The sequence below is a fragment of the Leptopilina boulardi genome, unplaced genomic scaffold (genome assembly GCF_019393585.1).
Source record: "Leptopilina boulardi isolate dan_hultmark-lab unplaced genomic scaffold, ZJU_Lbou_2.1 LbouV2_362, whole genome shotgun sequence".
NCBI lineage: Eukaryota > Metazoa > Arthropoda > Insecta > Hymenoptera > Figitidae > Leptopilina > Leptopilina boulardi.
In genome coordinates this window covers 2,187,844-2,476,201 of record NW_026137932.1, presented here as the reverse complement: position 1 = coordinate 2,476,201, position 288,358 = coordinate 2,187,844, and the positions used below count along the sequence as shown (strand labels likewise).

Here is a 288,358-nt window from a genome sequence, read left to right as displayed (position 1 = left end):
ATTCGTTAGGTTAGGTTACGTTAAATTACGATACGTTAGGTTAGATTACGTTATTTTTGGTTAGGATACGTTACGATACGTTAGGTTAGATTACGATACTTTAGGTTAGGTTACGTTACGATACGTTAGGTTAGATTACGATACTTTAGGTTAGGTTACGTTACTTTATGGTAGGTTACGTTAAATTACGATATGTTAGGTTACATTACGTTACTTTATGTTATGTTACGTTAGGTTACGATACGTTAGGTTAGGTTACGTTAAACTACGATACGTTAGGTTAGATTACGTTATTTTTGGTTAGGTTACGTTACGATACGTTAGGTTAGATTACGATACTTTAGGTTAGGTTACGTTACGATACGTTAGGTTAGGTTACGTTAAATTACGATACGTTAGGTTATATTACGTTACTTTAGGTGAGGTTAAGTTACGATACGTTAGGTTAGATTACGTTAAATTACGTTACTTTATGTTAGGTTACGTTAAATTACGATACGTTAGGTTACATTACGTTACTTTATGTTATGTTACGTTAGGTTACGATACGTTAGGTTGGATTAGGTTACGATACGTTAGGTTACGATACGTTAGGTTAGATTAGGTTACGTTAAATTACGATACGTTAGGTTAGATTACGTTACTTTAGGTTAGGTTACGTTACGATGCGTTAGGTTAGGTTAAATTACGATACGTTTGGTTCGATTACGTTACTTTAGGTGAGTTTACGTTACAATAAGTTAGGTTAGATTACGTTACTTTAGGTTAGGTTACATTACGATACGTTAGGTTAGATTACGATACTTTAGGTTGGGTTACGTTACTTTATGTTAGGTTACGTTATATTACGATACGTTAGGTTACATTACTTTATATTAGGTTACGTTACTTTAGGTTAGGTTACGTTACTTTATGTTAGTTACGTTAGGTTACGATATGTTAGGTTAGATTAGGTTACGTTAAATTACGATACGTTAGGTTAGATTACGTTACTTTAGGTTAGGTTACGTTACGATACGTTAGGTTACGTTAAATTACGATACGTTAGGTTAGATTATGTTACTTTAGGTGAGGTTACGTTACGATAAGTTAGGTTAGATTACGTTACTTTAGGTTAGGTTACATTACGATACGTTAGGTTAGATTACGATACTTTAGGTTGGGTTACGTTACTTTATATTAGGTTACGTTATATTACGATACGTTAGGTTACGTTACTTTATATTAGGTTACGTTACTTTAGGTTAGGTTACGTTACTTTATGTTAGTTACGTTAGGTTACGATACGTTAGGTTAGATTACGTTACTTTAGGTTAGGTTACGTTACGATACGTTAGGTTCGATTACGTTACTTTAGGTGAGGTTACGTTACGATAAGTTAGGTTAGATTACGTTACTTTAGGTTAGGTTACATTACGATACGTTAGGTTAGATTACGATACTTTAGGTTGGGTTACGTTACTTTATATTAGGTTACGTTACTTTAGGTTAGGTTACGTTACTTTATGTTAGTTACGTTAGGTTACGATATGTTAGGTTAGATTAGGTTACGTTAAATTACGATACGTTAGGTTAGATTACGTTACTTTAGGTTAGGTTACGTTACGATACGTTAGGTTACGTTAAATTACGATACGTTAGGTTAGATTATGTTACTTTAGGTGAGGTTACGTTACGATAAGTTAGGTTAGATTACGTTACTTTAGGTTAGGTTACATTACGATACGTTAGGTTAGATTACGATACTTTAGGTTGGGTTACGTTACTTTATATTAGGTTACGTTATATTACGATACGTTAGGTTACGTTACTTTATATTAGGTTACGTTACTTTAGGTTAGGTTACGTTACTTTATGTTAGTTACGTTAGGTTACGATACGTTAGGTTAGATTACGTTACTTTAGGTTAGGTTACGTTACGATACGTTAGGTTAGATTACGTTACTTTAGGTGAGGTTACGTTACGATAAGTTAGGTTAGATTACGTTACTTTAGGTTAGGTTACATTACGATACGTTAGGTTAGATTACGATACTTTAGGTTGGGTTACGTTACTTTATGTTAGGTTACGTTATATTACGATACGTTAGGTTACGTTACTTTATATTAGGTTACGTTACTTTAGGTTAGGTTACGTTACTTTAGGTTAGGTTACGTTACTTTATGTTAGTTACGTTAGGTTACGATACGTTAGGTTAGATTACGTTTCTTTAGGTTAGGTTACGTTACTATACGTTAGGTTAGATTACGTTACTTTAGGTGAGGTTACGTTACGATAAGTTAGGTTAGATTACGTTACTTTAGGTTAGGTTACATTACGATACGTTAGGTTAGATTACGATACTTTAGGTTGGGTTACGTTACTTTATGTTAGGTTACGTTATATTACGATACGTTAGGTTACGTTACTTTATATTAGGTTACGTTACTTTAGGTTAGATTACGTTACTTTATGTTAGATCTCAGGAAACAGCTAGTCAGATAACAATAAAAAAAAAATTTCTTGTTTCATAAACTATGGAAAACTAAAAAGAATATGATTCCTACACTTGTTTATCAAAAAAATTTTCCTCACTTGATGTACAAAATTCACTCTCCCCCCCCCTCCCCCCAGTAAAAAAAAGAATGAAAAGTGGAAAAAGTGAAATTCAAGTCCATTAAAATCGCGGGAAAAGTTTATCTGATATGTGCGCGATAAATCTGTAAAAGCTTGAAGCTGTCATCGCAAGTATAAGTGGCGCCGTCCACTCCTTTATTCTCAAATAAATTTATTTACAAATAATTGGCGAATGAGTCTTTAAAATTTATAACCAGACCCCTTCCCTCGTAAACACGTCGTAAATCGTTCTGCGTCGAAGAAACCAATATGGAATGGAGAAGAAGCGCGAGAAAACGCGCAAGTAAAGAAGCCTTTATATACGCACAGCACTAATTACCATTAAGCGGTGTTAAATCGATTTTTCCTTTTGTTCACCCATAGAAAAAACTAGTTCTTAACCAATGTAATTTTTGCCACCACAAATTGAATATTATTTTACAATTATTTTTTTAAAAAATTAGGTTTAATAAAATTTTCAACAAAATGAACTATACTATATTCAATTGCAGTGAATTCTGAATCAACTTTTCTCTTAACCTTCCCTAATAGATGAAATGTTTTTTTTTTTAAGTTTATGCCAGTAAAAGCAGTTTGTTTTTGAACAGTTAAAAAATTATCGATCCATTTAATTGGATATATATATATATAATTATAGAAATTGTCACAAAAAAAGAAAGTTATATATATATTTAAAGTGCGCGTATAAATTTAAAGTCAAGATTATAATAATAATTTATCGATTCTTTTGGCATTCGAAGCGACACCTCACACTTTCGCAACGGATCGTGTTTTAAGCGTAAAACAAGATTCAACGCAATTCATAATCGTAAGTCAATTTCTGACGTTTCATTTTTTTTGGGTCAATCTTCTCCGTTCAAAACCTTGTACATTACTTCACATGATTGAATATAAGGTGGGGAACGTGTTTGCATGATCCATTAATGAATCAAAACAACAGTTTCCAATTATTCTTATCTCCAATCAGTGTGCGACTATCTGGATATTAAGTTTCGTAAAAAATTCAGAATGCTATAAAATTCACCTGTCATTGAAAATTTTTATCTCACCTTATATTTTTTTTATAGAAGATCCTAAAAAATACCAAGAAAATATGTTTTTAATTTTTTTTCTATTTGTTTGATTTAGTCTTTGCAAGAAATTTCAGTTGCCCAAATTATCTTCCTTTAGAATTTAAGTTTTCTACTGAAGGTACTTAAAAATGCAACAGTATAAATTAGTTTCAGATTTTTCTAATATACAGAGAAAGTCATCGTATGGGTTTTTTTATGTTGTCAATTTCATGAACACATTTTGATTTGAAATGCTCTATTTGGCAAAGCAAGAGAGAGAGAGAGAGAGAATTGCAAATTCCATTTGCGGATTTAATATTGTTTATTTAACCCAATATCCGGCAGCTTATACAATCAAGCGTCGTTACGATGTAGCGCGCCGTATGCCATAGTGTTTGGTAATTGTATTTCCACGCTCGGAAGGTTGGAAGTCTGCTGTTCGAGTTTCTCAGAGAAGACCTCGATCGATCCTTAACCTAGGACAAAATCTTCCTTAAACACAGAATATTTTCCCATCCTCTATTTCTATAAATATAAATCTATATGGAAAACAGTAGTTGGTAAAATTTTCATAGAATCTTGAACATCATCGAATATTTTCGTGTTTTTAAATTCTATAATTAAAAAATTTCTATAAACATTGCGTATAAAAAAAACTGTTTGACAGCCCTTTAGAAAATTAGTAGAGGAACAAAGTTATGCTCTACTCTTATTTTATTTAAAAGCTGAAGAGTCGCGGAAAACAGTGCAATGAATAACAATTAATATTATTTTTCAGATACTTGTTTTATTACATCAGTTAGGTGGCTGAATACTCAATATTATACATACGATAATAAATAAAAATTCCTAAAAAAAATTAAAATTCCTAAAATTATATGTCTTCTAAATAATTAAAATATCAACTAGAATAGAATAATTTTCAAAAATTAAAATAATACTTGAAATACTCTAGTTTCGTATTCCCAAATCAGTAATACGTAATCTTCTTCTATTGGTGAAATGATACCACAGAATTTCGCCGATGAATGCTATTAATGCTAGCAAATAATCAAAAATCAAAAATACAAGAATTCTTATAAGAAATGCTTTTGAATGATCCTTTTTCTGTGATATATCATTTGGAAAAGCCATCAATGGAGAATAGTATGTCCTCCACATTGACATTAACCCAACTTGAGTAAACTGAAACAATTTCTTGTTGAAATTATCCATTATTGCAAATCCATACATAGCAGGAAAGGCCACTCCTCTGTAAGATAATGATTCATCTAGAATTTTCATTTCCATTTTTCTCTGCAATCTTTTGTTTGGGCCTGCAGTTTGGGCCATAGCAAATTTCTACACGGGAATATATCAAGTGCTATCTACATATAATTTATTAATGCTTCTTTTCTTATTTTAAGTCTCAATGTAAATGTAAATTAAATAGATGCCGTACTAAAATGTGAAATGGATTTTGTACTTGGCTTGAGTATAGATACTGTACACAGATATGAACTGTTCAGAAGTACAATATCTGTCGGTCGCTATGAGACAGATTCCGTATAACTTAGTTCACACCGCTGCCGCGCTGCTAGAGTTTAGTATCTGAACTATGAACGACACCAACGAAACAAAACTAAAGAACGGATACTGACACCCATTTTACACGGCCGGCGTTCGTCACAGTACGGATTCTGTGCTTTTCTTCTCTCAGTGCATGAGGAGCGTTTTGTAAGTCATTTCTTTGTCTTTGGAAAAGTGTACAATGTGGTATTTTGGTCGTGTGTACGAATAAATACATTCATAAGTTTTCTGATTGTGGAAATATTCTTCAAAACCCTCATTGGAGTTCTCTTTAAAGTGCGTTTGCAAAAGTAGAACAAACTTTAATTTCCATTATAGTTGCAGTTACTTCGCTTTTTTAAATCTGTATCGCAAAATTAACTTTTGAAGTAGAGATTTCTTTTGTTTTTTAGGACCATTAGCACGCAGATTCTCTTTCTTTGAGAAATAATACGTCAAAATTTTAAGAAGTGGAGCTAACCTTAATGAGCTAACCTTAACCTTTTTAACATTACGTCGCAGAAAGAACTTTTGAAATACACGTTTCTTTCGTTTTCGAAGTTCAATAACATCTAATTTATTTTTTTTCTCTGCTAAATAATGCCACACAATTTCGCCGATAAATACTCCTAAGGCCAACGTATAACCAAAAATCAAGAGTACAAGAAGTCGTACAATAAATGCTTTTGATTCATTCATTTCATTTGATCTGTCATTTGGAAGAGGGAGCAATGGAGAATAATGCATCTTCCATTTTGACATTATCCCAATTTCAGCAAACTGAAGGACTCTTTTGTTGAAATTATCCATTATTGAAAATCCATGCGTAGCGGGAATAGCCGCTCCTCTTGTATATAAAGCTTCGTCTAGAATTCTCAGTTCCAATTTTCTCTGTAATTTTCTATGTCTATCTGCTACTCTCTGAAACAAATGATCTCCCATAGAACATGCGACATTCTTGTAAGTCATTAATTGACTATAGCATTTATTACTCAACGTTATACCACTTTTAAAAATTGTTCTATTCATCAATTTTTTAATGTACTCTGGTTGATCTTGTTCAAATAACAATCTAATGTTTGTCCAAAACGGTAAATTAGTTTCAGCAAGATCTTTCATTGAATTAATTTCTTTATATTTTACGGGTTGAAATTGTACGTCTGTTAAGATCGAATGGAAATATCCAGAGTAAATCATGCACATCAGCAATAAACTGCAAAGGACAATTTTTTCTCGCATTCTTTGCGGAACATTTGGAAGTCCCAATCCTAAAATTAAACCTCCAATGTCGAGAATTTGCCAACAATCTTTATCAAATTTTAAAAGCATCAAAAGACCATGTAAGGCAACAGCAAGCAATACGTTAACAACCACTGCGATCAACAATTTCCAACTCAATAGACTCTCGGTGAATGAATTGTCATGTACCTTTGGAACTGCGACATACACTGGCGTCAAATGATGAATACGGCCAAAATGAATTCTCCTTTCAATGGGAGTGTGGTAATATACAAGAGCTCCATGCCATAAACCTTCTCCTTCTCTCATGTCAAGTCCGGTTTTTATTTTAGGGTCCTTTACAAACTGTAATGAGTAATTGAGACTTCTTGACATAGCCTTGTGGAATATACGAAACCTTGCTACTCTACTTTGAAAGAAAACTTTCACTCTCTGATTATAGAGATTAGATCCTTTGTCGGGAAACCAGGATGATGTTCTTCCTTTCTCTGAGGTGTAAATTTGACTGAAAGGATTAAATTGATGACGAGTTGAAACACGTTTTGCGAATCTGTTTGTTAAATTCAGTTTGGAATTTTCCAATTGAAGCACAGTAACGTCTAAAAATTGTCGTTTCCACAATCCCATGAGGAGCGTTTTGTAATTCGTTTCTCTGTCTTTGGAAAAGTGAACTATGAGGCATTTCGGTCGCGTGTATTGATGAGACAGTTTTGCTAATAATGCTACAGACTTTTCTAAGTCGGAAGTCAAATTCTCAGCTTCCGAAAAAGAAATGATTACAAACAGTGTCGTTTCTCTGGGTTTTCTACCAACGTGTCTGTCAATTGTGAACGAATTTTCAGCCTCAATTGTCGTAACCAGTGTAGGCACATGGCAAATAATCTTTTGAACAAAGTCGTTGATTTTGAGCGAATGATTAGTGCTTTCCTGATCAGTGAGAATCATTACCTGATGCTTGGCAGCCTTCTCGGCGATGTACTTGACAAGACTGTTCATTCGCCTGACTTTTGGACTCGGTTCTCCATTTGGACCCACATCTGCAATACTCAATGTTTGTGTATCCATTAGGCAGAACAAGCACAATAATACACATCCAGATTTTACAGAGAATTGCAACATTTTGTTGTAGAATCCTTTTACGTCTTCTCCCAATGGTTATTGAATTCTTTCTGATTATACCTTTTACAGTTTTTTGTTTTTATTATCGTCATGTTATGTATTTGTGTATCCAGGCAACACTTGTAATAATCAATAGTTTATATGAAAAAATGTTCCAGAAAATATTTTGCCCTTCAGCTTTGTATTGTGATTTATGATAACATACAATAAATTGTTAAATTTATAAATTTATTCTGTTGTTTCAGCTTTCTTTTTTTGTTTCTAAGCAACGCTTTTCGTTTAATATTTTTTTCATTGAAATATTGATTCTAAATTTGTAGAAATTTCAGAATTTTGATACTGTATTGGAAAAAAGAATAATGTAAACTATTTTACCCCTTTAGGATCCAAGTTTTGCACTAGATCCGAAATATCAAGAAGTTTTAATAAATGCAAAATTAGTTTTACATTAGAAATTTTTATAAACAGTTCTAATAAAATGTTTCTTTTAGTGGCTAATGAAGAGTTCTTCATAGAATATTTTATTCAAATCAAAAAAAAAAAAACAATTATTGCAGTATTTAATTTAAACATCGATATTAATTGAGAAATTTAGAAAAAAATTTGAAAATACTTATTATATTTGAAAAACAGCAGAGAATAATTTGAAAATCGTTGCAAATTATTGCAATTTGTAGGTCCTTGCCTGAAGATGTAATTGTATAGTGAAAGTATATAGCAAAAGGGCATGGCGCTTAGTCTTAAACACTGAATCATCATGAGTAACGAGAATGACTTGTTACTTCCGTTAAATTCCTTCATTGAAACTGTCTTTCTTGACAAATTACCTTGGCAAATATAAAGGGTATCTACTACTTTTCTCCATCATTAACAAAAGTATAAAAATTCAATTTCTTATTTTTTTTATTTAATAACAACACTTATTAATATTTATACATCAAAATTGCTTTTTGCATAAAATTTCTCAATTTTTGCAATCAAAAAAAAAAAAAAAAAATTACTTAACAGAAGAAAAACGTAACTGAACTAAATAATGTTATCTCAAAAATATACATAAATGGAAACATGTCAAGTGTATCTCTTTATCGGAAATGTAAAATAATAATCTTTATTTTGCATAAAAGCTTTATCTTTCTCTCTCTCTCTCTCTCCTCTGTAACGAAGTTTCAGTGTTAGAATCAAGGTCCCAAGGAACATTTTATTCTTTCATCTTGGACATTTTTTTTTCATGAATTTACGATCAATTTTACGATGCTGCACCTTTAATTTTGAAAGAGTATTCAAAGCCATGCTCGCTTTATAGCGCGTAAAAGACTATAGTTTCATGCAAATGTAAAGATGCAAAAGATTTTTCGATACAACGCGCCTCGAGCATGACACCCTTCCTACCAATGTAGCACATTACGATCAATTACTTTCGACGATACCAAGAAGAGTCTCATAATTTCACTCTGTCCAAGAAGTATATTATTTTCCAAAGGTCCTCATCATTACATGAGAGACAGAAGGTAGAGCAATTGAGAAAATAGTGTAGAAGATATGAGGAAGGGGGTAAAAAGTTGGTCATTTAATTTCTAATACATTTTTTTTATATTTAATGACGTATTTGAAAATTTTTGTCAAGAGAGAAAAAAGGAGAGTGAGAGAGATAAAATTCTTCTTCTGGTGCTACGTTCCAGTTTAGGCTCTTTGAGACACGTTCAGTTACAATAAAGTAAAAACGTGTAAGACCACATTTTCCCTCTCTGAGCGGTCCTCTCTTTTACACTGTCTACACGAATTTTAAGAAGACGCTGTGAGAAACATGTTAGGCAAAAAGAAGATTTGTCCATAGATCGCGTGACGCTCCCTCTTGGAAAACGACAGTTTAAAGGAAAATTAATTGGCGTCAATTTAGTCTCTCTCAAGTGAAACGAGTATTGGAGTAAAAAGTATAATATAAGCAGTTTGTTCAACGTGACTTGCAGACATGGTCCAATGCACGTAAAGGCTCACAAGGAGAAGCAAATAAAAAAAAAAGCAAAGACAGAATCGTAAAGAATTGCCAGAGAAATATATATATATATATAATATAAAAACAATGAAAAAATACTAATTAATGACAATTTCAGAATGTCAGAAAGAAAATGAGAAAAAATATTTTACTACTTTTGTAATGCTCTAATTGGGAGATTCAATTACCGTCACAGTTGGCGCTAATTTGGTTAGTTGAATTATCAACTCATATTTTTCTAAGTCCTAGAAATTTCTCAAGAAGATCTATTATGGAAGTTTCAAGGAAGATAAAGCTGTTAGGAAACTTTCATCAAAATCTCATGGAAATCTTCCACTGGAATCTCATCGAAAGCTTCCGTTGGAATATCGGAGGAACTTTGATAAATTCCATCTAGATTCTGGTGACACTTTCAATATGGTGAGATTCCTTCAAATTGCAAAACCATGCATGAAAAATTTAAGAACCCTATTTATTCAGATTTAAAAAGTCTCCGAATATTGGAAATAGACGTGTGACACATCTTTTATGGAGTTAGAATTGAGTTCTCTGATGGTGTAAAAAAAAGAGAAACCAATGGATAATTATCGAGAGAGAGAATCGAAGAAAAGACGATGCTGAATAGATGTTGGGTGGGCGAAAAAGCTATATAGATGGTTTTGGCGGTTTGAGAAGGAGAGAACGTAGTAAGCGAGCAAAGGAACTCGCTCGTAATGTTTCACCACGCGATACAGACGCCACATTATGTCTCCATCCGCCTTGTAGCGAGAGAGCTCTGTGACGTGACGTGAGTGTTCCAGACAACCTAATTACATCACAACACAGCGCGCAACCCAGCAAAGCACCCCCATCCTCTGCACCTTCCTTCGCACCATCATCAGCTTCTCCTCTCTCTCTCTCAGGCTACACAAGTCATACCTTTCCCCCGGTGCCCCTCAGCCTCTCTTTCCCTCTCCAAAAGTCACCCCTTTCGAAGACACGAAATATTCTCTATTCGCATCAGGTCGCCTTGCTGCATTCAAAACGATGTTGTTGCATTTTCCAACACTCATCACTTTCTATGTAAAACATACTTTTTCACATTAAATAATAATTATCCAACAGATGGTGTATCTGTTCTTTTAGATTTTGTTTCAAAATTATAGGTTTCGTTTTGTTAGTTAGTTTCTGTTTTCCGTCCAATTATAAAATTTAGATGGACTTAATTCTGGTTAGGAACGTTTTAGCTGGAGCCAATTGGAGATATTTTACATTCGAAGGGTCATCTTTAGACTAACTCGGAAGACAATGGAGGCATAAAAATTCTGTTCCTAATTTTTTGTCATAGAAAATACTCCCATTGAAAATTAGATGTTGGATTAAAAAGCCTTTAGTGAATCACAAATCTCCTAAGTATCAAAAATATTCTAATTCTGATTCCTTGAATTTTTCTTCAACAGGATAAATAATAGTTTTGTGTAATTACGAATAGTTCTGTTAACTACATAAAAATTGCTTTGTTCTGTTAACTACTAAACAAGTAACAACATGACCCAAACGTTGAGCAATAGCAGTAATTAAATGGACAGCTTTTCTGTTAATTGGCACTGATCCAAAATTGCTACTACTTTCTCATCGGTTACATTCAGTACCATGTGATTTTGTTGCTAGCGAAAAATACCTTTAGAAAATTGATACTAAAGTATCTTCCACTAAAATATTGATAATACCCAAAAACCATTTTGTCATAAGTTTGTTATTCATTCAGTAATGATTCTTGAAAAACTATCAGTAAACAAAAAATAAAGTTCTAATCGAAAAAGACAAACTCCAAATAGAAAAATACATTCTTTTTCAAATATGAGGAATTTTCGAAGTACAATAAAAGAATTTTGAATTGTCTCTGTGAAACAGAAGCGTGACCCTCTCTCTCTCTCTCATGAGCGCGAAATAATACAGGATCGTTGGCCCTGATGGCTTGTTGTCCTGACTGTTGCATGTTTTTCCTCCTTCCAACTCTCACACACTCTGTCTTAGTAACTTGGACTTGGTTGCCGTGAAGAATCGAGTTTTTGTCGCCCCCATTGTGTCAGTCGACTGCCTCTTCCTCTATTGTGCGCATTCATCAGCACGCATTCATTCATTCTGCTTGCATTGTCTTACAGATGTCCACGTTTAAATGTTCCCTTTCCTTTCGCGGCGCCCGGACAATATATTTTCCTCCCCTATATACATGGTAAACAAGTGAATAACTTTGTCAGATTTCTGACAAAAAAAAAAAATCTTTTTAAAAATTAAAACCGCATTTTTTCAAAATTCGTCAAGTTGTTTAATAGTCGATTAAGCCTCTTAGATCGAAGGCTTTTTTTTATGGGGAAAATATTCATCGAAAAATAATTTAGAAAATAAAATCTATTAATAAAACCAAGAGAATCAAATCTAAGTGTAATAATGTCAGACAATCTATAAATCAAACATATATATACATTCTGCATACGTGTGTATATATGAATCCGTAGAAGTTCCTCTCTCGGAGAAGTTTGGCTCCCCTTTTGTAGAGGGTCGAACACGCATTTGTCAGAGAACAAGCAAACAATCGTATTTCCGAGTGAATTACGCGTGGAACCCTGTGCAATATCGGCACGGATATTGTTTCACCAAATTCACGAATTTCAACGGAGTTTCTCCTATATATACTCCAATGTGGGTGCTGATGAAGGAAGTGATTCTATTTGACTCGACAATACACCCATAAACATTCCAGCAAACGATCTTTACTTCTGTTTCCGCCTTGGGATAAGCTACTGGGTGCCATAGTAGTAGCAACATATATAGTGTTAGGGTCGTTAACATCGTCTTAAACAATCTATTCGTCTTGCCTCTAGTTACTATATATATGTACTCTATATATATATATATATGAAACATCAGTAAATCCTCACGACCAAATCTGATTTTAATAGACGTGGTAGAATTGATGTAAATGATCAAAATTAATTTCATCGAACACAAAAAATTTGTTAATAAAGAATAGAAAACAATGAGTCGTAACACTTTTATAATAATTTTATTAGTTCGTGGAGTAATGTATACAATACGCCACGAACTAACAAAATTATTATAGAAATATTACTTTTCTGTTACGTCTCAAAAAGAGAAATAACTAACGAAATAATATTTTATTTTTGGCCGCTCGGTGATTCAGTGAATTCCTGTTTCGTTTACAGAGCAGAAGGCTCTGAACTAAGGGTACAGGAAAGAAAGAGATTAGTGATTAATTTTTATAATTAGGTTACAATTTATTTAGACAAGTATTTTTAGTTACAACAATTCGTTCTTATGAGAGAGAGAGGGAATCTCGAATCAACCAATCCAGAAAATAGAGAGTTCAGCATTCAACTGAAATAAGGAATGCAAGGGTTACTACGGATATACGACAAGTTTAGAAAAGTTAAGAGTGAGAATATAAAACACTTACCTTAAAATTCAGTAGTAGGTGTGTTGAAAGAAAAAGGACCACTGCTGTGTCCTTTGTTGTCACAGGAAAAAAAAGTTGGTACCAGCGTGAGTTTATGACGTCCGGGAGGTTGACGGGCCCAGGTATAACCGCAGGTCCGGAGTTCTATTAGGCGTGATGAAACTCCCAATAATGAGTCTCTTCCAAATAAAGGAAGAATAGATAATTGCCCAATGTAATAAGAAGTATTGATCCTCGTTTAATGTAGAGGGTTTTGACACTTGATTTTCACTTTCGTATAAGAGAATTATGCACTTGAACCAGAAGACGTCGACTGGTACCTAGAATGAGGTTGATGTTATACGTATGAAGATGATTTGAGAACTGATCTCTCCATGAAAATGTAGTCCTTTTATACTGAGTTTTCGTAAGAGAATAGATAAAATTTTATTGTCGTACTATATATTTTTCACCCTTATTTTGGAAGCCAAAGTTGAGTCCTTCTCTCTCAGTTGAACGTAAAAAAGGGGGGTGTGAACCATTCTAATACAAGATAGAAAGAGCACGACTACGGTTATTCGCAGCTGTACAAGAGCGTTTATGGTCTTCTAATTTGGTGATACCACAGGGGTTCGTCGCATAGGAAAATTGGAAAGAGAGCATTTATTACATCGTCTGATTTTAGCACATAGGGAAAATTAGAAAGAGATCATTTTGTTTTGTGGGGGTGTGAGCTCTTCTAGTGTCATAAAAGATTTCTCGCTTCTATTTGTATGTTTTAAAAATACAGTATATAGACGTAGAAGGATACAAAACGCAGGGGTCTTTTATATAGAAAAGAAAGATGTTTAGTTGCGCAACAAAAGGGCGGAAATTGAACATTTAAGAGAAAAGTATTTAGATGCGTAACAAAAACACGGGTGTTTGTCGCAGAGACATACAATTCGGTATTGATTAAAAGAATTCTTATAATTATGAATGTAAAAGTTACGGTGACGTGACATTTCAAAATGTCGTCAAAACGGAAGGACAGAATTTATGCAATTGGCTGTACATGTAGTAAACTATGTAATTTACGTTCCGAACCCTGCTTTTAGTAGAAAATAAAAAAGTTGGTAGCACTGCTGATGGGGGATTTTGATGGCGCAGTGGTATAGGTTGCCAAAATCCCCACTCGACATTTGTCATAATTCTCGTCAACTACCGCACCCTGATCTAGTAAAAATTTAGTGACTTTATTGGTAAAATTAAAAGTTACTAAATTTTCACTAGAGCAGAGTGCGGTAGTTGACGAGAATTATGACAAATGTCGAGTGGGGATAATGGTGACCAACCTAACCTTTAAAACAGAAAAACTTTGAGTCACCTTATTAACGTAAGGAGTTGAAAAAAAAAATGTTTGCATAGAAATAATCGTTTTCTATTGTATCAAACTTCCTGTGCCACATTTTTAACAAGCATTTAATATTTATAAAAAAAATTAATCTGTCAGAAATCAATCAACATATAGTCTATGATTGACACGTCAAGCATCATCAATTACGTGGGTATTAAATTCGCGAGAAAAAGTTATGAAGACGATAAATATTAAAAAAAAAAAATTATGTATTAAGAACCTGTGTTGTTACTCTTTTAGTTTATTTTTTGTTTTATTAAAGATTTATATAGAGAAAAGGGTGTATGAGGGAGAAAGCGCGGCCAATAGGTAAGAACGGCTTTTTTCAATCTTATTTACCACATATTAAATCCAGTGTGCGGAGGAACGTGATCTTCACGTCAGAAGTAAACGTGGCAATCAATCATCTATTTTAATTGCCAGACAAATGGTACCCATTAAAGAACGTCTCAAGAATATAAATAGTGTAGGCCCATAGAGCGCGCGCGCTCAATATTCTATTAGCTTAAATCGTCCGCTCTCCCCCCTCCTTTTTCTCTCTCCAGGGTTCCCACTTCTTCTCACTCTTTTATATCTCGCGTTATAATTTACCAAAATTCGTAACGGTATTTTTCAAATTCAATAAAAAAAAAAGTTTTTTTTTTAGAGAGAATCAAAATTATTTTTAAAAAATAAGTTAATTTTTCTAAAATTAAATTTTTTTCCCTCTCTACTATCTGAAAAGTTTGCGTGTTGTTACGATTTCGTAAAGTTTCATTTATTTTTCGAAGCTTCGATGAGTTTCTTCTTTTTGACAGAAAGTGCTGTGCGAGCGAGGGTCAAAAAGGAGAAAGAGGGATGAAAAGAAAATAACAAGTAAGGCAAAAAAATAAAGAAAGGAAACAACGTCTGTTGGTTTACGTGTAATTCTTCTTCTTGCTTTTCGTTCCTTTTTTTTCTTTCTCTCCATCTTTCTCTCTCTCTATATATATACTAGTCTCGCGTGACTCGTGAAATCAGCAAAAACTTTTATATATTTTTTTTCCTCTACCTCCATTTTTTTTTTTGCACTCCAGGGTAATACCTCTTTTTTTCGGTACAAAGTCGATCGCACTCGACACTTGATGGCGGAAGTATAAATCTCTATCGAGTGTCGTATATTACGTGCGCGTTAAAGAACCGCTTTGGAATCTGATTTCCTTTAGCGATTAAAAACAAATCGAGAGTATGACAAATGCTGCTACACACACACGTATATACAGAATATGTACCGCACGAAAGTGCCTTGAATCGTAAAGTAAAAGAATCCACAGTGGACACAGCTGATATCTGAAGTTTGCTAGCAGCAGGGGTGCAATTAATCGTCGTAAGCAATCGGCTCTTATGATGTCCCTCTGCACGTGCTTTCGACAAGAGAATTCCTTACAACAATTTTAAATAGTCTCTCTCTCGATAATATTTGATTTCTTAGTCTGGCTTTCTATTTATTTTTAAAAATTCTTTTTTTTTCGTGTAATTATATACGATACCAGCGCTCCTAGCGGAAAAAGTGTTGCAACTCAGGTGAGAGATATTTATTTGCAGATAATTTTAATCGGAAAATATTTTAAATTAGGAAAAATTTCTTGTAATAATTTTAATTAGCGTGAATTCCGTATACATATTTAAACTATACACAAACCGAAAATACCATTAGTATTCATCGTTATCAAAAGTACGTTTAATTATCCAACACCCTGCAGTATGTTGAAAAGTGATACTTGTCAGATTGGATTCAGAACAGAAAGAGAATCGCAATTAGATAATAAACGAACAAGAGTTTCGTCGAGACAAAAATCTCCATTTGCATACAAATCCAGGCTGCACGCTTGCACGAAGATCGAATCTCCCTAAATCGCAGCAACAGCGACACGTCTCTCTCTCTCTCTCCTCGTTTGCAGAAAAAAAAAAAAAATAAAAAGCTTCCATTCCCGAGGTTAATTAAGGGAAAAATTCATCGACAAGATAGACGTTAATCAACCGCGAAGTTCGATCCGGTAAATAAAAGGATTTAATGCATATGATATGTAAAGTGGTAATGGGGCTCCTCGGCACAAGTTGGGAGAGATGTTGTAGAGTTGAGGATCGGTATGAGGGGAAAGGGGAGAATGGAAACTCAAACGATCAGTGGGATGAGAAAAAGAAGGAGGAGGAGGAGGTAGAAACGCCGTCGGGATGAGGACCAGCCGCCACTGCTTGCGTGTTGGGGCTTAATGAATGCAAACCACGATCCGGAGGCAGCCAGCCCGACCTGTTGTTTTCCAGTCCAGATAGCCTATAATTTTTATTGTCACGGGAGAAATAGCAGCCTGATGGAGGCACGGCTTATCTCCTTGGTCCTCGTTTTGCGTCCCAGTACCGTGTTCCTTAACGTTTTGTTGCCTTCTCTTCATCTCACGTCCCTCGCCATCCCACTCTTATTGCCACGCTTTGTCGTCTCTTTTTCCCTTTCAGTTGTCGTTCTTTGTCTTATAAGCCAGGGGCGGAACTTTTCTCAGCCCTTGCAGCGATAGCAATTTGCCTTTTGACCTTTGTTGTAAAAATTAAAAATTCTTCGTTTTCTTGCAATAAACATTAAGAACAATCTCTCTCTCCTCGGAATTCTGTATCTGTAGAAAGGCGCGCCTCTAGTGGTAATTTTAGTAAAGAGGTTCTTAGGGTGCAATCACACCTTTGTTGCAGTTTGACAGAGGTTCTATTGTAGAAGGACCTTACTCGAGTTTATGCCAATGTCACCATTTGTCATAATTCTCGGTTAACTACCACACCCTGCTCTAGAGAAAAGTAAGTTACTATAAAGTAATTTTTACCGAGAAGTTGACCGAGAATTTTGACAAATGGAAACATTGGCATCTTTCCGCGTAATTTACGTCCAAAAAAGCGAAATTTACGAGATATTTCCCATCCCTGAATACACCTACCATAACCTAACTTATGTAACATACCAACGCATTCTGGGTTATAACTTATTAATTTTTGCATCAAAGGAAGTAGAAAAGATTGTGAGTACGAGTGCCACAAAGTAGATTGCCAATTAGCAGCTTAAAACGATTTGAAAATCTTTCACACCTTGCGTGCGGAAAAAAAGATTAATAAAAATGGGAATAAAAAGCGGAAAAGAGATAGTCATATAAACGCGTTAACGAAGCCCCTTGTGTGCTCGCGCGTACATTGAACATTAATGATTTTGCCAAGTTAGAGAAGCATATAACTATGTCTACGGGTTTATCTACGCGCGACGTCTTATGAATATTTGTATATATATATATATATATACATATATTTCCGTATACATACATAAGTTACCGTGTGTGACGTGGGGTTACGGTGTAAACGCGTTTGCGACTCGATGTTTACTGGGAAAGATTCCACATCTGGCACAGCGGGGTACCTCGCTAAATAATGCAATAACACAAGAATTATGGCAACTTAATGATACTTTATGTATAATTATGTGTCTACGTTACAAACCATAGGGACAACAATGCTTCACTAGAATCTTTGTAATATAATCTTTATTTTTCATATTGGAATCTTTTTAATCTAAAAAAAGGTTAATTCTGAGATTACAATATTTTTCTCTATATAAGAAATAACAAAAAGAAATGAAACAATAAATCGAAGACAATAATGGAAGAAAGGAAACATAATCTCTCTGCTAATTCAATAGACGCAAGGAAATCTTACATTGTCCCTAACCTTAACCTCCAAGAGTCCATTAGAGGCCAACATTGCAAGTTCTTCTCAAGTGGCAAATAAAGTTAAGATTCCCTTGCAATGCTGCGGCTACAGAGCAATCAAAAGTTAACAATGTTTTATTGTTACGTCAGAACGCGACGTTGCCGACGGCATATGGACAGGCATGCAATAAGCTTATCATAACGGTACCAAGTTTATATAAAGTTGCGCGAGAGATGAATACACGCGAGACAAGACTTGCAAAGATATGTTCAGGAATACAATACACACACGTTTTGCAAGCCCTGTCAGATCAAGCGGTTCCTGGTCGAGTTGAATCTCCATCTCAAGTTCGCTTCCACACTATTCTCTCTTGTCTTTCTTATTTAACTCTTCGCGGATATGTAGACGTCGGAAAAGTGATGTGGCGAGAGAAAGAGAGAGAGAGAGAGAGAGAGAGAGAGAGAGAGAGAGAGAGAGAGAGAGAGAGAGAGACAGAGGGGGGGGGGAAAGGGTGGCAGGGCGGATGGTGAAGCAGGGAAATGTAACGGGAACCCTGTAGGATCAACTATATACGTATATTCATCACGCGTGACCTTAAACGATAAAAACGTGACAACCAATTTATAACCAAGATAATTACAATATCAGGATACCGCGCGTCGAGGTACTTAAAAACCGCGTACTTAATTCCAGTAATGAGCGCTGCCGAAGAAACTGGTCAATATGCGTCTGGTAGCGGAAATATTAACATAGATATTTTGTTAAAGCCGAAGATTCTAATCCGAGTATTTAAAAAATATAACATACAACCTTAGATTTAAAATTAAGTAATTGTTAAAAAAAGGTCCTTTCCGTACTTTTTGTTTCTAAACAGTTTTCATAATGCTATTGTGCATTGACCCTTACTACACTAACGTTTCACATTAGGGATGTTCTAGCAAAAGGGGATTTCCCTACTTACTTCACATTTAAGGTACCTCTTTCTGCCTACAGATTTCTATAAAAGGTGTAAACGTACCTTTACAATAAAGTAAGCGGGGAAATCCCCTTATCCCAGAACATCTCAAATGTGAAACTCTGTATGGAGTAAGAGAAATAATTGCCTCTTTTATTCTTTATTACCACAGCAGTAAAGGTGCGTTCACACAGGAAAATAAATTGTAAAAATTCCAAGACAAATTAAAAATAGACATGCTTCTATCTTATATATAAACAATTTTGTAGTAGAAGTTTTGTAGATATGGGATTTAATCCCCAAGAGAGTTTTTAAGATCCGATAGAGGTGAAACGTCGAACGTATCGAATCGCCTCGAACTGGCCTCTGATCCCTCTCTTGCTATTATCTACGCTCCTGACGTTTCGACAAGCGTGCCGCGCGCACAAGAGTATATCGCTTCGCCGCCGCTGCCGCCGTAGTAGATAATCACGATCGCGTCGTTCTGCAAAATTTACAAAAGCCCTTATAATCCTCTTTTAACCGCGTGTGGTGTCCATTCGCTACGCATGTCTTTTTCTCGCGCAGTCTCTTCGATGCGCAAATATATACACAGAGGCCACTCTTTAAAAGAATGTCACGCGCACCAATGGTGGTCCATTAAAAAAAATAAAAAAGAATAAATAATCTCATGTCGATGAAGTAAAAGATCTCGTGTGTATAAGCGTTCCGCGGTTCAACTCTAGCAATTAAGCGTTCTCCGTTATATACCTTGCGCATATTATTTCAAGCATTAAAAACAGGTTTCATCTACTCGCAAAAAAATATAAACAGAAACTGAAAAAAAATTTTATTCGCATTCTTATATTGATTTTTTTAGTTTACTTAATTTTTTTATGTAGAATTAATCTGCGTGAAAACAATCGATGATTATTTATATTTTTGCTTATTATTTCTATGCTAAATGGTAAATTGGATATTAATTTTGGAAATCTCTTCCGATTGTAATAGAAGAAATTGCAAAGAATTTAGCACAATTAAGAAAAAATTTGGTGAACTATTCACAAAGAGATAATAGTTTATAAAACCTCCGAAAGACAACGACAATGTTTTTATCTCTCAAAAAAGAAGCAAATACTTCCTTAAAGACCAGAGATCGTTCGTTGCGAGAAGTCGTAAAAAGATACATTATCAAGCTCGATAGCAATTCATTTTATCGTTAAAACTAATACCTGTTCATGTGAGTTATCCCATGAAGTAAACTTCCATTAACAACTTTTATTTTAAATAGGACTAGGAACTATTCTTTTTTTCCGACACATGTATATCCTGGAGGAAATAAAATTAATGCACGTCTACATTAAACAGTAGAAATTGGATGTAAATATGGATTAAAGTAAACAAAATATTAACAACGATAATAGTAAAAAATAAAAAGACAAACCAAGCGTTAAATTGTCCAATATCGACACATATACATCATGTACGATTCTAAAAACTAAAACCGTTCCTGTCAAAAAAATTTCCCTATCTATACATATATATAAAAAAAAATTGCAGACAGCTATTACCACCAAAATATGCATCCGTAACCATGAAGAAGTAACGAAAAAAATTCGATTTTTCTTAGGAAGATTATTTCATTGCAATTTCTTGCACAAATTACACCTAAAAGTGTACAAAAAAATTGACAGTTAAATACGAGTAGAGGAAGACACCTATTACCACCAAAAAGTCATCCAACCCAAAAATCCAAAATCATAAAAAAGTTCCCAAAAAATTCAATTTTTCTTAGACAGACGATTTTAATGCATATTCTTGCACAAAATACTCCTAAAAGTGTAGAAAAAAATTGACAGCCAAATACGAGTAGAGGAAGACACCTATTACCACCAAAAAGTCATCCAACCCAAAAATCCAAAATCATAAAAAAGTTCCCAAAAAAATTCAATTTTTCTTAGGCAGACGATTTTAAAGCATATTCTTGCACAAAATACTCCTAAAAAAGTAGAAAAAAATTGACAGCCAAATGCGAGAAGAGGAAGACACCTATTACCACCAAAAAGTCATCCAACCCAAAAATCCAGAATCATAAAAAAGTTCCCAAAAAAATTCAATTTTTCTTTGGCAGACGATTTTAAAGCATATTCTTGCACAAAATACTCCTAAAAAAGTAGAAAAAAATTGACAGCCAAATACGAGTAGAGGAAGACACCTATTACCACCAAAAAGTCATCCAACATAAAAATCCAAAATCATAAAAAAATTCAATTTTTCTTAGGCAGACGATTTTAAAGCATATTCTTGCACAAAATACTCCTAAAAGTGTAGAAAAAAATTGACAGCCAAATACGAGTAGAGGAAGACACCTATTACCACCAAAAATCATCCAACCCAAAAATCCAAAATCATAAAAAAGTTCCCAAAAAAATTCAATTTTTTTAGGCAGACGATTTTAATGCATATTCTTGCACAAAATACTCCTAAAAGTGTAGAAAAAAATTGACAGCCAAATACGAGTAGAGGAATACACCTATTGGCACCAAAAAGTCATCCAACCCAAAAATCCAGAATCATAAAAAAGTTCCCAAAAAAAATTCAATTTTTCTTAGGCAGACGATTTTAATGCATATTCTTGCACAAAATACTCCTAAAAGTGTAGAAAAAAATTGACAGCCAAATACGAGTAGAGGAAGACACCTATTGGCACCAAAAAGTCAAACAACCCAAAAATCCAAAATCATAAAAAAGTTCCCAAAAAAATTCAATTTTTCTTAGGCAGACGATTTTAATGCATATTCTTGCACAAAATACTCCTAAAAAAGTAGAAAAAAATTGACAGCCAAATACGAGTAGAGGAAGACACCTATTACCACCAAAAAGTCATCCAACCCAAAAATCCAAAATCATAAAAAAGTTCCCAAAAAAATTCAATTTTTCTTAGGCAGACGATTTTAATGCATATTCTTGTACAAAATACTCCTAAAAGTGTAGAAAAAAATTGACAGCCAAATACGAGTAGAGGAAGACACCTATTACCACCAAAAAGTCATCCAACCCAAAAATCCAAAATCATAAAAAAGTTCCCAAAAAAATTCAATTTTTCTTAGGCAGACGATTTTAATGCATATTCTTGCACAAAATACTCCTAAAAATGTAGAAAAAAATTGAGAGCCAAATACGAGTAGAGGAAGACACCTATTACCACCAAAAATCATCCAACCCAAAAATCCAAAATCATAAAAAAGTTCCCAAAAAAATTCAATTTTTTTAGGCAGACGATTTTAATGCATATTCTTGCACAAAATACTCCTAAAAGTGTAGAAAAAAATTGACAGCCAAATACGAGTAGAGGAATACACCTATTGGCACCAAAAAGTCATCCAACCCAAAAATCCAGAATCATAAAAAAGTTCCCAAAAAAAATTCAATTTTTCTTAGGCAGACGATTTTAATGCATATTCTTGCACAAAATACTCCTAAAAGTGTAGAAAAAAATTGACAGCCAAATACGAGTAGAGGAAGACACCTATTGGCACCAAAAAGTCAAACAACCCAAAAATCCAAAATCATAAAAAAGTTCCCAAAAAAATTCAATTTTTCTTAGGCAGACGATTTTAATGCATATTCTTGCACAAAATACTCCTAAAAAAGTAGAAAAAAATTGACAGCCAAATACGAGTAGAGGAAGACACCTATTACCACCAAAAAGTCATCCAACCCAAAAATCCAAAATCATAAAAAAGTTCCCAAAAAAATTCAATTTTTCTTAGGCAGACGATTTTAATGCATATTCTTGTACAAAATACTCCTAAAAGTGTAGAAAAAAATTGACAGCCAAATACGAGTAGAGGAAGACACCTATTACCACCAAAAAGTCATCCAACCCAAAAATCCAAAATCATAAAAAAGGTCCTAAAAAAAGTTAATTTTTCTTAGGCAGACGATTTTAAAGCATATTCTTCCACAAAATACTCCTAAAAGTGTAGAAAAAAATTAACAGCCAAATACGAGTAGAGGAAGACACCTATTACCACCAAAAAGTCATCCAACCCAAAAATCCAAAATCATAAAAAAGGTCCTAAAAAAATTAATTTATCTTAGGCAGACGATTTTAAAGCATATTCTTGCACAAAATACTCCTAAAAAAGTAGAAAAAAATTGACAGCCAAATGCCAGTAGAGGAAGACACCTATTACCACCAAAAAGTCATCCAACCCAAAAATCCAAAATCACAAAAAAGTTCCCAAAAAAATTCAATTTTTCTTAGGCAGACGATTTTAAAGCATATTCTTGCACAAAATACTCCTAAAAGTGTAGAAAATAATTGACAGCCAAATACGAGTAGAGGAAGACACCTATTACCACCAAAAATCATCCAACCCAAAAATCCAAAATCATAAAAAAGTTCCCAAAAAAATTCAATTTTTTTAGGCAGACGATTTTAATGCATATTCTTGCACAAAATACTCCTAAAAGTGTAGAAAAAAATTGACAGCCAAATACGAGTAGAGGAAGACACCTATTGGCACCAAAAAGTCAAACAACCCAAAAATCCAAAATCATAAAAAAGTTCCCAAAAAAATTCAATTTTTCTTAGGCAGACGATTTTAATGCATATTCTTGCACAAAATACTCCTAAAAAAGTAGAAAAAAATTGACAGCCAAATACGAGTAGAGGAAGACACTTATTACCACCAAAAAGTCATCCAACCCAAAAATCCAAAATCATAAAAAAGTTCCCAAAAAAATTCAATTTTTCTTAGGCAGACGATTTTAATGCATATTCTTGTACAAAATACTCCTTAAAGTGTAGAAAAAAATTGACAGCCAAATACGAGTAGAGGAAGACACCTATTACCACCAAAAAGTCATACAACCCAAAAATCCAAAATCATAAAAAAGTACCCAAAAAAATTCAATTTTTCTTAGGCAGACGATTTTAAAGCATATTCTTCCACAAAATACTCCTAAAAAAGTAGAAAAAAATTGACAGCCAAATACGAGTAGAGGAAGACACCTATTACCACCAAAAAGTCATCCAACCCAAAAATCCAAAATCATAAAAAAGGTCCTAAAAAAAATTAATTTTTCTTAGGCAGACGATTTTAAAGCATATTCTTCCACAAAATACTCCTAAAAGTGTAGAAAAAAATTAACTGCCAAATACGAGTAGAGGAAGACACCTATTACCACCAAAAAGTCATCCAACCCAAAAATCAAAAATCACAAAAAAGTTCCCAAAAAAATTCAATTTATCTTAGGCAGACGATTTTAAAGCATATTCTTGCACAAAATACTCCTAAAAGTGTAGGAAAAAATTGACAGCCAAATACGAGTAGAGGAAGACACCTATTACCACCAAAAAGTCATCCAACCCAAAAATCCAAAATCATAAAAAAGTTCCCAAAAAATTCAATTTTTCTTAGGCAGACGATTTTAATGCATATTCTTGCACAAAATACTCCTAAAAGTGTAGAAAAAAATTGACAGCCAAATACGAGTAGAGGAAGACTCCTATTACCACCAAAAAGTCATCCAACCCAAAAATCCAAAATCATAAAAAAGTTCCCAAAAAAATTCAATTTTTCTTAGGCAGACGATTTTAATGCATATTCTTGCACAAAATACTCCTAAAAGGGTAGAAAAAAATTGACAGCCAAATACGAGTAGAGGAAGACACCTATTACCACCAAAAAGTCATCCAACCCAAAAATCCAAAATCATAAATAAGGTCCTAAAAAAATTAATTTATCTTAGGCAGACGATTTTAAAGCATATTCTTGCACAAAATACTCCTAAAAAAGTAGAAAAAAATTGACAGCCAAATGCCAGTAGAGGAAGACACCTATTACCACCAAAAAGTCATCCAACCCAAAAATCCAAAATCACAAAAAAGTTCCCAAAAAAATTCAATTTTTCTTAGGCAGACGATTTTAATGCATATTCTTGCACAAAATACTCCTAAAAGTGTAGAAAAAAATTGACAGCCAAATACGAGTAGAGGAAGACACCTATTACCACCAAAAAGTCATACAACCCAAAAATCCAAAATCATAAAAAAGTACCCAAAAAAATTCAATTTTTCTTAGGCAGACGATTTTAAAGCATATTCTTCCACAAAATACTCCTAAAAGTGTAGAAAAAAATTAACTGCCAAATACGAGTAGAGGAAGACACCTATTACCACCAAAAAGTCATCCAACCCAAAAATCCAAAATCACAAAAAAGTTCCCAAAAAAATTCAATTTATCTTAGGCAGACGATTTTAAAGCATATTCTTGCACAAAATACTCCTAAAAAAGTAGAAAAAAATTGACAGCCAAATGCGAGTAGAGGAAGACACCTATTACCACCAAAAAGTCATACAACCCAAAAATCCAAAATCATAAAAAAGTACCCAAAAAAATTCAATTTTTCTTAGGCAGACGATTTTAATGCATATTCTTGCACAAAATACTCCTAAAAAAGTAGAAAAAAATTGACAGCCAAATACGAGTAGAGGAAGACACCTATTACCACCAAAAAGTCATCCAACCCAAAAATCCAAAATCATAAAAAAGGTTCTAAAAAAAATTAATTTTTCTTAGGCAGACGATTTTAAAGCATATTCTTCCACAAAATACTCCTAAAAGTGTAGAAAAAAATTAACAGCCAAATACGAGTAGAGGAAGACACCTATTACCACCAAAAAGTCATCCAACCCAAAAATCCAAAATCACAAAAAAGTTCCCAAAAAATTCAATTTTTCTTAGGCAGACGATTTTAATGCATATTCTTGCACAAAATACTCCTAAAAGTGTAGAAAAAAATTGACAGCCAAATACGAGTAGAGGAAGACACCTATTGGCACCAAAAAGTCAAACAACCCAAAAATCCAAAATCATAAAAAAGTTCCCAAAAAAATTCAATTTTTCTTAGGCAGACGATTTTAATGCATATTCTTGCACAAAATACTCCTAAAAGTGTAGGAAAAAATTGACAGCCAAATACGAGTAGAGGAAGACACCTATTACCACCAAAAAGTCATCCAACCCAAAAATCCAAAATCATAAAAAAGGTCCTAAAAAAAATTAATTTTTCATTGGCAGACGATTTTAAAGCATATTCTTCCACAAAATACTCCTAAAAGTGTAGAAAAAAATTAACAGCCAAATACGAGTAGAGGAAGACACCTATTACCACCAAAAAGTCATCCAACCCAAAAATCCAAAATCACAAAAAAGTTCCCAAAAAAATTCAATTTTTCTTAGGCAGACGATTTTAATGCATATTCTTGCACAAAATACTCCTAAAAGTGTAGAAAAAAATTGACAGCCAAATACGAGTAGAGGAAGACACCTATTACCACCAAAAAGTCATCCAACCCAAAAATCCAAAATCATAAAAAAGTTCCCAAAAAACTTCAATTTTTCTTAGGCAGACGATTTTAAAGCATATTCTTGCACAAAATACTCCTAAAAGTGTAGAAAAAAATTGACAGCCAAATACGAGTAGAGGAAGACACCTATTACCACCAAAAAGTCATCCAACCCAAAAATCCAGAATCATAAAAAAGTTCCCAAAAAAATTCAATTTTTCTTTGGCAGACGATTTTAATGCATATTCTTGCACAAAATACTCCTAAAAGTGTAGAAAAAAATTGACAGCCAAATACGAGTAGAGGAAGACACCTATTGGCACCAAAAAGTCAAACAACCCAAAAATCCAATATCATAAAAAAGTTCCCAAAAAAATTCAATTTTTCTTAGGCAGACGATTTTAATGCATATTCTTGCACAAAATACTCCTAAAAGTGTAGGAAAAAATTGACAGCCAAATACGAGTAGAGGAAGACACCTATTACCACCAAAAAGTCATCCAACCCAAAAATCCAAAATCATAAAAAAGGTCCTAAAAAAAATTAATTTTTCATTGGCAGACGATTTTAAAGCATATTCTTCCACAAAATACTCCTAAAAAAGTAGAAAAAAATTGACAGCCAAATACGAGTAGAGAAAGACACCTATTACCACCAAAAAGTCATCCAACCCAAAAATCCAAAATCATAAAAAAGGTCCTAAAAAAAGTTAATTTTTCTTAGGCAGACGATTTTAAAGCATATTCTTCCACAAAATACTCCTAAAAGTGTAGAAAAAAATTAACAGCCAAATACGAGTAGAGGAAGACACCTATTACCACCAAAAAGTCATCCAACCCAAAAATCCAAAATCACAAAAAAGTTCCCAAAAAAATTCAATTTATCTTAGGCAGACGATTTTAAAGCATATTCTTGCACAAAATACTCCTAAAAAAGTAGAAAAAAATTGACAGCCAAATGCCAGTAGAGGAAGACACCTATTACCACCAAAAAGTCATCCAACCCAAAAATCCAAAATCATAAAAAAGTTCCCAAAAAATTCAATTTTTCTTAGGCAGACGATTTTAATGCATATTCTTGCACAAAATACTCCTAAAAGTGTAGAAAAAAATTGACAGCCAAATACGAGTAGAGGAAGACTCCTATTACCACCAAAAAGTCATCCAACCCAAAAATCCAAAATCATAAAAAAGTTCCCAAAAAAATTCAATTTTTCTTAGGCAGACGATTTTAATGCATATTCTTGCACAAAATACTCCTAAAAATGTAGAAAAAAATTGAGAGCCAAATACGAGTAGAGGAAGACACCTATTACCACCAAAAAGTCATACAACCCAAAAATCCAAAATCATAAAAAAGTACCCAAAAAAATTCAATTTTTCTTAGGCAGACGATTTTAAAGCATATTCTTCCACAAAATACTCCTAAAAAAGTAGAAAAAAATTGACAGCCAAATACGAGTAGAGGAAGACACCTATTATCACCAAAAAGTCATCCAACCCAAAAATCCAAAATCATAAAAAAGTACCCAAAAAAATTCAATTTTTCTTAGGCAGACGATTTTAATGCATATTCTTGCACAAAATACTCCTAAAAGTGTAGAAAAAAATTGACAGCCAAATACGAGTAGAGGAAGACACCTATTACCACCAAAAAGTCATACAACCCAAAAATCCAAAATCATAAAAAAGTACCCAAAAAAATTCAATTTTTCTTAGGCAGACGATTTTAAAGCATATTCTTCCACAAAATACTCCTAAAAAAGTAGAAAAAAATTGACAGCCAAATACGAGTAGAGGAAGACACCTATTACCACCAAAAAGTCATCCAACCCAAAAATCCAAAATCATAAAAAAGGTCCTAAAAAAAATTAATTTTTCTAAGGCAGACGATTTTAAAGCATATTCTTCCACAAAATACTCCTAAAAGTGTAGAAAAAAATTAACTGCCAAATACGAGTAGAGGAAGACACCTATTACCACCAAAAAGTCATCCAACCCAAAAATCCAAAATCACAAAAAAGTTCCCAAAAAAATTCAATTTATCTTAGGCAGACGATTTTAAAGCATATTCTTGCACAAAATACTCCTAAAAAAGTAGAAAAAAATTGACAGCCAAATGCCAGTAGAGGAAGACACCTATTACCACCAAAAAGTCATCCAACCCAAAAATCCAAAATCACAAAAAAGTTCCCAAAAAAATTCAATTTTTCTTAGGCAGACGATTTTAATGCATATTCTTGCACAAAATACTCCTAAAAGTGTAGAAAAAAATTGACAGCCAAATACGAGTAGAGGAAGACACCTATTACCACCAAAAAGTCATACAACCCAAAAATCCAAAATCATAAAAAAGTACCCAAAAAAATTCAATTTTTCTTAGGCAGACGATTTTAAAGCATATTCTTCCACAAAATACTCCTAAAAAAGTAGAAAAAAATTGACAGCCAAATACGAGTAGAGGAAGACACCTATTACCACCAAAAAGTCATCCAACCCAAAAATCCAAAATCATAAAAAAGGTCCTAAAAAAAGTTAATTTTTCTTAGGCAGACGATTTTAAAGCATATTCTTCCACAAAATACTCCTAAAAGTGTAGAAAAAAATTAACTGCCAAATACGAGTAGAGGAAGACACCTATTACCACCAAAAAGTCATCCAACCCAAAAATCCAAAATCACAAAAAAGTTCCCAAAAAAATTCAATTTATCTTAGGCAGACGATTTTAAAGCATATTCTTGCACAAAATACTCCTAAAAAAGTAGAAAAAAATTGACAGCCAAATGCCAGTAGAGGAAGACACCTATTACCACCAAAAAGTCATCCAACCCAAAAATCCAAAATCATAAAAAAGTTCCCAAAAAATTCAATTTTTCTTAGGCAGACGATTTTAATGCATATTCTTGCACAAAATACTCCTAAAAGTGTAGAAAAAAATTGACAGCCAAATACGAGTAGAGGAAGACACCTATTACCATTAAAAAGTCATACAACCCAAAAATCCAAAATCATAAAAAAGTACCCAAAAAAATTCAATTTTTCTTAGGCAGACGATTTTAAAGCATATTCTTCCACAAAATACTCCTAAAAGGGTAGAAAAAAATTGACAGCCAAATACGAGTAGAGGAAGACACCTATTACCACCAAAAAGTCATCCAACCCAAAAATCCAAAATCATAAAAAAGGTTCTAAAAAAAATTAATTTTTCTTAGGCAGACGATTTTAAAGCATATTCTTCCACAAAATACTCCTAAAAGTGTAGAAAAAAATTAACAGCCAAATACGAGTAGAGGAAGACACCTATTACCACCAAAAAGTCATCCAACCCAAAAATCCAAAATCACAAAAAAGTTCCCAAAAAAATTCAATTTTTCTTAGGCAGACGATTTTAATGCATATTCTTGCACAAAATACTCCTAAAAGTGTAGAAAAAAATTGACAGCCAAATACGAGTAGAGGAAGACACCTATTACCACCAAAAAGTCATCCAACCCAAAAATCCAAAATCATAAAAAAGTTCCCAAAAAATTCAATTTTTCTTAGGCAGACGATTTTAATGCATATTCTTGCACAAAATACTCCTAAAAGTGTAGAAAAAAATTGACAGCCAAATACGAGTAGAGGAAGACTCCTATTACCACCAAAAAGTCATCCAACCCAAAAATCCAAAATCATAAAAAAGTTCCCAAAAAAATTCAATTTTTCTTAGGCAGACGATTTTAATGCATATTCTTGCACAAAATACTCCTAAAAGGGTAGAAAAAAATTGACAGCCAAATACGAGTAGAGGAAGACACCTATTACCACCAAAAAGTCATCCAACCCAAAAATCCAAAATCATAAATAAGGTCCTAAAAAAATTAATTTATCTTAGGCAGACGATTTTAAAGCATATTCTTGCACAAAATACTCCTAAAAAAGTAGAAAAAAATTGACAGCCAAATGCCAGTAGAGGAAGACACCTATTACCACCAAAAAGTCATCCAACCCAAAAATCCAAAATCACAAAAAAGTTCCCAAAAAAATTCAATTTTTCTTAGGCAGACGATTTTAATGCATATTCTTGCACAAAATACTCCTAAAAGTGTAGAAAAAAATTGACAGCCAAATACGAGTAGAGGAAGACACCTATTACCACCAAAAAGTCATACAACCCAAAAATCCAAAATCATAAAAAAGTACCCAAAAAAATTCAATTTTTCTTAGGCAGACGATTTTAAAGCATATTCTTCCACAAAATACTCCTAAAAGTGTAGAAAAAAATTAACTGCCAAATACGAGTAGAGGAAGACACCTATTACCACCAAAAAGTCATCCAACCCAAAAATCCAAAATCACAAAAAAGTTCCCAAAAAAATTCAATTTATCTTAGGCAGACGATTTTAAAGCATATTCTTGCACAAAATACTCCTAAAAAAGTAGAAAAAAATTGACAGCCAAATGCGAGTAGAGGAAGACACCTATTACCACCAAAAAGTCATACAACCCAAAAATCCAAAATCATAAAAAAGTACCCAAAAAAATTCAATTTTTCTTAGGCAGACGATTTTAATGCATATTCTTGCACAAAATACTCCTAAAAAAGTAGAAAAAAATTGACAGCCAAATACGAGTAGAGGAAGACACCTATTACCACCAAAAAGTCATCCAACCCAAAAATCCAAAATCATAAAAAAGGTTCTAAAAAAAATTAATTTTTCTTAGGCAGACGATTTTAAAGCATATTCTTCCACAAAATACTCCTAAAAGTGTAGAAAAAAATTAACAGCCAAATACGAGTAGAGGAAGACACCTATTACCACCAAAAAGTCATCCAACCCAAAAATCCAAAATCACAAAAAAGTTCCCAAAAAATTCAATTTTTCTTAGGCAGACGATTTTAATGCATATTCTTGCACAAAATACTCCTAAAAGTGTAGAAAAAAATTGACAGCCAAATACGAGTAGAGGAAGACACCTATTGGCACCAAAAAGTCAAACAACCCAAAAATCCAAAATCATAAAAAAGTTCCCAAAAAAATTCAATTTTTCTTAGGCAGACGATTTTAATGCATATTCTTGCACAAAATACTCCTAAAAGTGTAGGAAAAAATTGACAGCCAAATACGAGTAGAGGAAGACACCTATTACCACCAAAAAGTCATCCAACCCAAAAATCCAAAATCATAAAAAAGGTCCTAAAAAAAATTAATTTTTCATTGGCAGACGATTTTAAAGCATATTCTTCCACAAAATACTCCTAAAAGTGTAGAAAAAAATTAACAGCCAAATACGAGTAGAGGAAGACACCTATTACCACCAAAAAGTCATCCAACCCAAAAATCCAAAATCACAAAAAAGTTCCCAAAAAAATTCAATTTTTCTTAGGCAGACGATTTTAATGCATATTCTTGCACAAAATACTCCTAAAAGTGTAGAAAAAAATTGACAGCCAAATACGAGTAGAGGAAGACACCTATTACCACCAAAAAGTCATCCAACCCAAAAATCCAAAATCATAAAAAAGTTCCCAAAAAACTTCAATTTTTCTTAGGCAGACGATTTTAAAGCATATTCTTGCACAAAATACTCCTAAAAGTGTAGAAAAAAATTGACAGCCAAATACGAGTAGAGGAAGACACCTATTACCACCAAAAAGTCATCCAACCCAAAAATCCAGAATCATAAAAAAGTTCCCAAAAAAATTCAATTTTTCTTTGGCAGACGATTTTAATGCATATTCTTGCACAAAATACTCCTAAAAGTGTAGAAAAAAATTGACAGCCAAATACGAGTAGAGGAAGACACCTATTGGCACCAAAAAGTCAAACAACCCAAAAATCCAATATCATAAAAAAGTTCCCAAAAAAATTCAATTTTTCTTAGGCAGACGATTTTAATGCATATTCTTGCACAAAATACTCCTAAAAGTGTAGGAAAAAATTGACAGCCAAATACGAGTAGAGGAAGACACCTATTACCACCAAAAAGTCATCCAACCCAAAAATCCAAAATCATAAAAAAGGTCCTAAAAAAAATTAATTTTTCATTGGCAGACGATTTTAAAGCATATTCTTCCACAAAATACTCCTAAAAAAGTAGAAAAAAATTGACAGCCAAATACGAGTAGAGAAAGACACCTATTACCACCAAAAAGTCATCCAACCCAAAAATCCAAAATCATAAAAAAGGTCCTAAAAAAAGTTAATTTTTCTTAGGCAGACGATTTTAAAGCATATTCTTCCACAAAATACTCCTAAAAGTGTAGAAAAAAATTAACAGCCAAATACGAGTAGAGGAAGACACCTATTACCACCAAAAAGTCATCCAACCCAAAAATCCAAAATCACAAAAAAGTTCCCAAAAAAATTCAATTTATCTTAGGCAGACGATTTTAAAGCATATTCTTGCACAAAATACTCCTAAAAAAGTAGAAAAAAATTGACAGCCAAATGCCAGTAGAGGAAGACACCTATTACCACCAAAAAGTCATCCAACCCAAAAATCCAAAATCATAAAAAAGTTCCCAAAAAATTCAATTTTTCTTAGGCAGACGATTTTAATGCATATTCTTGCACAAAATACTCCTAAAAGTGTAGAAAAAAATTGACAGCCAAATACGAGTAGAGGAAGACTCCTATTACCACCAAAAAGTCATCCAACCCAAAAATCCAAAATCATAAAAAAGTTCCCAAAAAAATTCAATTTTTCTTAGGCAGACGATTTTAATGCATATTCTTGCACAAAATACTCCTAAAAATGTAGAAAAAAATTGAGAGCCAAATACGAGTAGAGGAAGACACCTATTACCACCAAAAAGTCATACAACCCAAAAATCCAAAATCATAAAAAAGTACCCAAAAAAATTCAATTTTTCTTAGGCAGACGATTTTAAAGCATATTCTTCCACAAAATACTCCTAAAAAAGTAGAAAAAAATTGACAGCCAAATACGAGTAGAGGAAGACACCTATTATCACCAAAAAGTCATCCAACCCAAAAATCCAAAATCATAAAAAAGTACCCAAAAAAATTCAATTTTTCTTAGGCAGACGATTTTAATGCATATTCTTGCACAAAATACTCCTAAAAGTGTAGAAAAAAATTGACAGCCAAATACGAGTAGAGGAAGACACCTATTACCACCAAAAAGTCATACAACCCAAAAATCCAAAATCATAAAAAAGTACCCAAAAAAATTCAATTTTTCTTAGGCAGACGATTTTAAAGCATATTCTTCCACAAAATACTCCTAAAAAAGTAGAAAAAAATTGACAGCCAAATACGAGTAGAGGAAGACACCTATTACCATTAAAAAGTCATACAACCCAAAAATCCAAAATCATAAAAAAGTACCCAAAAAAATTCAATTTTTCTTAGGCAGACGATTTTAAAGCATATTCTTCCACAAAATACTCCTAAAAAAGTAGAAAAAAATTGACAGCCAAATACGAGTAGAGGAAGACACCTATTACCACCAAAAAGTCATCCAACCCAAAAATCCAAAATCATAAAAAAGGTCCTAAAAAAAATTAATTTTTCTTAGGCAGACGATTTTAAAGCATATTCTTCCACAAAATACTCCTAAAAGTGTAGAAAAAAATTAACTGCCAAATACGAGTAGAGGAAGACACCTATTACCACCAAAAAGTCATCCAACCCAAAAATCCAAAATCACAAAAAAGTTCCCAAAAAAATTCAATTTATCTTAGGCAGACGATTTTAAAGCATATTCTTGCACAAAATACTCCTAAAAAAGTAGAAAAAAATTGACAGCCAAATGCCAGTAGAGGAAGACACCTATTACCACCAAAAAGTCATCCAACCCAAAAATCCAAAATCATAAAAAAGTTCCCAAAAAATTCAATTTTTCTTAGGCAGACGATTTTAATGCATATTCTTGCACAAAATACTCCTAAAAGTGTAGAAAAAAATTGACAGCCAAATACGAGTAGAGGAAGACTCCTATTACCACCAAAAAGTCATCCAACCCAAAAATCCAAAATCATAAAAAAGTTCCCAAAAAAATTCAATTTTTCTTAGGCAGACGATTTTAATGCATATTCTTGCACAAAATACTCCTAAAAGGGTAGAAAAAAATTGACAGCCAAATACGAGTAGAGGAAGACACCTATTACCACCAAAAAGTCATCCAACCCAAAAATCCAAAATCATAAAAAAGGTCCTAAAAAAATTAATTTATCTTAGGCAGACGATTTTAAAGCATATTCTTCCACAAAATACTCCTAAAAGTGTAGAAAAAAATTAACTGCCAAATACGAGTAGAGGAAGACACCTATTACCACCAAAAAGTCATCCAACCCAAAAATCCAAAATCACAAAAAAGTTCCCAAAAAAATTCAATTTATCTTAGGCAGACGATTTTAAAGCATATTCTTGCACAAAATACTCCTAAAAAAGAAGAAAAAAATTGACAGCCAAATGCCAGTAGAGGAAGACACCTATTACCACCAAAAAGTCATCCAACCCAAAAATCCAAAATCATAAAAAAGTTCCCAAAAAATTCAATTTTTCTTAGGCAGACGATTTTAATGCATATTCTTGCACAAAATACTCCTAAAAGTGTAGAAAAAAATTGACAGCCAAATACGAGTAGAGGAAGACACCTATTACCACCAAAAAGTCATACAACCCAAAAATCCAAAATCATAAAAAAGTACCCAAAAAAATTCAATTTTTCTTAGGCAGACGATTTTAAAGCATATTCTTCCACAAAATACTCCTAAAAAAGTAGAAAAAAATTGACAGCCAAATACGAGTAGAGGAAGACACCTATTACCACCAAAAAGTCATCCAACCCAAAAATCCAAAATCATAAAAAAGGTCCTAAAAAAAATTAATTTTTCTTAGGCAGACGATTTTAAAGCATATTCTTCCACAAAATACTCCTAAAAGTGTAGAAAAAAATTAACTGCCAAATACGAGTAGAGGAAGACACCTATTACCACCAAAAAGTCATCCAACCCAAAAATCCAAAATCACAAAAAAGTTCCCAAAAAAATTCAATTTATCTTAGGCAGACGATTTTAAAGCATATTCTTGCACAAAATACTCCTAAAAAAGTAGAAAAAAATTGACAGCCAAATGCCAGTAGAGGAAGACACCTATTACCACCAAAAAGTCATCCAACCCAAAAATCCAAAATCATAAAAAAGTTCCCAAAAAATTCAATTTTTCTTAGGCAGACGATTTTAATGCATATTCTTGCACAAAATACTCCTAAAAGTGTAGAAAAAAATTGACAGCCAAATACGAGTAGAGGAAGACACCTATTACCACCAAAAAGTCATACAACCCAAAAATCCAAAATCATAAAAAAGTACCCAAAAAAATTCAATTTTTCTTAGGCAGACGATTTTAAAGCATATTCTTCCACAAAATACTCCTAAAAAAGTAGAAAAAAATTGACAGCCAAATACGAGTAGAGGAAGACACCTATTACCACCAAAAAGTCATCCAACCCAAAAATCCAAAATCATAAAAAAGGTCCTAAAAAAAATTAATTTTTCTTAGGCAGACGATTTTAAAGCATATTCTTCCACAAAATACTCCTAAAAGTGTAGAAAAAAATTAACTGCCAAATACGAGTAGAGGAAGACACCTATTACCACCAAAAAGTCATCCAACCCAAAAATCCAAAATCACAAAAAAGTTCCCAAAAAAATTCAATTTATCTTAGGCAGACGATTTTAAAGCATATTCTTGCACAAAATACTCCTAAAAAAGTAGAAAAAAATTGACAGCCAAATGCCAGTAGAGGAAGACACCTATTACCACCAAAAAGTCATCCAACCCAAAAATCCAAAATCACAAAAAAGTTCCCAAAAAAATTCAATTTTTCTTAGGCAGACGATTTTAATGCATATTCTTGCACAAAATACTCCTAAAAGTGTAGAAAAAAATTGACAGCCAAATACGAGTAGAGGAAGACACCTATTACCACCAAAAAGTCATACAACCCAAAAATCCAAAATCATAAAAAAGTACCCAAAAAAATTCAATTTTTCTTAGGCAGACGATCTTAAAGCATATTCTTCCACAAAATACTCCTAAAAAAGTAGAAAAAATTGACAGCCAAATACGAGTAGAGGAAGACACCTATTACCACCAAAAAGTCATCCAACCCAAAAATCCAAAATCATAAAAAAGTTCCCAAAAAATTCAATTTTTCTTAGGCAGACGATTTTAATGCATATTCTTGCACAAAATACTCCTAAAAGTGTAGAAAAAAATTGACAGCCAAATACGAGTAGAGGAAGACTCCTATTACCACCAAAAAGTCATCCAACCCAAAAATCCAAAATCATAAAAAAGTTCCCAAAAAAATTCAATTTTTCTTAGGCAGACGATTTTAATGCATATTCTTGCACAAAATACTCCTAAAAGGGTAGAAAAAAATTGACAGCCAAATACGAGTAGAGGAAGACACCTATTACCACCAAAAAGTCATCCAACCCAAAAATCCAAAATCATAAAAAAGGTCCTAAAAAAATTAATTTTTCTTAGGCAGACGATTTTAATGCATATTCTTGCACAAAATACTCCTAAAAGTGTAGAAAAAAATTGACAGCCAAATACGAGTAGAGGAAGACACATATTACCACCAAAAAGTCATCCAACCCAAAAATCCAAAATCATAAAAAAGTTCCCAAAAAAATTCAATTTTTCTTAGGAAGACGATTTTAATGCATATTCTTGCACAAAATACTCCTAAAAAAGTACAAAAAAATTGACAGCCAAATACGAGTAGAGGAAGACACCTATTACCACCAAAAAGTCATCCAACCCAAAAATCCAAAATCATAAAAAAGTTCCCAAAAAAATTCAATTTTTCTTAGGCAGACGATTTTAATGCATATTCTTGCACAAAATACTCCTAAAAAAGTAGAAAAAAATTGACAGCCAAATACGAGTAGAGGAAGACACCTATTACCACCAAAAAGTCATCCAACCCAAAAATCCAAAATCATAAAAAAGGTTCTAAAAAAAATTAATTTTTCTTAGGCAGACGATTTTAAAGCATATTCTTCCACAAAATACTCCTAAAAGTGTAGAAAAAAATTAACAGCCAAATACGAGTAGAGGAAGACACCTATTACCACCAAAAAGTCATCCAACCCAAAAATCCAAAATCACAAAAAAGTTCCCAAAAAATTCAATTTTTCTTAGGCAGACGATTTTAATGCATATTCTTGCACAAAATACTCCTAAAAGTGTAGAAAAAAATTGACAGCCAAATACGAGTAGAGGAAGACACCTATTGGCACCAAAAAGTCAAACAACCCAAAAATCCAAAATCATAAAAAAGTTCCCAAAAAAATTCAATTTTTCTTAGGCAGACGATTTTAATGCATATTCTTGCACAAAATACTCCTAAAAGTGTAGGAAAAAATTGACAGCCAAATACGAGTAGAGGAAGACACCTATTGGCACCAAAAAGTCATCCAACCCAAAAATCCAGAATCATAAAAAAGTTCCCAAAAAAAATTCAATTTTTCTTAGGCAGACGATTTTAATGCATATTCTTGCACAAAATACTCCTAAAAGTGTAGAAAAAAATTGACAGCCAAATACGAGTAGAGGAAGACACCTATTGGCACCAAAAAGTCAAACAACCCAAAAATCCAAAATCATAAAAAAGGTTCTAAAAAAAATTAATTTTTCTTAGGCAGACGATTTTAAAGCATATTCTTCCACAAAATACTCCTAAAAGTGTAGAAAAAAATTAACAGCCAAATACGAGTAGAGGAAGACACCTATTACCACCAAAAAGTCATCCAACCCAAAAATCCAAAATCACAAAAAAGTTCCCAAAAAATTCAATTTTTCTTAGGCAGACGATTTTAATGCATATTCTTGCACAAAATACTCCTAAAAGTGTAGAAAAAAATTGACAGCCAAATACGAGTAGAGGAAGACACCTATTGGCACCAAAAAGTCAAACAACCCAAAAATCCAAAATCATAAAAAAGTTCCCAAAAAAATTCAATTTTTCTTAGGCAGACGATTTTAATGCATATTCTTGCACAAAATACTCCTAAAAGTGTAGGAAAAAATTGACAGCCAAATACGAGTAGAGGAAGACACCTATTGGCACCAAAAAGTCATCCAACCCAAAAATCCAGAATCATAAAAAAGTTCCCAAAAAAAATTCAATTTTTCTTAGGCAGACGATTTTAATGCATATTCTTGCACAAAATACTCCTAAAAGTGTAGAAAAAAATTGACAGCCAAATACGAGTAGAGGAAGACACCTATTGGCACCAAAAAGTCAAACAACCCAAAAATCCAAAATCATAAAAAAGTTCCCAAAAAAATTCAATTTTTCTTAGGCAGACGATTTTAATGCATATTCTTGCACAAAATACTCCTAAAAAAGTAGAAAAAAATTGACAGCCAAATACGAGTAGAGGAAGACACCTATTACCACCAAAAAGTCATCCAACCCAAAAATCCAAAATCATAAAAAAGTTCCCAAAAAAATTCAATTTTTCTTAGGCAGACGATTTTAATGCATATTCTTGCACAAAATACTCCTAAAAAAGTAGAAAAAAATTGACAGCCAAATACGAGTAGAGGAAGACACCTATTACCACCAAAAAGTCATCCAACCCAAAAATCCAAAATCATAAAAAAGTTCCCAAAAAAATTCAATTTTTCTTAGGAAGACGATTTTAATGCATATTCTTGCACAAAATACTCCTAAAAAAGTACAAAAAAATTGACAGCCAAATACGAGTAGAGGAAGACACCTATTACCACCAAAAAGTCATCCAACCCAAAAATCCAAAATCATAAAAAAGTTCCCAAAAAAATTCAATTTTTCTTAGGCAGACGATTTTAATGCATATTCTTGCACAAAATACTCCTAAAAAAGTAGAAAAAAATTGACAGCCAAATGCCAGTAGAGGAAGACACCTATTACCACCAAAAAGTCATCCAACCCAAAAATCCAAAATCATAAAAAAGTTCCCAAAAAATTCAATTTTTCTTAGGCAGACGATTTTAATGCATATTCTTGCACAAAATACTCCTAAAAGTGTAGAAAAAAATTGACAGCCAAATACGAGTAGAGGAAGACTCCTATTACCACCAAAAAGTCATCCAACCCAAAAATCCAAAATCATAAAAAAGTTCCCAAAAAAATTCAATTTTTCTTAGGCAGACGATTTTAATGCATATTCTTGCACAAAATACTCCTAAAAGTGTAGAAAAAAATTGACAGCCAAATACGAGTAGAGGAAGACACCTATTACCACCAAAAAGTCATCCAACCCAAAAATCCAAAATCATAAAAAAGGTCCTAAAAAAATTAATTTTTCTTAGGCAGACGATTTTAATGCATATTCTTGCACAAAATACTCCTAAAAGTGTAGAAAAAAATTGACAGACAAATACGAGTAGAGGAAGACACCTATTACCACCAAAAAGTCATCCAACCCAAAAATCTAAAATCATAAAAAAGTTCCCAAAAAAATTTAATTTTTCTTAGGCAGACGATTTTAATGCATATTCTTGCACAAAATACTCCTAAAAGTGTAGAAAAAAATTGACAGCCAAATACGAGTAGAGGAAGACACCTATTACCACCAAAAAGTCATCCAACCCAAAAATCCAAAATCATAAAAAAGGTCCTAAAAAAATTAATTTTTCTTAGGCAGACGATTTTAATGCATATTCTTGCACAAAATACTCCTAAAAGTGTAGAAAAAAATTGACAGCCAAATACGAGTAGAGGAAGACACCTATTACCACCAAAAAGTCATCCAACCCAAAAATCCAAAATCATAAAAAAGTTCCCAAAAAAATTCAATTTTTCTTAGGCAGACGATTTTAATGCATATTCTTGCACAAAATACTCTTAAAAGTGTAGAAAAAAATTGACAGCCAAATACGAGTAGAGGAAGACACCTATTGGCACCAAAAAGTCATCCAACCCAAAAATCCAAAATCATAAAAAAGGTCCTAAAAAAATTAATTTTTCTTAGGCAGACGATTTTAATGCATATTCTTGCACAAAATACTCCTAAAAGTGTAGAAAAAAATTGACAGCCAAATACGAGTAGAGGAAGACACCTATTGGCACCAAAAAGTCATCCAACCCAAAAATCCAAAATCATAAAAAAGGTCCTAAAAAAATTAATTTTTCTTAGGCAGACGATTTTAATGCATATTCTTGCACAAAATACTCCTAAAAGTGTAGAAAAAAATTGACAGCCAAATACGAGTAGAGGAAGACTCCTATTACCACCAAAAAGTCATCCAACCCAAAAATCCAAAATCATAAAAAAGTTCCCAAAAAAATTCAATTTTTCTTAGGCAGACGATTTTAATGCATATTCTTGCACAAAATACTCCTAAAAGGGTAGAAAAAAATTGACAGCCAAATACGAGTAGAGGAAGACACCTATTACCACCAAAAAGTCATCCAACCCAAAAATCCAAAATCATAAAAAAGGTCCTAAAAAAATTAATTTTTCTTAGGCAGACGATTTTAATGCATATTCTTGCACAAAATACTCCTAAAAGTGTAGAAAAAAATTGACAGCCAAATACGAGTAGAGGAAGACACCTATTACCACCAAAAAGTCATCCAACCCAAAAATCCAAAATCATAAAAAAGTTCCCAAAAAAATTCAATTTTTCTTAGGCAGACGATTTTAATGCATATTCTTGCACAAAATACTCTTAAAAGTGTAGAAAAAAATTGACAGCCAAATACGAGTAGAGGAAGACACCTATTGGCACCAAAAAGTCATCCAACCCAAAAATCCAAAATCATAAAAAAGGTCCTAAAAAAATTAATTTTTCTTAGGCAGACGATTTTAATGCATATTCTTGCACAAAATACTCCTAAAAGTGTAGAAAAAAATTGACAGCCAAATACGAGTAGAGGAAGACACCTATTGGCACCAAAAAGTCATCCAACCCAAAAATCCAAAATCATAAAAAAGGTCCTAAAAAAATTAATTTTTCTTAGGCAGACGATTTTAATGCATATTCTTGCACAAAATACTCCTAAAAGTGTAGAAAAAAATTGACAGCCAAATACGAGTAGAGGAAGACTCCTATTACCACCAAAAAGTCATCCAACCCAAAAATCCAAAATCATAAAAAAGTTCCCAAAAAAATTCAATTTTTCTTAGGCAGACGATTTTAATGCATATTCTTGCACAAAATACTCCTAAAAGGGTAGAAAAAAATTGACAGCCAAATACGAGTAGAGGAAGACACCTATTACCACCAAAAAGTCATCCAACCCAAAAATCCAGAATCATAAAAAAGTTCCCAAAAAAATTCAATTTTTTTTAGGCAGACGATTTTAAAGCATATTCTTGCACAAAATACTCCTAAAAGTGTAGAAAAAAATTGACAGCCAAATACGAGTAGAGGAAGACACTTATTACCACCAAAAAGTCATCCAACCCAAAAATCCAAAATCATAAAAAAGTTCCCAAAAAAATTCAATTTTTCTTAGGCAGATTATTTTATTGCAATATCTTGCACAAATTACACCTAAAAGTGTAGAAAAAAATTGACAGACAAATACGAATAGAGGAAGACACCTATTGGCACAATTTTGTCAATCCTTGGCATAAAAAAATTGGTTAAGTACGTGTTAGAATTCCTTACATAAAATTCTTTATTTTTTTCTACATTCATTATAAATTATGAAATAAAAATCTTATCGTGACCATGCCCGATCTGCATCCTGGAGCGGCACTCGGACGGTGTTTTCCAAAAATTGTCACCGAAAAAAACACTCGTTCGCGGTTTTATAAATTTCGGACACTCCCGAACCACGTGTTTAGTTTACAACTGAAGACTTACTTATGCGATCGCTGATTTAAATATTACTAATACTCTCGATAGTAATATAATTATTGTTAATTAATATTAACTGAATAAAAATTATATCACAGGAAACTTAAATTAAATGGTTCATATAACTCGAGCGCTGGTTTTTGAAATTCGAGGACTCCCAAAAAATATAAATTTACTTATGAATAAATTTATGATGTTAAATAATTTCAATACCTCGTGGTTTTAATACCGAAAATGAGGCGCGATGATATTTTTCCAAAAATGTGACCAGACAGACGCTTGCTTTTCATCGAACGGTCAATACGTCGAAAAGCGAAGACTTGGAAAATTTTTATTGACTGATGTAAAAAAATTTTCGACATTTTTTGAGTTCGACGTGTTGACCATTCGGTGGAAGACAATCGTCTCACAGAGGATTCGAATTTGTGAACACGTGGTCTATTTTTTATCATTATATTATGATAATATAATGCTAATAATACATTGTGGCGGGGATAAAATTTTTTATATTTTCTATCTTTATATTATTATAATTTTATTCTTGGAATAAATACATTGTATTCAAAAATAGAAAATTATTTTGATACAAAACGATTTATTTTTATAATAAATAAATATTTTAATATTTAAATTAAAATTAAGTAGAAAAAATAAAAAAGTGATAGAGAAAAGGTGAGACAAGTATCTGTTCTCTCTGTTTCGGGGATATTTTGCCTTCATGTGATTGGTGGAAAATTCGAAATTACCAAGGGCGCCTAATTTTCTTGCAATTACGTGTTTACAATTTCATTGTATCCTCTATCAATTATTTAGGAGTGGGTGAGATCACTTCAGTTGAGTTGGTCAGGTATATCGATACATTTTGGAAAAGTACCTTCGCGCGTCAGGCTTTAAATCACGTGTTAGTAAAATTATTTAATTTATCAATTTTTTCAAAAGTGAATTTTTATTTTTCAGAAGTGCTCGAATTTCTTAAACCCACGATCGAGTATTATATTAATTTTTTAATTTATCTTTTCAGTGAAATAATTTTCATTTAATTAATTTTAATTAAAATAATTTTTTTTTACTATTAGGAGTGTTCGTAATATTTAAAACCACGATCGCATAAGTAAGTTTTCAGTTGTACAGTAAACACGTGGTTCGTCGGGAGTGTCCAAAATTTCTAAAACCGCGAGTGAGTGTTTATTTGGTGCCATTTTGGAAATCACCGCTCGAGTGCCGCTTCGGGTTGGAGATCGGGCATGGGGCGAAGAGTGTCCACGGTAAGATTTTTATTTTATAATTTTTAATGATTGTAGATAAAAAAATATATGAAGAATTTTATTTATTTTTATGCAATGTAATTTTTTGTGATTTTTAATTATTATTTTGACTTTTTTTATTTTTCCGGCTAAAGGACAGGAAGGAGGATGCTCGTCGAAGGAATCCGCGATCGGTAAGTCCAATTTTTTTTCTACGAACGTATAGCAACACAACCTAAAATGTTTAATTTCTCAAATACAGCTTCTATGTTTTAGAAATTAATTACCAAAAGTAGCACGACATTATTTTGAATGTTTGAAATTATAAAAATTGTTATTTATTTCAGGTGAACATATTTTAATTTGCCCTTCCTATTTTTTTTTTGTGTAAAATTTAGAAAATGGTCTACCGAATATAACCGAAAAATATAATTATAATTTTCGCCACTTAAAATTTTTTTGCCATTATCCTAAAAATGAAATTTTCACAACCAACATTAAAAATCTCGGTAATTACTTTGATTGCCTGACAATTTTCATATATATATTCTCGCCATAATATATACAATAATATAACCGCACCATACTTAATAATGGCAATTTCTTTTCATACTAAAAATAGTGCCATATTCTTTTTGAAAAGAATTTCAGTTGGCAATAATGTGATGAGCAAGAGAAAGAGAGAATTGACTATCGCGGTGTAAAACTCTTGAAACTACGGGGTGGCCCATTAAACTCGAGGACAGAGGAATATTAAGTGAATGAGGATGATTCTTATTTTTTCAATTTTTTTTTTTTTTTTTTTCGTGCGAAATGACTCCAATAAGCCGTATCGCGCTCTCATTACGCTCGAAATCTGAGAAACTGATGGGCAATTACCGTGCGCTGGGCCCCAATGGCATGGGGGGGGGGTTGTTTTCTGTTCGCCTTCTGATCACACGACGACAAAAGAATAACTGCTCGGGTTTCCGGACGCGTCGCGTCGAACGGTTATCTTTCGATCAAAAGAATCACCGCCATATTCTCTCTTTCTCGTCCCCGCGCTTCTGCTGCTGTGACCACGCACTATCTTCGTTCATCTACGTATATGCGTGTTAATGTCATTCACATGGTGGGCGAAATTTATGTACGCACTTTCGTGGCGAATTAAACTTTACAAATTAAAAAAAAAAAAAAAAACAAATCTCGTTTGCATTTCTTCTGTTGTAAAAATATTCTCTGAAATACAGCATGGAATGTTCAGTGTAAATATATTGTCCATATTAAACAAAACTAAATTAATGTTTTGACTTTTAAATAATTAATACATATTATTGTGAAAACTTTCCCCGGTTAATTTTACTTTGGAGTGTACTAATTACCCCGCGTATGGGGGTAATACGAACACTTGAAAAGACACATTAAGTTTGGTAAAGACAGTATTAGAAATATAATTTTGCCCTGACAGTCAGTTTTACCCCCGGCGTGTAGGTATTACCCCGCGTGTTTGGGGTAAGTTTGTCTTTGATAAAAAAATGCCAAGTATCTTACATATTTTTGTACCATATTGACCCATATAGAAGGAGGTAATTTGTCCTCTTTGGTAAAGGGTAGTATTAGAAATGTCACTAATTGTTTGTCTAAGGCATATACTAGATTGAGGAGAAATGGATCGGAAAGGTCTCGTAGGGAATGATCATACTGCTGTTGAACCAGTGGTCAAACTTGTAAACAAAGCCACTTGGTTAATATACTCTGTTCGTCAATGTTTGTCAATTAGTCGCTTTCCTATTGAACAAACGCTTTGCAACTGTTACACAAACTTCCTTCATTCACATGTATATATTGACAAGATTTTTTAGAAAAAATTGTTTTACATTAAAAATCTATTTTTAGATCACTAAAACTAGTCTAGGAAAAATCATATGAGATGAAGTCAAAAAATGGAAAAGAATACTAGTTTTCAATTTTTGTTCAATATGTACCCCCCACAGTGTACGTTTTACCCCGTAAAATAGAATTAAAAAATACAAAATTTATTTCTACAATAGGATTAATTTTTGTTCAATTTACCCCTACAGTGTTACATTTTACACCCGTAATTTTTTTTTTTTTTATTATTTGAGACAAAAAAAAATGAGAAAACTTTCCAAATGGAAATAAATGTGAATTTATGCGTATGTATAATTTATCGGCAAAAATTTGCATTAATATCGAAGAAGAAATTTTGTCGTTTGAAATTTATAAGAAAGACAAACGTGTGTGATTTGTGTAGATGAAGAAAGTATTTAAATCATATCTGTTTATATATAGCCACCATTATCGATGAATGTAATGCAAATGCAAATTGTTAAAGTTTCGAGAGCTATTAAATGAAACTAATGGAACTTGTTTTTTGGACTTTGAGAGAGAGAAAGAGATAGAGTGATACGACCGTAAGAATGTAATATCGATGGCTTTGACGTAGATTTAAAATTGGCGAGGGTCGCTCAATCACAACCCCTCATTACTTATTAAATCATTATATACCTCGAAATGTAAACTACGCGATGTCATTTAAAATTCTATCCTTTTTACAATTTTTATGAGGCTATTCGTATATATACTGTAATTTTTCATTTATAACTTAAATTTTAATTTTGAAAATTTTTCTATTCAAAAAATAATTTGTTTTTAATAGAAAATGATTCTTTTAAAATGGGAAAATACTTTGAATTATATGTGAGATTTTAGAATGGACTCACAGTGGGTGATTTCGCTCTTTTTCGTTCCAAAATCGTATAGAACTCTGAGCAGAAACAACATAAAAGGATAAATCTTGTTGGAGAGTAAAGATTGATGTACACAGATTACAGGAAAAATAAGCAGAAACGTTAATAATAATTTTATAACCTTAAAAATTTACGTGGAAGTCAAAAGTTTCATTAAAAAATCTCTATTATTCATTACTGCACAAGGTGGCAGCTCGTATTTCTTTGAAAAAACATTTTTCTTAGTAGATTTTGAGTCAACTTATTCGAACCTATACAATAGAAATTAATTAAAAATTATTTGGTTTTGAATAATTGAGGTTATAATAGACATACTTTTTCTCTCCTCTTTTAAAACAAATTGAGTATATTTTTTTTGATAACTAAAGGTGCTCTCTAAGGGTTTTTGAGGTCCCTGATTACGATTGTGATGTTAGTTTTTTAAAATTCAAAATGGCGGATTCAATATGGCGGATGACACTTATAAAATTTGATCGAATTGGCTTGAAATTCGTTACTCTGGTTTTTATGCATTTTATCTGGAACGTAGGATCCACTATTTTGAATTTTACAAAAATAACATCCGATTCGTAATCAGCGACACCAAAAACCCCCGAGTAACGAGTTTCAAGCCAATTTGATCAAATTTTATATGTGTCATCCGCCATTTTGAATTTTAAAAAACTAACTTCACATTCGTAATCAGCGACCCCAAAAACCCCCAAGTGACGATTTTCAAGCCATTTTGAACAACTTTTATATGTGTCATCCGCCATATTGAATCGGCCATTTTGAATTTTAAAAAACTAACTTCAGATTCGTAATCAGCGGCCCCAAAAACCCCCGAGTAACGAATTTCAAGCCAATTCGATCAAATTTTATATGTGTCATCCGCCATATTGAATCCGCCATTTTGAATTTTAAAAAACTAACATCACCATGGTAATTAGGGACCTCAAAAACCTTTAGAGCACCTTTAGTTATCAAAAAAATTATACTCATTTTTGTTTTAAAAGAGGAGAGAAAAAGTATGTCTATTATAACCTCAATTATTCAAAACCAAATAATTTTTAATTAATTTCTATTGTAGGTTCGAATAAGTTGACTTAAAATCTACTAAGAAAAATGTTTTTTCAAAGAAATACGAGCTGCCACCTTGTGCAGTAATGAATAATAGAGATTTTTTTAATGAAACTTCTGACTTCCACGTAAATTTTTAAGGTTATAAAATTATTATTAACGTTTCTGCTTATTTTTCTTGTAATCTGTGTACATCAATCTTTACTCTCCAACAAGATTTATCCTTTTATGTTGTTTCTGCTCAGAGTTCTACGATTTTGGAACGAAAAAGAGCGAAATCACCCACCGTGGGACTCTAGGGGGTAAAATGACCTTTTTTGACCCTAGTGAATAAAACACAATTTTGGTTAAAATACATAACAAAACCTTCTGTTATTCAAGGAACCTTTTTCATCTTTTTTTAAAAATAATAATTAATTACAATATAATTTTTACAAAATTTGCAATACTTTAAATGAAATAGAATAATTTACATAGAAACACGCCTTACTTTTCGCAGTTCAAGTATATAATTTCAGAAATATAATTGATTAGATTAAATAAGGTGTGCTCAATGAAATAGCGTTTTAAATTTTTTCTTAGTCTATACAATCACACGAATGTTAGTGTATACTATTAGTTTTAGTGCGATTAGTTGATTTATATATATATATATATATATATATATATATATATATATATATGAAATGTTGAAGAAGTGGCAACTGGTATACCTTAAATCTGCATTTGAAAGGCAGGATCGTGTCTTATATACGTTTTCAATAATTAATGCTGGATGAACGACGATTATTGCCGCTTGGAGGGAAAATTACAGCGCGGTAAATGGTAATTATTGCCCGGGCAAGTAGGAATTATAGTACGTTGATTTAGCGCAATGCTTTATTGATACTTTTGCAAGTTAATAGGTTCCCTGCAATATACGCTATATACTATGTGCCGCACTAATCCTTTCCTTTCTTTCACATATAATAAAAGTTTGTTAAAGTCATAGTCAAACCAATATTAAAACAAATATAATGTGATTTATGCTTGGTATTTTCAAAGCGCTCGCTGATAAGTTTATTTCCAACTCGAAGTTATATATTGAAAAATAAACTCTTTACTTTGTACAATCATTACTTTGATTAACTGTTTCTTAAAAATTATAAATACTTGTCTTATGTAACAATAACGCTGGTATACAATTAAAACAATATTTATTGTGTTTTATTAATTTACTATCTATAATCAAAAATTGCCATATACAGAGTTATTATTTATAAAAAAATTTTTCAAACAAATTATTTAGGTTATAAAAATCAAATTAAAAATACTGATGTAGATATTTTGTTTTTGTAAACAGAAGGTAATGCATTAAAAAAGTGTTAGGTATAAAATACAAATCAACGTGGCTCTGTGGTCTGCGTATACGGCTCGCGTCCCAAGGGTCCTGAGTTCGATTCCCCACGTGAGCAAGATTTTTTAAAAATTATTTTTAAGTATAAACTATATTTAGAATAAAAATATGCAAAAAATAGATCGATTTAAAGAAAAGATAACTGAATTATGATACAGTATCATACTAGAGACAAAGAATAATGATAAATATTTTATACTAAAAGCACTTTTGAGCCCTCTGCACGCACTTAAAGAGAGGAACAAGATCATCGAAGATACGTAGGTGGTTTACGCGACCGTCTCTCTTGATAGAGAACTCGACGTAGGATGGGTGAAAGAGGGGAGAGAGAGAGGGAGAGAAAGATTACTTACAAGCCCCGCACGATATAAGAGGGTTAATGTCCTCCCTGCAGCCTAGACGTACCTTGACCCAGGACTTTAGAGAGAGAACAGGTGCTCGACCATTGACCTTCAACGCTTTGCTACTAAATTATGTCGAGCTTTCACCGCAAAGCGCATTTGTCTTAAATTATAGTGATTTTCTCCACACACACACTTTGAAGAAGATATAGAAGGTTTCATTAAAATGTGTTGCGAGCCTAGGATCAGGACCTTTTTTGGAAAGTTAATTGTACCTTTTCGCAGTTGAGATAATATGAATATTGAATACTTCATTTTTCATCAATTGATAACAAAACTGAAGGTCAAAATTTATTTCCAACTTACTCGTGATGTTGAAAAATTTAATCGTTTGGAAAAGTTGCCAGATAATTTTTAGATTAATTCTAATATAATATATTATATAATATATGATATATTATATAATAATAAAAATAAATAAAAATGACAAAAATAATAAGTTACCTCGTAAGTAATAATAAAAACTATATTATATAGAAAGAAAAGTTATTTCTTCAGGAAAGTTATAATTAATAATTAAAATGTAATCTTATATGCTTCGTTACAATTGTATCAGATATATATATATATATATATATATATATATATATATATACATTGACTTGACATATATGATTAATTTCTTCTTTATAAAATATTCTTTTCATCGATCAATCAACTCAATGGGAAAAATTAATTGGCTCAAAATTGATTTCCCTTGGTATATGATAAAAATTCAACAAACCAATTTCATCACATTTATTACACTTCCGCATGAGATTGAAAATATTTCCATTTTCTTCTTTATACAGCTTCGTTTAAGGATTCTTGTAAAAAAAAAATCATTATTCAAAAATTTTTCATTTTTACAATTTTTGTAAAAATGTAATCAATGTTTTATATCAGATGACAAAATTTTAAACATGAAGTATAGCAATCAATCATTGTGAGTAATAATATTTTGGTACTTGATTATATTACAAGTGCTACTGGTGTTACGCAATAAATTTTTCCAAGATTAAAAAGATTAGTTGATAAGTGGAATAAATCAATTAACCAAGCGTTAGGGGTCTGAAAGTTATCAGTAAACTTTATAAGATGGTGTTTCACTTCAGTGGCTAGTTTACATCTGTCAGTATATAACACGTGTATATCAGTGTGGCAAATATATACGATCTAGTCATGAGGTTGGCAGCCTTCGCAAACATCTCAGGAATGATATATATAAAAAAAAAAAAATTTTTCACGAGCATCTGTATCTATATAGAGGCAAACTTTATATGGTGGATTAGCTATCGCGGTTGCTTCATCAGTGATTCAAGAGTTTCACTTTTCCACACGAGTGGAAAATACTTTACGAGTGGAAATAAATTATCTTTTTTTGCTTTTATAGAAACTAGATTTTTATTCTTGTGCAAAAACTTAGTGTAATTTATTTTTGGTTTTTATCCCCACATCTGTATACCTCTAAAATGTACTTCCGTACATCAAAATTTTTATACCCTTACGGATTAGGATGAAACTTATTTCGAATTAGGACATTTGACAAAATCCGGTTTGTTGCAGCGACTAATACTGTATTATTCCCGGACTGATTTCGAATTAACTTCTCGATTGTTACGGATTGATTTTAAAGAAGGTCATCATTTACCATTCTTGTTATTAATCCCATGACTTACAATTGTTTTCTGTGGAGCCATATTAAAAAAAGTAATTACCATTTCATATTAATTTTTCTGTACCTATACACATATACAGAGAGAGAATCCTCAAGGAAATGTGTAAATTTCAATGGTGTAAAATAAATTGAATTATGGCCGCTTCGAGAGTGCGGCCGACGATCTTTATTCGGAAGCCGCGCACACGCGATCTCACTGAGCCAATTTGTAGACCCGCGTGCTTCAAGGTTCGCACGTGTGCATAACCGGCCATTCGGGAACACATACCGTGCACCATAACCGATCTTACAGACCTATACATATATATATATACACACTTTGGTAAAATTTATACGAACTAAAGTAGATGCACAATACCTGCTTATCTCGCTGCGAGGGAGATTCTTGAGTTTCCAATGTATTTGTACGTCTGTGTTATATTCTCAATATCCCATATATTCATATACACAAGACATGCCGTCCATTTTAAATATAACATTGCCGTTCTGTAATTCGCAATAAATTACAAATAAATGATATGTGTGCTTTTTGTGGTACCAGTGCGATCGCATTATTCCATCACCCACACATATATATTTTTTCAAATTACTGTGGGAAAATATCAAAAGTCTCCGAACAATTTTCATCATGAATAGTTCAAGAAATAAAAGGTTAGTGAAAGAGAGGGGAAAAGTCGTTGAGGAACAGGGTAAAGGGTAAATATTGAGATGGATAAAAATGTTATCAAAATGTCATTAGAAAAATGAACTCAAATTTTCCAACTGTAAATAATGAAAAGTTTTATAAATATCATAATTTAATTAAAAACTAAAATTTAAACGTTGGCACTTGATAAATCTTGAAAATGTTGTCAATTTATGCAATAATTTTCTGGTACAAAATATCGTTATCAGCTGACATTTGTAAAGAAACAGATTTAAGAAGCGCAGGAGTCCGTAAGCAGAGTTGGGTAGGATGGAAATTATTGCGATTGTAGAAGCAGCCTTATTGTTGAAGATTTCTATCCTACCTAACTCTGCTTATGGACTCATGCTTCCCAAACCTGTTTGCTTACAAATCTTAGCTGACAATCATATTTGGTATAAAAAATTATTACATAATTATACATTAATTGACAAAATTTTTAAGATTTATCAAGCGCCAACGTTTAAATTCTGTACATCTTTAATTAAATCATAATTTTTATAAAACATTTTTTTTTTTTTTTTGTTTTTTCTGTAAACATAAATAAATTTTTTTTTGTAGATTTTTTATAAACTAATAATACTTCTATAGAGCATCTTTTTGCAAATAGAAGATCAACATAAAATGACATAGTATACAATTGAACTGGTTGGAAAAAAATTATATACATATTCTCGACTTGATAACAATCTTACATAATAAGGAAATGTGTGCGCAAAATTCTTATATAGGAAATCCATATAATATAATAAATTTTATCCTCTAATCTTTAATTAGATAATAATTTTCGTATTCTATGTTTGCATTCCATATGTGAATAGGACACATGGAAATGAAAATAGATATCATTATCTTTCGAGACTTAAAAGAAAATGATAGTCAACAAGATAGTGAAGATGATTTTACCGCATCTGAGAATAACTTTAGTTGACTACTGTACGAGGTACTTTTTTCCAACTGTCGTTCTTATAGTGTCTACATAACACTCTTGGCTCACGAGTCCAATGCAATAAGATGTCTAACTAAGCACGAACTACTCTCTCGCCTCATCTCCTTGCTTTTGGTCTAATCAAACGGGTATATATATATATACGTATGTCATTACTTACAATTGACCTTTAGATCCAATCATTTAGGAGATTTTCTTGACACGCAATGGCAAAAACCTTTCATTTCAAAACAACGTCTTACTTCTATATAGTAATTAGGCGCACATAAAGAGAAAACATTTAGGCGCTTAGTAAATCTTTCTTTGAAGATATGTTAATTTATGATTTTTACTAATTGTTTCAGGTGGCCAATTACTGTCATTGCGACAGAAAATAAGTTTTGAATTAAATTTTATTTGACGAGTATTACTTTTGTAGGAATAGAATGATTAATTATAAATGTATTTCTCTTTTTAATTTATGGTCAATTAATTATAATGGTTTATCGCTGACTTTAAACGAAGATTAAGAAGGTGTTGATTGTTGCCAAGTAACGAGTTTGTCAAGTTTTGACTTCTAATCAGTTTTTTACGGTCTTTGGATCTATTGCTGTTGTACATAAACCCAAAGTTCTAAAGAAATATAATAATGAGAAACGTAGTCACTTAGGACATCAACATAGTCGAACATCAACCAAAAAACGAAGATTACAGAATGTTTTCAGCGCTCATGATATTTGGAACTATACCTCTTGCATTGCACTACTCTCTAAATTTGAATCAGCGGAATCTCGCTGATTCTCAGCTATAAGTATACCGCACTGATTCTAATCAGCTTATATGCACTGATGAATTAGTGGAATTTCACTGATTTTTCAGCGTATATCCGCTAATTGGTACCAGTGGTAATACTTATCGCTGATTCAAATTTAGAGAGTATATATCAGTGAAAATCCTAGCGTCTACTAATTATGGACAAATTCTACAAAACTTGACGTTAATTTTCCCTTTCCTCGCACTTTAAAACTCACACACCTGTCCTACTATTTCACAAGGTAGTCAGCCTCGTTAAAATCGGCGCACAAAGAGAGTGAGAAAGAGATAAGAACAGAAGAATCAAGTGATGGCAAAAAGAAGTGAACAATCGAAATGTAATTGACACGCGTCTACGACTAATGACATTTTAGCGGAGATTGAAAGAAGGTGCAAAGTCATTGTAACATTAACAAGGTGGGGGGAACAATGTATATTTCGTACATTTGAGAAGGTGTTGGTGAATTTCACAATCACAGAAACTACATTGCCAACAACGTGCGTGGGCTGACAGCTTGACAAGCTGACAGTACGAGGAGAGAGAGAGAGAGAGTTCCGACCACCCGACACCTCAACTGCCAAGTGAACCGCAATTCTCTCGTAACTTCTTTTTCTCCACTTTCCATCCTCCGCGAAACCTATCGTGCACAAATCTCGCTCCATCTTATATATATATACTCAAAGCGCGAATTCATGATGATGATGAATGATACGTTTAGGATGTTTGCTTTTGTTCTTTTACATTTTGTTTCCCAACCCATGAGAAAATAGGCTTATGGACACGCCTACATTGTTTAATATCAACTCCTGTCTGATAAAACCACGCCTACATATTAACTATAGCCTACAATTTAACTCTTATGATACCTATTTTTTGATAGTCACTCCTATTTGATGAAACCACGCCTACTTATGGTGATTTACATCCTACTTCTAGGAACTATTCCTAGTTACTTAGGTATATAATTTATAATAAGGATATTTCCAAAGAAGCCAACATTTTGACAAAAATCCCAAAAATAAAATAGCTAGTCTTAAAAAATCAAATTAAAGAACTAGTTGCATAAACTGATTATTGAATAATAAATTTCTAAACTTAATATATAAATAAAGAAGGAAAAACGATAGTAATATATTGTCTGTATACTGCAAAAAGAGCCATAAAATTAAAGTCCAATATATCGTAATATGAGTACATATATACTTTCCATATATATATAAATATAAACACGATTGGCATATTCACTAATCAGTGATCTTTTGGCCTTTATCCAATCTTGTCCATAACCTGAAGAAATCTAGTGTTTCTGATAATTGACACCGCCAACGACTTTTGTTCTCACCTGCTTGAAAATGTCGAATGTCACAATGGGAAAGGTTCCAAGACTATATTGTATATATATATAATGTACATTATGCGCGCAATATAATAGAGCCAAATGGCACTCCTCACGCAAAACCACATGAAAAGCAAGTGACAGACGCGCGAAAGTCAGTTTGTTACATTAAATAAATCGTATACTTGACGCGTCTCGATGTACGAGCGAGTGACATTAAGAATAACACATGCTCTACCCTGCATATAAGCCAGTCAAGACTAATTGCACGTGCAATCAGATGCCTACGATGCCAGAAAATTGAAATAGAGCCTACGTTGTCTAAAAACAAGTAATACGAAATAAAATTCTTGTTTTTTGAAAAAAATTCTCTATTTTATAAAATATTAAACAGAAAATCGAATATTTTGGTGATTTAAAAACATAACCTAAAAAAATCCGCAGTTCAACTTTCTTCTTCTCTTCGCAGCTATAAAACGAATTTACATAACAATGCCTTCAATTAATTACAACACTTTTTAAATCATTAAATAAAAAACTATTACCTTTAGAGAGACGCATGAAAATCCCCTAAACTTCATATAACAGAAATGCCATTTGACAGAAATTTATATAACAGAAATTTCATTGGACAGAATATTTACATGGCAGACGTTTGATTGGACAGAATTTTTAGCGAACAGAAATGTTACTTAACAGAAATTTTATCTGACAGAATTTCCATTCAACAGAACGTAAGTATAGCAGAACTCTCATTGGTCATAATTTAACTTTTGCATCATGCATTCTCATCCCTGCTATATTTTTAACCTGTTGGTAAAGTAGATGTAGAGGTCAGTAGTTGCTATTTCTTTCTCGCGCCAAAGTATGAATATTAAATAGTAAAACTAATATTTTATTTCATTATTATTGATAATGAATAATAATTATAAATAAATAAAATATAGTGAATAAATGATTTAAATTAAATTTCTATTTGAAGGTTATTAAATGTATTGTAATATTATTTTTTTAAATAAATTATTATTACGATTATTTTTCCAGAAACATTGTGATATCGTCGGTTGGATGCAGAAACGTGCCACTTCAGAGCAGTCTTGAAAAACGAGTCATTTCATAAAACATTTGAGAATCCTGCCATTCCAGCTGAGATTTGGAAAACATGACAATTCAGAATTGATGTTCGTTTTTTTTCTTTAGGTTGACACTACTGAAAGGTTATAAACTTATACGAAAATGACTTTTCATGTTGTATTTTACATGTTTGTTATTATTGTTTAAAAAAAGAGTATTTTAATGAATTCATTAAATAATTCAAAATGTTTAAAAATATATTTTCAAAAAAAAAGTAATGACTAATAAAATTAATAAAGAATAATTATAAATAGAAAAAAATTAATTAATTATAATACAATTAAAATAAATAAAACAAAGAAATAAATAAAATAATTATTAAAAGTAGTAATGAAAAAATCTTTTGTAAAAATTTGTAACCATTCAATACAGCCAACCTAAAGAAAAAAAAAAACGAACGTCAATTCTGAATTGGCATGTTTTCCAAATCTCAGCTGGAATGGCAGGGATGCAAAAGTTAAATTATGACCAATGAGAGTTCTGCTATACTTAATTTCTGTTGAATGGAAATTCTGTCAGATAAAATTTCTGTTAAGTAACATTTCTGTTCGCTAAAAATTCTGTCCAATCAAACGTCTGTCCAATGAAAAGTCTGTTATATGAATCGTCTGCCATGTAAATATTCTGTCCAATGAATCGTCTGCCATGTAAATATTCTGTCCAATGAAATTTCTGTTATATAAATTTCTGTTATATAAATTTCTGTCAAATGGCATTTCTGTTATATGAAGTTTAGGGGATTTTCATGCGTCTCCCTTTAGAGTCAACATGTGAAAAAATTTATTTAAAGCAAAGTCCACAATGAACGTCCAAGTGGGTAGGTTAGTCGACAGGGTTGGGTAGTCAACAGGATCCCTTATGTTTACAAAACAATTCGGCTCCTTATCCATGCGGTAGCGTTTAGCTACACTACCTTAGCACTATAACCATGGAACGAATTATTTTGTAAACATAAGAGATCCTCTTGACTATCCAATCTTGTCGACTGACCTATTTTACATCGTCCCTGCGTCTTCTCCTTCATGTCAGTTCTTTTTTTCAATGTTGGGTTGAATGGTAAGTTTTTTATTTAATGATTAAAAAAGTGTTGTATCGACAATTAAAACAATTAATAAAGTCAGCGATATGTATCATAGATGCATATTCGTTTCATGGCGAAAAAAAGTTGAACTGAACTTTTTAGGTTATGTTTTAAAAAAAATAAAATTTATTTTTGGTGTATTTAGAGAAAAAATTTGAATACAAAATCAAAGGGTTTTTTTTTAATTATACAAAACCAAAGGGTTTTTGTTAAGAAAGTTTAAACCAAAGATTTTCTTTTCTTTCTCTAAATTCATCTTTGCTTCCCTATTCATTTTTCTACTAGCTCTCGATCTGTTTTCATCTCTTTTCCTCTGTCTTTGTTAACTTTTTATACAAATTTTTTTTTTTAATTCTCAAAGCAATGTCTTACAATTTACGACAACGTCAAGCCAGATAACATCAGAACAACAAAACAACAAAGCGATCCACCAAGAAACGTCGTCCCGAATGGTTCCGGCTGTAAATGTTTTGTCCATCGCAAATGAACTTTACAACAAATTTACAGCCGCGGCTCTTTCTTCTTCTTCTTCTTCTCGCACGACTAGAGATGTCTTTCTTCTTTCTTTTGCGGGATGCAAAAAAAAATCACGAGTGGGCACCGTAGATCGTCGCAACTATTGCGTGCAAAACGCTCGCAAGCATTGTTCCCTCGATATATATACATATATATCTATGTGCACTACATCAATTCACAGTGTGCGCCACAGGGCGGCCCACGCTACAACATTACATTTATACTTCACACAAAAAGTACAGTTCTCTACATTAATACTTTCAATTATATCTTATCGCTAATCAGGAAAAGTTATCGAAAATCTTAAAAATCGATATATAAATAAATATCGATAATAAAATATTGAATAATCGATATATCAGTATCGATATAAATCGATTATGAAGAATCGATACAAATTTAAATAAATATATCGATTATATTTTTAAATTTAATCCCTGTTTAAATTTGAAATAAAAAAATAAATAAATTATAGAAATTGAAAAGAGGTTTTTTTTTGTGTATATAATGGTGAGAGGAATTTTATTGAACAAAGGTGTACGTAGGTGAGACGACGCGGAATTCACGTGCAAGCATGTGTAATAAATGCGAGCTGCAAATGTTTCTTAAGCTGATACAGATACTCATATAAAGAGGCAATGATACATGTCCTTCGATGGGTAATATAATGTAGGCGGCTAACGAGAAAGGGTCGAGAGAATCATGCCGCGAGAAAGGGTGGATTCGTAAATTTGTGCCTTATACACTAAATCAAAATCGTTTGAGAGATATGTTGCACGACGTCTCACTGTGTAACTTGACGACTAAATGACATTTACTTTAAAAAATTGTAGTTTTATTTTCAAAAAAAGGATTTTTAAATATTAACTATATTTAACGAAACATTGAAAAAATTAATTAAAAATAAACTTTTCAGATATTATTTTTTAACATTGTTTTTTTTTTTGTTTTTGATTACTATGGACACGAAAGTGGTTATAAGAAAAAGTGAAGCAATTTTCAAAAAAAAGGTTGTTTTATATTAATGATGAATAATAAATAACATTAACGAAAAATAAGAATTAGGTCCACTTTTAGAGACCGCACACTGAAAAAAAAATGTATTTGATTCAAATAATCGGATACTTGACAATTATCAAATACGTACTTGAATCAAGTAATTTTTATTTGAATAAAATAAACTCTATATGAACCAATAATTTCTATATATGAATAAAATATACAATTGTATTGGCGTAAATAATTATTTCATTTAAATAAATATTTATTTGATAACACAAGTAACCGAATATTCGAATCAAATAATTTTTTTTTCAGTGTAGGTCAAAGATTGTTGATCTTCTCAAAAAGTGTGCTAAACCTTTTTTTCAGGAACAAGTTGTATTCTCAAAAGGGGGTAGATCATAAATTTTAAAAATACGAAAATTTTTGTCCACTTTGTTTGATCTATATAAAAAGAAAGAGGACAAAACGTCTCTAAATGAGATACGATGTTTTCTATAACTAAATAGAATTAAAAAAAAATTCAAGACTTTGTTTTTAACTGAGTATATATATGATTTACAGGGTCAATTAAAATGTCTCGCAAAACACGTTCATCATTATGGCAATACACATAATAAACTTCGCGATTTTTTATTTCTTCTTTCTAGAAAGTATTAAAAAATAGCCAGTATATATAGAACTGGGTTTTATAGCACACTTTTTAGATGTCTTCACTTTTATCAAAAGAATTTTCACAAAAAGTTATATATCGATCGATTTAATTATATTTATATTCTCAAATATATAGAATCATGAGAGAAAATTAAGTCACGCGATTCTTCATAAGATCAAAAACCAGTTATTATCCTAATTGATTCTCACTTGAAAATTGGAACATTGTATCACTAAAAAAAAAAAAAAAAAATTTTACAACAAAAATTAAATAAATTTTACTAAGATATTTTTAAAAAAGAAATTTAATTATTAATGAATCCTTTTTGAATAAAACGAGTCACGCGATTCTCTTGCAAGACGCGCAACCTGTTTTTCTCTGTAGAGTGCGTTTAATGCTGATCGCACCTATGCATGCGTAACGAGCTATACGTCATAACTCTCTTAACGTTTATTCGCAATGATGAAGAAAGAAAGAATGAAGGAAAGGAAGACAAAAAAGAAATAATGGAAATAAAGCGATAAGAGTTCACTTGAAAACCTGGACACTTGAAGATGACGTTAGATAAGCTCATCCGGAGATGAAAATCGATTTTAAAAATAAAACAGTTCTTATAATCCTGCAAATGGCATTCTACAAGTTGCATATCTCGAAATAGAGAGAGAGAGAGAGTCTTCAAATTCCTGTCGGTATTATTTTCAGAAAATAATTATTTTAATCATTCAATTAATTTTATATTCATTCATTTTATTATAAGACGAGAAGGACATAAACAGTTTAATCCGAGAGGAATTTCAATTTCTTTTAGATCTGTTTCAATTGCAGAAAAAATAATAAAACTTTTTATACATGTTAAGGATAAAAATATATTTTTTACAGTTAACCATTTCTATGGAATTAAATATTTTTTTAAATATTAATTTTTACTGTAATTGTGAAGACAAATTTTTATTAAGTTGGGGGATACAACATCAGGAAGAAACATCTGTTAGTGACGGACTAACGTTAGAACTGAATTATCCTTTCAGCCTACATTGGACCTACTTTGAGCCTACATTAAGCCTACCTTAAACCCTTATTGAACCTACTTTGCATCTACTTTGAAGGTAAAACCACACTTCTAAAATTTGGACAAAATTGAAGGACCGTCAACAATAAATATTTGTTCCCATGTTAAAGTTTCCTTTAAAAAGTAGAATTTTCAGATTTCGAAAATAATCGATTCTCATTCGCAAAAGTAGAAAATGAACTCTCTCACGGACTTGCATTAACATAATACAGAATCGTGCTTTGCATTCCGGGCAATTCAGATGTGTCCAATTAGTTATACTATGGGTAATGAGTTTTAGTACTTATTGACAGACTGGTCAGTGGTCGCGCTACTGCCATTAGCAATTCTAAACGGTTACCGTGTAGAAGCGACGGCCATTAGGGGATCGCGAACGTAAATAATAATTACACGTTGAGAAACAATCGGCGCGTTCAGAGCAAATCCCACACCACGCGAGGAAGCGCCAAATAAAGTAAAACATCTATTAATGATGCACATCCGCAAAACCGTTCCACATCTCAACCGTATATCAATTTCAAATGGATAAATTCATTACTTTTCCCCTATTGCGATGATTTAAATCCACAAATTTGTGATTTTAAATCACAATTTGTGAAAATATATGGTTCTAATTCAAAGAGAGGAAATTAACAGAAAAATCTCCTCGCGGAAGAGGATGAGGTCGACTTGGTATGTGATAAGAAGATGATAAAACACTATGCAATTCTTCGATGAGCATTGTTTATAACAGTGTGGGTAAATTTTACTTTGTAGATTTTCTTATCGAACATGTTAAGAGTATACGCAGGACCAGCATGTCTCAGCGTGGAACAAACTATGCGAATATAAGAGACGCGCGATCCCCCAGGGACGACGTCAAGTTGCACACATATATACACATTTACGTGAGATAGTCCTCCTTCGGACCATGTATCGTGTCATCTCGTCTATGTGGCTAGCGATATACCAACATGAATGGCGACTTTGTACACTTTAAGCTCATATACCCTTTTATTTCAAACTAACATTCTGAAAATGGAATATTTCTTATGCAAGAATTCTTTCCCACTGGGTTCCTGATGTTATCATATCAAAAAATTAACGATTAATGTAAAAGAGATAATGAATAAATTCTTTTTGCATTAGCTTGCTAAATTGTCCACATTGATCTAAATTTGGTATATTTTTAGAGTAACCGTGTTTGTAACAATGAAACCGTCTGTCTTTGTTAAATTTCGTCGCTGTAGAAAGTGCCAGAAGGCACTTAAGACCAGCACTTCAGCATGATTGAAGACGTATCAAAATCATCCAAAATCACTTCCGATTGATTCCAAAAATTCCTGCCCTAATTCACCCCAAAATATTTTAGAAATTAAATTACATTTACAACTATTACCTAAATGGAAATAGCATTAATATTTAGTGGAATCTTTATTTATCTGAATTGCTTAAATTTTTTTTATTAAATTCTGCTCAGTTTCCCGTTTATATTATATATACATTGCGATGAATAACGTATATATATATAAAAGTCTCTCGGTAATCTAATTTACGTCAGACCTGTTCGTGGAATCTGTTGCTGATCCTTTACCGCAGTGACAGGACATTCGACATCACTAATCGCACTATCGACTAATTAATAATGTCAGGAGCATTGAAGCATTTCCCGCGCCATGAATGCCAGACATGAGACAGCAAAGCTGGGACCCAGAATGAGAGAGAGAAGGGATTTTAATGTTCAGCAGGTGCAATCAGATCTTCGCTTGTCGTGTCCCGCCGCATTGAATGAAACATGCGCAAGAGAAAATAATGAAGCAAGAAGGAAAAAATTATATATACTTCAAAAATGCAACCTATAGAATTTTAATATATAAATTATATAACTATTATAATAAGTTTCAAATAAATTGATCTATTTACAAATGATAATTTACAATATATGAACGTGATAGAAAAGATATTGAAACACGCAAGGATCAACGAAATGAGATCATGGAGAAAGAGAAAAAAGAATGAAGGAAAGATATGATAAAGATAATGATAAAAAAAAGAGATAGCAAAGGTGGATTCTATTAAAAATGGCAAAGACTGAAAAAAAAAGAGTCGAGGAAGGAGTCTACCCCAAGGAAAACGGGTTGCATTATTCCATTTTAAACGGTCAATCAAAGTCACCCATTACCATTTCGATTCACACGAACCATTTATTTATGCTCACCCTACCGGTTATTTACAGCCATCAATTAATTATCGCTGAATAATGAGTATATATACCATTGCAGGGAATACATTAGTAAATCGCTTTTCTTTCTGGTCACCTTTACCCGTATATATAATTCTTTCTCTATGCCATTTATGGATTTCAATTTCCAACTGTCATTATAAAATTACACCAATATTCTACATTTGGAAGATGAAGCAAATCTGAATCTAATCTCTGAATTCACCCAGCACGTTAGGTTTTCCAGATATTCTAACCTAAATGTGCAAAAAAAGTGTTTTTGTAAAATCTGATTCTTTGGTTCTAAAGTCGATCAAAAATTTGATCGTATTGTGTTTTCTGATACAGGTTCAGAATCTGAATTTCTTGATATAGAAATACAGTTTTTATTGTTGTATATAGGATGCACAAATAATCTAAAAAGCAAAACAGTCCGTAGAAAGTTTTAACAGATTTTTAGCAAACATATCAGTTCACTGAAAATCTACTAAATATCTGCAGATTTTCTTCGGATTTTTTTTACTTAGATGGGTCCAATGAAGATAAAATTTGAGCAAAATAATCAATATGTATAAAGAAGTTGGATGTATTGAAGATTGAATGAAAATTATGTTTTCAATCCAAATAAAATTTTCAAGTTTGATATGTTTTATCATAGACATTTGCATCAGGTTGGCTATATCAAATGAATTCCATATTTGGATATAAAAATGTGTTCGTTTTGAAATTGTGTATCAACCAATTAGAATTTAATTTTCCAAGCTTTCAAGGCAGATGCGGGTTTTTTGAAACAAATGGAAACATTTACAATTTTGTAAATCGATGCCATATTTTAGTTTAGTTCAGAAATTATTTTGGTCGATTAGTTTCTTGGGCTTCTTCACTCGAACTCGCGTCTCTGAATATTTTTTTTCTCTCTTTTCTCGTCGTTTCTTTTTTTTTAAATCTTCAACATAGAGAGAGAGCGTAGGCAGGTTGGCATACGAGCGGTATATATATATGCGGTCAACTCGCCAGCTTCTCTTTCTGCTCTAATGAGCTTGCTATTATTTGCTTTATTGAATGCAATTAGAGCTTACTCCGTGTCCCCTGCCCTTGGCTCCTTTTGCCGCTGGTCCATCCCTCTTATTGCGCTCGCACGCACCGATACGCACACGCCGCTAAAATTCAAACAAACACATAACCAACCACACAAAGCAGTCACGAACCACTCTAGAGAGAGAAAGAGAGTTTCTCTCCTTCATCTTCATCTTCTTCTTCTTCTTCTTCATCTTCTCGAAAAGCATCGTGCAAAACCATCCTTATATATATATATATACATGTATATACAATATTGGAATTCTCGTGTGTGCGTGTGAATCTATGTGCGGGCCACATGAGCCAACGGACTTAGCAATCAGCCACAGACACGCATCCGCCGTAATTTCTAGAACAAAAACTGTAATTGCATTCATTATCTTTCAGCTCCCAAAAAGAAAGTATACTCCAAGGAAAGACTTCCTTCAGAAGCTACTTCGCGAATCATTTGTTATTTTTTTCTTCTCTCTCTCTCTCTCTCTCTCTCTCTCTCTTGTTTTGTATTTTCCTTCCTGATGAGTGTATATCGCTTTTGATGTGCAAAACTTTACAGAATTTTGCCTCGCTCCCAAATAACAGTAAATTATTTGTTTGTTTCTTTAACAAATTATAAAACACTACTTTATAATCATTACACGGGCACACAAAAAAAAAAAGTTTTCTGTTTCTTGAACTAGACATATATTTCCTATAGTATTTTGGCCCGCTGAAACCGAATCTGAGCTCAGAATTGCTCCATCACCCTCAGTTTTTTTTTAAATCGACCAAAACCACCCTTAAATGAACAAATTCACACTTCGGAGATAAAAAATAAATCAACTTATTTTTTTAAAAAATCGAATTTTACATCTAAGAAACCTTGCTCCACTAACTCTAAAATAAAGCCAGCATTGATCCAGCACCCCCTGAATTATTTTAATTGAAAAAACTACCCCTAATCTGCAGAATCAAATTTAGGAGATAAAACAATAAAATAACTGATTAAAAAATGTTATAACCAGATATTTTTACTCCAGCAGTGCAGAAACAAAGCCAGAAATGCTCCCTTACCCACTAAATTTTTTTTTTAATCGAAAAACCACCCTTAAATAGAAAAATTCAAATTTAGGAAGTAAAAAAATATTAAATTACCGGCTTTTTTTCAAAACAAAACCTTACATGTATGTAGTTTTGCTCTACTAACTCAAAAAAATAAAGCCAGCATTGATCCACCACCCTCTGAATTTATTTAAATCGAAAAAACTACCCCTAATCTGAAGAATCAAATTCAGGATGTAAAACAATAAAATAACTGATTAAAAAATTTTATAACCAGATATTTTTACTCCAGCAAGGCAGAAACAAAGCCAGAAATGCTCCCTCACCCAGTAAATTTTTTTTAAATCGAAAAAACCACCCTTAAATAGAAAAATTTAAATTTAATAAGTAAAAAATATTAAATTACCGGTTTCTTTAAAAACAGAACCTTACATGTTTGTAGTTTTGCTCCACTAACTCAAAAACAAAGCCAGCATTGATCCAGCACCCCCTGAATTTTTTTAATCAAAAAAACTACCCTTAATCTGAAGAATCAAACTTAGGAGGTAAAACAATAAAATAACTGATTAAAAAAGTTTATAACCAGGTATTTTTACTCTAGCAATGCGGAAACAAAGCCAGAAATGCTCCCACACCCTCTAAAATTTTTTTAAATCGAAAAAACCACCAAAGAATCAAACTTAGAAGGTAATTTAATATAATTATATTGTGTTACCTCCTAAGTTTGATTCTTCAGGTTAAGGGTAGTTTTTTTGATTAAAAAAAATCAGAGGGTGATGGATCAATGCTGGCTTTATTTTTTTGAGTTAGAAGAGCAAAACTACATACATGTAAGATTCTGTTTTTCAAAAAAACCGGTAATTTAATATTTTTTACTTATTAAACTTGAATTTTTCTATTTAAGGGTGGTTATTTCGATTTAAAAAAAATTTAGAGGGGAGGGAGCATTTCTGGCTTTGTTTCTGCCTTGCTGGAGTAAAAATACCTGGTTATAAAATTTGTCAATCAGTTATTTTATTGTTTTACCTCCTGAATTTGATTCTTCAGATTAGGGGTAGTTTTTTCGATTTAAAAAAATTCAGAGGGTGGTGGAGCAATGCTGGCTTTATTTTTTTGAGTTAGTGGAGCAAAGTTTCGTAGATGTAAAATTCGATTTTTTAAAAAAATAAGTTGATTTATTTTTTATCTCCGAAGTGTGAATTTGTCCATTTAAGGGTGGTTTTGGTCGATTAAAAAAAAAAACTGAGGGTGATGGAGCAATTCTGACCTCAGATTCGGTTTCAGCGGGTCAAAATACTATAGGAAATATATGTCTAGTTTAAGAAACAGACAACTTTTTTTTTTGTGTGCCTGTGTTATATTTACTTCAGTGTCACGCCCCAGATAGCACAACAATTTGCCACAATTTTGCAGCACGTTGGCAATGCCAAAATGCAAGTCTGCATTACCAACTTGCTGCAAAACTGTGGCAAATATCGATATGTCCATCCTTTTTAAACTTTGCACTGCAAATTTGCTGCAAAAAAGCTGAATGAGTTTTCCGCAGAATTTCAAAAACAATTTTCTGAAAAATGACACGGAAAATTTTCTTAAATTTGAAAATGCAATTTTTTTGGAAAATAAAATTTTTCAGTTTCCTTGAAAGTTATTTTTTTTTAATTTCTGTACTATAAAAATAATTAAATCGTAGGACAAGAAGGGAGTAAAAAGAAAAAAAATTTTTAGAAAGAAGGCTTTATAAAAATTTATTTTTTTAAAATTTAAGTTATATTACATAAAATTAAACAAACAATAAATAGATTTTATAATTCTCAGAGGTACTTTTAGGGTTGCCAAAAGAATTGATTTTTTAATTTTCCTGACGTTTCTCTGACATTTAAAAATTCCTCCTGACAGAAAAGTTTTATTACAGATAACAAATTTTAACACAAATTTAATGTCAAGTTTACCATCAAAATTTGATTTAGCTTTTTCCTGCCTTTTCTCTGATTTTAAAATGGAATTTGGAATTTTTTCCTGATCCAAATGAAAACTTTTCAAGCAGTTGTTCTTTATTAAAACTAAAACAACTTTTTAAATTAAAAATTTGAATTAAAATTTAAAAAAAATAGAATTTTCATTGTATTTTCAAAAATTTAATATTTTTTAGTACTTTTGATAAAATTCGATTATTCAGTTTTAAATCTCCTGAAATTTCATTATTTTTTTAACAACATAAATAACAAATCTTTCAAAATTATATTAAAATTTAAAAATAAATTTTTAAAGCCTTCTTTCTAAAAAAAATTGTGTTCTTTTTACTCCCTTCTTGTCCTACGATTTAATTATTTTTATAGTAAAGAAATTAATAAAAATAACTGTCAAGGAAACTTAAAAATTTTATTTTCCAAAAAAATTGTATTTTCAAAATTAAGAAAATTTTCCGTGTCATTTTTCAGCAAATTGTTTTTGAAATTCTGCGGAAAACTCATTCAGCTTTTTTGCAGCGATTTTGCAGCAAATTTGCAATGCAAAGTTTAAAAAGGGTGGACATATTGTAATAATTAATTAATATTATAATAATAATTTGTGAAATCTTTAAACAAATAAATTATTATCATTATTATTATCTATATAATAATAATAATAACAGTATATATACATATAAACATAAACAAATTGAAATTCCTCTTATAATATTATCCATCGGAAGTTTGTTAAACGCAAAAAAAAAAGATAAGTCATAATAGGTTATCAGTATCATGTTAATAACCCAAGAATTCTATCAACTGACGAAGGAAGCTGCGCTTGCTTTCATACAATTTATTGTCAGTATTCTGTGAACAATTATATTGGACGTGTGATATATATAATTTGTGAAACAATGTTTTTACTCCTGACGAAAAAATGCTTATTACTATTAATAATTTGTAAGTTTTTTTAAGCTAATATATTTTATTACATTTTTTATAAAGTGTAATAAATTTTATTATTGCATTATTATAATTTTATTATTATTTTTATTTTCATTATTATTATATTATTTATTTTTATTATTATTATTTTATTGACAGTTGTTAATAATTATGAAACCTATATGAATATTTATAATTTCAGTAGATCAAAATTTATAATACCAAATTTTTATAATGTAAAATTGTTATTTAACTGATTTTTTTGATTAATTTATAATTTTTTAATTTAATGTTTATTTTGTAGTTTCATATTTCATTATTCGGCTAAATAAGCGTATTTAAAATTATTTTTTACCATTGTTAAATATTTCTAATTATTATTTAATATTATTAAATATTTTTTTAATTCAGTTATTATATTTAATAATTATTTAAATATTTCTAAGTTAATAACTATTATTTTAGAGTAATTAAAAATTCCGTTTGCAGAAGGATACATATATAAAAAAATGTCAGTAAAAAATAATTTGTTTCAGTGAAAATATAATAATATAATAATGAAAATAATATTAATAATAATAAATAATAAAACAGTAATAAAAATATAAAATACAAAAATAATAATTGAAATTTCGTGATTTTGCAATAAATTTACAATTTTTTTTTTGCAAGCTCTATTAGTTGGTGTATCAGCTTTAAATTTTGATTCAGTGGTGCCAATGAATGAAACGATTCCACACGGTTACGACTTGAAATTAATGTACAGTTACGTAAATTCAGGTACAATTTTTGTATTCATGAAAAATTTTCCTTTAAAAAAAAAAAAAAACAAATCTTTAATTATATCTAATTTAGAAATATATAAATTAACAAATATCAAAGTTGAATGACGTAATTACAAGTTTTGAACAGGAAACCGAGAAAATGTCTCTGCTCAACCGATATCTCCAATTACATACAAATACGATAAGACCATAGGTAATCCTGTCTCCTTTTTGTCTATTAGGCATGAAAAAAAATTTTTTCATATTTTTCACAAACAGCATTACTAATTAATGTAAATTGTTTCAATTCTATTTTTGGCTTAAATTAAGTTTCTATCTTTAAATTTTATCTCTGTAAATTTTATAATTTTTGCCAATAATAATTTATTAATTTATTAATTAGTAATTAATAATAATAATTAAATAAAAATTAAAATGATATACGCAGATCTATTGAGAACAACAGCTGAATATTACGAGAAAGAAGTTCCAAAAGTCTCCGAAAATGTGGACAATTTTTTGAATACAAAATTAACGGATGTTAGTGAGAAATGTTTAAATTTAAATGACACAATTGGTTGGTTGAATTTTCAAATGAATTACACGGCATTTCAACAAGAAGCAAAAAATTTACAAGCATTTTTGGTCAGTCCACCAAAGGAGCCTGACAATACATTCGAAGCTGTAATTCGTTCAACGAATTTTATCATTAGAATGGGTCATTTTATAAAATCATTTCAATTTTGTTTAGAGAATGAAAAACAATTGACTGAGGATGATGTTATGGGAGTGATGCACATTATTTTGCGTCAAGTTATTAAAAACGTTTTTCTAGGTGACTTTGAAGAAAACTATTTTTTAAATTTGCCACTTTTAAAAAAATAAATATTGAAAAAAAATGTTAATTATAAAAACGTTTTTCAAATTATTTCAGCTGGGAAAGTGAATTTGGATGCAGACTATAGAGAAAGTTCACAATCTTCTAAATGTCTTCAAGTTTTTTATCCAATGCGATCTAGTAATTATTTATTTGACGCTCTAATGGATAATTTTAATTCGCCCTTTGAATCCTGCTAGTAAGTTTTTTTTTTTTTTTGTTAATTTATTCACATTCTTTTATTGAAATTAGATAAAATTAATGTACAAAATTTATTTAGTGTAAATTTAGAAAAATAATATTAAAATAATAATAATATCAGATTTAGTGAAGTTGTAAATATATTACTATTTTTAGTTCGCAGAAAGATTTTGAAAAATGCGCTCACCATCTTTTGAAGAATTGTGAACCGGAACTGGCTGCAATTTTAAGAATGTCATGGTGTCCCGCCAATTACGGATGCTACAATTAACAAAAAAAATTACATTTTTTAAATATTAGTATAAGCATCATAATTATCAAAAAAAGAAAATTCAACCCGTTATGTATTAATTTTGCCAATATATCTAATTTTTCTAAAATATTCAATGACAAACGGAATTAAATAAAATAAAATAAGATAAATAAAATCTCGAGAATAATGTTAAAAAGGAGAAATAAATATTAAAAAATTTAATTAATATTCAATCAATGTTTTAGGCGCAAGGGAATTAAATAACGAATCCAAAACAATTGGAGAACAATGTAGGAGGGGCAAACTAGTAATTAGTTCCACCTCTTCTTTCCCCTTCTTCTCTTCTTCGCGAATAGCAACGTTGAAGGCGGAGCTAAAATAGCTAAAACTTTTTCATTAATTTATAATAACTTCTTTTCATGCGCGTACTGGAATATTTTTTCACATAGTGAAATTTAATATACACTAATTTTTGTTGTCCTCTGTTCAGATTTATTTTCTCACAATGAGTTGGTGAAATATTAATCGTATATATTATATATATAAAAGGAAACTATAAATTGTTCAAAGGTTTTCTTCTTTTTAATTACTTGTAGGTAATTTATTACAATAAGGATTTTGCGCCAATGGCAATGGTTACCATGATGCCACGTCCCAATGTCATTTATTGTCCGATGAGCAAGAGCGTAGCGGGCCCAAGAAGTGCGACCCCCTTTTTATGAATGGGTCGGAATCATGCGAAAGCGGCATTCGTTAAGCCACTTATTATTCGAGCCCACATGGAGTCGATTCTCGTGGATCATAACCACCCGTAACCTCTCTTACTTACACTCCTATATATAATAATAATAATAATAATAATAATCCAACATATATACATTTTTATAGAAATCCTGACCTTCGCACTTTTCATATACATTCGAGCCAATATAGCGTGTAACGACTTTTTTTTTACCCTTTGCCGCGTTATGTTACCAATAGAATAAAACTGTAATAGGTAATTAAATGTTTTTTTAAAATAAAAAATTCTAAAAATAATTTATAATAATAATATTTTAAAGAAGGTGAATCTAATTTTTCTTTGGAACTGCAGAAGCTCAAGGACTATAAATCTTTAGACTAGTTCAAATATTAAAACAAATATTTATTCTGATTTGGAATCTAAAATTAATTCTGTAATTGGATTTTTGTTAATCCTTAATGTTATCCCTTAACCATTATCCGTAATCTGATTCTAAAACTAATCCATAATCCTTAATTCTGAAGCTTAATTAAATCCGAAGTTCTAAAAGTAGTTGCTATCTTCTATCTTAAACAATGTCCTAAATCTGCGAACTAAAAAGCAATTCTCCATTATATTTTAAAAGTTGTTCTAACATTGCCAAATATTGATCCTGATCATAAAATTAATACTGTAATCAGTTCTAAAAATCTCCTCAATGTTATAGAGATCCAATGTTATCCTTTACTCAATGTCGGAAATCTGATTTTAAAACTAATCCTTAATTCCTAATTCTGATGCTAAATTAATCCTAAGTTTAAAAAGTATAGTCGCTGTCTTTTGTCTTAAACAGGGTCCTAAATCTGAAACAAAAATCCAATTTCACATTAAGGTTAAGCCATAAACGATTATCTAAACATCTACAAGCCTCTGCATCATGAGATCAACTACACCGTCCGACACGATTTTTCACACACGAAAAAATCAATGATTTTCAGAAACTAGGACCAAAAAAAAGATACCCGTGTCTGGCCGTTTTGCTAGATCAGGTCATTTTTTGCTTTTAGGGGTAAAAACAACCCTTAAATGAAAGGTGATAGGAAATCTTGTACAAATTAATAATTTTTTATCAAACCTGGTATCTCAAGGTTTTCCGGGTCGCTGATTACGAATCTGATGTCAGATTTTCAAAATTCAAAATGGCAGATCCAATATGGCGGTCGAAATTTATAAAAATTCACCAATTCATTTGAAAGTTTTTACTTAGGGGTTTTTGGGGTCGCTGATAACGAATATGATGTCAGATTTTCAAAATTCAAAATGGCGGATCCAATATGGCGGTCGAAATTTATAAAAATTCACCAATTCATTTGAAAGTTGTTACTTAGGGGTTTTTGGGGTCGCTGATAACGAATATGATGTCAGATTTTGAAAATTCAAAATGGCGGATCCAATATGGCGGTCGAAATTTATAAATATTAATTATTTTTTGTAAAACTTGGTATCTAGGGGTTTTTGGGGTCGCTGAGTACGAATCTGAAGTCAGATTTTTAAAATTCAAAATGGCAGATTCAATATGGCGGTCGAAATTTATAAAAGTTCATCGAATTCACTTGAAACTTGTTACTTGAAGGTTTTTGGGGTCGCTGATAACGAATTCGATGTCGGGTTTTCAAAATTCAAAATGGCGGATCGAATATGGTGGTTGAAATTTATAAATGTTATTGGTTTTTTTTATAAAACTTCGTATCTCTGGGTTTTTGGGGTCGCTGAGTAGACGAATCTGATTGTACATTTTTAAAATTCAATATGGCAGACTCAATATGACGGTTGAAATTTATAAAAATTGTTAATTTTTTATAAAACTTGGTATCTAAGGGCTTTCGGCGTCTCTGAGTACGAAAATGATGTCAGATAAGAATAATAAAAACGACAAATCTAATAAAGGTGAATATCACAAATCTGAAAAATAATTTGGAAAATTTAAATGTTCGATCATTTTTTTGTTAAAATTTGCAAGTCAACATTTTAAAATTTTTATTTTAAGTGATTTTTAATCTGAAAATTTGTATATTTATTAATTAAGTTTCTATTAGAATTAATAAATTCAAAAGGTTATAATCAAAATTTATTAAACAAATATAATGCAATAAAATACAATTAATAGAAATATTTCATAACAACTGTTGTATTACGTTTGTGTAAATTTTAGACGCTTATTTTTACGATTTAAAGATTCGACCACCATATTCGATTCGCCATTTTGAATTTTGAAAACCCGACATCAAATTTGTAATCAGCAATCCCAAAAACCTTCAAGTAACAAGTTTCAAGTGAATTCGATGAAATTTTATAAATTTCGACCGCCATATTGAATCCGTCATTTTGAATTTTGAAAATCTGACATCATATTCGTAATCAGCGATCCCAAAAACCCCTAAGTAACAACTTTCAAATGAATTGGTGAATTTTTATAAATTTCGACCGCCATATTGGATCCGCCATTTTGAATTTTGAAAATCTGACATCAGATTCGTAATCAGCGACCCAGAAAACCCCGAGATACCAGGTTTGATAAAAAATTATTAATTTGTACAAGATTTCCTATCACCTTTCATTTAAGGGTTGTTTTTACCCCTAAAAGCAAAAAATGACCTGATCTAGCAAAACGGCCAGACACGGGTATCTTTTTTTTGGTCCTAGTTTCTGAAAATCATTGATTTTTCGTGTGTGAAAAAAAAGTTAAATTTTGTCGGACGGTGTTATATTAGTGAAAGTTGATACAGAAACAAACAAAGCAAATCATAATAAACTTAAATGCAACAAATCTTTAAAAAAAAAACTACTCCTATTATTATCATTATTAAATTTACAAGCATGGAATTCTATAAAGTTTCTTATCAATAGTAGACACACACTCTCGCAAACATAACGATAAATGAGCCGGCAACTATAAACCAAAAAAAAAAGTAAATCAAAGTCCAAGGGCAAAAGTGCGTACAGCAATCGACTGGCTATCAGTGGGATTTGAGTTATTGGAATGGAAGCAAGTTGACACGTTGGATGTTCTTGGGACACCCGATGCGTAAGAGTGGAGTCCAAAATAATTGCCTGCAGTGGAATATAAATGATAGCAAGATTGTGGAGCGTTCGAGAGATGCATGAACGATGCAACGACCAAAAGAGAAGGTAAGAAGAGAATGAGAAAAGGAGGACGATGAGTAAAACAAGGGTAGGCACGAGTATCCCGAGAGTTCTTCTTTGGGTGAGAGAGTACCCCCCCCCCCTCCTCCAATTGTCTTGGTATTGGAATCACTTTCGAATGTATATGTATACATGTATCTGTATACTATAAGAGACGCCAGGCGGCTACTTGGTACGCGAGACGTACGCGCACGTAATTGCGTGCCCGTCCTGAAATTATTCATCTCCCCGGCTATACCACGGCCTGATCTTGACCAGCAGCGCCAGCGGTATATGATAATGCATAGAAGTGCCCGTCATTATATAGCTGACCAAGCTATATGTATTCACTGTCCCATCCTTCTTTCTCTCTCTCTCTTGCTGTACGCAGATTACAGCACCTCGATGAGAACCCTCCTTTTTTTTTTTTTTGCAAAAGGTACGTGTGTTGTTTCAGCTACAGCTGCTCTGGAACACTCACACACATGTGTGTAAGAATCGAATCGCTTAAAAGGGACTAATTGTTTTTTCGCGTTATCCCCAACACGAACTTACATCCCATCTGCATGTTATCCTCGAACCAGGATTTTGCTTATTTCTCTAAATACTTCTCCGAAACATTTTGCAGCTATGTTTTTGCTTGACTTTCTGTATTTTGCAATTAGTAAATTGAAAAAGTTTTCTTAGGATTTCATTCTGAAATCCTCAACTACCATCCTGAAGTGATGATGAAAGTAATTCTAATAATTTCTTAAGTGAATCAGTAAGAGGAATTAGGAACATCTGAACATCATTTTAGTAGCTTCTAGGAAAATTCCAAAAAGATATCGTGCTATGTAAAACCTGGGATCAATTTGATTTGTAATTTTGAAACCATTTTTAGAACTTAATGTAGGATTAGGTATTTGGTTCATAGAACATTGTTTCAGACTGAAGATACCGACTACTTTTCGAACTTAAGATTAATTTAGCATCAAAATTAGAAATTAGAAATCTACTTTTAGAATTTAATGCAGAATTAGTTTTTAGTTCAGATTCAGGACATTGTTTAAAGAAGATATCTCCACTACTTTTAGGATACTTCAGATTTAATTAAGCATCAAAATTTCAGATTTAGGACATTATGGTAAATATCTTCTCTAATTTTACAACCACTGTCAAAATTATTCTTCGACAACATAATGTGGGTGTTCAGTTACAGATTTAGGGACATAAGAGATCAGAAATCATTAATTTTTTTTTTCACTTTAATTACAATCTTATATTCATGATGTGGAATAATAAACGCCTATATATACACTTAATTTAAGAGATCAACTCGTCACAAGAAAACATTCCGTGAATGGTTGGCAAACATTTATATGTTTGCTTGCACTTTTTTTTGCGTTGTATAGTTAGAGAGGCACATGGTTTTCTTTTCTTTTTTTTTTTTTTTTGGAAAGAAACTTTGATACTTAATGCTCACTGCCATGGCATATAAGATGGAAAGATATAAATGACTTTGTAAGAAGTATACTCTGGCTTTTTATTTTTGCACGCTCGAATATGTTGCGATGCTGAAGTAGCTGGACAAACAAGTGTGGCGTGATTAGCGTCGAATTTCCATGTAATGTGCTCACCTTCTTCGCCAGTGAATCCACTTTTATTGAGCCTTTGGGCAGGTGGTAATATCCACAACCTCGCAATGGTTTCACATCATTAAAACTCACTTAGGATATATGTATATAATATCCAAACAATTTTTGCTTAAACTTTAAGACAATCATTCTTTTCACCGTATACATCACAGACAACAATATTTATCTCTCTCTCTCTCTCTCTTTCTCTTGTAATATCGCGCGAACCCAAAATCATTTCTCTGTAAAAATTCAATGCTAACTATTAAAATCCCATCAAAAATGCAATTCTCGTCTGTTTGATTATGATTTAGATGCCGTATTTTATCTTGACTAAAGAGTTAACTGCACGTGGAAAAAACATACAATGTTTTTCCCTTGAGATATAAAAATGTTCATTTTTTGGTTTTTAAAATCCAAATGCGTTATTCCTCGTATATATGTCTTCTTTTTCAAACAGAATCATCTTGTAAAGACTTAACGACTGGAAATCCCAATTTAAAAATTTTACAAGGATCGGAAAGCTTCTTCTCGTTGAAGTTCTTTAATTCCTTGCGAAGTGATATAAAATTGCACACACACATATATATAGGAGCTAAAAGTCCGATGCAATTAAACGATAAACTTGTAGAAGGGTAGAAGATAGTCGCCTAAAACGGAAGGATTTATACTAAATACTTTTGAGTTGATTTCCCGGTTGGGATTTACTTACATGGAAACATTACCTTTTTCTATATATATATATATATAACCCTCCCCCCAATCCTTCCTATTTTTTTATCCGCTTTAATTTTTTCAACCCCCTTATATGTTTCAAGTATCTTCATTATAAGTTTGAAAAGAAGATCGGACGCTCTCCTCATTTCTTCCGGTACTAACGGCGGTTTTTCCATTTCGTCGCCTCTCAATGCCTTCCAGGCTTTATCCTACATTGCACATAAATAGAACGTACTTACCTAGGTGACTCGTGCCCTGGAAAAGGTTTATATATCTTCAAGAATCGAAAAAACTCACTGGTGATGCAAAAAATATAATCACTCTCGTTTTCGCGTACTAAACGCTTTTAATAATTTCTTAATGTCAATTAAAAATGAGGATTTACGGCGAATAGAAAAATTTGCAAAATATCAATTTGAAATTCTACTATAGAGAATTGAGTTTTTAAAAATTGATTGGGGGTCGATTCTGTAACTTTCCCACTTTTCACTTACAACTTTTTACATTTTACTTCCTCCTTTTCACATCGTACTTTCCACTTCCCACCTCCAATTTCTACTTTTTACATCCCACTAATCATTTTCCATTTCCCATTTTCCGCTTCCTACTTTTTAACTCCCAATTTACACTTTTCACTTCCCAATTTTTAATTCTTATTTCTCACTTTTTACTTTTCACTTTTCAACTTTCTAATTTCTAATTCCCATTTTCCACTTTCCAACTTTTCATTTCGCAATTTCTAACTCCCAATTTACACTTTTGATTTCCTATTTTCCAGCTTTCTACTTCCCATTCTCTAATTCCTACTTCTCACTTTTATACTTTTTAATTTCTACTTTTCACTTCCCACAATTCAACTTTCTAATTTCTAACTCTTAATATTCAATTTTTATTTCCCATTTTCCACCTTTCCACTTCCCAATTTCTAATTCCTACTTCTTACTTTACACTTCTTAATTTCCACTATTCATTTTCCACTTTTTACGTCCCACTTCCCAATTTCTAACTTCCACTTCTTACGTTTCACCTCCCACTTCACTTTCCACATTCCATATCCTACTTTCCTATTTCCACATCCCCCTTCATTTTTCAATCAATATTTACTTTTTGTAAAAAATGGAAGTAGAAGGTGGTAAGTGAGAAATAAAAAGTAGGAAATAGGAAATAGGAAGTGGAAATTAAAAAGTAGGATGCACAAGGTGGTAAGTGGAAAATAAAAAGTAGGAAACAGGGAGTGGAAATTGAAAAATGGAAAGTAGAAGATAGTTAGTGGGAAAAAATTGGAAATGGGAGTTAGAAATTAGAATGTTGAAAAGTGGGAGGTAAATAGTGAGAAATAAGAATTAGAAATTGGGAAGTGAAAAGTGTAAATTGGGAGTAGAAGGTAGTAAGCGGGAAATAAAAAGTAGGAAATTAAAATTAGGATACACAAGGTGGTAAATGGGAAATAAAAAGTAGGAAACAGGAAGTGGAAATTGAAAAGTGGGAAAGGAATAGTAGGAAATGGAAAGTGGGAAATGAAAAATGTGAAATAGAAGGTGCTAGGAAAAAAAGTTGGAAATGGGAAGTCGAAAGTAGGAAGTGGATAGTGGGAAATAGGTGGTAAGTCGGTTATAAAAAGTGGGAAATAAAAAGTAGGAAATAGAAAGTGGAAATTGAAAAGTGGGAAAGGAATAGTACGAAATGGAAAGTGGGAAATGAAAAATGTGAAATAGAAGGTGCTAAGTGGGGTATAAAAAGTAGGAAATGGGAAGTCGAAAGTAGGAAGTAAATAGTGGGAAATAGGTGGTAAGTCGGTTATAAAAAGTGGGAAATAAAAAGTAGAAAATAGGAAGTGGAAAGTGAAAAATAAAAAAATTACGTAATCGACCCCCTGGTGGAAAAAGTAGAAGGGGTTGTCGCTCATTTGGCACCGCCCATCGTGTTTGATTGGACGGAGACGCATAGTGGGAATGTAAAGAGGCGGGAATCTTATTCCTCTCTTCAATTTAAACCCTCGATAATTATTCCACTTGAATGATGCAATTATTTTATTTGTAAATTATTAAAACAATTGTAAGAGAATAGTATTTAAATAAATATAGAACAAAAGAAGCATAATTTTTTTATAAAATAAAAATTTTCTTATAGAATAATAATAATTTTATAATAAAATAATAATTTTTGGTAATATAATAATAATAATAATTTTGTGATGGAATAATAATTTTCTTATGAAATAAAAAATTTCTCATAGAATAATAATTATCGAATGAAAAAGAAAAAATCCGAGAAACATCCGACGATAACCGAGAGCAATTCTAAACTGATGTCCCGAACAATATAACTGCCATATCATCATCATCATCTCACCGATATATGTATTGTATATATATAACATGTATTATAATCTATCAACATTTATTATAATATTGTCCACAATAGTTTTGCGTCATATCCTGAATGTGAATCTCCCCCACATGGATAATGTACCAATTAGATCAAACGCGCACCCTACTTGATCTCTTTGACACCCACCCGCAATTTTTTTCAATTGTTCTTTTCCCTCACACCTCATGCCCCCTTTTGCACCTTGAGAGAGAGAGAGAGAAAGAGAGAGCGAACATTCTCTCGCCTCTCAAGTGGCGTGCAATAGAGCTATTATGATTGCGGACAAGCGAGAAACTCAATTTAAATTATGACTTCTTGTTCAGGTTTATATGACCGTTATTATAACGTTAACCGTTTCACGCTGATTTGGCTTTATCGTGAGCACCACACGTGCAAAAGGTAACTCAGCACCGTGCCCCTTCCCAATAACTAAACTGTCAGGATTCCTCAAGACAAAATTTACACCAATGGTATGAGACTGGTCTTGATTAGTTGACCAACCATTTGAATTCAAACAATTTATATATTTAGCTCGCTGATATAGCGCAAAGACAACTTAGTGAGATGTTTAATTATCTCTTTAATATTTTGTAATTGAAAACTTTCATTAACTACAAATCAATGTTCTTTTCTCTACTGTAATATATATATTTTGATTTAAAATATTTCAAAACAATTACAAAAATTTTATTTGACAAATTTACCGTGCACACACTAAAAAAAAGTTGAATTTTTAACCCCCAAATCGATATAAAAATTAACTGCAAACAAATTTTATCCTAGTTGGGGGCGCCACCGTCTATGTGGAATTAACATTGGTCAAAATTATCCGCAACAAAATTTATCCAGCGTTTTTTCTGTATAGAAATTTTTCCATGGTTCAGATTGGGGCCTATTAGGGAAGGAAACGCCTCGCCTGATGTGGCCCTAATTAGGAAATACACATTTTCTGGTAGCCCTTATCTGTCCCTGATCATCAGGCATGCCATTTCATTCCCTATTAGAGCCCTGGTAAGGGAATTTCTTAGAAAATCTGTTGCTTAAATTATTATTATTGGAAGAAAAAATTAGATTCAGCCAATGAAATCATGATACAATTATTGCTTATTACACCGTCCGACACGATTTTTCACACACGAAAAAATCAATGATTTTCAGAAACTAGGACCAAAAAAAAGATACCCGTGTCTGGCCGTTTTGCTAGATCAGGTCATTTTTTGCTTTTAGGGGTAAAAACAACCCTGAAATGAAAGGTGATAGGAAATCTTGTACAAATAAATAATTTTTTATGAAACCTGGTATCTCGGGGTTTTCCGGGTCGCTGATTACGAATCTGATCTCAGATTTTCAAAATTCAAAATGGCGGATCCAATATGGCGGTCGAAATTTATAAAAATTCACCAATTCATTTGAAAGTTGTTACTTAGGGGTTTTTGGGGTCGCTGATAACGAATATGATGTCAGATTTTGAAAATTCAAAATGGCGGATCCAATATGGCGGTCGAAATTTATAAATATTAATTATTTTTTGTAAAACTTGGTATCTAGGGGTTTTTGGGGTCGCTGAGTACGAATCTGAAGTCAGATTTTTAAAATTCAAAATGGCAGATTCAATATGGCGGTTGAAATTTATAAAAGTTCATCGAATTCACTTGAAACTTGTTACTTGAAGGTTTTTGGGGTCGCTGATAACGAATGCGATGTCGGGTTTTCAAAATTCAAAATGGCGGATCGAATATGGTGGTCAAAGTTTTTAAATGTTATTAGTTTTTTATAAAACTTCATATCTCTGGGTTTTCGGGGTCGCTGAGTACGAATCTGATTGTAGATTTTTAAAATTCAATATGGCAGACTCAATATGACGGTTGAAATTTATAAAAATTGTTAATTTTTTATAAAACTTGGTATCTAAGTGCTTTCGGCGTCTCTGAGTACGAAAATGATGTCAGATAAGAATAATAAAAACGCCAAATCTAATAAAGGTGAAGATCACAAATCTGAAAAATAATTTGGAAAATTTAAATGTTCGATCAATTTTTTGTTAAAATTTGCAAACCAACATTTTAAAATTTTTATTTTAAGTGATTTTTAATAAATTAAGTTTCTATTAGAATTAATAAATTCAAAAGGTTATAATCAAAATTTATTAAACAAATATAATGCAATAAAATAAAATTAATAGAAGCATTTCATAACAACTCTTGTATTACGTTCGTGAAAATTTTAGACGCTTATTTTTACGATTTAAAGATTCGACCACCATATTGGATTCGCCATTTTAAATTTTGAAAACCCGACATCAAATTTGTAATCAGCAACCCCAAAAACCTTCAAGTAACAAGTTTCAAGTGAATTCGACAAACTTTTATAAATTTCAAACGCCATATTGAATCTGCCATTTTGAATTTTAAAAATCTGACTTCAGATTCGTACTCAGCGACCCCAAAAACCTCTAGATACCAAGTTTTACAAAAAATAATTAATATTTATAAATTTCGACCGCCACATTGGATCCGCCATTTTGAATTTTCAAAATCTGACATCATATTCGTTATCAGCGACCCCAAAAACCCCTAAGTAACAACTTTCAAATAAATTGGTGAATTTTTATAAATTTCGACCGCCATATTGGATCCGCCATTTTGAATTTTGAAAATCTGACATCAGATTCGTAATCAGCGACCCGGAAAACCCTGAGATACCAGGTTTAATAAAAAATTATTAATTTGTTCAAGATTTCCTATCACCTTTCATTTAAGGGTTGTTTTAACCCCTAAAAGCAAAAAATGACCTGATCTAGCAAAACGGCCAGACACGGGTTTTTTTTTTTGGTCCTAGTTTCTGAAAATCATTGATTTTTCGTGTGTGAAAAAAAAAGTTGAATTTTGTCGGACGGTGTTATCATTATTTATTATTTCAATATTCTTTCAGTTATAGTCATAAAAAAATTAACAGTTTAGTACTATAATATTTACTTTAGTAATTATAATACTTAATTTTCAAAAATCAATGAGGAAAATAATTTTAACTTTTACACCCCTTTATAACTTTACAAGCCTTTATTATACGCAATATTCATATAAATTCAGGGCATTAATTTTCCTAAAATAAATATATATGCAACATTAAAAAAAATACTATACTTCTACAATTACTTTCAATAACAATAAATCTGTTCTGCAACAGCATCCACTATCAAATTACCACGACCGATAAGTCACTCGGTGAAAAAAAAAAAAAAAGAAAAAAATGCTCGTCCTGCTATAAGATTTAAGAAGGAGAATTACTCCTTCATGACGAAGAGAGAACTGGTATTGAGAATAGAAAGAATGCAGATTCCGATCAGCTAGGTATAGGTATAGAGAAGAGGGTGAGTGAGAGGGGGGGGGGGTAGCAATAGACTGTTACATTACGGGCAGGGGGTTATTAAGCGCAGTTAATTATTTTCGCGATCGTATACGAGAGCATATAACAAAATAGAATCACCATGTGTCTGTGTGTGTGTATATGAAACGCGTTTATATGTACCTATTTGTGGCTGAGGGGGTTATTAAATGCTTTCAGCTTTCGTGATGTCGCACAATGATTTAAAGGATTCGAAATGCTTTACACCCATAAGCAAAACGTTCTGATATTATGTTGTAATTCTTTTTACTTGTCCCACCGTATGATGTACGGGCGCGGTGCGCTATTCGCGAATTTCAAACTTTACAGCGATAAATTTTATTCTTCCCTTCTGCAAGCAAAAAAAAAAAAAAAAAAGAATTATAAAGCAGATAAAAGATTACGTCTCGTATATGTTTCGTTTCCAGGAATCGCGAACACTACTTTCAAAAAATAAAAAAAAAATACTCATCTTACGCGAACAGTCGACTCTTCTTCTTCTTCTTCTTCTGTGTATATAACAAAAACACACACAGTTGACACATTTTTCGTTTATACATAAATTTAGATTCCATTGAATTTCACATTCTTTTAGAATTATTTAACTTATTTGCTTATTTTTATATATATATACATTGTAAGATTAAATGATGCGCTGTGTTTTTATCGTTGTTTTTATTTTTGAACGGTTCTAAATGCTAATAAAGAGAAAATAAACAGGAAAAAAACGTCGCGAAGCAAGTTTAAAGCAAATGAGATTGATTTTAGAAATTTTTGTCTAACATATGGAATGCGTTATTTTGGATTTTTGAAAACTGATTTTAGATTCGTAATCACACAGAAAAAAAAATGGTAAAAAGTGATTGTGGGTAGAGGGTAAAATGCGTTTAGGTACAGGGTAAAAGGTAATATTGTGATAGGTAAAAATGTTACCAAAATATTACTAGAAAGATGGATGCAATTTTTCAATCTGACTAATTGAAACATAAAATACGTGTTTTCATGGATTTATAACTTAATGAAAAACTTACAAAATGTATTTTTAAGATGAAAAATCCTGAAAATGTTGTAAATTTAATAAATTAAATTATTTTTGTAAAGAAAATGTGTTTGCCAACAATGCCAGCTGACACTTGTGAACAAACAGGTTTGGGAAGCAAGTGTTCAAAACCAGAGTTGGGAACGATAAAAAACTTGTCCAACAATAATTTTCGTAAAGCATATTATTAAATATATTGTTTTACAAACACAAAAATCTTATAGATAAATAAAAAATGTTATAAATAAATAAATATTTTTAGGTTCATTAATTAAATTTATTAGATGAACCATAAAAGATAATCAATTACTACAAATTTTCTCAGGAATGCACAAACAGATGCGCACAGATATATGGCGCGAAATTCAAATAATGTCAATTTAAAAAATCAATAATTTAATTTTTTCTCCATTTTGAATTCTTACCCCACGAGTAGAAATCTTTCTTTTTTGAAAAAAGGAGGAGTTAAAATCTTTTTTTTTTATTGGCAAAAAAAACTCCATTCTTTATTTGGGGGATGCGACTAAATATTGTCAATAAAAAAATTTAATTTTTTCTCCATTTTGAATTTTTGAGGCAACAAATAGAAATCTTTCTTTTTTGAAAAAAGGAGGAGCTGAAATCTTTTTTTTATTGGCAAAAAAAACTCCATTCTTTATTTGGGGGATGCGACTAAATATTGTCAATAAAAAAATTTAATTTTTTCTCCAATAAAAAAACAGATTTCAACTCCTCCTTTTTTCAAAAAAGAAAGTTTTCTATTTGTTGCGTCAAAAATTGAAAATGGAGAAAAAATTAAATTTTTTAAATTGACAAAATTTGGTCCCAACCCCCAAATAAAGAATGGCGATTTTTTGTCAATAAAAAAAAAGATTTCAACTCCTCCTTTTTTCAAAAAAGAAAGATTTCTATTTGTTGCCTCAAAAATTCAAAATGGAGAAAAAATTAAATTTTTTAATTGACAAAATTTGGTCCCAACCCCCAAATAAAGAATGGCGATTTTTTGCCAATAAAAAAAAAGATTTCAACTCCTCCTTTTTTCAAAAAAGAAAGATTTCTATTTGTTGCCTCAAAAATTCAAAATGGAGAAAAAATTAAATTATTGATTTTTTAAATTGACATTATTTGAATTTCGCGCCATATATCTGTGCGCATCTGTTTGTGCATTCCTGAGAAAATTTGTAGTAATTGATTATCTTTTATGGTTTATCTAATAAATTTAATTAATGAACCTAAAAATATTTATTTATTTATAACATTTTTTATTTATCTATAAGATTTTTGTTTTTGTAAAACAATATATTTAATAATATGCTTTACGAAAATTATTGTTGGACAAGTTTTTTATCGTTCCCAACTCTGGTTTTGAACACTTGCTTCCCAAACCTGTTTGTTTACAAGTGTCAGCTGGCATTGTTGGCAAACACATTTTCTTTACAAAAATAATTTAATTTATTAAATTTACAACATTTTCAGGATTTTTCATCTTAAAAATACATTTTGTAAGTTTTTCATTAAGTTATAAATCCATGAAAACACGTATTTTATGTTTCAATTAGTCAGATTGAAAAATTGCATCCATCTTTCTAGTAATATTTTGGTAACATTTTTACCCATCACAATATTACCTTTTACCCTGTACCTAAACGCATTTTACCCTCTACCCACAATCACTTTTTACCATTTTTTTTTCTGTGCAGCGATCTTGAGAATCCCCGAGTAACAATTTTCAAGCGATCAATTTGTAAAAAATTTCCACCATATTGGATTCGCCATTTTGAATTTTTGAAAACTGATGTCAAATTCGTTATCAGCCAAAATTCGAAATGAAGGATTCAATATTGAGGAAGATTTTTAAAAAGTAAGCAAATTCGCTTGAAAATTATTACTCGGGGTGGTTTTTGAAGTCTCCGATTACAAATACAATGTCAATTTTTCAAAAAATTCAAAATGGCGTATCCAAAATGACGTAGATTCGATTAATAAACAAATGGATTTGCTTATAGAACTCGTTACTGGAGTGTTTTGGGGTTGCTGATAACAAATCCGATGTCAGATTTTTAAAGTTCAAAATGGAGGACTCAATATCATGGAATATTTTTAAAAAGTAATCAAATTCAGTTGAAAAATACTACTCGCAAGTTTTTCAGGTCTCCGATTATTATAAATTCGATGTCAGTTTTTAAAAATTCAAAATGGCGATTATAATATAGGGGATAATTTTTTAAAAATTGGTTAAATTCACCTGAAATTCGTTACTTGTAGGGTTTTTAGAGTCACTAATTATGAATCTAATACTAGTTTTTAAGAATTCAAAATGGCGAACTTTTTTTAATTTCATAAAATTTTCTTGAAATTCGTTACTCGGGGGTTTTTGGGGTCTCTGATTACGAATCAGATGTCAGTTTTTCAAAATTGAAAATGGCGGATTCAATATGGAGGATAATTTTTTAAAAATTTATTGTATTCATCTGAAATTCATTACTCGGGAGGTTTTCAAGGTCGCTGATTACGAATTTAATATCAGATTTTCAAATTTCAAAATGGCGGACTTTTTTTTAAATTTTATCAAATTTTGCTTAAAACTCGTCACTCGGGGGTTTTTTTGGGGTCACTGATTACAACTTTGACATCAGTTGAATTCCAAAATGCCAAATAAATAGAGGAAATATAAATTTTTGAAAATGAAAAATCGTGAATATTTTTCACCTTTTTTTTGTGCAGTTAACTAAAATTTCTATATTATTCACGTTAAATTGAGTAGCGCGATAACGTGTCGGTCACATATAAACATATACATATCAGTTAAAAAGCAAAAGCAGTTTCTCTGTTTTGTGTGTGGTGTGCCGCGAAGAACGAGAAACCAGTTCATCACTATTGAATGGCTGGCCTTGTCCAGATGCTTTATCTCTATACGTAAGGAACTTAGTAAGCCATTGTGATGCCATATAGAAGCAACTTGGCGAATCTGCTACTTTTATACGACTCGCCAGTTAACCTTTACCGCGCGCAATCTCTCTGTGAAGCTGCGCGCTCCTTTATACCGCACTGTGTGATATATTTTTTTTTTTTTTACAAATACTTAAAATTCCCACAAATTGGATTACACGCATTATTTTCCAAATTCTTTCTCTTTATTATATTTTTTTCTTTATTTTCAATAACAAAAAATAAATTTATCAACCTCTTTTTTTAAATCTAAAAATTAATTCAATTTTAACGATATATAATTCAAAAAAAAAAAAAAAAAAAAACTAGCAAAGAATGTTATATAGAAAGAAATTTAGAGAAAATAAATGAGATATCCTTTTTGGTCACACTAGAAATTAAAATTTTTTTTAAAAAAAAAAGAGTCCTTCCTTTTTATCATTTACGGAATCCTGTTTAGAAATTCATTTACATATATATACTGAAGACAAAAACTTCTACGACTTAAGAAATATATGACCCGAGAGAATTCGCATATGGCAATATAGTGTATACAATTGGTATGTGTCTCTCTCTCTTCTATTTGGGTAGTCCGTATCTGTAAATGCGTAAGATCAATGTCTAGATTTCGAAAAAATCGATTTGAAACGTCCTCAGGAATATATTACCATTAATTAAAAATAGATTTTTTTTTTTTTTTGCAATACGATAAGTACAAAGTAGAGTTCCGACTTTTGCAAAAGTATGAAATAATCGCGATTGTTGAAAAAAAAAAGAAAAAAAAAACACAGAATCATCATAATAAACGACAGAATTCATCTTCCTTCGAAACTTGTAAAAGCAGTTAATTATCCTTTCTATATATGTATATAGGCGCAGGATAACAAGACGGGAGAAATGACCTCGGCAAATTTTATTCAAATTTACTATACATATTATACAATTTTTCTTCACAAACAAAAAAAAAGTTTATTTTTTTTTTAAATTTAAAAATTTTTGCCAAATTAATTTTTTTTAAATATTTTGTTATATTATTCAAATACAAAAAATCTTTTTTTATTATAAAAATTAATATAATTTTTTTATTTCTTTTTTGTAACAAAATCTTGAGGCGCAGTCACTCACTACCCAAGGGGTATATATAAAGATATTTCGATGACGGGATACGCATTTCCTGTATTCGTAGCATGAATATCAAGTGGAGCGTGGAATTTGACTGGAGGCTTCTTTTGGATCGATCGAACTCAATGATATTTTTGAATAAAACAACGGTTCATTTTTTTATTGCCCCAAGCGCGCAAAAACTGCAGGAAATTTAAAATTGTATATATATAGATAAGAAGATAATAAAAACAGTCGATGAGAATAGAGGAAACAAATGTGAAGCGAAAAAAAAAAATTTAATATCTTTTTGAGAAACAACATGTTACGTTCAAGAAAAGATTTCTATTCAAGGGGGGGGTGAAGAGGGGGAGGAAAGGAAGGATGGGAAGGGGGGGGGGGTTGAACGGAAAGGAGAACGACCCTCGTGTCCGGTTGAATGTTCCTAATGAACCAACGACCGGTTTCTTTCCTGTTTAACTTGAAAAACTAACAAAATAAAAACTTCCCTAAGTATCGCAAAAACATAACACAACAGTAGCAAATTGTTTCTAAATAAAAAAGAAGTAAAAAAGAAAATTTACATAGAGAAAGAGTAAAAAAAAGAGATACAATTGAAATACAAATTTTAAATATAGAAAATATGAAGAAAAATTTAATTTTTGTAAGACGAGGTTCTGATCTTGGCTGGTTACCAACAGTCTGTAAGGAGGGTCACTGTTTTACCGACTGACTTCCAAGTAGCTTGAAAGATTTTAATATTATAATGTGTGTATGAATATCTAAAAACTATCATTCTCCCTTTAATTTCAGAATAAAACTTCGATTCCGCATTACCGACAGTTGGTAAAAGTATATTTCTACTTTACCAACAAACGGAAAGATGGATTCCTGAAATTAAATCAGTCCGCGTTAGAAGATACTGGTAAATATTGGTAATATAACTCCGTTCCTATATGCAAAATAAAGATTTAATTGTGTATTACCATGAGTCGGTAAAATAGATTTATTCATTACCAACAAACAATAACCGTTTAGCTATGCTTAAAAGTTAATCTCGAAAATTAAAATTTTTTTTTTAAATTTTTATCCACTTTGGTCCATTGTAGGCCCTATGTTATTGGCCTTATTAATTATTCATTAATAGGGTCGTTACAAAGTAAAATTAATGAATAAAAAAATTTATTTCATTCCATGTGTGCAGCATTCTGCGCTCACATAATATAATCACAAGTTGAAAGCTGGATCCACGTTATATATATATATATATACGTGTGCAAATGTTAAATCACTGGCTTGCCGACGAGACCCTCGCATATTTTAAGACGCGCGCGCGAAAGCTAACACCATTGTCGTGATGCTCCTTCATATTCCGGTAACGTGCCACATTGACTAAAATCCAACTTTGAATATTTATTAGATCCCTGTATAATATATATATATATATATATATATATGTATATGTATAGATACCGAGGAAGTTAGAGAAACGATTTTCTCCATTCGACAGACAATTCTCATATCTCTACCTATATAATACTCTTATACAATGCCATGATAAAACGTATATTTATGCATTTTGCAAAACTGATTAGATTCAAAATTATTCTCACGATTTAAAAAGTAATGGTACTATTTTAGAAAAATTTCCATAATTGTAATCTTTTATTTTCATTTAAGACCGGGTCACTGTAAAGCAGAGACATCTATAACGAAACTGAAAATTTCGGATTTTCAACAGTCCAAGCAGCACGGTATATCCTCTGAATATCCCTTGAATACCACTGTGGAATATTCCCATGATCTTCCAGGAAAATCAAAATGTCCGCATCATGGGAATATTCCACAGTGACATTGAGGGTAAATTAAGGCCAGGTCCAAGTGAGGCAGCGCCATCTACATTGAAACTAAAATTTTGGAAAATTTTCAACAGCCTTTTCTTGAAAACAAGAAGGTAAAATGCTTTTTCCTTTATGGATAATTGATTATTGGCAAGATATACACCAGCTAAAACTTTTTTTTGAGTTAAAATAATAAAAAAAAATTTCATGTCAATAAATTAAATATGAGCACTTTTTTCATAAAAACTGTAACAGTACTTTCTCAGAAATTACAATCAAAAATGCAATTTCCATTTGGAAAATTAATAAACGCTAAAAAATACACGACCTAAGATTTACCAATCACGAAAATAACAAAAAAAAAGTATTTTAACATAACATATTTTACTCATTATGACAGCCGTTTGGCAGGTTATATATGTCACCAGACGTTTCGCAGTTTTGCCGAAAGGAGGAGATTGGCGCTGTTGCTAACCACCTGAAATACATAATCTACCAAAGGGCTGTCACAATCAGTAAAGCAGTATCAATATGTTAAATATTTAATAAAATTTTTTTTTCTTATTTTCGTGATTGGTAAATCTTAGGTCGTGTATTTTTTAGCGTTTATTAATTTTCCAAATGGAAATTGCATTTTTGATTGTAATTTCTGAGAAAGTACTGTTACAGTTTTTGTGAAAAAAGTGCTCAAATTTAATTTATTGACATGAAATTTTTTTTATTATTTTAACTCAAAAAAAGTTTTAGCTGGTGTATATCTTGCCAATAATCAATTATCTATAAAGGAAAAAGCATTTTACCTTCTTGTTTTCAAGAAAAGGCTGTTGAAAATTTTCCAAAATTTTAGTATGAATGTAGATGGCGCTGCCTCACTTGGACCTGGCCTTAAAATAGTTTCATAAATCTGTTTGAAATAGTTCTTTTTTGTCTTTTTCCATAGCAACAATCAAATAATAATTAATAATCTTTACTGTCACACAGGTTAAAATTGTTAATTTTTTGTGTTCAGTAAAATAATAGCGAGTATTAATATTAAGAAATTAAAGAATCAGTTATTATTTTTTAAAAAGCAAAATAAGGTATGTTTATATAATTTTTGTATTGCAATGTCACTATTATTATTTTTAAATATGAAAAGGTCTTTTAAGTCTTTTAACGAGGAACAACTTTTATCTGAGACATTTTTTTATATCTAGTGTTTTTTTTGAGAAAAATGATGTTTTTCTTTTAAAAAATATTAAAAAAAAATTTTTCTCTTGTGCCAGAATCGGGCACAAGTTAAATTCTTGTGGGAAATATTCCTCCCTATGAACACAATTCCCAAAAAAATTTTGAGCAAAAAAAAAGGTGGGGTTTTTGAGTAATTTCAAATGAAAGTTTTTTAGTAAAATGGCCGCCATTTTGTTATTTTTAAATATTTTTTAAATTTTCCACTGGATTTCGAAAGAAGAATAAAAGTCCTTTCAGATACAAAAGGAAAAAGTGAATTATCTTAATTACTCAAAAAGTTACATCACTTTTAAGATTTTTTCTCTTCATTTTAAAAAAAAACGATGTTCTCGACTTATATATTTCAACTCCTTATAACTTAAAGAAAAAAATTTTTTTAGCAAAATAAAAAAATACGTGTCGTCTAAATTCATTGAAGAACAACATTTTGAAGGTGAAAATTGTTTTCAGCTCCAACCAAGTCAAGCCTGTCTGATTTGAAATGAATTCGGTCAGTTAAAACTTTTTTTTGAGTTAAAATAATAATAAAAAAAAAAATTATAATGTTGATACAGAGTAAATATGAGCATTTTTTTACGAAAACTGTTTTAAGATATATTCTCGGAAATAACAAATAAGAATGCAATTTTTAATTACAGAGTCAATAAACGCTAAAAAATAACAAAAAAAAACAACTTTTTTTTAACAAAACATACTATTTTTCGTAAAAAATGCTCATATATTTAATTTATCGACATTAATTTTATTTTCATTATTTTAACTAAAAATAAGTTTCAACTGCTGTATTTCATAACAATAACACAGAAAATTAAAAGGCATTAAAATAAGCTGCAACGCTTCTTATTTTAATCCAATTTTGTTTATTTTAATCCATTTTGGTATTAAAATAAGCAAAATTGGATAAAAATAAGAAGCGTTGCAGCTTATTTTAATGCCTTTTAATTTTCTGTGAATCAATTACCCTAAAGAGCAAAGCATTTTATTTTTTTTTGTCTTCAAGTATAAGTACTGTTGAAAATCAAAAATTTAAAAATTTTATGATAAAATTTTATACCTTCTAAAGAATATAAAAATTGGAGAAGAAAATATTTAAAACATTACGAAATACATTATTCTACTAATCGAAATTCCATTCTAGAATAAAGTAGAATATTGATTGAGAGAAGAATATAAAGCGCATCTTCTTTTGATGGAATCTGGAATGGAAATGGACTCGAGATAAAAGCTCTTTTGAGGGTTTTTTTTTTCGTGGGTATACGTACGTTAACTCAAGAAGGGATATCTCGTCGAATTGGAAACGTGTCCCGTTCCCACGTGGTCGACTCGAGGGAATTTCTCCGATTCACGATGAGTCGCACTCACCTAAATGTTCCACTGTTCACGTTTGTCCATAGTATATATATATATATATATATATATATATATATATATGTGTGTATATAGCAGATTGTATCCAGTGTCAGGCATTGTGCTACAATTGCTCACACACATTCTGCACTCATTGTGCAAAATGGAATAAAGAGTATTTTTTCAGACACCACTTAAGGGCACTTTTTTTAGATGAAGTTGGTGAGGGGGTTAAGGGGAGAAATTGACACAAACGCACACAGCTTTCATTCTTCTTCATCGACATTATTCCCAAAAAAAGTATCTTCTTTATTTTTCTCTCTCTCTCTCTTACTCTCTCATTGTTCAACAATGCTTTTAGCTGATTTCGCAGTGAATCGTTACTTGCATTCTCAAATACCTGAGAAAACATTCTCTCAAAAGATGTGTATTTACATAAGATTCGTTTTTATTCATTTTATCATCTTTTTATTCGAAATAATATAAAAATTTATTCTACATTTGTTATTTGCATTCTAAATTTGATTTTTTATCAATCAAATTAGTTTCTATTGGTATACAATTTTACCCTGTTTTATCGACAAGTACCATTTTATTTATCATTAATTTTACTGTAAGTGAAAGCTATGCGAAGGCGTCTCAGTCGGTAAAACAGATTGAAACAGTCGGTAATTTACCGACTGCTGATAGGAGGTTTAACTTTTATTTTTACCTATTGTTCTGTTTTCTATGAACACTTGACTGGAAAAAAATGTTTTTATTGTTTAATTATTGACATTATTATTATTATTATTATGGAAAGTAATGTGGTTGAAATTTAATTTTGTAGTGGCGTGGTTGTTAGACGCGTGTGACTGTGTCAGAAATGAATGAACTGTAGTAAGTGTATGAGAATCGACAACTTTAGGGATGACATTGCTGCTTTAAATATATCGACGCGTGCCACAGCCACCAGAAATGACAGCGATGAGTTGGCTAAAAATCTAAATCTCACAATCAGTTAGTAACTGACTGTCAGAAATATATTGACACTAATCACCTATCACATGCGCTGACGCTGCTCCCGAAAAAATCCCCAACTCAAAAATTTTAATTCTATTGAACAGAGAACAAAAATTTTTCAATTATTATAAGAAATTTAAAAAAAAATAATTAATTTTTTAAATAAATTAAAATTTTCTAAAAATGAGAAGTTTTTAAAACTAAAAATGTAAAAATTAACAATTTTTATAGAAGTGAATTATTTTTGTAAAAATATATATAATTTCTTTCTTAAATATATATATAACAACATTCTGACCACAAGTTAAATAGGTCTTTATTTTTGTTTATATTTGCATTTGCACCTGTTAGATTGCAATGTTGAGTAGTTGTGGAGCACTGCTACTGAGAGTCAGGTTACCACCTACACACTTACTTACAAATACAATCTCTTACTAATATCTAGAGGCACTTTACATTTTTAGATAACTGACATCCGATAAAAATCCACCAGGAAAGTGCTTACTTAACTATATATATATATATAAAGATGAAAAGAGAACATTTCAAATTTCTCGACATTATTTTCCTCGTCGTATATTATTATTACTATTATTTTCGTCTGTTTCAATTTGCAAAGTCAGTTATTTTATGCGTCAAGTTATTTTTCACATATTATCATTAAACTTTCTTATATAATCAGCGGTGCTTTTAAATTATTATTTCCTATCTACTTTTGTTAATTTATTATTAATTTTCAAGAAATATATATTATGTATGTATAAATGCATATACGTAGTATTAATGATTTTATCGTGATTAAATATTCAATTTTTCCGAAATTGATAAATTTAATTTTGGAGGTTTTAGCTAGAATACGCAGTGAATCATTTTGCTATAATTAATGAAATTATTTTTCCCTCAGTCGATAATGTAGAAAACTACTATCGATCTAATAACGGTTTAACTTTTAATTTCAAAAATCTGTTTTACCGACCAAGTTGAATGACATGAACTTTTCTCTGTCGATAATGTAGAAACTAAATCTAAATAAAATAGAGATAAAAATGCAATTCATTCTATTTTTATGAAACAAAAGTCTTTCAGTATTTATATTGACCGATGATTTTAAATTAAGATCATTGATCTTACCTTGAAGAAATTCAACATCTGACATAACATATAAAAATAGAAATGAAACTTGATATATATATATAGCAATGAATTTTGTATTTTAAGAAGAAAAAAATTATTGAAATTTCCTGTACAATCTGTATTAAATCGACAAATACTGATACGTTTCCATCCAATTATCACTACAAGATTCTAGCTGAATGAAGATATTGATCAAAGTGCAAAACTAGAAAACTTGTAAGGAAAACGTATGTGGTCCTGTTTCTCGTATCGGGAACATGTCCGATTACCTGTACAAGCAGTTGGATAAGAAGCAATGAGTTACGGAATCCGCGAAGAATGTTTCTCGAGATTATCCTATATAATAGAACAAACAAGGATTAGACTATATATACACTATATCTTCAACAATTTTTGAAATTAATTTACATCCTTTAAAATTATAATTGAAATTATAGAATGATTTGTTCTATTTTACTTCCAATGGAATAATTTACATGTAATATTAAAATTATATTATACGATCATTAAGTTCTGTTAGGATTAAACAGTTATAGAAATTTGTCCAATAAATACTTGATTAATATTTATTACGCAGTAAATCATTATATAATGATTTATAATATTAATATTTTACTGATTATAATCAATATTAATAATAATAAAATTTAACAAATAATAAATACTAATAATAACAATTACCATAACAATAATAATAATAATAGTAACAAAATTAATAGAATAATAATAATGAAAGAATTAGGTTAGATCTCTGAATTACCGACAGCCGAAACAGTAGATTTTAGTGTTGTCGATAAAACAGTGATCTACTTTATCGCTTGTCGGTAATTGAAAAGTATAATTTAGAACAAGCGATAACAGATTGCCGAGAATAAAAAAATAATAACATTAAAGAGAAAAAACAGGAATATTAAAATATATAGTCATATAATAAAGGACAGGAAATGAAGAGAAATAATTTTTAACGACAAATGCGAAGGATCTAATAAATCAAATTTTTTTTTCGATTTATAAATGATATAAGTATTTTACAATTTCTATATTTATGATAATTTAACATTTTCTCAATGGAAAGCGCCACTTTCGACATACATATAATTCCGGAAGCTTTCATAGTATATAGTGTAGCGCCATAAAATTCCCCTCTATAACCGACACCGAGTATAACACTATATATATATATATATATATATATATATATATATATATATATATATATATATATATATATATATTGTATATGTATACAAATTGCAGCTAGTGTATAATGCAAACTGTTGTTTCTGTGAAGATAATTCAGCACGTGATTTATGAATATAACAATGTGAATTACGAGTAACGCGTTACGCGCCGTCACATATATTGTTCTATACCCGCATATCTATACAATATAACTAAAATAAGAAAACGAAAAAGCATACGCCAAGAAGAATTCATGTGAAAATAATAGGCTTCATTGTAAACAAAGCATGCGAGAAAGTGAGCAAAAAAAAAAAAAGAAAAATAAGTTAATTCTTCGAATCAACTTACTATATATAATTATCATGACAACTCCATACAAGTTCGAATTCATTTTTAAGGTTTTAGTATATACAAAATTGCCGGATAACGCTTGTGTAATAAAATTATCTTATACATCTTTTGCAATGGTAGTTATTGTTACTTTCCAGTAACGATACGATACTTTTTTTCTGGAATGGTAACGCGTTACTTTTCTTGTAACACACTTACATTAATAGCCGACCGGTATATCTGTATAGAAATTTTGTCTGACATATTCTGATATTACTACTTGCGTACACTACTGTTGTATATAAGTCTCTTTAAATTATTGTCTGTCTCGTAAAATTTTAGCACATTTTGAGTCCTTTAGATTTTTTTTTTACTCTCGAAATTTAAATTAGTAATTTTTTTTTGAACTAATTTAAAACATTCTTATTCATTTAATAAAAAATATTTAATAAACTATTATCTTTATTTACAATAAACGTTGCGTAGAAGCAGAAAATTTATAATAGAGTAAATGGAACATAATTCATCACAAGTTATCATAGATCACAGTACAAAGTTGAAGGACAAGATATTGTCTGGAAAATTTTTTAATGGAAACTATTGATTATTAAAATCGTTGCTTAGATGCAAAAACACAACATGACAACAATAAAAATAAAAAAAACAGAAAAGACACAATCAGAAAGAATTCAATAACCATCGAGAGTAGACGTAAAAGGATTGTATAATAAAATGTTACAGTTATCGTTAAAATATAGAAGTGTTTTATTGTGCTTGTTCTGCCTAATGGATACACAAACATTGGGTATTGCAGATGTGGGTCCAAATGGAGAACCGAGTCCAAAAATCAGGCGAATGAACAGTCTTGTCAAGTACATCGCCGAGAAGGCTGCCAAGCACCAGGTAATGATTCTCACTCATCAGGAAAGCACTAATCATTCGCTCAAAATCAACGACTTTGTTCAAAAGATTATTTGCCATGTGCCCACACTGGTTACGACAATTGAGGCTGAAAATTCGTTCACAATTGACAGACACGTTGGTAGAAAACCCAGAGAAACGACACTGTTTGTAATCATCTCTTCTTCGAAAGCTGAGAATTTGACTTCTGACTTAGAAAAGCCTGTAGCATTATTAGCAAAACTGTCTCATCAGTACACACGACCAAAATGCCTCATCGTCCATTTTTCAAAAGACAGAGAAACGACTTACAAAACACTCCTGATGGGATTGTGGAAACGACAATTTTTAGACGTTGCTATTCTTCAGTTGGAAGATGTCAATCTGAATTTAACAAACAGATTCGAAAAACGAGTTTCAACTCTTCATCAATTCAATCCTTTTAGTCAAAAATACAATAAAGAAAAAATGCAAATGGTATCATCTTGGTTCCCTGATAAAGGCAATAATCTTTATAATCTAACATTAAAAGTTTACTTCAGATTTTCACATAAAAGGCATACAATATTTCACAAGGCTATGTCAAAATGTCTTAATTACTCAATAAAGTTTACACGAGACCCTAAAATTGATAAACCACCAATAACTTGGAAAGGAGAAGAAAATTTATGGAAATCCGATTTGCAATATTTCAACACACCTAGACAAAGAAGAATTCATACTAGCCGTATTTTTTATTTGGTATCAATGCATATCATGGTCCCACGAATACACGAAAATGATTTCAGTGAGATTCTATTGAATTGGAAATTTTTAATCGCTGTTCTTGTAAACGTACTGCTTGCTGTTGCCTTACATGGTATTTTGATACTTTTAAAATTTAATAAAAATTGTTGGCGAATTCTCGACATTGGCTGCTTGATTTTAGGATTGGGAATTCCAAATGTTCCTCAAAGAATGAGAGAAAGAATTGTTTTATGTTGTTTATTGCTGATGTGCATGATTTACTCGGGATATTTTCATTCAATGTTAACAGACGTACAATTCCAACCAGTAACATATCCAGAAATTAATTCACTGAAAGATCTTGCTGAATCAAGTTTACCTTTGTGGACAACTGCTAAAGTTCTGTTTGAAGAAAAAAAGAATCAACCAAAGTACATTAAAAAATTAAGAAAAAAAAGTGTAAGCATTTTTAATTCAAAATTAGTTAATCTTTGCATAGATAATTTAGTGAAATACAAAAATATTTCGTGTTCATTAGCAGAGTATATGATTCCATTCATAACAGAAATCTACCGAAAATTACAGATAAAAATGGAAACTAGAATTCTCTATAATACTTTATCATTGAGAGGATCAGTCTTTTGCGCCTCGCCTTCATTTTCAATAATGGATAATTTCAACAAAAAAATTCTTCAGTTTATTGAAGTTGGAGTAATGACAAAATGGGAATTATATCATTCTCGGTTTATACATCGTTCTAGCGACATGTTAATGAAAGAGGATAGTTCAAAAGCATTTCTTCTACGATTAGTTATGATTTTGATTTTAGGTTACTTGACAGCCTTAGTAGCATTTATTGGCGAAATTTTGTGGCACTACTTCACTCACAGAAGAGGATTGCGTATTATTGAGCTTCGAAAACAAAAGAAATCTCCACTTCAAGAGTTATTCTTGGGATGTAGAGGTAAAAAGACAAAGTGTCTACAACTACGATGGAAATTAAAGATTCCTCCATTACTTAAAATTTTGGGGCACTATTTAACAAAGAAAAAAGGATTGCCTGTTAATGATCTTCGAAAACAAAAGAAAGATGTATTTCAAAAGCTTTTTTTGCGACATAAGAGTTAAAATACCGAAGATGCTACAACTGCGATGGAAATTAGAATTTTCATCATTTCTTGGAACCCTTCTGTAGACAACAGTAGCGTAGATTGAGGATTTCCCAATGTAAAATATGAAATTTATATATTTTCATATTCATTTTCACCTTTTGATAAACGTGTTGTTTTTGTCACAACACTATTGTTTCACAATTTTATAATTATGTTATATAAATGTAGTGTTCAACAGCGCTGGAGGAATGTTAGAATATTTAAGAAATACATTGTATAACAACTGTGTCAGCTACTCTAATTTAGTACATTAATCACGAAGTATTTATGTGTCTTGAAATTGTGTAAAAATAAAGTAAAATTTGCTGATTGTAATTTCACTCTATACACAGAAAAAACCTAAACTCAAAATGAGTTGAATTCAAGCCTAAGAATATCATAAAACGCCAAATCTGACAGTCCTAAGTCATATCGGGAGAAGCGATTTCAGCTTTTTTGGGCTAAATATGGCCATTGCTCTACAAGTTTACATACAAACTAAAAAAATAATTTATAAAATTAAATAGTACATGATATTAAGAGTTCCGTTGACCTTTAAAGGTATTGATTTTACAAAATTCAAGTGGGCACAAAGTCGCATATACAATAAAAAACACATTTTACAAAATATTATTGATTTACAAAAAGCGTTGCTTAGCAGCAGGAAAAGAAAAATACATAACGGAATAAATAACACACAATTTATCGCACATAAATCACAGTACAAAGTTGAAGGGCAAAATATTTTCTGGAACATTTTTTTTATATAAACCATTGATTATTACAAGCGTTGCCAGGACATATAAAAACATAACATGACGATGTTAAATGCAAAAAAACTGCAAAAGTTACAATCAGAGAGAATTCAGTAACCATTGGGAAAAGACGTAAAAGGATTCTACAACAAAATGTTGCAATTATTAGTAAAATCTGGATGGGTCTTATTGTGCCTATTCTGCCTAATGGATACACAACCATCAGGTTTTGCAGATGTGGGTCCAAATGGAAAACCGAGTCCAAAAATCAGGCGAATGAACAGTCTTGTCAAGTACATCGCCGAGAAGGCTGCCAAGCACCAGGTAATGATTCTCACTCATCAGGAAAGCACTAATCATTCGCCCAAAATCAACGACTTTGTTCAAAAGATTATTTGCCATGTTCCCACACTTGTTACAACAATTGAGGCTGAAAATTCGTTCACAATTAACAGACATGTTGGTAGAAAACCCAGAGAAACGACACTGTTTGTCATCATCACTTTTTCTGAGGCTGAGAATTTGACTTCTGACTTAGAAAAGCCTGTTGCATTATTAGCAAAACTGTCGCACCAGTGGACACGACCGAAATGCCTCGTTGTCCACTTTTCTAAAAACAGAGAAATCACTTACAAAACACTCCTCATGGGATTGTGGAAACGACAATTTTTAGACGTTACTGTGCTTCAAATGGAAAACCCCAAACCGAAATTAACAAACAACGTTTCAAAACGTGTTTTAACTCTTCATCAATTCAATCCTTTTAGTCAAATTTACACTACACAGAAAATACAAAGAATATCATCTTGGTTTCCTGATAAAGGCAATAATCTTTATAATTTAACATTAAAAGTTTACTTCAAAAGACCAAATATACGGCAGAGAATATTCCACAAGGCTATGTCCAAATGTCTTAATTACTCAATAACGTTTATACGAGACCCTAAAATTAATAACGGTTCAATGAATTGGAAAAAAGGTGAAAATTTATGGTGTCCTGATGTGCAATATTACCACACATCAGAACAAACCAAAATTCATACTAGCCGTATTTTAAATTTGGTATCAATGCATATAATGGTTCCACAAATACACGAAAATGATTTCAGTGAGATTCTATTGAATTGGAAAGTTTTAATCGCTGTTCTTGTAAACGTACTACTTGCTGTTGCCTTACATGGCATTTTGATGCTTTTAAAATTTGATAAAAATTGTTGGCGAATTCTCGACATTGGCTGCTTGATTTTAGGATTGGGAATTCCAAATGTACCGCAAAGAATGCAAGAAAGAATTGTTTTATGCTTTTTATTGCTAATGTGCATGATTTACTCGGGATATTTCCATTCAATCCTAACAGACATGCAATTCCAACCAGTAACATATCAGGAAATTAATTCAATAGAAGATCTTGCAGAATCAAATTTACCTTTCTGGACAACAGTTAAAAGTGTCTTTGAAGAAGAAAAGAATGAACCAAAGTACATTAAAAAATTAAGAAACAAAAGTATAGATCATAGAAATCCAAATTCCGTTTATCTTTGCATAGATAATTTAGTGCAATACCAAAATGTAACATGTTCATTAGCAGAATATGTGATTGCACCAATAACAAGAAAATATCAAAAATTACAGAAAAAACTGAAAATTAAAATTCTACATGAAACTTTAACATACAGAGGATCGGTCTTTATGGCTATGTATGGATTTTCAATAATGGATAATTTCAACAAAAAAATTCTTCAGTTTATTGAAGTTGGACTAATGACAAAATGGGAAATATATCATTCTCGGTTTATACATCATTCTAGCGACATGTTAATGAAAATGGATCATTCAAAAGCATTTCTTCTACGATTAGTTATGATTTTGATTTTAGGTTACTTGATAGCCTTAGTAGCATTTATCGGCGAAATTTTGTGGCACTACTTCACTCACAGAAGAGGATTGCGTATTATTGATCTTCGAAAACAAAAGAAATCTGCACTTCAAGAGTTTTTCTTGCGATGTAGATGTAAAAAGACAAAGTGCCTACAACTACGATGGAAATTAAAGCTTCCTCCACTACTTAAAATTTTGAGGCATTATTTCACAAAGAAAAAAGGATTACGTGTTAATGATCTTTAAAAACAAAAGAAGGATGTATTTCAAAAGTTTTTTTTGCGACATAAGAGTTAAAATGCCGAAGGTGCTACAATTGCGATGGAAATTAGAGTTTTCATCATTTCTTGCAACCTTTCTGTAGACAACAGTAGCGTAGATTGAGGATTTCCCAATATAAAATATGAAATCATTATTTTCACAAAGTAGCTTTTGATAAACGTGTTGTTTTTGTCACAACACTATTGTTTCACAATTTTATAATTATGTTATATAAATGTAGTGTTTAACAGCGCTGGAGGAATGTTAGAATATTTAAGAAATACATTGTATAACAACTGTGTCAGCTACTCTAATTTAGTACATTAATCACGAAGTATTTATGTGTCTTGAAATTGTGTAAAAATAAAGTAAAATTTACTGATTGTAATTTCACTCTATACACAGAGAAAACCTAAACTCAAAATGAGTTGAATTCAAGCCTAAAAATTTCAAAAAACGCCAAATCTGACAGTTCTAAGTCATATAGGGAGAAGCGATTTCCGCTTTTTTGGGCTAAATATTGCCATTGCTCTACACGTTTACATACAAACTAAAAAAATAATTTATAAAATTAAATAGTACATGATATTAAGAGTTCCGTTGACCTTTAAAGGTATTGATTTTACAAAATTCAAGTAGGCACAAAGTCGCATATACAATAAAAAACACATTTTACAAAATATTATTGATTTACAAAAAGCGTTGCTTAGCAGCAGGAAAAGAAAAATACATAACGGAATAAATAACACACAATTTATCGCACATAAATCACAGTACAAAGTTGAAGGGCAAAATATTTTCTGGAACATTTTTTTTATATAAACCATTGATTATTACAAGCGTTGCCAGGACATATAAAAACATAACATGACGATGTTAAATGCAAAAAAACTGCAAAAGTTACAATCAGAAAGAATTCAGTAACCATTGGGAAAAGACGTAAAAGGATTCTACAACAAAATGTTGCAATTATTAGTAAAATCTGGATGGGCCTTATTGTGCCTATTCTGCCTAATGGATACACAACCATCAGGTTTTGCAGATGTGGGTCCAAATGGAAAACCGAGTCCAAAAATCAGACGAATGAACAGTCTTGTCAAGTACATCGCCGAGAAGGCTGCCAAGCACCAGGTAATGATTCTCACTCATCAGGAAAGCACTAATCATTCGCTCAATATCAACGACTTTGTTCAAAAGATTATTTGCCATGTGCCCACACTGGTTACGACAATTGAGACTGAAAATTCGTTCACAATTGACAGACACGTTGGTAGAAAACCCAGAGAAACGACACTGTTTATCATCATCACTTTTTCTGAGGCTGAGAATTTGACTTCTGATTTAGAAAAGCCTGTTGCATTATTAGCAAAACTGTCTCATCAGTACACACGACCAAAATGCCTCATAGTTCACTTTTCCAAAGACAGAGAAATCACTTACAAAACACTCCTCATGGGATTGTGGAAACGACAATTTTTAGACGTTACTGTGCTACAATTGGAAAATCTCAAACCGAGTTTAAAAAAAAGATTCAAAAAACGAGTTTCAATTCTTCATCAATTCAATCCTTTTAGTCAAAAATACAATAAAGAAAAAATGCAAATGGTATCATCTTGGTTCCCTGATAAAGGCAATAATCTTTATAATCTAACATTAAAAGTTTACTTCAGATTTTCACATATAAGGCATACAATATTTCACAAGGCTGTGTCAAAATGTCTTAATTACTCAATAAAGTTTACACGAGACCCTAAAATTGATAAACCACCAATAACTTGGAAAGGAGAAGAAAATTTATGGAAAACCGATTTGCAATATTTCAACATACCTAGACAAAGAAGAATTCATACTAGCCGTATTTTATATTTGGTATCAATGCATATCATGGTCCCACGAATACACGAAAATGATTTCAGTGAGATTCTATTGAATTGGAAAGTTTTAATCGCTGTTCTTGTAAACGTACTGCTTGCTGTTGCCTTACATGGCATTTTGATGCTTTTAAAATTTGATAAAAATTGTTGGCGAATTCTTGACATTGGCTGCTTGATGTTAGGATTGGGAATTCCAAATGTACCGCAAGGAATGCGAGAAAGAATTGTTTTATGCGGTTTATTGCTAATGTGCATGATTTACTCGGGATATTTCCATTCAATCTTAACAGACGTGCAATTCCAACCAGTAACATATCAAGAAATTAATTCAATAAAAGATCTTGCTGAATCAAATTTACCTTTCTGGACAACAGTTGAAAGTTTCTTTGAAGAAGAAAAGAATGAACCAAAGTACATTAAAAAATTAAGAATAAAAAGTGTAAGCCTTCTTAATTCAAAATTAGTTAATCTTTGCATAGATAATTTAGTGAAATACAAAAATATTTCGTGTTCATTAGCAGAGTATATGATTCCATTTAAAACAGAAAAATACCGAAAATTACAGATAAAACTGGAAACTAGAATTCTCCATAATACTTTATCATTGAGAGGAGCAGTCTTTTGCGCCTCGCCTTCATTTTCAATAATGGATAATTTCAACAAAAAAATTCTTCAGTTTATTGAAGTTGGACTAATGACAAAATGGCAATTATATCATTCTCGGTTTATGCCTCAACCTAGCAACATGTTAATGAAAGAGGATCGTTCAAAAGCATTTCTTCTACGATTAGTTATGATTTTGATTTTAGGTTACTTGACAGCCTTAGTAGCATTTATTGGCGAAATTTTGTGGCACTACTTCACTCACAGAAGAGGATTGCGTATTATTGAGCTTCGAAAACAAAAGAAATCTCCACTTCAAGAGTTATTCTTGGGATGTAGAGGTAAAAAGACAAAGTGTCTACAACTACGATGGAAATTAAAGATTCCTCCATTACTTAAAATTTTGGGGCACTATTTCACAAAGAAAAAAGGATTGCGTGTTAATGATCTTCGAAAACAAAAGAAGGATGTATTTCAAAAGCTTTTTTTGCGACATAAGAGTTAAAATGCCGAAGATGCTACAACTGCGATGGAAATTAGAATTTATATCATTTCTTGGAACCCTTCTGTAGACAACAGTAGCGTAGATTGAGGATTTCCCAACGTAAAATATGAAATCAATATTTTCATATTCATTTTCACCTTTTGATAAACGTGTTGTTTTTGTCAGAACACTATTGTTTCACAATTTAATAATTATGTTATATAAATGTAGTGTTCAACAGCGCTGGAGGAATGTTAGAATATTTAAGAAATACATTGTATAACAACTGTGTCAGCTACTCTAATTTAGTACATTAATCACGAAGTATTTATGTGTCTTGAAATTGTGTAAAAATAAAATAAAATTTGCTGATGATCCCACTTGATATCATATTCACAATAAGAGAATTAAAATTGTAGTCTTACTCTACAGACAGAAAAATCCTGAACGCAAGTTGAGTTGAATTCAAGCTAAATTAAAAGTGCAATAAATATGAGTCAGTAAGATGGCGCCACGCTCTATGACGTTTAGCATATTGACTCATATTTTATGCATTTTAAATTTATTTTCATTATAATTATTTTCAGTTAAGCTTTTATCTGTATACCGAAACAAAGAATTTGTAACAATAAATAACTTGTTTCACAATAATAAAAAAATTGTTTGAGATTTGTGAATTTCTATTTAATTTACACTAGCGATGTATCCTCGCTCGCTAACGCTCGCTCGGGAGAATTTTTATTATCAATTATTAACCTAATGTTTTGTACTTATGTGTATTATTATTATTTATAGTGTTATGTCTATGTGTGTGTATGTGAATGTATGCGTATATTTTTATAATATTATTTATTGTTATATGTTATATATATATATATATATATATAATAATATTATAATTCATAATCTAAAAAAATATATATAGGCAATAAATATTTAAAAAATATAATAATAAGCCGTCAAAGAAAATAAAGAATTATTTAAATAAATAATAAATAATTATCAATGGATAATAAGATAATAATAATTACTATATAATATATTATATAATATTATTATTATATAATTATTATAATAATAATTATGAATTCATAATTCAATTAAATTGGTGTAAATAAATATATAAACAAATAAAGACAAATAAGTTATAATAATTATTATATAATATATAATTAAATAATTAATAATAAGGAATACGATTCAAACATAAATATAACATAAATCTATTATAATATAAATTTCCGGAATAAATTTTATATATATAAATTTATTTAATATCTATACATTATTTTCAAACAATAATAATAATTATTATTATATAATATATTATATAATATTATTATTCTATAATTTTTACAATAATAATTATTAATTCATAATTCAATTAAATCGGTATAAATAAATATATAAACAAATCAAGACAAATAAGTTATAATAATAAGGAATACAATTCAAACATACATATCCTTTCTTAAAAAAGACAATTTGAGAAAAGTCGAATATATCGAAATGAGAAATAAGCACTGACAATGTAAAAGTGAATAGAAGGATGAACTCACATTTCCAAATGAAATGTAGTACCTTAAAAACTCACATATACTTAGAAGATGGAGCTGCAGTCGCTCTTTTAAATGTCATTGGAGTTCGTAATTTTCATTTAATTTCAATTAATTTAACAATTTAGAAACTAAATGAAAATTAAAGTAATGTTAAATAAATCATATTAAATATATAATACAAATTTTTCCTTTCTTAAAAGGATTGTGTGAAAAGATCGAATATTCATATCGAAAATAAGAAATTAACATTAAGATAATTAATTCAGAATTGTGTAAAAACATTAACATTGAACATAATTAAGTTATAATATAAACAAAAAATAATATATAGATAATAATTTAATAATATTTCAATTATTAATAAAAACTTAATATATAACGCTTTTTATTAATATATATATATATATATATAAAGTATCTACCATCCAAATATTATAATGGGCTTTTCAGTAGATTTAAAGAAAAAGATAAAAATTAAAAATCGTTTTAATGAATTTAACAAAGAATATGAAGTCAGGATGTAACCTTTTTGAATCCTGCGTCAGAGTCAAATTCATTTGTTTGGGTAAGTCCACGTCAGAAATATCAGAATCTGCAAGTGTTTCTCCGATTTTAATGATACTTGGTAAAATTATAGCTTAATATAAGAGCAATGTGTACGTAAAAGGTATTTTTAAAATATCTAAAATTGTAGGAGTTATATCAATTTTAATTTTGATACTGCATTTTTTTCTTTCCTTTATATCTCGGTCAATTTTCAACCGATTTTGATGAATCAAAAACGATTTTTTTCAGAAAATTACGTATTTTCAGAAAATTTTAAAATAAAAATAAAATTTTGTTATTTAAATAGAAAAAAGTAAAAAACAAAATTTCTTTTAGATTTTTTTTCAATTTCGACCTCTTTTCTTTAATTTTTTAATAATATTCCTTTTTATTTTATCTTTAATTTAAAAAAAATTCTTCCTGGAGACTTTTTTAGATCTCGTGATATCGTTCTTTAAAACTCCACATCTCAAGAAAACTAGGATCCAGATTTGTGTTTCTACTTTCATTTGTTTTATAATATTATTGTTACAAACTAGAAACTTTCGCGTAATAATGTTTTTATTTTTAAATTACTTGACTAAAACAAGTGAAAATTCAAGCAAATCAATATTTTATTAATAGATTTGAAGCAAAGTTTTTATTTTTTGTAATATTTATAATTTAAAATAAATTGTAATGAAACCTTAACATTGCAACCTGAAATTGTAGCTGAAGTTTTTAGCGCTTTCTTTTAGAGGATTCTAAAACAAATAGTTATTCATAACCATAAAAAATTTCAACAAACAAATGAAAGTAATGATAGAAGCAAGTCCTGCGGTTTTCAAATTGATGAAGACTTATAATACTTAAAGAACGATATCACGAGATCTAAAAAAGTCTCCAGGATGAATTTTTTTTTAAATTAAAGATAAAATAAAAAGGAATATTATTAAAAAATTAAAAATTAAAAAAAAGAGGTCGAAATTGAAAAAAAATCTAAAAGAAATTTTGTTTTTTACTTTTTTCTATTTAAATAACAAAATTTTATTTTTATTTTAAAATTTTCTGAAAATACGTAATTTTCTGAAAAAAATCGTTTTTGATTCATCAAAATCGGTTGAAAATTGACCGAGATATAAAGGAAAGAAAAAAATGCAGTATCAAAATTAAAAGTGATATAACTCCTACAATTTTAGATATTTTAAAAATTCCTTTTACTTACACATTGCTCTTATATAAAGCTATAATTTTACCAAGTATCATTAAAATCGAAGAACCACTTGCAGATTCTGATATTTCTGACGTGGACTTACCCGTTTTTATTTTAAATTATGTTAAGAAGATCACTTTATCAAAATCAACATGCAAAAAAATAATTTAGACATATTGACGTGATACATTAAAATTAAATAATTTCATATATTATAATTTCATAATTAATAATAAATTTCATATATATTAATTTAATTAATACCTATTCATTATTTTCAAACTCCTTATATTTACAAAGAAATGTAAATGAATATAACGTGATATATGTGTATGTGTATCGTGTATATGTGTGAGTATATATGTGTATGTGCTTTACTTTTATATATATATATATATATATATATATATCGAAGATATCGGTAAGGGCAACGACGACGACGACGACCTACGAACAATCTTTTTAATATAATAAGGATTTACATTGAGAGTTAAAATGAGGAAATAAGTATTAATAAATTATATTTGAATGGCATTTGATGTATTCCGGTGTAGAAATTTGCCATGGTCCAAACTGAAGTATAACCAAATCATCCGTTCCTGAGATTATCATAAAACGCTAACTCTGACAGTTCTAAGTCATATCGGGATATACGATTTAAGCTTTTTTGGGCTAAATATGGCCACTGCTACACAAGTTTACATACAAACTAAAAAAATAATTTATAAAATTAAATAGTACATGATATTAAGAGTTCCGTTGACCTTTAAAGGTCACAGTACTAAGGATGAATACTGAATGAATACTGAATACTGAAATGTACTGAATTCAAGCTAAATTAAAAGTGCAATAAATATGAGTCAGTAAGATGGCGCCACGCTCTATGACGTTTAGCATATTGACTCATATTTTATGCATTTTAAATTTATTCTCATTATAATTATTTTCAGTTAAGCTTTTATCTGTATACCGAAACAAAGAATTTGTAACAATGAATAACTTGTTTCACAATAATAAAAAATTTGTTTGAAATTTGTGAATTTCTATTTAATTTACATTTACATTGAGAGTTAAAATGAGAAAATAAGTATTAATAAATTATACATATATGAATGGCATTTGATGTATTCCCGTGTAGAAATTTGCCATGGTCCAAACTGAAGTATAACCAAATCATCCGTTCCTGAGATTATCATAAAACGCCAAATCTGACAGTTCTAAGTCATATCGGGATATACGATTTAAGCTTTTTTGTGCTAAATATGGCCATTGCTCTACAAGTTTACATACAAACTAAAAAAATAATTTATAAAATTAAATAGTACATGATATTAAGAGTTCCGTTGACCTTTAAAGGTATTGATTTTAGAAAATTCAAGTAGGCACAAAGTCGCATATACAATAAAAAAACACATTTTACAAAATATTATTGATTTACAAAAAGCGTTGCTTAGAAGCAGGGAAAGAAAAATACATAACGGAATAAATAACACACAATTTATCGCACATAAATCACAGTACAAAGTTGAAGGGCAAAATATTTTCTGGAACATTTTTTTTATATAAACCATTGATTATTACAAGCGTTGCCAGGACATATAAAAACATAACATGACGATGTTAAATGCAAAAAAACTGCAAAAGTTACAATCAGAGAGAATTCAGTAACCATTGGGAAAAGACGTAAAAGGATTCTACAACAAAATGTTGCAATTATTAGTAAAATCTGGATGGGTCTTATTGTGCCTATTCTGCCTAATGGATACACAACCATCAGGTTTTGCAGATGTGGGTCCAAATGGAGAACCGAGTCCAAAAATCAGGCGAATGAACAGTCTTGTCAAGTACATCGCCGAGAAGGCTGCCAAGCATCAGGTAATGATTCTCACTCATCAAGAAAGCACTAATCATTCGCCCAAAATCAACGACTTTGTTCAAAAGATTATTTGCCATGTGCCCACACTGGTTACGACAATTGAGACTGAAAATTCGTTCACAATTGACAGACACGTTGGTAGAAAACCCAGAGAAACGACACTGTTTATCATCATCACTTTTTCTGAGGCTGAGAATTTGACTTCTGATTTAGAAAAGCCTGTTGCATTATTAGCAAAACTGTCTCATCAGTACACACGACCAAAATGCCTCATAGTTCACTTTTCCAAAGACAGAGAAATCACTTACAAAACACTCCTCATGGGATTGTGGAAACGACAATTTTTAGACGTTACTGTGCTACAATTGGAAAATCTCAAACCGAGTTTAACAAACAGATTCGCACAACGAGTTTCAACGCTTCATCAATTTAATCCTTTCAGTCAAATTTACACGTCAGAGAAAAGAAGAACATCATCCTGGTTTCCCGACAAAGGATTTAATCTCTATAATCAGACACTAAAAGTTTTCTTCATGCGCAGATTGAAAAGATTTGATATGTTTCACAAGGTTATGTCAAAAAGTCTCAACTACTCATTACAGTTTGTAAATGACTCTAAAATACAAAGCGGATATGATATGAGAGAAGGAGAAGGTTTATGGTATGGTCCATATATATATTACCACACTCCCATGGAAAGGAGAAGTCATTTTGGCCGTGTTCATCATTTGACAACAGTCAGTATTGTAGTTCCAAAATTGCATGATAATTCATTCACCGAGACTTTATTGAGTTGGCAATTTTTTATCGCAGTGATTGTTAATGTATTGATTGCTGTTGTCTTACATGGTCTTTTGATCCTTTTAAAATTTGATAAAAATTGTTGGCAAATTCTCAACATTGGAGGTTTAATTTTAGGATTGGGACTTCCAAATGTTCCACAAAGAATGCGAGAAAGAATAGTCTTATGCGGTTTATTATTAATGTGCATGATTTACTCTGGTTATTTCCATTCGATCTTAACAGACGTACAATTCCAACCAGTAAAATATAAAGAGTTGAATACCCTAAAAGATCTTGCTGATACTAATTTATCTTTTTGGACAAACGTTAAATTGATATTTGAAAATGATCAACCAGAGTACATGAAAAAATTGATTAATAGAACAAATTTTAAAACAGCGCAAACCTTGATTGATGAATGCCTAGATCATTTAATGTCTTATAAGAATGTCGCATGTTCCTTCGAAGATTATTTGATTGTGGGAATGGCAGATAGACAGAGAAAATTACAGCGAAAATTGGAAATGCGACTTCTATATAAAACTTTATATTATAGAGGTGCGGCCTTTTGTGTTATGTATGGATTTTCAATAATGGATAATTTCAACAAGAAATTGCTTCAGTTTACTCAAGTTGGCTTAATGTCAAAATGGAGGATGCATTATTCTCCATTGTTCCCTATTCCAAATGAAGTGTCAAAGAATGATGATCAGTCAAAAGCACTTCTTGTACGACTTCTTGTACTTTTGATTTTTGGTTATTCGCTGGCATTAGCAGTATTTATCGGCGAAATTATGTGGCATTACATCACACAGAAGAAGAAATTGTCTGTTATTGATTTTCGAAAACAAAAGAAATGTGCATTTCAAGAATTTTTATCACACTGTATAATTAAAAAGCCAAATTGGCTTCAACTGAGATGGAAATTAAAATTTGCTTCAGTTCTATCAATTCTACGTCGAAGAAAATGATCCTAAGCAATATTCACAGTAAAAACAAAATCTCATTTTTGTTGTAATTCAGTTTGAATTGATTTGAATGGGTAATTCAGTCGGTTTTTTTCTGTGTGGAATATTAATGTAATAAAATATTGGTAAAGGGTAATGTTACGTTAACAGCGTGTGGAAATACATGTATAATTAAAAAAATGTATTAATACGTAATTTTTTTAGAAAAGAAGTAAATTGTACTTTGTAATAGACGGGGTAATCTATGTTACTATCCTAAATAAAAATTATAATAATGATTTTATCTTATTTATTAAAAACCCTTGAGAAATTTTATCATTAATTAATCGGATTTTCTTACAAATCGAAATAACAATTTCACAATTATTTACCTCTTTTAATTTCCATTTTCCGATTATTATTATTATTATTTATTTTTGTTACTATATTTATTATATTCTAAAGAAAGTAAATTATTTTCTAATGTCACTGCGTGAGAGAAAAGAGAGAGAGAGAGAGGTCGTTGGCATGAAAGACCCCAGTGCTCCTGGCACCTCTTGCAATTTCTTGCAAGTCTATACGAAACAGAGCAAGAAGGGTGTGTGTGGGGTGGATGGGTTGTGAAAAGGGTAGAACAGGGTTGCAAGTAGAGAGTTCGATCGAAGTACGTCGGACAGCAAGGAGGCGCCGACACTGCGCGCCACACCCTAATGCAGCAACTCCATTGATTATTGTTGCTGCTGGTGCACTTTCTGCCCCCGGCAGCCTCAAGTCGACCCACAGGTACCTCACACCATCATCCACTTCAAGGAAAACCCAGTAGCAGCCTCAAAGCAAATGTATTCACATTACATCGAGTTATTTATCGTTTTCATGTCCCATATAATTTTCATTCTTAATATTTATTTATTTAACGGTCCACTAATAAGATGCGTATTTAGAAATATGAATAAAAATACAGTTCAGTTTTCCATGTTTTTCGTATTTTTTTTTTTAATATAGTTATTCATTTATAAAAAGAGGGGCAATTGAGATACAAATAAAGATTTAAAAAAAAAGGAGAGAGAAGTAACGGGGAAAATTACGACATGAATGAGGTGACGAGTCAAGTAAAATTCTACAAGTCACTAATCATATCTCCCCCCTCTCTATCCCTGTTTATTGATACGCTTTCTAATTATTTAGATTAGCATGACACCAAGGATACATATTTTAAAATTTGTTTTATTACACCTGACAGCTCCTTATATTATTTTTGACCAAAAAAAGCAAGAAACAACCAGAGTTCAAAAAAGCACATTAAACATTTCAGTTATTTAGTTCAGGTCAGTCAAGTTTAAACCGGATTAAAATTAAGCGGGGACATGCATAGGAAATTGATATAATATACCTAATGTTGGTATATTGAATGTTCATGTGTAAGTTTATAATTTGTCTCTTTGAATATGCCTAATTAAATAAAATTTTATTTATTCTATACATATGTGATTTCAGAAATAATTACCACAATATACTTTTTAAAAAAATCTCAAAGCACATAACCAATTAAGTTTGATATGTCCAAATATAATGTATAAGAAACAGATAATCTTATTTCAGAATTAATGTTTGAAAATGGTGAACGTGAGTGATATGAAAATTACAGCATATAAGAAATGCCCTGTCTTTTGTGTCAATGATGGATTTTGATCACCAGTGATTACAGCAGGGGCAACAGTTTCAGTTTTGCGTGAAGAAAAACCTTCAGTCAAACTGATTTGCGAAGATATAGAAGAGACTATATAATTTTGACCGTTTAAAGTGTCGAGTCCACCTCTCGCCAACAACAAAGTATTATATGAGCTGAAGACGAGCGAATTGCTATATATATATATACACTTGATTGGAATATCCCATTTTTATCGGACATGATTTTCAGACATGAATCTCAAAAAGCGTGCAGAGAGGACTTGTGTTGCAAAAGTTGTGTATACCTTTAAGACTCTGTACTCTCTTGTTTTTATGTAAGAGAGACAGACAATGTGAAAGAGAATAGCATGTGATTTCCTCGGGCTTTTTAATCATTATAAATAATAAGTTATCGGCTGTGTATAAGAGCGGCGGTTATATACTCTGGATGCGCCTCCTCGCTGGGAGGCAGAGAGGAACGCACATAAGAGGGAGGGGTGGTGAAGAGGGGAATATAATCTGCGCATGGACAACCGTATCACGCAGCGGTAGCTGCGGAGGCTCCCTCTTAGTCTACAATCTGTCTTACATATTCATTATGGCTGCGGGGCGAACTGGCATTATCTCAGATAGTCGGTTTCGTACAACGGATAGCTTGTAATTTTCATTGGTCCTCGGACTCTCTCTCTCTCCTTCTGTCTCTCATTATTTTCCTTTCTTTGTCTCTCCATCTCTGTTACACTCTCTTTGTTCTTTTAGCTCCTTCATATATAGCCTCTTGCTGTCTCTCATTAACCCCCGGTAGGAATGGGAGATTTCAAATGCAATAATACTCGGAGGCAACAAACATGACACAAATCTTGGACTGATCCGCTATTAGTTTAAGTTTCAAAATTTTTGTATCATCAAAAATCTAATCTAAATCCGAATGATGATAATTCTAATTTTCTAGGTTCAAGAATCTGAATTCAGAATAAATATTGGGTAAAGCATCCACTACAATTCAGATTTATTTTGGTACAAAATCAGAATTCAGAATGAGACCATCTGCATTTTGTTCCATTGAACATCTGTAACAATATGGATTTTAAAAAACCGAAATTAGTACGTAATGTACAACAATTCAAACTATAATTTTTGAACAATTGTGGTTTTAATTTTAATGCTTCCAAACAACCTGAACTAGGATTTGAACTGTTGCGGTTTAATTACAGATTTACTTCTAAACAATCCGAATTAAGATTTGAACTGCTGTGATCTAATTACGGATTGAATACTTCGAAACAAATCTCAACTAATTTTAGAACTGTTGTCTTAATCTAAAACTGTTGCTGATAATCAAAGATTTAATACTTGCTATAAACAATCCGAAGTAAATTTTAAACATTTGCGGTCTATTAAATACTTTCAAACAATCCGAACTAAGATTTGAACTCTTGCAAAACAATTTCAAAATCATCCTAATTACGTTAGACTATACGAGCTTCGGATTAGTACGAAACGAATTTCAAAAATATAGTTCTACACAAACCGAAGAAATTGCAGACTTAACCAAACTAATTCCAAATGACAACAATAAATCACCTAATTTCGGATTGACAATAAACAATTTCTGTTTCTATTGGAAAATATTTCGGAACTTTTACTGAAAGTCACTATATATAGAAAAGAGTAAATAATAATCGATGTCGAAAAAAAACGCTCTCCTGCCTATATAGTGGAGGAAGGAGATTCTCTCTCGATATCGAGCAAGGCTATAAGTGCGAAGGCCCTTAGCAGAGAGTTGTTAGAATGGTTAAGTTTCTGCAAACGAAGACAACGCAACTGTGTTTCACGTTGTTGTTGTTGTTGTCGTCGTCGACGACGCGAGGATGTCGCGAGTCCCACCGTTTCTTCGACCCAGAGAAGGCGCCGCTTTAAATTCCAGAAATTCCCTCATCGTCAAACACTCGGTGTGTGTATCTCTCTATAGCCAAAGTCTCCTCTCTGTGAATTAAAAATCCTTGCGCGCCGATTACCGCAACTGAAGGTAGGCTTTTGCGATTTTATCTGATTTTGTGTCGTGTCGTGCCGCAATTTCATAGCGCGCATGCGCAACAAACGATATCACTATAAGATTTTATCTTTCCAAGGGTCAACAATATAATTATCACAGTAACTAGTTTCTAATTGGTTGTCAAAAAAAAAAGATGCTTTTTTCCAAGCAATTAGAAATTAGATAAATTTTTCTGATTGGAAATTAACAACAGATAAATAAAAACTATTTCGAATATAGAACTCATTATTTAAATCTATAAATTTTATTCTCCACCGTATATAAATACAGTAAGGATGTGAGAGAAGTTCGATGGAATGGAAAAACCTGATTGAAGATAAGAGACTTAGAGGAATGGTATGTAGTATATAGAAAATAACAATATCGTTAAACGGAATACGATTATTGTATATTGAGAAGTGATAGAATTGGGTCGCTTTTCAAAAAGGGAATAAAAATTAATGACTCTTGAAAATATATATAAATTGTTTTTTTTCCTCGAAAGTAATGTAAAGGTAGGCGCAATATAAGATTATTGATGCGATCGAGATGCAAATATAGGATTATTCGATTCAACACGCAAGTTGAGTTTGATAAGACAAAAGCTTCAATCATAAATCTTATATAACTCAATAATAATAAAATTCAATAATCTATACTTGCCAGGAACAACGATAAAATTTGTTTAATATCATTAATATAACTGGTAATGGCAATAATATTAAATTGTCATAAAACTAGAGGAGGAACAATAAATAAAATATATAATAAACTTTATAAAGTCGATAATAGAAAAAAAACTACATTTATGGGACTTTAACTTTCAGCTTCCAGCGCCATCTGTCATGGAAGATAGGTACTAAAACGTTTTCTTCAATTTTCCAAAAATAAACATTTGAATTCATTGAAACAATAAAAATGTAATTTATTAGATACTTTTTTTTATATAAACTAGATCATTGATTGTTAATTGGTCGAGTCCAATTTAAAAAAAAGGAAAACAAAAACATGACGCACGCTTGTGTGTACAAAATGAGAAATCGTAAGGCCCAAAATGGGCCCCCACTTGGTAATTTGCAGTTGTGTATAGATTGTAAAAGGTGCCCCCCCCCGCCTCTGATGGTAGAAGCTACGCGGTCAGTAGATGCCCTCGAGGGCTCGTCCGACGGCATTCCGGGCCTCTTCATTCTTCTTATCGGGCCTCCCTTCTTCTTCTTTTCTTTTCGATGTTCCATTCTCTTTTCCACTCATTCTCTCTTTCGCGGTCGATAAACGCACTTGAGTTTCACCCCTTCCTCACTCCCCCCCACCCTAACCCTTTTTTTCTCCCTTCATGGCTGGACAAGAACCACCAACGACTATCGAATGTCCAAGCAGCCCAATTTTAGCTCAGCCGACGCTGTTAAACACCGTGACTTTGTCACCTGCTGCGTTAGGATTTCACTTCGTGGACCCTTTTGTCAGGCCTACCAACCACCCTTTCCCTTCTTTTCAATCTCATTGTGTAATCGATCTTGAATCACTCTCTTTCTCTCTCACAAAAAATATATTATGTAAATCACAAAGAAAATAATGGAATTTTCAAAACAATTTTTTTCCATTTTTTTTTTTTGGACAAATTTCAAAATTTTATTGTTATACATTAATTTTGTGAGAAAGTCGATGAGAAAAAAATATTTAATTCATGTTATTTACTTTTTTTTATTATTAATTTTCGTGTTTCTTTTCGCTTTTTCATATATAGAAGTTTTAAACATATTTTTGTTAAAAATTTTTAAATAAAATTTTTATTCAAAGTTAGTAAATATTAAAAAAACTAAAAGATTTGAAAGGCATGACTTTAAAAAAATATTTATTTAAACATATGCACAACCTTCAAATAAAAATCAATTGACTTATTTACGAACATTTTACGATAAAATATTATTATTATTATTATTCATCTAAAAGGAAAAAAAATTGTGCTTTGCAATACACTTTCTGAGTTAGAGTCTCAGCTTTTATAGTATTTAAGACTGATCTCAACTGTGAGAAAAAAAATTATCACCATCTGGCGGCGTAAGAGTGGAACTATGATAATCTACATCTATATTGGAATTTACCATATAATTTCCTATATAATTTCCTACATAATTTCTCACATAAATTCCGACTTGATATCTTAGATGGCCAGTTAAAACAGTGAAATTCACACATGACATCCCAAATAAATTCCTATATGATGAATTCTTACATGAGATCCTATATATAAAAAAACGGAATATTTGATTCAAACGAAATTTTCTTTTTGAATTGTAGTTATATTTAAATTTTAAAAATTTTCAGCACTTTCTTGAATCTGTACAATGTATAGTTGTCAATTTTAAACATACTGATCCACTGTGTTGACCACTTTCCCCTATTTGTACATAAATAAAAAAAATAGTATTTTAATTCAACAAAAAAACATCTGTTAAACTAAAATTTTTCAATTATACAATATATTGAAGCAATCTTCAAAGTAGATATTGCTTTTACCCCAATTAATGATAATTTATGCGAATATCCTGAAAGTGTAGATACACAATTGCCATCAAGTAACAAAGAATTAGAAGCTATTTTTCCCGATTTCTTCTGTTCATGATATTTTTTTTTCTTAATTTTGTTGCAATCTTTGAAAAGAAAATTTATTCAATAAACCGCATTCTGAGAATTTTAGCATTTATTTATCGTCGAAATGATAATCAACTTCTCGACAATGTAAACAACACGTCCTACCGTTTTAACGTATACAGATACAGTTTCCAAAACATTGTCACATTCAAAGAATTTTTTCTCTAACCAAATTAATGCATCTTTTACAAAAGAATTTCACTTTGCTCCATCTGATAACACTCATCATTTCTCCAATAAAAGCAATCATCGCAAAACTATATCCAATAATCAACATGTAACAAAGGATATAAAGTAATTTTTCCTTTTCCATTGCTTCAGGTTTTACAATTTTATCAATTCTTCTTATATCAACTTCGAGAAACTTTTTTAGTAAGCCATAATTTAATGCTCTTAGAATTATTTCATTAAAACGATCAATAAATGGAGAACCGATACTTACAAGCCAGGTGCGCGGTAAATTAATCAAAGGCTCCTGAATTATTTTGACATTCAATTCATTTTGCTTTGCAATAAAACGACTTACATAATATTCAACATTCTCCATAATACACGATACATTTTGGTGTTTAGCTAAATAAGTCATGCAATCAAAATTGAATATAGGAAACTTTATAGATTTACTTGCCAACTTTTTTATATAAGGATTGGGATTTGTTCTCAAGAAGAATTTTTTGTCAGAAGTTATGATTGGTGTTAATGATGAATTTGCAAGTTCTTCGAGAGTCGAAATTTGTGGTTCTACCCAATAATTAATGTCCAAAATCACGGAGAAGAAATAACCTGAATAGACAATGCAATTCAACATAAAGATACCAAAAATCATTCTTTCTGCTGAATGCCTAGGTTCTCTGCCAACTGACATTCCCATTATTATTTGACTGATGTTAAATGTTTGCCAAGTACTCGAGTCAAATTTCATCAACATAGCAGTAATCCGCACAAATACAATTAGAACCACTGTTGCAGTAATCATGTAAAAGAATTCTTGAGAAATAACGAAAATTCCGCTTTCTTTTCTTATATCAGGTATCACTGCTTTTGTGGTACTAAACGACCAGATAATCATTCGTGGATCACCTTTAACTACCACAGTATCTAAAACCATGTTTGCTCCCTCTTTGTTGAGTTTTGTTATACATGATTCTTTCTCTGTGTTGTAGAGAACAAGTTTAATTGACAAATGCATTGAATTTGCAAACAAACTTATAAATTTATTGTATTCCTTTCTTAAACTTAAGGAATATCTCTTTACATTGTCACTGACGACAAATTTAATTGGATGCCTATTCAGGTTTAACAGTTTATTTGGAAACCATTTTGTCTCTGGTTTTACTTTTTCAACGCTGTAGGTTTTTGCAAAAAGATTAATCCTATGCATAATTGGCAAATCATCCGTTTCTTTTTCTTGCAAGTGTTCAAGAACTGTAGCGTCAAGAAAATCATAAAGCCATAAGTTTTCCAAGAGCTCTTTGTACGAAGTATATTCTGTTTGATGAAAAAAGTTAAACAAACACTTTGGATGCGAATAACCCTGTGACAAAGCTTCAAGTTCTTGTATTGCAGTATTTAACTGAAGTGCTAAATCATCCCGCTTCTCATTGAGAAAAAATACAAACAATGTCGTTCTTCTTGGTCGTTGTAAATGAGGTGGAAAGTGCTTTTTTAGATCAAATTTTACTTTCTCCAAACCAATGCTCAATGATGGGAAGTGTTCAGAAACATCTTGGATAAAAGTGTTGACCTTTGTACTTGTATTCAAAAATAATTGCTCATCAATGATAAACATTACCTGATAAAGTTGAGATTCTTCTTTTAGATACTTTATTAATCCATGAGTGTAATGAGTGTAAGCTGCCTCTCCTAGTATCACTGTCCGTGTAATTATAGACCAAAAACAGCAGTTTAAAAGAAGCTTCATTTTTTATTTAAATAACTATTTCTGTACACTGTATTATAAATTTTAACTCTCTAGTGATGCTATAAAAGTCCCACCTTTTTGGAATTGAAGCAGAGGAAGTTAATGCTTTAGGAGTTAATTTTATGCCTAGGGAGTTAGTTTTTAGGAGTTAATTTAATTATTAACTCCCTTCTTGAGTTGATTTTTAGCTCTAAAATTCAACTCCCAACTTTAGGTGCCGTTAATTTCCTAATTTTTTTACATTGTAGTGTACGAAAACATCCTTCACTTTTAGAAACGTTTGACTTTGAAGAAGATTGAAAAAGTTGTGTGTTGACTAATAGTTGCCAAGGAGCTTTTAAGCTGTATATATATTGTCAGTGATTTGATGAAAACAAGAGATAGTAACAGTCTGTTTCGTGCACATGTAATTTTGTCACGTCGTAAATACTTAGCAAAGCATTCATTATCAACCGAATGTATTTTTTATGTTGGCTTCAAAGGTAATTGTTTTTAGTTAATCATTTAAAAAGTATTGTAATTAATTAAAATAACAGCTATTAATGCAGACAGAGAGAAGAAGTGCCTGAATTTTTTCGGTTATAATATTACGAAACATAAATTAATTTTCCACATTAGGAATTTTGATGTAATGAAAATTTGAAAAGAGAAAAATAATGCCCTACAAATAAGACATGATTAGCTGATATGGTAAAAGAAAAACAGTTCATAGTTTTAAACCAAGTTTTTACGACGTTAGAAAATGACATGTACAAGAAACATAGATATTTTTACTATCTTTTTTCTAGATCAAATCGATGATAACATATACAGCTTAAAAATTCCTTAGCAACAAATAGCCAACACATAACATACACACTTTTAATATCTTTCTTTGCATCAAGTCGCTGATAATATACAGCTTTGAAGCTCCTTGGCAATTATTAGCAAAACATAACTTTTTCAACCTTCAACAAAGTAAAAAGTTTCTACAAGTGATTGATGCTTGCGTATACGTTAAAGAAATAGTTGTTTAAATAAAAAATGAAGCTTCTTTTAAACTGCTGTTTTTGGTCAATAATTACACGGACAGTGATACTAGGAGAGGCAGCTTACACTCATGGATTAATAAAGTATCTAAAAGAAGAATCTCAACTTTATCAGGTAATGTTTATCATTGATGAGCAATTATTTTTGAATACAAGTACAAAAGTCAACACTTTTATTCAAGATGTTTCTGAACACTTTCCATAATTAAGCATTGGTTTGGAGAAAGTAAAATTTGATCTAAAAAAGCACTTTCCACATCATTTACAACGACCAAGAAGAACGATATTGTTTGTATTTTTTCTCAATGAGAAGCGGGATGATTTAGCACTTCAGTTAAATACTGCAATACAAGAACTTGAAGCTTTGTCACAGGGTTATTCGCATCCAAAGTGTTTGTTTAACTTTTTTCATCGAACAGAATATACTTCGTACAATGAGCTCTTGGAAAACTTATGGCTTTATGATTTTCTCGACGCTACAGTTCTTGAACACTTGCAAGAAAAAGAAACGGATGATTTGCCAATTATGCATAAGATTAATCTTTTTGCAAAAACCTACAGCGTTGAAAAAGTAAAACCAGAGACAAAATGGTTTCCAAATAAACTATTAAACCTGAATAGGCATCCAATTAAATTTGTCGTCAGTGACAATGTAAAGAGATATCCCTCAAGTTTAAGAAAGGAATACAACAAATTTATAAGTTTGTTTGTAAATTCAATGCATTTGTCAATTAAAATTGTTCTGTACAACACAGAGAAAGAATCATCTATAACAAAACTCAACAAAGAGGGAGCAGACATGGTTTTAGATACTGTGGTAGTTAAAGGTGATCCACGAATGATTATTTGGTCGTTTAGTACCACAAAAGCAGTGATACCTGATATAAGAAAAGAAAGCGGAATTTTCGTTATTTCTCAAGAATTCTTTTACATGATTACTGCAACAGTGGTTCTAATTGCATTTGTGCGAATTACTGCTTTGTTGATGAAATTTGACTCGAGTACTTGACAAACATTCAACATCAGTCAAATAATAATGGGAATGTCAGTTTGCAGAGAACCTAGGCATTCAGCAGAAAGAATGATTTTTGGTATCTTTATGTTGAATTGCATTGTCTATTCAGGTTATTTCTTCTCCGTGATTTTGGACATTAATTATTGGGTAGAACCACAAATTTTGACTCTCGAAGAACTTGCAAATTCATCATTAACACCAATTATAACTTCTGACAGAAAATTCTTCTTGAGAACAAATCCCAATCCTTATATACAAAAGTTGGAAAGTAAATCTATAAAGTTTCCTGTATTCAATTTTAATTGCATGTTTTATTTAGTTAAACACCAAAATGTATCGTGTATTATGGAGAATGTTGAATATCATGTAAGTCGTATTATTGCAAAACAAAATGGATTGAATGTCAAAATTCTTCAGGAGCCTTTGATTATTTTACCGCGCACCTGGCTTGTAAGTATCGGTTCTCCATTTATTGATCGTTTTAATGAAATAATTCTAAGAGCATTAAATTATGGCTTACTAAAAAAGTTTCTCGAAGTTGATATAAGAAGAATTGATAAAATTGTAAAACCTGAAGCAATGGAAAAGGAAAAATTACTTTATATCCTTTGTTACATGTTGATTATTGGATATAGTTTTGCGATGATTGCTTTTATTGGAGAAATGATGAGTGTTATCAGATGGAGAAAAGTCAAATTCTTTTGTACAAGGTGCATTAATTTGGTTAGAGAAAAAATTCTTTGAATATGACAATGTTTTGGAAACTGTATCTGTATACGTTAAAACGGTAGGACGTGTTGTTTACATTGTCGAGAAGTTGATTATCATTTCGACGATAAATAAATGCTAAAATTCTCAGAATGCGGTTTATTGAATAAATTTTCTTTTTAAAGATTGCAACAAAATTAAGAAAAAAATATCATGAACTGAAGAAATCGGGAAAAATAGCTTCTAATTCTTTTTTACTTGATGGCAATTGTATATGTCTACACTTTCAGGATATTCGAACAAATTATCATCAGTTGGGGTAAAAGCAATATCTACTGTGAAGATTGCTTCAATATATTGTATAATTGAAAAATTTTAGTTTAACAGATGTTTTTTGTTGAATTAAAATACTATTTTTTTTATTTATGTACAAATGGGGGAAAGTGGTCAGCAGTGGATCAGTATGTTTAAAATTGACAACTATTCATTGTACAGATTCATGAAAGTGCTCAAAAATTTTTTAATTTAAATATAACTACAATTTAAAAAGAAAATTTCGTTTAAATCAAATATTCCGTTTTTTGTATTAACAAAATTTCTTTGATTCAAACAAGCTTTATTTAAATCTAATAAGTATTTCTTTGATTTAATTATGAGTTTGACTTATATTAAAAGAATGTTTCAAATGAAGAAAGAATTTGATTTCTGAGTATACGGTTTGAAGAAATAAAAATTGTTGTCCACTCCCTTCTAAATTGCAAAATATTTGCATACATCTTTAAAACTCATCGATTTTTTCTATTAAGGGGAGGGACCGCTGAAATTTTAACACATCAAAATTAAAGCTGTTTAAGGGTGGTCAATTTTTTTTCTGGCAATATTAATTATTTAAATGTATAATATATCATGAAAAATTGAAAAACTATAAATTTGTTAATAATTTTTAAAATCAAATTCAAAATTCTCGAAAATTTAAAATTTAAACTTCTCTCACAATTTTAATTATTTTTGACTGCCGATTTTTTTATACGCTTGTTTCATGATTCTAAACAATCAAGCGTATGGATTTTGAAAAATTTCAATTTTTTCAAAATATGAAAATTTTGAAAAATAAAAATATTTGTAAAATTGTTAAAAATTACCTTTTGTTGTTTTTCTCAGTAGAATAAGATTTTTGGTTGAAAAAAAAATGTTGAAAAAAATTATTACCCCTAAACAAGATCAATTTTGATTGCTTTCAATTTTAGTGGTAATTTTGAAAAAATTCAACTACTTCCACAATTTTCATTATTTTTTATTGGCGAATTTTTTTTACGCTTTTTTCACGATTTTAAACAATCAATCGTATGGAATTTAAAGAAATTTAATTTTTCCAAAAAATAAATTTTCTAAAATGGCTAAAAAAATTTTTTTTTTGAAATTTTAATAATTTATAATAATTTTGGATCCTAAATTATGCCAGAAAAAAAATTGACACTCTTTAACAATAATAACTTCAGTAGGCTGAAATTTCACCGGTCCCTCCCCTTAAAAGATATTCGAGGGGCTGTTCACTGAAAATCCAATTGAACAATATTGGAGAATTCATTAAAGATTTTTAGGACTCGTACGTATTCGGCTTCGGATTCGAATGGAATCGCACGGACTCGTTGATATTCACAGTATTTTCACAAATTCCTTCTTTGCGCTGCTTCGTGTTGCAGACTAGATAATAATAATAATAATAATAATAATAATAATAATAATAATAATAATAATAATCGGCTGCCGCCGAATTCGCTCGTATTTCTCCGTAACCATTCGTGACTCGCAACAATTCTTACTGCATGACTTAGGATTTTACTGTAATCGACGAGATTTGTTGGATTCGCATAGTATTCGACAAATTCGAACGTCCTTTTCAGTAATCGCCGGTAATCTCCACTTAAAATACAATTTATTCAGAATCAAGAAATTTATATTTTCTTATGTTAATTGATGAATATTCGGAAGATACCTAGTATATTCTCTACATTACAAATCGGGTATTTGAGAGTGAACAGCCCCTCGAAGATATTTTACATTTTAATATTACAAAAGTTACTAAAATTCAAAACAAAAAAAAATTAATTAAATAAAATTGAAAATTTTACAAAATATGATTTTTTTTTCGACAAAATTCTGTTGAATTTGTTTAATGTTTTTTAAAAAACATGAACCTATTTAAATATTCTAACAAGTTTATAAACTCAATGAATGTTGGATCGATAGTCTTATTTATGAATATATTTTACGACCTAGCCAGTGACAACAACGTTATTCGAGTTTTCATAATAAAAAATGTTACAAGGTTAGAATATTTTTTTTTTTAATTTTAACTTTTTAGAAAATTTCGAGAATTTAATTTTTTTTACACTTTAAGCTGAATTAAAAATATATTTGTCAATAAACAAATTGCACAATTATGTCAAATTAAGCCATCATAAAGTTGTTATTACACGAATAATATTTGCGTGTTTTTTTCACGATTCCATTTCCAAATTGATTTGAAGGTTTACTTGTAAAAAATTGCATTAAACATTTTTTCAGTTTCATTGAAACATTTTATTATTATTATTATTATTATTATTATTATTATTATTTATTTATTTATTAAATGCAAATCTGGTCAGTTTTAAAAATTTTATTCCTATACAAAAAGGGGAAATTTTTTTTTTTCAAATCAAACAATCAGATTATAATTTTTATATGAAGTTTTATGTTATAACATTAAATTTCCATTAAATACAAAAATAGTCATTTCTCAATGTAAGTACCTCATATATTAAATGACTTACGAGTTATATAGAAATAGATTAAACCCTTTTAAGTTATATCCAATTATTGTAATTAGTGAGAGTATTGGTATATAGAGGATTTTTTTTTTAATGAAAATCTTATTATATATACTAGTTTTTTTTTTTTTTTTTTTTTTAATAGATAACTTTTGCAGTCTTGTTATGTGTCACTGTATGGGATCAGTTGAGAGGGATAATAATCATTCGACTTGCGGAGTTTATATATACTTGAAGACTGCGATGAAACACTAATTGACAGAAAAGAGAGAGAGAGGGAGAGAGCTGCAGGCGTCGTCGTGCGCCGTTTCAACAAGTTGTAGGTATAATCCAATCGCTAAACGAGTATTTAAGCAACTATCAATCAATCGATGCGAAACATTCGAAAGCTTTCGTGTTGCATGCATAAATACAATATAAAGGAAAAAGCATTTTGACGTTCAATTCTTCCTCTTTTGCATTCATTTACATTTTATATATATATATATATATATATATATATATATATATATATATTCGAATCTTTCTCGATAACAATCAAAATGTTTATGTAAATAATATTCTGTCATTTTTTTTTTAAATATATAACCGTAACGAATTTAGATAAGCATTTATAACTTTATAATAGAATAAATGTTAATTTATTTCAAAATCTTCAATATTAATCATTTTAGATTCATTTATATTTAATAAATGTTTCAAAATTTTACATATATTGAACGTTTCAAACTTCCAAATAAAATGATCCTTTTGGAAGCATTTAAGAATCTTCGAAATATATTTTATATTTCAAAATATATTGACTATTTTCTAAAGTGTTCTAAGCTATGACGATTTGACAATAACCATTTTTCTTCAAGTTTAAAAATATAAAAAGAATATTGAATATCCATTTTAAAAAAAGGGGTTTTTAAAAATGAAGCAATTCATTTTTTTCAATTTTTTTTTATTCTTGATTCCTTATATAACTTCATTAAAAATGCATCAATTTTTTTTTTAATTGTATGTTTTATGTGAAATTTTCGAAAATTTAGTGCAAAATAGAAAAATAATTTACTATATTTTTTGCAATTGAATCGTGAATTTCGAAAAGGGCTCAACTTTGAAATTTGAAAATTTTTTCATAACTTACCCTATAAACGAAGAAAAGGACAAATTTTAGGTTTTTTTTTGGTATTTACCATGAAAATAATGTTCTTTTCTAATTTTTTTCTAATTACATATTATACAATAAATAAAACACTTGAAAATAATTTTAAAAAATCTCTCACCCATGGGGAATTGAACCCAGGACCCTTGAAACGAAAATTGAGTAATTTGTCCACACAGCCACGTTAACTTACAAATCTTTTATTTAACTAAATATTTAAAACTGTCCTTCTTTCTGCTTTTATCATAATAAAATATCAAAATTAATTTTAAATTTTTACACCTAATAGTAGTTTATAAAAAATATATTTAAAATATCCCGTAAAAAGTCTAAATTAAAATTTAATTAAATTATTTATTAAATCATCCCTAAACTAATTTGAAGTCAATAAAAATTTCCTTTAATTGATTATATATTGAAAAACAGTGAACAGTTTTACATTTTTTTTTAAACAAGAAAAACTGGAGAGGCCCTAAATAGGGCAAAGTGGGGCAATTTCTGTACGAAACTGAAAAACTAAGTATATACTTCGAAAAAAAAACCCTTTTTTTCAGTGTGAAAATTATTTGTATAAAAAAATGACAATTGTATTTATGGGATATTATTTTTTATATTCCAAGAGCAAGAATGATGGGAGTAAACGCGGATGCGAGTATAAGGTGAATAATGGAGTCTGATACTGGTTGGTTGAACATGAAGGAGAATTACGCATGGTAATAAGGTAATGCCATAAATCGTAATAGACGAGATTCGTTCTCTATAGACTCGTATAATACACGTTATATATATATATGATACATCGAAGATGTTGCTCTCGAGCGAGATACGACCTTGCATGGTCGTAGTGGCTGCACACAAGAAAAACAAGAAAAAAAAAATAAATAAAGAGAAAAAGCAATATATATATATAAGTATGAGAGAAATCATGTAGGTGTTAACATGTACTCTCGTTCATTCCCGTTCGATGCTCGATCCACTACCAACACGCAGACTATGCGGATAGGTCATGGAATATCCCTCCACATATTCTTGATATAGTCAAGAGAGTAATTCTTGCCAGTAACAGTTAATTCCCATATACAGGATAAACCCTTTATTAATCGTTTTTTATCCCTTTTTTCATGTTTTTTGTTTTTCTCCTACTTTTTTTTTCTCTTTCCCAAGTGCGAAAACCAACATGGGCCAATATTGGCCCAGCATTGTCAAATCGGGCACCAAGTCTTGGCAGACAATATTGGGCCAACTCTTGTGGTGTTAACTGCGGTTGGACGTCGGCAGCCAAGTATCAGACGCCATTACTGGGCCAATCTTGGCTGCCATTAGTGGCCCAGTATTGTCAAAGTTTAAAAAAGTTTAAAAAATTATAATAATTAACTAATTACTTCATTATACATTTATAATTCAAGTCCTGACAGAAAGGACAATTGTTTAAACATTTGAAAATTTGTAACGCTCGCGGGAATCGAACTCGCAACCTAACGCACCGAAGTCTAACACGCTAACCACTACACTATACGCGGATATGGGAATCTCAACACAAAAATGTTTTGATAAGCTGCATTTGAGGAACATTTCGGCCGTTAATGCGCCATTACTGGGCCAAGATTCGTTACAACTTTGGAAAAAATGACTTGTCAAAATAAATTCAACATTTCAGCCGTCAATGAGCCAATAATGACCCAGTAATGGGACAGAGTTCGTCTCAATTATGAAAAAGTAGAATTACCAAGTATTGGTGCCAATATTGGCCCAGTAGTGTGACGGAGTTTGGCCCAATTATGGAAAATTGGAGTAACTTAGACGCAGTGCCAATATTGACCCAGTAATGGGACAGAGAAGGCCCAATAATGGCAACTTAGAATAACTGAGAATTTTGTAAATATTGTCCTAATAATGGGACGGAGTTCGTCCTAATTATGGCAAATTGGAGTAAAAGAGATGCAGTGCCAATATTGGCCCAGTAATGGGACAGAGAAGGCCCAATAATGGCAAATTAGAATAATCGAGAAATGGTGCCAATATTGACCCAATAATGGGACTGAGTTCGATCTAATTATGGCAAATTGGAGTAACTTAGATGCAGTGCCAATATTGGCCCAGTAATGGGACGGAGAAGGCCCAATAATGGCAAATTAGAATAACTGAGAATTCTGTAAATATTGTCCTAATAATGGGACGCGGTTCGTCCCAATTATGGCAAATTGGAGTAACTGAGACGCATTGCCAATATTGGCCCAGGAATGGGACAAAGAAGGCCCAATAATGGCAAATTAGAATAACTGAGAATTTTGTAAATATTGTCCTAATAATGGGAAGGAGTTCGACCCAATTATGGCAAATTGAAGTAACTGAGACGCATTGCCAATATTGGCCCAGTAATGGGACAGAGAAGGCCTAACAATGGCAAATTAGAATAATCGAGAAACGGTGCCAATATTGTCCCAATAATCGGACGGAATTCGACCCAATTATGGCAAATTGGAGTAACTGAAAATTTTGTAAATATTGTCCTAATAATGGGATGCGGTTCGTCCCAATTATGGCAAATTGAAGTAACTGAGACGCATTGCCAATATTGGCCCAGTATTGGGACAGAGAAGGCCCAATAATGGCAAATTAGAATAACTGAGAAACGGTGCCAATATTGCCCCAATAATCGGACGGAGTTCGACCCAATTATGGCAAATTGGAGTAACTGATACGCATTGCCAATATTGGCCCAGTAATGGGACAGAGTTCGGCCCAATAATGGCAAATTTGAGTAACCGAGAATTGGTGCCAATATTGTCCCAATAATGGAACGAATTGATCGCCAGTACTGGTCCAGTAACGTTTGCCATATTTGGGCAGACATTACTGGGCCAATGTTGGGCCGTATTGTCAGTCTTGGCATTTCGCACATGGGTTATTGTTTACACGCATTTCTAATTTTAGTTTGTGGAAAATTTAATTTTCATATTTATTTAACAGAAAAAAATTGTTTTATTTTAAGTTTAAAAGGCAAATTTTTTTTTAAGTTTAAAAAAAACCTTTTAGGGATTTGATCAGAATTCCTGGCCAAAACCCCAAAATGAGGCATTGACGAGTTTCTAAAATAGGGCTGTTAAAAAGTGCAAACGTTTTTTTTGGGGATTTGACAAAAAATTCCTATAGCTGAAAACTTAATTAGGATATTAACTATAGTTTTCAAATAGGACTCTGATCAGTGCCTTGATAGTTTTTCTAGTTCAAAGAAAATTTAACAAAAACTAAGGAACTTAAAAAAACATTTTATAATATTGTTTTTAATAATTTTTATACTTTAAGGATTTGACTATATAATTCCCCGCTGAAACAGCACTAGTTTTTAAACAGGGCCCTAATGAGGGCCTCGTCAGTATTCCTAGTTTGAAAAAAATGTTTTTTGTATATTTAAATAAAATTTAAAAATCGAGTTCTCTATCGATATATAAAAATAAGTGATTGTCCAATATCAAGATGGGGAAAAATTAGAAATGACGCGAAGTCGATTACATGATTTTCAGAGCAGTTACGCAATAAGAAAGCAGCTATTCTTTCCTAATTGAAGAGTTACAAAACGATCAGATTCTCGAGTCGATGGCTAAAAGTTGCTGTTAATGGCGCTAAGAGGGTCTCGTGAGTCACATTCTTAAGTGAGTTGTGGGTTGAGCGCGCGGAAAAAGGAGCGGAATCCCCCGATAGAGTGTGTATCTCCTATATATATATATATATATATAGAACGCAAACTTATTATTATTGTATAAAAAAACAAAAATGAAAAAAAAAATTTCACCCAAGGTTTTGCGAAAATATAATGTAAAATAAGCGATAGTAAAGAACGTTGTGACATTATTGGTTTTTAAAAATATATATATTTTTTTAAAGTGTGTGTTTTGTCTTTGTATATATATATATATACAAGATTCGATTGCAACGATCGAGTGCACCTGCCCTTCTTCATTTGTTACCCGTGGAGTCGCCCGGCTGCGCCAGATCGATCTCTGTCCCCTTAAATCAACAAGCTATAAACTTTCATTACACCTCGGGCGAATGGCGCGCAAAGAAATTCTTGATGAGGTAACGATCGCAACAGATAATTAGATGATCAAGCTGTTTTAATGGCTCATGTTTGATGAATTAAAAAATTTCCCTCTCCCCAATTTTTTTTTTTTTACAAGATTGATCGTATTTATAATGCTTTAGATAATATCTTCAATTTATCATTCTTCATTGTTTTCGTTAGTGTAATTATTCTTTGCACCAAAATGTATTTTACAACATAATGTTTCGTTAATGGTATCTGATTATAATTTTTAATATTGCAATTTTTTTTTTTAGTTTTAAAAATCGTTAGTGGGGTTTGGATGGAGGCAAACTAGGCAGAGACTGTGAAGAAACTAGGGACAAACTAGGCGGAAAATTAGGTTATATTAGATCTAATAAATTCGTACATAATTAATAACTAACCGGGTTGTCTAGATTTAGGAAAACTAGGCAGAAACTAGGGGGAAAATTAGGTTATATTAAATCTAATAAATCGGTAACTAATAACTAACCGGGTTGTCTTAATTTAAGAAAACTAGGCAAAAACTAGAGACAAACTAGGCGGTAAAGTAGGTGATATTGAATCTAATAAATCAGTAACTGATAACTAACAAGGTGTTCTACATTTAGAGAAACTAGACCATAAACTATGCAGAAACTGAGGACAAACTAGGCAGTAAAATAGATAATATTGGGTCTGATAAATCGGTAACTGATAACTTACTGGGTGGTCTAAATTAAGGAAAACTACTAAAATCTAAATATTTAAAAACTGGGCCAACTTTGTTCTAATCGCTAACTAGGTTCTAACTAGGTGCTAGCTTGGCTCTAATTATTACATACCAAAAAGATAACAGTCATAATTGAAAGTTAAATTTTTTCTAATTTTGTTGTCTGCTAAAAAACTATGAACTTAACTTTTTTCCAACTATGAGCAAACTAGATGGTAACTAGGCGCTAGCTTGGTACTAGTTAGGTGCAAGAATGGTTTTGAATATTTTCTAAAAAAAACTCAAAAAAGAAGTGTAAGTACAATTTTCTGAATTTTGCCAAAGGGGTGGAAATTTGCTGCTAAAATTGGTTCTAACTATGCACTAGTCTGGTAGAAAGTATTTTCTAACATGGCCCACACAAGGCTCTGAATAGGAATCGAAATTTTTCAATGTTGGCTGATTTATAGAAAACTATGGATTAAACTTTATTATATAAATAAGCGTCAACTAGGTCCTAACTGGGCGCTAACTTGGTTTTAACTAGGCTCATAGAGGTTAAACGTGGCTCTATCTAGGCTCTAGCCTGGCACTATTTATTCTTTCTCAAAAACACACATTTTGCCAATTTATCCATTATTAATTTAAAGTTATTAATGTCAAAAAATTAACACATCATATTCACAATTACCACTCGATTACTTCAACTAGGCACAATCCTGGCTCAATCTAGTTTCAGCTAAAAATAGTTGAAAAATTGATAATTTTTATTCTTATTTCAAAAAAAATTATTCCAATAATGCAAAAAAATAACTCTTCATGGCTTAAAATTGCTTAAACTATCTTACACCGCAGGAACGTGATAATAAAAAGTGCAATATCGTTATATCGTCTTGAGATCTTGACCATCTATTCTTATCCGCGCGCACTCTTGTACAGATCGGTGAATTGTTCAAGTATCGGGATGGAACAAAGCGAGTTGTTTTTTTCACCATCAGTAATGATCGTGTGGGGTTGTGGGGGGGGGGGGTGGAGGAACGTGAAACGTTTCTCATTAAAGTTCGCAGTTGCATCGTCAGTTCTGCTACACTCACGTCGTCGATGCGAAAACATGAATCGCGAGTTATATATATATATATATATATATATAGAAGCTACAAAGAAATCCCAAGTTGTTGTCGTTGTTGTTGTCGTAAAACGCGATCTCTCAGCTCGAGACCAAGTTTGGGATCGACAAATGAGACAAAGACTCTCGATCCCAAAACCAGCAGAATGGGATCGACTTGTGCGACGTAAAACAACTAATTTCCGGTCTCTCGAGTACCTTCATCTTCCATTACGTGTACCTCCTCTACCTTTCTCTGACTTTTTTTTTACCCCCCCTCCCAAAGAGTCAACGTCAACTGAGGATTCTTTCTTGCTCTTCAAAAAAAAAAAAAAATTTTTTTAATCATTCGTTCCATATAATATCTAGATAGACATAATTCATATAAATTTCTTGTTTCTATCTTGAAAATAAATTGACACATAAATTTTATCTTTCAGCTACTCAATGTTCATATTTGAAAAAAATTTCATACTTTTATGATGCATATTTAGACCAGGGTAAATTGTCACACATTGGGGGGGGGTAAAGTGTCATTGACATGGGGTCAATTTGTATATGATCGGGGTAAATTGTCACACATTGGGGGGGTAAAGTGTCATTGACATGGGGTCAATTTGTATATGATCGGGGTAAATTGTCACAAAGGTGTAATTTATAAGATAAATAAAATAAGTTTTTTATAGGCCAGGGATTAATTTTTTTGCATTAGGGGTAAGTTGTCACAGACGTAGAATAACGGCACATTCAAGGTAGATTCTTATAAATCTAAACAAAATTAGTAAATTAATAGTATGATAAAATTGTTACGCACAATTGAGTGTAAATCTGGGGGTATTTTGTCACATTTTGGTTTTAAGAGCATTTAAAATTAAAACACACATTTATTGGTAAAAATTAGTTTAGTAAAATAATTTGTGATATATGGAGAGTAACAGCTTCTGTTGCAAGTTTGACGTTCGTGACTAAAATTATTATCTTTTTGTGAGTGCGCATATAATAATAATACTGAAGCGCTGCGATAAATGATACACCTGTATTAGATGAAACTGAACTGATTACTGCACGATACATATTGTATATATATATAGCATTCTAGAATGTCAGACTGATAGCTTGACGGTTGAACTCAAAACTGTTTTATTTGATAGCACTATAAAAACGAAGAAGCATGATGAATTTTGTGAAGCTTCTTTTATACTTACCATTGCAACCGTTAACATACGTATCAACCTCACACGTAAATGTCAGAATGTAGTCTGTAACCTCATTATTATTATTATTATTATTTTTTTGGTTTATTAAATATACTTCCTTCTCAGCATTCATTTTCATAAAGTTGAATTAAGATAAAAAAATTTATAATCATTTTTCATTTAGTTCTCTTACATTTAATTTATTTAATTAATAAATTTTGAATACTACTAATTAAGACAAATTATCTTTGTAAATAGAACACCTCAACCCCAACCAGAGACAACTTACCCCACACATGTGACAACTCACCCCTAACGTACGACAATTTACCCCATATATGTGGTAACTAGCCCATGCCAACTTACCCCTCACACGCATGACAACTTACCCCGCACTGGTGACAACTTACCCCAAGTGTATGACAAACATGCCGCAATCGAATAATTTAAATTCAAACAACAAAATGTTTATTTATTTAAATTTTCGAGTTGCAAAAATTTGTTTGAATTATTGAATAATGAATATGTTATATGAAATAAATGCGTCCCTGTGAGTTGATTTTCCGGGTATCTTCTGTCTGATGCATCTTCTCGCTTCGTTTAGTTTTGCTTCTTCTCGCGGTTATATGATCCCAAAAGCATTTAAGCTGACATGACGTTCTTCTTCTTCTTCTTCTTGTTTTTCTTCTTTTTCATCTTCCTTTACATTGTATGTATTATATATGTATATACAATTTAAGCGGTACAGCGAGATATGGTAGACAGGCAAAAGTGGTGGTTATTCAAGAGTCTCTCTCTCTCTCGGCATCATTCGTTTGGGGCATGGCCGATTTATAAAGTGAGACGGTAGCTGCCAATTATCGTTAATTGAGATCCGAAAAGTTTTAAAGTCCATCCATTGCATTGCGCGGGGTTAAAATGCGTGCGGCATGGCAGATGTTGGGCGCGCGGGGGAAACTTGTGCATAGCGCGCCAACGACGACGCCATCCTTGTCGTTGTCGCCGGAAAAGAAATTGTTCCGCTGGAATTTCAATAAGGGATCTTTGTGTCGGATCGTTTCTCTCTCTCTCTCTTCTCGCGATTGAGATAACTGCCCCGCGGAATTCGCTTATATATATATATATAGCATTGAAATAAGATGGACGCACGGAGTCGTTGTCGTCTTTTAATTGATCGAACCGCTGTGCGTTGCGATCCCAAGATCCAAAGGACAACGACTATCCGTTTCATCTATGCTACTTAGGACACGTTCAAATCTTAGATAAAACACGTGAGATTTATATTTCCGTTTGCCTAAGGATTCCTTTAGTTATTTCTCTTTCCACTTTCTTTTATTATCTCTCTATACAGACATCCCCCACCCTATTTCTTCCAAATAAATAATTACAGAATTAGGACAAGATAATCTTCTTTTTATTTTGTTTCAACGAATTTCGAATCATTTATCGAAAGTTCAAAAATCTAAAACCGAAATTGAGTCCAATAAATAATAAAAAAAAATATGCAGAAAATCCTAATCTTAAATGAGTTCGGAGTTAAAATTTTTGTATGTACAAAATCCGCAGTTTGCGTAAAAATCTTCAATTAGTTGACGGTCAAAAATCTTATTGTTCATTAAGTTAATATAGTTTGCATGTCAATCTGAAATCGTATACCGAAACAATTCGGATTTATTAGAATAAAAAAATTTTGATTCAAAAACAATTGGAAATCATTCAGAATTTGTATGCGTAGAAACCCGTTATAGTTTGTATTGGAAAAATCCCTTATTTCAGATAATTTATAATCAGGAAATTAAATAAAATACACAGTTAATTATACACATGTGACACAATATTTATTAGTATAAACATTAATGAAAAATATTAGTTATTACAGATTTTTGGAATTTTATTTTTGTACCGAAAATGTATTTTAACATGTATTCGCATCTGTAGTCAGGCGGAGACTGACTTCCCCTTGACCCTTTATTTATTACTCTTCATACCTAAGACATACCTAAGTTCTGTACCCAAAAATGTTTGTATTAAGATCTTTACAATATTTCTGCTAATATCTTTTTAGCTAACATCGTTGCACTTCCAACAGTTTGCAATATTCTAGACAAAATTTTAGACTACACTGTAAAAAGAAGTATCATACCAAAACATCATTAATTACGATACTTCTTTTTGTATAGTGTAATCCAGAATAGTTGGTCCGAAAAACAGTTTGGTTTATAGTCGTTAGACTTTTTGTCATTCAAAATTGGTCAAGTTTGTATTTAGTAAATTCGAAATCATATATCGATCTAATTCAACGTTAGTTTAATCATATAATATACACAACCATAGTGAAAATAGTTCGGTTAAATCCGAAATTATTTCAGTACAGAAATCTGGATACTTGCATTCGGTCGAACTAACTAATTCTAATTAGATCCCGATTCACTATAGTCAAACAAATCCAACTAATTACAGCCTTAACCATATATAGACTAATTCCAAATGACAAAAACCAGATTTGGAAAAATTTTAAAATTGATAACTTTGTTTCTTAAAATTACTCTACCTTAATTCCAATAATAGCAAAAATATAAATGGTAAATGGGAATTTAAGAATTATAGAATTTGCGAATGTATTTGCGAAGGTGATTTCGAGACCATGCGCGAGAGGGAAACAATGTTCACGCAGTAGGTGTATCGAGTCCGCTCCTGGATTGTATGTGTGTGTTGGTGTGTGTGTGGAGCGAACAACTATAACCAAGAGGGAACGGTGCAGCAATCTAACCGCGCGTTGATTAGAGTCGTATGTAGAATCGAGAACCGGATTCCAAGAACCTGTTTCCATGTTCACGTAAGATCCCCGGAGTAATCGACTGACGGATCGGCGACCGTTCGAGTCAGCGACCCTATAGAGCGCGGCCGCTGCTGCTGCTGAGAGGCGGCGCTCGCTTCCATTACTCCTCGCATGTATATATACATATACACTATAAGCACAATACAAAGTCTCTCTCTCTCTCTCTCTCTCTCTCTTTCGAGCATCCACACACAATCCAAGAAAACAACAAGTCAAACGAACACGCGAACATTGATCCGGCCAAGTTTATATGGCGATGGACCAGATTCGAGTCGAGATGTTATGACCATAAGTTTTTCCCGACGAACGATATATATATACTCTTTTTTCGTGTCACCAGACAGAAAGTCTCAAATTCTTCAACAAGATTCGTTCGATAAACTTTTATAATTCACATCCCCATGACACTTTTGTGTAATAATTCTGTTTACAATTAAGAGTGTATAACACAAAATTCTCATTGTATTGAAAATTGGATCTACATTGGTCTTACTTTGATCATACATTGGAACCAACTTATTTAGAAAATAAATTAACATACAAATATTTATAGAAAAATGATCATCAGAAATTGCAAATACGCCGCATAGACCAAGAGAGAGAGAGAGAGAGACGAGTATCGGACTTCTTTGCTGTTATCTTCAGTCCGCAATCAAAGCAATATATTCAAGGCACGAAACTATTGTCACACTTTGAATGGACGTTTTCACTTAAAGTCGCACGCTGCCTGGACAAAGAGATCATTACAGGGGTATAAGAAAAGGTTTTGCCTCTGCTGGTACTGTTATACTGTTGGACACTTAAATACCAAGAATTCACACCCTGATTATACCTTTGCGCCTTACGACCTATGCGCAAACAGATGTTGCACTTCGATAAAAACGACACACATATATACACATCGAAATGAATTCACTTCTTCAATTATTTAAACGATTCACTTACAATTTCGATATTATCAACTGATAATATCAACGCCTCATGGCATAGTAAATTGCAATAACTTTTTTGTTTAATAAAATCTAGAAAGAATCGATAAAAATTGCTTTATCGACAGATGGTAAAACAGTTTTTAAATTAACTTCGTTTTTTTGTTAACAAAAAAAGGATTAATAATTTTTTTTGATTGATAAAACTTTTAGTTTGTCAATAGAACCTAGTGTTAGATGATTACTATTTTACCAACAACTAAATATCTACTTTGCCAACTGTGGGATATACAGTTTCCTTCAATTTCAACATCCGGTATACTATACTACGTTTCTTCAGCTATAACAGTAACAATTTTAATATCTTCACAGCCAAATTAAATTTTCTACTTTATCGACTGTAGGTAATAAAGTAACCTGTATTATCAACAATCGATAAAATGTAACCATCATAAAAATAACATTTTCTTTCATGTAACTATTTTTTTCAACAGTATTTAATTTTTTTTTTAGAAAAATAGATATAACATCTATCAATGTCTGTTTACATGAAACATGATTATTAATTCAGGAATGCAGTTTCTATTATTCATGTATAGTGAATTCTCATAAGGCGTATTTAATTCCTTGTTGCGTGTATATTTCAGAAGACTAGAGCTTTTTTTCTTACTTTTCTTCAGCGCTGATTACGTATAATGAAAAGATTTGTTTCTTTCTTTTTTTTGTCTCTGTTTTATTTGTCAACCCTCTTTTTCCCATATTCCTTTGCAATAAGTGTGCGTGAAGTGAACAGTTTTAATTCCATCGTTCATGAAGATTATAGCGGCAGTGATGCGATGTTCGAGTCAAATTTTTTTTTTTTCTTTTTTTTTATCGAATGACGTGTGTGTTACAATAAAACGTCGAGAAGACGCGCAACAACACATATTCATGCAAAGTCTCAGACACATGGACAGGTTCATATATATTTTGCGGAACCCCACGTGTCCGCATGTATGAGATGAATGTCCGCGATACAAGCGTCTCAAATGTCAATTCGAATAATATTGAGGTTAACAAAATCGTAAATCCTCTTATATACTCTATTCTTGAACACACCTTTGTCAGTAATAAGCGCGGGATTTTCAAAAGCTACAAAACTTATCATTATTTGGTTACAAAAAAGAAATACACATATCTGTAGAAAATAATAATAAATAATAATAATAATAAACATAATATTAAACAAGGTGTTCATTTCATGACCATTTAGCTTCCTCATGATGATACACTTATATTCAAGATTAAAAGAAGTATTACAACTAAAATAGCGATCAATTTTATAAATATTGGTAAAATGTAAAATTTATATACATCAATCGTTTTTTTTTTCATGTCAGGAGTACAATTTTGACAAGAATTAATTAAAATTTCTATATAAGAAAAAGTTATTTCAAAAAATCAAAAAAATGATTTAATCTATAGATTTTAGTAAAATATGAATTCCCTCACAGCACCAGATATCCTAGGATATTCCAAAAAGATCCCTTGGATATCCCAGGGATATCCTAAGGATACTTTAAGGATATCAAAAGTAGCGGCGGTTAGGATATCTTAGGGATATCCCAGGGATATCTAAGGATGTCCCAGGGATATCCTAATCATTTCCCCGGATATTATTAGGATATCCTCAGGACGTCCTAAGGATATCCCTGGAATAATTAGGGATGTTCTAAGGACGTCCTAACGATATCCACAGTATGTCTATATTATCTTAAGGGTTAGAATATCCTTGAGTCGTTCTAAAAATGTCCTTAAGGTATCCATAAAACGACCCTAGCATACAAATTAATTAAATAAAAATAGAAAACATATTTTTTGGATGTATTTATAATGTATTTTCAAGATATCAAATAGTCAAAATTTCAATCATAATGATATCCTAGGGAGATCTTAGCGATATTTCTAAAATATTTTAACGATATACCAAGTTTATCCCAAGAATATCCCCACGATATCACTAGGATATCCCTGGAATATCCCAGGGATATCCCTAGAATATCCTCAGGATATCCCAAAAATATCCTACGTAACGGCGGTTTGGATGTTCTGAGGATATCCTGAGGATATCCTAGGATATCCTATGGACGTTTTCAGGATATCCTACATTAGTTTAGGATATCCTGAGGATATCCTCAGGATATCCTTTTGTTGTGAGGGTTTATATAGGTTGATCGATTCGTTTTAATGCAAGAAATAAGTTTTTTTAACAAACAAAATTAAATTTACAATGAAAAAAATTTTTTGAAAAAAAAAATTTCAAATTTTGAAAAAATTGAAAAAAAGTGAATATATTTTGAAATCCTTGTGTCAGATTTTAGGTATTAATGACTGCAATAAGCATACAAAATTTCAGGATAATCCGTTAAAATGTTTCTGGGATAATTTGTACACAATATTTTGTGACATACATACACACACACATCAGGACATTTGCTCAGAACTTCAAATATATTAATTGTAGATAAGAATGAGTACGTTCATAATTTCAAGAACATATTTTATGTATGTAACGCAGGCACCTTAAACGTATAACAAATAAGTATAAAAAAGCAGATATTTTATAGTTTAAAAATTTTTCCAATTTTAAAATAAAAGTTTTTACATGATTCACCAATAAAAAAATAATATAAACGTAACGCATTATCTGCCATTTGAAATAAAAAAAAAAATTCATAATCTTTATTTTTTTTAATCTTTTATGCATTATTTATTATAAGTAAAAAACGTGATTTATATTTTGCGCAGTACTATTTGTAAATAAAAAAAAAAAAAAATTTCAAAAAATTAAATAAATTATTTAATTTAATTTAAATTTAGTATGTTTTAAAGTACTTGAGCCTATTTATTTTTATCAATAAAATAAAAATATTTTCAAGTACTTTTTAAATCAATTTACATTCACCGAAATATACATTCAGGAGAAAAAAAAATTTTTTTCTCTCAAAAATAAAAAAGAAAAATCTTTTTGTTTTTAATAAATTTTCATTTGGTTTAATTAAATCTTGAATTAAATAATTAATATTGTTCTTAATAAAAAATATTTTTTTATTTAATTCAAATATATTTGGTTTGAATAAAAAATCCATGATCAAATTTTTTTTAATTTCTATTATTTATAATTTAGTTTTGGAAAATAAAATTGAATTTAAAAATAATATTTTCTTCTAAAAGGTAATTCAAATTTTTTATTTTACAATGTTCTTTTTTTTCAAAAATAATATTAAGTTTCACCAAAAGTAATAAAAAAAAAATGGGCAAGAAAATTTTTAGATAAGTCAAGTTATTTATTGCAAATAAATTTTTGTATATTTTGTATATTTTTATGCGTTTTGTGATAAGCACCCAAGTAGAAATATCCGTAGCTCGCCGTAATTAAACACCGGCATGGTACTGATCCAATACTGGCTGTCGGTATTGACTTTCAGTACTGGCAGTGTACTGACTAATACACCGAATCAGTACTATGTCGGAGGTAAAAAAATATTAAAACCAGTACTGGCAGTACACTGTCATTCACACCGAATCAGTACTATGTCGGTGATAAAAAACATTAAATGAAAAAGTCTTTAAATTATTCCAATAGGTAGAAAACGATGATTTTTTATTTAAAAAAATGTATATTAATTTCTATCGAATACTTTCCCTCAAAATTTTGGATGTAATTGTAATGTATTATTATATACCTATATAAAATATATTTATGTTTTTTTAGTTATTTTAGTACTCATTGAAATATGTGCATTAAGTTATTTATCATGCATACAATAACAATAAGTTGAGAATTTTTTTTTAATAGTTTTAAAAATAAAGCAAATGTAATTTTTTCACTGTAATTTTTAAATATTATTAATAATTAAATATTAAATTTAAAAAATTTTTTACCATTCATATTTTACAGTCGTCTTTTATTAACTTATTTTTAATTATGTAATTCATCAATCATTTTTGTCGGTTTTAATATTATTTACGGTAAAAATAATTTATTAAAAATATTTAACTGAAATTGATATCCAGTTTTATTTCATTAAATCTTTGTAAAAATTGAAAAAATTTTGTGAGTTTAAAAAATTTAAGAATAAATTCATTTTATTTTCGTGATCAATAGATAATACAAACTTTGAAATCAAAACTTTTGTATTAGGTGAACTACTTCAAGTCAGCACTTCAAGCCAGCGCGGCTGTGCGGTATGCGTATCTGACTTGCGTTCTAAGGGTTTAGGGTTCGATCCCCCATGCGTGCGAGATTTTTCGTTCTTAGTTTTAAGTGTTATAAGTACAATATTTGTTCATGTGTAATATCAATTATTAAATAATTATTAAATTAAGTATAAGTGCTAAGTAAAAAAAATTAAATATTATGAATTTAAAAAAATAAAAAAATTTACAACACAAATTATTTTTTGTAAAATAATTTATTAAAAATAAAATAATTTAATTAATATAAATGATAATTATTATTTTAATTATTTATTGTTAATAATATTTTATATATTCTAAATAACATTAACTATTATTGGCTTCACATTACCTGTTCGTGGTAAAAATGGGAGTAATAAGCTAATAAGGATGAAATTTGCATTGGAAAGCGTGTTTTAGCATTTTGTAAAAAAGTGAGATTTTAAGTCCGGATGAGTACTTTGCCAGTATTATGCCAGTATTATTCTAGTACTACGTTAGTACTGGTGAGCGGGACAAAATCAGTACTGGACAGCGTTACCAGTCAGGGTTGGTCCACTACTGGTCCAGTAGGGCAGTCAGTACTATTATACTGACTGGCAGTGTTGGGTCAGTACTATGTCAGTGGCACATTTCTACTTGGGCATGCATATAAATAGAAGAGAATTTAAACGATTGTCATAAATATTTGTGTATTTTGTTCTACAGTTTTCATAATAATAACAATGAAAGCAACTTATATATTTTCTCTCTTACTTTTTTTAAGTTTCACCAACTCGTGCTTTTCCTGTAAGTATATTATTATTATTATTATTATTATTATTTTTAATAAAAAAAAATTTTAATATTTTAAATTATTATATATTAATTATATATATACCTATTATAATTGTATATTATATTATTACACTACCGTCCGAAATTGTGCGAACGCTTACACCGCGAGTCATTGAAAAACATACTCGCGTGAAAGTAAAGATAACTCTAAGCTTATTAAATTTCAAAAAAAAATGATACCTATTTGAATGAGATTGTTGCATGGTCCAGGAAAATCGCTAAGTTTCCAAATGCGCCACTGGACAAATGCGCCACCGGACAAATCACCCACCGAAAAAATAACCCACCGACAAAATGCCCCAATTTGCTATAGTTTGTTGAGAATAAAAATTGAGTGTTGAGAAACCCAAGAGATGGAGTTACCATTTCAATTTGTTGATTGCAGTGGAGTAGAAAATTAATAAATTAAGTAAATATTTATTTTCTGTGAATTATCAGAATGAGTATTTATTAATTGTGAATATTTTGATAAATTTTAAATTAGATAATTAATTAATTTTAATTTTTATGATTTTGTAATTATATTGTATATAATTTTGTTACATATTTATTGTTATGTTATAGTTATTGTAATAATAATAATAAGTGATTTTCTACTCCACTGCAATCAACAAATTGAAATGGTAACTCCATCTCTTGGGTTTCTCAACACTCAATTTTTATTCTCAACAAACTATAGCAAATTGGGGCATTTTGTCGGTGGGTTATTTTTTCGGTGGGTGATTTGTCCGGTGGCGCATTTGGGAACTTAGATATCGACGAAAAAAAATTGTCCTTTAACATAATTATTCCTTGAAATCTAAGCTTTCCATTGATTCCAAAAACAATAAAAAAAATGTTGACGGGTTGTAATTTCATGACGAAAAAATCGATATATCGAATGTTTCGATTCTGCTCCTAATATCGATTAGTTAAATTTTTATCGCGCGGGAACTTTTGAAATGAGTAATAATAATAATAAAAAATTATTAAAATTAAGTATTATCAGTATAGATGTATGTAAAAATAATGTGAAAAAAAAATAATTAAAAAAATTTTTGTAATGGAAGTTAAGAATTGATGACTTCGAACTCTGGTAGACGTTTTTGGAGGACGATGCGCGATGTCGTGCGATAGGCATGTTTATTCACCGAATCGTATCGTTACTTAGAGTTCTTTCTGTATATATACATATATATATATAAAGCGATTTTTTTTGTGTGTGTGTGGAGAATGGTGGACCACCCGGTGTGCCCGGGCATCGGAATTAATTATTTGTTTTAATATAAAATCCGCGGGGTGTGATTTAGTTGGCCGCCACAGGGGCAAGTAGCTCTTGGCCACATAAACAAGTCGACGTCGTCTTGTTCCATGGTCTTGGAGATGTATGAGTGCCCCGACTAACAAGTTACACCAACGCCGCCAGTGTGAAAGCCTTCCTATAATACTCAAAACCTTTTTTTTTACCCCATTCTGGAACATCATATTGCATTTACCACATTTTCATTTACTTTTTATGCACATCAATTTTACAATATTATTAATAGTCCCTAATCCTTAATTTTTATAGTTCCTCTACGATGACCGCATAATTTAAAAGAAAATCAATTTTTTTTGGTTTAATCACAATCTTTGAATTTTGAAATTGTATATTCAATATTAAATTAATAGTTTTTTCTATTTTTTTAATTCTATGGTTATTATAAAATTTTCAATTTAATGCAACGTATTTTGAAATTTTATTCAAATTTTTTTTTCATATTTTTTTTTCACTATAATCTTCTTATGGTATTTATAAATTTTTTTTCTTTTAGTTGCGCGCTCTACTTTTATTACACCTTTTGTTACTTCCTTCACTTCGTCTGGTTCTTCTTTTTCTTATACTTCTTTTTTTAAAATTTAACTTCGATTCTTCTTTTTATATTTACTTCGTCTACCTTCTTTGGATGTTATTTATTTTCTCTTTGTGTCGGAGAATTATTTTTTTGTTATCTTTTTATGCATATATATATATATATATATATATATACCATCATGACAAATATTTGAGATGAACAAAAAGTTGTTCTGAAATATTTGTCATGTCCTTTTTAAAATATAATTTATCATTTATAATTTGTTAGAGGGTTGTACTTCCTTTTTTTTATATTCAAATTGAGACATCTCAGTAGAAAATTTTATTGAAGTTCACAAAAGAGTTAATATCAATTTGTCAAAAAATTGTTGTTTTTTATTTTATATAATAATAAATGAAATTTAAGGGATTAAAATTTATTTTTATTGGTAAAAATGTTTCTTCGCTTATATTTTATCAAAATGATGATTGCATGATTTATAAATAAGTAAAAGATTTTTCATAAAATATTTTATTATTCTGGAATGTAATTGTAAATAAAGTGGAACCTTATTCTTCAGCATCATAAAGGAAAGAGATTCTAAATGATTTTATTTATTTTTTTTTTTCATGAATTGAGTCGTGGATATATAGAATATTGTTTTCTTATTTTATCTCAATGCAATACGAGTGTGTGTCTTATTGTACACATTTTCTCGATACAAAGGTAAAAATAAGGGCTTATTTGCGCAGAAAAGAGTACTCGCGCAACTCTCAAGTTGGAACTTCTTCTTCTTCTTCTTCGTCTTCTTTTCACACACAAGATGTAACTGTGTACATATATAAACCTTCGCACTCAGCATCTTGAGAATGCATGCATGCTGTCACGCGTGGCAATTTTCAGTGTAGCGTGCAAACCAACGGATATTGTATTCGTCGCTCGATTTGCTTTTACAACTGCCTGCACTTGCCGAGAGACATGGCGCAGGTGCACTTGAATATCCTTTTTGCAAAAAATTCCAAAACTCTCATTGGACACTCCCAGTCTCTTCGCATTATTCTTATTGTTATTGTCTTTCTCTTATATAAGGAGTTTCAATTTTATTTGCGAGAGAAAATAACAAAAAAAAAAAAAAACAAAAGGTGGGTTTAAATCGGTCACTCTGAAATTACAAAATTTTTCTGTTTCTTCTCTAAATATTGTACGAAAACTAAATGTGAAAAAAAACATCCAATCAGTGACTTGTAGTTACAGATTTTATGTTATTTTTTTATTACAAATGAATAATTTAAGTTTAAATATTATATTATGTTTAAAGAATTTATTATTTTTTATTATTTAATTATTGCCTTCAAAGTCAAAGAGCATATTTGTTTGATATGAAAAGAAGTCAAAAAGAGACAATGGGCCAACGCTGAATGAAATCTCCAATCGTAAATCTTAAGCTTTTACATGAGAGAGAAATGGACAAAAGATATTTCTATCCTTTTCTCTCTCATGTAAAAGCTTAAGATTTACGATTAGAGATTTCATTCTGCTTAGGCCCAATATGTGGCAGTTGATAGGGTTAAGTAGTCTGGAGGATCCCTTATGTTTACAAAATAATTCGGATTTTACTACCCATCCCTGTCGACTAACCTATTTTATATCGTCTTTTCTCTTCTTTTTCGCTTATCAAACAAATATGTTTTCTTATTTTGTATTTAAAGGTAAGTTTTTCATTTAATAATTTAAAAAGTGTTATAAATAAATGGAAAATTAGAGATTTATTGTTGAGCAACGTTGTCATCCTCTTCAGGCTGATAAAGAAATTTGTACTGATTTGGAAATTAATTCACTAATTAATGACGACGGAAATGTGTCATATAGATTTAAATTATATTCAAGATTTCCTTTCTTCTAAAAATATTTTAAGATCACTGACTACTATACGGAACTTTTTTTAATGAGAAAGGGACTTTTTTAGATTATGTATGCGATTGTTGTGATTTCACGTGTAAATATTCTCCGCAGATTTTCTCGCAAAATATTTGATAGATTAAGCTAAAATTTTGTGAAGAATTCAAAAATAGTATAAGGATGTAATGTGCCAAATTATATTAATATTTTATTAATTGATTTTTAATTAAATTGATTTTTAACAAAATTCACTATTTAGGAAAATAATCAAAATCGTATTGCCGACATATTAAATTTTCCTCAAATATGCAATGAAAAAAAAAAAAAATTTTGACAAAATATTAATATATACTTTCCCACATGACAACGAATCCTCATACTGTTTTTGAGTTCTCCACAAAATTTTAGCTCAATCAATATCAAATATTTTGCGAAAAAACCTGCGGAGAATATTTACATGTAAAATCACAACAATCACATAAACCTATAAAAAAAATTTTAAAAATAGAAATCACCTATTAAACTTGAACTGAATCGGAGGATCATTATTAAAACAATGGTAGGAACAATAAATGTTTCTGTTGTGAAATCCGCGAGTAGATTTTTTTTTTTTTTAGAAAAGAAACAAGCTTAGAACAGTTTAGCAATAAGCAAGAGATGAATGCTGTGTGCATCACGATTTTAAAACTGTATTTTATTTCCTGCGAGTAAGAAAGTTGTACATTGACTGAGAATAATTGTTTGTCGGAAGAAGATGAAAGCTTGTGTTTATATAATATGTGAGAACAGAGAGAAAAGTGTATATATATAAACAGAAGAGAAGAAGATTGAAGAGGAAGGTATATATATATATATATATATAAATGGAGAGTACTCGAAGAAACGATCTAGGACACAAAAAGTGGTAATTGAATATGAAAGAGATAAAAATACGAAATTAAGCTCAAGGGGATGATAATAATCTCACAACAAAAGGAGAGAAATTGTATAATTATAGGTACGTATTATAATGAAAGAGTTCTGACGAGTGATATCTCGTTCAATTAGTTTAACATTAGAGTTATTGCATTTTTTATTTTTATTATCATGCAATTATATTTTCAACTTTTGCCAATTTTATACATATAACTAGAGATCAAATTATTTATTTTTATTTTTCTAAATGTTCAAAAATTTTAAACTCGATCATAAGATACAATAATTCAAATTCAATATATTAATATAAACATTTCGTAATAAGTGATTATAATTTATAAAAGGTTTAATAAAAATAACAATGACAATAAAGTGAGAACGTTGAATAATAACACCGTCCGACAAAATTTAACTTTTTTTTTTCACACACGAAAAAATCAATGATTTTCAGAAACTAGGACCAAAAAAAAGATACCCGTGTCTGGCCGTTTTGCTAGATCAGGTCATTTTTTGCTTTTAGGGGTAAAAACAACCCTTAAATGAAAGGTGATAGGAAATCTTGTACAAATTAATAATTTTTTATCAAACCTGGTATCTCGGGGTTTTCCGGGTCGCTGATTACGAATTTGATGGCAGATTTTCGAAATTCAAAATGGCGGATCCAATATGGCGGTCGAAATTTATACAAATTCCCCAATTCATTTGAAAGTTGTTACTTAGGGGTTTTTGGGATCGCTGATTACGAATATGATGTCAGATTTTGAAAATTCAAAATGGCGGGTCCAATATGGCTGTCGAAATTTATAAAAGTTCATCGAATTCACTTGAAACTTGTTACTTGAAGGTTTTTGGGGTTGCTGATTACAAATTTGATGTCGGGTTTTCAAAATTCAAAATGGCGAATCGAATATGGTGGTCGAATCTTTAAAACGTAAAATAAGCGTCTAAAATTTACACAAACGTAATACAAGAGTTGTTATGAAATGTTTCTATTAATTTTATTTTATTGCATTATATTTGTTTAATAAATTTTGATTATAACCTTTTGAATTTATTGATTCTAATAGAAGCTTAGTTAATAAATATACAAATTTTCAGATTAAAAATCACTTAAAATAAAAATTTTAAAATGTTGGCTTGAAAATTTTAACAAAAAATTGATCGAACATTTAAATTTTCCAAATTATTTTTCAGATTTGTGATCTTCACCTTTATTAGATTTGTCGTTTTTATTATTCTTATCTGACATCATTTTCGTACTCAGAGACGCCGAAAGCCCTTAGATACCAAGTTTTATAAAAAATTAACAATTTTTATAAATTTCAACCGTCATATTGGGTCTGCCATATTGAATTTTAAAAATGTACAATCAGATTCGTACTCAGCGATCCCAAAAACCCAGAGAGACGAAGTTTTATAAAAAAAACTAATAACATTTAAAAATTTCGACTACCATATTCGATCCGCCATTTTGAATTTTGAAAACCCGACATCGAATTCGTTATCAGCGACCCCAAAAACCCCTAGAAACCAAGTTTTACAAAAAATAATTAATATTTATAAATTTCGACCGCCATATTGGACCCGCCATTTTGAATTTTTAAAATCTGACATTATGTTCGTTATCAGCGACCTCAAAAACCCCTAAGTAACAACTTTCAAATGAATTGGTGAATTTTTATGAATTTCGACCGCCATATTGGATCCGCCATTTTGAATTTTAAAAATCTGACATCAAATTTGTAATCAGCGACCCGGAAAACCCCGAGATACCAGGTTTGATAAAAAATTATTAATTTGTACAAGATTTCCTATCACCTTTCATTTAAGGGTTGTTTTTACCCCTAAAAGCAAAAAATGACCTGATCTAGCAAAACGGCCAGACACGGGTATCTTTTTTTGGTCCTAGTTTTTGAAAATCATTGATTTTTTCGTGTGTGAAAAATCGTGTCGCACGGTGTAACATTTAAATTCAATGATTAGGCAAACGTTGACTAGACATTTAAAATAAATGCTCGTTAAAAATTTGACGAAAATATTTGTGAAAAATAAAATTAAATATTATGAAATTGAATTAGGACATTAATTAAATATCAATATTAATAATTAATTATATTTAACTAATTGATTAAATATTAATTAATCAATAATTAATCAAATATTAAACTATTTAAACCATCAATGACTGACGTTTGCTATCAAATTAGTTATTTTTAATTCAAATATTTAGAGATTATGGAAATATTATTATTAAAATTTAAATTCTTCTAAATAGAAATTCTACCGATAGTATAATTATATTTATTTCTTTATTAATATGATATCAGTAAAAATTAATTGTTAATATTAACATTGCTATTACAAAACTCATAATATTTTAATGTTATTTAAATACAGTTTCACAACAAGAAGCAATTCAACTTCCAAACGGTAATAATGAAGAATTTGCTAAAGTAATTTTTTTCACTGATACACATGCAAAGCTTCGTTGGAAAAAAAGGCATTATTGATCATTATTCAATTTACGCACGCGAAATAAATCTTGGAAAACGTATATTATGCGCTTTGACTGTTGTCTTAGAAGAAACTAATAAATTCATTGTCAGTGGTCTCACTCCTGGTGGGAAATATAAATTTGAAATTGAGCCCGTGAGCTATGATAATAAGAATTATTCTTCTCTTTATACCAATGAAATCGTCACTGATAATCCAACAGGTATACGCAAATCAAATAATTAGCAAATATATAAAGGCTTTAAAGTATATTCATCGTATATATATTTTATATTATTTTAGCCAAGCCTAATGGTCTCAAAGGATTAATTAAGGTGTTGAATTTTACGAATACAACAGTCACCTTGAGATGGCGTAAACCTGAGAATAGTCCAAAAACAGTGAAATAGGTATTAACACCATTTTTATCAGTAAAGGATAAATCAATTTTAAAGTCTCGACATAGAATATTATATGATTCCTCTGAATATCCAATATTTACATACACTGGCCTGCTATATCCATCACTTGATGCTTATGCGATAATGGTTCAGGCTGTCAATAGTAAAGGATCTGGTCAAGGAATCACAATATCTCAAATTCGCACTAAAAAGGTAAAAATTATTCTTACATAATATTTAATTTTTTTAAAGACAAAATTAAATATAGTCATCGTAGTTTTTTATGATTACAGTGGAACCTCGATTATCCGAACCTCTATTATCCGAACCCTCTATTATCCGAACCGAAAAACATTTTATCCGAACTTCTATTATCCGAACTATTTTTTGGCCTCCCGAATTTTAAATTTTATTTTCTCTATTTATTTTATCATTCAAAGCAAAATAACTAAATTTATGCCAAAAAAAATCTTAAAAATTTCCGAATTTTCTGAGTTTTTAATATATTATTAATTAATATATATATTTACATATATGTATATACTTATGTATATTTAAAAACATATGTATTAAGTTAAATATATAGTTCAACTGTACATTTTTTTACTTTAATTATTAAAAAAAATTAAAATCTCTATTATCCGAATTTTCGATTATCCGAACCCGGCCTTGCCTAGATTAGTTCGGATAATCGAGGTTCCACTGTATTATAGTTTGAAATTACCATAAATCTTACTATATATCGTGCTAATTTTTAAAATTTTCAATTAATAAGAGAAATTCTTTTATTATATGTAGAAAAGGAGCAACAACCAGGGTCGGTTGTAAGAGTAATACTTTGCGGATGCTGGTACTGGAGAGAGAATGAAAGTTAAATTTAAAGAATAAAATGGTAAAATTTAAAAATATTTTAGTAAAAGAAAAATGTTTAACTTTCTGTATACCAATAATGTATACGATGAAATTGAAATAAAAATTTTAAATGATTAATATTTTTACATTTATTTCAACCTGTGAAAAAATTGTCCCGCACTATGTATATACTATATTTGAAATAGGACTTTGATTAGGGCCCTAAAAAAATGTATTAGAAAATTGATTTCTTACTTTTTTCTCAATTCTAAATTGAAATTTGTGTTCTACATATAACTCCTCAAATAATCTCTTTAAAATCTACTTAAATTCTTCTGAAGCCTACTTAAGTCTACTCTATACTTCTTTTACTGCTCTTAAAAGCTATACTTAACTATACTCCAAATAGGAAGATTTGTATTTATTTGCCTTTTTGGAGGCGTAAAGTAGAAGTATGTAAATTATTTTGTGACGTTAATTAGAAGTTAAGGGGGGAACACCAGTTGTAACTCAAAAAATAATGCTTTTTTCAAGAATATTTTCCAAAAGAACAATGAATCTTTTTAAAGAATACTATTTATTAGTTAAAAGTACATGTAAAAAGCTGTAATTTAAAAGAAAAAAAAAATTTTTTTAACAAAAACTTTTGGAGATATGAGCCATTGAAGTGGCGTCTTAAGAAAAAAGGCGAATTGCGGTGACCAGCATTCTGCAAGTATACTTCGTCTGAAATACAAAAATGAAATTGATTTACATTTATTATAAGATTATCTAGTTCGTGATCGAAGGATTTAAAAAAAAAAAAAATTTGACAAAATGGCGACCTGTCAAAGTCAAAAGTATGATTTTCGTTAAAAAAATACGGTCGATTTTCAGCTATATAAAAAAAAGTTTTGCATAAAAAAAAATCCTTCGATCACGAACTAGACTTATATGTGTAAATGAAGCACACTAAATTTTAAATAAATCGGTTTAATGGTATTCGAGTAATCGTGGTCACCGACTTGGAAAATGTCATTTTGAGAAAAACGCATTCAAAGTTTCAACTTACATTTTTTTGTTCAGAAGAAATTTTGTTTCCAAGTTACAAAGAGTCATCGATTCCTGGACCATATAATAACTCTTCCGCAGTGGTTGCCGTTTCTAAATCATAGGAAAAGGCCATCTGTCGTTAGGGTCAGGTATGGCTGGCCACCTTGTATGAAGCCACGGGACGCGCCGATGCAGTGTTCTGTATATCTCATTTATTTTTCACCGGATCAACTTTGAAATTTACAGACACATTTCTAAATATGTATACTTTAAGAAAATGCACAAAAAAAATTGATTTTTCGAAAGTTACAACTGGTGTTCCCCCCTTAAGATATATTTATTTAAAAAAATTTTTTTTTTGACATATTCAAAATATGAAAAGCGAGTGCAAAAGTGTCAAGATAAATCCCGAATTCTAGTTGAAACATATATAATGAGTCTTAACAACAAATTCATTTTCAACCTGGACTCATTTATAAAGTGAAATTGTTTGTTTGAACGCTGATACGTTGCAAGTCATAGTTCTCTCAAAGTTGATGGTATTTGCTCGTTTTCATTTCGCGTTAATGTATATAACTTCCGTCTCTTTTAGAAGGAAGGAGGTTTTTGGTAGGGTGGGGTGGGGGGGGGGGAGAGAGAACACGTTTCTAAAGTTTATGAATTTTCGCGTCTCTTGACTCCATTCTGTCGTTTCCTTTTATGCCCTCGAGTTTCCTGAAAAGCTGCTCGAAAATCAGAAACCATCTCCGCGGATTATGCACCACGAGAAATATGAATCGGCTTTCATCTCTCGAGAGAAAAGTTTTTCCAACCGTTTTTCTTATTCACATTAAGGGACCATTTTTTTCTCTTTTTTTTTTTGATCAGAAAAAAACATTTTCATTTATATACATATATATGTTTTTATTTTGCAATCTTTAAATATATGAATGTTTACCTTCAATTGTGCAAAGAATTTCTTTTATTTTTTTGAGAATTTTCTTTGAAATTAATTAATACGTTGCAAGAGATATATATTAGGGCCAAAATATATATTTTTTTGAATTTTTAAATTGTCAATTTTGAATAGAGAGAATTTTATTAAAAATGCGGGTAATTTTTACTATATATATATATATGGGACGTTTCACGTTAAGCGGGCCACCCCGATGGCCAAAATTGAGAGCTTCCAAAAAAATCGCTTATACCCAAAAATTATTCATATATATAAGTACTTTCAAAAAATATGTGGCCTTTTGAAAAATCTAATATGGCGGCCCTAATATAACCTACAAATGTGTCTAAAATTAAAAAAAGAGGCCTAAAAGTGCTAATAAAAAGGGATTAAATGAGGAAATCACCTATGTATTGGCGGTAAAATTAGCACTAGGATACATACTTTGTATTCCGCAAGCAATACCGGTAATTTGATATTAATTTTCAGAAAATAAATATGGCGGATCCAATATGGTGGAAAAAAAAATTTTAAAATGCATCGGATTTGCTTGAAAGTTGTTACTCGGGGGTTTCTGAGGTCGCTGCTGCCGAATCTGATGTTAATTTTCAGAAATTCAAAATGGCGGATCCAATATGGCGGACAAAAATTTTTTTAATTCATCAGATTTCGTTGAAAGTTGTTACTCGGGGGTTTTTGGGGTCGCTGATACCGAATCTATTGTTAATTTTCAGAAATTCAAAATGGCGGATCCAATATGGCGGACAAAAATTTTTTTAATTCATCAGATTTCGTTGAAAGTTGTTACTCGGGGGTTCTTGGGGTCTATTTATTTAGTCAACTATTTATTTAGTCCTGAAAAGGACTGATTGAAATATTTATCTGAAATAAATATTCTGTATTATTAAAAAATCTGCAAAATAAGGGAAAAAAATGTTATAATTCAAAAAGAAAATAGTTTTATAAAACTACTTATTTTAGTCCTAAAAAGGACTGATTCAAATGTGTCCGAAGTCAATATTCAGTGTTTTAAAAAAACAAAGAACAAAAAAAAATTTTTTTATCCTCTGAAAATTAGAAAAAACTGAAATTCGAAACAAACCTACAACGTAGTAGAAATTACGAAGGTATATACACTAAATAATCGTCAATGGTTAACGACGTAAAAAAGAATAGCCACAAAAGCACGTCTATTTAATGTATTGAGGTTCAATGTCAGTTGCGAGATAGAAATGAATACAATCATGATCGACATCTAGCAGACAACAGCGTAAATTAAACAAATGGCGCGCGCAATTTAAACTACATTCGAAACACAAACTTAACGTCAAGATTTAAATAATAATAATAATAATACATAATAATTGTTGTGGATAAAAATTTCTTTATTTGTTTCCTTTACTTTTTAATACTTTATTTAAATAATTTTCAAGATCTTTTCATATAATGAGTATGAAAATTTAAAACATGTAAACAAATATTGAAATTAACTTAGGCTAAAAAAGAGTCTAATAATATTCATTAAACCAAATATTTGGCAAAATAAATTCACGAAAATTCTTTATTTTTTACATAAATTAATTTTTCAAGGCGCGCCGTAAAAAATTAATAAATATCAATAATAACTTAATTAGATAATTATTAAACCAATTAAGGATGAAGTAATTGATGTTTTTTAATTTTTGCTTCCTCATGGAGAAAGTATCTTTATTTTCTACACGGGGCAAACTAAGAAAAAATATTTTTTTAACGCACCATATAAAACTTTCTAAAAACCAAAAACCAATATTAGATACTTTATCAACGACCCCATAAACCTCCTAGTAACAACTTTCAACCGAATCATTTGATTAAAAAAATTTTTTGTCTGCTATATAGGATCTTCCATTTTGAATTTCTGAAAATTAACAATAGATTCGGTATCAGCGACCCCAAAAACCCCCGAGTAACAACTTTCAACGAAATCTGATGAATTAAAAAAATTTTTGTCCGCCATATTGGATCCGCCATTTTGAATTTCTGAAAATTAACAATAGATTCGGTATCAGCGACCCCAAAAACCCCCGAGTAACAACTTTCAACGAAATCTGATGAATTAAAAAAATTTTTGTCCGCCATATTGGATCCGCCATTTTGAATTTCTGAAAATTAACAATAGATTCGGTATCAGCGACCCCAAAAACCCCCGAGTAACAACTTTCAACGAAATCTGATGAATTAAAAAAATTTTTGTCCGCCATATTGGATCCGCCATTTTGAATTTCTGAAAATTAACATCAGATTCGGCAGCAGCGACCTCAGAAACCCCCGAGTAACAACTTTCAAGCAAATCCGATGCATTTTAAAATTTTTTTTCCACCATATTGGATCCGCCATATTTATTTTCTGAAAATTAATATCAAATTACCGGTATTGCTTGCGGAATACAAAGTATGTATCCTAGTGCTAATTTTACCGCCAATACATAGGTGATTTCCTCATTTAATCCCTTTTTATTAGCACTTTTAGGCCTCTTTTTTTAATTTTAGACACATTTGTAGGTTATATTAGCGCCGCCATATTAGATTTTTCAAAAGGCCACATATTTTTTGAAAGTACTTATATATATGAATAATTTTTGGGTATAAGCGATTTTTTTGGAAGCTCTCAATTTTGGCCATCGGGGTGGCCCGCTTAACGTGAAACGTCCCATATGTAAAATGTTAATTTACAAACTAGTGACAGTTTTATTCAATTAGATGCATAGCCAAAGGACTAATTGAAATTTAAAATATGTAACGGTTAAAAGGGTAAACCGGGGACAAAGATAATCAAATGCAAGATGAGTTGCAAGAACAACCCCATCAGACAATTTCCTTTCCCTTGCTATACTTTATTATTAACTTTAGAGAAAAATTTCAAAAGATACAACAAATTTTATACATTACGTAACATTTTCAAAATTATTTTAAAGTGTCAAATAAACTTATGGAAACAAAATAATTTAGAAAATTAAAAAAAAAAAAAAATTTGAAAAACAAATTTCAGATTCGTTATTAGTAACTTTAAAAACTCTCGAGTGATAACAAAGTTCCAAGTAAATTCGGTTGATTTTTAAAAATTTTTGACGTCATATTGAATATAAAAATATTTTGGAATTCAAAATGGCGGATCAAATATGGCAGGAAAATTTTTTTTAAATCCTGTGTAATTTTCAAAACTTAGAATACTTAAATTCTTTTGAAACTAGGAAAACTGGCAAGACCCTAGTCTAAGCCCTATTTCTGCACGGTTTATATAAAAGTCAAAAGAAATGGAAAAAAAATCAAATTGTCGTCAAACATGATTGACAGGTTTTTTTCAATATTGACGTAGGCCTTGTGTGTATGACGATGAATGGCGCTTTTTTTTAAAAAAAAAAAAAAAAAAAAAGAGAGAACAATGACGTCCAATGTAGCGTGACACGATGATACGTTGCGAGTTGCGTTCAGTGGTCGAACCACCCGCTGCGAAACTTCTAGTGACCATATAGCGATGCACATTATTACCCGCTGTTGTTGACATTAGGTTATAAACACCGTCATTCAATTTCATAATCTTTTCATATGAAAAAAATCACTTTTCTTATCACAGTAAACTTGGTTTTTTCTTTTTCTATTGCAACGTTTTGATGCACATAAGTTATATCAAAAAGAGATCGTTTTGTGTATCATTTTTAGAAATGATACACGAAACGGTCTCATTTTTTGATGCAAAAAATTTAATCAATTTATATCAATCATGGCCGAATTGAATCGACTCAAAATTAAAGGAATTTTTTTCAGATATTTTGGTAATAGTACAATTGCGGAGACCATTTCACTATTTAATTTGAAAATGAAAATAACAGAAAATCAAAGACAATGTGCAATTCGATAATTAAAAAGTGACAGCTTATAAACATAACCTAAAATGCATGAGAAAAAATTTGTCGATAAAATCAATATAGCCGAGCTTTTTAGAAGGTAGATGGCAGTTTTGCTTTTTATAAAAACGATTCAGAAAAAATTTAAAGAAAGAAAATAGATGAGTACTGCCATCTACCTTCTAAAAAGCTCGGCTATATTGATTTTATCGACAAATTTTTTCTCATGCATTTTAGGTTATGTTTATAAGCTGTCACTTTTTAATTATCGAATTGCACATTGTCTTTGATTTTCTGTTATTTTCATTTTCAAATTAAATAGTGAAATGGTCTCCGCAATTGTACTATTACCAAAATATCTGAAAAAAATTCCTTTAATTTTGAGTCGATTCAATTCGGCCATGATTGATATAAATTGATTAAATTTTTTGCATAAAAAAATGAGACCGTTTCGTGTATCATTTCTTAAAATGATACACAAAACGATCTCTTTTTGATGTAACTTATGTGCATCAAAACGTTGCAAAGATTTGATGCAATTTTTGATCTCAATTTGATACTTTTAGGAAAACTATGTGTTCTGATACAGTGAAAAAAGGGGACTTCAATTTGAAAAAAAATTCACTTCATTTGATCGAAATTTTAAAGCCCAATTATTATCACACTATTAAAATTTAAATCTTTTTTCTCAAACCTAAATATATATCTTCACACTAACCCCGTTATTCAAAAGTAATTTAATCTTGAAATACCATAATTCACAATATTAATTATCGACAGGTGATAAAACTTGATAAATTGTATAGTAAATTTTAGCACATTTTATATATTAGGCTCACGCATTCATTCAACAGCTGTGTTTATTAAAACAAAACGAATGGCACGTCATGAAATAAAATTATATTTTATGGATTCATACGACCCATATTTTAATTGCTTCTAATTTTTTTTTTTTTTTTTTTTTTTTGTTACACTGGAATCGACAATCACCTCGTTAAATAATGAAAAATGTCTCTTACAGTTACAATCATATAAGGGTTATCGTCCAGAGCATTTTGCTTTTTTGTTCAAGTTTCCCCCCCCCCCCTCATCGTTTTTTAAAGAAGAGATTCCTACATCCGGTGGTCCAGCGATGATGGCTAAAAGGAACCGGTTGCACAACTCGTAAACGGTCGTTTAATTCTTTTCGCGTTGATTGTATGCAACTATAAAATGGCCGCGTTATACAATAAAACTCACTTTGTTGTGACTTTTTATAGCACACACCAATCCCTTTCTCCTTAATAAGGTTATCTATACTTTTAATCTTAATTTGTTTCTAGAAAATTTCATTACTGTCTTTAAATATAATAATGTAGTGCTATCGGTTTTATCAGTTGACAGTGAAAAAATTGAGAATGATATTAAGAGAAAGAGAGAGAGAGGGGAAAAAGAAGGTTGGGTAATTTGCGTTGAACATTTCTGATTGGCTCGTAATATTTCCGGAAATTTTACACGAGGTAAGTGACCAAATTATAAGTTACGTTTAATTTTTTGCTTATTCATTGTGAATATGACTTTAAAAATTATGGTATTTTTCAATGCAAACTTACAAATCATTAGGCTGTATCCACAATAAGCTTAATTTATTAGTTTGTTGATGCCCAACCCTGTCACTTTTTGCTGATTGGTTCATTGTGAATATGACTTTATATTTTTCAAGACGTTAATCATTAGGCTGTATCCACAATGAACTCTTTATGTTTCAATTTATTAGTCTGTTGTTACCCAACCGTGTCACAATACAAACTTTTATTAGGCTGTATTTGCAATGGACTTATAATATAGAAATCCATAGTGTCTTTTAGGTTATATTAAAATAAGTTAATAAATAATTAGTAATAATAAACCTGTTTTTTTTCCAAAAAGAAGGGGCTTATTTAAAATCAAAATCGACAATTTTAAAGTTCCGGACAATTTGAATAAAGCGAGATTTAAGTTTGATACACGGGAAAATCAAAGATGGCTGAACGAAGCGTCTTTGGAAACTATCAACTGCAGCACCACATGTACGCTTATGTCCCGTCTTGAAGAGTGTAGGGCATACCTATAGTTAACAAAACCCGGGACCCTGGCGGCTTCCTCCACGTCTGGTCGATACACTGCGGGGTTCCCCACCCCGTTCCTACCCCCAATCCCGGGTCACTGTCTCTCTTCTCCTCTATATAAACCCCTTCCTTTCACATGCCATCTTCACCATCCCTTTACCGCAATTGCAGCCAATCCCTCCATCACCCCACAACAAACTCTCTCTCTCTTTCTCTTTCCAAACCCCCCAATAACCACCCACCCCTTTGGCAGTTGCAGGTGCACCGACTGAATGATCGTTTATCGATACGCAGACCACGATGGCGGCGGCGAGTGGCGACCTACACGCATTACACATTTATAAAGGCGCTAAACATGAGCTGCATAGTGTATACACCCTAGCCACCCCTTTTCAAAGCAAGTTTCTCTCTCTCTCTCTCTCTCTCTCTCTCTCTCTCTCTCTCTACCTTCCCAACCCTTTCCTTTGAGAACCGTTTTTGCCACGATAGAGATGGTCGATTGGTAGCGGGAGTTTGTACAACGTCAATGTTACGACTGGGACATCCGCCTCCATTATTTCACCCCCCCCCTCCCCCCGCACATTTTCTATCTATCTCACTCTTCCTTCCCCTTTCCTCCCCCCAAAAAGTGCCCGCGGAATACACGGCAACTACCGCCCGATATACAGGAATTCCAATGTACAACCGATACTTATCGATATGTGTTTCCGGTTTACTATTCACATGTTACTGGAATTTCTACCACAACCCTTAACCTCTCGATCACTGTGTGTGTTTTTTTTTTTTTTTATCTCGCTCGTTCTATGGCAAGCATCCACCACAATTCTGAAACCCCAAACACTTCCGGAGCCAGTGTATCAATTTTTAACGGGACCTCGGGATTTATCGGTGTTTATATTCCACTCGGCAAAATGGGGTCTTGGAGGGAAGTGAGATCTTGGCTACTTTCGAATGGAAGTTGCGGTATTCGGTTGGATTTTATAGCTATATATGGAAAGGGGATGAAGGAGATCTGAGGTTTGACCTTTCGTGAATGATTGACGAAAGCTCAAACATTGGGAGAATTTTGAATTGGATTTTCAAATCCACTGGGGGGAGGTTATAGGAAGGCGTTAATTGATTGATAATGGGATTTTGATGGATTTCAAAATAAGTGTATAATAAGGAACTAAAAAAAATTTATTTCTTGTTTTTCATCTAATGATTTAAAAAGTTTTGTAAATAATTGAAAATAAACTCAACATCCAGATAACACGTAAGCTTCAAATCTCCCACCTGATCCAAGCTTGCAGTGTAAGGTTGCTGCAAGATTGCAGTGTCAGGTTACTGTAAGATTGCAATGTAAGGTTACTGCAAGATTGTTTAGTAAACTTGGAGAAAGGTTGGTAGCAAGCTTTGAACCTAAAGAAAGAACAAAATTTTATGTTTAAAGTAAGGTTATTTGGCAACATGGAACCAAACTTACTACAAGCTTACCGTGCAGGCTTACTGAGCAATCTTGCGATAATCTTATTGTGCAACCTTACACTGCAATCTTTCGGTAAGTTTACCATGCAAGCTTGGGTCATGTGGGACATTTAAAGCTTGCAGTAAGCTTGCGGCAAGTTTGCCGTGCAAGGTTGGCAATATTGCGCGTCAAGCTTTCCGCAAGATAGCTGCAAGCTTACGTGCTATTTGGGAAATTAATGAAAACATGTGACATAGATGGAAGTCGTTTAATCGTATAGCAGAAAAAGTAACCAACAATAAATTTTTAGGTTATATTTTTAAATTAGCAAAATATTTAATTTTGGGCTAATATTATAACAAATTATGAACATTTTATTTTATATTTTAATTTTATTTTTAAAAAATCCTAATTTATATTCTTATTTATAATATAACAAAATTAAAACAATCATGTTTACATGAGGTCCAATATTTTGAAGAGAATTTAAAACCCTCGTCTTATCACTATACAAGATAGCGATGAGTAAAACTTGTTGAAAACTGGTTTTCCAAGGCATTAATTAACCTCCTTTAAGATCAGATTATCATCTTGAATAGTATACGCCTGTCAGAGTCTAACTTCCTTGAAATTTGCATTTGTGTCTCCAACGACAGAAGTCTATTAACAAATTCCAAGCCCAAGAGCATCTTTAATCTCAGGTTGATAATAAATTTATATATATATATATATATATCATAACCTTACACTACCTTCGATTTTAACATATTAATACATAATTATATTTACCAGACATTTATTATTTTAATCTAAAATAGTGTTGAGTGGGATATATTTACGAAATATTCATATATTTTTAAAAAAAAATTATTTAGACGATATTGAGGGAAAAATTAATTTCATTGTAATTTTAAACTATTTCTGCATATAGGCAATTGTTTTCGAATTTAAAAAAAAAATTTAATAAAATTAAAAACACTGAACAAAAAAGGAATTTTAATATATATTAAAATTTTGTTTTAAATTACATTTTAATATGAAAACATTTACTTTTCCACCTCAATAATTAGAATACAGGAGATGCTGATAATAATGATTGCAAGATATGCTGATTATCCTTAATTATTAATAATAATTGATTAGTTAAATAATAATAAAATTTCGAAAAAAATTTCTCATAAAGAATGAGCTTTAACTGTAAATGATATACATTTAGCAATGGTGTGTTGAGATATACATATATATATGGAGTGAGAGAGAAAATGAGATGCAAGGGAGATGAGAAAAGGTGAAATCGCTATCCTCGCATCATTTCTGCTCCGTTAAATGCGTTAACGATCCGAACTTTTAGTTGCGCGGGTAGAATTTGCAACTGCATAAGAGATACTTATTTCTCTTTTAACATATAGCCACCCCTTTGCAATATGCATTTTTTGTAACTCCAATTTATAGTAGCTTTTAAAAATATTTCTGTTTTCATCTATAACCAACAAAGTTGAATACAAAAAATTTACACGAATAATTTAAAAACAAGAATTAAAACTGATGTTTTTATTTTTTTGTTCACAACTTTTAATGTATTTTAAAACAGATTTTCATTGTTCTTTAAAAATAATACACTAATTAAGTGTGTAAAAAATAATTCAAAACATTTAAAAAAGATAGTTACCGACTGTTGGTAAAGAAGAAACATCTTTTATCTTCAGTTGGTATAGCAGATTGGTATTTGAATAATAGAAAGAATTTTATTGTTTAGAAATAATAGATTAAGTGTGAAATAAAGAAAATATTTCAATATCCCTTTTAAAAAAGTTTGTTACCGACTATTGGTAAAAAAAGGAACCTTTCTTATCTGCAATTGTTATAGCAGAATGATATTTAAATTAAAATAAGAATTCGACATTTCTTTGTCCTTTTTGGAATAATAGAAAAATTCTTTATCTACATTAAAAGGAAATTTAATTAATACAATAAATTGAATGTTAATTATTAATTGTGTGTAGTATTAACGATTTTAAAATGTTGTCACCGTTTTTTTTAATTTAAAACAGAGGAATAAACAAAATAAGACAATTTTCGAAGGGGAGTTAATCAGAGATTAAACTTGAAGGGGTAGGTAGTGATATCCCCATAGGTGCTTTACCAAGCAGGCGCATTGTCAGCCTATTACAATAGGCAGCCCTCCTATAAACGTTTCATTGTTACCCACCTTGAACCTCCTATTCTTCCACCCTCTCAGTCACTTTCTGCCCATGCGTCGATGCGCACAAACCATTGTTTTACCCGCAAGAGGAACATCCCTCTGCTAAATATCAATACGCAATTCTTTGCCCAACTTTCATTCAAATCCCAGAATACATATACACTATATTATACTGTTGGAAATAGCAAACTATTAATTAATCTACTATAATTATTAATTAATTTATTGAGAAAAATAATTATATATATATTTTAGTTTACACAAATAAAATCTAGTTTCAACTATATATATATATATATGTTTCTTCTCTTATATTCTACTGAGCATTGAAAATAACCGTCTTTTCATGTCGATCCATGGCAATTTGCTTAATGCGTTCCCAAAGCATTGGATAGGGATGAATCGTTCTTGAGAAATCAGCCCTTTCAAGTCGATAAAGCTCACAGACTTCAACGGCAACAACGCTGGCGATTCTCTTCTCGTCCGGCATTACAAGGGCAATTTCGCCAAAATGTGCGCCATCCTCGAGATGACAAACTTCCTTTCCTGAAGCCGTATAAACCGCCACCGTTCCCGTTGCTATGAAATACATACAATCACCAGGTGTATTGGCTCTGACAATAACGTCATTTGTTAAAAAAATTTCCGATTTCAATAGTGCAACTATTCTTGCCAATAATGTTAATGGAATATTATTGAAGAATGGTACATTTTCCACTAATTTTCTACACGAGTGCATTCTAATTTCCTGACGCATTTGACTCGAAAGTGTATTGAGAATCTCAGCCTCTCGAAAATATTGATGTTGAAATCTATTAAGAAAAAAATTCAAAATTGATTTTTGAATCTTTGGTGGGAAAAAAAAAAATCTAAATTACAAACCGAAATTCATAATAAGCCAAGAATCTCCTCTGAGTCTTGCGTGGTAATTGTTTATATCGCATGTACTGTTGCAATTCACCAATTGCCGCTTGATACTTGAGCCTTGAACTATTGGCACTTTGGAAGTATTGCATAATTCTGGCAATCATAATACAAAGAACAAAAGTACCCAGCAATTGAAAAACAATAATTAGATACTGATCCTCTCCGGTAAAAGCTTCCTCCTTTTGAAATCCACATCTAGTGAATGTCGCTATCACTCTAATGAAACACTGATAATATTTTTCAGAATTTCCTTCGTTCCAAAGATTAGAGAAATTTATCCATGAGTCTTTGTGAGGTTGTTTCAAAATTGATAGTGAAGTGACTGCAATTGGAATTATCCAAAATAAACATGCTTGCCAGTGAATAAGAATAGTGGCCCAGAAGAAAAAATTGAATATTTCATAAGACATTCGATGAAAATCGTACGCTAGGGCGAAGATACGAATGTAGGAATAAATACTGAAGATGCGAAATATCACCAGAAGGGAACAATATTCACGAAGAATGATCATTTTATCCCATGTGATGATAAAAAAGAGATCTGTTGGAAAGGAACTGATCAAATCTGGAATTAATGTTCCTGGGTAGATGTAGTGACGAATACGCCTTGATTTCTCCATCACAACTATTCTTTGGGTTTCATCAAAATATCTATAAATTTAGTAGTCATGAATCAATGGAGCCTATCATTATTTACCTACAAATATGTGACGCTCCACAAGAGAAGGGACCTAACGTGCTTTTGACTTAAGGTTCGCTTTTACCGTGCAATGACACAGTGAATGAACCTTAAGTCAAAAGCACGTTAGGTCCCTTCTCTCGTGGAGCGTTACATACAATGAATAAACTGTGAAAGTATCATCCTAATATTTTTTTCAAACGAGAGAAAAAATAATTAAAAACAATGTTAGAGAAAAAAAATCTTGAATACAGTAGAGAGCTGTAAATTAAAATAAAATATACAATAAGTACTGTAATTAGATATGTGAAATTTTTTTATTTAAGGTTATGTGACTGTTAGGTCTGTAATGTTAATTTGTCCGTAATTTTTCTCGTAAAATATTGCATGTATTGAATTGAAATTTTGTGCAGGGGTTCTAAATATGATAAGGAATGGTTGTCAAGTGCTAAAATATTGATATATTGTTGAATAATTATTATAAAAAACTTGCAAATAGTTATAAAATTTGGGGTTCGGAGTGTCGAATTTCCAAAAAAATTGTATGCCTTTTATTATATTTATTTAACAATATATCCTCTTGCTGTCGGTATAGTAGAGTTCTTATCACTTTTAAGAAAACTTTTTTTTAAAATTAAATTGCAATTATTTTAAACTGTGCTCGATAAATAACAAAATAATTTAATAAAATTTGCAATTTCTATTAAATATAAATTATTTTTTCACACATTTTACACTAATTTCTTGAAAATATTATGAAAACTGACAACGAGTTAAAATCTACAGTTACCACTTGCACATATCAAGTGATTATTTATTATTTATCACGTTAATAATTAAAATTCTTACAAAAATTAACTCTATAAATGTTCATTTAACCTCACAATACTAATTTTTATAAATTTTCATCAATTTAAAGCTTTTTTTTGATAATTACCTAAATTCGACTTAGATTCGACTTAGATTCGCCCCAGCTGGGTCGAATTTAGGTAAATCAAATCCGCCAGGGCTAACAGTCACATGACCTTAAATAAATCAGAACATAACGTTAGCAACAATGTTTCTTAATAAAAAAATCTTAAAATTTTTCAACATTTTCTATGATAATTTTTATCGCATTTTACCGGCATTTTAAAGGTTAAAAAAAAAGGAAAAAAATGTAAATAATTTGATAAAACATTAGCTCAAAATCAAATATTTTGCTGATTAAAAAACATAACCTAAAAAATTGAGTTTTGTCTTTTTCGTCTCATCTACACTGATAGAAATAACTGCTTAATACTACCAGAATTATTTGTACGCTTACCATACAAAATGATTGAAATAGATACAGCCATACGTGATGGCTTTATTTTAACCAAAAATGAAAAATCTAAAGAGCAATGCGAATATTGGCATGCTCATCATTGTGAATTAACCTTATACACTTTGACATATTTTCGTGGCAAGATCTACCAACCTGTTTCTATCAGTGTAATATGCCACATATATCAGTTTTCATTAATCGTTGAATTCATTTTCAATTAATTACAACACTTTTTAAATCATTAAATGAAAAACTATTACCTTCAAAGCCAACATATGAAGAGAATTCTGAATGTTCTTAATGAATTCATTTGATACGATCAAGAAGACAAAAGAGACGATATAAAATAGGTTAGTCAACAACTTTGGGTAGTCTAGAGGATCCTTTATGTTTACAAATTAATTCGGCTACTCTCCCACGGTCAGGGTTGTGCAGTTACGTGTAACTCGAGGTTGTTAACATTGTTTACGTAAAATAAGTAATTTACGTAGAAAACTGTAAAAAATTCGGGTAATTTACATCAGGGATGGGTAAATGTAACAAACTCGAGGTTTTCTATGTATGTTACATGGTTTGTTACAGAGGTAAAATACGTATGTTACCCCCCACCACCGAAAAAAACCCCTTTTTCAGGCCTGTTCTTATTTGATTGATTATTGTTTATTCTTGTGGCCTGCCTAGTGCCTGTGATTGTTATAAATTAATTAAAATACAACAAATTTAAAATGGCTCCAAAAAAAAGAAGTTCAATTCCATACAAGGACTTGAACTTTGAGCGCACAAAATTAGATAATAAAACCGTGATAAATTGTTTAATTTGTAAAACTGAAATGAAAAATGTTTGTCTTGAACGGTATTTTTTAATAGGTGTTGACATACTAAGCAAAGTGCTTCGTATTGTCCATTTGTTTTAATCATTTTAAAATTTAAATTGTCCCAAGATGAGTGTTTGGGCCTGCCGCCTCTGTTCATTTTAAATGGTTTTTATTTTACAATTTTTCACCAAAGCTTCACAACAGGTTCACAAATCACGTGTTAGCAGGGTTTTGAGGTTATATTATTGCCCATGATTCGGCTTCCCGTTTCGATTGCGGTGACGATTCATAAGAGGATGTAAATTACGTACGTAGAAAACTGTAGACGTAATTTACTAGGTATTATACGTGTAAAGAACATACGGAGATTACTTTAGGTAATTTACGTACCCAACCTTGTCCACGGTAGTTAGTACCAAGGTTCGGTAGTTAAACGCTACAATGGAACAGCAGACGAATTATTTTGTAAACATAAGGGATCCTCTAGACTACCCAACCCTGTCGACTGAACTACTTCGCATTGTATATCTTATTGGCTTTGAAGAGATAATAATTTTTCAATTAATGATTTAAAAAGTGTTGTAATTATAATATTATAATATATATTAATATAATATAATAATGAATGAGAATAATTAATTATTTTATTAAAAAATTTATAAATTAAAATTCGTATTTGTAAAAACTCACCCCGTCATTAAGTTGACAAAAATATCACAGCACAAAATAAAGTATAGAGCATTTTTTGACAATGTCCAATAAATATTAACACTGGAAATATTAAAAGCCACATGATATGGGAAAATTATGAAACAAATTATCATAACAATTATCATCAAAATATTCCACCAGTACCTGAAAAAAAAAATCTCAATTTTTAGCATCTTTCTTTCTTTAAGGCCAGGTCCAAGTGAGGCAGCGCCATCTACATTGAAACTAAAATTTTGGAAAATTTTCAACAGCCTTTTCTTGAAAACAAGATGGTAAAATGCTTTTTCCTTTATAGATAATTGATTATTGGCAAGATATACACCAGCTAAAACTTTTTTTGAGTTAAAATAATAAAAAAAATTTCATGTCAATAAATTAAATATGAGCACTTTTTTAACAAAAACTGTAACAGTACTTTCTCTGAAATTACAATCAAAAATGCAATTTCCATTTGGAAAATTAATAAACGCTAAAAAATACACGACCTAAGATTTACCAATCACGAAAATAACAAAAAAAAAGTATTTTAACATAACATATATATTTTACTCATTATGACAGCCGTTTGGCAGGTTATATATGTCACCAGACGTTTCGCAGTTTTGCCGAAAGGAGGAGATTGGCGCTGTTGCTAACCACCTGAAATACATAATCTACCAAAGGGCTGTCACAATCAGTAAAGCAGTATCAATATGTTAAATATTTAATAAAATTTTTTTTTGTTATTTTCGTGATTGGTAAATCTTAGGTCGTGTATTTTTTAGCGTTTATTAATTTTCCAAATGGAAATTGCATTTTTGATTGTAATTTCTGAGAAAGTACTGTTACAGTTTTTGTGAAAAAAGTGCTCATATTTAATTTATTGACATGAAATTTTTTTTATTATTTTAACTCAAAAAAAGTTTTAGCTGGTGTATATCTTGCCAATAATCAATTATCCATAAAGGAAAAAGCATTTTACCATCTTGTTTTCAAGAAAAGGCTGTTGAAAATTTTCCAAAATTTTAGTATCAATGTAGATGGCGCTGCCTCACTTGGACCTGGCCTTAAATATATATGTATAAAAATAAAACTATATACCTGAATAAACTAAAAGGATGAATAACTTCTTTAAAATTTCGCAAATGTCTTTGTTTCTCATAACTGATGGAATAATTACTTCGTAAATATTTTCGTGCCGAGGGAGATTTTTTTGATGCCATAATAAATTGACGAAAATAATCAAGTATTTTTCTAAATGGTCCACGACCCGGAAGAAATAGAAGATCATCTTGTTTAACATTAATCTCACAATCGTGATCGACGCGTAACATATTTGGGGAAATTTTTTTTTTTTTTTTTAATTATACTCTTATTTGAAAAATTAACCTCTCTAAGATCGTTCTGACAATTCGTTATTGTATTAACAATTTTATAAACTATTATGAAGTTTGTACAAAACAATTGAATTTTTGTCACAAAATTTTATAGAAATAATATTAAAAAAATATATTTTTTTTTTAACTTCAGAATTTTTTTTTGTTTGTGAATTTAAAATAAATTTAATAATAATAATTGTTGATTAAATTAATATAAGTTATTTTCTTAATTTATTAATTATTATCTTTTGCATTAATCATAAATCAGTATTGTACCGACATCTGTATGATTTTCACGAAACTTTTTCACTTCTTCTTTATCATATCGATTAAATTTTTATTAATTTTATTATAAAAATTTTTACATAATAAAAATTTTTTCAAATTAATATTATTAATTAATTTAATAAATGGAAAAAAATGATTTTCTTGAAATTTATAAGGAGAAATTACTCCAATGGTAATAAAAAATTATCGATATCCACTGTCGATAATATTACTTCATGTTGGTTAAAACGATGAAGAAAAATCTCTAATTACCGATTGAAGATTGAAATTCAAATTTTCCAAATGTTAATAATTTACAAAAAAAAAAACATTTTATTGTGTACGTGACATTAAATTAGTGATAAGAAAGAATATCAGATAAAATTATTCTTTATATGTGCATATATTAATTATTATTCATTAAATAGATAATTTTTTAAAAATAAAAGCTATCAAAATTGTATCTTATTAAATGTTTTTTTTATTATTTAAATAATGATTCGAAAATTTCAATCTTCTCTTTTGTTAAAGGTGCTACATTGTTTGTTGCTTAACAACTTTTTGTCACATTTTTAAATAATGAAAAAAAAAATAATTAAAATTTGAAATACATTATAAAGAAATTAAACTATATATTCATGGAAGAATTTTCTTTTTTTTTTGATATTTGATATTGTTCAAAATCATATTAATTGACAGATCATAAATTAATTCTACGAATTTGGTATATAACATAAGGAATTGTAAATTTAAAAAATAGTTCTAAAAGAGTTTTCATTTGAAAGAAGTAAGAAAAAAAAAATTAAAAATGAAAACCAAATTGTTGTTTCTATGCCTTTTTATTTATTTTTTCACTCAAGTTGATTCTCAATTTCGAAGTAAATCAAAGGCAAAAGGTAAATGATAAAATTTATTCTATAAATAATTCAAAAAAGGCAAATTTTTTTTGCCAAAAAAAAATATAAAATGGAAAAAAATTATTTTTCTTTTATTATTTCTTTCCATTTTTAAGTTCACTGTGCTTTATTGGGAATAGACGAAATTTATCAAGAAACAGTAGAAACAGAATGTCAAGTACGAATTCGTTATGGAATAAATGACATTAGAGGAAATCAACAACCAGCTATTTGTCTTGAACGTCGATGGTACTGTGAAGATGGAAATCAATAATTTTTATATAATATTTTAATTTATTATTTATCTTAATTTATTTAATTAATAATAATAGTAATTTATTGAATTTAATAAATTTTAAATAATTTTAAGTTTTTGAATAAAATTTCAAAGGGTAGAAAAATAAATAAAATTTTTATTTAAAAAAAAAATGGTTCAAGAAAAATATTTTTGTATTGAAATACTTGTTAAATAAAGTAATTATAATTATTTTATAATAATAAAATAATAATAATAAAATAATAATAATAAAATTATTGAACTATCAAATAAAAAATTATAAATAATTTTATTTTTAATTTAATTTTCTAAAACAAAAATTTCATAAAATTTAATTTATATGATTTAACAAAATTTATTGATTACATTTTGTAGAAAAATATAATAATTAAAAATAATTATTGAAAAATTTAAAAAAACAAATAAATTTACATGAATAATGAAATTCTACTTTTCTCTCTAATTGAAACATGTTTCGTTCATAGAAAGAATGTCAGACACGTGAATTTTAATTACAGTTAAACGACTTTTATCAAACTTCTGTGTATTATATTGAAAAATAGATATATTGTTTTTGTTTTCGTTTCGATTTCTATTAATACTCTTCAATTTCATTGTTATTAGCAAAAGAAAGTATTTAAATCAAAATTTTTTAAAAATATATATTTCAAATTTTTATTCAATATTTTCTTAATTAATTAATATTTTAATATTTATAATTTTAGATTTTTTTTTAAAATTATGCATTGTTACTTGAAAAATTAATTTCTTATTTTATCAAAAATTAATGTTTATGAAAATTAAAAAGAAAACTTTTATTTTTGTTTAATAAAATTAAAAAAAAAACCAGTTTTGATTCATATAATTTTTTAAATAAAATCAAGAAAAATAATGATTAATTAATTTTTAAAAAATAATACTTTAAATAAATTTTAAAATAATTTTTAGTCATTTAAATAAATTTTTGAATAATTTTTAGTATTTTAAATCAATTTTTAAATAATTTTTAATAATGGAAATAAATTTTTGAATAATTTTTAATAATAATAATTTAAATAAATTTTAAAATAATTTTAAATTAATTTTTAATAATGTAAGCAATAATTAAATAAATTTTTTGTCGAGATAAGAATATTTTTTCAAATTGATATAATATATCCTGTAATCTGTAATATTTTTTTAAAAATTCAACTATTTTTTAAACTAATTTTCAATTAAGAAATTTTATTAAAAAATTTTAATAAAAAATAATTTTAATTAAATTTTATCATCACAATAAAATTTTTATTTTTTATAAATTAAATTTAAAAAATTAAATTTTTATTATATTTTTAAAAATTCAACTATTTTTTAAACTAATTTTCAATTAAGAAATTTCATTAAAAAATTTTAATAAAAAATAATTTTAATTAAATTTTATCATCACAATAAAATTTTTATTTTTTATAAATTAAATTTAAAACATTTTTAAATTAAATTTTTATTATTTTTTTTTTTAATTTTTGTTATTAAAATTGTCAGTTTAGATAAAAATCACAATTTTTTTCTATTTTAACAATTTAATTCTTGGAATTTTTTTCAAAATTAAATTTTTCAAATCAATTTCAGAAATTTTTTTCTATTTTACTAATATTTAAATTTTTATAATAATTATTATTGATAGAGGAAATTACTGTAACTAACATCAGTTGTGCCGGGTAAAAATTAAATAATTTATTTATTCAAACTTTGCATACAAAAATTAGTTTTACATTCAAGTGTTAATATTAGTGTAAATTGGAAATAAAAAAAAAATATATATTTCAGTCTTTGTTTACATTGCCAGTTGTTCATACAGTCTTAAATATTTTTTAAAATAAATTATATAAAAAAAAAAAAATTGCACTAAATAATATTGTCGTAGCACTTGAATTATTTAGAAATTTTTCAGCGTAAAGCCTCGTCAAAATGTTGTCTTTTGAATAAATCAAATTATTGCGAATTTGTAGCACTTTCCATGACGTTATTGCTAACGTGTTGTTCATCTTGGCTCAAACTTGGAGTTTTTTCCTCATTTTCCTTTTTTACTGGTTCACTTGTCTGTTGAATTTCACTTTGAGCTTCTACTTTCTCATTCACGGCATTAACATGGCTTTGTTCTGAATGTTGATTTTGAATTTGACTCTCTGGAATCAGTGGTTTTTGTTCTTGCTTATTAATTACAATAATAGGTTTTGCCACATTATCGGCAGTTTTCACTTTTGAAGAATCGTTATTTTCAGTTATTGTCACAATTTTCCCGGGTTTTACATTAATATTATTATCGACAATTTTTACTGAATTTTCCTGGTGCTTGTTTGGCAAGTTGAAAACCTGGCTCTGACTGGGCTCTTGAATGGGATAGCTGACAAAATTAACCAAAAAACGACTGGGTTGTTGGTAGAAATAGTCTTGAGTTGCTTCTGGTTTTACTAAAAAGGTTTCAGCTTGGCCCTGAGTGGGTTGTTGGCTGGTTAAAGAGTTTTGAAGTAATGTATAGTATTGCTGATTTACATCAGGGATTTGAATGGGTTGTTGGTTCCAAATCCAGGTTGTATATTGGGGCTGGCTTGGCTGCGGTTGGTTTAGAATCCAGACTCCATTTTGGCTCAAACTAGGTTGCTGAACGTGTTGTTGATTGGCCTCTAGCTTGGGTACAATTTGATTATGGATTGGTTGGCTCATAAACCAAGTTGAATCTTGGCTCAAACTAGGCTGCTGCTGATTGACGATGGGTTTTTCTGCACTAACCTCCACTTCGGGTGCATTTTGATTCTGACTTGATTGTTGGTTCCCAAACAAGGCTGAACCTTGGCTCAAACTAGGCTGTTGTTGATTGCTGACAGGATTTTGCTGACTAACCTCCACTTCGGGTGCATTTTGGTTTTGACTTGATTGTTGGTTCCCAAACCAGGCTGAATCTTGGCTCAAACTAGGCTGCTGCTGATTGACGACGGGTTTTTCTGCACTAACCTCCACTTCGGGTGCATTTTGGTTCTGACTTGATTGTTGATTCCCAAACCAGGCTGAACCTTGGCTCAAACTAGGCTGTTGCTGATTGCTGACAGGATTTTGCTGACTAACCTTCAACTGGGGTACATTTTGGTTCTGGCTTGGTTGTTGACTCGTAAACCAGGTTGTACCTTGGCTCAAACTTGGCTGCTGAGTAAAAATGATGTATGGTTGTCTAACCTCGAGTTTTGGTGCATTTTGGTTTTGGCTTGGTGGTTGATTCATGAACCAGGTTGCACCTTGGCTCAAAATGGGCTGCTGCTGATCGGTGACAATGTTTTGAGTACTAGCCTGTTTGGTTTCTACTTGGTTCTGGCTTGATTGTTGACTCGTAATCCAGGTTGCATCTTGGCTGAAGCTAGGCTGCAGACTGGTGACAAAATTTGGTTGACTTGGCTGATTGACAACATAAGTTTGTTGACCTTGATAATTGCAGAATGTATACCAGCATGTGAATGATTGTCCTGACACAACCAGTGCAAGACTTAGCAGCAAAAGCTGGCTAGCAACTGAAACAAATAAAAAAAATACACAATTACTGATAGTTACATATTTTTAATTTCAAGTAATTTAAAAATTTTTAATTCTTAATTTTTAATTTTAATTTAAAACTTCTAATATTAATTTCTAACAATTAATAGATTTGATGTTTAATATTTAAAAAAAAAATCATTTACTACAAACAGTAACTGTAGATAAATTAATATTTCTAATTTGTGAAATAATATTTTCATTAAAGTTAATTTTTGTGTAAAAGGAGAAAAATAAATATAAAAGTTAACAATTCCTTAAATTCGATAATTAATTATAATTAATAATTAAATTGTAATGATTATTCATTAAAAATTATTAATAATTACAAAATATCCAATATTAAGTATAAATGAATTAAAATGAGGAATGTTTTAATTATAAAATTAATAATTATAAAAATTATAAGACTAATTTTATGATTTTTATTTATTAAAGAATAAATTAAATTCAAATTACTCACATAATCGCATTTTAATTGATGTATAATCCTTAAGCAAATTTTCAAAACTCCTAACACCACAAGCACTATTGGAAAATTAAATAAGTTCTGAACTTGAAATAAAGTTTAGAGGTGCTATCTATACTTCGACTATTGTCAATATTAAATTCCGGGGAAAAATAAACACCTATACATATAAATCTTCGTAATCGTCCTCATTATATTGTCATCAATTTTTCACATTCTAGCGTAGTATACCATAAAACTAAAGTATTTACCAATCAGGGGCGGATTATTATACAAAAAGATTTGTCTTTTTCCTAATTTTTTTATAAACATTTTATTTACTTTAACAATTTAATAATATTAATAATTTATAATTTCGCTTCGAATTCGTTCATTAAGTATTAAATTTTGTGATTTTTTTTTTAAATTTAAATATTTTATTTAGTAACTCTGTTAATACATATAATTAACAAAAAATTTAATTTTTTATTTATTATAAATTTTTTAACTAAAATTTTGTTTTTCAACTTAAATTTTATTTCAATTTACATAATAACAATAATAATAATAATAATAATAATAAAAACAATAATATATAATGAATGAATGAACATTAATATAGCAATTTATTTATACGTAACTAAATAAAATAAATAATTTTTTTTAATGTTCAAAATTTAAATAGTTCATAAAATAGGTAAAATTAAAAAAAAATTTATTTGATAATTTGGACATTATTTTTCGTTGTTTTTATATCTTTCAAATCGAAATTATACTAAAATTAATTTAATTCTAATATTTAGGTACTAAGATTAATTTTGTTTTTGGGAAAAATCAAAATAAACTTTCAAATAGACTGAGGACAAAATTTCTATATTCCATGAATATTCAAAATACATAATAAGAAATCGACCCAAGAAAAATTAATTTCTTGTAAAATTCAATATAATTTTTTTTTTTATTTTCCTAACAATTTAAAAAATTATATTTTACGTAATATTATATGATTTTAAAAAAAATTGGTATTTATGTTTTCATTATTTTTTTCTATTTCTGTTTATAAATATTTATATATTTATAAAATTATATGTCTAAAACATTGGCTCTTTAAATAATTTATAATTAATAATATAATATGTTCCAACATTAGAAATAATTAAATTAATAAATTAGTTATTATTACTTTATAATATCATAAATTCTATTTAAATATAAAAGAAATAAAAGAAAAAAAATAAAAAAAAAGGTATAAAATATAAGAAATAAATATATTATATTTTATGTGTAATGTATTTTATTAAAAAATAAGACTTATTATAAATAGGGTCAGCCGGGGTAAATCCGAACGGTGGGTAAATCCGAACGCTAATTATTTCAGCTTAATTAAAATTTTTAAAAATAAGTTCGATATGAGAATTTTTACCTCAGATCCTCTTCGAGAGATTCTAAGTATTATCCCATTTTTCGTTTGTTAATTAGCAACAGCATAAACAAAGATAAAGAGTATTGCAAAAAAGATTGAAAATCAAAGATGACACTCTTTCAGTATTTTGTCTCGTATTTCAAGAAAAAGAAGCTAAAAATTCATTTTATTATTTATAATTGTTTGTTATGAATACTAGAACAGAAACTATTTTTCATTTTTGCCTTCTGTCAAATTTTATTAATAATATCAGTATTTACCCAGGAAAATTAGAAAACCGGGGTAAATCCGAACGGTATTTTCAATAATTTTTTTTTACATCAGAGCCACACAAAATTGTTTTTATTTCATTACACTATTATTTTAACATTATAAAAGTACATAGAAAAAAGTTTTTCTTTCTATACGTATCCTCGTTAGTAATTAATAAGCAGAAACTTAATCTCTGTTCTCTCGAAGGAGTGTTTCAATTTTTTTGCCAAATGGTTTGTTGAAAAAAGTTTTTCAGGATCTTAATAAAATTTGGTATTCTACGGTTTTTGGGGTCGCTAATTACCAATTTGAAGTCAGTTTTTCAAAATTCAAAATGGCGGACGAGTCCTTAATAATATGATTTAAAATATTTTTAAATTGTTTAATTTAAAAAAATACTTTTTCAATTACAAATAAAATTTTATTTAGAATAAAAAAATTTTGTTTAAATCAATTAAATTCTCTTCAACTATTTTAAACATGAAATATAAGCATTAAATATTTATAAAATCAATTAATTTAATATAAAATTTATTTTATATTACCTAATTGCGGATAAAGGATAGAAATAAAAAAAACTTAAATTTTTGCATTATAAATTATTTAATTTTATAATAATAATAATAATAATAATAATTTATACAGTTGTTTAAAAAAAATCGATATGACAATACAAATTCAAAATATAAAAATATTCAAATTTTATTTTACAAGTTTGGCAGTTTTCTGTTAATAATTTTATGTACATACTTATTTTTAATATAGAAAAAAAAATTTTAACTTTATATTTAAAAAAATATTGTCTCTAAAAGAATTTTTTTATATTTCTTTCAAGGAAATAGTATAAATTGTCGCAAATACTTTATATACATTTTTCAGTCGATAAACGTCGTCAAATTAGGAGGGTCAACAAATTTTAGTAAAATTTTTTTACGACATTAAGAAATTTCTTTCCACTTTTGTAAATTTAGTAGTAATCAATGAAACCATCTTCATTTTGCCTTCTACAAGTTGGATAACATGGTGCATAATAAACTGGATAGTATACAGTTGGAACGTATGTAACTGGTGGACAATACCAATAATAATCGCCTATGTCATCGAAATAATAATACACCCTTCTTTTTACTTTCCTACATTCATAAGATTCTTCACAATCATCTAATAGTTCATATTTAGCATATAATTTACATGATGTTTTATTATTGCATTGAGACGTTCTTCTCCTTCTTATTGCTGTCGCATTCAGCACAAGTGCCAACACTAAGATAAGTACCAAACCTGAAACAATAATTGAGGGAAAAATATAATTAATTTTTAATTATTTTTTCAAATAAATATAGGTATATTAAAAAATGTTGAATTTCTTTTAAAAAAAAATTTTTTTTACACTTTCATGACCAAAATTGTATGAAAAATTATTTATCATTTATCTTTTTTGGGGGGGGGGAAGTATAAATATTTTAATTAATTTGAAATTAAAAAAATTTACATATGTAATAATATAAATAAAAAATTATATATTTATAAAATGATAAAAGTTATACATAATACTTACTTGTACGCATTTTTAGAATTTGTAGAAAAAAGAAATGAGACCCTCAACTTTGAAAAGTATGTACTAAGTGAAATGAATGAGAAATTAGAGAAAGTACTTTCCTTTTATAAACTGTGTAAATCCCTCTCTTCTCCCTTATTTTATCGCACAAAAACAATAAATACCTATTAGGGCGCACTCACATCTCTGGCAGCCTCCCACCACGCAGAAAACGTACAAGAGTAAGAGAGACAGAAAATTCAAATTTAAATCTACTGACTCTCTGATTGGCTGCCTGCACAGGCAGGTGAGGTGTGAGTGCGGCCTTAGGAATATAATTTGCGGGAGTGAGAATATACCCAACAAATCATTTTATACAAAAACAAATTTTTTATTCCTAAATTAAGAATAAAAAATCTCAAATTATTATTTTAACAATTATTTAAACAAATTTTTGTTAAATTATTATTATTATTATTAGCTATTAATATTATATGTAAAATTTTTCTCTATAAAAAAAATTAAGAGAACAAAATTTATCTCGCTTAAATGAAATTTTAGAACCTAAGTGTATTAGGATTTTAATTTTTATTTTTAATCACCTATTTTTTTTCCATAAATTTTATTATCGTATTAAATAGGTCATTAAAAATAGAAACTAAAATCCTAATACACTTAGGTTCCAAAATTTCATTTAAAAGCGAGATATTAAAAAAATTCGACTTCATCCCGTACATTTCTTATTTTTGTTTGTGCACCCCTTAAGGCACTCTCACACCTTTTTAGCTGCCTGCAGGTTACCATGGCAACGCATGAGAGTGAGTGCGACAGAAAATTTAAAAATTTGAATATTCAAATTTTCTGTCTCACTCACACTCGTGCGTTGCCATGGTAACCTGCAGGCAGGCAAGCAGCCAAAAAGGTGTGAGAGTGCCTTTAATCGCCATTTTGGATTTCCCCCCACCCAACTTGAACAACCTAATTTTAAAATCTTAACGCGCATACTCCAACCCATGCAAGGTTAGATTACTTTTTCGAAATTTATTCTATTGTTAATTGTAAATTAATGTATATATTATTCTTCCATTTTTATAAAGTTATATTTATAATGTTCAATTTTTATATAGATTTTGAAAATTACGACAAAAATATTTTTTATACATAATATCATTTTTAAGAAAAATTTCAAAATCTGTTTTCATTTTTTCCGAACAAAAGGTTAAGAAAAATTTCGAAACTCTGTTCGATTTTTTCAGCAACGCCTTAAGGCCAGGTCCAAGTGAGGCAGCGCCATCTACATTGAAACTAAAATTTTGGAAAATTTTCAACAGCCTTTTCTTGAAAACAAGATGGTAAAATGCTTTTTCCTTTATAGATAATTGATTATTGGCAAGATATACACCAGCTAAAACTTTTTTTGAGTTAAAATAATAAAAAAAATTTCATGTCAATAAATTAAATATGAGCACTTTTTTCACAAAAACTGTAACAGTACTTTCTCAGAAATTACAATCAAAAATGCAATTTCCATTTGGAAAATTAATAAACGCTAAAAAATACACGACCTAAGATTTATCAATCACGAAAATAATAAAAAAAAGTATTTTAACATAACATATTTTACTCATTATGACAGCTGTTTGGCAGGTTATATATGTCACCAGACGTTTCGCAGTTTTGCCGAAAGGAGGAGATTGGCGCTGTTGCTAACCACCTGAAATACATAATCTACCAAAGGGCTGTCACAATCAGTAAAGCAGTATCAATATGTTAAATATTTAATAAAATTTTTTTTTGTAATTTTCGTGATTGGTAAATCTTAGGTCGTGTATTTTTTAGCGTTTATTAATTTTCCAAATGGAAATTGCATTTTTGATTGTAATTTCTGAGAAAGTACTGTTACAGTTTTTGTGAAAAAAGTGCTCATATTTAATTTATTGACATGAAATTTTTTTTATTATTTTAACTCAAAAAAAGTTTTAGCTGGTGTATATCTTGTCAATAATCAATTATCCATAAAGGAAAAAGCATTTTACCTTCTTGTTTTCAAGAAAAGGCTGTTGAAAATTTTCCAAAATATTAGTTTCAATGTAGATGGCGCTGCCTCACTTGGACCTGGCCTGATGGATGCTCGGTTTGATACTAGAAGTTTAATAATTTATTTTCCTAACATGTGTCAAATTTGCCGTATTTTTGGCAATAATGGAAATAAGGCAATTAGGGTCAACTGGGGTAAATCCGAACGCTTTTAGTAAGTTTCAACAATAACATAAGTTTTTTCTTTAAAAAAAAAATACTTCCGGTATTCTGGTGCATGAAGTTGTTACTTTACTTCCATAGAACAATTTTATGGGGTAGAAAAAATTTTTGATAAATTACAATCGCAGGAAACTTAGCGTTCGTATTTACCTCGATACTTTGCAACTTTCCTAAAATATGGGGGTAAATACGAACGCCACTGTATTTCAGAAAAATCTTAGGGAAAATAAATTTAAAGTATTGCAATTGTTAAACTTATATAAAAACTCAAAAAAATACGATAATAAACCTATTATGTAATAATGCATCATATATAAATACAAAAATCAAACAGGTTAAAAATTAACATGCATTACACAATTAAAACCTACAATAACTTTATCAAATCATAACGGATTTTTGCAAAACTTGCTACAGAAAGTATTTTGGAGTGATTGAATGTAAATACAAAAATAAAAGTGAAATTTTTTAAATTCAAAATGGCGGACTTTCCTAAAACTTATTTTTAAAAATGATCAAATTTGCTAACCCTGAAACCCCCCGAGTAACAATTTTCGAGCGAATCCAATGAATTTTTTAATTCTCGTCCGCCATTTTGAATTTTGAAAAACTGACTTCAAATTGGTAATTAGCGACCCCAAAAACCGTAGAATACCAAATTTTATTAAGATCCTGAAAAACTTTTTTCAACAAACCATTTGGCAGAAAAATTGAAACACTCCTTCGAGAGAACAGAGATTAAGTTTCTGCTTATTAATTGCTAACGAGGATACGTATAGAAAGAAAAACTTTTTTCTATGTACTTTTATAATGTTAAAATAATAGTGTAATCAAATAAAAACAATTTTGTGTGGCTTTGATGTAAAAAAAAATTATTAAAAATACCGTTCGGATTTACCCCAGTTTTCCAATTTTCTTGGGTAAATACGAACGGTCTGATATTATTAATAAAATTTTACAGAAGGCAAAAATCAAATATAGTTTCTGTTCTAGTATTCATAACAAACAATTATAAATAATAAAATGAATTTTTAGCTTCTTTTTCTTCAAATACGAGACAAAATACTGAAAGAGTGTCATCTTTGATTTTCAATCTTTTTTGCAATACTTGTTATCTTTGTTTATCCTGTTGCTAATTAACAAACGAAAAATGGGATAATACTTAGAATCTCTTCAAGAGGATCTGAGGTAAAAATTCTCATATCGAACTTATTTTTAAAAATTTTAATTAAGCTGAAATAATTAGCGTTCGGATTTACCCCCCGTTCGGATTTACCCCGACTGACCCTAATTTAAAAAGATTGCAGTGCTTGCAAAATGATTTCTTATTGCTGTATAAAGAACATCAAAAACAAGATTGGTCGAGTCATAAAAATTTTTGTAAAACTTTATGTCAAATTCTAAATGAATGGAAAACAGTTAATTTATTTGAAATATTAAAAACAATTAATGAAGAAAATATTTGAAATTTTTTTGAGCTTCATTACGAAAGAACAGCTTTTCAATTATTGTTAAGTATAAAATTCGTCCAAAATCCCTATTGGAAATTCCTTTAGCCATTCCATTGACTTTCGAATAAAAGTCGTTGCGATCAAATTTTTAAAAAATCTAATATCCTGACGCGGTGAAAGGAACCTTATGGTACAATAGCAAATTGTACTTTTGAATGTTCATAATAAACAATGAATTGAACAAAATAATTTCTAGTTTTTGGAAATGAAAGAGCAACTCAAATAATTTGATTTCCAAAAATTAGAAATTATTTTGTTCAATTCATTTTTTATTATGAACATTTAAAGTACAATTTGCAATTGGACTTATTTAAATACTTATTTAATTATTTGAAGATAATTTAACTCAATTATGTAAAAGTAATAATTTATTTTTAAAAACACAATTTTAAAATATAATTCCATTTAACATAAATATAATATAAAAGAAATGTATTAGAAATTTTAATTTTAAAATAAAATTTTTGTTTTTTAATTGAACCTTTAATAATAAATAAAATTTCAATTTATATTTTTTGTTTCCATTTTGGAAAATAATGATTATTTTTCATTTTTATTTTCTTCAGCTGCATAATAGCTAATAAAACGTGCTGATGGATCTGAAATACCTTCAATCCATTTAGGCATCCAAAAGTATGGTGTAAAACTCTCTCCATGATTAGGAAAATGCTTTTCAAATATTTTTCTGTAATTTTGTTAATTTTTATAAATTTTTTAATATATTTTATTATTTTTACTTATCAATGATTAGAATTATCGTTTCTTTATAATTACCTGTAATAAAGAGCCTCTTTTGTATTTGGTGTACAATGGGGATATAAATTTTTAGCTTCCAGTAATTCATTATCATTTACATGCTTATCAACAATGCTTTGAATAATTTGAAATAAAGATTTTTTAGTTGAAGTAACACCATCACTAAATGCTTCCTTGTGCCGCCATAAAATATTGTTTGGTAGTAAATTTGATTCCATAAATGCAGATCGAAGTAAATGTTTTTCAATACCGTCTAAAGATAAATATATTTTTTTTTAATCAATAATATGAATTTTTATGACGAATATATAAGTTAGTTAGATATTACCTTGCGGTTGTCTGGTAGATGAATTTAATGATAGATAATAATTGGTAAATTGAAGATCTAAAAATGGTACACGAAGTTCTAGACTGAAAGCACTTGTTGTTCTATCGGCTCTTAGGCCGTCATACAAATAAATATCTTTCAATAAACGAATTGATTCATTGTGAGCCTCTTCTGCATTTGGTGCTTTTTTAAAATAAATATAACCTTGAGCCAATTCATCAGCACCTTCACCGCTAAAAATCACAGTTGAGTCTGTCTGTGTTTTCACATATCTCGATAATAAATACATTCTGAAATATTAAGTACAATTTGCAAATTATTTATTTACGAATTTTTTAATATAAAACGACAAAAAAAATATATACCCAATAGAAGCGCGAATTGTTGTAATATCGAATGTTTCAATTTGATAAATAACTTTATCCAATACTTCTTCAACATCTTCTTCAGTGAAAATTATTTCATGATGCTCGGTGCCAATTAATTCAGCAACCTTTAAAATTATGAATAAAATATGTTAATTTCCAATTATCTAATTTATTTAAAAGTTTTAATAGTAATTTTCATTTTACTTGTTTAGCAGCTCTAATATCGGGACTATCACCCATTCCAATGGCAAAACTTTGTAATTTATAGGGTAAATTTAATTTTTTAGCTTCAGATGCAAATAGAGCTGCAATTAAACTTGAATCTAATCCTCCTGATAAAAAGCAACCAATTCTTCTTTCAGACATTAAACGCTTTTGCACAGCTCCTGTTAATAATTTTCTGATATTTCCAGAAATATCATTGGAATCTAGATCTGTGAATAAAAAAAAAAAATTAAGATTCAAAAAATATATTACAAATTTGATTTAAATAAATGAAATAAATTAAAAAGAAATAAAATTTTGTTACTATCATTCTTTACATGTTGGAAAAATTAGTATCAAATTTAACCTTTTACTCACTCAAGTATGAGATTTGATAAGTATAATCTACTTGATAAATTGGCAATGTAGATGTACAATTTACAACAAATATTTATTTTCTTATTCTAACAAAAATTATTAACAAAAAATTAATTTATAATTAATTTAAAAAAAAAAAAAAATTATTTCCTCATACCATTCCATGGAATAAATGTTGAAAATGAAGGCTTATCTCCTGGTTTATGAAATTGTACACGTCTCAAAAGCTTTGTTGTACCTTCTTCAGATAATTCATATTCTTCATAAAAACCAGGTGAAAATGGTTTCAGTACCCAATCGCTTGGGAATTTTTCAGTTATTCCAACTAAACCCTATTAATATATTTTTTTTTATATATTGAATTGAAACTTACAATTTTCAGTGAGTATTAAAAAAAACAAATTTGTAAAAAAAAAAATGTACCTTTGACTCGGAACATATACCCAAACGTCCTTTTCCATCCTTCAATATAAATAACGGTCTTACACCGTATGGATCTCTGGCAATTAAAATTCTCTTCTTTTTAATGTCTACTAAACAAAAAGCAAATACCCCATCTAATGAACGAGCAACATTTTCAGCACCATCATTTACATAAAGATGTATAATCACTTCCACATCGCAGTTTGTTTTATTTTTATAATCATTTTCTTTTTCCAGCTAAAATGAAATTTTAGAAAATTAACAATTTCACGAATTAATATTATTATAATTCAATCGTTATAGGGTCAGCCGGGGTAAATCCGAACGGGGGGTAAATCCGAACGCTAATTATTTCAGCTTAATTAAAATTTTTAAAAATAAGTTCGATATGAGAATTTTTACCTCAGATCCTCTTCAAGAGATTCTAAGTATTATCCCATTTTTCGTTTGTTAATTAGCAACAGCATAAACAAAAATAACGAGTATTGCAAAAAAGATTGAAAATCAAAGATGACACTCTTTCAGTATTTTGTCTCGTATTTCAAGAAAAAGAAGCTAAAAATTCATTTTATTATTTATAATTGTTTGTTATGAATACTAGAACAGAAACTATTTTTCATTTTTGCCTTCTGTAAAATTTTATCAATAATATCAGACCGTTCGTATTTACCCAGGAAAATTGGAAAACCGGGGTAAATCCGAACGGTATTTTCAATCATTTTTTTTTACATCAGAGCCACACAAAATTGTTTTTATTTCATTACACTATTATTGTAACATTATAAAAGTACATAGAAAAAAGTTTTTCTTTCTATACGTATCCTCGTTAGTAATTAATAAGCAGAAACTTAATCTCTGTTCTCTCGAAGGAGTGTTTCAATTTTTTTGCCAAATGGTTTGTTGAAAAAAGTTTTTCAGGATCTTAATAAAATTTGGTATTCTACGGTTTTTGGGGTCGCTAATTACCAATTTGAAGTCAGTTTTTCAAAATTCAAAATGGCGGACGAGAATTAAAAAATTCATTGGATTCGCTCGAAAATTGTTACTCGGGGGGTTTCAGGGTTAGCAAATTTGATCATTTTTAAAAATAAGTTTTAGGAAAGTCCGCCATTTTGAATTTAAAAAATTTCACTTTTATTTTTGTATTTACATTCAATCACTCCAAAATACTTTCTGTAGCAAGTTTTGCAAAAATCCGTTATGATTTGATAAAGTTATTGAAGGTTTTAATTGTGTAATGCATTTTAATTTTTAACCTGTTTGATTTTTGTATTTATATATGATGCATTATTACATAATAGGTTTATTATCGTATTTTTTTTGAGTTTTTATATAAGTTTAACAATTGCAATACTTTAAATTTATTTTCCCTAAGATTTTTCTGAAATACAGTGGCGTTCGTATTTACCCCGGTATTTTAGGAAAGTTGCAAAGTATCGAGGTAAATACGAACGCTAAGTTTCCTGCGATTGTAATTTATCAAAAATTTTTGCTACCCCATAAAATTGTTCTATGGAAGTAAAGTAACAACTTCATGCACCAGAATACCGGAAGTATTTTTTTTTTAAAGAAAAAACTTATGTTATTGTTGAAATTTACTAAAAGCGTTCGGATTTACCCCGGTTGACCCTACCTGTTTATAATTATATATTTCTCCATTGCATAGTAAAAAAACTTGTGGATAAGTATATAATTTCATGGGCTGCATTCCACAAAGGCCATCAACTATTGATAATCTATGAAAGCCAATATATCCATTCTGTAAAAGAATTATTGATGAATTAATGTAGATTGAAAAAAGAATTTGAATAAATTTAAAAAAAAAAAAAAAATTGACTTTTTTTTACCTTAATGCGTTGATCATATTCAATATTAAATGCATCTGGACCACGATGAGTTATTTTTGTAAAATTTTCACATGCACACGCAAGGGTATCTCCCTCCAAACCAAAAAGAGCCCAAATACCACACATGATTTTTGAATTTTTTAATAATTTACTTTAACAGAAAAAAAAGTCATGGATTGAAAATTCACTATTTTCACAACGAATTTTTATCCTTTAAATGCCGAAAAGTTTGATTTTATTAAAAAAAACACACAATTAATAATTTAAAGGAAACTTACACAGATCTTATTTTCTACAATATAAGATTATATTAATAATTTGTCAAAAAACTTATTTTTAAAAAATCGTATTTCCGACGTATTGAATTTTCCTCAAAATGTAGAATTGAAACAAATTTTCTTTTGACATATAATACTCTGGCACATAAAAAAAACTATTTTAAGATTAATTTTTGAAAAATTTGTTGAATCAAATATGGATGATTTCGGACGTAACGTACAATTTCATATACGTCGCGATTTTTTTTTTATAAATATTAGATAGGGTTCAAAATTAAATAACTAAAAAAAAAAAAAAAAATTTCGAAAAAATTAGTGTATTTTTACTATTTGAACTATATAAAATTCAGTTTGCCACGTATGTTATAAAATTTATTTCTCAATTAGCGATTAAAATTCTTTGTTTTGATGTTTTTTCACACATCTATGCAATAATTGCTCTTATGTCAGAATTAATACACAACTTATTCTTTTAGCATATATGTATATGCAAATATAAATATACACACACAAACTCAATCCACGTGGCAGCATTAAAAACAATGTGCGAAATATAACCTCTTTTATTTCTTAAACATACCTTTATAATATTTTCAATGAGAATAAAAACTATTATTTTATTATTAAAAATTATGGTAAAAATGGTTTTAAAAATTTTGTTAGAAAGTTAAAAATTTTGAAATTCACTAAACATAAAAAATAAAAAAAAGAAGAATTAGAATTTATCTTGTCTCACCTTATACACAACACTATATAATTTTAATATGGGAGTATTCTAATATGAATTTAAAATCAGTCGGTAAAAACATAATCTACAATAGTAGTTTGAATGAAAAGTAATTTTTATTTAATAAATTGACATCAAATAATTTATTTTTTCTCTTGGCAGTCGTTTTAGTAACAAGACTATACTGTGTATGTATTTTTTTCGATTATCAACGGCCAGGCATTTATAATTATAGAGGATTTACATTAAATGACCCCTGACAGTTGAAAAACATACCTACGAGAAGACACGCGTCATTTTTATATAAAATCCTATTTCTCTTTAAGTTCCTAGCCCCTTGTGATCGAAATAAAAGACATACAATTTTTTTTTTGGAAAATCCGACACTCCTAACCCCACATTTTTTAACTATTTTCAAGAGTTTTATAATAATTATTTAAGCAATATATCAACATTTTCGCACTTGACAACCATTCCTTATTATATTTGGAATAAAATTTCAACTCAATCCATTCAATATTTTACGAGAAAAGTTACGGACAAATTAACCTTACAGACCTAACAGTCACATATAATCTTAATTCGGAACTTCTTTTATTAGGCCTAAGCAGAATGAAATCTCTAATCGTAAATCTTAAGCTTTTACATGAGAGAGAAAAGGATAGAAATATCTTTTGTCCTTTTCTCTCTCATGTAAAAGCTTAAGATTTACCTAAAAGTTTTTTTTTTTAATTTTTTTTAGAAATTTCACTTTTTAAGAAAATTAAAATTTGTCAAATATTGATTGTACAGAAACGTGGAAAAAAAGGACAAAAAAATAATAGGTATAGCGAATGAAAAATCATAGAAATTATATGATGGAAGTTTAAATTTTTTATGATTTAGCATCCCTGGCGGATTCGATTTGCGTAATGTCTACTTAACTAAGTGGACTTTAGGTAGACATTAGGTAAACATGTAAAAAAACGTATAAAAAAGCTATTAATCGACTTATTATGATAAAAAAAAGTTGATAAAAGGGTAAATGAATATTTACAGAGTAAATTCGTACAAAAATTGTAATTAATAAAGCATTAAATAATTAATAATGAATGGAAATGTGCGCGAGGTACCTGATCAGTTCAGCTGTACAATTATTTTCGTGCTATTTTCATGAAAAGAATATAAATTAACGGCAAAAACAATTGATATTTATAAAAAAGTGTAAAATTGATTTAATTTTATTGTTTGCAATACGAATTATTAAATAATAATTAAGTTTTTATCAAATGTGAATAGTGTTGTGAAAACCTGTGAAAACTAATGAGTTACTACATTACCGATCGCATATGAGAGATGGCGCCACCAGTTTTTACAATACAGTGCGAGCATGTTTTCTTCCAAGCTTTTGCTTTGAAAGAAAATAAAAAGTGAATTTTAAAATGCAGAATAAAGTTATACAAATAATTATTGATTTCATAATTGTTTCTCGTCCAAAATTACGGACATGATTGCAGCTTTTTTGTTACACTCATCGAGAACTTTTTATTATCATATGCGATCGGTAATGTAGTAACTCATTAGTTTTCACAGGTTTTCACAACACTATTCACATTTGATAAAAACTTAATTATTATTTAATAATTCGTATTGCAAACAATAAAATTAAATCAATTTTACACTTTTTTATAAATATCAATTGTTTTTGCAGTTAATTTATATTCTTTTCATGAAAATAGCACGAAAATAATTGTACAGCTGAACTGATCAGGTACCTCGCGCACATTTCCATTCATTATTAATTATTTAATGCTTTATTAATTACAATTTTTGTACGAATTTACTCTATAAACATTCATTTACCCTTTTATCAACTTTTTTTTATCATAATAAGTCGATTAATAGCTTTTTTATACGTTTTTTACATGTTTACCTAATGTCTACCTAAAGTCCACTTAGTTAAGTAGACATTACGCAAATCGAATCCGCCAGGGATAATTATATAATAATAAAATGCTTGGTCTGTCCTTCTGTCCTAACTTGAAGTTGGCCTTTTCTGATTTCACGTGTTTTTTTTAATAGTAATCTTATGACGTGTCAAATTTTGACAATTCTTTTTCTCATTTTTGCCAAAGTTGTATAAGAGGTAAAATTCCTGAACTGTCACAGGTCCAAAAATGAAGTCTACGGGATCGAGCCAAGATTTTCAGGGATTGTTGTCCTATTGTATAGATCTTCGAATACCAAGTATTGTGAAGTTTTATCAAAACCTGTAGGATGTGGAGGGGGTTGAAATTTCCCACTTTTGATGAACACTCACCTTTTCAAGCCTTTGTAACTTTTTTCCTTTTTGTCGTACAAAAATTTCACTAGAAGGTTTTTTTTAGGTTTTTTTACGTACATTTTGATAAAAATTATTAATTTGAAAAAAAAAATTTTTTTGACCCTTTTTTTGCAAAAATAAAAATAAATTTGTATTTTTCTCGACAAGAGGTATTTTTAATTTTTTTTTAAATATTTTCATTCGAAAGCTGAGATTTTTTCCGATAAAATATGTAATTTCCAGGAGGGCGTTTTTTTTTTTCTTCGAGTAATGAAAAAAAGAGTAAAGAGGTGCACCAAGTATCTCGCGCAACTGATGTGACGCGACATCTGTTTATTCATTGGTATATACAGCATAACTTTACGCTAATAAATTTCATGAAACATTATTGTTTCTCTACTTAATTAATATAATATGTGATTAAGAATATCATATTTTGTTGTATTTTAATAATTGAACAAAACTCATAACGACTAACTGGATTCACTAAAAGAGTTTTGTCAGGTTTTGTCACTCAAAATGTTTTAGTTATATAATATATTTTATTTACTATTTTATATTTTTCTAAATTGAGTTAATATTTCGTTCATACCAATTGAGAGTCATTTATAACGTTTAAAAGATTCATGTTTTCGTGAATGTTATAACATGTAGAACATATAGTCCATTCCAAGTTTCTATAAGGCAAGAGTATCTACACAGGAAAAAATAAGTTTTGTTTCAAACCCGAAAAGAAGCTAGTTTCAATATGGGACACAAACTAGACCGAATATAGTTTCTAACTCGCTCATAGCATAAGTCTTACTTTAAGCCTACTGTAGGGGCTAACAATAAGCTGCCTTTTGAAATAGAAAGTAGCCACAAGCCCGAAACTGGGCTTAAATCAAACCACTGCGCGGTATAAAAATTAGCTAACATAACCTAAACTTTTATGAAACCTGTCAACACCATATTATTGAAATTTTACACAAGTTTTGAAACATCAAACAATATTTTATTGATATAAATCATACTTTATATTATAAAACATATAGAGACCAATTTATTTTTGTATACAATTTATATATTTTTATATTTGTGAGAAAATTGTAATAAAATTATGTTGTATATATAACATTATTTTCACACTCATAACAATTAAAGCTGAATTTATAGGACACAAACAATTCATGATATGAAAATGTTTTATAAACATAGTTTTTAAATTTTTTATACAGGAATGAAGATGTGAGTCTTTTGAATTAATTATCATTTAGTTCCGATTAACTATAGACGCGTCACATTTGTGGAAAGGCGTCCATGACACTTTACACTCGGGCACTTTTGTTGTACATCTAGTTACAACTCACTAGTATCTAGACCTCATGGGCTTGATTGAAGACTTTTAACGTCTCATTTCTAGCGAATAAAATTTTGTATTGAGTCCAAGACCACAAAGGCTTGTTTTGAATCTAATAGAACTAAATATTTGTCATATTAATATCTCGTTTTTCATTAAGACCTTAACGGCTTATTTTTAAACCATTATTTGTGATTGATATTAGTTATCAAGTTTAAAGTTTCATTAACTTAGATCCTTGTATATAAAAAAATTTAAAAGTACAGAAGTTCGTACAATTATCGTATTAATAATAATACTTTCATAAAATTTAAAAAATCTTCTTAATCACATATTATATTATTTAAGTAGAGAAACAATAATGTTTCATGAAATTTATTAGCGTAAAGTTATGCTGTATATACCAATGAATAAACAGATGTCGCGTCACATCAGTTGCGCGAGATACTTGGTGCACCTCTTTACTCTTTTTTTCATTACTCGAAGAAAAAAAAAAACGCCCTCCTGGAAATTACATATTTCATCGGAAAAAATCTCAGCTTTCGAATAAAAATATTTAAAAAAAAATTAAAAATACCTCTTGTCGAGAAAAATACAAATTTATTTTTATTTTTGCAAAAAAAGGGTCAAAAAATTTTTTTTTTTCAAATTAATAATTTTTATCATAATGTACGTAAAAAAACCTAAAAAAAACCTTCTAATGAAATTTTTGCACGACAAAAAGGAAAAAAGTTACAAAGGCTTGAAAAGGTGAGTGTTCATCAAAAGTGGGAAATTTCAACCCCCTCCACATCCTACAGGTTTTGATAAAACTTCACAATACTTGGTATTCGAAGATCTATCCAATAGGACAACAATCCCTGAAAATCTTGGCTCGATCCCGTAGACTTCATTTTTGGACCTGTGACAGTTCAGGAATTTTACCTCATAATTGTGTTTCCAAATTTCGGAATAAGTTTCTTTAAAATTCCAAATTCCAAAATTCAATTCACGAAGCTCAAGTACACAACGTTTACCAACGAAATTTTTTTTAAAGTTGTATATTCATTCAAAAATTGTATACAAATACAAAAAATTTATGAGAAAAAAGATGCGCCAGGAAATTTCGTACAAGATAGTAATTTGAAAAAAATTTATTTTTAAAAATTAATTTCTAAGGTACCAGGGGCCAACGAATACCTATTAAATATTAATTATAAAAACACAGGCCTCGAATCAACTTAAAGACACAAAAAGTCGTTTTAGTCGATTTATATTCCAAAAAAAAGTGGATTTGTTTTTTATTTTAACAAAAATATTTTACAGATTTTTAAATAAAAATTTTTTTGTTTTAATAATAATCCTTTTCGATGGGTTAAAGTTGAAATTTTTAGAAATAATTAATTTCAAAAGATATTGTTAATTTTCAAACAATTATTAAATTTTACAGAACTAAAAATAATTTATCAAACAATTTTTGTAAAACATTTTTTAAATTTAATTGAATTTTCAAAGATTTAAAATTGAAATTTTTGAAATTAATTGAAACTTTAAGTGTTTTGTAATTAAAATTTTAGATGATTTCACTAAAAATTTATTAGAAAATGCGGACAAAATACAATAATTTGAAAATCATTTTCAATTGAAAAATGGTTTCAGATAGTTGAAATTTCAAAGAATATTATTAAATTAGTTAAAAATAATTGAATTTCCTTAGAGTTATAATTGAAATTATTAAATTTCAAAAAAAAAAATTTTCGATGGAAAAATTTAGAAATAATTAAATTTTAGATGCTTTTAAATTCAAATTATTGAAAATTCAATTAATTTTAAATTCAAATTTTTGAGAATAATGAAATTTTATTTGATTTTAAATTTGGAAAATAATTGAATTTTAGTTAATTTTGAATTGAAAATTTTGGTAAATAATTGAATTTTAATTGAAATTTTGGATAATTATTTAATTTAAGTTCATTTTTGATTGAAAATTTGGATAATTAATTTTGAATAGAAATTTTAGAAAATAATTGAATTTTATTTCATTTAAAATTGAAAACTTGGTAAATAATTAAATTTTAAATTGAAAATTTTGGATAATTATTGGATTTTTAATTGATTTTGAATTAAAATTTCGGGTAATAATTGAATTTTAGTTTATATTGAATTAAAATTTTTTAAAAATAATTCAATTTTATTATGATATTTTTTTTTTAAATTATAAACAATTGTTAAATTTCATAAAAATTTTAATTGAAAACTAATTTTGATATAATTGAATTTGTGATGTATTTCATTAAAATTATTAAAAATAATTAATTTAGTGAAGAATCATTTTAGTTCAAAATTTGTTAAATAATTGAATTGAAGAAGATCTGAAGATCTACATTTTATACTAAAAAAAGATATTTTATTTACATTTTTTTTCAAATGTAAAAAAAAGAATGTCGCATTTTATTAAAATATGTCGATAAAAGTCGTATTTTTGAAAAAGGTCGGAAAAAGTCGTATAATCCGAGGCCTGTAAAACATATAATTTTCAACATATAAATATAATATATATTTTTTTAAACGGATGAATATGAATGAAAAAAGGGAATTAAAAATGTAACTGTAATTTAAATTATAATTGTTTTATTGAAATACTAAATGGTTTGCCATTCTAAAAAGTAAAGTAAATTTCCATTTTTAATAATAATACAAATTTAAACTTAAGTTTAAATTTTTTCGAAATTTCAAGATTAATTAAATAAAAACCTTATTAAAACTTATATAAAATGTAATATCAACCTTTTTTTATAATTTTAAATTCTATACATATAAATATCGATATAATTAAATAAAATACACAAAAGAGACTATCGTTTAGTTGCAAATTCACAACATTCTAACTGATGACGATAACTATTTTAACCGTCAAAAAGTATAATTTTTCAATAGAGTAAAAATATTTATTTTATAATTAACTGAGCTAACTTTTGATTTTTGACGATTGTCTGTTTTTTGTTATAAAATAGTTTAACTATTTTTGCTTTAAAAAGAAAACAAAAGAGCAATTATAATAACAATGTGTCCTTAAAACTTTCATATTTTTTAAACTTTAAATTCATATATAATTTTTGCGCAATAATCTCCATCATCATCTTCTTGTTTATTATTATTATTATTCGTTATTTGTACTTTCTTGATTTCAAGACAAATGTGTGGATAATTATCGACTAATTGAACAAATGAATGCGTTCCCTCTAATGCTTTTAAATGTAAAACCAAACATTTTAAAGATTTTTGTTTTAAATCGAAAATTGAAAACATTTCTGCAAGTTTAAGTGTTTCTATAACTGTTTCTGAAGATAAATTTTTACACAAACTATTGATGCACATTGTTTTAAGTTTTTCGAGCTGATATTTTTCTGCTGCATAATATAGTGCTGCAGCTGATTCTTTCAAGTCATTCACTTTATCGGTATAAATAAAACGAAGCATTTTTTGAAAAATTGTTGATTTTATATCCTCAATTTTAACAATTGAAGTGAGTTCCTCAGTCATTTTGATTTGAAACATTGCTGCAAATACTGGACTTCGAAGAATGAGAATTATTTTATGAGCATTGAATTCTTTGTCCTCTACTTTAAAAGTGACATCTTTAAAAGTTTGATCGTCAAAAAAAAATTCTATTTGATTTAAAAGATTGTCTGCTCTTACAGAACGAGTCAATGGCTTTGGAATAATATTATTTATCGAATCAAAAACATTAAGTTTACAAACTAATTTAATCTTCTTTTCTTGCATTTTATTCCATTGTAATGCTTGAAATAAGAAAGATCCTGTTTCATTACAAATTATTTTAGCACTTCCATTCACCATATTACAAAAAAAATGATGTCCTATTCCTGCAGCATTTAAAATAGAATATTGACATTTTACAATTTTTTTAAAGTTAGTTGTGTTGCATAAATGAATGTTAAACATCTCATTGTTGTATTCTTTTAATTCCACGGGATACAATTTAAAATACCATTGAACATCATTTTTTGTTGAAGGAAATCTTGGAGATTCAAATATTTTCATTGTCTTACATATTAAATCAAAATCTTCGATGATCCAGTTAAATTTATACTGACGAAATTTTAGTCGTGAAATATATTCTTCTTCCTCGTCATCAATAAGCATTGGTGTCACATTTTCAATGTCCGACATAATTATTAACCTAAAATTTAATGATAGAATATTAAATGGATTATTGCTCTGAGATTTTGTGAAGATATCTAAAATATTATGATGAAGAACGACTGTTAGGGGTAAACGGTACAGTGATTGCCAGTATAAGCAAAAAGGGGATATATTTATACAAATTACAAATGTTTAATTATCGAAATGAGAAATGAAACCATTTGTAAAGGAATTAAAATATTCCATTAATCTGAAAATAATAATGAATTGTTTATTTAATATTAGTATAAATTTAAAAAAAATAAAAAATCTTCACATGACAGAAAAAATAGTGATTGTCATTATTTATATACAGTGATTGACCATCAATTTTACAATGATTGCCCACTAGACATAAAATAGTAATGTAAATTATAAATTTTGCATAATTTATTAAAGAATGAATATAATTTGAAATTAATAAAGAAGATGAAGTAATTTTTAAAATAATTTTCTTTTATTAACAATAATAAGATTCATTAAATATGACTTTTAAGTGTAAATAATACTATTAACCTAAAAAATTGGGAAAATTGTCGAATCTGACTCAATTGTAAAAATAAATATTATTTTTGGCTATTTTGATTTGATATAATGATTACATGATTTTGAAGTTTTTCATTGCTTAAAACAGTGGGTTTTTATATACGAAACACCTTTTTTTTACCTTCGGCATTTTTTCGACAGCCTAAAATCATATTTCATATTAAAAAATTGTTAATAAAATATTACAAATCATTCTAATACATGCTGCGGCTCTAATTACATCTTTATTTTAAAAAATTAATTCACCAAATGTGACGCCGCACGAGAAAAGGGACCTATCCCTGAAATAACATTAGGCTCAGTTTTCCGTGCACTATACACGGAAAACTAAGCCTAATGTTATTGGGATCCGAAATCTTGTGTAACTACTCAACCCTGAACCCACTTGTGGCAACCATCTTGCTGTTTTGTCTCTTTCTTTATACATATGTTCGACAGAGACAAAATAAAAAATGGCTACCGCAAGTGGGTCGACACCAGATGGCGTATCGCAGTATTTCAGATCCCAATTTCGGGGATAGGTACCTTTTCTCGTGCGGCGTCACAAATATGAAAAAACGTCCAAAAATTAAAAATACTTATCTCAAAAAAGTCTTGAAAATAAACGGTTAATCACTGAAAAATGACATAACCAAAAATTAAACATTGCCCGGGGAGGGAAATGACTGTTATTTGTTATTAATTGCAAGATAGTAGTTGTTCTCTATAATTTTCGGTAAATCGAGTCAAATTACGTTAAAACAAATTTTTTTTACTTATTATTAAACTTATTTTCATGCATATAATTAAAAAATAATAATGATATGTATAATTTTTTCATTAAAAAGTCAAAGAAAGTATCACCACTAACCTTGCAAATTTACAACTAAATTGACAAAATTTCAAAGAGCTAAGGACACTGTTCTCGAAAAGCGCTATTATTTTCATAATAGTGAGTCGAAGAATAAAAATCTTTTTACACAATTAGCAGAATATTCTGCAGAATTTATATAAATAAATAAAACAAAATACCGCTTACCCCTATGTGCAAAAATTGTGATATGTAATTTGTTGAATTATTATAATATACTTTTGAAATTTTTATAAAATAACGAAACTGTTTATTTTGTACTATTGTTTTAGTACTATTCTTTACAACGTCTTAAGTCGAACTAATTTTTTATGACGTGATTTTTCATGTCCTTTATGTAACTGCGCTTATATGAGTAGGGATAAGTTAAACAAAATTTGGAACACGTGCTTTCGCCGAAGTTCTTATCGTAAATACTTAAATAGAAATTTGAATCCAAATTCAGATTATAAATGATATTTTCTTAATTATAAAATTTAATTTTAGACAATTTAAAACTTGATATTAATTTAATTACATATGAATATAAAAGAAATTTTAATTATAAAAAATTATAAAATATTCCTTATAATAACCCTGGCGGATTCGATTTGCGTAATGTCTACTTAACTAAGCGGACTTTAGGTAGACATTAGGTAGACATGTAAAAAAACGTATAAAAAAGCTATTAATCGACTTATTATGATAAAAAAAAGTTGATAAAAGGGTAAATGAATGTTTATAGAGTAAATTCGTACAAAATTTGTAATTAATAAAGCAATAAATAATTAATAATGAATGGAAATGTGCGCGAGGTACCTGATCAGTTCAGCTGTACAATTATTTTCGTGCTATTTTCATGAAAAGAATATAAATTAACTGCAAAAACAATTGATATTTATAAAAAAGTGTAAAATTGATTTAATTTGAGTGTTTGCAATACGAATTATTAAATAATAATTAAGTTTTTATCAAATGTGAATAGTGTTGTGAAAACCTGTGAAAACTAATGAGTTACTACATTACCGATCGCATATGAGAGATGGCGCCACCAGTTTTTACAATACAGTGCGAGCATGTTTTCTTCCAAGCTTTTGCTTTGAAAAAAAATTAAAAGTGAATTTTAAAATGCAGAATAAAGTTATACAAATAATTATTGATTTCATAATTGTTTCTCGTCAAAAATTACGGACATGATTGCAGCTTTTTTGTTACACTCATCGAGAACTTTTTATTATCATATGCGATCGGTAATGTAGTAACTCATTAGTTTTCACAGGTTTTCACAACACTATTCACATTTGATAAAAACTTAATTATTATTTAATAATTCGTATTGCAAACACTCAAATTAAATCAATTTTACTCTTTTTTATAAATATCAATTGTTTTTGGAGTTAATTTATATTCTTTTCATGAAAATAGCACGAAAATAATTGTACAGCTGAACTGTTCGGTTATCTCGCGCACATTTCCATTCATTATTAATTATTTATTGCTTTATTAATTACAAATTTTGTACGAATTTACTCTATAAACATTCATTTACCCTTTTATCAACTTTTTTTTATCATAATAAGTCGATTAATAGCTTTTTTATACGTTTTTTTACATGTCTACCTAATGTCTACCTAAAGTCCGCTTAGTTAAGTAGACATTACGCAAATCGAATCCGCCAGGGAATTAACAATAACAATATCTACTTTTACTGTTACATATACTTATAGGTTAAACAGAAACTTATATCAAAATTCTTAGTTGTTAATATACTTTTATCTTAATTATAGAGAAAAAAATATTCATTTTATAATTATATATATATTTAATTCCATTTTGAAATAATATATTGGAATTATAACCTTAAAACACGTGTATTTTAAATATTCTATAACATTTTTGGATAGAATATAAAAAAAGATACTTTCCATTTATAGAAATTTTTCTTATTAATAAAAAAACAATTATAAATAATAATAAACTTACCGCTATTATCTATAAACTTTTATTAATAATTGTGGCGTCTGCTTCTACTCTTCAGAGCATTTGAACCTTCGTGACGTCACAAATCATGACGCATGATGGCGCACTCCCCTGTTGAAAATTCCTATGTGAGAACACATTTGGGATCCCATCCAGGATCTCTTGTGAGTTCTTATGTGGGTTCCCATACAGGTTCACACATAAGATCCTGTATGAAAAGGTTCCTGGGATGAACTTGCGTGAGATCAAGCGCACGATCTTATGTCTCTGTAAAAGCAATAACATAGGATCCCATGAGGTTTCCTGTGTAGGTTCCTATATGAACAACACGATAAATAGGAACACACATGGGATCTTATCCGAGATCTTGTATGAGTTCTTACATAGGTTCTCACATATAAGAAGATTAATAGCATATATATAAAAGCATTCTATAAAATCTTATTAAGCTGCTATTAATCTTCTTATATGTGAGAACCTATGTAAGAACTCATACAAGATCTCGGATAAGATCCCATGTGTGTTCCTATTTATCGTGTTGTTCATATAGGAACCTACACAGGAAACCTCATGGGATCCTGTGTTATTGCTTTTACAGAGACATAAGATCGTGCGCTTGATCTCACGCAAGTTCATCCCAGGAACCTTTTCATACAGGATCTTATGTGTGAACCTGTACGGGAACCCACATAAGAACTCACAAGAGATCCTGGATGGGATCCCATATGTGTTCTCACATAGGAATTTTCAACAGGGTCACACCTTTTTTGGCTGCCTGCCTGCCTGCAGGTTACCATGGCAACGCACGAGTGTGAGTGAGACAGAAAATTTGAATATTCAAATTTTTAAATTTTCTGTCGCACTCACTCTCATGCGTTGCCATGGTAACCTGCAGGCAGCCAAAAAGGTGTGAGAGCGCCTTGACACGCAAACTTCTCAGGCATGTGAAAAGCACAATTTTGAATATTTTTTTAAAAAACCTTTTGGAAAATATTCAGAATAACACAGACTCTGTCTGTTATGTGCGAAAAATTCAAAATTTTGCGTTTAAAACGTTTTTTAAACAATGTTTAAGTTCCAAAAATGGCCTACATATATAAGCAATTCGTGTATTTTTCCTTACTTGTGACAACCAACTTAAACATTGTTTAAAAAACGTTTTAAACGCAAAATTTTGAATTTTCCGCACATAACAGACAGAGTCTATGTTATTCTGAACATTTTCCAAAAGGTTTTTTTAAAAAATATTCAAAATTGTGCTTTTCACATACCTGAGAAGTTTGCGTGTCATGCGCCATGATTTGTGACGTCACGAAGATTCAAATGCTCTTCAAGTAAAATTTTCCAGGTCGAATGAAAATGAGTCGAGAAATTTTGATCGAGATCTCGAAAATTAAAAATTTTAGACTCAGACAATATTATATTTAAAATTAATTGATCAAATTTTAATTTAATAAGTGACTTAAATTTGACAAACAAATTTGTGAATGATGAAATTATTATGTATTTTCTCTCTATTTTAAATTACAAAATTCACTTGCGGTCATTGATGTCTTCTATTTTTTGTCCTTGTCTCACACACGTGTTACCATGACAACAGAAAAAGATAAAAAAAACTGTGTCATATTAAATTTACAAAATCGTTATTTTAGAAATTTGCTTAAATTTAATTTAATTTAATAGATAAATACATATAATAAATAATAAATATTTATATTTTTTTAAAGTAAATGAAAATCACAGCGTAAAGTGTATATTAATTTAATAAAAATTATTAAAAAAAATTCTATGAATTACAGTTTTATGAAGTATCAATTTATTTTTAATTTAATTTTCAATTTAAATATTTTGAAAAATTTATTATTTTAACAAATTACCACAATTTATTAAATTAATTTTCTTTTTGTGAATTAGAAAATTTTTATTTTTATTTATTTATAATGCAGATTTTTTAATTTGTTCATTAAATAAATTTTAATTTATAATTATATTTTCATAATAAATAACTGATGAAAAATTGAATTATAGATCATTATTGCGCAATTTTACATTCATATATTGACAGAAAAATAAAAATGTGAAGAATTAATTAAAAAAATTAATTTATTTTTATCAATTTCAATGTCTAGATTTTTTTTTAGAAGAAATTGTTTTTTTTTATGGACGTTTATCCACGGAAATGCAGACCTTCAGAAAAAATAATTAATTAGCGCATTCAAATAATTAAAATAATATTATTAATTGTACTTTCTGAAAGAAGAAATATGAATTTTCAAGAAAAAAATTTAACACTTAAAAAATTTATTTGTTTATACAATTTGCATAGGATAAAAATTTTCTGTCACATCGCTTCTATAGAATTTTTTAAAAATGATTGAATTTCTAAGTAATATGGCTTATTTTCTTCAGAAAATGATTCTCTACAATTTCACCGTGCGGGGATTTTCAAACAAGAAAGCCATTTAGAAAATATGACTATTTGTTTAAAAAAATCTTAATTTTTATTTTAAACAAATAGCCATATTTTCCAAACGGCTTGCTTGTTTAAAAATTTCCACGGTGAAGTTGTAGAGAATCATTTTCTGAAGAAAATAAGCCATATTACTTAGAAATCCAATCATTTTTAAAAGATTCTGTAGAAGCGATGTGACTGAAAATTTTTATCCTATGCAAATTTTATAAACAAATAAATTTTTTAAGTGTTAAATTTTTTCTTGAAAATTATGATATTTCTTCTTTCAGAAAGTACACTTAATAATATTATTTTAATTATTTAAATGTTAATTATAATTATTTTTTCTGGACGTTTGCATTTCCGTGGATAAACGCGTCCTTGACGGATGAAATAAATGAAAAAAGGAAATTAAAAATGAAACTGCAACTTAAACTATTAATGTTTTTATTAAAATAATAAATAATTTGTCATTCTAAATAGAGTTTTCATCTATACATCATGTTTACAAATTGGAGTACATATAATAAACTGAAAGGAAAATTTCTTTCTAATAATGTTTCATTTTTCAATTGGCACTGAAGGAAATTTATTCCTTTGGATTTTCGATTGGTTCAGAAATTACTGGCTTCACTGTTGTTGGTTGTAAATTGTTTGAATAATTGTTGTAATTATAAGGATTATAGTAATAAGGATAGTAATATGACGAAGACGACAAACTTTGAGGTTTATTTATCTCTTGACTTTGTTGTTGTGGTTGTTGGTATCCTGTTGGATAAAACGATGGAAAAATCTGACTTTGTGGATTTTTTATCTCTTGACTTTGTTGTTGTGGTTGTTGGTATCCTGTTGGATAAAACGATGCAAAAGTCTGACTTTGTTGTTGTGGTTGTTGGTATACTGGATAAAACGATGGAAAAGTCTGACTTTGTGGATTTTTTATCTCTTGACTTTTTTGTTGTGGTTGTTGGTATCCTGTTGGATAAAACGATGGATAAGTCTGATTTTGTAGATTTTTTGTCTCATGACTTTGTTGTGGTGGTTGTTGGTATCCTGATTGATATATGTAATAATAAGGATGATAAAATGGCACAGGCGACGAACTCTCGGTTGTTAGTTTTTGGTTTCGTTGTAGTTCACAGTGTGTCGCAACCAGCACAGCTGCCAATAGTAAAATTACTAAACCTGAAACAATCAAAGTAGAAATAAATTTTTATGTGTTTTGGATTGATATGAAAAGAAAAATTTGTTATATTGTTATAAATAGTAAAATGAAAATAAATCAAACTTTTTTTTTTACTATAATAATAATTATGTTGTTCTCGATGTTGTTACTTCTCGTGGTTTAAATTATTCTTAACTATACTTTTTAAAATCAATTTTACTATAAATATTATTGTTCACCAGCGATAATAATTTAAAAACATTTATTTTGTTTTTTATAAATAGAAATTTTTAAAAAAATTATATAAAAATTAGAGAAATGGAAAAATATAAAAAATTTATAAAATGGAAAAAAAAGAAAATTTTGTTTTTAATTTACAATTTTAAAATTTTTTTATTAATTTTATTTTAATAACTAGCAAAATTAAACGCGCGCAAGAGTGTCAAATTGAGTATTTAATTATTTTTTATAAAGAAATTAAGGATTAATATTATTAATAATAATTTAATTTATTAGAATATTATTACATATTAAATGATAATAATGAAAATTATATATGTTTTACAGGCCTCGGATTATACGACTTTTTCCGACTTTTTTCAAAAATACGACTTTTATCGACTTATTTTAATAAAATGCGACAATTTTTTTTACATTTGAAAAAAAATGTAAATAAAATACATTTTTTTTAGTATAAAATGCAGATCTTCTTCAGATCTTCTTCAATTCAATTATTTAACAAATTTTGAACTAAAATGATTCTTCACTAAATTAATTATTTTTAATAATTTTAATTAAATACATCACAAATTCAATTATATCAAAATTATTTTTTCAATTAAAATTTTTATGAAATTTAACAATTGTTTATAATTTAAAAAAAAATATTACAAAAAAATTGAATTATTTTTTAAAAATTTCAATTCAAAATAAACTAAAATTCAATTATTATCCGAAATTTTAATTCAAAATCAATTAAAAATCTAATAATTATTATCCAAAATTTAAAATTTTAAATTTAATTATTTACCAAGTTTTCAATTTAAAATGAAATAAAATTCAATTATTTTCTAAAATTTCTATTCAAAATTAATTATCTAAATTTTCAATCAAAAATGAACTTAAATTAAATTATTATCCAAAATTTCAATTAAGATTCAATTATTTTCCAAAATTTTCAATTCAAAATTAACTGAAATTCAATTATTTTCCAAATTTAAAATCAAATAAAATTTAATTATTCTTAAAAATTTGAATTCAAAATTAATTGAATTTTAAATAATTTGAATTTAAAAGCATCTAAAATTTAATTATTTCTAAAATTTTCCATCGAAAATTTTTTTTTTTGAAATTTAATAATTTCAATTATAACTCTAAGGAAATTCAATTATTTTTAACTATTTTAATAATATTCTTTGAAATTTCAACTATCTGAAACCATTTTTCAATTAAAAATGATTTTCAAATTATTGTATTTTGTCAGCATTTTCTAATAAATTTTTAGTGAAATCATCTAAAATTTTAATTACAAAACACTTAAAGTTTCAATTAATTTCAAAAATCTCAATTTTAAATCTTTGAAAATTCAATTATATTTAAAAAATGTTTTCCAAAAATTGTTTGATAAATTATTTTTAGTACTGTAAAATTTAATAATTGTTTGAAAATTAACAATATCTTTTGAAATTTAATTATTTCTAAAATTATATAATAATAAATAATATTAATATAATAAATAATATTATTAAAAAAAAATTTTTATTTAAAAATCTGTAAAATATTGTTGTTAAAATAAAAAACAAATCCACTTTTTTTTGAATATAAATCGACTAAAACGACTTTTTTTGTGTCTTTAAGTTGATTCGAGGCCTGTGTTTTTATAATTAATATTTAATAGGTATTCGTTGGCCCTTGGTACCTTTAAAATTAATTTTTAAAAATAAATTTTTTTCAAATTACTATCTTGTACGAAATTTCCTGGCGCATCTTTTTTCTCATCATAAATTTTTTCTATTTATATACAATTTTTGAATCAATATACAACTTTAAAAAAAAATTTCGTTGGTAAACGTTGTGTACTTCAGCTTCGTGAATTGAATTTTCGAATTTGGAATTTTAAAGAAACTTATTCTGAAATTTGAAAACACAATTATACAACTTTGGCAAAAATGAGAAAAAGAATTGTCAAAATTTGACACGTCATAAGATTACTATTCAAAAAAACACGTGAAATCAGAAAAGGCCAACTTCAAGTTAAGACAGAAGGACAGACCAAGCATTTTATGTTTGTAATTAAATAAAAAATGTTTTTTTCTTTGTATAATTTTTTAGAGAATAAAATTTTTGCAGTTCTGAAGAGATCGATAGTACCGTCGAAACGTTAAAATAATTGTTTAAATTTCATCCTGTTTGATCGGAAAAATTGATAGATTATATTTTATAAAAATTAATTTTTTTTGAAAAAATATTTTATACTCACTTGAACGCATTTTGATTAATGGAAGAGTGTCAGCGTTAAATAAATAGTCTTCTTGATGTAAATAAATTTTTTAGTGATGTTCAAATAACACTTTTCTCTCCCTGCGAGATTTCCGCACACTGTCAACTTCAAAACTAAACTAATGTTTTTGAGGAAGATTTGAACTATTTAACCCTCTACCCCCTACCCTCTGTTTTAATTTTGTCACTTAGTGTAAAACATTGGAGTTAACTCCCAATACTAATAACTACAAAAAAATGAGAAGATAATACGGGAATTAAATTGTTTTTTAATAGCACTATATCTATTTCTATACATTGCTTAAAATTTTGTAATAGATTCTACTAATGAATTTTTTAATGTCATTTATTTAACATTATAATAATATTATTATTACAAATATTTGTAATAATCAATTTTTTTAAGTAAAATAATTTTAACGTACAATTTTTTTGATACATTGTAATTTTTAGAACAAGGAATGTTAATTTTTGACGAAATCTTGATTCTTAAAATATTGAATGCGGATATTTGTGGAAATCTATTTTGAATAATTTCGACGTGAAAAACTCAAATTAAAAATGGTTTTGTGTGTATTATTTAAAGTTAAATTATTCAACAACATAAAAATTAATTTACAAAATATATATAGTTAATTTTATTTATATATTGTATCTTTTTTCATGGTGCGCGTGTAGGTAGCGGAACAATTGGCCTATTTTGATTTCTTGGATTCGTAGTTGTAGTATAGTATGTTGGATTCCATGACGTTGGTGGCTGTTGGGTATAAGGATTAAAAAATGATGGCATTTTGAAGAAAAGAGAAAAAGGCCACTGCTTATGCCACGGTGCTGGTTGTTTTTCGAATTGGTGATTTACCCTCTGTCCATGCCAGGATTCCGATGGTTGCTTTTGGTGTTGATGATGATAATAAGACTGTTGATTCCATGATTGTGGTTGACTTTGACTTCGATGATAATAGGACTGTCGATTATTCCATGATTCTGGTTGCCTTTGACTTTGAGGATAGGAAGATTGTTGTTGATACATTGATTCAACAAAAACTGCCGCCAATAGTAAAATTACTAAACCTGAAACTGAAAATAATTTTTTTTTAAATTTTAAATTAACTTTTTCAAATTTATATATCTTCTATTATATTAAGTTAACAAATTTCGAAAAACGACACCGACCCCGTGACCTCGACACCGTCCTTGAAAAATCTATTTTCAATTATTTTCAAATAAATCAAAATACTTTGCATATATGCTTTTAGAAAATCTTATAAACTATTTTTATGTAACATCTTTTTTCAATTTTAACCCGAAAAAGGGTTATTTTTCAATTTTAACCCAAAAAAGGGTTATTTTGCAATTTTTTAAGAATTTTTTGATTTTTTCAATTTTTTATTATTATTTTTTATTATTTATTGTTGTTTTTTCAATTTTTAGTTAGTAACCTATAATATTGTGTCTAATTTTAAGTGTCATTAAAATCAAATGTTTTTAACTTAATAATTTTAACATTTCTTAATTTAAAACGAAACATCTTCTATTATATTAAGTTAACAAATTTCGAAAAACGACACCGACCCCGTGACCTCGACACCGTCCTTGAAAAATCTATTTTCAATTATTTTCAAATAAATCAAAATACTTTGCATATATGCTTTTAGAAAATCTTACAAACTATTTTTATGTAACATCTTTTTTCAATTTTAACCCGAAAAAAGGTCATCGCTAGTAGTATATAAATTTAAAAAAAAAATTATTCAAATCAAAATTTTATTTAAAAATTGATCCAATTATTTTATGGGCCTACATTTTTTTTTGTAGGAGAAAATAAATTTAAAGCAAATTTGAGTTAGTTTATACAACAAAAATTTTACCTATTATATTTATTTTTTTAGGTATTCTTATTGAGGAAAGAAATTATTTTTGAATCTCATATTGAATAAAATTTAAATAAAGATTTTGATACTTATATAAAATATAAAGTAAAGAGAAAAACGATGTCATTTAATTCCTTAACGAAAAAATACAAAAATATTGTAAATAATAATAAAAATTTTAAATATATTTATGTTTACTGTACATATTACTTACTTAAACCCATTTTGAATAGTAAAAGTGTGTAAGGGTAAAAAATAGTTGTTTTTGATGTAAGCAAATTTTTTATCAATGATGTTAAATATAACACCTTGCTTTCTTGATAACCGAACCGCAGATACTGTCAACTTCAAAAATCTTCTACATTTTTTTATAGCGATTTTAATTTTTTAGCCTTCGACCCCCTCTGCCTATATTATAATAACCAATTATTCTCTAATTTACAAAATAACTCTAACTGTAAATTCTGATTATTCTAAAAAGTTGTGTATTTTTGATTTATACTAAAACACCTGTAATCAAAATAAATATGTTATCTCACTTTTGTCACTTTTGGACAATAGATCATTTTTTTTTTATATTTTATGTATATCTTTATAATATTAACTAATTTTACTACTTCCTTACTGTGTAGAAATTTTATTGACCTTGAAAAATTTTCATGCATGGGCTACATTCACTATCAAATAATAAAGTTATTTTCAACGAATAAAATTTTGTAATGAATATTACGCAATGAACAAAATAAGCTATTATTTTTTCCAAATTGAATGAAATATAAAAATTGCGTTTAACAAGCGATTGAAGAAAAATATGAAATAATTATAATAAATTAAAATTATATTGGTTTTAATGTATAATAATTATAATTGGTGTTACAAATGAAATTACAGAAAATATAGTTCTTACTATTTAAATTAAATTAATTTAAAACTAGTTTCAATTGTAGTTATATTATTATCACTATTATTTAATGTCATTAATGAAAAATAAAATTAATTGTACATCTAGATATTTTTATGAAAAATCAAGAAATGAATTTGAAGATATTTTTGGATAAGCTTTATTTAAAGCATCAGTGAAATTTTTCTTGCCAACTGTATCTTTTATCCACTTGTAAAAACGTTTAACTCCTGTAAAAATGGTTTTAGAATTCCATTTATTATTTGTATCGCAATCATTACTGTTAACAGCGAATCCAATTAATTTATTTTTTATAATAAGTGGATCACCATGATCACCAGGACACATTTGTAGATTAATTGAAATTGAAAAATTTCGATTCAATAATTTAACATCCCTTGTGTTTAACCAAATTGTTCTACGTGAGAGAATTCCCAAACTTTTTTCTTTATTATTTTTCTATAAAGAGGAAAAAATTTTATTTATAAATTATTTTTATACTTAAAATTAATTTATGATTTGTTGAGAATATTATTATTTATCATTCACTTAAAATAGAAAAAATAATATTTAAAATAATTTATTTAATTAATAAATAATTAAACGTTAATGATAAATTATATAATTTAATATTATCATTGTTTTAAACTTACATCATTATATCCATAACCAAGAACACTAAATTCTGCTATTAGTCCAAAAATATATTCATTAGTTGAAATTAGAGATATTGGTCGACGTCGATAATTGAAATGAATTTCTCTTTTCAACTGAAATTATAATTTTTTATATATGTGTAAAATAAAAATAATAAATTTTATTTTATTTAGAGTAGAATATTTTTTTTTTATTGTTTTATTATAACTGTATTGCCGTTATTATATATATAAAAGTAAAAATCGTAAAGAAAATTAATAGGTGATATAATTTTAAAATATATTATGTAAAAATATTTTCATATAAAAAGATTATAATAATTAATATGATAGAATGCGATTTTAGATTTTTTTTTAAAATAATATATTTTAATTTACTCACTCTAATTAAAGCGAGGCCATCAGAATATGAATTATTTCCATTAAATTTAATAGTGACATTCTCAACTTCAAAAACATCATCAGGTATAGGTAAATTTATGTTACTTAGCCCAATATAGGCTATCATATTTTTTCCTTGTCTGCATATAATTTTAATTGTTTAATACCATCTTTTATTATTAATTATATATATTTTTTAATCAAGATTCTCATAAATCTTTGTAAGATGTTGAAATTTTGGTTTTCTTTTACAGTAAAATTTTGTTTAATAGTTAAAAAGTGACTTAAGGAGTATTTAGTTGGGGAATCAGGAAAAATTAATTTTCATAAAAAATTGTTTACAATTTATTTTTACGACACCAATAATTCTAATATTTATATTTCTAGTCTTTATAAAATTAATTTATAAAAATTAATTTATAAAAATTAAATAGGGTCAGCCGGGGTAAATCCGAACGCTAATTATTTCAGCTTAATTAAAATTTTTAAAAATAAGTTCGATATGAGAATTTATACCTCAGATCCTCTTCAAGAGATTCTAAGTATTATCCCATTTTTCGTTTGTTAATTAGCAACAGCATAAACAAAGATAACGAGTATTGCAAAAAAGACTGAAAATCAAAGATGACACTCTTTCAGTATTTTGTCTCGTATTTCAAGAAAAAGAAGCTAAAAATTTATTTTATTATTTATAATTGTTTGTTATAAATACTAGAACAGAAACTATTTTTCATTTTTGACTTCTGTAAAATTTTATTAATAATATCAGACCGTTCGTATTTACCCAGGAAAATTGAAAAACCGGGGTAAATCCGAACGGTATTTTCAATAATTTTTTTTTACATCAGAGCCACACAAAATTGTTTTTATTTCATTACACTATTATTTTAACATTATAAAAGTACAAAGAAAAAAGTCGTTAGTAATTAATAAGCAGAAACTTAATCTCTGTTCTCTCGAAGGAGTGTTTCAATTTTTTTGCCAAATGGTTTGTTGAAAAAAGTTTTTCAGGATCTTAATAAAATTTGGTATTCTACGGTTTTTGGGGTCGCTAATTACCAATTTGAAGTCAGTTTTTCAAAATTCAAAATGTCGGACGAGAATTAAAAAATTCATTGGATTCGCTCGAAAATTGTTACTCGGGGGGTTTCAGGGTCGCTGATTACGAATTTGGAGTTAGCAAATTTGATCATTTTTAAAAATAAGTTTTAGGAAAGTCCGCCATTTTGAATTTAAAAAATTTCACTTTTATTTTTGTATTTACATTCAATCACTCCAAAATACTTTCTGTACCAAGTTTTGCAAAAATTCGTTATGATTTGATAAAGTTATTGAAGGTTTTAATTGTGTAATATGCATTTTAATTTTTAACCTGTTTGATTTTTGTATTTATATATGATGCATTATTACATAATAGGTTTATTATCGTATTTTTTTTGAGTTTTTATATAATTTTAACAATTGCAATACTTTAAATTTATTTTCCCTAAGATTTTTCTGAAATACAGTGGCGTTCGTATTTACCCCGGTATTTTAGGAAAGTTGCAAAGTATCGAGGTAAATACAAACGCTAAGTTTCCTGCGATTGTAATTTATCAAAAATTGTTGCTACCCCATAGAATTGTTCTATGGAAGTAAAGTAACAACTTCATGCACCAGAATACCGGAAGTATTTTTTTTTTAAAGAAAAAACTTATGTTATTGTTGAAACTTACTAAAAGCGTTCGGATTTACCCCGGTTGACCCTAATTAAATTTGTTACCTTTACTTGCTAATAATTTATAAAGTTATGAAAATTATATAAATAGTGTAGTATTATTTAAATATATATTATTGTTTTTATTTTTATTACTCACTGTAATGTAAAAAATTCTGATGTGGAAAGTAAAAATAGATTAGAAATAATTACTGCCGTTGCGAATGGGTGAGTACTCGGAAAGGATTTATCAGCTTCCACTACTGCCTAAAATAATGTTTTTAATAAATTCTCAAATGTTTATAATAATTTATAAACTTACCATATACGGTGCTTTTTCAATAGCAATTTGAGTTGAATTAAGAAGCCTTTTCGAAATTGAGTGTTTATTATGATTAACTGAGAAAAATAATATTTCAATTAATTTCTATATAAAATAATCTATAAAATGTATATAAAAATGTATATATATAAAATTTTTTGAAATCAATTTTTTTTAGCGAATATTTTAATTATGTCAACAATTAATTAAATTCTTATATAGTTTATTGATTTGATGTTGAAGAAAAAAATTATTTTTTTTTAAATTTTACTCACCATTATTATGAAATCTAAAGTGATGAAACTTGCAAAAAGAGCTGTTTATAAATAGAATACATAGGACAACGATAAAAATTAGTTTCATTTTATAATTTATGGGTATCTATAATTATTCTTACAATATTTCTAAAATTAAATCGCTTTTCACATATTTATATATAGAGAGAAGATTTTACGGAAATGGAGAAAAATTATTTACTATATGATAATAATGATTTTTTTGTAATCTTCGGTAGGAAATGCAAATTAATTGTCTTTACGCATCAATGTGTTGAATATAAGAAATTATCTTGAAAAGGAACTGCTGATGGACAATTTGTAAGTATGATAAAAATAAACTATAAATAATTTTTTAAATATTCTATTTTTATGATACACTCTATTTCTATATTTATTTTATTGATAAATATATTTTTTTTATTAATAATATCCAATACATTTATTTTGTTAAAATTAACAAGTATATTATAATTACAATCACGATTTTACTATTTTTTGTGTGTATCCTGATCGAGGGGTTTCCCCCTTTAGAAATTATACATATAAGACTAATTGGGAATTTTTTTTGGGAAATCATTTGTGATTCCCCTTGGGATTTCCTTAAAATAATGTTCACTATCCAACCCTGCATGCTTACAAAATAGTTCGGTTTAACTATACAACCTTGGCAGTGCTACCGCATGGAAATGTCGATTGAGATACACTTTTGTATCTTGTCTTTTTATTGATATCAAATGTTAGCTAACTGTACACAAATAAATTCTCAACAAAATTAAATAAAAATATATTCTACATAGTTAAATACTACATTATTAAATTATCTAGAAAATTCTCTCCATAAACTTTACACAAATAAACACAACACATTAAGATTTAGAATTAGAAAAACAAAAATATTTTTTTATAATTCTACACAAATAAATGCTACATCAGTAAATTCTACACAGCTATAAAAAAGTAAAAAATTAAATTCAGGAAAAGTGTAATTGAATTGAATAATTAATGTATTTAGTGATAGATTTGTGATAAATTAACGTGTTATTATTAAATAAATAAAGTTTAAAGTGTAAAATGTTCGCGTAAGTGAGTTTGACAGGCTAGGGCAATTTTCTAGTGACCCTGGCGGATTCGATTTGCGTAATGTCTACTTAACTAAGCGGACTTTAGGTAGACATTAGGTAGACATGTAAAAAAACGTATAAAAAAGCTATTAATCGACTTATTATGATAAAAAAAAGTTGATAAAAGGGTAAATGAATGTTTATAGAGTAAATTCGTACAAAATTTGTAATTAATAAAGCAATAAATAATTAATAATGAATGGAAATGTGCGCGAGGTACCTGATCAGTTCAGCTGTACAATTATTTTCGTGCTATTTTCATGAAAAGAATATAAATTAACGGCAAAAACAATTGATATTTATAAAAAAGTGTAAAATTGATTTAATTTGAGTGTTTGCAATACGAATTATTAAATAATAATTAAGTTTTTATCAAATGTGAATAGTGTTGTGAAAACCTGTGAAAACTAATGAGTTACTACATTACCGATCGCATATGATAATAAAAAGTTCTCGATGAGTGTAACAAAAAAGCTGGAATCATGTCCGTAATTTTGGACGAGAAACAATTATGAAATCAATAATTATTTGTATAACTTTATTCTGCATTTTAAAATTCACTTTTTATTTTCTTTCAATGCAAAAGCTTGGAAGAAAACATGCTCGCACTGTATTGTAAAACCTGGTGGCGCCATCTATCATATGCGATCGGTAATGTAGTAACTCATTAGTTTTCACAGGTTTTCACAACACTATTCACATTTGATAAAAACTTAATTATTATTTAATAATTCGTATTGCAAACACTCAAATTAAATCAATTTTACACTTTTTTATAAATATCAGTTGTTTTTGCCGTTAATTTATATTCTTTTCATGAAAATAGCACGAAAATAATTGTACAGCTGAACTGATCAGGTACCTCGCGCACATTTCCATTTATTATTAATTATTTATTGCTTTATTAATTACAAATTTTGTACGAATTTACTCTATAAATATTCATTTACCCTTTTATCAACTTTTTTTTATCATAATAAGTCGATTAATAGCTTTTCTATACGTTTTTTTACATGTCTACCTAATGTCTACCTAAAGTCCGCTTAAGGTGCTTATATACCTCAAATTTCGATCAGATGAACATTATTTCTGGACCGTGAAAATGCGTGAAAAGTCATTTTCACGGCGGGTATTTTTGAATTGTTTTAAACAAAAAATGTTTTTTTTAAGAAATATAATATTAAATAATTGTTTTAATATGTAAGAACACTTTAAAATAGTGATAAAAAGATGATTTGATTGAAAAATTTAGCAAATTTTGCTTTAAAACGTTTCTGCTACAAGAAAGTGTAAAATGACGATGTTTGTGAAATGGTTTGTACAGTGTACATGTGTACATGTTTCTTTCAGTTATTCGAAACAATTAGTTGAATTTAAATTTATTTGATAAACATTTCAACTTACCGATTTATTTTCAGCACTCATTATTTATTACAAGTTAAAAAGAACCGACATAACATAAACAAAACTCTGAGAGACACTAACAAGGAAGAAGCACTGTACAAACCATTTCACAAACATCGTCATTTTACACTTTCTTGTAGCAGAAAACGTTTTAAAGCAAAATTTGCTAAATTTTTTAATCAAATCATCTCTCTATCACTATTTTAAAGTGTTCTTACATATTAAAACAATTATTTAATATTATATTTCTTAAAAAAACATTTTTTGTATAAAACAATTCAAAAATACCCGCCGTGAAAATGACTTTTCACGCATTTTCACGGTCCAGAAATAATGTTCATCTGATCGAAATTTGAGGTATATAAGCACCTTTAGTTAAGTAGACATTACGCAAATCGAATCCGCCAGGGGACTTCCAACTTGATAGTCAAAGAAGTTGAGCCGCCGACTTTGCACGGTAGGTGGCAGCATTCATACTTTCTCCTTTTTAAAAATTCTCTTTTTCAATTGTAAATAGAAAAATTAATTAATTAATAAGTTATATAGTTTCTATGTTATCATTTTTTATAACAATTGAATTTTTGAAGATTGTTTAATGAGATAAATTAAACTTGTATAATCGATGCAAATTGTTGTTTTTAAAATACTTTTAAATAAATTTTTTCTTTTAATTACATTTATATTAAAAATAAATAATAATAAAATAAAGAAAGATAAAAAAAGTTTTCTTTATTAACATTATGATTAAATTAATTTAATTGAATTTAATTAAAAAACAACAATTTGCATCGATTATACAAGTTTAATTTATCTCATTAAACAATCTTCAAAAATTCAATTGTTAAAAAAAATGACAACATAGAAACTATATAACTTATTAATTAATTAATTTTTCTATTTACAATTGAAAAAGAGAATTTTTAAAAAGGAGAAAGTATGAATGCTGCCACCTACCGTGCAAAGTCGGCGGCTCAACTTCTTTATCGACTATCAATTTGGATGTCACTAGAAAATTCTCTAGCCTGTCAAACTCACTTACGCGAACATTTTACACTTTAAACTTTATTTATTTAATAATAACACGTTAATTTATCACAAATACAGCACAAATCTATCACTAAATACTTTTATTATTCAATTCAATTACACTTTTCCACAGTTTCCACTCAGTTTCTACACAATTTTCACTCCAACTAAATGTTTAACCAATGTGTAACGAATGTACAACGAATTCAGCGTATACATTCCGATTTCGAGATCCGCCAGGGTAAAAAATAATATTTTCTTCATATCGGATGATTTTTAAAACTGAAGGATGAAACATTTACCGAGTGATATAAATTTTGAAAACTACAATAATTTTACTTTTTTTGATAAGATGGATATACAAAAAAATGTATATACATTATCTACAATGACATTTTTTAAAGACTAATTTTTTTTGATAAGATATAGGTATTACGCGACGAACTGTAAAAAATACATATTCAGTTTTAAAAAATTCTTACAATGTGAAGTTGTCATTATAGCGATTTACAATAAGTACATGTTAAAAAAATGGTTCAGTTAACAAATATCTACTTTAATTTATTTTTAATATTTTATATTAATTCAAACGTTAATGGTTTATACAGAATTCTCATTATTTCTCCATTTAATATGAAAAGTCATAATGCCATGTTAGAAACAGTTGGAAAAGCTTTAGCATTAAATGGACATAAAGTTGATATTATTTCACATTTTGAATTGAAAAATTCAATAAAAAATTATACAACGATTATTAATTTAGATGGAACAATGCCACAGCTTGTAAACTCATTGACAATGAAAATGATTGATTATCTTAGAAAATTGAATATTGTTTCTGGATTAATTGAAAAATTTGGTAGCAATTATTGTGAATTAATGTCATCGGAAAAAATAAAGAAATTTATTAAAAATCCACCAACGGATCCTCCCTACGATTTGGTTATAACGCAGGTTAAATTAATTTTTTTTCACATGCAAAATATTTAATCATAAATCTGTTAATTTTTATTATATTTGCATTTTAAATTCTTTATTCCCACTATAAAACTATTTTTCAGGCTATGTCAACAAATTGTTATTTTGCATTTGGAGATGTTTTTAATGTTCCAGTAGTCGGAGTGTCACCTGTAGCACAATTTACATGGTTTGATGAGATTCTTGGCAATTCCATGTGCAATAGTTATGTAGCAAATTGGGAAACAAAAAATTCACAAATTAAAACATTTTGGGATCGTGTGAAAAATCATTTTTGGACACATTATCATAATTATAGATTTTTCAAGGATACAGAAAAAAATCAAACTGAGGCAATTAGAAAATATTTAAATCCAAATATGGCAAATATAAGGGAGATTGAAAAAAAAATTTCTTTACATTTAGTCAATAGTTATCAAAGTGTATTTGGTATAAGACCATTATCACCAGCAATTGTTCAAATTGGAGGCATTCAAATTGAACTGAGTGAATCAAAAATTACTCCTGTAAGTATACTAGAAGCGGAAATTATACAATCTTATCTCTTTTTTTATGATTGTAAATTTAAATTTTAAAAATAGAAAAACGTAGTTTTCTTTTAAAGTAAAAAAATAAAATTCGAAAATTTAAAAAACTAATATCAATCCTCTTCGGATGTAAATATAGGAACTAAAAATTTGGATGGATGAAAGTACAGAGGGAGTAATTTATTTCAGTCTTGGTTCTATGGTTATTTTAGAAGATTTTCCAAAAGATGTTTTATTGGGAATTTATGCGTCTTTTGCCAAATTATCGCCAATGAGAATTCTTATGAAAATTTTAAATAATTCAACACTTCCTCCAGGTTTGCCAGATAATGTTCTGACAATGTCGTGGATTCCTCAGATACCAATTTTACGTAAGAAATCAATAAAATTGCAATAAATTACAAAAAAAGGAAAATTTCCAAATTTTTTAATTTCCTTCTTTAGAACACAAAAATACAAAAGTATTTATCACACATGGTGGATTAAATAGCATGATGGAGGCAATTTCTTTTGCTGTGCCAATGATTGGTTTTCCCTTTGTAAGTGATCAATTTTTAAATATTCGAACTCTTGCTGAAAAAAATGTTGTCTATGAAATGGACTACAAAGAAATTTCTGAAAAAACTTTAGATGTAGCTCTGAATGCAGTTCTTTATGATTCCAAGTATCGGTGCGTTTTTTTTCAATTCCTATTATTTAAAAATTAAATAATATAAATTATTTAAAATTTGCTAATTTTTCAATTTATTGTTATGGCAGAAAAGCTGCAAAACGTGAATCACAATTGTTTCGAGATCGACCAATGAATGCAACTAAAACGGCAGTTTTTTGGATTGAGTACATTATAAGAAATGGTGCAAATTCATTGCGATCACCAACAATGGACATGCCTTGGTGGCAAGCTGAACTTGTCGATGTCTATGGATTTATTTTTATTTCCTTTCTTTTAATAAGCTATATCATTTATCGCATTATGAAAAACATTACTAGTCATTTGTATGATATTGTAAATTCTAGTTTTCAATGTCAATTTAAAAATTACCAAAGCTAAAGTAAACTAATTTTTTGTTATTAAATTTTCTATTTTGTAACCATCCGTCTGTTTACCGGAAGCGCTATCGTTTATATATATATACTTCCAGAGGACGTTCCTTCATGCATTATCAGTTTGTATCGCTTGACTTAAAATTTGAAAAATTCTTTTATTAATGAGTACAGTTATAATTTATTTAAATATAAAAATCCACAAATTAGAATTATTTCTTGAATTTTTACTTATAATCATATTATAAACTATGAATTCATGACTATTAATTAATGACTAAAAATAATTTACTTCATTTTCATAAGATATACCACGCGAACTTAGTAAAATATTATTTAGTTTAATATAATTTTCTTATACAATGTTGAATTTCCAATAGCGATTTAGTGTATTTTAAAAAAAAAATGGTTTCGTTTACTAATAATTACTTGTATTTATTTTTAATAATTTTTATTACTCTAAACATTAATGGTTACAGAATTCTTGTTATTTCTCCATTTAACATGAAAAGTCACAATAACATGTTAGAAAGTGTCGGTAAAGCTTTAGCATTAAATGGACATAAAGTTGATGTTATTTCACATTTTCAGTCAGAAAATACAATAAAAAATTATACAACAATTATTAATTTAAATGGAACAATGCCAAACCTTGTAAATTCTTGGACAATGGAAATGGTTGAATATATTAGACACATAGATATGGTTCCATCGATAATTAAAATATTTGGCAACAATTATTGTGAATTAATGTCTTTGGAAAAAATACAGAGATTTATTAAAAATCCACCAAAAAAATATCCCTACGATTTGATTATAATAGAGGTTTAAATAATTTTTAAATTAATATTAAAAAAAAAATTCAGAAAAAAATCGTTCTCTCTTTTTATTTTAAAAATTGCAATTAAAAAGTAATTTTTGTTAAATAAACTGAATTTTCTTATTTTAAAAACTATTTTTTTAGGCTTTTACAATGAATTGCTATTTAGGATTTGGAGATGTATTAAATGTTCCAGTGATTGGAGTGTCACCAATTGAGCAATTTACATGGTTTGATGAAATTCTTGGCAATCCCATGTGTAATAGTTATATTGTAAATTGGGAAACAAAAAATTTTCAAATTAAAACATTTTGGGATCGTGTGAAAAATCATTTTTGGACACATTATCATAATTATAGATTTTTCAAGGATACGGAAAAAAATCAAACTGCGGCAATTAGAAAATATTTGATTTCAAATATGGCAAATATTAGGGAAATTGAAAAAAAATTTTCTTTACTTTTAGTCAATAGCTATCAAAGTATGTTTGGTATAAGACCCTTATCACCAGCAATTGTTCAAATTGGAGGTATTCAAACTGAACTAAGTGAATCAAAAATTACTCCTGTAAGTATACTATAGAAGCGAAAATTATGCAATCTTATCTCTTTTTGATGATTGTAAATTTAAATTTAAAAAATAAAAAAAAAACTTAATTTTCTTTTAAATTAAAAAAATAAAATTCGAAAATTTAAAAAACTAATATTAATCCTCTTCGAATGTAAATAGGAACTAAAAATTTGGATGGATGAAAGTACAGAGGGAGTAATTTATTTCAGTCTTGGTTCTATGGTTATTTTAGAAGATTTTCCAAAAGATGTTTTATTGGGAATTTATGCGTCTTTTGCCAAATTATCGCCAATGAGAATTCTGATGAAAATTTTAAATAATTCAACACTTCCTCCAGGTTTGCCAGATAATGTTCTGACAATGTCGTGGATTCCTCAGATTCCAATTTTACGTAAGAAATCAATAAAATTGCAATAAATTACAAAAAAAGGAAAATTTCCAAATTTTTTAATTTCCTTCTTTAGAACACAAAAATACAAAAGTATTTATCACACATGGTGGATTAAATAGTGTGATGGAGGCACTTTTTTTCTCTGTGCCAATGATTGGTTTTCCACTTTATACTGATCAGTTTTTAAATATTCGACTTTTGGCTGAAAAAAATGTCATCTATGAAATGGATTTCAAAGAAATTTCTGAAAAAACTTTAGATGTAGCTCTGAATGCAGTTCTTTATGATTCCAAGTATCGGTGCGTTTTTTTTTTCAATTCCTATTATTTAAAAATTAAATAATATAAATCATTTAAAATTTGCTAATTTTTCAATTTATTGTTATGGCAGAAAAGCTGCAAAACGTGAATCACAATTGTTTCGAGATCGACCAATGAATGCAACTAAAACGGCAGTTTTTTGGATTGAGTACATTATAAGAAATGGTGCAAATTCATTGCGATCACCAACAATGGACATGCCTTGGTGGCAAGCTGAACTTGTCGATATCTATGGGTTTATTTTTATTTCCTTTCTTTTAATAAGTTATATGATTTTTCATATTTTGAAAAAAATTACTCGTCTACTTTATAGTATTTTAAATTATATTTCTCAAGGTCATAAGAAAAAGGATTGATATAAGCGAAATTGAAATTTGGACTCTTTTTTAAATACTTATAAGAGAAAAAAAGTTCCATACAATTTTTATTTTGTACAAACTGTTATTTTTCAAATTTAGTGTTTAATTTCTTTTTATAAACGAAAAATAGTGAAAATTTTATGAAATTAAAAATTAATTTTGTTAATAATCACTAATTATTATAAATTAATTTTTTCCTTCTAAAAAACGTTAAATATGGGTAAGTCCACGTCAGAAATATCAGAATCTGCAAGTGGTTCTTCGATTTTAATGATACTTGGTAAAATTATAGCTTTATATAAGAGCAATGTGTAAGTAAAAGGAATTTTTAAAATATCTAATATTGTAGGAGTTATATCACTTTTAATTTTGATACTGCATTTTTTTCTTTCCTTTATATCTCGGTTAATTTTCAACCGATTTTGATGAATCAAAAACGATTTTTTTCAAAAAATTACGTATTTTCAGAAAATTTTAAAATAAAAATAAAATTTTGTTATTTAAATAGAAAAAAGTAAAAAACAAAATTTCTTTTAGATTTTTTTTCAATTTCGACCTCTTTTTTTTAATTTTTAATTTTTTAATAATATTCCTTTTTATTTTATCTTTAATTTAAAAAAAAATTCATCCTGGAGACTTTTTCAGATCTTGTGATATCGTCCTTTAAGTATTATAAGTCTTCATCAATTTGAAAACCGCAGGACTTTCTTCTATCATTACTTTCATTTGTTTGTTGATATTTTTTATGGTTATGAATAACTATTTGTTTTAGAATCCTCTAAAAGAAAGCGCTAAAAACTTCAGCTACAATTTCAGGTTGCATTGTTAAGGTTTCATTACAATTTATTTTAAATTATAAATATTACAAAAAATAAAAACTTTGCTTCAAATCTATTAATAAAATATTGATTTGCTTGAATTTTCACTTGTTTTAGTCAAATAATTTCAAAATAAAAACATTATTACGCGAAAGTTTCTAGTTTGTAACAATAATATTATAAAACAAATGAAAGTAGAAACACAAATCTGGATCCTAGTTTTCTTGAGATGTGGATATTTAAAGAACGATATCACGAGATCTAAAAAAGTCTCCAGGATGATTTTTTTTTTAAATTAAAGATAAAATAAAAAGGAATATTATTAAAAAATTAAAAATTAAAAAAAAGAGGTCGAAATTGAAAAAAAATCTAAAAGAAATTTTGTTTTTTACTTTTTTCTATTTAAATAACAAAATTTTATTTTTATTTTAAAATTTTCTGAAAATACGTAATTTTCTGAAAAAAATCGTTTTTGATTCATCAAAATCGGTTGAAAATTGTCCGAGATATAAAGGAAAGAAAAAAATGCAGTATCAAAATTAAAAGTGATATAACTCCTACAATTTTAGATATTTTAAAAATTCCTTTTACTTACACATTGCTCTTATATAAAGCTATAATTTTACCAAGTATCATTAAAATCGAAGAACCACTTGCAGATTCTGATATTTCTGACGTGGACATACCCATATAATAAAAAAAAGACTTAAATCAAAAAACAGTCTATTTTGTTAAATAATCAGTTTCATTTTATTGTTTTATAATATATTAAACTGTATTACATATAATTTTTTCTTTACAGTATAAATTGAACCTAAACTGGGTATTTTAATTACGAATGTTTAATTTTAAATTAAAGTTTAAAACTACAATTAAGAAATTATTGAGAAAATTTAATCCCCACACAAAAATGATAATAAATAATTGTTTAATTTGTTATCGGTATTCAATTATTTTTTATATATATTAAATTCATTATTTAAAACCTACTTTGTAGGTTGATTATTATTAATTTAAAAATTTGAAAATAAAATTGATTTTGTACAATTTTTAATGAAAATTCTTCAATGAAAATTCCGAAGAATTTTTTTTTCACAATCAATTTTATGGTAATTGATCGACAATATTGTCGAAAAATGTATCTTCAGAATCTTCAATTTTTGTCATTGATAAAATATTATAAACCGCTTGATTTATTGATGATGTTGGTCCTAAAATTTGCATTCGAACAGCATATTTGAAGGAAAGAAATTGCCATTTTATTTCCATTCGTTGTTCTTCTTTCATTGCCTAATTATTTATTATTATTATTAGAATTTAAAATTTTGTAAAGAAAGATAAATTATTAAAATTGTGAATTACTTGAAATTCCGTAGCTGTGAATCCAATAAATTGTTCAACTGCATTTCCCATAAATCTACAACCAATAAGATAACCAGTGTTATCTTTTAGATTCAATTTTAAATTGAAACTAATTAGATTATAAGGTTTTTGACTTCCGTTACCACTAGGGCATTCCAAATTCATACATGAATCTTGACCTTTTTTAACGAATCTCTTGCACAGAGCGCTAAAATTTATCAAAAAATAAAATACAAAAATGATATATGAAACTTCGTATAAATATAATATGAATTAAAAAAAAAATTAATAAAAATCTATTACAAACTTACCACTTTGTTGTTATTAAATTTTCATCTCTACTGTCCAAATTGATTTCAGTCAATGTCGCATACAGTATGACAAAAAATTGAATTCTTTCAGAACTTTCGATTAAAGTTGATGATTGTGTATTTAATTTTTCGGTAATTTGTTGCACAGTCATTACTGAGGTAATGCACTTCACTATAATTAAAATTATTTATTATTCACTCATCGATTAAAAGGTAATTTTTTTTATAAATTGATTCATACCATTTTAATTATTCAAAAAAAAATTTTTTTTACTTACAATTTGGAATAGAATAAGGATCTGTGTGAGTAAACTCTGGTTTATTTGAAACAGCAAGTCTCAAATCAATTGCCTGTTGAATACTTGGATTTTCAGTGATCAAAGTCTTCTTAGCTGTATTGTAAAATTTTTTAAATTATTTTTTTTTTTTCATTTCAAAAAAGTTATTACTTTTTTTTTAGAATTTTTGTTCAATTAAATTTAAATTCAAATTTTGTATTTAATATAATTTGCATGTAATTTCTTTACCTATAGACATATTTATCCGTTTCTTAAAATTATCATATCCAATACGAATATCGGCTAAAAATAAAACTGTTTTACGAGTTTCCCAAAGTTCCGATAACCTAATCCATTCCAAATCCCAAAGTTGAAATGAAATAACTTTATTCACTGAATGATCTGTTACTTCAAAGGAACGACACTTGAATTTTCGACCATCTCGACTTATTATGTCACGAATTTCGCCAATCTAAAAAAAGTTTAAATTTTTTCTATAAAATTTTAATTAAAAAGAAAAATATTTATAAACTTTTTAGAAAAATATAAATTTGAACAATTCTTGGTACTATTTTTATTATTATTTTAAACACTATTCAATATTATTAATAATATTTTATTCCTACAAAAGTAACGACGACAAGAAGATCAATAAATTGATCTTTGAGTTCTTCAATGTGTTCCAAAGCAAATTTCAAAGATCTTAATGAATTCATTGATTTTGTTGGTAATTTCAGCAACGGTTCCAATTGAGCAATTATTTTTTGATTATTATGATTTTGTATCAATGAATTCCCTTCATTTACAGTAATATTTAATTGGCTTGTGACTGTTGGGAGAAATGTTTCATTTGGATCATCTACTTTTCGACTGGTCACTTTGCCGCTTATAATTTCAACTGAAATATATATATTTTTTTTTCATTAATATTTTCTTTTCTATATTAGAAAAGAACTATATTACAAAACTATAAAAATGTTCAAGAAAAATGAAACATAAAAAAAAATTGTTAAAATTTAATTATTATTTTAATTAAATTTTTAATTATTATAATTTAACTAGCAAAATTAAACGCGCGCAAGCGCGCCAAATTGAGTATTTAATTGTTTGTTATAAAGAAATTAAAGATTAATATTATCAATAATAATTTAATTTATTAGAATATTATTACATATTAAATGATAATAATGAAAATTATATGTTTACAGGCCTCGGATTATACGACTTTTTCCGACTTTTTTCAAAAATACGACTTTTATCAACTTATTTTAATAAAATGCGACATTTTTTTTTTACATTTGAAAAAAATTGTAAATAAAATACATTTTTTTAGTATAAAATGTAGATCTTCTTCAGATCTTCTTCAATTCAATTATTTAACAAATTTGAACTAAAATGATTCTTCACTAAATTAATTATTTTTAATAATTTTAATTAAATACATCACAAATTCAATTATATCAAAATTATTTTTCATTTAAAATTTTTATGAAATTTAACAATTGTTTATAATTTAAAAAAAAAATATCACAATAAAATTGAATTATTTTTTGAAAAATTGCAATTCAAAATAAACTAAAATTCAATTATTACCCAAAATTTTAATTCAAAATCAATTAAAAATACAATAATTATCCAAAATTTTCAATTTAAAATTTAATTATTAACCAAGTTTTCAATTTAAAATGAAATAAAATTCAATTATTTTCTAAAATTTCTATTCAAAATTAATTATCCAAATTTTCAATCAAAAATGAACTTAAATTAAATAATTATCCAAAATTTCAATTAAAATTCAATTATTTACCAAAATTTTCAATTCAAAATTAACTGAAATTCAATTATTTTCCAAATTTAAAATCAAATAAAATTTAATTATTCTCAAAAATTTGAATTCAAAATTAATTGAATTTTCAATAATTTAAATTTAAAAGCATCCTAAATTTAATTATTTGAATTAGGGTCAGTCGGGGTAAATCCGAACGGGGGGTAAATCCGAACGCTAATTATTTCAGCTTAATTAAAATTTTTAAAAATAAGTTCGATATGAGAATTTTTACCTCAGATCCTCTTGAAGAGATTCTAAGTATTATCCCATTTTTCGTTTGTTAATTAGCAACAGCATAAACAAAGATAACAAGTATTGCAAAAAAGATTGAAAATCAAAGATGACACTCTTTCAGTATTTTGTCTCGTATTTGAAGAAAAAGAAGCTAAAAATTCATTTTATTATTTATAATTGTTTGTTATGAATACTAGAACAGAAACTATATTTGATTTTTGCCTTCTGTAAAATTTTATTAATAATATCAGACCGTTCGTATTTACCCAAGAAAATTGGAAAACTGGGGTAAATCCGAACGGTATTTTTAATAATTTTTTTTTACATCAAAGGCACACAAAATTGTTTTTATTTGATTACACTATTATTTTAACATTATAAAAGTACATAGAAAAAAGTTTTTCTTTCTATACGTATCCTCGTTAGTAATTAATAAGCAGAAACTTAATCTCTGTTCTCTCGAAGGAGTGTTTCAATTTTTTTGCCAAATGGTTTGTTGAAAAAAGTTTTTCAGGATCTTAATAAAATTTGGTATTCTACGGTTTTTGGGGTCGCTAATTACCAATTTGAAGTCAGTTTTTCAAAATTCAAAATGGCGGACGAGAATTAAAAAATTCATTGGATTCGCTCGAAAATTGTTACTCGGGGGGTTTCAGGGTTAGCAAATTTGATCATTTTTAAAAATAAGTTTTAGGAAAGTACGCCATTTTGAATTTAAAAAATTTGACTTTTATTTTTGTATTTACATTTAATCACTCCAAAATACTTTCTGTACCAAGTTTTGCAAAAATCCGTTATGATTTGATAAAGTTATTGAAGGTTTTAATTGTGTAATGCATTTTAATTTTTAACCTGTTTGATTTTTGTATTTATATATGATGCATTATTACATAATAGGTTTATTATCGTATTTTTTTTGAGTTTTTATATAAGTTTAACAATTACAATACTTTAAATTTATTTTCCCTAAGATTTTTCTGAAATACAGTGGCGTTCGTATTTACCCCCATATTTTAGGAAAGTTGCAAAGTATCGAGGTAAATACGAACGCTAAGTTTCCTGCGATTGTAATTTATCAAAAATTTTTTCTACCCCATAAAATTGTTCTATGGAAGTAAAGTAACAACTTCATGCACCAGAATACCGGAAGTATTTTTTTTTTAAAGAAAAAACTTATGTTATTGTTGAAACTTACTAAAAGCGTTCGGATTTACCCCGGTTGACCCTATTTAATTATTTATTATTAATTAATTATTAATTAATTATTTAATTATTTAATTATCTTTTAAAAATTTCAATTCAAAATAAACTAAAATTCAATTATTACCCAAAATTTTAGTTCAAAATCAATTAAAAATACAATAATTATCTAAAATTTTCAATTTAAAATTTAATTATTTACCAAGTTTTCAATTTAAAATGAAATAAAATTCAATTATTTTCTAAAATTTCTGTTCAAAATTAATTATCCAAATTTTCAATCAAAAATGAATTTAAATTAAATTATTATCAAAAATTTCAATTAAAATTCAATTATTTTCCAAAATTTCCAATTCAAAATGAACTAAAATTCAATTATTTTCCAAATAATCATCTAAAATTTAATTATTTCTAAAATTTTACATCGAAAATTTTTTTTTTTGAAATTTAATAATTTCAATTATAACTCTAAGGAAATTCAATTATTTTTAACTATTTTAATAATATTCTTTGAAATTTCAACTATCTGAAACCATTTTTCAATTAAAAATGATTTTCAAATTATTGTATTTTGTCCGCATTTTCTAATAAATTTTTAGTAAAATCATCTAAAATTTTAATTACAAAACACTTAAAGTTTCAATTAATTTCAAAAATCTCAATTTTAAATCTTTGAAAATTCAATTAAATTTAAAAAATGTTTTCCAAAAATTGTTTGATAAATTATTTTTAGTTCTGTAAAATTTAATAATTGTTTGAAAATTAACAATATCTTTTGAAATTTAATTATTTCTAAAAATTTCAACTTTAACCCTTCGAAAAGGATTATTATTAAAACAAAAAATTTTTTATTTAAAAATCTGTAAAATATTTTTGTTAAAATAAAAAACAAATCCACTTTTTTTTTGGAATATAAATCGACTAAATCGACTTTTTTGTGTTTTTAAGTTGATTCGAGGCCTGTGTTTTTATAATTAATATTTAATAGATAATCGTTGGTCCCTGGTACCTTAAAAATTAATTTTGAAAAATAAATTTTTTTCAAATTACTATCTTGTACGAAATTTCCTGGCGCATCTTTTTTCTCATCATAAATTTTTTGTATTTGTATACAATTTTTGAATGAATATACAACTTTAAAAAAAATTTCGTTGGTAAACGGTGTGTACTTCAGCTTCGTGAATTGAATTTTCGAATTTTAAAGAAACTTATTTCGAAATTTGGAAACACAATTATACAACTTTGGCAAAAATGAGAAAAAGAATTGTCAAAATTTGACACGTCATAAGATTACTATTCAAAAAAAAACACGTGAAATCAGAAAAGGCCAACTTCATGTTAGGACAGAAGGACAGACCAAGCATTTTATTATTATATAATTATTATTAAATTGTTATTTTTTATAATAAAAATAATTTTCAAAATAATTTTTATTTTTGTGAATTAATGTTATTTAATTTTTTAAAAAATGAAAATATATTTACCAATAGAACCTAGTGTAAATTTATTGAAGAGAGAATCGACATATTTTGAGCTTCCCCAAACAGTCACGTTAAGAAAATCATCAGGCGAATCACGCAAAGTAAAGGTCCAAACAGCTCGTTTTATTTCATTAACTAGAAAATAAATTATAAACAGATAGTGATTATAATAAAAATTTTTATTTAACCGAATTTTTTTATGAAATTTTCTAGTTTTTTTGAATTTTGATTTAGCAACATTTTTATTTGACAAAATTTACATTTATTACAAAATTTTTTTAACTAGCCCCTATTAATGTCCATACTTTTTGACGATAATATGAAAAAAATATTAATTTTTTTAAAAAAAATGTTCTATTATAAATAAATCGAAAAAAAACTATAAATTATTAATACACAACTGAATATAAATAAATTTTAAATAATTTCTGCCCCTGTACATTGATTTTTATCTATGCGTAGACGTACGTTGTGTTCAAACTTTCATTTGTATAGAAATTCGAAATTTTTAAAAGTTCAGTTGTCCTTTTTTTGATACACAATTTAAAAAAAAAAACACTAAAATTTATTCTGAAAATTTGTTTACAAAAACAGTAATTTTAACCTGAAATTACTTAATTACAAAAAGGTTTAATTAAAATAATAAAATCAATGTGGAATTTTTTTTTCATCATCATTTTAGGAATTTTAGGTTATTTTTTTTTCAAAAAGCAAATATAAAACGTAATTCATTTAAAAATATGAACCAAATATAAACAGAATAAGAATATCGATAAATTATAAAAACAACAAAAAAATATAATGTATGAAATAATAATTTTTTTTTTATCCTATAAAATTTATACTCACATTTTCCACTATTAGATTCAAATATTCTTGGATTGGCACTCTGAATTATTATTCCAATTACAATAGAATTTTGAATGCCAGGTTGCAAATTATTCAATCTTTGCGTCCAAACTGTAGTCGACATAATTTATTGTAATTTCTTTTTTCTACACAACAGTATATTGTTTAACAATCGTTGATTCTTGTCGTTCCTGCGACAAAACGCGCCAAAATTATTTTTTCGACCAAGGAAATATTCTGCAAGGTACATTCACTAGTTGTGAAAATGGAAACACTCCGAAATGTGACACAAATGGTTAATCCTCCCCACCCTCAAAGTGTCACATTTCCGAGTTTCTTATATTTATTTGCAATTCCACATTTTCCATCCCTGATAATTTAGCTTTTTGAGAGCGCCTGTTTTCTAACCTTGTTTATTTTTAAATCAGATGTTATTTTTGCATAATTATTCAACTGAAAGGTAAGATTCACTTTGGTAAAAAATGGGATTTTAAATTAAAATTCACATCTACAAACAGTTTATAAAATATTTTTCCGAATTCGAAATTCGTCGAAAAATATCGTAATACATCAATTATTTGATATTTATATTGTTAAATTCAACAGGCAAAATATTTTGCAATAAGAAAATATAAAGAATTTTTGTTTGAATATTCATATTTTTATTTTTTGTTATAAACTTTAACAATATTATTGAATTGTTCTTTTTTTTCTATAAATAACAATAGTACAATGAAATCGGTTATTGAAAAAATTATAAATTTTTTTTTCGACTATTTTCTATTGCAAATAAATAGTAAAATCTATAAATTTCACTCAGACACAACTTAATTCTACATATTTATAAATTATTTTACGTGACGATACTATTTTTCTAATTCTCATTTTTATATATATTTATTATTTTAAAATGCAAATTTTTTGTCTATTGATATCACACAGTATATGTAAATAATATATAGTTGTTATTTTATCATCAAAAAAAATTTTCTAACTGTACCTAATTTAAAGTGCATTTATAAACAAAATGTTAATTTCAGTTTATATACCAGTTACAGTATATTAATTTTTCTCAAGTTTAAACATGAAACTGAAGTTACCAACTTTGATTCAACGAAAAATTAAAATTTAAGAATTCTAATTCCCATCAATGAAATTTGGTTATTTTCAATTCTCTGAAACCGGAAATAAAAAAAAACAATGTTTTGTCTCGGATTTTCCGAAAATTTCCAAGTAATTTTCATATTTCCTCGACTCGGAAGCAATTTTTCTCGTTTGATAATTATTTGTTTCAATGCTATAGAAGCATTAAAAAAAAAAAAAAACAGAAAAATTGCTTCCGAGGCGGGGAAAACAATATTTATCATTGTTTTGTCACGGATTTTTCGAAAATTCCAAAATTTCAAGAAAATTACTATTTCCTCGCTTCGGAAGCAATTTTTCTCATTTAATAATTATTTATTTCAATGCTAGAAGCCTTTTAAAAAACAGAAAAATTCCAAGTCGGGAAAATAGAAATTTTTTTGAAATTTCGGGATTTTCATATGAAAATTTGTGAGAAAAAAATCAAAAAAAATTTCCCTGTATTTTAAAACGATTCTAACATTGAAATAAATAATTATCAAACGCGAAAATTTGCTTCCAAAGCGAGAAAATAGCACTTTACTTGAAATTTTGAAATTTTCGGAAAATCCGGGACAAAACAATGATAAATATATTTTTTTTTTATTTCATATTTCAGACGGTTGAAAATATTCAAATTTCATTGATGGGAATTAGAATTCTTAAATTCTATTTTTTCGTCGAATCAACGTTTGTAACTTTAGTTTCATGTTTAAACGCCCTTTATTAGTTAAAAAAAATTTTTTAATTAAAAAATATATAAATCGTGTACTATTTTTATACAAATAGATCTATTGTTAGTCGTATCGTACATGTTTTAACAGTAAATTTATAGATATAGATAATATATTTTAGGCATTATTATTATTAATATAATAATATGTAATACTTTAATATTCTCGTAGATCATTTCAATTATTCTTACATAAAATTCTTATAATCTAATTTTGTAGCTCATTTGCGATTGTCGTATGGTTTAATACTTTTTTTTTCAAATTTGCATATTATTTCAATTAGTATTAGATATTAAGTACAATTTACTACGTCGAATTTAGTTAATTTCGTTGGATTTTTTTGTTTGTATGACTGAAAAAAATGCATCATAATATTATTGCGTAATCACGAATTGGTTTTATACTGGTTCTGATTGACCTTGACAACTTTAAACTGTCCCAATAAGAAACTATGTACCCAATTTTATGCCTAAAGAAAGTTGCAGTATCCTAAAGTTTGGAAATTTTTATTAAATTAAATAAAATAATGATAAAAACATTAAAACGTATAAAATTGTCAAAAATGAACTATGAAAATTTATAATTAATTTTGTTTTAAAATTTTTTCGAATAAAAATTACATACGATACTAATAAAATGCACATTAATAATTTTTTTTTTTTGAGAAAATATTTTCATTATAATGGGAAGAAAATATTCCTTTGAAACATATGAAGAAACGATGATGTGTGACTATCAGAAATTAAATAAGTATATTGAATATAGAAATTGTATTATAAATTACTAGATATTAACTAAATAATGAGATTTATAGCACGCACAATTTGCTTGATAAATAATATAAATGAAATAGAGTGCATGCCATTGTACATAAATTTCCAACGGCAATTGTACTGTGTACTAAACGAAAACTTTTATGAATTTTCAAATAATGTGGACAGTGTTTTAAAACGCCAAAATTTTGATGTCCAATTTCACTTCCAACTTTTGCAGTCACTTCAATTGATGTTTTCTGAACAATTAAACGCAAAAGTATTGGCGTCATGTAAAGACGAATCATTAATTCCAAAAAAAATGCACTTGTCATTGCAAATATCTGAAAAAAAGTTATATTAGAAAATTAATTTCACTTCAAATATGCAAGATTTCAAAACATTTTTTTATAATATGAACAAGAAAAAAGCATTTTATTTTCTTGTTTTTAAAGTAAGTACTGTTGAAAATTTTCCGAAATTGGCTGCTTTCCCATATAAAAACACTATGAGAAGTTTGTGTAGTCAAAAGCTACCATGGGTCAGAAGCCGAATTATTTTTTAAACATATAAGTGATCCTTTTTCATATAAACCTGCTTTTAGAACAACTTTTTTTTTATTGACACGAACAAAATAATAAAATTAAATAAACTAATAAAATCTTGAACAGATAAAAAAATTTTGCACCCGGTATTACGTTAACAGTGCATAATGTTCGTGCGTTGATGAAAAAAAAGTTGTTGTAGAAGAAGCTTAAATCTTGAGTGCCCAACTTTGTCAACTGACCTACTTTTACGCACGTGTATCATACAACATTTTTTGCAACACCCACCTCTAAAGTTAAGTACCTATTATGAAGAATTCCAACTCTCTATTAGAATAATTTCGATTGTATAGAATTAAAAAAATCAATCGAAGATCAAGAAAAATATCATTAAGCAGGAGTGTATAAATTTAATAGTAAAGTTCGTTTTTTAATTTTGTGGTTTTGTATGGTCTTAAACAATCCTTATATTATGTGAGAGAAATTTCGGTGCGTAAAGTAAATTTCAGTGCGTAAAGTGAATCACTTTACACACCGTTTGAAAAAGAGCTTCTTTACACACAATTTTCGGTGTGTAAAATTTATCTTTAGAGGTTAGTGTTGCAAAAAAAAAATTTCATATCTCTAATTCTCTACTTTGAAGGTTCATTTAATGATTTAAAAAGTGTTGTAATTAATTGCAAAATGAATTCAACTATTAATATAAACAGAGATACTTTTACTGTTTATACTAAATTATTTAATAATAATAATAATAATAATAATAATAATAATAATAAACGAACCTGTAATTTTAACTCTGAGTCCCAAGAATGTACAGGATGATGATTGACGAAAATAAGAACGGTAATAAAACTCATACACGCGTTTATTGTAAAATATCTTGGAAACAATACACGTTGAATTTCACTAAAAGTGTGACGTGGTAAAGCGAAGTACAGCGATAATCCTGCAAAAAAAAAATAACAACATATTATTTTAGAAAAATGATTTAGCCAAAATTATGTTTTTTCTATATTATTTTTTTGGTTAATTAGGCACATTTTTAGGTATAATAGATATATTGCTATAATTATTGAGTATTAATTGAGCCCTCTTGTCCAGTGTCTTATTCGACTTTCTATATTGAACGTGAACATTTTAAGACCAGGTCCAAGTGAGGCAGCACCATCTACATTAATACTAAAATTTTGGAAAATTTTCAACAGCCTTTTCTTGAAAACAAGATGGTAAAATGCTTTTTCCTTTATAGATAATTGATTATTGGCAAGATATACACCAGCTAAAACTTTTTTTGAGTTAAAATAATAAAAAAAAATTTCATGTCAATAAATTAAATATGAACACTTTTTTCACAAAAACTGTAACAGTACTTTCTCAGAAATTACAATCAAAAATGCAATTTCCATTTGGAAAATTAATAAACGCTAAAAAATACACGACCTAAGATTTACCAATCACGAAAATAAGAAAAAAAAATTTTATTAAATATTTAACATATTGATACTGCTTTACTGATTGTGACAGCCCTTTGGTAGATTATGTATTTCAGGTGGTTAGCAACAGCGCCAATCTCCTCCTTTCGGCAAAACTGCGAAACGTCTGGTGACATATATAACCTGCCAAACGGCTGTCATAATGAGTAAAATATGTTATGTTAAAATACTTTTTTTTTGTTATTTTCGTGATTGGTAAATCTTAGGTCGTGTATTTTTTAGCGTTTATTAATTTTCCAAATGGAAATTGCATTTTTTATTGTAATTTCTGAGAAAGTACTGTTACAGTTTTTGTGAAAAAAGTGCTTATATTTAATTTATTGACATGAAATTTTTTTTATTATTTTAACTCAAAAAAAGTTTTAGCTGGTGTATATCTTGCCAATAATCAATTATCCATAAAGGAAAAAGCATTTTACCTTCTTGTTTTCAAGAAAAGGCTGTTGAAAATTTTCCAAAATTTTAGTTTCAATGTAGATAGCGCTGCCTCACTTGGACCTAGCCTTAAAATGGAACGTGAAAATTTTATTAAGATCCTGAAAAACTTTTTTCAACAAACCATTAGACAAAAAAATTGAAACACTCCTTCGAGAGAACAGAGATTAAGTTTCTGCTTATTAATTACTAACGAGGATACGTATAGAAAGAAAAACTTTTTCCTATGTACTTTTATAATGTTAAAATAATAGTGTAATGAAATAAAAACAATTTTGTGTGGCTCTGATGTAAAAAAAAATTATTGAAAATACCGTTCGGATTTACCCCGGTTTTCCAATTTTCCTGGGTAAATACGAACGGTCTGATATTATTAATAAAATTTTACAGAAGGCAAAAATGAAAAATAGTTTCTGTTCTAGTATTCATAACAAACAATTATAAATAATAAAATGAATTTTTAGCTTCTTTTTCTTCAAATACGAGACAAAATACTGAAAGAGTGTCATCTTTGATTTTCAATTTTTTTTGCAATACTCGTTATCTTTGTTTATGCTGTTGCTAATTAACAAACGAAAAATGGGATAATACTTAGAATCTCTTGAAGAGGATCTGAGGTAAAAATTCTCATATCGAACTTATTTTTAAAAATTTTAATTAAGCTGAAATAATTAGTGTTCGGATTTACCCCTTGTTCGGATTTACCCCGGCTGACCCTACCTAATTGCTTTTTAACGACGTTTAGAGATCAAAAACATTGATAAATAAAAAAAATCATTAAAATGCATTCTTCCTTTTAAAGATCATTTGAGTATCAACTCATCTCTCATTACTTGCTAATAAGTAAATATTTGACCAAAAAAATTTTCGCATAATTTCAAATTGATTTTAAATGAGAAAATGTATTCTATATCTTCCGTTTTTTATTAGGGATTTAAAATCAAAATTTCCTAAACTTGTACTGAATTTATATTTTTCCAAATCAGAAACAAGGGGCCATTCATTAATTACGTAAGGACGATTTTGGCTAATTTTGACCCCCCCTACCCCCATGTAAGGATACATAAGATTTTTCGGACCCCCCCTCCCCCTTCTTACGTAAGTTTTTAACAATATTAATGTAATTAAAAAATTAATTACATCATAATACAAATGGAAAATACTTGGCAAAATCTTACGTAAGATTAGCTTCTACCCCCCACCCCCCCACGTAAGACAATGTAGAGATTTTATAAACCCCCCCTCCCCCTAAGGACCCTTACGTAATTAATGAATGGCCCCCAAAATTGTGTACAATAATTATATGTTTCTCATTATAGAACGAATTAGATTAATTAAATTAAATTTTTTACGTTAGTTAATTATCAGCAATTTAGATTATATCAATATCAATATAGATATAGATAGATATCAATATACTTTTGAATATTTTGCTTTGAAGGCTAATTAGGATTAATTAGAATAATTTATAAATAAATAATAAATTTTTACCAGAGACAAAGGTCATCCAAACTTGTGCTCCTAAATGTACTATAAATGATGATAGATAAATAAGAGATAATAGTGTTGAATGCTGTTGACCAGTTCGTCTATTTTTTGGAAAAAATGCTGATAAAACACATAGAACTGAAAGTATCATAATCAAGTGTGCTAATTGAGCACTAGATACTACAATTCTGAAACAGAAAAAAATACAATTATTATTATACAATTACAATTTGTCAGCGATTTTAAAATATCATTTTTGTTATTTATGCAAAAAAAAAAAAAAAAAATGCTAAATGACAATTAAATCTTTCTAAACACATCTTTTTAAATGTTTTTCACTTACTTTTAAATACTATTTTATTTAAAACATTTTTTAAAAAAAAATTTTAAATTGGTCGAATTCTATAGAAAATTGATTAAAAAATTTGTTTCTAATTTTTAAAATGATTAATCTAATCTTCAAAATTAATCTCATGATGTAAAACGACATTAAAATTACAGAATCCACACATATTTTTCTTCATTTAATTGTTTTTTAATAAAATAGTAATATTTAATAGTGATATATTATATATTTATATAAAATATTATTTTTTTCAACAAATTATTTTAAAATATAAATAATAACTTTCATATTTTTTTATGCTCACTAAATTTGAATTTGTAAAATTTTTCCCACTTATTTAAATTAGTTAAAAAAATTTACAAATCCAAATTTAGATATTTAAGATTTATTTAATATTGTTTGAAGTGTATTAGAAGCTGCATAAAATGTATTTAAAAAAAAAAATATTATCACCGCATCAACTAACGCGTGTTGTTTAATTTTCCAATATTTGAAAGGCAATAATTTTATTCACAGTCGCTTCTTAAATAGTTTGCAACTAAGAAATTTAAAAATACAATTTTTTTGATAAATTTTTAAATTTTAGAAGGGCAAAATTTTTTAAATTTTAGATATACTGATTAAAAAGTAATTTATCTCAAAATGCCATTTGTAGAAATTAAAGTATTCCAGTTCCAATATACTCGGAAATGTACCTACTTGACAATTTTCATCTCAATACTTTGACGTCAAAATTTTATATAACTATATAAATTATTTTTTTTTATTTAATAAGCATGACAAATTTTTATTTAATTTAAAATGTAAAATGTCATATACATTATCAATATGTCTACAAAGAGTAACTTTATAATTGATTCTCAAAACCTTATCAAATAATAAATAATTTCTGTATATATTGTACTGTAGTAAAATTTTGAATAAACAATTATTATTTGATTAAAACTTGTTACGCAGGTATATAATAAACATAAATTATAATCTTCTTCGAAAAATTATTTTGTGAACTTATAAAAATAAAACTTTATAATGTTCAATAAATATTATAATATATATTTTCCAAAAAATATTTAATTAATATTTTTTTGGAATTTTTTGGCAAGGCTAAAATTTTTTCAGACTTGTTTTTTTTTGTTTCAATAATTTGAAAATGTTAAAAAAAGAAGTAGTTTAAAAATAAATTTTTAAAAAATATTATTTTAATTTCTAAAAAAACAATTTTTCTTTGCAATTTTCTTTTTGGTTATTAACTAAAATTTTTTTTGGCAAAGCATCAATGACCTTGGTCAAAAATATATATCCTCTGATTTTCTAAAATATAATTCATTGTCGCATGTATCTCACGAGAGTAAGACAAAATGCAAAATGATTTTTCTTTACTCGTCTGCGAAAGATTAAAAATTTAACAGGCTTATCATTTTTGAAAAATAAAGCGAGATAGTGCAATATCTGCATTATTAAATCTGCAAAGTTTGATTTAAATTTTTGCAAACAATTCCTCTCTGATAAGTTGCATAAAATAGCGCAATTTTATTTGAAACTTTTAATTAAATTTCAATTCCATGTATTTTAAAAGCGAATTTTTAAGAATAATTTAAAAAAAAAAGAAATTGAAAATTTTTCTCAAATACTGTTTTTATAAAATTTGAATCAATTTGCATACTTTGACCATATTCATAAATTTTAAACCAGTCTTAAAATGATTCAGCTAAATGACATAATTCAATTTTAGCTGATAAAAGAGAAATTGAATAGTGATAAAATTATTACATAAAAAAGTGAAAAATTTTTGATTATTAAAAAATAAATTTTAAAAAACAATAGAAATTAAAAGAAATTTCTTTACAAATCCAATATGAATTTAAAATAATTAATAATGAATAAGAAAACTAAAATATAAATTTAAAATTTAAAATTTTTAAATTTTAAATTCAGTCTTAAGGCGGTTTAACTCTTTTACATAACCTCAAATTAAAAATTGGTTTTATCATCAAATAAAATTATATCTAAAATTAATTGTACTAAATTTTCAAAATTTAATGAAATAAATTTTAACTATATTTTTATTTATTGTTAAAAACTTCAAAAAAAAATGTATTAATTGAGAAAAATAAATAAAAGACTCGTCTATTGTTTTAGTTTAAATGACTAATTAAAAAATGTTTAAAAATTAAAAAACATTTTATTAATTTTATTAATTATTGAAAAATGATATTTTTTAAACAAAACTGTCAAAATGAGTTTTAGAATTAAATATAGCTTATTAATATATACACAATGAGAGGGCGTCATTTGTAGTTGATCAACTTTTTTTTATTTTGTTTACTGAAATAATAAACAATAGCTAAATTTTAAAAAAAAATGTTAACAAACAGAAAATTATTTATGCTTTGCTTACGTGATATCTGAACAATACTTTGTTTGAAAAGAGGCTTAACGATATGCTTGATCAAGGTCAAATTGAACAAGCACACAAGACACCCTCGCGCGCGTGTTGTTTCATGAACCGTAACTTTTAAAACTGTAAATTGGATGAATCAGAAAATTAACAAAAAAATATTTTTTTAAAAAATATTTTAGTTATAAATAAATTTGCTAATAATTGAAAAAAAAATTGATAATAAACAAATACGATGCTACCAAAAGTAGGTAAATATAAATAATTTCTATAAATTTTAAATTAAAAAAAAATTTTTCTTTAAATTAAAAAATTCATAGAAATTATTCTAATATGAAAAAAAAATAGATAAAAAAAAAACGTTATTTATACAAAAGAAAATTTTTTTATATCAATTTCTAAATGAATTATTAAATTAATATCCTATAAATTATTCAATTAATTTCTAATGAATTATTCAATTAATTTCTAATGAATTATTCAATTAATTTCTAATGAATTATTTAATTAATTTCTAATAAATTATTCAATCGGTTGTATTTGATCAATTTTGTAAATTGAAATTAAATATTTTTTTTTTATCTATACACCAATAATTCATTAGTGACGGATATATTTTTTTATTTTATTAAATATTTTAAAAACTCTCAATTTATAATGTAGTATAAATTGAGAGTAATTTTATTATTTTTCAAATTTGTAAATTTTATTATTAATCATTTTTTTCATTAATAATATTTTATTTTTTTTATCTGTATGTATATAATTTAATTTTAAAATGCTTTTGTAATTAATATTATTTTCTAAATTCTAATTTTTAGTGCCTAAATAAAGGATATCTAAAAGAAATTTTTTTTTTAATACTTAAACTTTTCACGAAAAGACTGATTAGTAATATTGGTTGAAAATTAATTAATTTATTAAATAAAACACTTTTAGTACATTAATCATAAAAATTGATTATTTAAAGGGGCCCAAGTAGAAATATCCGTAGCTCGCCGTAATTAAACACCGGCATGGTACTGATCCAATACTGGCTGTCGGTATTGACTTTCAGTACTGGCAGTGTACTGACTAATACACCGAATCAGTACTATGTCGGAGGTAAAAAAATATTAAAACCAGTACTGGCAGTACACTGTCATTCACACCGAATCAGTACTATGTCGGTGATAAAAAACATTAAATGAAAAAGTCTTTAAATTATTCCAAAAGGTAGAAAACGATGATTTTTTATTTAAAAAAATGTATATTAATTTCTTTCGAATACTTTCCCTCAAAATTTTGGATGTAATTGTAATGTATTATTATATACCTATATAAAATATATTTATGTTTTTTTAGTTATTTTAGTACTCATTGAAATATGTGCATTAAGTTATTTATCATGCATACAATAACAATAAGTTGAGAATTTTTTTCTAATAGTTTTAAAAATAAAGCAAATGTAATTTTTTCACTGTAATTTTTAAATATTATTAATAATTAAATATTAAATTTAAAAAATTTTTCACCATTCATATTTTACAGTCGTCTTTTATTAACTTATTTTTAATTATGTAATTCATCAATCATTTTTGTCTGTTTTAATATTATTTACGGTAAAAATAATTTATTAAAAATATTTAACTGAAATTGATATCCAGTTTTATTTCATTAAATCTTTGTAAAAATTGAAAAAATTTTGTGAGTTTAAAAAATTTAAGAATAAATTCATTTTATTTTCGTGATCAATAGATAATACAAACTTTGAAATCAAAACTTTTGTATTAGGTGAACTACTTCAAGTCAGCACTTCAAGCCAGCGCGGCTGTGCGGTATGCGTATCTGACTTGCGTTCTTAAGGGTTTAGGGTTCGATCCCCCATGCGTGCGAGATTTTTCGTTCTTAGTTTTAAGTGTTATAAGTACAATATTTGTTCATGTGTAATATCAATTATTAAATAATTATTAAATTAAGTATAAGTGCAAAGTAAAAAAAATTAAATATTATGAATTTAAAAAAATAAAAAAATTTACAACACAAATTATTTTTTGTAAAATAATTTATTAAAAATAAAATAATTTAATTAATATAAATGATAATTATTATTTTAATTATTTATTGTTAATAATATATTTTATATATTCTAAATAACATTAACTATTATTGGCTTCACATTACCTGTTCGTGGTAAAAATGGGAGTAATAAGCTAATAAGGATGAAATTTGCATTGGAAAGCGTGTTTTAGCATTTTGTAAAAAAGTGAGATTTTAAGTCCGGATGAGTACTTTGCCAGTATTATGCCAGTATTATTCTAGTACTACGTTAGTACTGGTGAGCGGGACAAAATCAGTACTGGACAGCGTTACCAGCCAGGGTTGGTCCACTACTGGCCCAGTACGGCAGTCAGTACCGTTATACTGACTGGCAGTGTTGGGTCAGTACTATGCCAGTGGCACATTTCTACTTGGGGGTATACTTAAAAAATATGTATTTTTTACATCTTTAAATATTTTAATAATTTAAATATTATTATTTATATAATAATTTAAGAAATTACAAATTTTTTTTTAATAAGGTAATTATACGTTTTTTTTTATTAAATATTTCCTACTGACTGTTTAAGTTCTAAAAATGATTTTCAGTTTAACGAAAATTAAATTTTATACAAAAAATAATATTTAATGTGAATTCAAAGTTTGGTTGTAATGATCTTTTATTTTAAAATTATACATATATGTAATTGTAAATAGTTTTTAAATATTTTTTTAAATAAAAATATTTTTTAGAATTTAAAATTTATTTTTTAGGATAATAAAAAATAAGTTTTTTGCAAACATTTTGGCAATCCAAAAAAAATATTCCACAGATTATTTTTCAAAAAGTTGTATAAAATATGTAATCTTATAATTGATTAGAAACTTAAAGTATCAATATTTAATAATAATAAAAAATGAATTATAAAATAAAAACTAATTGAAATTAAACACTTTTTGACATAGAAAATTTAAAATATTAACAATTTTACAAAAATCAATAGAACAAATTTTTATGTGTTAATATAAATATATATTACTTTTTAAAGTCATATTGTAAATCTTAATTTTTTTTTTTTTTGATGAGAGAGAATTATTTTAGTTATTAAAATTTCACCAATATAAAGAGAAGAGAAATACATGTAAAAATATGAACGCTTAGAGTATTGAATATGATACAAGGTGTTTGGAAAATGTATTAACATTCTGAGACGTTTAAAATGACATAAAATGCTGCGGTATATATCATGTGAAGAAATCGTAAAATGAGGGCTGTGAATATTTTTTAAAATATTTTAATCACAATAAATGCTATAAAGAATTATAAAATAGATTATTAAATTTAAAAAAAAAAAAGAAAATTTTTTCTCACCTATGTGATTTTGTATGTTTCCATGCTTCAGAAGTGCAAAATTTATTGTACAATGTTCTAAATTTAACGGTGAATTTAAATAAAACATGTTCAGTTGGTAGAAAATTATTAAGTTTTTCATGAAAATCACTTCTCTGTTTTCTCTCTCGTACAATCATTTCATCATGTAACTTTATAAATTTGTCTTTAGCTTTTATTAATTTATCCGGTTTTGATGATTGCTCATTTTTTACATCTTGATAATTTACTTTTAAATTTGTTGGCACTGATGTATCTAATTCACTTCCGGTCAATGTACGTACGCACATGGTTGAAAAATGATTATTTTTTTTTTTTCGATTATTTTAATTTGAAAAATTAAATCACTACGTTATCTGACGACAATGAACTGTCGTCAATCGAGTTACTTTGCGCACTGCTGCTGCCTGATGGTAGAGAAGTGAGAATGATAATCCTAAAGCCACTAAAAGTATACTACTACATACATAAAAAAAACTGTGTGAATGCCGATCAGCCGGCGCTCTGTTTTAAAGGTGAATCCAGAAGTAAGCATACCATCATTTCGCTTCAGTTTTGCACGTAGACACATATTGCGAGATTGATTCCACCTCTAACTCATTGGTTTGGTAGGGAAAGTACAATAAAAAAATATAATTCATTGGAGGGAACAAATTGCTATATATATATATAGATGGCGAACAGAAGAATTAAAAAACAAAAACAATTTAAGACTTTTTTTAAAAACAATTTTTCAAAATTTACTCAAAAAAAAATTATTTTACTCAAAAGGTGCCAAAATTTTGCACAGTGGGTCAAAATGTACTTTTTTTTGTTCTAAATTAGTCTACAGCGATTTTAACTGAATTTTTCAATATTTTATATCTGCATTTATTATTAAATGTAAATATAAAAAAATATAAGGTTTACACTCAGAAAAAAGATTTCTTTGACAATTTTTTCTTTGATAGAAAGAAAATTTATTTGTTTTAAACAAATTATCTTCGTTTCAAGGAAATTTATTCTTTAATTCAAATAAATGTTTCTTTATATATTAATGTTAGAATTTCTTTGATTTAATGCACAAATTTCTTTCATTCCAAGAAGAACTATAAGAAGCTTTTTTTGAAATTAAGAAAATTTTATTTTCAATGAAAGAAAACAAGTCAAAGAAATTGGTTTCTTTAAATCAAAGAAAATCTTTTCTCTGGGTGTAACAAATGGTTTAAACAAATTATTAATATTAATTTCTGAATTTTAGTAGAACTAAGTTCTAACTTAATTTTCATATCAACTTTGTAAATAGATTAAAAAAATAAAATTTCCTTAAAAGTAGCCAAAATTTCACACAGTAGGTCAAAATGTACTTTATTTGTTCTAGATATTAACAGCAGTTTTTTTTTAACGCAATATTTTATGTCTGCATTTATTACTGAAAGTGAACATAAAGAATAAGATTAAATATTTAACCTATAATTTTTATTTCAATTTAATTTTTAATATCTATTGATTTAAGGCCAGGTCCAAGTGAGGCAGCGCCATCTACATTGAAACTAAAATTTTGGAAAATTTTCAACAGCCTTTTCTTGAAAACAAGAAGGTAAAATGCTTTTTCCTTTATGGATAATTGATTATTGGCAAGATATACACCAGCTAAAACTTTTTTTGAGTTAAAATAATAAAAAAAATTTCATGTCAATAAATTAAATATGAGCGCACTTTTTTCACAAAAACTGTAACAGTACTTTCTCAGAAATTACAATCAAAAATGGAATTTCCATTTGGAAAATTAATAAACGCTAAAAAATACACGACCTAAGATTTACCAATCACGAAAATAAGAAAAAAAAATTTTATTAAATATTTAACATATTGATACTGCTTTACTGATTGTGACAGCCCTTTGGTAGATTATGTATTTCAGGTGGTTAGCAACAGCGCCAATCTCCTCCTTTCGGCAAAACTGCGAAACGTCTGGTGACATATATAACCTGCCTAACGGCTGTGTCATAATGAGTAAAATATGTTATGTTAAAATACTTTTTTTTTGTTATTTTCGTGATTGGTAAATCTTAGGTCGTGTATTTTTTAGCGTTTATTAATTTTCCAAATGGAAATTGCATTTTTGATTGTAATTTCTGAGAAAGTACTGTTACAGTTTTTGTGAAAAAAGTGCTCATATTTAATTTATTGACATGAAATTTTTTTTATTATTTTAACTCAAAAAAAGTTTTAGCTGGTGTATATCTTGCCAATAATCAATTATCTATAAAGAAAAAAGCATTTTACCATCTTGTTTTCAAGAAAAGGCTGTTGAAAATTTTCCAAAATTTTAGTTTCAATGTAGATGGCGCTGCCTCACTTGGACCTGGCCTTAACATTAAATTAATTATATTTGTTCAATTGAAAGAATTTTCCCTATATGAAAAAATTTTTACCAACACAAGGAATTGAACTCTACTAATTTTATTGAAAATCACGAATTCAAACCACTGGACTATCATGCATAAATACATATAATTTTTTAAGTTTAATATACAATACATTATAATTTTTAAATTTTTGTTGTGTATAAAGTAATAAATAAATAAATTTTTATATTTTCTTCGTCGATCTAAAAAAAATTTATTTTTCCAAACAAAACTGATGATGACTCATTTCGTACCACAAAAAAATAGATAAAATACGCTTTTCGACTTCCAATGTTATGATTACCTAATTCACTATTAAAATATTGTATAAACGTAATCATACACCTGTTTTCTCATGTATTTACGTAATTTCAATTTTTTTAATTTTTAGTCACGTAGTTAGCAGATATTGTAACTATAACAGCAATTTATTAAAACTATATTTATTATAACAATTTTTTTTTAATTCAATGAAGTTGAATTTTTTTAAGGTACTCGGAATTTTATACACATTTTATTTTTTATAATAACTAATTTATTATTATTATCATCATTTTATTTTTGCACATATTTCGTAAACAATTTTTAGGTTCTCGTAGGAGTTCGAAGTACTAAATTTGGGTATACTTTATTTTTACCCCAAAATGAAGGTACTGGTACCAGTACCGAGTCAGAATTGCACCAGTTTTCAATTTTTATATTAAAAATTCGGTTTAAAACAAATTATTCTCAAAAATTTGAATTAGTAAAAATTTTAACTAATTTGAATTAGTGACTCACTTTTTGGAATTAGTAAAATTTAACTAATGCGAAACTAAAGAATTTTTTTTTTACTATTAATTAGTTAAATTATACTAATTCCAAAGTAAAAAATCAGTCATTAATGTAAATTTAGTAAAATTTTTACCAATCCGAATTTAGAGATTATATTTGAAAAAAAATTGTTCAAAAATTGATTTATCAGATTTTATTTGTTTTTCATGTCAGTGACACTATACGATATAAGCTAAGGGGGACACGTGTGAGTTTCAAATCAACATTATGCTAATCATTTATAACAACTTATAATATTAAACTATACATTATACTTTTCATGTTAATAAAAAATTTATTTAATTACAATAAATAAATAGTAAAATAAAATTTGAAATTGACTATGTTTTGACTATTATTGACTATGTTTTTAGTTTTAATTATAATATAAGAAAGGAAATTTACTTTATTCAAATAATCAGTTACATTACTATTATTATATCAAATAAATCTTCTGTCTAAATCTGAATTAGTAAAAAAGTTTACTAATTTGAATTAGTGACTCATTTTTTGCTTATCAATTAGTAAAATTTTACTAATTGTTAGTAAAAGTTACTAATAATTAGTAAAATTTTACTAATTGAGAAGCAAAAAGTGAGTCACTAATTCAAATTAGTAAACATTTTTACTAATTCAGATTTAGAGAGTTTGGAGGAGGAAGAAATATTTATTTGATTGCATTAAATAATTATTATTTGAGTTAATTGAATGGTATTTGTTTGAAATAAAAAAAATATTGGTTCAAATAGAGTTTATTTAATTAAAAAAAAAAATTATTCGGTTCAAGTAGATATTTATTTGATAATAGTCGATTATTTGAATCAAAAATATATTTGAATAGCATACGCAAATTAATTTAAATTGAGATTTTTTCATTTCTTCATTTTTATATCAAAAATAATTTGTATAATTATAAATAAGTAGTAAATGACTTTACCGACAAGGCGACATCTGTTAGATGGCATTTGAACTCTCGGTTTAAGTTCTATGTCATGATAATTTTTTTATTTTTGCCAGTTGTTAGGGGTTCTCATAACACGTCAAGATTCATGTGCAAAATATTTCATTTATTAGACGAAAATTGTCAAACAAAAATTGTTATAAAAAACAAAAGAAACAAAAAAAAATTATAATTTATACATTATTTTAGTTATTCAAATAATAAAAATAATAATAATAATAATAATGAACACAAAATACCAGCAAATCAAATCAATTTTCATAAATTCTTCCGCCATATTGGTTCAGCCATTTTTAATTTTATATATATATGTGATTATATTTTTAAAATCGTGTCAAAAAATCTCTAAACATTAATTTTCTATGATTTTAAAAATTTTAATAGTTAAAAGGAATATTTGCGTTTTTAAAACCGTTTTTTATTTTATATTATTATTATTATTAAGTTTAATTAATTAATTATAAAATTGGTTAACAGTAAAGATTCCTACACATATAAAAGACCTTGGCTTTTTTTAATTTGAAAAAACACATTAAATTATCAAATATTAAATATAACAATAATTACAATAAATTTAAATCGGAAAAAAAGTTCTCATTATAAGAGGATTTTTCGTCTTTTGCAGCAAAATTTTCCTCTTATATATATGGACACTAAATTATTCCTGTCTAGTTGAGAGAGGATTTTCCTCTTTTATACCATATTTTTTCAAACGTCACTTTATAAACAGGTAAAATGTTCGCGTGAAAAACAAAAGATAAGGTTAAAAAAGCTATTTTTTTTTACTAAAAAATTGTTTCATTTTTGAGATGAATAATTTCAATTTTAGAAAAAAAAAATCTTTCAAAAGATAAATAATTAAAAGTTTTATCTTTTAATTAAATTATTCTTAAATAAAGAAAAAGAATCCTTTTTTTTGGAATGAAAATAAAATGTGAAATTAATTTTTGAACGGAATATTATTCATCTCATTTTGAGAGATATTATTTTTTTCGCTGTATATAGACTTCATTTTAATGGCAGTTAATTTTTTGCACCATTTTTTTGTATTTTTCTTCTTATAATATGTCATCTCGGCTAAAAATACTAAAATACTCACTGTAACTCCAATTATTAGGGTTTGAGAAATTAATACAATGCCAGAAAAATCGAGTTGTCTATCATCAGTTTCTTTTTGATAATATTTCATTTCTTTTGAAAAATTCTTTATTAAGAATGGTAATTCTCCAGAATTTGATAGACGAATTATGCTAAAAAAAACAATTTAAATGTTTTGGAATTTGTTGGAAAATTGATTTCAATTGGTACTAATGTTTTTGACTCCCGGCATAAATGTAGAATAGAATAGGAATAGAATTATAATAGGATTCCTAATTAGAATAATGTATGGAAAAATTTGAAAATTTTACAACTTATTCTCTAAGGTCTTAGCTTTAATTTGCATTTTTGAAACTTAAAAAATGTCAAATTTTTCCATACATTATATTCTAGATTATGCCGAGAGTCAAAAACATTAGTATACCAAAGTAGGAAAATTGTATAATCTTTTCTTGAAATCTTTTCAGTGTTATAAATACCAAAAAAAAAAAGAAACAAATTGATATACATTCAGAAGCAAAATTTTATCAGCTTTCCAACCATCTAAGTTAGAAGTTTCTAACTTTTTTCTAACTTAAAATATCTTGCTTTAAAGTTAGCACCAAATTTCCACTCCTATTACGTCAACCGTACCGACAATATCCGACGGTAGTTTTAATAATAATATAGTTAATAATTAAAATTAACTTACTGATAATTAAAAATGTCTAGATAAGGATTGCACTTCGTAAATGCGTATGAATCATATGTTGGTCGTTCAGTAAGTTCAAACCATTTAAATTTACAATATAGAGATGCATTTGTGCGTATCACTGTTTTTGCGAATGTCAGAAGCGCAGTTCTACTGTTGCATATCTGAAAAGAGTTCTTTTTAATTATAATTTATGTTGTACTATGAATTTTTTGTCCATTACTAAATAAAACAACTAGGTATAAGTCTCTTGCAAACTATTACTATTTTTTACATTACCTCTTCAAAAGCTTGGTAATTATTTTCGGGCATTTCATTTTCATCTTTTAATAATTGTTTCAATTTAAAAAGTTGGACATTACCTGATGATTTTTTCTATAAATTTAAATTTCAAAAGGGCATATTATGCAAAAGTTGGAATTAAAAATATTTTAGTTTAAGTGAAAATTATTATTAAATTTACAGTTATATTGCAATTTTAATAATCCTCTTTATTTAAAAGTATATATAACTTACTTGTAATAAAGAATATATATATTTGTCTTTTAAAACTATCAATTTGTAAGTTCCATCATTTATAAAGCTTTCTAATGACGTAAATGTAGGAGCAGATGATTTTATTGCTACATAATTAATTAAAGATCCTGCATAGATCAACGAAATTATTAATGCTGATGTAAAAATTGTAAACCAAGTCAATCTTAAAGAAGTCTCCCTTGGAAATTCTGAAAATGACCATAATTGCCTTTGTTTAACTAATAAATGAAATTTTTATTTCTTAATTATTTCAATTGAAACCTATAATTTTCTTTTGTATTTAATACTAGCGATATTTTAAATATATGGGTCAATCCACTGACTTTCGTCTAATAGTGGTTGCGACGAAATTTTAAAAAATCTAGTTTTAATATATGTGAAACTCGATGATTCCCTGAGTTCATTAATCATAATATTATGGTAAAAATTTTATTCCCTTTAAAAATATTAAATATCAAAAGTAGGAGGTTCACAATGTGATTTTGTAACCTTAAATTTTTCAATTTTTTTAAAAACGCTATTATTAAAAAACTATTAAAAATTAGATGTTGGAACTCACCAAAAACATAAATCACTTTATTCTGCACAGAGGAACGAAAGAATTATTGCAAAAATTTATTATTTTTTGATGATATACGATTTTAAACAAAATTTTATTTAAATATTCTCAAGATTTTTATTTACTTATAACTTTTTTGTCGGTGCTCCGAAAAAATTGAGGTTTTACACAAAGATTTTTTATAATATTCTTTACCTTCCTTTAAAATCTCACGAAGGTGTTTTGCTTCGTTTTGGAGATATTAATTTTCAAAATTTTCTATTTAAAAAGGTTAATTAAAAGACTTGAAGTTAACTGACCAATTTCAAATCGCTACATTTTAATATATTTTTATAAAAAATGGAGCAGTTTGAATTTGGTTAGTTAACTTCAAATCGTTTAATTAACCTTTTTAAATAGAAAATTTTGAAAATTAATATCTCCAAAACGAAGCAAAACACCTTCGTGAGATTTTAATAGAAGGTAAAGAATATTATAAAAAATCTTTGTGCAAAACCTCAATTTTTTCGGAGCACCGACAAAAAAGTTATAAGTAAATAAAAATCTTGAGAATATTTAAATAAAATTTTTTTTAAAATCGTATATCATCCAAAAATAATAAATTTTTGCAATAATTCTTTCGTTCCTCTGTGCAGAATAAAGTGATTTATGTTTTTGGTGAGTTCCAACATTTAATTTTTAATAGTTTTTTAATAATAGCGTTTTTAAAAAAATTGAAAAATTTTAGGTTACAAAATCACATTGTGAACCTCCTACTTTTGATATTTAATATTTTTAAAGGGAATAAAATTTTTACCATAATATTATGGTTAATGAACTCAGGAAATCATCGAGTTTCACATATATTAAAACTAGATTTTTTAAAATTTGGTCGCAACCACTATTAGACGAAAGTCAGTGGACTGACCCATATATATATTTATTTAAATAGATTCACACCTGCCGTTCCTTGACAACAAAACATTCTCCAAACATTAAACAAATTTTCGTGAAATTGACTCCTCCAATTGTAAACTTCACTACGAATTGTGTATTTTTTCATTATTGTTAACAGCACCGGCACCGTGAGAATAAAGAAAATAATCACGATCCAAATATCATAATGAAACGTCTAAAAAATAAACACGTGTTTTAACAATAGACCATATGTTCTTTTCATGTATATACAGATTTTAATTGCAAAATTTAATTTTGAAAAAAGGAAATTTTTTGATGTAAAAAAAAATATTTTAAATTAATAACAGATTTTCAAATGTTTAAAATTTAGAAATACCTTAAAGTATTCCAAATATTTTTGTTTAACATTTGTTTCTCGAATACAAAGGACTAAGCGTAATGAACGTAGAGGTAATGAAAAGTCAACATATTTGTATTTATTCTTAGTCATTATCCTTTGTGTAACAAGAATATTAGTTGAATTTCGAAACAATTTGACAAATAGACCATTATACTCATTCCAAAAATAAACATCTGATTTTACAACTGTTACATTTAATTTTAAGTTTACGCTCTGACATATTCTATATAAGACCTTACTATACAGTCCATTTAAGTTATGAAAATTTCCACTTATTGCATCCTGTAAAATTTTAAGAAAATTTTTTTTTCACACTTTTCTTTAATTATTGGTGAAACTTTGCAAAAAGTAATTTTGAAAACTTGGTGTAAATTTTTTTTTAAAGAAAAACTATAGTTTTTAAAATTTCTAAAAAAAGAAAAGCTATACCTTTTTTCTAAAGATCAAATAAAAATTCTTTAATAAAATTGACTAAATAAAAATTTAAATTCCCTACATTCGAATCAATAAATCCCAAAGAAAAACCACCGGCATCATTTCTTCTTGAATAAAGAAATTTATCCTTTATTAACATTTTGAATCCATGTGTATTATTCCAAGTAGCCAAATGAAAAACTTGAGTATCATTCATATATAACGAATACCATTCTCGAAGAATTATATCATTGTAACATTTTACCAACATTTTTGTATTGAATCTTAAATTTAATGGATTGCCCTTGGGATGCATACAATAGTCATTTAATAGATTCTTTTTTTGCCATGTTGCAAAAATTATAAGCCATGAATTTTCTGATACACATACATTTTTTGTAAAATTTTCCAATTCTTCAATTGATTCATTAGTTGTTAAAAAAACAACGTACAATTGTTGTTGAAGATATTTTTCATTATAATATGAATTTATTTTCGAAAGTTTCTGAAAATCTGTTGCCTGCGATGTTATGCCAAGAGAAGAAAGCTTTTTTATAATTTTTAACTGTGAATAAATGTCTGCAAAAATATGAGATGAAAATAATGTTTTATTCTTTATAAGATTTGTTAACATCTGAATAAGACACAGGTTTTGGTTTAATTGAATTTTTGATTGATGCTAAGACATTAGTTTATACACTTTAAAAAAAAATAGTATTGAATCAAGAATATTTTAATTGCTTCAAGTAAATCGTGATATTGAATAGGGACGAGTAAATTATGGGATTGGTTCAAGAAAACGATTTTCTTACTATATATATATATATTTGGGGGGAGAGTTCTTGAACCAAGAAAATATGTAATTCGACCAAGAAATTAATCAACTTGTAAGAAATTCAAAATTATTAATTGAAGAAAATAGTTTTTTGTTTTGAGAATATATTTAATAATTATTCTACTTGATTCATTAAAATCTTTCTAATATTGGTTGAAGTAAGTCAAGATTTAAATCAAAATATTTTTTATATTGTAAGGATAACATATATATGTTCCAGATTCAAGAAAATATAATTTAAACAACAAATTAATCAACTTATGAAAAATGTAAAATATTTTAATTGAAGAAAATATTTTTTCCAACTTTTTATTTGTCCAGACAGATTGAAAAGAATTATGATTTGTTAAAAAGGCGTTAAAAATTTTAAACCATTGAAGACTTCAACTTTTGGGTGTAAAATTTTTTTGGGTTTTTAGACTTTCAAGTTTTATGAAATAAAAAGTTTACAAAATTAAAATTCGTTGAAGTAACAAAATTTTAATGCAGAAATTTGGTTAATTTCTGTTAAATAATAATTTGAACAAATAAAAATTGGACAAATTGTAAATTCAAGAAAACGAAATTCTGTTAAATTAATTTTACATCCGTTATTTATTATATTGTTCATTAATTTTTACGAGGCCTTTAAACATGTTGTCCTTAAACAATAAATTGAAAAAAAAATTTTTAAACACCTGTTTTGTGTTTAAAGGCCTCGTAAAAATTAATTAACAAAACGAAATTCTGTCAAATGAAAATTCTATGAAATTAAATTTAAAGCGTCTCCAATTTTGAAAGAAAATATACAAATAATTAACAAAAATGTTGTTTTTGCTTACCTCTTGTTTGATGGTTTTGAATAATAATAGCAGAGGATGTATTATATAATAAACGAACTTCAGAAATTAAGGAAGTATACTCTTCTTCTTGCGAAATTGTTTCAATTTTTGAAGCATTAGTAAAAACTAATATTCTTAATAAAAGAATAAAATGTAACATTTTGGATAATATTTTTTTAATTACAATATTTAAATTACTGATTGTAATTGATAGTTTGTGCAATATTTAGAAATAAATATAAAAATTTCTTTATTGTAGCATAATTTGTGGACAATATTCTTTCTACAAAACTAGTACTATTATAATTAGTAGAGAATCTAATTTTCATATGTCGGCACTATATTATTGTTAATTATTCAGATCCATTTAATTGTAACACATAGCACTAATATTTTTAATAGAAATTAATTTTTGAAAATTTTTGGAAACATGTGCGTCATTGAACTCGTATGCGATAATAATCAAGATCATAAAAATATTTTTCTAATTAAATTGTAATTTCTATATGGAGGATATGAAATATATTTTCTCTATCTATGTAATACTTTTTAAAGGTAATATTTAAGTATTTTATAAAAAATTTTTATTAGTTGACTTGATTTTTTATAATTAATAAAGATCTGGTTAAAGATACTATAAATCTACATTGATACATTTGACCTACTTAAAAACTAAATTAAATCTACTTTGACCCTATTGAACCTATATAATACTCAATTTTTTCGTAATTGCAATTAATTAATTAAAATTTAGTTTAAATCTACTTTCAACCTACATCGAACCTACTATAAACCTACCTTACACCTGTATTGAACCTACATTAGACCTATACTTTGAACCTACATAAAGCTTACAATATTCATAATTTTTATTTTAATTCATAATTTTTTATATTTTCTAAAAAAAAATCACAATTTTGAAATAATGAGAAAAAGTTGCTTAGTTTATTTATTTTTTAAACATAAGATAAAAATCTTTTAATTTGTTCCAAAAAAAAACTTTCTTAAAAATTTAAATTCTCAAAATTTGATTATTTAGGGTCAGTCGGGGTAAATCCGAACGGGGAGTAAATCCGAACGCTAATTATTTCAGCTTAATTAAAATTTTTAAAAATAAGTTCGATATGAGAATTTTTACCTCAGATCCTCTTGAAGAGATTCTAAGTATTATCCCATTTTTTGTTTGTTAATTAGCAACAGCATAAACAAAGATAACAAGTATTGCAAAAAAGATTGAAAATCAAAGATGACACTCTTTCAGTATTTTGTCTCGTATTTGAAGAAAAAGAAGCTAAAAATTCATTTTATTATTTATAATTGTTTGTTATGAATACTAGAACAGAAACTATATTTGATTTTTGCCTTCTGTAAAATTTTATTAATAATATCAGACCGTTCGTATTTACCCAAGAAAATTGGAAAACTGGGGTAAATCCGAACGGTATTTTTAATAATTTTTTTTTACATCAAAGCCACACAAAATTGTTTTTATTTGATTACACTATTATTTTAACATTATAAAAGTACATAGAAAAAAGTTTTTCTTTCTATACGTATCCTCGTTAATAATTAATAAGCAGAAACTTAATCTCTGTTCTCTCGAAGGAGTGTTTCAATTTTTTTGCCAAATGGTTTGTTGAAAAAAGTTTTTCAGGATCTTAATAAAATTTGGTATTCTACGGTTTTTGGGGTCGCTAATTACCAATTTGAAGTCAGTTTTTCAAAATTCAAAATGGCGGACGAGAATTAAAAAATTCATTGGGTTCGCTCGAAAATTGTTACTCGGGGGTTTCAGGGTTAGCAAATTTGATCATTTTTAAAAATAAGTTTTAGGAAAGTCCGCCATTTTGAATTTAAAAATTTTGACTTTTATTTTTGTATTTACATTCAATCACTCCAAAATACATTCTGTACCAAGTTTTGCAAAAATCCGTTATGATTTGATAAAGTTATTGAAGGTTTTAATTGTGTAATGCATTTTAATTTTTAACCTGTTTGATTTTTGTATTTATATATGATGCATTATTACATAATAGGTTTATTATCGTATTTTTTTTGAGTTTTTATATAAGTTTAACAATTGCAATACTTTGAATTTATTTTCCCTAAGATTTTTCTGAAATACAGTGGCGTTCGTATTTACCCCGGTATTTTAGGAAAGTTGCAAAGTATCGAGGTAAATACGAACGCTAAGTTTTCTGCGATTGTAATTTATCAAAAATTTTTGCTACCCCATAAAATTGTTCTATGGAAGTAAAGTAACAACTTCATGCACCAGAATACCGGAAGTATTTTTTTTTTAAAGAAAAAACTTATGTTATTGTTGAAACTTACTAAAAGCGTTCGGATTTACCCCGGTTGACCCTACACAGGAACTATATAGATGAAATGCAATAAAAAATTTACAAGTTATATTACAAAAAACAATTTATTTCACAATATTTGTTTAAAGAAATTTATATTCTTTTTTAAAAAAAATAAATTTAACAAATTACAATAAAATTTAAATCTTACATTTCATTTTAAGGAGAGATAATTTTTTGCAAAATTTGTTGGTATTTTTCATACTATAAAATTTATTATACGTAATTTCGGCTAAAAATACTAAAAAGCTAATGGTAGCTCCAATTATAATAGTTTGGGAAATTAGAACAATACCAGAAGTATCGATTTGATGATCCTCAATATTTTTTTGATGATGTTTAATTTTTTGTAAATTATTGCTTAAAAATTGCAGATATCCAGAAGTTGATAGTCGAATGATTCTAAAAACATAATTAACAAATGATACAATATTTTTTAAACTGAGAAAAATATGCTATTGAATCAACAGCATTTCTGTCAAAGGTTATAAAAATTATTGATTCAAAAGCATATGCTATAAAATTAGTAAAATATTTTATATAGATTCTATAGCATATGCTTTTGAATTAATAATTTTTATACTTTTGGCAGAAATGCTATTGATTCAATAGCATATTTTTCTCAGTGTAGAAAAAATTTTTAGTCAAAGTCTTGAAACATGTTTTGCTTTTTTGGGAAATTTAGATATATGATTACACTGAGAAAAAAAATATTCTTCGATTGAGAGTAGGATTTTTCTAATATTCCAAAATAAAGTATCAGTATAAACTTACTGATAATTGATAATGTCAAGATAAGGATTGCGTTTAGTCAATGCGTATGAAATATATTTAGGTTCTTCTTTAAGTTCAAACCATTTAATTTTACAATACAAAGACGCATTTGTAGATACTATTGTTTCTTTGAGGGTTAGAAATGCAGTTCTGCTGTTACACATCTGAAAAAAAATTTAATTATACTTATTATAAATATTATAAAAATCGGTGCGAAAGAAAATAAAAGCGATTATTATTATTGTTGAATATTTCTAGTAAAGTAAACTCTCGTAGAAATAAAATATTTGTAATTTTGAACGTCGTTTTTGACCTGTGGAAACTAAACTTGTCGAGACAGGAAAACTGCTGCAGATGTGCCAAGAATTTGGCAAATATGGTTTTTATTGCGGTCTAACAGCCCTTTCCAGGTCCTAGGTATGACAGTATGCGTGTTTGTGTGTGAGCAATGATCTTGAGTACCTGATGTGCCTATGATCGGCAGTTGTCTAAGGAACTTTGAAGAGAGTACTGCGTTACTCCGATATTTTCCTCTCTAATAATTTCTAATAAATATACTTTGCTTTAATTTGCCTTTTTGATTTATTTAAATAACCAACAGGTTATGGGCCCAGCACGCTTCCACTGCGCCAGTGTGTAGCATTTTAGAAAACAATACTCTACAAGGTATTGTGTCAGAAAAGAAAAATATAAGTGATATCTTTACAACTCGTGCCTCCGATAGTTTTCGCGTTTCGGTTTATAGTGTTATCGCGCAACATTAACCAATTCTTCAAAATGGAAAACAAGGAGAATTTAGATTTACCGAAATTGGATGGCAAAAATTATCAGTTATGGAAGTTCGGCGTCACATTCGCTTTGCGAGCAAAAGGACTTACGTGTTATATCGACGACACTGAATTAGAGCCGAACAAAGAAACTGAACTTGAGAAATGGAAAAAATGGGAAAAAGCTACATCGCAAGCAGCGGTAATTCTCATTGGCTCAGTGGAAAAGTCATTGTTTCCATATTTAATAAATTGTTCAACACCAAAGCAGATTTGGGATAAACTTGCTACTTTATATGCAGAAAGTAGTGAAGATGCTAAACAAAGTGCATGGCAACAGTTCTACGAATTTCGGATCAAGGACGGAGAATCGATAGCTTTACAAATTGAAAATTTTGAAAGCATATGCAGCAAGCTTTCAGATGTAAATGATAAACCGTCAGATTCAGCAATCGAGTCAAAGATACTAAGCAGTTTGCCACAAAAATTCTCAACTTTTAGGATGGCTTGGGAATGCACTCCTAAAACAGAAAGGAAAAAAGATATTCTTATAGCAAGGCTCATACGAGAGGATAAGCGTCTCTCAGAAACAAATGAGGATGTAACTTCACTTGCTCTTCAAATTCAAGCCTTTAATTTAAAAAACCAATCACAAAAGAATGCTAAATGGAGTAACGCTGAGAAAAAGGAATTTCGAAAAAAGAAAATAGAAAACTTGAAGAAAAGAACAAAGTGTTCAATTTGCAGAGAAAAAGGGCATTGGGCAAAAGAATGTCCAAAGAAAGTGAATAGCGCAAAAAGTGGACAATCAGAATCTAGTGGAAGTCACATCGAAGATTCTTCATTCATAAGTGAAGCAAATGCGTGTTTGAGTAATATGAGTGCGTGTTATTCGGACATGGATTACAGTGAACAAGATTTGTGGTTAGCGGATTCAGGTGCTAGCATGCACATGACATTCAGGAAGGATTTTTTCACTACCCTGAAGCAACTTAGTGAGAATCATTTTGTGAGAATCGCTGACAACAAAGTGTTACCTGTAGCCGGAACAGGTACTGTGACAATTACTGAAAAAGTGAATGGTGTAATTCGAGAGAGAGAAATGAAAAATGTTCTTTATGTGCCTGGTTTGAAGCGAAATCTTTTTTCAATCGGAACTATAAATGATAAAAAATTTTCTTATCACTCGTACGGTCAAAAGTGCGAAATTAGAGATGCTAGCGGACAAGTAGTGTCGTGTGGTATACGTCATGGCAAACTGTTTAGGATGTTGTTTAAAGTTAAAATGCCAATGGAGTGTAATGTCGCGAATAATGAAGTTAAGTTGCAGGAAAATAAGCTTAAACTGTGGCATGAACGATTCGGACATATTAACATTAGTGCGGTTAAAAATACGTGCAAAGTGTTTAACGATAAAAATTTCACGATTGGCAAGGAAGATAATCTGTTTTGTGAACCGTGCGTGTTAGGGAAACAAACGCGTAAGCAACATATCTCGGTCAAGCATGATAGCAGTTTTAAAGCAGGTGAGAAAATACACACTGACATCGGCGGTCCAATTCATATTGAATCTCCGCGTGGAACAAAGTATTTCATACTTTTCAAGGATGAATGTACTAGTTATAGAAAAGCATATTTTTTTAAGACAAAAATCGGAAGCACTTGAAAAATTTAAAGAATTCGAGAATCTGGTGTTTAATCAAACGGGAAACAAAATAAAAGTTCTGCGCTCAGATAATGGAAGAGAATATATCTCTGAAGATTTTTCTAAGTTCACAAAATGTAAAGGGATAATTCATGAATTTTCGTCGCCGTATATTCATGAACAAAACGGTCGAGCCGAACGTGAAATACGTACGATTGTAGAGAGCGCTAGAACAATGTTACTGAGCAGCAACGTCGATAGAAAATTGTGGCCGGAAGCCATAAACACTGCGTGTTACGTGTTAAATCGTGTTATTTTGCGGCATGGTGAAATAAAAACTCCTTTTGAAAAATGGTTCAAGAGAACTCCAGAAATCAAACACTTACGTGTGTTTGGATCAGCAGCCTATGTCAACGTCCCAAAAGAAAAACGAAAGAAGTTGGATCCAAAAAGCAAAAAGGTTATTTTTGTTGGCTACGATGGTGATTCGACAAACTACAGATTGTGGGACAATTCAGCAAGCAAAATATACGTTAGCAGTGATGTTGATTTCAATGAGGACGAAAAAGTAAGGAAGGAAAATAGAAAAGAAAGTACTTTTTGTCCGGAAATTGTTTTCGATACTGACAGGGATGCAGAGCCTGAAGTTCACGAGGAAGCAGAAGATGTTCAACGTGTACAAGATGTTGAAGCACCAAGGGAAGTACCACGTCAAGAGGATGTTCAGCAAGATGTGCCACAAGGCAGGCAACTGCGTGATAGAAGACTGCTTAATCCACCTGATCGCTATGGATTACCCGTTGCATACATTGTCGATAATGTTCCACTTACTTTCAGCGAGGCAATGTCAGGTCCAGATGCAGAAAAGTGGAGAAAAGCAGTGAATGAAGAGATGCAAGCTCTATCCGAGAACAAAACCTGGTCCCTTTCTAACTTACCACCAGGTAGACGAGCGGTTGGATGTAAATGGATTTTTTCCATTAAAACTGATGCCAGTGGTCACAACAGCAGGTATAAAGCAAGACTTGTAGCAAAAGGTTTCACCCAGCGTTATGGTGTAGATTACTTTGAAACTTTTGCCCCTGTTGTTCGGTATGAGTCAATTAGGATTCTGTTGTCAATTGCAAGCAAGGAGGATTATGAGATAGCAAAATTTGATGTCAAAACAGCGTTTTTGTATGGAGAGCTTCTTGAGGATATTTACCTGCAACAACCGGAGGGATTCATCGACGAAGATAATGGAGACTTGGTTTGTAAATTGCACAAAAGTCTTTATGGATTAAAACAGTCCCCCCGCTGTTGGAATGAGAAGTTTGTAAAATTTTTGAAAAATTTCTCCTTTGAAGCCATCTCAAGTGACAAGTGTGTGTTTGTTGGTGCAGTGAACAACATTTCAGTATATTTAGCACTGTATGTTGATGATGGCCTTTTAATTTGTGAGTGTCAAGATGCGATTGATAAAGTGCTAAATTATTTAAAAAGCCATTTTCAAATAACTGTGGGTTGCCCGAATGATTTTGTCGGTATGGAAATTGTACGTAATCGATCAGAGCGTACTTTAAAAATTAGTCAACCTGCTTACATCGAAAAATTGTTAATAAAATTTGGGATGATAAATGCAAAGTCATCTTCTGTTCCTGCAGAACCCGGATTATATTTGACTAAAAGTGATGTGAATGATAAGAATGATTCTTTCCCTTATCGCGAAGCTGTAGGGTCACTTTTGTTTTTATCTCGGGTTTGTCGTCCAGATATTGAATTTGCAGTAAATTACGCGAGTCAATTTTTAAGTTGTTTTAACCATGAGCATTGGCAATCAGTTAAGAAAATACTCAGATATTTAATAGATACGCGTAATTATGGCATTGTTTTCGGAAGCAGTGGGAGTTACGTTAATTTAACAGGTTTCACCGACGCTGATTATGCTGGTTGTTTAGAGACACGGAAATCTAGAAGCGGATTTGTATTTTTGCTCAATAATGGTCCAATTTCTTGGTCCAGTCAGCGTCAAAATGTAGTGTCTTTGTCTACAGCTGAGTCTGAGTATATTGCCTTGGCTCATGGTACAAAAGAAGCTGTTTGGTTAAATCGAATGTTGAGTGATTTGAAAATCATAAATAACCCTGTTCCGATTTTTGTTGATAATCAGTCAGCTATAAAATTGGCTAATAATTCCGAATTTCACAAGCGGTCAAAACATATTGATGTCAGGTATCATTTTGTAAGAGATGTTTTGAATCGAAACGAAATCAACTTATTTTATGTGGCATCGGAAAATCAATTAGCCGATATATTTACAAAACCTTTGTCAAAGCAGCAGTTCTGTTACCTGCGAAGCAGATTGAATGTAACGAAGGAACAAAATTAAGTGGGAGTGTTGAATATTTCTAGTAAAGTAAACTCTCGTAGAAATAAAATATTTGTAATTTTGAACGTCGTTTTTGACCTGTGGAAACTAAACTTGTCGAGACAGGAAAACTGCTGCAGATGTGCCAAGAATTTGGCAAATATGGTTTTTATTGCGGTCTAACAGCCCTTTCCAGGTCCTAGGTATGACAGTATGCGTGTTTGTGTGTGAGCAATGATCTTGAGTACCTGATGTGCCTATGATCGGCAGTTGTCTAAGGAACTTTGAAGAGAGTACTGCGTTACTCCGATATTTTCCTCTCTAATAATTTCTAATAAATATACTTTGCTTTAATTTGCCTTTTTGATTTATTTAAATAACCAACAATTATTTTTTACATATTACCTCTTTAATAGCTTGAAAGTCATTTTCAGGCAATTCATTCTGATGTTTCAAAAATTGTCGTAATTTCAAAAGTACGGTATTATTTTTTGATGCATTCTGTAAATTAAGTTTTGATTTTTGAATTATATCACAATATTTATAATTCTTAAAAAAAATTATTTTTTATTTGATTGTGATTTGAACATTAATCACATTAATGAAGAGAAAAATATATTTTATAAACAATTTTTTATCTCCATTTGATGAAAAATAAAACTTACTTGTATTAAGTGATAGATATATTTGTTTTTTAAAACTACCAATTTGTATGTTCCATCATTTATAAAGCTTTCTAATGACGTAAATGTAGGAACAGGTGATTTTATTGATAGATAATTAATTAAAGATCCTGAATAGATCAACGAAATTATTAATGCTGATACAAAAATTGTAAACCAAGTTAATCTTAACGGAGTCTCGTTTGGAAATTCTGAAAATTGTCAAAATTTTATTAAATTCAAATCTTAAAAGGAAAATGAGAGAATTTAATTTTTACTAACAAGTTTTCAGCCTTGGTAAAAGTTTAGAAGTTAATCGGATTATATATATATATTTTTTTAAAAAAATAAATTCACACCTGCTGTTCCTTGAAGACAAAACATTCTCCAAACATTAAATAAATTATCCGGATATTGATTTTTCCAATTATAAATTTCATTACGATTTATGTATATATTCATTATTGTTAATATCACAGGTACCGTGAGAATAAAGAAAATAATCACGATCCAAATATCATAATGAAACGTCTAAAAAATAAACATCAAAGTTTTAACAATAGAACCATAAATGTATAGTTATTTAAATTCATTCATTTGGTTTACAATGTTCCAACCTTATTTGTTTGTAGTATTATTATTAAATTTATAATCAGTATGTAGTAATTAAATTCAATCTATATCCCAGATAGCACAGAAACTTGCAGCAAGCTTGCTGCAAGTTTCCGTGCTATCTGGGATATTATCAAAATATATAATGCTAGTACCTTAAAGTATTTCAAATATTTTCTTTTAACATTTGTTTCTTGAATGCAAAGAACAAGACGTGATGTACTAATTGGTGTTGCAAAATCTACCAATTTTAATCTACCCACAGTCATTATCATATTTGCAACAGCAATATCAGTTTCGTTGTTCATTAATTTCGCCACTAGACCACCAAACTCATTCCAATTACCGGCAGCTGATTTTATAATTTCTACATTTAATTTTAAATTTATTATCTGTGAGATACTGCCTAATACTTTACTATAAAGTCCATCTAATTTTTTGAAATCTCCAATTATCACTGAATTCTGTAAATTTATAAAATATTTCTTTTTGTTCCTCTGCTATCAAACTTTTTGGAACCTCATAAAAGAGGAGAATTGGAAAGCAAATAGGTAATACATACATTCAGTGAGCTAAGTCGCAAAGAAACACCACCAACATCATTTCTTCTTGAATAAAGAAATTTATTCCTTATCAACATTCTAAATCCATGTGTATTATTCCAAGTAGCCAAATTAAAAACTTGAGTATCATTCTTGTATAACGAATACCATTCTCGAAGAATTATATCATTGTCACATTTTACCAACATTTTTGTATTGAATCTCAAATTTAATGGATTGCCCTTGGGATGCATACAATAGTCATTTAACAGATTCTTTTTTTGCCATGTTGCAAAAATTATAAGCCATGAATTTTCTGATACACATACATTTTTTGTAAAATTTTCCAATTCTTCAACTGATTCATGAGTTGTTAAAAAAACAACGTACAATTGTTGTCGGAGATATTTTTTGTGATAAGAATTTATTTTTAAAAGTTTTTGATAATTTGTTGCCTGCGATGATATGCCATGAGATGAAAGCTCTTTTATAATTTTTGACAATAAATAAATATCTGCAATTTAAATTTAGATACATATAGCTATTTTATATTAAACAATATCCTTATCAAAAATAGTCTTCTCAAAAATCCGGATTTGTATCATCAAGGAAGAATATACTTTGAAGAAACTTTTATAATTTGTTTTTTGTTAAAGAAAGGAATTTTTAATTTAATAATATTATTTATAATGCAATGCTTGAAGTATGATATGGAACATAACATTAGTGAAAGAAGATAAATTTTTCCCTTCTAATTTAATTGATTAAAATTGAATTATTTTCTCCTTATTTTTGGAGTTTATTTCAATTTTACTGTGTTTTTTAAACTGATTTAATCTAAAGGTTCTGCCACCTGGGATTTTCTTCTTGATTTCGATTCTAGATCATAAATACATTATTTTCCAATAAAAACGAAAATCTTCTGTGGTGCCGTTTTTGAAAAAAGTCGATTTAAAAATTAAAAAATAAGAAAAACTCAACTTTTCTGCAAGGAATATTCATTTTAGAAAAAATTTCATCAGATGGAATTTGTAGATATTAAAAAAAGAATTTTTTTTGTTTCTGCCAAATTCATCTACAATTAATAATTTACCAGAAAAACAAAAAAATATATATAATGACAGGTTCATTATGTCCTGCCGCCGTCAGATGGCAGAAGCATGCAGGGAGCACAAAGTCGCAGATGTTCCTTATTTTCGTATTTCAATCGCATTTTTTTATGGATTTGCACAATCTTTCAGATTTAGAAAATTTATAACATAAGGACCCTTGGCATTTTAGCCGATTATGTAAAAGGTGTCCGTGTTTCGAGAGAAAAATATTTTTATCACACATGCTCAAAATATACGAAGTTGAAGTACCAAAGGTTTATCATTTTCACGTTCAGTGCCGTTTTTATAGGGCGATAATTAAATGCCAAAGAATTTCAAAGACAGTTCGACACATTTAAAAAATTATACTTTGAAAAACGAAAATTAGGAAAGTAATATAATAACATCTGCGACTTTGTGCTCCCTGCATTCTTCTGCCATCTGACGGCGGCAGGACGCAATGAACCTGTCATTATATTTTTTTTTTCGTTTTTCTGGTAAATTATTTATTGTAGAGGAAATTGGTAGAAACAAAAAAATTCTTTTTTTAATATCTACAAATTCCATCTGATGAAATTTTTTCTAAAATGAATATTCCTTGTAGAAAAGTTGAGTTTTTCTAATTTTGAATTTTTAAATCGACTTTTTTCAAAAACGGCTCCACAGAAGATTTTCGTTTTTATTGGAAAATGATGTATTTATAAACTAGAATCGAAATCAAGAAGAAAATCCCAGGTGGCAGAAACTTTAGGTTGAATCGGTTTTAAAAAGCACCGTGATTTATTTCCTTACAGAAAATCGAGAAAATAATTCAATTTTAATTAATAAAATTGTTTATTCATATAATCCACTTTAAAATTTTCTTTCTAAGCTTACCTTCTGTTGAGTGATTTTGAACAATAATTACAGAAGATGCATCATATAATAAACGAACTGGAGAAATTAAATTTGCATAAATTTTTTCTTGAGATATTTTCTGCACTTCCAAACTATTCACAACACATATTACTAATAAATATATAAAATAAAGCATTTCTAGGAAAAAAAAGCTTTAGGCGCACTTTTATATTATATTTTTAATGCAACCACTCTCTGTATAAAAACATTTATTAAAACTTTTTTCGAAATAGAATATACATTTTTATTTTATATAATAAAATAATTAGTTTTTTTTTGATCTGATTATTTCAATAATAGAATTAGTTTGTTAATTATTCAATGAGGTTTAATTCATTACGGTACAAATGCAGTTATATTGTAAAAAGCGCATGTCCCTGATATTAGTTTTTTTTCATTGTCAGAAATACGTGAGAACATAATATAGAATATCAGAGCCGATAACAATCAAGATTATGAATATGATTCTAAGTAATTAAATATTTTTGTGGAACACATTTTTTTCGAATGGCTCTAGCATATGCGACATTTACTATTATCAGATGCTTACAGTAATAATTGAATCCCTAATCGATTTTCTAATATTAAAATCAGAAAGCAGTCTATTTCTGATACCTTATTAGGAAATAATGTTTGGAATGGAAAAATTAAGTTTCACATTTTTTTCTCTTGATTGATTGTGATTGTTTTAATAGAAACCTTGTTGTCGTTGAATAATTTAATTTTCTGCAATTTTTTCTCTTTATATTTCTTCTTATAATATGTAATTTCGGCGAAAAATACTAAAAAACTCATGGCGATTCCAATTATAAGGGTTTGAGAAATTAATATAATGCCAGAAAAATCAAATTGATCATCATTAGTTTCATTTTCATAGGGCTTCGTTTTTCGTAATTTATTTCTACTTATGATTTTCAAATATCCAGAAGTTGATAGTTGCACGATTCTAAAAACAATTAAAATGTTTTAATGCAATGTTTTAATTAAAAAAAAATGTAATATATAAAAACACTTACTTATAATTGATAATATCTAAATAAGGATTACGCTTAGTTAATGTGAATGGACTATATTTAGGACCATCTTTAAGTTCGAACCATTTAATTCTACAATATGGAGATACATTTTTTAGAACTAACAGTTCTTTGAGAGTTAAAAATGCAGTTCTATCGTTACACACCTGGAAAAAAAAATTATTTTTAATTCTAGTTTCTACTGAAGTGTAATCTGGCTGTTATTGGTTAATAAATTTTTTTTGAATTATTCGCTGTCAATGAAAATAAAAACTATTACAATTTTTTACATTACCTCATTAATAGCTTGAATGTCAGTTTCAGGCAATTCATTATTTTGTTTCAAAAACATTTTTAATTTAAAAAATTTGTTATTAGTTGCTGATTCATTCTGTAAATTAAATTCAAAATATTTGATCCACCATTTTGAGTTTTTTTAAAACTGTTTTTAAATTCGTAATCATCAAATTCAAGAAACTCTGCGAGTGACCAAATTTAAAGAGAATACAATCAATTTAAAATTAATTGATATATATGTATTAATATTATTGCAAGTATATCAGACAAATGTTTTTTCTATCCTAATTTGAAAAAATAAAACTTACTTTTATTAAATGATGTTCATATTTGTTTTTTAAAACCACCAATTTATATGTACCATCATTTATGAAGTTTTCTAATGACATAAATGATGGGACATACGATGGTCTTGCTATGTAATTAATTAAATATCCTGAATAGACGAACGAAATTATTAATGCTGATGTAAAAATTGTAAACCAAGTTAATCTTAATGGAGTCTCCTTTGGAAATTCTAAAAATGACCATAATTAAATAAAATTTAATGAGAAAATTTTAATACTGTGTATTATCACCATAGCGATATTTTAAATGTATTTTTTAAAATAAATTCACACCTGACGTCCCTTGAAGACAAAACATTCTCCAAACATTAAATAAATTATCCGGATATTGATTCTTCCAATTATAAATTTCATTACGATTTATGTATATATTCATTATTGTTAATATCACAGGTACCGTGAGAATAAAGACAAAAATTACGATCCAAATATCATAATGAAACGTCTAAAAAATAAACACGTGTTTTAACAATAATTGAATACAGCTATATATGTATGACGCTGCACGAGAAAAGGGACCTTAGTCTTTATTAAATTCAAAATATTCAATAGAAACTGATTTTGATTTTACATAACTAAAAATGAACATTTAATCAAGCTAAAACTATCACTAAACATAATCTACAATTTTTTGCCTTCAAGATCCCTTTTCTTATAGAGCATTAATTTCATGTATATTCAATTTTTGATGCCAAAGTCTAAGTGAAATTTAGTTTTGGAAAAATTTAATTAACATATTTAAGCATATTTTTAAAATTAGTATATATTTATAATGGACTTTTAAATATGCAAAATTTATTTACCTTAAAGTAATTCAAGTATTTTTGTTTAACATTTATATCTTGAATGAAAAGAACTAGACTTGTACTAGTTGGAGTTACAAAGTCTATAGAATTTAATCTACCTACAGTCATTATTATATTTCCAACAATAATATCAGTTTCATTGTTAATTAATTTCTTCACTAAACCACCGTACTCATTCCAATTACCTACTACAGCTCTATTTAAAATAGTTACATTTAATTTTAAGTTTATGATCTTCGAAATAGTCAATAAAGTTCTATAATATCCACCTGGTTTTGTGAAATTTTGACTTATCACTCCTGTCTGTAAAATTGTAATAAGAAAATATTTCTTATTTTATTTAGATTCCTTCACTATTTCTAAAACTTTGTTACAAAATGTAATTTTTAAAACTCATAAGTACATTTTTTAAAACCATAAAAAAATTAGTGAAAGTAACCTAATTCTGCAAACATTTTTTTAAGAAAGGAAAGCCCCTCCACAGCACCGAAACTTTCCTAAAGATTTCCTAAAGATTTATTTGAAATGTTCGGAATATTTAATTGCAATGTTTAGTGAAATTGTATAAACATTTAAATAACCCGATTAAATAAATGTTCAGGAAAGTTTCACATTAAACGCATTTATTTAATCGGGACATTTAAATCTTTATACAATTTCACTAAACATTGCAATGAAATATTCCGAACATTTCAAATAAATCTTTAGGTAAGTTTCGATGCTGTGGGGGCCATCTTTTTCTATAAAGAGTAAATAAAAATTGTGTAGGGTCAGCCTGGGTAAATCCGAACGGGGGGTAAATCCGAACGCTAATTATTTCAGCTTAATTAAAATTTTTAAAAATAAGTTCGATATGAGAATTTTTACCTCAGATACTCTTCAAGAGATTCTAAGTATTATCCCATTTTTCGTTTGTTAATTAGCAACAGCATAAACAAAGATAACGAGTATTGCAAAAAAAAGATTGAAAATCAAAGATGACACTCTTTCAGTATTTTGTCTCGTATTTCAAGAAAAAGAAGCTAAAAATTTATTTTATTATTTATAATTGTTTGTTATGAATACTAGAACAGAAACTATTTTTCATTTTTGCCTTCTGTAAAATTTTATTAATAATATCAGACCGTTCGTATTTACCCAGGAAAATTGGAAAACCGGGGTAAATCCGAACGGTATTTTCAATAATTTTTTTTTACATCAGAGCCACACAAAATTGTTTTTATTTCATTACACTATTATTTTAACATTATAAAAGTACATAGAAAAAAGTTTTTCTTTCTTTACGTATCCTCGTTAGTAATTAATAAGCAGAAACTTAATCTCTGTTCTCTCGAAGGAGTGTTTCAATTTTTTTGCCAAATGGTTTGTTGAAAAAAGTTTTTCAGGATCTTAATAAAATTTGGTATTCTACGGTTTTTGGGGTCGCTAATTACCAATTTGAAGTCAGTTTTTCAAAATTCAAAATGGCGGACGAGAATTAAAAAATTCATTGGATTCGCTCGAAAATTGTTACTCGGGGGGTTTCAGGGTTAGCAAATTTGATCATTTTTAAAAATAAGTTTTAGGAAAGTCCGCCATTTTGAATTTAAAAAAATTTGACTTTTATTTTTGTATTTACATTCAATCACTCCAAAATACTTTCTGTACCAAGTTTTGCAAAAATCCGTTATGATTTGATAAAGTTATTGAAGGTTTTAATTGTGTAATGCATTTTAATTTTTAACCTGTTTGATTTTTGTATTTATATATGATGCATTATTACATAATAGGTTTATTATCGTATTTTTTTTGAGTTTTTATATAAGTTTAACAATTGCAATACTTTAAATTTATTTTCCCTAAGATTTTTCTGAAATACAGTGGCGTTCGTATTTACCCCGGTATTTTAGGAAAGTTGCAAAGTATCGAGGTAAATACGAACGCTAAGTTTCCTGCGATTGTAATTTATCAAAAATTTTTTCTACCCCATAAAATTGTTCTATGGAAGTAAAGTAACAACTTCATGCACCAGAATACCGGAAGTATTTTTTTTTTTAAAGAAGAAACTTATGTTATTGTTGAAACTTACTAAAAGCGTTCGGATTTACCCCGGTTGACCCTAATAAAATTGACTAAATTAAATTAAAAATTGAAACTTTAATTTCGTACATTTAATACGATAACTCGCAAAGAAACACCACCGGCATCATTTCTTCTTGAATAAAGAAATTTATCCTTTATTAACATTTTGAATCCATGTGTATTATTCCAAGTAGCCAAATGAAAAACTTGAGTATCATTCATATATAACGAATACCATTCTCGAAGAATTATATCATTATAACATTTTACCAAAATTTTTGTATTGAATCTCAAATTTAATGGATTGCCTTTGGGATGCAAGCAATAGTCATTTAACAAATTCTTTTCTTGCCATGTTGCAAAAATTATAAGCCATGAATTTTCTGATACACATACATTTTTTGTAAAATTTTCCAATTCTTCAACTGATTCATGAGTCGTTAAAAAAACAACGTACAATTGTTGTTGAAGATATTTTTCATTATAATATGAATTTATTTTCGAAAGTTTCTGAAAATCTGTTGCCTGCGATGTTATGCCAAGAGAAGAAAGCTTTTTTATAATTTTCAACTGTGAATAAATGTCTGCAAAAATATGAGATGAAAATAATGTTTTATTCTTTATAAGATTTGTTAACATCTGAATAAGACACAGGTTTTGGTTTAATTGAATTTTTGATTGATGCTAAGACATTAGTTTATACACTTTAAAAAAAAATAGTATTGAATCAAGAATATTTTAATTGCTTCAAGTAAATCGTGATATTGAATAGGGACGAGTAAATTATGGGATTGGTTCAAGAAAACGATTTTCTTACTATATATATATTTGGGAGGAGAGTTCTTGATCCAAGAAAATATGAAATTCGACCAAGAAATTAATCAACTTGTAAGAAATTCAAAATTATTAATTGAAGAAAATAGTTTTTTGTTTTGAGAATATATTTAATCAAATCAATTATTCTACTTGATTCATTAAAATCTTTCTAATATTGCTTGAAGTAAGTCAAGATTTAAATCAAAATATTTTTTATATTGTAAGGATAACATATATATGTTCAAGATTCAAGAAAATATAATTTAAGCAAGAAATTAATCAACTTATGAAAAATGTAAAATATTTTAATTGAAGAAAATTTTTTTTTCCAACTTTTTATTTGTCCAGACAGATTGAAAAGAATTACGATTTGTTAAAAAGGCGTTAAAAATTTTAAACCATTGAAGACTTCAACTTTTGGATGTAAAATTTTTTTGGGTTTTTAGACTTTCTAGTTTTATGAAATAAAAAGTTTACAAAATTAAAATTCGTTGAAGTAACAAAATTTTAATGCAGAAATTTGGTTAATTTCTGTTAAATAATAATTTGAATAAATAAAAATTGGACAAATAGTAAATTCAAGAAAACGAAATTCTGTTAAATTAATTTTACATCCGTTATTTATTATATTGTTCATTAATTTTTACGAGGCCTTTAAACATGTTGTCCTTAAACAATAAATTTAAAAAAAAAAATTTTAAACACCTGTTTTGAGTTTAAAGGCCTCGTAAAAATTAATCAACAAAACGAAATTCTGTCAAATGAAAATTCTAACAAATTAATTTTAGTGCGTCTCGAATTTTTGAAGAAAATACGAGATGGATGATTATGTTTATTTCTGAGCCGAATTTTTATTTATTCGAATTAATATATTTTGCAGAATTTTCATCAAAACGATTTTCTATAAATTATAGAATTTTTATATAACCGAAAATTTACTTCAGAGAATTTTTTTTTCTCGAATTTTCATTTAATATAATAGGCATTTTAAACAATTTTTAACCGAAAAATCATTTAACAGAATTTCTAATTGATAGAATTTTCATTTGACCAAAATTGCAAATTGCCGAACAAACAATCGACGCAGAAAGATTCCGGCGCGATTTTTAAAAATCAACCAATAAAAAATTATCCATAAAATTGTGATTATGGTTGATTTTAAAAATCGCGCCGAAATCTTTCTGTCGATTGTTTGTTCGGCCATTTGCAATTTCGGACAAATGAAAATTCTATCAATTAGAAATTCTGTTAAATGATTTTTTGGTTAAGTAAAAATTCTGTAGTATATGAATAATTGGTTATATGGAAATTACATCAAATAATAATTCCAACAAATTTAAAATTCATCTGAAAGAAAATACAATCGAATAAAAAAATCCTTTAAAATGCCTATTATATGTTAAATGAAAATTCGATCAAATAAAAATTCTGACAAATAAATATTCGAACAAATAAAAATTCTGTGAAGTGAATTTTCGGTTATATATAAAAATTCTGTAATATAGAAAATCGTTTTTGATGAAAATTCTTGCAAAATACTAATTTGAAGAAATAAAAATTCGGCTCAAAAATAATGATGATGACAAATGAAATTCCATAGAATATGAAAATTCTAACTAATGATTTTTAGAACATAATCATGTGTTCGAAAAATACAAATAACAAAAATTTTGTTTTTACTTACATCTTGTTTGATGGTTTTGAATAATAATAGCAGAGGATGTATTATATAATAAACTAACTTCAGAAATTAAGGAAGAATACTCTTCTTCTTGCGAAATTGTTTCAATTTTTGAAGCATTAGTAAAAACTAATATTCTTAATAAAAGAATAAAATGTAACATTTTGGATAATATTTTTTCAATTACAATATTTAGAAAAAAATATAATTTCTATTGTAGTAGAATATATCGACTATATTCAGTGTATAAAACTAGTACTATAATAATCACTAGAATCTAATTTTATCAAATTTTATTATGTCAGTACTACCATTATATTGTTAATTATTCATATCCATTTAATTAATTTTAACATATGTCACAAATAGTTTTAGTAGAAATTAGTTTTTGAAAATAATTTTTTTTATTTTTAGATAAACATATGCGTCATAATTGATATGCGATGATAATCAAAATTATTAAAAATTAATCAAATCAAGAGTTTTTTATTCAGATAAATTTTCCAATTAAAGATAGTTTTGTAGAAATTAAAAAAAGGTTAAATTTTGTATAGTAAATATATTAATAATTAATAATAATAATAATAACTTAATTCTTAGATTTTTGCTATATTACTTGGGAGACTGTAAATATATGTAATGGGAAATTTTTCTTATTCTTTATGTAAATATAACCAATGGAGACTGAAAGATTTGAGAAACGATAAATATCAGGTAAAAGATCATCTATACTGCTGAAAAGTAGAGGCGCCCAAAAGAGTCTTTTTCACTTTTGCAGATCCATTGACTCCAATATGGTCAACCCCCCGAACAATAGTGAATTTCGCTTAAGCAACAGCAGCAGCACCTTAATTCTCTCCCCCTCCCCTTTTTTTCCCTTACTTTTACCTATTTTCTTTGATTGACAGTGTTGAAACGACTTTTCAAGTCGAAACATCCTTGCCCTTGAGTTTTAAGTTTTGTGTTGTCCTCTGTGTATATTATTTATATTCCCTTTATAATAAATTTATTGAATATGAATTTATCACAACATAGTAAAAAATATATCTCTTATTACTACGATGGTATGTTTTTATTATATACACTCATAAATTATTATAATACATTAAAATATTTGATATATATAAATTTTAAAGAATATATATATTACAAATTTTTGAAAAAATTTATCTTGAGGGAAAATTTTGTAATTCTTCTTTAACGTTTTTTATTTGTATTAGAATTTAAATTATTTTTTTGATTACAATTTATTGAGAATTTTTTGTTTTAAAATATTAATTAATTTTATTGTATAGTTAATGATTTATTAGATTATTTTGACATTTATTATGATTTTGATTTGCATTTGTTTAATATATCTACACCGCCATTTTTATTCATAAATTGATATTTTGAAATTGATCATCTGTATATATATTGTCTAATCAAAATAGAAGTAATCAATGCTGTGCTGGTAAAACAGTTTCCTGTTTTATTTTTGTAGCTTTGAAATTTTTTTTAAATTTCGTAATTTTTAAAATAATTTTTTTTAATCTTTGTAATTTTTTTTTATAACGCAAAAAGAAAAAAAAGAAATAGTATTAAAAATAATGGAAAATTTTTTAATTTCTAGTCCGTTGAATACGTTAGTCGGTAAAGAAGAATTAAGGACTTTTTAGTCCTTTTCAATTCTCGTAGAAAAATAAATGTTTTAAATATTGCTTTTAATTATTTTCGACTGATTCGACTTTTTTTTGAATTTATCAGTACTAAAAAAAATTATTTGAAACAAATCAAATTTTAATGAAATCAACCAAATAAATGAATTGATATAACAAAATGTTTATTTCAGCTAAATTATTCAATTTCCATTGCATCATATACAAATTTTTTTTTTCAGTTTATAAGAAAAAGATTATACAAATAATAATAATTTATAAAAATAAGTTATCAAATTTCTTATTCCATTTCAATTATTTCCATATTTTGATTTATTTAAAGAATATTATTTTCATTTTTTTAATGCACCTTATTATTAATTAATTTATATTTTGAAATATTTAAATTCTCGTACAAATATTCTTCAAAATTATATTTGTTTTATTATAGGTTATGTTAAATGAATATACAAATATTTATAAACGAGATATTATTTTTTTAAAACAATAATTAAAATATCAAAAAAAGTATTTAAAATTATAAATTAATTTGAAAAAAAAATTTAGGTGACGTTGGCAATTTTTATTATGGAGAAAGGCATCCAATGAAGCCTCAACGCATAAAAATGGCACATAATTTAATTTTAAATTACGGACTTTACAGAAAAATGGAAATTTATGTAAGTTCAACTTTTTCTATTTTGTAAATGAACTAAAAATGGTTTTATTTTTTAATTTTGTGAGTTTCCAAAAATTCATAAAAAAAATGATGTTGGAAAATTAATTAAAATATATTTTATAAGATTATTATTTAGTATTTATTTTGTACATAAACACACTGAAAAAAAAATTATTTTCTTCAAATAATCGATTGCTTGACTATATTATCAAATAAATATTTACTTGAGCCAAATAATTTTTATTTGAATTAAATAAATTGTACTTGTACCAATAATTTTTGTATCTGAAACAAATACCATTTCATTGACTCAAAAAATAATTATTAGATATAAATAAATATTTATTCGATAATGATAAAGTAATCGATTATTTGAATCAAATAAATTTTTTTTCAGTTCATAAATTTAGAATAAACTGATAATAATTTCCAAACAATTGAATTTAAAAATATTCATCACGAAATGCCACATTATTGTCAATTGCTGAAATTTTGCACCGGAAAAATATCAAAACATAACCTCAATTATGTATTTACTTTGTTCAAGAATTGTGGTGGACCATAGTTAATTATAACAATTCTTGAACAGAATACATCTATGATTGAGGTTATGTTTTGATATTATTCCGGTGAAAAATTTCAACAAATGGCAATACTGTCAGCAGTGGCGCTTTATACTAACATGTTAAATCTTTAACCGATCGGTAACATAGAAAACTATAACAAAAATTGTATTTTAAAATTTTTTTTAAAATAATGATTTATTTTTAATTTCAATCATTAGAGACCCTTAAAAGCCAATTTTGAGGACATAGAAAAGTTTCACAGTGATGAGTACATCAAATTTTTGAAGTCAGTTGCACCTCATAACGAATCAACATTCAATAAATCTGTTCTTGAAAAATGTAAGAAAAAAATGTTTATATTCTATTTTTTAATAGGGTAAATGAACCAATTATTATTATTATTATTATTATTATTATTATTATTATTACAAATTAAAATCAAGTCTTATTTTTAATAAAAAAAAAAAAAAAAATTTCATTTATGTTTTAAAATCATTTTATCCATTATTTTCAAAATTTTACATGTACATTTAAAAATTATATTTTATCAAATTTATTATAACATTCCAGTAATTGTTACATTTACCCATAATTTTTTTAAGTTTTATTTTTCAAAAAAAAAGAATCGTTATACAATAAAAATTAAATTTTAATAAAATAATTAATTTATATAATAAAATGAAATTATATTTAATTATAGTCAACATTGGAGCTGATTGTCCAGTATTTGAGGGAATTTATGAATTTTCACAAATCTCTGCTGGTGGTTCAATAGCAGCGGCTATTAAATTAAATAAAAAAAAATCCGACATTTGTATTAATTGGGCCGGTGGTTTGCATCACGCTAAAAAAGGCGAGGCTTCTGGATTTTGTTATGTGAACGATATTGTTCTTGCAATTCTTGAATTACTCAAATATCATCAACGTGTTTTATATGTTGACATTGATGTTCATCATGGCGATGGAGTTGAGCAAGCATTCTATTTAACCGACAGAGTTATGACAGTTTCATTTCACAAGTATGGAAATTATTTTCCAGGAACTGGAGCAGTTGATGAAATTGGCATTGGAGAGGTAAATTTATTAGAATTTTTTACACTTTATTTGTCATTAAATTTTGTAATTAGTAATCCAAAAATCTTTAAAGTAACAAAATTCAAGGAAATTTGATAAAAAAAAAAATATTTTAATTTCCCGCCATATTGGATCCGTCATTTTGAATTTTGAATATATGACATCGGATTCATAATCAGCGACCCCGGAAACCCCACCGAGTGACAAGTTTTATAATCGAATTCGATCAATTTTTAAACATTTCCCGCCTTATATTGGATCCGCCATTTTGAATTTTGAAAATCTGACATCAGATTCGTAATCAGCGACCCCAATAACTTCTGAGTAGTGATTTTCAAGTTAAGGCCAGGTCCAAGTGAGGCAGCGCCATCTACATTGATACTAAAATTTTGGAAAATTTTCAACAGCCTTTTCTTGAAAACAAGAAGGTAAAATGCTTTTTCCTTTATGGATAATTGATTATTGGCAAGATATACACCAGCTAAAACTTTTTTTGAGTTAAAATAATAAAAACAATTTCATGTCAATAAATTAAATATGAGCACTTTTTTCACAAAAACTGTAACAGTACTTTCTCAGAAATTACAATCAAAAATGCAATTTCCATTTGGAAAATTAATAAACGCTAAAAAATACACGACCTAAGATTTACCAATCACGAAAATAAGAAAAAAAAATTTTATTAAATATTTAACATATTGATACTGCTTTACTGATTGTGACAGCCCTTTGGTAGATTATGTATTTCAGGTGGTTAGCAACAGCGCCAATCTCCTCCTTTCGGCAAAACTGCGAAACGTCTGGTGACATATATAACCTGCCAAACGGCTGCCATAATGAGTAAAATATGTTATGTTAAAATACTTTTTTTTTTGTTATTTTCATGATTGGTAAATCTTAGGTCGTGTATTTTTTAGCGTTTATTAATTTTCCAAATGAAAATTGCATTTTTGATTATAATTTCTGAGAAAGTACTGTTACAGTTTTTGTGAAAAAAGTGCGCTCATATTTAATTTATTGACATGAAATTTTTTTTTATTATTTTAACTCAAAAAAAGTTTTAGCTGGTGTATATCTTGCCAATAATCAATTATCTATAATGGAAGAAGCATTTTATCTTCCTATATTACAAAAAGATATCGCCGCCACCGCCGCCACTGTTTCAAGAATTCTTGACCTAGGAGGGGGGAGTCCCCCCTCCTCAATTTTAAGGTTATGTTCGTTTCAAGGCTCTGAATATAGCCGCAAGTCCCCTCCCCTCCCCCGCCAGAAATGACCTAAATTTTGAGGTTATGTTCGTTTCAAGGCTCTGAATATAGCCGCAAGTCCCCCTCCCTCCTCTCATTTCCCCTCCTCCGTCAAAAAAGACCTAAATTTTGAGGTTATGTTCGTTTGAAGACTCTGAATATAGCCGCAAGTCCCCTCCCCTCCCCCGCCAGAAATGACCTAAATGTTGAGGTTATGTTCGTTGAAAATTTTCCAAAATTTTAGTTTCAATGTAGATGGCGCTGCCTCACTTGGACCTGGCCTTCATTCGATGAAATATAAAATAAAGTCCGCCATTTTGAATTTTGGAAAATAGACATTAAATTCTCTTGCGACGAAATTTGTTTTTATTTTTTTAATGAAACAAATCGTAGATTTCTAACATATTATTAATTTTAAATATGATCTTTTTAAAACAAACACAATCACTTGAAAATACGATAAAAATTCTAAATAAGCCAGATTTAAAAAATTCAAAATGACGGATCTAGTATGATGGAAATTTTTTTAAAAAATTGATTGAATTCGCTTGAAAATCATAACTTAATTTTAAAAAATCATTTCTATTGACAAAATAGAAAAATGGAAATTAATTCCAGGGGGGGATAATCAGATTTTTAATATAAGTAGGAATAAAATTTATGTTAAATGAAAAGATAAATTATATAGATATTAATAAAATATAATTTAATTTTAAAAAGGGTCTAATAAAAGAGTTGAAAACTTAAAAATGTAAAAAAATAGAACTTTTTTTTAAAAATTTACAAGAATTATATTAATAGAATTAGAATAAATCCTTATTTATAAGGGGGGATAGGGGGGTAAGGGGGGTTGAGTTTCTTATTTATTTGTTAAATAAATTAATTTAATTTTATAATTTTTTATTATACGAATTATATGATTATTCTTATTATGTTGGATAATGAAAACTTTGTTTTCCATATGAATATAAAAATTTTAATTTATATAGGCAAAAGAAATGGCAATAGAAAAATTCAAAATGTCGGATCTAATATGACGAAAATTTTTTATTAAATTTCACAGAATTCAATATTGAAACTCATATCATAAAATACTAACTGAATTTTGTCGTTTATTTATTTTTTTAAGGGAAAATATTATTCTGTCAATGTACCTCTTCAAGCGGGCATTACGGATACAAGTTATCAGAAAATTTTTGTACCAATTATGGATGCTGTAATGTCATCTTTTCAACCAACGGCAATTGTATTGCAATGTGGCGCTGATTCTCTATCGGGTAATTTTTTTTCTTCATAATAAAATTATAATAAATATTATTAATGAATATATTAATAGAAAATTAATATTTTAAAAATTTTATTCAATATAAAGTTATTAATTTTAATATTAAAGTTATGGCAAATAAAAATTGGATATTTTATTTTTCAATGGAACGGTTTTTTTTTTTTTTTGAAATTGTATTTAGGAGACCGATTGGGCAGTTTTAATTTAACAACAAAGGGTCATGGAAAATGTGTGGAATATATGATGAAATATAATATACCTCTAATGCTAGTTGGTGGTGGTGGTTATACAATTCGAAATGTATCGAGATGCTGGGCATATGAAACTTCAGTTGCATTAAATAGCGAAATATCTGAGGATCTCCCTTATAATGATTATTTCGAGTATTTTGCACCCGATTATAAACTTCACGTTAAGGCAGCAAAAGGCGTTAGCAATCAAAATAACGAGGAATATCTGGAAAGCATCAAGTAAGACTCATATTTTTCTAATTTTTTTTTTTTTTTTTTTTTTTTTAATTATAATTTTTATCTTCTTTCTATTTAGTTGAACAATATTAACTAATTAAATTATTATTAATCCAGTGAATAAAATAAAATTTTTGTGGCAATGTAAGGTCAAATTAGGTTCAGTATAAGGTCAAAGTAGGTTCAAAATAGGTTTAATATAAGGTCGAAACATCTTCAAGATAGGTTTCAAGTTGGTTTAATGTAGAGAAAAAAAAGGTTCAAGGTCATTAATTTTCTAAATTAAAAAAAATACAAAAATAAATTAAATTTTTTTTTAAAAAAAACAGGGTGAAAGTTTTAGAACATTTGAGAATTTTGGCTCATGGGCCAAGTGTTCAAATGCAAGATATTCCAGAAGATTCAATTCCGGAAATACTTCTTGAACCGGAAGAAAAAGTCAATTCAGAAAAAAGGTTACTGCAATCGGACGTGGATAAGAGAATTGAACGTGATAATGAGTACAGTGATAGTGAAGATGAAGGCGAAGGTGGTCGAAGAGATAATCGATCTTATGAGGTACAGTATTAATTTTGGTTTTTCATTAAAAAAAAATTTTTAATTTCAAAAAAAAATTTCGAATGGTTTTGAAAATAACAAAATAAAAATTTTTATTCTAGCGTCCAAGTAAAACACCAAAAATGGAATTGAGTAGTGAAATAAATTGCAACATTGAAGAAATGGACATAAAAGACGATACTAATGAGAGTAAAAATGACAATGGAAATAATATTCCAAGTTAAATATATAATATAGGGACAATTTTGCAATGAAATTATACATTTAATTCACTTTATTATGACTTAGTTGTAAAGAGAAAAAAAAAACTACAATTGTGATATAATCATAGGACGTACATGTAGTTTGGTTGATTATTTTTAAATAAATTTTTAATTAAAAAATTATTATATACTATTTTATTTTGTACCTAGTTTTATTAGATTATTATTAATATTTACTCTACAGTCAAACTGTGAATTTAATTATTTAATGTTTAGTAATAGTAAGAAATTTTGTTTCAAAAAATTTTATAATTTTTACGCATTTCCATTTTTAAAAACACCATTTTATTGAACACAAATATTTTAACTTTGTAATCTATGTTTTTAATCTTGATGGATACACCAATACAAAAAATTAATTTCTATGACATCGATTTTTATGCAAATGAAACTATATATATATATATTTTATTGTAATGAATTAATTGCAATTGAATAATTAAAAACTAATCCTATTAGAATTAAATAATCATAGACGAAAATCTATTTAGTATTTTATTATATATATAAAATATAAAATATTGTTTGTATTACAAAAACGTTTTAATAAATGGTGACTATACATATGAAATAGATGTTAAAAGTCTATGAATTAAAAATTTAAATTATTTCTAAAGAAAAATGTTATCATATTTTTCTTATTTATTAGTAATATGTGTTGTATCAGAAAATACTTTAAACGTAGAGGCATTTTCTGAAAAAAAAAATTATTCATCATTAATTTCCCATGTTCGTTTATTATATGATGCATCTTCTGTAATTATAATTAAAGATCATTCAAAAGAAGGTAAGTAAATTTAGGAAAAAATAATAAACTAAAATTTAATTCAAATAAAAAATTATTAGGTTCAAGTAAATGATAATATTCAAGAGATTTTATTTGAATAAAAAAAAAATTTTTATGATACAAATAAAATTTTAAAAAAATTTACCATATTTATATGAGTCCATTGCAGACATTTCTTCACTGTTGAAAATTATAAGGGAACTTTCGTCTCTTGGCATATCATCGCAGGTAACAGATTTTCAGAAACTTTCAATAATGAATTCTTATCACAGACAATATATCCGACAACAATTGTACGTTGTTTTTTTAACAACTAATGAATCAGTCAAAGAATTGGAAAATTTTACAAAAAATGTATATGTATCAGAAAATTCATGGCTTATAATTTTTGCAACATGGCAAGAAAAGAATCTATTAAATGACTATTGTATGCATCCCAAGGGCAATCCATTAAATTTGAGATTCAATACAAAAATGTTGATAAAATGTTATAATGATACAATTCTTCGAGAATGGCATTCGTTATATATGAATGATACTCAAGTTTTTAATTTGGCTACTTGGAATAATACACATGGATTTAGAATGTTGATAAAGAATAAATTTCTTTATTTAAGAAGAAATGATGTTGGTGGTGTTTCTTTGCGACTTAGCTCACTGAATGTATGTACGAAATTATAGTTTTGACCTTTAATTAAATATTTTTTCTCTATTTAAAAAAAAAAAATGTTATTGCTCTTTAGATAAGAAACTTATTCAATTATAAAACAGAAGAACTAGAGGGTAACATGTATATTCTTTCTAATTTTTCCTATGGAAATTTATAACAGGAAATTCCTAATAGTAATTAAAAATTTCCTAATTTCCAATTATATAATTTATATAAAATATTAGCCCAAAATCAAATATCTTGATAATTTAGAAACATAATCCAAAATATAGGTATATCCAGATCAACTTCTTCTGTTTTGATATGACACAAATTTGTCACATCTCTGTCTTTATTAATTGTTGGATTTATGTTTAATATTGAATACAACACTTTTTAAATCATTAAATGAAAATGCCATCAAAACTTGAAAAAGCTTTTTTTGTTTCAACGAGAAGACACGCAGGAAACGATACTTAACTATTTCAAGGTGCTTCAACCAATAAATTTCAATTTGTCGTTCTTCATACATATTGCCTGCATCTTTTCGTTCAAACAAAAAAAAATTTTTTTTTTTTTTATCTTTAAATGTAATATAGTTTTTAATTTAATAATTTAAATAGTATATGGCATTGGTGCAAATTCATTTATCCTCATATAACCTGAAATAATATTTTATACAGAGTTCGTTGAACATTGACAATTTTCAATCAAATATTAAACAGATTTCGAAGATTATAAATTTTAAATTAAACATAACTAACGTAGCAATAGATACCGTTAATTGGAAAGAGTTTAATAATTTAGTAATCAAATTGATTCAAAATGAAGTTGATATTGGTGAAAATTTGATGATGACGGCTAATAGAACAAAATATGTAGATTTTACGTCAACTATAAATAAATATAATCCAATCCTATGCATTCAAGAACCAAAATTAGAAGAAAAAGATTTAAAATACTTTAAGGTATAACAAACTCAACCCACAAGTCTTTACATTGTATTAAAAAATTTTATTCTAATTTTAATAGAAAATAATTTATATTTATTTTAAATTATATTATTCGAACTCTTGTTTTTTATGTAATTTATTTTAGACATTTCATTATGATATTTGGATCGTAATTTCTGTCTTTATTCTCACGGTGCCGGTGCTATTAACAATAAATATATACATAAATTGTAATGATATTGACAAAAATAATTGGAAGAATCATTTTCAAGATAATTTATTTAATGTTTGGAGTGCATTTTGTCTTCAAGGAATGAAAGGTGTGAATTTATTTAAAAACATATAATTATATTTTAAAACTATATATGGAAACGCTGCGTATAAGTAAATAATAATATTTAACATACTAATATTTCAGACTTTCCAAATGAGACTCCATTAAGATTGATATGGTTTACAATGTTTGCATCAGCATTATTTATTTCGTCAATTTACTCAGGAGCACTAATTAATTATTTAACTTTAAAAACACCTCCTGTTAAATTTACAACTTTAGATAGTTTCATCGATGATGGCACATATAAATTGGTGATTTTAAAAAACAGATATATACATCAATTAATAAATGTAAGTTTTATTTCTCAAAATAGAGTAAAAGAATACTCGACTTTAATTTTTCTGAAATTCTGATTGACAATTTTGTAAAAGCAATTCCTTAAGCATTAGGTATATAATTAAACATATGAAATTTGTTTTTAACTTTCTAATTCTGGAAAAAGAACATTAAGGCCAGGTCCAAGTGAGGCAGCGCCATCTACATTGAAAGTAAAATTTTGGAAAATTTTCAACAGCCTTTTCTTGAAAACAAGAAGGTAAAATGCTTTTTCCTTTATAGATAATTGATTATTGGCAAGATATACACCAGCTAAAACTTTTTTTGAGTTTAAAATAATAAAAAAAATTTCATGTCAATAAATTAAATATAAGCACTTTTTTCACAAAAACTGTAACAGCACTTTCTCAGAAATTACAATCAAAAATGCAATTTCCATTTGGAAAATTAATAAACGCTAAAAAATACACGACCTAAGATTTACCAATCACGAAAATAACAAAAAAAAATTTTATTAAATATTTAACATATTGATACTGCTTTACTGATTGTGACAGCCCTTTGGTAGATTATGTATTTCAGGTGGTTATCAACAGCGCCAATCTCCTCCTTTCGGCAAAACTGCGAAACGTCTGGTGACATATATAACCTGCCAAACGGCTGTCATAATGAGTAAAATATGTTATGTTAAAATACTTTTTTTTTTGTTATTTTCGTGATTGGTAAATCTTAGGTCGTGTATTTTTTAGCGTTTATTAATTTTCCAAATGGAAATTGCATTTTTGATTGTAATTTCTGAGAAAGTACTGTTACAGTTTTTGTGAAAAAAGTGTTCATATTTAATTTATTGACATGAAATTTTTTTTATTATTTTAACTCAAAAAAAGTTTTAGCTGGTGTATATCTTGCCAATAATCAATTATCCATAAAGAAAAAAGCATTTTACCTTCTTGTTTTCAAGAAAAGGCTGTTGAAAATTTTCCAAAATTTTAGTTTCAATGTAGATGGCGCTGCCTCACTTGGACCTTGTCTTAAAATTAAGTTTTATTTTCAGATTGGAGCAGCAGATAATTCTACTGATTTTTTTAAATTAAGAAAATTTTTGAAACCTGACAATGAATTGCCCGCAACTAATTACCAAGCTTTTGAAGAGGTACACGATAAAGAAAATGAATAATTCTAATTTAATTATTTAAATAGACTAAAAATAATAATTGTTAAATAATTTAAAAATGAAAAATATAATTTATTTTTAAAACAAATTTTTTTTCAGATGTGCAACAGTAGAACTGCGTTTCTAACCAATAAGGAAACTGTTTTACCAAAAAATATATCTCAGTATTGTAAAATTAAAATATTTGATCTGAAAGATAAACCTAAATTTATTACAAATGCATTCACTAAGAATAATCCTTATTTCGATATTATCAATTATCAGTAAGTATATGATTAATTTATATTTTTTATAAATTTTCCATTAAATCTAATACATATAACTTAAGTAACTCAAAAATCAAAAAAATATTTTAATAGACAATTTCCCTGCAAATTTTCATACTAAAAATACTTGTATATGGGTGATTCCACGTCAGATTTTAGTTCAAATTTTAAATTCGTCCAAAACTATTTTTTTTTCATTCTTCATAGTAAAAAAACGTATACGTATTTTTTTTTTTTTTTTTGGTGCCCAAATTTTTGAGTTATGAATTTTCAAAATTTTGGTTTTTGAAAAGTAGACCTATTTTCAACGACCTACAACTTGAAAACTATTGAATTTAGAAAAATTTCATTAAGAGAAAAAAGTTTCGATTTTTTGTCGACTTTTTAATAATGTCAAAAAAAAAATTATTTTTGAATTTTTATTAAAAAAATAATAATTTTTTATAAACAAATTCATTTTTTTTCAATTTGGACATTTTTTTTTTTTAATTTTTTTTTTTCATTAGATACCTGAAAATAATAAAAAACGTTTGCACAAAGTTTTGGAGTGGGCCTGATGAGTTTAATGGGTGAAAATGAATTTTTAAACTGTGCGTGCAAGTTGAGCGCGCGACGTACAATCCGAATTTTGCTAGTTTAAGTAGGAGTGTAATAGATATGTTATAAAATAAAAAAAAAAAATTAAAAACTAACTTTAAAAAAACACTCCTACTTAAACTAGCAAAATTCGGATTGTACGTCGCGCGCTCAACTTGCACGCAGAGTTTAAAAATTCATTTTCACCCATTAAACTCATCAGGCCCACTCCAAAACTTTGTGCAAACGTTTTTTATTATTTTCAGGTATCTAATGAAAAAAAAAAATTAAAAAAAAAAATGTCCAAATTGAAAAAAAATGAATTTGTTTATAAAAAATTATTATTTTTTTAATAAAAATTCAAAAATAATTTTTTTTTTTGACATTATTAAAAAGTCGACAAAAAATCGAAACTTTTTTCTCTTAATGAAATTTTTCTAAATTCAATAGTTTTGGACGAATTTAAAATTTGAACTAAAATCTGACGTGGAATCACCCATATGTATTATTTTTGTTATTTTTGAGTAATATAATATTTTAAAATCTTATTTATTTTTCTAGCATTATTCGATTATCAACTTCAGGATATCTGCAAAATTTAAATAAAGATTTTAAAAATAAGAAAAATCTTCAAAAAGAAACTTATTGTCAAATTAATAATTCAGAAATTATATTAAATTATATAACTCTTCTAATTGGAATTATAGTTAGCATTTTTCTATTTTTAGCTGAGGTGACGTTTAATATTTATTATAAAATAGATAAACAAACATACTGTAAAAAATTAACTATCAAAAAAAAGTCTAAGCCCAATAATAAGCGAAGATTAAAATGGAATTTAAAAATTTAATTTCATTAAATACATAATTTTTTTTCTGTTTTGTAAGTGATTTTAAAAATATTGTTTTTCATTTTGAATTTTTGATGTTAGAGACGTAATTTTCGGTGTCAACGATTACGAATCTGGCATCAGTTTTTCCAAATTCACAATGGCGGATCCAATATGGCGGAAGTTCTTTTAAATTCTTCAGATTTGCCCAAAATTTGTACCTGGAGGTCTTTCGGGCTTCTTATATAACAAAATCTGATAATAAATTTGTAACTACTCTCCAAAAACCTCCGAGCAACGAGTTTGAAACGATTCTAATTAACTTGAAAAATTCCGTCATATTGGATCCGCCATTTTGAATTTTATAAAACAGATGCCTATCGTATCGATATTAATTATGTTGTAATTATTAAATTATTAATGTATTAAGTGTAACAGTGCTTATTTGTCAATTTAATAGTATGCAATGTTTCATTAATCCTAAATGGAAATGGTAAATTTATTATAAAATAGATAATATAATTTATTTTTCAAAAAAGAATAAAATTTTTTGTTGTCAAAACAAAAAATTTTTTCCTTTTTTTGTAAAACAAAATTTTTTTATCAAATTATTATTTCAAATTTAATACAGATTTTGGAGTATGTATTTTAATTTTTTATTGTTTTTATTATCCAATCATACATATCAGCCGTGTTGATAAATATTGCATAAGTAATATTGTTACTCAAATTAGTAAACGTCACAGAATTTGGATCAAAACCAACTAATTTATTGTTAAACATAACAGATGTACCTGGAAGAAAATGTGAATAATTTTCATTTACATAATAATTATATTCAGTTGTACAGAAGCAATCATTTATAATTTCTGGAAATTTATCATAACATGAGTTGGTTATTGAAATAAAAGCACTTCCCAAATTTTCCGTTTCAATCTGAAAAATTGAAAAAATTTATTTACAATCAAAAAGAAAATTTTTTAGTTGCCAAAAAACTTCAAAAAAAAAAAAAAATGATAACCTTTTTGTTTAATTTGAATCCAGTTAATTCAAGGCAATTTTTGTCTCCTGGCTTGTCTGTTGGTTTTGCTAATAGAACTGGCCTTTGTGACTCGTCAAAATCAATAGGTTTTTTCAACTGAAATTATTTTTTTTTTTTTACTAATAATTAAATAGAAAAAAAAAATTATTGAAAGGTAATTAAATTTTTATAAATTTGCAAAACAAAATCAGTGTTTAATTTTATTTCATTGATAAAATTTTTTTAATTAAAAATTTAAATTAATAAATTATTAAAATTTAATTACTTAAAACTTACTTTTATTAAAGCTATATTTTCAGAAAAAACACTGATGCTATTATTTCCTAGAAGAACTTTTTCAATTTCATGAGTTACTATATCAGTATCGGGAGGGATAGCGTCCACTTTAGTGGCAACAAAAATATCCCTAGGACAATAGTAATCAAGTTCCTCGTCATAATTTCTATAAAAAAAAAAAAAAAAAAAAAATCAATTGTTTTAGTGAAAGTAGAAAAAACTTTTTATCACTTTGATTAATTAAAAATTGCCATTGGATATAGATTAAAAAATTTCTTATAGATGAAAAAATCGATTTGAGTAACATTTTTATTGTTTTTTAATTTGAAATATTTTTAATCCTCATACAGTGACAATTTTCAATAATTTAAATACAATATTTCTTTTTGAAATTTCATACTCATCTATATTAAAGCATTCGGCTGAAGAGAGAATCCAATAATTAGACAAAATAGTAGCACCACAATATTTATCTTGAATATTACAATTTTTAAATCTACGTACTGTAACAACAGCCTGTATAGAAGAAAATGTATACTACTTTTTAAAAATTTTAATTTCAGACAATTATTAATTACTCAATTTTTTTTTCGTTTTTAATTTAAAGTAAAATTAAAAATAATTAAATAATATTTAATCAAATTAAGGTTTTAATTTTTTTTCTAATATTTTTCTTTCCTACCACAAATGGTGTTTCTTCTATAGTCACGTATTGATAAGGCGCTTCTCTTTTTTTATTATCACAAGAGATGTTTTCTATATAAAATATATGAAAATAACAATATTGAAAAAAATTATTATTATGCAATAATTAAGAATTTAAATAATTAAAATAATAATAATAATAATAATAATAATAAACAAAAAAAGAAATAATGAATGTTGATATAAATTAAAAACAATAAAAAATATATAAGAAAAAAAAAAGAAGAAAATTATTTATAATATTTTGAACACTAAATAAACTAACCTGATGGAAATGCCATGGATTCATCAAATATGAAAAAAAGGAGAAAAAAATAAATCAACTTCATGGCACTATTTTAAAAAGACGCACTAATTATGATAATGATATATTGGTAAGTTTTTATATATATTATATATCAAACAAAGCAGGAAATTATTCTTCATATTTATCACATATATTATTCTTCCGGAATGTATTTTAGATTATTCTCATCCAATTATAAAATATTTTTAATATTTCCTTTTTTATGTTTTATTTACAATTATTTTATATATGATTAAAAAATTTGCAACTTAAAAAAAATTTGCCTCCCAAATTTTTTTATTTTTAAAAAAATTATTTTCATGTATAATTTATAATTGCATTTTTTACAATTTTATTTACCGAACTTTCATTTTTGTCCGAAATTAAATATTCCTCAGAAATATAATAACTACAAAATTATTTTTTATTTCTAAATATTGTTTTTATAAGAGGTAATTAATTTATTTATTTATTTATTTATTTAGAACATAACGGGACATGCCCTTTCGTACAAAAGTACTCCTAAATTCTAATAGTTACGTAAGTAACAATACAAAATATAAAATATTAACTAAATCTAGGTAGGCGCTATAATGGCTAAAGTTCATTATAAGTTTATACAGTAAAGAATAACATAAATCAAATTACATTATTATCAAAAGAGAAGATTAATTTTCGATAAATAGAATCTGCTTTACCATTATATCAATTAATTTCAAAAATAATTGTTATTGTTCAATAATACTGATTTTATCTAAATCACAATGTCTACATTTAGTTCTGTATGTATTTCCTTAAATCACTTTCATAGATAGAAATAAAATAAGTTTATCTCAAGGAAGGAAACACAACCTTGGGCACTAAGTGGGGAAATCACTATAGATTCTCCTTACACGCATCTATTTGGACTGTAAGAGTGGATGTGCGATTTCTAGGGGGGATTTTAATTATGGTAGGGATTCCACGCCGGTAGACCATTGACACATTCATTTCTCCGTCTAATCGACGGGTCTCTAGTTCCTCTCTCACTCTCTTAATCTCCTCCCTCTGCATAACCGTCCTGTCATTCGACATCCAAAGATCTTCCAACTCCCTTGAACGTGTTGAGTCTCTTTTGACACTTACAAATTTTTTTAGAATTACTTGTGCCTTCTCTTCCGTCTCACATACAATCTTAACAGGGCGAGGCTTACGAGAAACCTGCGCATTAGAACCAATTCTAAATGTGCGTATATTTTCAAGATCATCTGTTTGAATGAATTTTTTTAATTTATTCGTAACCACAGATTTCAAAGAACAACTATTATTTGACGAAGTGTCAAATTCTGGAAGATTAAGTAAAACAAGATTGTTCTTTCTTTCATTTCGATCAACAAGTTCATTTATACAGACATTAGTTACTGAATTAGAATCAATATTTGTAGAACCATTTGCCTCAGATTTATCAAGCCTCTCTTCGACAACATTAAGACGCTCTGTCAAATTAACAACTCTGCTTTCCATATTACTCAGCCTACACAGTGTGTCATCGAGTTTTTTGTTGATATCTGACATGTTTTCAGTCATATTGGCAAAATTATCAGAAACTGTTGTTGATAAAACCTTAATAGCTCTCAAAATACTATCCAAGTTAACAGAGGTTTGTGAAGATTGAGAATTATTTGAAGGAGACAATGACCTAGGTTTACAACATTTGGTGAACGACCCATCAGGCAAAGTAGACAGCTGTAACGCACAGCTGGGATGATAAGGAAGATTACACTTCCTACACAAAGTAGGAATAGCACGTGTAATATCTTTACCACATTTTGCACAATTTTCAACACTAGAGGCCATTTTTGCACACAAATAACCATTCAAATAAAAATAAAAAGTAAATTGAGCGAAAGCAGTTCCAGTTGAAGTTACATAAACAAAAAACTTCACACAAGTATATCAGTCCAATGTTAGGTTAGAAAAAATTCAAATCAGAGAGCCAAGTTAAGGCAAATGGTGCAGATAATAAAAAACTTTCACTAAAAACCAGCACAAAATAATGTTTATAACTATAAGGTTGTAAAAGAACAGACCAAACTTAAACCGTTTTATTTAAACAAAATCAACCGAGACACATGTGAACACGTGTTTAGTAGCTGCCACCTAGCGGCAATAGATAATAGTAAATTATTTAAATAAATATTTGATAATTAATTTTATTTTCAAAGAATTATTACACAGATAATATAGATACATAATTCTTTTTTATATATATATATATTTAAAAAATATAAAAAGAGATCTTTTTTTTAAATAAATGAATTAATAAATTTAATTTAACTTGTAAATTATTGTATATATTTGCAGTTTCCAGCAAATAATACAACACCATCATCTTCACCAATTGTTCTAATAATTTTATAATGAAACGGTCGATTAACATCAAATGTTGGTGTCAGCATGTGTGGGATGATCATGTCAACCACTGCAATAAATATCACAAATACAATTATTTTTTAGTTACTTTTTATATATAGAACGCACTGAAAAAAGGGTATGGTATTGACAACCAAACGTTTGGTTGGTATTTAAGCAACCAAAATTTTTTTTGTTGAATCAACAAAATTTTGGTTGTCCCATAATCAAACTTTAGTTAGGTCAACAAAAATCCTTTTTTTCTAATTTTGGTTGTGTCAAATAAATTTTGATTGAGAGAATTAAAATTTTGTTGATTTAACAAAAAAAAAATTTGGTTGCTTAAATACCAACCAAACGTATTGGTTGTCAATACCAAACCCTTTATTCTAATAATATATATAAAAAATATTTATACTTGTATCTGCAGCAGCTTCGGCACCATTTTCATTGACTTCAATAAAGATTTTCTGCATAATTTTACTCACATTCATTTCGCTATCTGAAATAGTTTTAAAGTTTGCCGAATCCGTGAACATTGTTCTCATTCCCATCTATTGTAAGAAAGTAAATTTATTAATTAATGTTTACCATTTCAATAACTATTCGATTTTCGAAATAAAAATTCATTTTTAGTAAAAAAAAAATAAAAACAATTAAAAAATCATGCGTTTTAAAAAACATATTAATTGTTACATTAAAAGAATAATATATAACTAACCTCTTGTAAAATTACATTCATGTCAATGGTACTTTCAACACGGAATTTCGGTAAATACAAAGTGACACTGACATTTCTACGATTCTGTCTTAAAGTTTTAAGGTCCATTGTTTCTAATCTTTTTTCAACTTGTTTAAGACCGTTAATATTATTAGGAAGTATGATAATCATTTTAAGTTCACCACCCTGCGTAGATGAAGAAAAAACCAATATTCATATAAAGAATAGAAAATATTATTTCAAAAATTAAAAATAATAATTTCACAGAATTCTCATTCAACATCAGAATTTTCATTAGGCGCATGAATTTTCTCCAAATTTCAAATAGCCTAACACTTAATTGACCTACATTCGATTGACCTAAAAGTTGAAAGGACTAATTATTATACTTAGCCTAATCTGTTTATGACCTAATCTTAATGTAACCTAATTCTTATTTGACATAATATTTATCTGACATAATTCTCACTTCGTCTCTAAATTTTCCGTAACCTAATAATTTTTTGGCCTCATTTTTATCCGACCTAATTGTTACTTGGCCTAAACATTATTTGCCATAATTTTCATTTGAAATCATTTTCATCTGGCCTAATTATCATGTAGACCTAATTCTCATTTGGCCTAATTTTACTATTTCCTAATTGTTACTCCAAGTGAGAATTAGATCAAATGAGAATTAGGTAAAATGAGATTTAGGTTATATTAAGATTATGCCAATTGAAAATTAGGTTAGATTAATATTAGAACGAGTAACAATTAAGAAATCGTAAAATTAGGCCAAATGAGAATTAGGTCAGATAAAAATGAGGCCAAAAAATTATTAGGTTACAGAAAATTTAGGCCAAGTAAGAATTAGGGCAGATAAATATTCTGTCAAATAAGAATTAGGTTACATTAAGATTAGGCCAAATGAAAATTAGAACAAATGACGATTAGTATACAAATGAGGATTAGATTGAATATAGTTTAGGCTAATCGAATTTAGATCAATTAAGTGTTATAGGCCATTTCAAATTTGGAGAAAATTCATGCGCCTCGATTCGAATTTTTAAAAGCCGTCAAGTTTCCAATTCGCACTGAATCTTTATTTGTCCAGAATTTTATTTCCCACGAATTGTTATTTCATAAAATTCTTAAAAATTTTTCCTCAGGACGATAAAAATTTAACTGATTCCTATAGTGAATTTCTCACTGATTTTAAATCAGTGATCCACTTTTCACTGATTCAGATTAAGAGAGTGAAAGAAATAAAAAAAAAGATTAAAGAAGATAGAAAAAGTTTAAAGAAGATAAACAATTATGATTGTTATAATTTGTTTGCTATAAAGAAAATAACTATACCTATAAGAAGATAGAAAGAGAACATGCAGATCTTTTACCTTGTATGGCAATTCAATGGATTGAGCATGTATGTCAGGAAGATTTTTAATTTCAAATTCACTATTTTTAATCATCATTTCTACTGAAGTTTTTTCATTTCCACTATAAAAATATCTATCTATAAATTCGTCGAATTTAAAATTCCATTCGCCTTTAAAGTAAATGACGTTTGTGAGGATCATGAGTGTCCTATTATTTAGTTCGTCTGAAAGAATTAAATGTATATATATATATTAAGTGCGAGAAATTTTTGTTTAAAAAAATATTTCTTTAAAAAGTAAAAATTCAGCACAAGAATGTTTATCAACAATTAATATTATTATTAAATTATATATATATATATATAAATCAGTGATCAAAATTTTGAAAAATAATACAAACTGGCTTCAAAAATATTTTTGATTTTTTCATTTGTTTCTCTCGATACCCATGTATTAATATAGTTTGCTGCTTGTTCAGAATAGAAAAAATCCACTTGTTGTTCCTCTGTGTGAAAATTATGTGATAATACGTCTTTGAATGTTTGTTTTACATCTAGGTTAGTATTAATGAATACTTTGTTCAAAGTTTTAAGTGTTGCACCTTGAACATTCTAGAAAATGCAATTACAAATACATTTTGACGCATCAATTAAATCAATTGTTTCTAATATGGTTTTAAAACTATTCAAAAGTAAAATTCTAAAATTATACTTATTTTCTTTTATAAATTCTCTGAATTGAAAAGAAAATATATATTTAATAATTTATATGATCTTACCATTATATTTTCGATAAGATATTTATAATTAGATTTCATCAGATGATCATTTGCTGGGAAATTAAGAGATTGGAGTATTTCAGATTTAGTTATACCTTCAGCACCTGAGGCAAGCATACCTAGGGCTATATTTGCACTAAATGGAGATAATAAAACGTTTTTTATATTGTTCTTCGACGCTATCTATATTTATGCAAAAAGAAGAGAACACATATATGAAACATTTAAAATTCATTAGAAATTTTTTCTTTAAAATTCAGTAAGGGCGCACTCACACCTTTTGGCTGCCTGTCTGCCTGCAGGAGTTGTCATGGCAACGTGTAGGAGTAACAGAGATAGTAAATTCAAATTTGAATTTTCTCTCTCTGTTACTCCTACACGTTGCCATGACAACTCCTGCAGGCAGGCAGGCAGCCAAAAGGTGTGAGTGCGCCCTAATGCTTTACCTTGTATAAATTGTTAGCGAATATTTGCAAGTCATTAGTAAATTTGGTATCAAAATTGGATACAATTTGTTGATTGGGCAAAGAAATCCGATTACGAGGAGTTGTTACTTCATCAAATTTGGGCCAAATTACCCGATCACGAGCTGTTGATCCTTCATATCCAGGCCAGAAATATTGAGCATTTACTGTTAAAATACTAGTAGCTATCAGAAACAGCGAAAACAAATCTGAAAAAGACACAAAAGATAGGTATACATTAAGGCCAGGTCCAAG

At 28.4% G+C, this 288,358-nt stretch overlaps 16 protein-coding genes and 3 long non-coding RNA genes across 30 annotated transcripts in view; 6 read left to right on the top strand and 13 right to left on the bottom strand.

The window, feature by feature from the left end:
• The first annotated feature begins 39,326 nt into the window (after nt 1–39,326).
• LOC127286599 (uncharacterized) lies at nt 39,327–41,657 on the top strand. The gene is made up of 3 exons (XR_007843765.1): nt 39,327–39,691; nt 40,684–40,849; nt 41,511–41,657. It is a non-coding gene; the product is annotated as an uncharacterized LOC127286599 (long non-coding RNA).
• A 25,352-nt stretch (nt 41,658–67,009) lies between these two features.
• On the top strand, nt 67,010–69,469 carry LOC127286825 (uncharacterized). 2 transcript variants are annotated; one of them, XM_051313428.1, is made up of 6 exons: nt 67,010–67,167; nt 67,825–67,917; nt 68,065–68,130; nt 68,365–68,751; nt 68,851–68,992; nt 69,151–69,469. In XM_051313428.1, the coding sequence occupies exons 1-6, from the start codon at nt 67,122–67,124 to the stop codon at nt 69,263–69,265; spliced, it is 849 nt and encodes a 282-aa protein (XP_051169385.1). In that variant the 5' UTR covers nt 67,010–67,121; the 3' UTR covers nt 69,266–69,469. The 2 variants fall into 2 exon arrangements, with proteins under 2 accessions (XP_051169385.1, XP_051169384.1); XM_051313427.1 differs by having other exon boundaries at nt 67,825–67,932.
• Nucleotides 69,470–122,488: 53,019 nt separating this feature from the next.
• LOC127286486 (uncharacterized) lies at nt 122,489–138,395 on the top strand. The gene is made up of 3 exons (XR_007843748.1): nt 122,489–123,263; nt 123,893–124,066; nt 138,116–138,395. It is a non-coding gene; the product is annotated as an uncharacterized LOC127286486 (long non-coding RNA).
• A 6,742-nt stretch (nt 138,396–145,137) lies between these two features.
• Nucleotides 145,138–149,222, top strand: LOC127286615 (uncharacterized). Its single transcript, XR_007843770.1, has 4 exons — nt 145,138–145,485; nt 147,801–148,119; nt 148,200–148,510; nt 149,096–149,222. It is a non-coding gene; the product is annotated as an uncharacterized LOC127286615 (long non-coding RNA).
• Nucleotides 149,223–161,039: 11,817 nt separating this feature from the next.
• Nucleotides 161,040–166,487, bottom strand: LOC127286688 (potassium/sodium hyperpolarization-activated cyclic nucleotide-gated channel 1-like). The gene is made up of 4 exons (XM_051313210.1): nt 166,254–166,487; nt 165,153–165,317; nt 161,618–162,313; nt 161,040–161,547 (listed from the first exon to the last, which is right to left on the bottom strand). Exons 1-4 carry the CDS (start codon nt 166,484–166,486, stop codon nt 161,052–161,054), a joined length of 1,590 nt encoding a protein of 529 aa, XP_051169167.1. The 5' UTR covers nt 166,487; the 3' UTR covers nt 161,040–161,051.
• A 3,172-nt stretch (nt 166,488–169,659) lies between these two features.
• LOC127286690 (transcription factor SPT20 homolog) lies at nt 169,660–172,161 on the bottom strand. 4 transcript variants are annotated; one of them, XM_051313215.1, is made up of 3 exons: nt 171,996–172,161; nt 170,963–171,510; nt 169,660–170,851 (listed from the first exon to the last, which is right to left on the bottom strand). In XM_051313215.1, exons 1-3 carry the CDS (start codon nt 172,003–172,005, stop codon nt 169,943–169,945), a joined length of 1,467 nt encoding a protein of 488 aa, XP_051169172.1. In that variant the 5' UTR covers nt 172,006–172,161; the 3' UTR covers nt 169,660–169,942. The 4 variants fall into 4 exon arrangements, with proteins under 4 accessions (XP_051169172.1, XP_051169174.1, XP_051169173.1 ...); XM_051313217.1 differs by having other exon boundaries at nt 169,660–170,740; XM_051313216.1 differs by having other exon boundaries at nt 169,660–170,910; nt 171,022–171,510.
• Nucleotides 172,162–174,239: 2,078 nt separating this feature from the next.
• LOC127286706 (uncharacterized) lies at nt 174,240–175,362 on the bottom strand. The gene is made up of 2 exons (XM_051313244.1): nt 175,214–175,362; nt 174,240–174,936 (listed from the first exon to the last, which is right to left on the bottom strand). The coding sequence occupies exons 1-2, from the start codon at nt 175,221–175,223 to the stop codon at nt 174,623–174,625; spliced, it is 324 nt and encodes a 107-aa protein (XP_051169201.1). The 5' UTR covers nt 175,224–175,362; the 3' UTR covers nt 174,240–174,622.
• A 3,946-nt stretch (nt 175,363–179,308) lies between these two features.
• LOC127286686 (asparagine synthetase [glutamine-hydrolyzing]) lies at nt 179,309–184,274 on the bottom strand. Its single transcript, XM_051313203.1, has 10 exons — nt 184,125–184,274; nt 183,267–183,417; nt 183,053–183,178; nt 181,420–181,656; nt 181,154–181,328; nt 180,619–180,848; nt 180,412–180,539; nt 180,047–180,336; nt 179,737–179,971; nt 179,309–179,647 (listed from the first exon to the last, which is right to left on the bottom strand). Exons 2-10 carry the CDS (start codon nt 183,390–183,392, stop codon nt 179,503–179,505), a joined length of 1,692 nt encoding a protein of 563 aa, XP_051169160.1. The 5' UTR covers nt 183,393–183,417; nt 184,125–184,274; the 3' UTR covers nt 179,309–179,502.
• A 6,433-nt stretch (nt 184,275–190,707) lies between these two features.
• LOC127286696 (speckle-type POZ protein-like) lies at nt 190,708–195,496 on the bottom strand. 2 transcript variants are annotated; one of them, XM_051313228.1, is made up of 2 exons: nt 195,456–195,496; nt 190,708–192,095 (listed from the first exon to the last, which is right to left on the bottom strand). In XM_051313228.1, the coding sequence occupies exon 2, from the start codon at nt 192,083–192,085 to the stop codon at nt 190,982–190,984; it is 1,104 nt and encodes a 367-aa protein (XP_051169185.1). In that variant the 5' UTR covers nt 192,086–192,095; nt 195,456–195,496; the 3' UTR covers nt 190,708–190,981. The 2 variants fall into 2 exon arrangements, with proteins under 2 accessions (XP_051169185.1, XP_051169184.1); XM_051313227.1 differs by lacking the exon at nt 195,456–195,496 and adding an exon at nt 193,662–193,770.
• A 2,838-nt stretch (nt 195,497–198,334) lies between these two features.
• On the bottom strand, nt 198,335–201,766 carry LOC127286703 (uncharacterized). Its single transcript, XM_051313240.1, has 2 exons — nt 201,549–201,766; nt 198,335–199,089 (listed from the first exon to the last, which is right to left on the bottom strand). Exons 1-2 carry the CDS (start codon nt 201,556–201,558, stop codon nt 198,494–198,496), a joined length of 606 nt encoding a protein of 201 aa, XP_051169197.1. The 5' UTR covers nt 201,559–201,766; the 3' UTR covers nt 198,335–198,493.
• Nucleotides 201,767–202,213: 447 nt separating this feature from the next.
• On the bottom strand, nt 202,214–203,767 carry LOC127286704 (uncharacterized). The gene is made up of 2 exons (XM_051313241.1): nt 203,654–203,767; nt 202,214–202,645 (listed from the first exon to the last, which is right to left on the bottom strand). The coding sequence occupies exons 1-2, from the start codon at nt 203,661–203,663 to the stop codon at nt 202,230–202,232; spliced, it is 426 nt and encodes a 141-aa protein (XP_051169198.1). The 5' UTR covers nt 203,664–203,767; the 3' UTR covers nt 202,214–202,229.
• A 520-nt stretch (nt 203,768–204,287) lies between these two features.
• Nucleotides 204,288–211,586, bottom strand: LOC127286701 (uncharacterized). Of its 2 annotated transcripts, XM_051313237.1 has the most exons (7): nt 211,346–211,586; nt 207,671–207,711; nt 207,396–207,472; nt 207,234–207,340; nt 205,379–205,517; nt 204,994–205,110; nt 204,289–204,799 (listed from the first exon to the last, which is right to left on the bottom strand). In XM_051313237.1, exons 3-7 carry the CDS (start codon nt 207,396–207,398, stop codon nt 204,455–204,457), a joined length of 711 nt encoding a protein of 236 aa, XP_051169194.1. In that variant the 5' UTR covers nt 207,399–207,472; nt 207,671–207,711; nt 211,346–211,586; the 3' UTR covers nt 204,289–204,454. The 2 variants fall into 2 exon arrangements, with proteins under 2 accessions (XP_051169193.1, XP_051169194.1); XM_051313236.1 differs by lacking the exon at nt 211,346–211,586 and having other exon boundaries at nt 204,288–204,799; nt 207,671–207,890.
• Nucleotides 211,587–211,710: 124 nt separating this feature from the next.
• Nucleotides 211,711–216,284, top strand: LOC127286687 (UDP-glucosyltransferase 2-like). Of its 5 annotated transcripts, XM_051313207.1 has the most exons (6): nt 211,741–211,758; nt 211,833–212,178; nt 212,286–212,708; nt 212,869–213,100; nt 213,174–213,399; nt 213,489–213,986. In XM_051313207.1, exons 2-6 carry the CDS (start codon nt 211,858–211,860, stop codon nt 213,778–213,780), a joined length of 1,494 nt encoding a protein of 497 aa, XP_051169164.1. In that variant the 5' UTR covers nt 211,741–211,758; nt 211,833–211,857; the 3' UTR covers nt 213,781–213,986. The 5 variants fall into 5 exon arrangements, with proteins under 5 accessions (XP_051169162.1, XP_051169161.1, XP_051169165.1 ...); XM_051313205.1 differs by lacking the exon at nt 213,489–213,986 and adding an exon at nt 215,945–216,284 and having other exon boundaries at nt 211,711–212,178; XM_051313204.1 differs by having other exon boundaries at nt 211,711–212,178.
• Nucleotides 216,285–217,730: 1,446 nt separating this feature from the next.
• Nucleotides 217,731–224,833, bottom strand: LOC127286694 (protein hold'em-like). The gene is made up of 8 exons (XM_051313224.1): nt 224,595–224,833; nt 223,749–223,880; nt 219,629–219,900; nt 219,252–219,474; nt 219,003–219,116; nt 218,725–218,896; nt 218,414–218,621; nt 217,731–218,341 (listed from the first exon to the last, which is right to left on the bottom strand). The coding sequence occupies exons 1-8, from the start codon at nt 224,716–224,718 to the stop codon at nt 218,156–218,158; spliced, it is 1,431 nt and encodes a 476-aa protein (XP_051169181.1). The 5' UTR covers nt 224,719–224,833; the 3' UTR covers nt 217,731–218,155.
• Nucleotides 224,834–227,179: 2,346 nt separating this feature from the next.
• LOC127286697 (transmembrane protein 205) lies at nt 227,180–237,769 on the bottom strand. The gene is made up of 4 exons (XM_051313229.1): nt 237,302–237,769; nt 231,170–231,354; nt 228,533–228,696; nt 227,180–227,546 (listed from the first exon to the last, which is right to left on the bottom strand). Exons 1-4 carry the CDS (start codon nt 237,607–237,609, stop codon nt 227,259–227,261), a joined length of 945 nt encoding a protein of 314 aa, XP_051169186.1. The 5' UTR covers nt 237,610–237,769; the 3' UTR covers nt 227,180–227,258.
• An 18,249-nt stretch (nt 237,770–256,018) lies between these two features.
• Nucleotides 256,019–264,352, bottom strand: LOC127286763 (uncharacterized; the record flags this gene model as incomplete). The annotated part of the gene is made up of 8 exons (XM_051313342.1): nt 256,019–256,132; nt 256,297–256,505; nt 256,653–256,824; nt 257,061–257,257; nt 261,107–261,262; nt 261,366–261,537; nt 261,896–262,201; nt 264,047–264,352. Coding segments are annotated over 8 exons (1,632 nt in total), but the record flags the coding sequence as incomplete, so codon positions are not given.
• Nucleotides 264,353–267,351: 2,999 nt separating this feature from the next.
• On the top strand, nt 267,352–274,355 carry LOC127286693 (histone deacetylase HDAC1-like). Its single transcript, XM_051313223.1, has 8 exons — nt 267,352–267,520; nt 268,661–268,773; nt 269,557–269,677; nt 270,039–270,412; nt 272,789–272,936; nt 273,126–273,414; nt 273,741–273,969; nt 274,071–274,355. The coding sequence occupies exons 1-8, from the start codon at nt 267,472–267,474 to the stop codon at nt 274,191–274,193; spliced, it is 1,446 nt and encodes a 481-aa protein (XP_051169180.1). The 5' UTR covers nt 267,352–267,471; the 3' UTR covers nt 274,194–274,355.
• Nucleotides 274,356–280,719: 6,364 nt separating this feature from the next.
• LOC127286702 (serine protease 55-like) lies at nt 280,720–282,479 on the bottom strand. 2 transcript variants are annotated; one of them, XM_051313238.1, is made up of 6 exons: nt 282,368–282,479; nt 282,080–282,153; nt 281,798–281,913; nt 281,398–281,563; nt 281,101–281,217; nt 280,720–281,015 (listed from the first exon to the last, which is right to left on the bottom strand). In XM_051313238.1, the coding sequence occupies exons 1-6, from the start codon at nt 282,429–282,431 to the stop codon at nt 280,728–280,730; spliced, it is 825 nt and encodes a 274-aa protein (XP_051169195.1). In that variant the 5' UTR covers nt 282,432–282,479; the 3' UTR covers nt 280,720–280,727. The 2 variants fall into 2 exon arrangements, with proteins under 2 accessions (XP_051169195.1, XP_051169196.1); XM_051313239.1 differs by lacking the exon at nt 282,080–282,153 and having other exon boundaries at nt 282,368–282,446.
• Nucleotides 282,480–284,551: 2,072 nt separating this feature from the next.
• Nucleotides 284,552–288,358, bottom strand: part of LOC127286695 (antichymotrypsin-2-like) — a 5,329-nt gene continuing 1,522 nt past the window's right edge. The window contains exons 2-8 of the mRNA XM_051313225.1: nt 288,086–288,312; nt 287,640–287,822; nt 287,262–287,472; nt 286,880–287,085; nt 285,501–285,686; nt 285,198–285,333; nt 284,552–284,849 (exon numbers count right to left, since the gene is read on the bottom strand). Of these exons, the coding sequence (XP_051169182.1) occupies nt 284,713–284,849; nt 285,198–285,333; nt 285,501–285,686; nt 286,880–287,085; nt 287,262–287,472; nt 287,640–287,822; nt 288,086–288,312 (1,286 nt within the window). The 3' untranslated portion in view covers nt 284,552–284,712. The remainder of the gene's footprint in view (nt 284,850–285,197; nt 285,334–285,500; nt 285,687–286,879; nt 287,086–287,261; nt 287,473–287,639; nt 287,823–288,085; nt 288,313–288,358) is intronic.

What these genes read in the sequence shown, in the direction of transcription:
- LOC127286825 (XM_051313427.1), top strand. Translation starts at nt 67,122, where the DNA reads ATGTTTTTACTCCTGACGAAAAAATGCTTATTACTATTAATAATTT. An exon ending in CAAATACGATAAGACCATAG is followed by an intron (nt 68,131 to 68,364) that starts GTAATCCTGTCT and finishes TGATATACGCAG; the next exon opens with ATCTATTGAGAACAACAGCT. An exon ending in TATTAAAAACGTTTTTCTAG is followed by an intron (nt 68,752 to 68,850) that starts GTGACTTTGAAG and finishes AAATTATTTCAG; the next exon opens with CTGGGAAAGTGAATTTGGAT.
- LOC127286688 (XM_051313210.1), bottom strand. Translation starts at nt 166,486, where the DNA reads ATGTTACGCGTCGATCACGATTGTGAGATTAATGTTAAACAAGATGAT. An exon ending in CATCCTTTTAGTTTATTCAG is followed by an intron (nt 165,318 to 166,253) that starts GTATATAGTTTT and finishes TTTTTTTTTCAG; the next exon opens with GTACTGGTGGAATATTTTGA. An exon ending in TTTGTCAACTTAATGACGGG is followed by an intron (nt 162,314 to 165,152) that starts GTGAGTTTTTAC and finishes CTAAATTTATAG; the next exon opens with ATATTTTGATGAAACCCAAA.
- LOC127286686 (XM_051313203.1), bottom strand. Translation starts at nt 183,392, where the DNA reads ATGTGTGGTATTTGGGCTCTTTTTGGTTTGGAGGGAGATACCCTTGCG. An exon ending in GTATATGTTCCGAGTCAAAG is followed by an intron (nt 181,329 to 181,419) that starts GTACATTTTTTT and finishes ATATATTAATAG; the next exon opens with GGTTTAGTTGGAATAACTGA. An exon ending in ATCTACCAGACAACCGCAAG is followed by an intron (nt 179,972 to 180,046) that starts GTAATATCTAAC and finishes ATTTATCTTTAG; the next exon opens with ACGGTATTGAAAAACATTTA.
- LOC127286696 (XM_051313228.1), bottom strand. Translation starts at nt 192,085, where the DNA reads ATGTCGGACATTGAAAATGTGACACCAATGCTTATTGATGACGAGGAA.
- LOC127286701 (XM_051313236.1), bottom strand. Translation starts at nt 207,758, where the DNA reads ATGAAACTAATTTTTATCGTTGTCCTATGTATTCTATTTATAAACAGC. An exon ending in CTTTAGATTTCATAATAATG is followed by an intron (nt 207,473 to 207,670) that starts GTGAGTAAAATT and finishes TATTTTTCTCAG; the next exon opens with TTAATCATAATAAACACTCA. An exon ending in TCAGAATTTTTTACATTACA is followed by an intron (nt 205,518 to 207,233) that starts GTGAGTAATAAA and finishes AATTATATGCAG; the next exon opens with ACAAGGAAAAAATATGATAG.
- LOC127286687 (XM_051313204.1), top strand. Translation starts at nt 211,756, where the DNA reads ATGGTTCAGTTAACAAATATCTACTTTAATTTATTTTTAATATTTTAT. An exon ending in GTGAATCAAAAATTACTCCT is followed by an intron (nt 212,709 to 212,868) that starts GTAAGTATACTA and finishes ATGTAAATATAG; the next exon opens with GAACTAAAAATTTGGATGGA. An exon ending in CTTTATGATTCCAAGTATCG is followed by an intron (nt 213,400 to 213,488) that starts GTGCGTTTTTTT and finishes TTGTTATGGCAG; the next exon opens with AAAAGCTGCAAAACGTGAAT.
- LOC127286694 (XM_051313224.1), bottom strand. Translation starts at nt 224,718, where the DNA reads ATGTCGACTACAGTTTGGACGCAAAGATTGAATAATTTGCAACCTGGC. An exon ending in ATTTACACTAGGTTCTATTG is followed by an intron (nt 219,901 to 223,748) that starts GTAAATATATTT and finishes TATATATTTCAG; the next exon opens with TTGAAATTATAAGCGGCAAA. An exon ending in ACGGATAAATATGTCTATAG is followed by an intron (nt 219,117 to 219,251) that starts GTAAAGAAATTA and finishes TTTACAATACAG; the next exon opens with CTAAGAAGACTTTGATCACT.
- LOC127286697 (XM_051313229.1), bottom strand. Translation starts at nt 237,609, where the DNA reads ATGTGCGTACGTACATTGACCGGAAGTGAATTAGATACATCAGTGCCA. An exon ending in TTGGATGACCTTTGTCTCTG is followed by an intron (nt 228,697 to 231,169) that starts GTAAAAATTTAT and finishes TTTTTTTTGCAG; the next exon opens with GATTATCGCTGTACTTCGCT. An exon ending in ACTCAGAGTTAAAATTACAG is followed by an intron (nt 227,547 to 228,532) that starts GTTCGTTTATTA and finishes ACTTTTTTTCAG; the next exon opens with ATATTTGCAATGACAAGTGC.
- LOC127286693 (XM_051313223.1), top strand. Translation starts at nt 267,472, where the DNA reads ATGAATTTATCACAACATAGTAAAAAATATATCTCTTATTACTACGAT. An exon ending in TGGCGCTGATTCTCTATCGG is followed by an intron (nt 272,937 to 273,125) that starts GTAATTTTTTTT and finishes AATTGTATTTAG; the next exon opens with GAGACCGATTGGGCAGTTTT. An exon ending in GAATATCTGGAAAGCATCAA is followed by an intron (nt 273,415 to 273,740) that starts GTAAGACTCATA and finishes TAAAAAAAACAG; the next exon opens with GGTGAAAGTTTTAGAACATT.
- LOC127286702 (XM_051313238.1), bottom strand. Translation starts at nt 282,431, where the DNA reads ATGAAGTTGATTTATTTTTTTCTCCTTTTTTTCATATTTGATGAATCC. An exon ending in GAATGCTTTAATATAGATGA is followed by an intron (nt 281,564 to 281,797) that starts GTATGAAATTTC and finishes TTTTTTTTATAG; the next exon opens with AAATTATGACGAGGAACTTG. An exon ending in GATTCAAATTAAACAAAAAG is followed by an intron (nt 281,016 to 281,100) that starts GTTATCATTTTT and finishes TCAATTTTTCAG; the next exon opens with ATTGAAACGGAAAATTTGGG.